At 47.7% G+C, this 274,111-nt stretch overlaps 6 protein-coding genes and 1 long non-coding RNA gene across 9 annotated transcripts; 5 read left to right on the top strand and 2 right to left on the bottom strand.

Moving 5' to 3' along the window:
- Positions 1-30,662: 30,662 nt before the first annotated feature.
- Positions 30,663-39,568, bottom strand: LOC137674551 (N-myc proto-oncogene protein-like). Its single transcript, XM_068420004.1, is given in 6 exon segments — positions 30,663-31,261; positions 32,823-32,937; positions 32,940-32,996; positions 33,042-33,135; positions 33,137-33,549; positions 39,548-39,568. Coding segments are annotated over 6 exon segments (1,299 nt in total).
- A 49,332-nt stretch (positions 39,569-88,900) lies between these two features.
- Positions 88,901-90,815, top strand: LOC137674514 (T-cell surface glycoprotein CD1b-3-like). The gene is made up of 6 exons (XM_068419928.1): positions 88,901-88,976; positions 89,298-89,555; positions 89,714-89,995; positions 90,102-90,386; positions 90,493-90,589; positions 90,755-90,815. The coding sequence occupies exons 1-6, from the start codon at positions 88,901-88,903 to the stop codon at positions 90,813-90,815; spliced, it is 1,059 nt and encodes a 352-aa protein (XP_068276029.1).
- Positions 90,816-92,797: 1,982 nt separating this feature from the next.
- LOC137674455 (T-cell surface glycoprotein CD1b-3-like) lies at positions 92,798-98,022 on the top strand. The gene is made up of 7 exons (XM_068419806.1): positions 92,798-92,900; positions 94,753-94,772; positions 95,971-96,259; positions 96,820-97,101; positions 97,208-97,492; positions 97,614-97,710; positions 97,843-98,022. Exons 1-7 carry the CDS (start codon positions 92,798-92,800, stop codon positions 97,886-97,888), a joined length of 1,122 nt encoding a protein of 373 aa, XP_068275907.1. The 3' UTR covers positions 97,889-98,022.
- Positions 98,023-99,078: 1,056 nt separating this feature from the next.
- Positions 99,079-104,906, top strand: LOC137674541 (antigen-presenting glycoprotein CD1d-like). Its single transcript, XM_068419991.1, has 6 exons — positions 99,079-99,218; positions 100,891-101,148; positions 103,704-103,985; positions 104,092-104,376; positions 104,498-104,594; positions 104,727-104,906. Exons 1-6 carry the CDS (start codon positions 99,152-99,154, stop codon positions 104,770-104,772), a joined length of 1,035 nt encoding a protein of 344 aa, XP_068276092.1. The 5' UTR covers positions 99,079-99,151; the 3' UTR covers positions 104,773-104,906.
- Positions 104,907-108,622: 3,716 nt separating this feature from the next.
- LOC137674531 (antigen-presenting glycoprotein CD1d-like) lies at positions 108,623-111,172 on the top strand. Its single transcript, XM_068419974.1, has 5 exons — positions 108,623-108,913; positions 110,068-110,349; positions 110,456-110,740; positions 110,893-110,989; positions 111,108-111,172. The coding sequence occupies exons 1-5, from the start codon at positions 108,625-108,627 to the stop codon at positions 111,112-111,114; spliced, it is 960 nt and encodes a 319-aa protein (XP_068276075.1). The 5' UTR covers positions 108,623-108,624; the 3' UTR covers positions 111,115-111,172.
- Positions 111,173-118,248: 7,076 nt separating this feature from the next.
- On the bottom strand, positions 118,249-151,117 carry LOC137674546 (uncharacterized). The gene is made up of 3 exons (XR_011049830.1): positions 150,909-151,117; positions 118,607-118,738; positions 118,249-118,522 (listed from the first exon to the last, which is right to left on the bottom strand). It is a non-coding gene; the product is annotated as an uncharacterized lncRNA (long non-coding RNA).
- Positions 151,118-151,361: 244 nt separating this feature from the next.
- BICD2 (BICD cargo adaptor 2) lies at positions 151,362-257,451 on the top strand. 3 transcript variants are annotated; one of them, XM_068419804.1, is made up of 8 exons: positions 151,363-151,814; positions 208,128-208,340; positions 232,467-232,619; positions 235,507-235,959; positions 236,951-237,970; positions 238,863-239,014; positions 251,924-252,089; positions 255,336-257,451. In XM_068419804.1, the coding sequence occupies exons 1-8, from the start codon at positions 151,575-151,577 to the stop codon at positions 255,339-255,341; spliced, it is 2,403 nt and encodes an 800-aa protein (XP_068275905.1). In that variant the 5' UTR covers positions 151,363-151,574; the 3' UTR covers positions 255,342-257,451. The 3 variants fall into 3 exon arrangements, with proteins under 3 accessions (XP_068275903.1, XP_068275905.1, XP_068275904.1); XM_068419803.1 differs by having other exon boundaries at positions 251,924-252,134; XM_068419802.1 differs by lacking the exon at positions 255,336-257,451 and having other exon boundaries at positions 151,362-151,814; positions 251,924-255,328.
- Positions 257,452-274,111: the final 16,660 nt, after the last annotated feature.

The following is a 274,111-nucleotide window of genomic DNA, read 5'->3' as shown; positions in this document are numbered from 1 at the left end:
TAATTCTACCACCTGAGGTGAACCCTTTTATTGTACTACCATAGATTCCCACTTGCTGTCAAAATACCAGACAAGGCCCACCTTGCCTGTTTTCCCAGATCCATCCGTAAAAATGGTAATTCCGTCCACAGGAGTGTCTGCGCACCACACTCCTGTGGCAACTGGAAGTTCCGCACTCAATTTTATAACAGGATGGGAGGGCAAGCGGTAAACAACCTGTCCCGAGAAATTCTCCATGGCTGTTTGCAAAGCAAAGCTATTGGCCATACACCACTCAAAGTACTGAGCTGCAATAGGAACGGTCAGTGATGCAGAATCTGTGGCCACAAGCTCCCAACATCGCATCCGTCCTTTGATGATAATCTGTGCCAATAGCTCTGCAATCATGGGGACAGGTAGGTAGAAACAACCATTCCAATATATGTAACGAATTTGATTATTCTGAATTCCATTGACCAGTTATTGCATACGGAATTTGCCTATCAAACAAAGTGATAAGTTGTATTTCCTGATTCAAATCAATACGATGTACAAATTTGGAATGTAGCCTGCTTTCTACTTCTGTAATCAGTTGCTGTACCTCTGCAGTAGTCTGTTGTGGTGCTGTTAAAGTTGTGTCCCCTGCTAACAATTGGAATAGAGGCTGCGAGTTGACTGCTTAGGCCTGGAACTGGTTGGGAAGATTCATTTGTGTCAGCACACAATTCCTCCCTGCGTTCTTTCTCCAGTTTCCCTGCACTCTGCAGCTGGTTGTTATCAGCTGACCTAGAGCATTATACTTAGACCTGCACAGCTTCACAAAATGCCCCAGCTTCCCATAGCAATGATATATCAAACAGAGTTATCTCTCCCACTCAGCTTCGACTTCTTAAGGCAGTTTTTCTTAAAGAGACCTTCTTGCTCGCATGTATAACAACGAAGAACTACCTTAACTGCCGCCGCAAAAGTTTTTGCTAAATGCTCCATCTGAAATGTGGTGGTTCCTACTTTCCCACAAGCATCCATCAGCTCAGTTAAGGTGGGGCCACGATTCGCCATCCCTGCAACAACTTTCCTGCAGTCCTCATCTGTGTTGTCCTTCGCTAACTGTAGTAACAATGCTTCTTTTATATTTTTCCAATCTAATGGTTGCCAAATATTTCTTCCCTCAGGACCCTCACCCACAATCACCAGATATGCTTGTCGAATTATAACCCCTTCTAATAACGCATCTTTAATGATCCCTTTCCATTTTACTCCTCCTCCCTCTTCCCCTGTATACGCGGGCAGACGCTGATCCTCTCCCTCACCTCCCACATTACCAGATGGACGCAGACCTCACCCCCCGCCCTGATGGAGTAGGGAGTTGTAAAGGAGGTTGAGGTGGCCCTAATACTTGTCCCGAACACAGAGGGGGGTTTGGGGGAGACATAGTCACGTGTCCCGAGGCGTTGGCTGAACGGTGCTGCTGCAATTCCATCTTTAATTCTTCCAGTCGTTCTACCAAGCTCTGTCATGTCAATTTCATGTCCATTTCGTGATGGTAACGGTCCTTTAAATCCCTGTGACTCTGGTACTGCTGACTCGGTAAATGGCGACTTTAATGGTGGTCGTTTAGGGCCGGAATGTAAACTTTGTTCAACAGACTCAGGAAACGGCGAACCTGGTAAAGGTGGATACGAAGCAGGTTTACCCTCCTTCTTGTTCTCCTGCTCAGCCTCATCCGTAGAGAGATCAATGAGAGGAGGAGGTTTTGGAGGGGGTTTCGGCCAAGTCTCCTGTTCAGCGTCTGAATAAATTAGTCCAAATCGAGCTCGTGTTTTAGGGCGCACTACCGGCTCTGATGGATCTGTATCTATTTTACTCGCTCCCCGCTCCTCAGCTTTTTTCGGAGCCGTCTGTACCCACAGCGGTAAAGAAGCTGCCACTGGTACAGCCACCAAGGCCGTGGGAGGTTTTGGTCCCGCAAACAGCGAGGGGGGTAGTAGGCGCCTGCGGTCCTAAAGTCATAAAAGCTGTATGTGTGACTTCTCTCTCCGCTTTTATTCCTTTTAACGCTTCGCTAACCAGCCTCCATGTAGTAGACAATTTATAGGCTTCCTTATCACCCCTTGACACCACATCCCAGAGAGAGTCACCAATCTTCTCCCATAAAGGCACTTCAAAGACCTTTTAAAGGTTGTAAGACCTTTTAAAGGCACTTCAACCTTTTAAAGGTTGTAAAATGTCCTTTATCTTTTGCCCAGGACAGTAACTGCTTTAACGCAGCTTCATAATATTTAATTCCTCTCACAGAGAGTATATGTTGGAGGAGTTTCACCACTGCCACTTCTGTCTTGGTCAGGGTAGACCCCATTCCTCCCCCAGCTACCTGGGAAGCCCTACCCAGGTTTTCCTTCGCTAGCAAAACTCAGGCTTACCGCATCCGTTCCCCGGTGCAAACCGCATCCGTGTTTCTTTTTCCTGGTGCGAAAATCCAGTGCTGGGGCAGCACTCTACAGCTGGCTTCCTCTCATCCCCCTTTCGGTCCGTTGTCCGCTGCTTCTCCGCAGTCTCCGGGCCGAAGAGTCCCTATTCAGGGCGCCACTTGTCGGTGTTCGCGAGAGTGCACGGAGTAAATGCACGCAGACCAATATGATCATTAAGCAGATCTCGTTTATTTACGTATCTGAGGGTACATTTATACTATTCTGTTTTTGTACACGCTCTGTGTACATGTCATTTCTATTATGATTGGTTAGTATGCTTTGTTCACACGCCTCTATATTAGTTCTGATTGGCTTATGCTAAAAAGTTATATCTTGCAGGTGCAGCATTCTTTCTTATTTTTCAACTTCCCCATATCTTATTTTCTCATAGCCACGGTCCTCAACTTCTGTATTATGGCTGGCTAGTTCATTACCACCCCATTACCACCCCCTGGACATGACTGGACATAGCTCGTTCAGTACATGACCACTATCCCGTGGGAACCCCACAGACACCAACAGCCAACTTTATTGTGTCGGTGGAGGGGGATGAGGGCCAGCACTTGGGGACGGCGCACGGCTGGTCCCACAGCGGCGTGCGGGCTGGCTGTAGGGAGTTTGGGCCTGACGCCGCAAGCGGGAGCGCTCTCGCATCCGCACGGGCCCAGGGGAGCTGGAGCAGCTGCTGCTCCCGAGCGCTGGGGAGTCACAGGAGGACCCCGACGGCAGCTGGCTGGCGGTGCTGGGGCTGCTGGTCTCGGGTGCTGAGGAGTCGTGGGATGGCCCCAGCACTGCCTGGCTGGGGGTGCTGCTCTCAGCATTTGGTGCTGGCGCACAGCTCCTGTCATGGCGTCTTCTGGGCCGGCTGTAGGGCGTTTTGGCCTTACATTGCACGCGGCAGCGATTCCGCATGTGTTTGGGCCCAGGTGGGCTGGAGCGGCTGCTGCCCTCAAGCACCGGGGAGCTGCAGGACGGCTCTGCTGCCGCATTGCCGGGGATGCTGCTCTCCGGTGCCAGGGAGCCATGGGACACCAGTAATGTCACACGGCTACCGATGCTGGAGCTGGTGGTCTCCGGTGCTGCGGAGCCACAGGAGGAGCCCAATGGCAGCTGGCTGGCGGTGCTGGGGCTGCTGGTCTCGGGTGCTGGGGAGTCGTGGGACGGCCCCAGTGCCGCCTGGCTGGGGGTGCTGCTCTCAGCACTTGGTTCTGGCGCACGGCTGCTCTCATGGCGTCTTCGGGGCAGGCCGTAGGGCGTTTGGGCCTGATGCTGCACGTGGGAGCAATTCCGCATGCGGTCGGGCCCAGGTGGGCTGGAGCGGCTGCTGCCCTGAAGTGGCGGGGAGCCGCAGGAGGACCCCGATCCTGCCTGGCTGGCGGTGCTGGGGCTGGCGAGCTCCGAGCTGGCAGTGGAGGCTGTAAAGGGAAGCAGGAAGGTCAAGGGCATGGACCCCAAGCCTGGGACAGGATAGGCCAGAGTGGTGCCCCCAGCCCTCCTGAAGTGGGGAGGCTCTGCCAAGCCCACCCTGGGCACCCACTGCCAGGCCTTGCCTGGCCCCCAGCTGCAGCCCAGGGCCACCCGGGTGCTTTGCCTCTTACCATTGCCCAGGCCAGCGCAGTTGTCGCACTCCCAGGTGGCTGTGCTGTTCCTCAAGGAAGAGCAGCGTCTGTGGGTGCCCTCGGCAGCGCAGGAGCAGCACAGGAGCAGTTGCCAGCGCCTGGGGAAACAAATGGGTTCATGGCTGTGAGGACAAAGTGGTGGCAGCACGGGATTGGCCGGCAAAGCTCTTGTTCTCAGTCCTTCCGCCTCGAGCCCTTGGCGAGACGGAGATCCCGTGCAGAGCCCCGGGATGCAGCTTTGGCAACTCACCCCTCTTCCTCTGCGTACTCCCTGCCTCCTGGACACAGGCACTCCCTGGCATCGCAGCGGCTGTGCCTCTCATTTAGTTCCACATATTCATGGCTGTTCTCCCATGATGGCAGCCTAATGGAGAAAGGAAAATTGATGAGCCCCTGCTGCCTCGGCACAAGGCAGGTGCAGGGCGTCCCTGGTCTTCCCCCCTGCCCTTTCCAACTCCTCCATGAAGCTAAAGCTCAGACTCACGGGAGAGCAGAGGGGGAGGACTGCTGGGGCAGGGCCCGGCACGGCACAGCACAGCACTTGCACCCTCCTGTCTTGTGAGCTGGGCAGAAGGACACCAACCTGATGGGGACTCGGATGCCCATGACGAGCATTTCCAAGAGAAATGCATCCCTGTCTCTACAGAGCGGGCACTGGAAGGAAAAAAAGGCAGCGCGTGCAGCCTGTGCCTGCAGGAGAAACACAAGGAGCATGAGGGAGGCCCCGGTGGCACTTAGTGCCTGCGGTGCCCCAGGGGCGAGGGAGCGGCTCCTACCTGGATGCAGCCCCTGTGGAACCAGGCGTGTTTGCACGCTGGGCACACCATGGTGCTGTAGGACTTTCTGTCCTCCACAGGGTCCAAGCAGATGGGGCACATGGTGTCCTTCTCTGGAGCCGCCTCCCCTGCCTGCTCGGGGCGGTGCTCCCAGCAGAAGGACCTGGGGGGAAGAGGGAAGGAATGGGCGAGGTGAGAAGTGCTCGGTGAGAAGTCCCCGGTGGCGGCGAGGAGGGGAGAGGAGGTACCTGTACTGAGGGAAGAACTGGGTGACGCATTCACCCCCCACGGCACAGGGCAGATGAAAGCTGCGGTCACAGCCCGTCTCCCAGCAGGTGATGGTGGCCCCGCTCTCGCCACAGACGAAGCATTGCTGGAAAGAGCACAGCAGCCCCCATCAGCAGCAGCCTCAGGGCCTCCGCAGCCAGCCCCACACCTCCGGGCAGGGCGCAGGATATGGCCGCCGCTGGGTCACAGCCCGCAGATCCGCCTGGTGCACGAGGCTCCTGTGCCGGAGCCTCTGGGGAGCTGCTGGGAGCAAGACTTGTTTCCCAGAGCTGGTTGGAAGGGCTGGGATTTCTTTCTTGGGGTCTGGGCTAAGTTCCCGCAAACCTCTCCTGGCACAAAGCTCCCTGTTCTTGTCAGGTCCTCACCTTCTGCGCTGCCCGATTGATTGTATGTTGAATATCCTCAGGGAGAAATCCCAGGAGTCCTACATCTTCGGATGATTGCTCAAAAAGCTCGTTGGCAAGAAGCTGCAGAAGAGAAAAGCCGAGGAGCTGGTGAGGAGAGTGTGGCAGGGACTGCCTGTCGGAAAGCTGGAGGGAGCCCCAGGGTAACTTACCAGGCAAAACACATGGGCACAGAGCCCTTGATTCTTCACTTCCCACCCGCAGATATCCGGGTCAGCCTCTGCTCGGCGGCACAGCATGCATGCTGGAGGGGAGAGAGCAAATGGCACCGGGATGAGCACCTCTGCGGGGCTGGGGGAAGCATCCCTGAGGGATTGCCCCCCGGGGCCTGCTCTGCCCCTGCCTCGCTGGCTGAGGGGCAGGGCTAGAGGCCTTGGAGAGGAAGGGGCCGTTGCAGGCACGGGTGTCCCAGCAGTGCCCACTGCCCAGCCTGGGCCCCGCTTGCTGAGGAAAGGAGGGGCCCTGCCCCGGGGCGGCCGGGGAGCTCCTGCCTCTCTCTGCCACCACTCTCAGCCCCATGCTGACTGCCCCGACAACCCCTCTGCCAGGCTGCAGGAGGGATACTTTGCTCTCACCCTGCTCCATCAAGCCAGAGGCGTCCTGCTGCCTTGAAGACATGGCACACGTCAACGGTGAGCGTTTGGAGAGTCCCTATCCCAGCAGCGCTGGCGTGTCTCCCCCAAATGCTCCTCTGCTGACCCTGAGGGAGAAGCGGGACGCGGGTGAGCTTGCAGCACAGGCCCAGAGCCCCGAGGTGTGGGGCCCCCCTCCTGCCTCGGCAGCCCCACACAAGCCCGGTCCCTCCCCTGCCCTCTCCTCACCTCACCAGGTCGCAGTGACCGGCCGGAGCCCAGCGCCCCTTTCATAGGCTTGGCCCCACACGTCACAATGGCCACTGTGACATCAGCACCGCTGGCCAAATATGGGCAGGGACGCCCTCGGCCACCTGCCGCCCACTGTGACACGGCCACCACATCACCGGGGTGGGTGTGAAGTGCCGGGGCAAGGGCCCGAGCCCTCGGCACCCACGTAGCCGGGGCGGCTGCTCCTGCAGCCAGTGCAGAGCCAAATGCCAGGGCCCCCAGGGCGGCCGTCGAGGGTGGCACTGTCAGCCGAAAGGTGCTTTGAGCCTGGCCTGGGCTCACACATCCCATCCCTCAGACGCGGTGGGTGGCTGGGGCACGGCACGGGACCTCATGACGGCACCCAAATGTCGCAGGTGGCCCAACATCTTTCTCTTGAACTCCTTAGCGCTTCGGTGATGTGCTGCCTCCCAAACAAAAGCAGCGGGACCATGAGCTGGGGAGTGATGGCGGAAACGGCCTTTTTCCATGGCAATAAACGGCCTTTCAGAGTCAGTGTGAGCCTTTCCTTGGTGGGGGAGAAAACTGCGAGTGGCTGTGGGACAGCTTTGGAGGTGGCGGGTGGCAGTGGTGATCTGTTTGAGGGTGGAAACGCTCTACAGAGGGATCTGGACAGGTTGGATCCGTGGGCCGGGGGTTGTGAAGCACTGGAACAGGCTACCCAGGGAAGCGGTGCACTCACCATCCCTGCGGGTATTTAACAGACGTGTAGACGTGGCGCTTAGGGAATGCTTCAGCGGTGGACTTGGTCGTGTTACGTTAGCGGTTGGACTCGTTGATCTCAAGGGTCTTTCCAACCTAAATGATTCTATGATTCTAATTACCACTGAACACAGGAAGCTCCATCTAAAGGAGGAAAAACTTCTTTACTTTGAGAGTGACAGAGCACGGGAAAAGGCTGCCCAGGGAGGTTGTGGAGTCTCCTCCGGAGTTATTCAAAACCTGCTTGGACGTGATCCTGTGCACCTGCTCTAGGTGAACCTGCTTTAGCAGGAGGTTGGACTGGATGATCTCCAGAGGTCCCTTCCAACGCCAACCATCCTGTGATTCTGTGATTCTGTGACATTGGGGTAAAAAGCAGATGGTGTCTCAGGCACAATCAGAGCAGGAAAAAAGGAATACGAAATCCAGGACTGGAGAATCCAGGTCTGAAATGCAATTCAGGACCTAGATAGAAACCTGAAAGCCGCAGCAGCTCTTCCACAATACTAGCTGGCTGACACTGCTGGGAGTGACTAGAGGCTCCTTCGGCTCCTGCTTCTAGAGTGTCCTCAGCCATCCTCTTCTGCCAGCCTTCTTCCAAGCCAAAGCGTGGTGCTCAGGGTTTCCTTCTCGACAGCCTCCCTGAGATTTCGCTCTGCCTTCTGACGCCAGGGCACTAAGCAGCTCCCTCAGCTGGATGCCCACAGAGGTGAACGGTGCCAGGTGCCCTGGGTTCCCAGCGAGGCTGTGCATGACCACAGCTCTTTGGCCAGCTCCATTCGAGCTCCGTTGCTTGGGAGTGCCTCGGAGCTCACGTCGCAATCCCCCAGAAGAGCACTGCCTGTTCTGGCCGTGTCTAGATCTCACGTCTTCCCAGTCACAGCAGTCAAGAACAGAAGGACAAAGTGCTACCGCCAAGCTCTCTTTTAGAGCCTCTAGACCTCCTGTCCTTCCTCACCGCCTCTTTGTTGGCAGAAAAGCCCGTCAGGTCTCCCAGGTCCCCCTGCCTTCCTCAGAGAGGACAGCTGCTCCCCACTTTCCTGACCCAACTTTCATGCTGCACGAAGGCCTATCAGGAAGGCACTTAATGCACACACCGTAAGAATACCTCTAGTTTGCCTGAAGAGCAGAGGGTTGTTCAGATCTGGACAGCCACCCCACGGGATCTCCTTTGCGCTTTGGTCACCGTTATTCTTTGATTCAGCCTCCTAGCTCTCCGCCAGCATCCACAGAGCTGTTCAGCAGTCGCTCTGCAACCAAATCTTTTCTCCTTCCTGCACTAGAAAGGTACTTGCTGGTCTCCAACAGGAGCGAAATCCTTTTGGATGGCTGACACTTCCCAGGCCCCTTGTTACCCTCCTGTAGAGCACAGGTGGATTTTTTGCTCTAAAGGGCATCTGACAGGACTCAAGCCCTCAGTAACAGGTACTGCCCTGACTCTCCTGAACTCTGGGGGGTAAATTCCTTAAGAGGTGTTTGCAATCTCTAGTAAAAAAGATTTCTTGGCTTGCACTGCAAGAAGGAAGCCTTCAGTTGGTACAGCAGCAATTGTGCTGGGGAACAGGAACTGGGGAACGGGCAATGCCCTTTGGCTACCGTACGGACACAATCTACGGAGGGCGAGCGGCGAGGGCCATGCCAGGTAGGTGAGCGCAGCCCAGATTGCTGGGAGACGGGCGGTGGTGCCAACTGGGCCGTGCCGGGCCAACCCTCCCGGGGGCCGGTGCAGAGACCCTCGATCCCCAGATGAGTGTGAACTTGCCCCGGGGAAACTGAGCAGGCTGTGGGGCCAGCGAGGCCCAAAGCACACGGCCATGGCACTGGGCAGCTGGCCAAGGCCAGCCGGCAAGGAGGGAGGTGAGGGGAAGCTGCTGCCAACTCCCGGGGCAAGGACAATCCTCTGGGCCCAGCCCCTAATGCTGCCCCTCAAGAAAGGGAGAGGAGGAGGAGGAGGAAGCCAACAAATGAGCGTGGAGTATCCCAGTGCAGACACCAACAGCCAATTTTATTGTGTCGGTGGAGGGGGATGAGGGCCAGCACTCGGGGACAGCGCACGGCTGGTCCCACAGCGGCGTGCGGGCCGGCTGTAGGGAGTTTGGGCCCGACGTCGCAAGCGGGAGCGGTCTCGCATCCGCACGGGCCCAGGGGAGCTGGAGCAGCTGCTGCTCCCGAGCGCTGGGGAGTCGCAGGAGGACCCCGACGGCAGCTGGCTGGCGGTGCTGGGGCTGCTGGTCTCGGGTGCTGAGGAGTCGTGGGATGGCCCCAGCATCGCCTGGCTGGGGGTGCTGCTCTCAGCACTTGGTGCTGGTGCACGGCTCCTGTCATGGCGTCTTCTGGGCAGGCCGTAGGGCGTTTTGGCCTTACGTTGCACGCGGCAGCAATTCCGCATGCGTTTGGGCCCAGGTGGGCTGGAGCGGCTGCTGCCCTGAAGTGGCGGGGAGCCGCAGGAGGACCCCGATGGCATCTGGCTGCCGGTGCTGGGGCTACTGGTCTCCAGTGCCAGAGATCCGACAGACTGCCCCGATCCTGCCTGGCTGGCGGTGCTGGGGCCGGCGAGCTCCGAGCTGGCAGTGGAGGCTGTAAGGGGAAGCAGGAAGGTCAAGGGCATGGACCCCAAGCCTGGGACAGGATAGGCCAGAGTGGTGCCCCCAGCCCTCCTGAAGTGGGGAGGCTCTGCCAAGCCCACCCTGGGCACCCACTGCCAGGCCTTGCCTGGCCCCCAGCTGCAGCCCAGGGCCACCCGGGTGCTTTGCCTCTTACCATTGCCCAGGCCAACGCAGCTGTCGCACTCCCAGGTGGCTCTGCTGTTCCTCAAGGAAGAGCAGCGTCTGTGGGTGCCCTCGGCAGCGCAGGAGCAGCACAGGAGCAGTTGCCAGCGCCTGGGGAAACAAATGGGTTCATGGCTGTGAGGACAAAGTGGTGGCAGCACGGGATTGGCTGGCAGAGAACTCTTGTTCTCAGTCCTTCCGCCTCGAGCCCTTGGCGAGACGGAGATCCCGGGTGCAGAGCCCCGGGATGCAGCTTTGGCAACTCACCCCTCTTCCTCTGTGTGCTCTCTGCCTCCTGGACACAGGCACTCCCTGGCATCGCAGCGGCTGTGCCTCTCATTTAGTTCTGCATATTCATGGCTGTTCTCCCATGATGGCAGACTGATGGAGAAAGGAAAATTGATGAGCCCCTGCTGCCTCGGCACAAGGCAGGTGCAGGGCGTCCCTGGTCTTCCCCCCTGCCCTTTCCAACTCTTCCGTGAAGCTAAAGCCCAGAGTCACGGGAGAGCAGAGGGGGAGGACTGCTGGGGCAGGGCCCGGCACGGCACGGCACAGCACTTGCACCCTCCTGTCTTGTGAGCTGGGCAGAAGGACACCAACCTGATGGGGACTCGGATGCCCATGACGAGCATTTCCAAGAGAAATGCATCCCTGTCTCTACAGAGCGGGCACTGGAAGGAAAAAATGCCAGCGCGTGCAGCCTGTGCCTGCAGGAGAAACACAAGGAGCATGAGGGAGGCCCCGGTGGTGCTTAGTGCCTGCGGTGCCCCAGGGGCGACGGAGCGGCTCCTACCTGGATGCAGCCCCTGTGGAACCAGGCGTATTCGCACACTGGGCACACCATGGTGCTGTAGGACTTTCTGCCCTCCACAGGGTCCAAGCAGATGGGGCACATGGTGTCCTTCTCTGGAGCCGCCTCCCCTGCCTGCTCGGGGCGGTGCTCCCAGCAGAAGGACCTGGGGGGAAGAGGGAAGGAATGGGCGAGGTGAGAAGTGCTCGGTGAGAAGTCCCTGGTGGCGGCGAGGAGGGGAGAGGAGGTACCTGTATGGAGGGAGGAACTGGGTGACGCATTCACCCCCCACGGCACAGGGCAGATGAAAGCTGCGGTCACAGCCCGTCTCCCAGCAGGTGATGGTGGCCCCGCTCTCGCCACAGACGAAGCATTGCTGGAAAGAGCACAGCAGCCCCCATCAGCAGCAGCCTCAGGGCCTCCGCAGCCAGCCCCACACCTCCGGGCAGGGCGCAGGATATGGCCGCCGCTGGGTCACAGCCCGCAGATCCGCCTGGTGCACGAGGCTCATGTGCCGGAGCCTCTGGGGAGCTGCTGGGAGCAAGACTTGTGTCCCAGAGCTGGTTGGAAGGGCTGGGATTTCTTTCTTGGGGTCTGGGCTAAGTTCCCGCAAACCTCTCCTGGCACAAAGCTCCCTGTTCTTGTCAGGTCCTCACCTTCTGCGCTGCCCGATTGATTGTATGTTGAATATCCTCAGGGAGAAATCCCAGGAGTCCTACATCTTCGGATGATTGCTCAAAAAGCTCGTTGGCAAGAAGCTGCAGAAGAGAAAGCCGAGGAGCTGGTGAGGAGAGTGTGGCAGGGACTGCCTGTCGGAAAGCTGGAGGGAGCCCCAGGGTAACTTACCAGGCAAAACACATGGGCACAGAGCCCTTGATTCTTCACTTCCCACCCGCAGATATCCGGGTCAGCCTCTGCCCGGCGGCACAGCATGCATGCTGGAGGGGAGAGAGCAAATGGCACCGGGATGAGCACCTCTGCGGGGCTGGGGGAAGCATCCCTGAGGGATTGCCCCCCGGGGCCTGCTCTGCCCCTGCCTCGCTGGCTGAGGGGCAGGGCTAGAGGCCTTGGAGAGGAAGAGGCCGTTGCAGGCATGGGTGTCCCAGCAGTGCCTACTGCCCAGCCTGGGCCCCGCTTGCTGAGGAAAGGAGGGGCCCTGCCCCGGGGCGGCCGGGGAGCTCCTGCCTCTCTCTGCCACCACTCTCAGCCCCATGCTGACTGCCCCGACAACCCCTCTGCCAGGCTGCAGGAGGGATACTTTGCTCTCACCCTGCTCCATCAAGCCAGAGGCGTCCTGCTGCCTTGAAGACATGGCGCACGTCAACGGTGAGCGTTTGGAGAGTCCCTATCCCAGCAGCGCTGGCGTGTCTCCCCCAAATGCTCCTCTGCTGACCCTGAGGGAGAAGCGGGACGTGGGTGAGCTTGCAGCACAGGCCCAGAGCCCCGAGGTGTGGGGCCCCCCTCCTGCCTCGGCAGCCCCACACAAGCCCGGTCCCTCCCCTGCCCTCTCCTCACCTCACCAGGTCGCAGTGACCGGCCGGAGCCCAGCGCCCCTTTCATAGGCTTGGCCCCACACGTCACAATGGCCACTGTGACATCAGCACCGCTGGCCAAATATGGGCAGGGACGCCCTCGGCCACCTGCCGCCCACTGTGACACGGCCACCACATCACCGGGGTGGGTGTGAAGTGCCGGGGCAAGGGCCCGAGCCCTCGGCACCCACGTAGCCGGGGCGGCTGCTCCTGCAGCCAGTGCAGAGCCAAATGCCAGGGCCCCCAGGGCGGCCGTCGAGGGTGGCACTGTCAGCCGAAAGGTGCTTTGAGCCTGGCCTGGGCTCACACATCCCATCCCTCAGACGCGGTGGGTGGCTGGGGCACGGCACGGGACCTCATGACGGCACCCAAATGTCGCAGGTGGCCCAACATCTTTCTCTTGAACTCCTTAGCGCTTCGGTGATGTGCTGCCTCCCAAACAAAAGCAGCGGGACCATGAGCTGGGGAGTGATGGCGGAAACGGTCTTTTTCCATGGCAATAAACGGCCTTTCAGAGTCAGTGTGAGCCTTTCCTTGGTGGGGGAGGAAACTGCGAGTGGCTGTGGGGCAGCTTTGGAGGCGGCGGGTGGGAGTGGTGATCTGTTTGAGGGTGGAAAGGCTCTACAGAGGGATCTGGACAGGCTGGATCCGTGGGCCGGGGGTTGTGAAGCACTGGAACGGGCTATCCAGGGAAGTGGTGCACTCACCATCCCTGCGGGTATTTAACAGACGTGTAGACGTGGCGCTTAGGGAATGCTTCAGCGGTGGACTTGGTCGTGTTACGTTAGCGGTTGGACTCGTTGATCTCAAGGGTCTTTTCCAACCTAAATGATTCTATGATTCTAATTACCACTGAACACAGGAAGCTCCATCTAAAGGAGGAAAAACTTCTTTACTTTGAGAGTGACAGAGCACGGGAAAAGGCTGCCCAGGGAGGTTGTGGAGTCTCCTCCGGAGTTATTCAAAACCTGCTTGGACGTGATCCTGTGCACCTGCTCTAGGTGAACCTGCTTTAGCAGGAGGTTGGACTGGATGATCTCCAGAGGTCCCTTCCAACGCCAACCATCCTGTGATTCTGTGATTCTGTGACATTGGGGTAAAAAGCAGATGGTGTCTCAGGCACAATCAGAGCAGGAAAAAAGGAATACGAAATCCAGGACTGGAGAATCCAGGTCTGAAATGCAATTCAGGACCTAGATAGAAACCTGAAAGTCGCAGCAGCTCTTCCACAATACTAGCTGGCTGACACTGCTGGGAGTGACTAGAGGCTCCTTCGGCTCCTGCTTCTAGAGTGTCCTCAGCCATCCTCTTCTGCCAGCCTTCTTCCAAGCCAAAGCATGGTGCTCAGGGTTTCCTTCTCGACAGCCTTCCTGAGATTTCGCTCTGCCTTCTGACGCCAGGGCACTAAGCAGCTCCCTCAGCTGGATGCCCACAGAGGCGAACGGTGCCAGGTGCCCTGGGTTCCCAGCGAGGCTGTGCATGACCACAGCTCTTTGGCCAGCTCCATTCGAGCTCCATTGCTTGGGAGTGCCTCGGAGCTCACGTCGCAATCCCCCAGAAGAGCACTGCCTGTTCTGGCCGTGTCTAGATCTCACATCTTCCCAGTCACAGCAGTCAAGAACAGAAGGACAAAGTGCTACCGCCGAGCTCTCTTTTAGAGCCTCTAGACCTCCTGTCCTTCCTCACCGCCTCTTTGTTGGCAGAAAAGCCCGTCAGGTCTCCCAGGTCCCCCTGCCTTCCTCAGAGAGGACAGCTGCTCCCCGCTTTCCTGACCCAACTTTCATGCTGCACGAAGGCCTATCAGGAAGGCACTTAATGCACACACTGTAAGACCACCTCTAGTTTGCCTGAAGAGCAGAGGGTTGTTCAGATCTGGACAGCCACCCCACGGGATCTCCTTTGCGCTTTGGTCACCGTTATTCTTTGATTCAGCCTCCTAGCTCTCCGCCAGCATCCACAGAGCTGTTCAGCAGTCGCTCTGCAACCAAATCTTTTCTCCTTCCTGCACTAGAAAGGTACTTGCTGGTCTCCAACAGGAGCGAAATCCTTTTGGATGGCTGACACTTCCCAGGCCCCTTGTTACCCTCCTGTAGAGCACAGGTGGATTTTTTGCTCTAAAGGGCATCTGACAGGACTCAAGCCCTCAGTAACAGGTACTGCCCTGACTCTCCTGAACTCTGGGGGGTAAATTCCTTAAGAGGTGTTTGCAATCTCTAGTAAAAAAGATTTCTTGGCTTGCACTGCAAGAAGGAAGCCTTCAGTTGGTACAGCAGCAATTGTGCTGGGGAACAGGAACTGGGGAACGGGCAATACCCTTTGGCTACTGTACGGACACAATCTACAGAAATCTTCACGGCACAAGTAGAGAAGAGACGCTGACCTGAACTTTTAAAGTAGCTTTGCCACTTTGCCACAATTCTCACTAAGGGAGGCAACGAGGACAGGACATTGAGTACAACCTTGTCCATAAGGAAACAGAGCTGAAGCATGTCAGAAGTGGCAGGGGCCGGGGCAAGTGATTTTTGGGGGCGAGCGGCGAGGGCCATGCCAGGTAGGTGAGCACAGCCCAGATTGCTGGGAGACGGGCGGTGGTGCCAACTGGGCCGTGCCGGGCCAACCCTCCCGGGGGCCAGTGCAGAGACCCTCGATCCCCAGGTGAGTTTGAACTTGCCCCGGGGAAACTGAGCAGGCTGTGGGGCCAGCGAGGCCCAAAGCACACGGCCATGGCACTGGGCAGCTGGCCAAGGCCAGCCGGCAAGGAGGGAGGTGCGGGGAAGCTGCTGCCAACTCCCGGGGCAAGGACAATCCTCTGGGCCCAGCCCCTAATGCTGCCCCTCAAGAAAGGGAGAGGAGGAGGAGGAGGAAGCCAACAAATGAGCATGGAGTCTCCCAGTGCAGACACCAACAGCCAACTTTATTGTGTCGGTGGAGGGGGATGAGGGCCAGCACTCGGGGACAGCGCACGGCTGGTCCCACAGCGGCGTGCGGGCCGGCTGTAGGGAGTTTGGGCCCGACGTCGCAAGCGGGAGCGGTCTCGCATCCGCACGGGCCCAGGGGAGCTGGAGCAGCTGCTGCTCCTGAGCGCTGGGGAGTCGCAGGAGGACCCCGACGGCAGCTGGCTGGCGGTGCTGGGGCTGCTGGTCTCGGGTGCTGAGGAGTCGTGGGATGGCCCCAGCATCGCCTGGCTGGGGGTGCTGCTCTCAGCACTTGGTGCTGGTGCACAGCTCCTGTCATGGCGTCTTCTGGGCCGGCTGTAGGGCGTTTTGGCCTTACGTTGCACGCGGCAGCGATTCCGCATGCGTTTGGGCCCAGGTGGGCTGGAGCGGCTGCTGCCCTCAAGCACCGGGGAGCTGCGGGACGGCTCTGCTGCCGCATTGCCGGGGATGCTGCTCTCCAGTGCCAGGGAGCCATGGGACACCTGTAATGTCACACGGCTACCGATGCTGGAGCTGGTGGTCTCCGGTGCTGCGGAGCCACAGGAGGAGCCCAATGGCAGCTGGCTGGCGGTGCTGGGGCTGCTGGTCTCGGGTGCTGGGGAGTCGTGGGACGGCCCCAGTGCCGCCTGGCTGGGGGTGCTGCTCTCAGCACTTGGTTCTGGCGCACGGCTGCTCTCATGGCGTCTTCTGGGCAGGCTGTAGGTCATTTGGGCCTTATGTCGCACGCGGAAGCGATTCCGCATGCGGTCGAGCCCAGGTGTGCTGGAGCGGCTGCTGCCCTGAAGTGGCGGGGAGCCACAGGAGGACCCCGATGGCACCTGGCTGCCGGTGCTGGGGCTGCTGGTCTCCAGTGCCAGAGATCCGACAGACTGCCCCGATCCTGCCTGGCTGGCGGTGCTGGGGCTGGCGAGCTCCGAGGTGGCAGTGGAGGCTGTAAGGGGAAGCAGGAAGGTCAAGGGCACGGACCCCAAGCCTGGGACAGGATAGGCCAGAGTGGTGCCCCCAGCCCTCCTGAAGTGGGGAGGCTCTGCCAAGCCTACCCTGGGCACCCACTGCCAGGCCTTGCCTGGCCCCCAGCTGCAGCCCAGGGCCAGCCAGGTGCTTTGCCTCTTACCATTGCCCAGGCCAACGCAGCTGTCGCACTCCCAGGTGGCTCTGCTGTTCCTCAAGGAAGAGCAGCGTCTGTGGGTGCCCTCGGCAGCACAGGAGCAGCACAGGAGCAGTTGCCAGCGCCTGGGGAAACAAATGGGTTCATGGCTGTGAGGACAAAGTGGTGGCAGCACGGGATTGCCTGGCAGAGAACTCTTGTTCTCAGTCCTTCCGCCTCGAGCCCTTGGCGAGACGGAGATCCCGTGCAGAGCCCCGGGATGCAGCTTTGGTGACTCACCCCTCTTCCTCTGTGTGCTCCCTGCCTCCTGGACACAGGCACTCCCTGGCATCGCAGCGGCTGTGCCTCTCATTTAATTCTGCATATTCATGGCTGTTCTCCCATGACGGCAGACTGATGGAGAAAGGAAAATTGATGAGCCCCTGCTGCCTCGGCACAAGGCAGGTGCAGGGCGTCCCTGGTCTTCCCCCCTGCCCTTTCCAACTCCTCCATGAAGCTAAAGCCCAGAGTCACGGGAGAGCAGAGGGGGAGGACTGCTGGGGCAGGGCCCGGCACGGCACAGCACTTGCACCCTCCTGTCTTGTGAGCTGGGCAGAAGGACACCAACCTGATGGGGACTCGGATGCCCATGACGAGCATTTCCAAGAGAAATGCATCCCTGTCTCTACAGAGCGGGCACTGGAAGGAAAAAATGCCAGCGCGTGCAGCCTGTGCCTGCAGGAGAAACACAAGGAGCATGAGGGAGGCCCCGGTGGCGCTTAGTGCCTGCAGTGCCCCAGGGGCGAGGGAGCGGCTCCTACCTGGATGCAGCCCCTGTGGAACCAGGCGTATTCGCACGCTGGGCACACCATGGTGCCGTAGGACTTTCTGTCCTCCACAGGGTCCAGGCAGACGGGGCACAGGGTGTCCTTCTCTGGAGCCGCCTCCCCTGCCTGCTCGGGGCGGTGCTCCCAGCAGAAGGACCTGGGGGGAAGAGGGAAGGAATGGGCGAGGTGAGAAGTGCTCGGTGAGAAGTCCCCGGTGGCGGCGAGGAGGGGAGAGGAGGTACCTGTATGGAGGGAGGAACTGGGTGACGCATTCACCCCCCACGGCACAGGGCAGATGAAAGCTGCGGTCACAGCCCGTCTCCCAGCAGGTGATGGTGGCCCCGCTCTCGCCACAGACGAAGCATTGCTGGAAAGAGCACAGCAGCCCCCATCAGCAGCAGCCTCAGGGCCTCCGCAGCCAGCCCCACACCTCCGGGCAGGGCGCAGGATGCGGCCGCCGCTGGGTCACAGCCCGCAGAGCTGCCCGGCACACGAGGCTCCTGTGCCGGAGCCTCTGGGGAGCTGCTGGGAGCAAGACTTGTTTCCCAGAGCTGGTTGGAAGGGCTGGGATTTCTTTCTTGGGGTCTGGGCTAAGTTCCCGCAAACCTCTCCTGGCACAAAGCTCCCTGTTCTTGTCAGGTCCTCACCTTCTGTGCTGCCCGATCGATTGTATGTTGAATATCCTCAGGGAGAAATCCCAGGAGTCCTACATCTTCGGATGATTGCTCAAAAAGCTCGTTGGCAAGAAGCTGCAGAAGAGAAAGCCGAGGAGCTGGTGAGGAGAGTGTGGCAGGGACTGCCTGTCGGAAAGCTGGAGGGAGCCCCAGGGTAACTTACCAGGCAAAACACATGGGCACAGAGCCCTTGATTCTTCACTTCCCACCCGCAGATATCCGGGTCAGCCTCTGCCCGGCGGCACAGCATGCATGCTGGAAGGGAGAGAGCAAATGGCACCGGGATGAGCACCTCTGCGGGGCCGGGGGAAGCGTCCCTGAGGGATTGCCCCCCGGGGCCTGCTCTGCCCCTGCCTCGCTGGCTGAGGGGCAGGGCTAGAGGCCTTGGAGAGGAAGGGGCCGTTGCAGGCACGGGTGTCCCAGCAGTGCCCACTGCCCAGCCTGGGCCCCGCTTGCTGAGGAAAGGAGGGGCCCTGCCCCGGGGCGGCCGGGGAGCTCCTGCTTCCCTCTGCCACCACTCTCAGCCCCATGCTGACTGCCCCGACAACCCCTCTGCCAGGCTGCAGGAGGGATACTTTGCTCTCACCCTGCTCCATCAAGCCAGAGGCGTCCTGCTGCCTTGAAGACATGGCGCACGTCAACGGTGAGCATTTGGAGAGTCCCTGTCCCAGCAGCGCTGGCGTGTCTCCCCCAAATGCTCCTCTGCTGACCCTGAGGGAGAAGCGGGACGTGGGTGAGCTTGCAGCACAGGCCCAGAGCCCCGAGGTGTGGGGCCCCCCTCCTGCCTCGGCAGCCCCATCCCTCCCCTGCCCTCTCCTCACCTCACCAGGTCGCAGTGACGCACCGCCAGAGCCCAGCGCCCCTTTTATAGGCTTGGCCCTGTACGTCACAATGGCCACTGTGACATCAGCACCGCTGGCCAAATATGGGCAGGGACGCCCTTGGCCACCTGCCGCCCACTGTGACAAGGCCACCACATCACCGGGGTGGGTGTGAAGTACCGGGGCGGGGGCCCGAGCCCTCGGCACCCACGTAGCCGGGGCGGCTGCTCCTGCAGCCAGTGCAGAGCCAAATGCCAGGGCCCCCAGGGCGGCCATCGAGAGTGGCACTGTCGGCCGAAAGGTGCTTTGAGCCTGGCCTGGGCTCACACATCCCATCCCTCAGACGCGGTGGGTGGCTGGGGCACGGCACGGGACCTCAGGACAGCACCCAAATGTCGCAGGTGGCCCAACATCTTTCTCTTGAACTCCTTAGCGCTTCGGTGATGTGCTGCCTCCCGAACAAAAGCAGTGGGACCATGAGCTGGGGAGTGACGGCTGAAACGGCCTTTTTCCATGGCAATAAACGGCCTTTCAGAGTCAGTGTGAGCCTTTCCTTGGTGGGGGAGGAAACTGCGAGTGGCTGTGGGACAGCTTTGGAGGCGGCGGGTGGGAGTGGTGATCTGTTTGAGGGTGGAAAGGCTCTACAGAGGGATCTGGACAGGCTGGATCCATGGGCCGGGGGTTGTGAAGCACTGGAACAGGCTACCCAGGGAAGTGGTGCACTCACCATCCCTGCGGGTATTTAACAGACGTGTAGACGTGGCGCTTAGGGAATGCTTCAGCGGTGGACTTGGTCGTGTTACGTTAGCGGTTGGACTCGTTGATCTCAAGGGTCTTTTCCAACCTAAATGATTCTATGATTCTAATTACCATTCAATTATTGCTTAATCACCATTTGATTACCATGTGGTTTTCATTGTATCGTTGATTAATTACCATTTGATCATTGTTTAATCATTAATACAACCCTTTTAGTTAACTCCACTGCTAAAGGTGTTTCTTCGGCCTAGGCTTCCCACAGCATAGTCTCAGACACCAGTTTCCAGGAAAATGAATAATTTAATTGAATGGTGCAGCCATAGGAGCAGCTCGAGCTGGGTGCCTCCGGGGAGGGACCCAGAACAAAGAAATCCCTGGGCCTTTACACACTTACAACCTATGCCCCCGCTCTCACACACTGTTCATGTGCCCTGCACATGCCTGTTGGTCCAATGATAGTTAATGGTTTGGGGTCTTTTTTTTTACTTATTGGATTCTTGGTCTCCAAGCAGGCCTTGACACTTGTTATCGGCAATAACTACAGCTTCTGCTGACAGCTGTAGCCTCCTTATCTTCCAGTTTGCACTGGTCCCAGGGCCTTCCTTCAGGTATGCAAGTAACAGTTCAAGACAGGCTGAAAAGTTCTCAACAGTTGCAGCCCAGATCTTCAGCAACTTTTAGCTACCACTGCTAAGCAAGACTATTCAGACAACAGAATACAGTTAAAAGAATTCAACTAACTGAACTTATTCTATAACAGTCCTCCCTTTTTGTTAAGCATTCCTGCTAACGTGTCAAAAAGAACTCATGAAGTCTTTCAAGGCGTTTAACCACTACCCATAGTCTCACATGCAACGCTATTACAAGTAACAAGCATAATATAATTAGAGCTAACAAGATCACTACTGGGTGGAGCACATGATTCCCGTAGCTGTTGGTGATCACCCAAAGAGTTTGCCACCATCGGTGTTCTCCATCCTTCTTCACTTGTGATGAATGGTGACTAAGGTTTTTTTGTCCATTGTTCTGGACATGTTCTAGCAGTTGATACAGGTCTTCGTGTTTTAGTAGTTTTCTTACCAATACAAGATTCATTCTGATGGGGATAAGTAATAAACCCTCAGCTAAGGTATAATTGGACTGTAACAATTTATAAGACATAACAGGAGCTGAATAATTAAAATCGCATTCTACAATGTTAGTAAAGTTACAGACACAAACATTTGAGTGATTATTTGTCTCTACAACTGTGTCATCTATCAATATAAGATTGCAAAGGGTTCTCACACAAACACATCCTTTTTGAATATATACAAGTACAGTTTCAGGGGTTTCTTTGAATGTATTTCAAAATGACAAACATTTTGTTCAGTGTCAAGACAAATGTCTTGAGCTTTGATGGTGTAACTTTTGCAAATCCCTGTTGTTCTTGTATGACACATGCATGAACATCGACAGTCTGCCATTTGTTACTGTTTTGTTGGGCCTATACTCTGTGTTCTAATGGGTAGAGTACAGTTCCATTGTGATTTAATCCTAATGCAATGATTTGGTATATGGTGTATACTGATGCATTACGTATTGTTAAGACAAAAGCTGTGGCCATATTATTAACGGGGTTATAAGTGAATTTGATGGGATACCATCACGACTGGAATTCTCTCTCAAATTCAGTTGCATTTTCCCAAATTGTTGTCTGAATGTTGGGGTGTATGATACCCCCTTCCCCTTCTCTTATGATTGCAGCTACTGTAGATTGCATCCACAGTTGTGCTTGGATGCAACTGAGGGCCAGCAAAATGTTATCTTGGGCTACTTCAAGCGCATTCATGATCAGTTGGTGGTCCCTTTCATTAATTCTTTATTACTGAGGCAATACGTTGGATAAGAGCCATTGACTAGTTCCTAACGCTGACAGAGAGGACCATACTGGGCGCTCTAATTTGTTTAGATCACTTGTTGTTGTGGTCAGTTTATTCACAAGCTCCTCAGCATCTATGCTATTTAAGACTCCTAACCCTATTCCTAGGATACTGGCCACGTCTCTCTGTGTTTGTCTTGGGGAGGCAAGGGTTTGTCCGTGTAACCATGCTAACCACCCTGCAAAGGACGTACCCAAGAAGGGGGGACAGGTTGGTTTGATTGTAGAGATATTGATTTGCATCAATAGTGCTACCCGTTTAAGAGATCATGATGGATTGAACAACACTCATTGTTGACCTGTATTTTTTATCACGCATGGTCCAATTTCAGAAATTTGTGGGATCAATTTCTCCCTCATTGGTGGAGGTGTGATAGCTAGGCTTGTTGGGGTGGTTGATATTGAGGCAATTTTTTTGTAGGTCACATTAACAAATATTCTCTTTACTTGAAACAAATGTCCAACCACACAGAGTCTAGAATTGAATGTTAGACAATAACATTGGGTCAATGAATTTTGGTTATGCTGTTTATCTGTGTCAAAGTTAAACCATAGGCTGTATCCATTTCACAACAAAAAATGAGAACTCTTTCATTGGGTTCTCCAGGGGTATGGTCACCTGCCCCGTACGTATCTATGTGAACCATCTCACCCTTAGTTGTCTTAACTTTGAACTACATTGGGTCATCCATCACTTGTATGCTTAGCCGTGGGGAGGACAGGCCACAGGCCCCAAAGTACACCTCATGGCGGGCCTAAACACAGCAGTCCAGGGCGCAGCCTTGCTCACAGAATCACAGACTGGTTGGGGTTGGAAGGGACCTCTGGAGATCATCCAGTCCAACCCCCTGCCAAAGCAGGGTCACCCAGAGCACGTTGCACAGGGTCGTGTCCAGGCGGGTTTGAATATCTCCAGAGAAGGAGACTCCCCATCCTCCCTGGGCAGCCTGTGCCAGGGCTCTGGCACCCTCACAGTAAAGAAGTTTTTCCTCATATTTCCACGGAACTTCCCATGTTTCAGTTCGTGCCCATTGCCCCTTGTCCTGTCGCTGGGCACCTGTCGCTCTGCCCAGGGCGACCCTCCGCAGCCGTTCCCTGGGCCGTGCCTCACCATAAGAAACCACCGCCCCCCACAGCGGCTTCCCGCTCTTTTGGTGCTGAGGCGGCACCGCCCGGCGCTCCGTGCACTGCCCCCGCCCGCCTCCTGCCCCGCCCCTCCGGCCGCGGCGCCCCGTGAGTGCCGCAGTCCCGCGGATCGCCCGGCGACCGCCTGCCCTGGTGAGAAGCGGCGGTGCTCATGGCGACGTGGTGCGGCGCCCTCGGCCTCGGCCTCCTCTGCATGCTGTCGGTGGCCGGTGAGCGTGGGGCGGCGGCTGAGGGGTGGGGAGGTGCCAGGAGCTGCGAGCCGGGGGGCACTGGCTCTCGAGGGGGGTGGGCAGGCTCCAGCATCTCTCTCTGAGGTGGCTCTGGGGGCTCCTGCCGGCCTCCTCCGCGGCCGGGGCTGCATCCCCCAGGGAGGCCCTGCTGAAGCCCCTCGGCATGGGGGAGCATCTGGCTTCTATTTGAGACCCCTCAGCCCAGCCGCCCAAGAGGTGGTGGACGCATCCTGCCTGCGCTGGGGTGAGGGCCGACGCTGGGGCTGGGGTGCCTAACCACGTGCCCCGGCCCCAGCGTCGGCCCTCACCCTGGTGGGGGCAGGAGATATCCAGACCTGAACAGTGGGTTTGGTGCAAGTTGGGCTCACTGAGAGAAAAGTTACACTGAAGGTGAGGTAGATTTGTGTTGATACCGGTGTGTGTTGTTAGACAGCAGCATTAGTGCCCCAGTAATGACTGTGTGGACCCACCTAATGAATGCTGTCTACTGGTAAACCTAAGGTAAGTGTATTGAGGGAGAAATGATGTATCACAAAGTGGCTGCCAGTTGCTCTTGATGCACCCCATTTATAATCTTCAGCTTTTCACCCCCAACACAGTAAATTTTAGCCTTTTAGGGCAAGATAATATAAATACTTAAGTGTTAAGTGATGATATTGCATCAATAGCACTGCTTATATAAAGGCATTTGATAACTGAGCTCATACTGGGCTGCCCAGAGAGGTTGTGGAGTCTCCTTCTCTGGAGACATTCAAAACCCTCCTGGACGCGTTCCTGTGTGATATGGTCTAGGCAATCCTGCCCCGGCAGGGGGATTGGACTAGATGATCTTTCGAGGTCCCTTCCAGTCCCTAACATTCTGTGATTCTGTGATTCTGTGATTCTGTGATACATTGTTGGGGGATATTGTTACAATATTGTTACAGCTAGCGGGAAAAATCAAGGGCAAAAGTAAATTGCAACATAACAAATAAGGGATTGAGAAATGCTGAATCTACAACGAGGATTACCAAGCAGGTGCTAGGCTAGCATGAGAAAGAGGAAGAAAGTTGCAGCTTGCTGATACCTTGCTTATGATCATAGTTGCAAAATAAACAGACAAAGTGTATCAATAGATAGAATGGAACAATAAACAAAGCTTTGCTTATTCGGTAGAAACATGTACGATATAAAAAGAGCTATGCTGCTTGCAATAAACAGATGCCATTGATTGAATCTCATCTATGCGTATTGTCGTTACTGCCACAACTGGTGACCCTGGTGTGATCGTCCGGCCGGCGAGGCACATTCGGAAGAAGGATTTTTTTTGCTAGTGGATCAGCAGCGGGGAGAGCTGCTTACCCGGGAACTTGGTAAGAAGACACCGTGGATTCGGTGAGCCACCAGGGGCACGATGGGGGGTACGATAACTAAGGAAGAGAGTAGCGTTTTGTCTATGTGGCAGTCAGTCTTAAAACAACGGGGGATAAGTCTCCTAGACCCATCGTTGCGGAAAATGTTGATATGGGTGAAGAAGAACAGGTGTGATGCATCCCCTATTACTGCTTTCAGTTTGGCAGTGTGGGAAGGCTTGGGATCTGCCCTCTTTGAGGCAGCGACATACAGAGATAAAGCTGCTGTAGAACTATTAGTAACTTGGCGTGTGATGAAAGAGACTGTACAAAAGGTAAAGCAGCAGCAAGATAAGGAGGAAAAAGGAGATAATCCGGAATCTCCTAATCCTCCTGTGCCATGTATCAGTGGCATTGGTGCCTCAGCAGGCAAGAGGCAAAAACAAACAGAAGCGGCGCCGGCAAAAGTGAAGACGCCTGTACCTACTGCTCCACATGCAGTAGCGGAATACTACAAGAATTTAGAGCAACCATCCCCTTCTAATCCGCCGCAACTGCTCAGCGAAGTAATATCAGAAGCTGTCGACGATGCTCGCCCTCCCCCCCATCCCTCTGCACCTCGGCTCCCCACAGAAGGCTCTTCTGTTAGAGAAGAAGAATTGTCACAGGCACTCAATTGGCTAAGTATCACAGAGGACCCCTCTTGTAGACCTAAGATTGATGCCCCTTCAGATAAATCCTTTAGCTTACCGGGAATTACTGTGTTCCCTCGGGACCCTGGGAAATTTTGGGAGGCTGTAAAATCATCGGCAGCTCAGGAGGGAGAGTGGGAGGTGGTAGAGAAATTGGGAGGCATGGGAGGTGATGCGGGTGAATTTGCGTCTGGTCCTTCTGTTTATCTTGTGATTTTTAATGATCCTACCACGGGTCAGCCTCACACGCATGCTCCTTTTTCGTGGAAAGTTGTACAAGATTTGCAAAAGAGTGTAGCTCAATATGGTATAAATTCTCCTCCAAGTATGCAAATGTTAAGGTTGTTGACAATGGAGACTTTGACTCCTTGGGATTTTAAGCAGCTGGGAAGGATAATTTTCCAGCCTGTGCAATTTGCGGTGTTTATGTCAAATTGGAAAAGTGCTTCTGAAGCTCAGGCGGTGGTAAATTTGCGATACAGTCAAGATGATCCTCGGTATGGTAATGGAGTAGATGTCTTAATGGGAGACGATCAGTTTGCTAATCCTAATCATCAGGCGCAATGGCATCCTCTTATTTTAGATCAGATTAAGATGTTGGGTATGCAGGTGATCGTAAAGACTGCACAACTGGCATCTCCAGTGCGCAGATATACGACTGTGAGACAGGGACCAAAAGAGCCGTTTTTTACCTTTTGTCGAGAGATTACAAGAGGCGGTTGAGAAACAAGTTTTTGACGCGGATTTGCGAGAGACATTGATAACGCAGCTAGCTAGGGATAATGCTAGTGCTGATTGTCAAAAGATCATTGAAGCTTTACCTGGAGAACCAGATTTGAATGCTATGATAAAGGCATGTGCAAAAGTGGGTACTGTGGAACATAAGGCTCAAGTTATGTCTGCGATTAGAACGGTATAACTTGAGAGTTTTCAGAAATTAATGAAAGATGAGCAAACATACTGCGCTTTCTTTTCTCACCATCCAGCAGCTCTACCTTTCTCCAGCAGGTGCTAGTGCAAGCCCAGGTTCAATTTTTGTTTGACTGATTTTCTTGTATGATTTTTTCTAAAGTTTTTATGTGGTATGAAGGTTTATTGCATTCAGAGCACTGCTTATCATCAAAGGACGGATGCGATGTCGGGAGCTTGTGGCCACAGATCCTGCATCACTGACCGTTCCTATTGCAGCTCAGTACTTTGAGTGGTGTATGGCCAATAGCTTTGCTTTGCAAAGCTACATGGAGAATTTCTCGGGACAGGTTGTTTACCACTTACCTTCCCATCCTGTTGTAAAATTGAGTGCGGAACTTCCAATTACCACGAGAGTGTTATGCGCAGACACTCCTGTGGACGGAATTACCATTTTTACGGATGGATCTGGGAACACAGGCAAGGCGGGCCTTGTCTGGTATTCTGACGGCAAGTGGGAATCTATGGTAGTACAACAAAAGGGTTCACCTCAGGTGGTAGAATTACGAGCTGTATTAGAATATTTCAGAATTTTCCCATTCCCTTTAATTTGGTTACTGATTCAGCATATGTAGCTGGCATTGTGAAACAATTAGACAGATCTGTTATAGAGCATACACGTAATCAGTGTGTTTTTGAATGGCTGCGAGCTCTGTGGCACGAAATTCAAGTCCGAATTGCATTGTTTTATGTTTTACATGTAAGAAGTCATACTAATTTGCGTGGGTTTATTGCAGGAGGCAATGCTCAAGTGGACTCTTTGGTTTCTGACCCCACAAATTCTACTGCAATGACTGTACAGGTGCTGGACATTAAACAGCAGGTGTGTATGTCACATGAGTTTTTTCCTCAAGGACATCGGGCACTGTGACGACAATTTCATTTGTCGCACAGCGATGCTCAGAATATCGTGGCTATGTGTCCTGATTGTCAGCAACTGCCGCAACCTACGCAGATACAAGGAACCAATCCTCGAGGACTGCAGGCCTTGGACATTTGGCAAACAGATGTAACTCACATTGCTGAATTCAGCAGGTTAAAATATGTTCATGTAGCAATTGACACTTTTTCTTCTTTGATTATTGCTACAGCGCAAACAGGTGAAAATGCTGGTCACGTTATTCGACACTGGCGAAAAGCTTTTGCAACTGCGGGCATCCCTAAACAGATAAAGACTGATAATGGGGCTGCCTATCGTTCTGCTAAGGTGCAAGCTTTCTTACAGGTTTGGGGTGTTACTCACGTTACTGGCATCCCTCATTCTCCCACGGGACAAGCAATCATCGAGCGAGCACATCAGACTCTGAAACGCATGCTTTTAAAACAAAAAGGGGGAATGAGTGGTGAGACACCTGAAGCTAGACTGGATAAAGCAGTATATGTACTGAACTTTTTTCAAATTCGAACTGATAAAACTGATCCTCCTGTTGTAATGCATTTTGGATCAATGAAAGGACAATCGCAGGTGGAACCTGGTGTAAAAGTTCTTATTCGAGTCCTACAAACTGGGCAGTGGACAGGACCACACGATCTATTAACGTGGGGACGGGGTTATGCTTGTGTTTCCACAGATGTAGGACCTCGTTGGATACCAGCTAGGTGCGTACGTCCAGCTCTGGGGGAGAAGCCCACATTGCATGGATCTCCTGGCATTGTCGGATCCAGGGAATCTGACTCCAGAGGCCCAGAGGAGACGTAAGCACCGTTTCGCGAACGTCGTCAGACCCTTGCTCCGGGATCTGAATCCTGCCAATACTAGTAGAGGATTAACCCATCCTCTAACCTTCTTTACCCGAGATTCATTCCAAGGTCATTGACCGACTACAGAGGAAAGCAATTGGAAACTACCTATCCAGAACACAGGTTAATCTGTAGGCCGTAGATAAAGGTAGTATGTAATAACTGTGGTTCTGTTGCTTGGCGAGTGATGCGGAAAACCGATGGAGCACTTCATTGGCTCTGTCCTGCTTGTGAGCAGAGAATTGACAGTGCTGATCTTAGTACATTTTACGAACATTTTTTGGGAAAACCTTTAGCTGAAGTAGAAGGAAGAAGTGATCTGCATTTTACTTGGCCACCCACTTTGCAAGAAAGACAATTTTGCACTGCTGTAAGCTTAATAGAAAATTTCGAAGTCAGGATAACGGCTGTAATAGCTTTTAATTTGGGAAAATGTAATGCTTTGCAACAAATCATAGATAGTGCGCTTATTGTTGGACATCAGTGTGGACAGGGGGTTCCTATCCCTAGGAGTTGATGGGTAAGAGACGACTGGTGGGAAGAAGAAAAACGAAGATGGGACTGTCGATCACAACCCTCACGGTCGCCATCCTACAGGTCCTCGGGCAGGTCATGTCTACCCAGGCATCAGAACCCCATGCAATAATCAAAATACCACGAAGGGCTAATGTGCGGGTAAGATGTGCGGCCAGATGGGATCCACCCAAGGGTACTGAGGGAGCTGGCAGAAGTGCTCACCAAGAGACTTTCCATCATTTATCAGCAGTCCTGGCTAACCAGGGAGGTCCCAGGCAACTGGAGGTTAGCAAATGTGACACCCATCTACAAGAAGAGCCGGAAGGAGGATCCAGGAAAGTATAGGCCCGTCAGTCTGACCTCAGTGCTAGGGAAGATTATGGAGCAGATCATCTTGAGGGCCATCATGCAGCACGTACAGGACAACCAGGCGATCAGACCCAGTCAGCATAGGTTTATGAAAGGCAGGTCCTGCTTGACTAACCTGATCTCCTTCTATGACAAGATGACCCGCTTACTGGATGAGGGAAGGGCTGTGGATGTTGTCTACCTGGACTTTAGTAAAGCCTTTGACACCATCTCCCACAGCATTCTCCTGGAGAAACCGTCTGCTCGTGGCTTGGACAGGCATATTCTTTGCTGGGTAAAAATCTGGCTGGATGGCCAAGCCCAAAGAGTTGTGGTGAATGGAGTTAAATCCAGTTGGCAGCCGGTCACAAGTGGTGTTCCCCAGGGCTCGGTGTTGGGGCTGGTTCTGTCCAATATCTTTATCAATGATCTGGACCAGGGGATTGAGTGCTCTCTCAGTAAGTTCGCAGACGACACCAAGCTAGGTGGGAGTGTTGATGTGATGGAGGGTAGGAAGGCTCTGCAGAGGGACCTGGACAGGTTGGATCAATGGGCCGAGACCAACTGTATGAGGTTCAACAAGGCCAAGTGTCAGATCCTGCGCAACCCCACGCACCGCTACAGGCTGGGGGAAGAGTGGCTGGAAAGCTGCCTGGTGGAGAAGGACCTGGGGGTGTTGGTCGATGGCCGGCTGAATATGAGCCAGCAGTGTGCCCAGGCGGCCAAGGCCAACGGCATCCTGGCTTGTATCAGCACTAGTGTGGCCAGCAGGACTAGGGCAGGGATCGTCCCCCTGTACTCGGCACTGGTGAGGCTGCACCTCGAATCCTGTGTTCGGTCCTGGGCCCCTCACGACAAGAAAGACCTTGAGGTGCTGGAGCGAGTCCAGAGAAGGGCAAAGAAGGTGGTGAAGGGTCTGGAGCACAAGTGTGATGGGGAGCGGCTGAGGGACCTGGGGGTGTTTAGTCTGGAGAAAAGGAGGCTGAGGGGAGACCTTCTCGCTCTCTACAACTACCTGAAAGGAAGGTGTAGCGAGGGGGGGGTCAGTCTCTTCTCCCAAGTCACAAGTGACAGGACGAGAGGAAATGGCCTCAAGTTGCACCAGGGCAGGTTTAGATTGGAGATCAGGGACAATTTCTTCACAGAAAGGGTTGTCAAGCCTTGGAACAGGCTGCCCAGGGCAGTGGTGGAGTCCCCATCCCTTGAGGGATTTAAAAGCCGTGTAGATGTGGTGCTGAGGGACATGGGTTAGTGGTGGGCTTGGCAATGTTGGGTTAACGGTTGGACTCAATGATCTTAAAGGTCCTTTCTAACCAAAACGATTCTATGATTCTTTGATCCTGACATCACAAGAGACATCTGAAGTATGAAAGAACAGGAAAATTGTTCTGCTACAATTACTTTTTAACTAGAAATGGAAATGTCCTGCCTAGCTGACTTTTCATAGAGCGTCACCTACAGTTTGAGAGTTTAAGTGCCCAGGATATGGGACCATGCTTTTGTATTTCATGAACACTGCCAAGTTAAAGATGTTATTTAAAAGAACTTCGTTTAAAAGAAAAATAGTAAATGGCACATCATGTAATTGCTATTTATTTTCATAAACATGAGGTATTTCAAAGTGCTATAAGACACAGCACTAAATGTACGTTGTTGGAAGAAATTAAACACAGAACTTTGCAGCTACCCAGTTCTGTGCACCAAACATTAACAAACACATTAACTGGAAGAAACAGGCTAGGAAAAGGCATATATAGTGAATTGCTTTACAAAAGTTTCTTAGTTCAAAAAAGTCATAAACTAACATCTACTCCAACCCTTCACAACTCATTTTCATATGAAAATGTAAGTATCAAATTTAGTTATGTATCAGCACCATACTAAAGCCTAAGGGCAATGTAAGAATTAGTACAGTACATAACAATAAGAGATTAACAATATATTTGTATACAAAACCATGCTCCTCAAACATTGAGGTATTAACATACTTAGGTATGAACTTCCAGTCTAGTACTGGTAGCAAAAGCCACCTCTCATAACCCAAGACATGTACAGAAGGCAAGTGTGTAGATTGTATTTACAGAAAATTCCCACAGGGGTACAAATGCCAGCCCCTAAAGTAACATCTGTTAGAACATAAGCACCATAAAACTGAGGAATGAATGTTTTAAAACTCAGCTAAATGTCATCAGCAGCTCCAAGTGCTCACAACAATTAAAAAAAAGAATCCCCACCATCTACAGTTCTTAAGAAGAAAAACAAAGGCAGTCCATTGTTGTTTGGTAGTCTTGCAATAAACTCCTTGCAAGAACATCCATTTGCTCCGTACCCAGATAATACAGTTTGTCGATTACTTCAGGGACTAGACTGAAAGTAAAACCAATATTCTTAATGTCAAAAACAACATTTTTTTTTAAAGAATCAAAAATGTGCCAAGTGGCAATGACTCTCCTAGTCAGCCAAAACAAAACAAAGTTTAGCAAGTCTGCTTGTATTCTATTTCCTTCAGCAGTTGTTGTTGTCTGGCTTGCAATTTTTCCTTTTCTAGCAATAACTTCTGCTCCTCTGCCTGAAGGGAATGAACATATTCAACGGCTTTTTTCAAGATCACAACTTGGGCAACTTTCCCATTTCTAACCAGTTCTGGAACATGGTCCCTTAATGTGAGGAAACCCAACCGTAGATCATTCCGCCGTTGACGCTCCAGGATTCTACACTTGCATCGACGTTCACTATCTTGTGAATCAGACTTTCGAGGACTTGAACTCTTAGACTTTGGTTGAATCATGGGTGTTACTGGATGGGGCACCTTGGTTTTTAACTTCTTCTGTGGTGGAGCATCTTCACTCTCCATGTATGGAGAAGGCATGGCATAATTATGCTGCTGGTGAACTGGTGCACAACGCTTTAAAATCAGTTCGTTCTGCTGTGTCCTGATTGATGGAAAAGTGATATTTTTGGGATGCGCTGTAATAGTAAGGGTGGTAACAGCCTTCTTGAAGGAGGAGCATATTTTCTCCACTGTCCCAACATCTGTTTCTTCTTCTTCATCCTCTCCCTCCTCACCTTCATCATCTTTTGGCAGCAGAAAATGGAAAATAAAATAGATGTTATTCTCACAGAAAATACTCCAAACAAGTGTCAACACAGATGTATTTATTGACAAAATATGTACAGTAAAAGGAGCAATGAAATAACTGATGGCAAAAACAGTGTGTGCCCCCATCTGTAGTCAGATACAGATCTGGAAAAGTATGTAATATACACGAAATGACTGAACATCAGTGATTTCTGAAAGTTTAATAAGTTGAATCAGTTTTTATTTAAAACTCTTCTAATTTTCAATCGATTTTCACCAGCCTGCTCCAGCCTTCCCAAATCACGCCTAAGGGCACACACATCATCCCCCACAAACCCCGTCCCCAGGGTGACAGTGGCAGCCCCCTCTGCCCACCAGCCCCCTGTGAGAGACTGAAATGTAAAGTGATTGATTGTCTCAAAGTTTGCTTGTGGCTCTGGTTTGACTGGTGAGACAGTGGGTGCTGTGGAGTTCACAAGCTTGTTGATGCTGCATACCCCTCTTCTGCTTATCAACCACCGACCATTTGTCAGGGCTGAACAAGCAGCCCACCAAGAACAGCCTCTTTACTCTAAGTGATAAGCAAGGCCTAAGGTATGTTAACAGAGCGTGAGAAGTATGGCATATGCAAAACTAGAGCCACACCGTTGTCAAGACACCATTGTCAAGATGACAAAACCCACTCCCTTGCCTGCAAGGTACAAAGGAAGACCACTCTGACACACAGTGCCAGACCACAACCAAAAGACTGAACACCAAAGACAAACAGAGGACCTGCGGGACATCGCTGGATGCTGGGTGGTGACTATCTTATCCTTGCTATACTGTCTGTAATCTCAGCTTATTTTTCCTTCTGTCTCTTGGTTTCTTTTCCGTATCTTTTCTCCTCTTTCCCAAAATATCATCATCCACTTACCATTCTCCAAGTAAACTCAGCCCATTGTGAATCAATACCGTGCCTCGTTTGTGCTCTATCTTCGTCTCAAGCATCAACTAAGAACCCTTTCGTAGCGGAGGGGAATCCTTTGCTGCTCCCGAGTGCACCGGGAGGGAAAGGGGGGGACAAATTATTTTTAAGGGGGCTCTAACCTACACGGGTGGGGCTGACCGTGGAGTTTTTAGAGGGCTCTGACCCGTGCCGGCTGGGCAGGGCTGACCGAGGAGGGCTGCGATCTGATCAATCGTAGCTGGAGAACCTCCCCCTCTGGTGGAACCTCATCGGTTCTTGACACCCCCCCCCCAGCACGGCCGCTGAGATGGGGCACGCCAGTCGCAGACGGTAGGGGAGCCCCGGGGGGACACCAACCCCACGCAGCCCCAGGCCTGCTGCCGCCGTGCCTGCTGCCCCCGGCCCGGCCCTGCGCGTCGGTGCCGCCGGCGGGGCCCGAACCGGGGCGCAGCCGCCCCCGCCCCCGCCCGGCCCCCGGGCAGCCCGCGGGGGCGCGGAGCCGTCGGCGCCCGGAGGCAGCGCCGCCACCCGCCACCCCCCGGGGGACGGGGCAGCCGCGAACCGCCAGCGCTCACCCGAGCCGCGGAGGGTGTCCGCGGAGCTGTCGCCGGTCCCGCTGTCCGCGGAGCTGTCGCCGGTCCCGCTGTCCGCGGAGCTGCCGCCGGCCCCGCTGTCCCCGGCGGGCTGTCGCCGCGCAGATCCCCGCCGCTCGCCGCCCCGGCGCGACCCGCCGCCGCCCGCCGCTTGTTGCCGGGGCAGGGGAGGGCCACGGCCGGGTCCACCTCTCGCTTCTTGCCGGGGCAAAGGAGGGCCACGGCCGCGCCCGCGCCCTCGGGCCCCGCACCGCCCAGCTCTGCACGGCCGCTGCCGGCGGCGGGGCTGCCCGCGGGGGCGGGGACGGCCCCCGGGGGCGGTGGCGGGCGCCTCGCCCCGCAGCTCCTCGCTGAGCGGCCGCTCCGGGTCCTCGCGGGCGGAGGAGCCGCCCCACGTGCAGTCCTGGCTTATGGCGGAGCTGGGGTTGTCGGTCGCGCCGAGGCCCGTCTCGAAGTCCCCTCCGTCCGGGCCCCCGCACAGGTCGGCCTCGGGGGGCGGCAGGAGCAGCGTGGACGCCCCTCCCCACGGCACCGGAGCCCCCCCCGGGGGGTGCTCCTGGAGCCCGGCCCGGCTAGAAGGCAGGAGAGGGGTGGGCAGCAGCTCAAACTTCTTCCAGATGTGCTCCCCGGGGATGGCGTAGTCCGGCCCGCACAAAGAAAGATCATCTTTGTCGGGGTAGAACCAGGGCTGTAAAGCATCGAACTCGAGGTCTGGGTTTTTACAGAGTGTTCCTGGCATTATGTATCTTCCTGCTTAGCCCTGGGTCGGGCAGTGGTTTCAGAGATAGGTTTTATGGTTATTTCCACCAAGGAGAAGAAGAGAGGTTCTCCCAAGACCTGAAACTAAATCAAAAATTAAAAAAAACACCACAATTAAAACATGAAGAAACAAACAGTCACGAATGTGACTCCCTTCCTCTTAACCGAAGGGAGAAAAAAAAATAATCCCATCATCAATAGCAAGAAATGGGGAGCCTTTTGCAAGTTGAGAAAAAAATGCATATCACACGCCTTTCCTCCTGTCTCAAGATATTATATATAAATATTATATATATATTATATATATAAAAGAATGAGGTGCAGAGCTAGGCCGGCTGGCTCTTCCCACTAGATTTAGAATCACAGAATCATAGAATGGTTTGGGTTGGAAGGGACCTTAAAGATCATCTAGTTCCAACCCCCCCTGCCACAAGCAGGGACACCTTCCACTAGACCAGGTTCCTCCAAGCCCCATCCAACCTGGCCTTGAACACTGCCAGGGAGGGGGCAGCCACAGCTTCTCCGGGCAACCTGGGCCAGTGCCTCACTACCTTCACAGGAAAGAATTTCTTCCTAATGTCTCATCTAAATCTCCCCTCTTTCAGTTTAAAACCATTCCCCCTCATCCTGTCACTACTTGCCCTTGTAAAAAGCCCCTCTCCTGCTTTCCTGTAGCCCCTTCAGGTACTGGAAGGTGCTAGAAGGTCTCCCCAGAGCCTTCTCTTCTCCAGGCTGAACAGCCCCAACTCTCTCAGCCTGTCTCCAGAGCAGAGGTGCTCCAGCCCTCTCGGCATCTTCGTGGCCTCCTCTGGACTCGCTCCAACAGCTCCATGTCCTTCTTATGCTGGGGGCTCCAGAGCTGAACACACTATTCCAGGTGGGGTCTCACAAGAGCTGGGTCATATGGAGAAAACCCCAAGAAAGTTTATCGAGCATTACAAAATGATAATAAGTCACAACTTCCCTTGGGCAGAAATCCCTTCTGGGACAAGAAAGTGTGCGTTACCCAGTGAAGGGATTCTTACAGAGGGTGGGGGGCTATAGTTTCCCCTCCTGCACAGGAGGCACCATTTCTGCTTCTGGCCCGGAGTTTGGGGTTCGAGTATGGCCAGCACTGAGCGGAGTGAGCCTGCATTGCAGCCTCCAAGCTGGATGGGTGCTGTGTGTGTACCCATAAAACCCATGGGGCAGAGCCAGCTTCTCTGGCCCTTGCGTAGTCATGTGAAATTGATATCAAAGGCTTAAATTGTAATTTAAAATTTTGAAAGATTTAGTTACAATGTTAATTATAAACTAAGCTAATCAACTTCTAGGAAGTATAGAATCATGTAACGTATTGTTTGTTGAAGGCCAAATGGAACTGATTCTAAGCAGCAGAAACAAACATCCGTTGTTTGGGCAGCGCTCAAGTAAGATATCTTGCTTTGTTGCACTCTTGGCAACAAACAAAAGAAAATGAGTGACCTCAAAGAAACTATTGTTAAAAAGAGGAAGGGTCAATATCCCCAAACGACCACCGTGAACCACCAAAGACCCTCCCACATGCACAATAAAGATTTGACCTACATTTAACTTGAACAATTGCATAACCCGATGAATAATTATTAGCTAGGCATGTATATGTATTAGGTAGACGGATATAATATAATATTGAAGAGACTGTAACCAAGTCAGTTGCTTGATTTGTGGGAACCCACCGAGCACCCAGGCTTGTGCAAAGCTGAAATGTCACACACCTGAGCGTGTGACAATTGGCCTATTGCACACCGGGCCACGAATCCGCTTTTTGGACAGCAGCTTTCTGGAGACCCAGGTGGGACAGCCGTGAAGCCTTGCCTGGATCGACTTGCTGGCTACCGGCGGGGGAGAAGCTGCTCTTCAGATTCCAGTGCGCACGGACCTGTTTGTTTGTGGACTCTGTGAGGCTCTCCCCACGCTGAGCAGATAAGTGACTCAAAGGTGCAACGCGTGAATTAGAGACATTGCAAGGGGGGTATAGTAGGTGGAAAATTGTATAAAAGATAAAAGGTATATTCGTGCACGCTTGACAGTGACGACCACAGTGCATGAAAGCGTGGGTGAGAATGTTCTCTTGGGTAACAATATGGGAGCGGGACAAGGGGCAGGACAGTCTGCTGAACCTCCCCTTTTCTCGCCATTAGGGTGCATCCTGAAACACTGGAATATGTTTGGTACAGATCCGTTGACAAAAAAAAATAAGGGAATACTGCAGCTAATGGTGGACAAAGTATAAATTGGAGGATGGGTAAAAATGGCCAGAGATGGGAACTTTGAATTATAATACTATTTTACAACTTATGTGATTCTGTAGAAGGCAAGATAAATGGGATGAGATCCCATACATGGATTTGTTCTTTTCCTTATGAAGTGATCATGAAACGAGAAAGCAGTGTAAATTGTTGGTATCTGAGTCCAATGTTTTAATGATGACGGAAGAGAAAGGGAAATTACCTCGTTGTTGTTGTTCCACTTGTAGTATTGGGAAACACTGTATAAAAGTGGCTGATGAGCAAGACGATATACAACTGTGGGTTTCTTCTGGCAATAAACAGGACAACGGTTCTCAAAATGACAGTGCTCGGGGAAGAGGAAATGATTTAGTCTGATAGCAGGCAGAACTCGCACTCAGCAAAATCTGGTCCTTCAGGCTCCCTCGTGGGAGGCAGTGGGACCAGATGGAATGCCAGTACAAGTGAAAGTACCATTTTCTACCTCAGACTTAATGAATTGGAAGCAATCTGCTGGGTCATATGGAGACAACCCTGAAAAAGTTTATCGAGCGTTACAAATGATACTTGAGAATCATAATCCTGAATTAGAAAGATACACAAATTTTACTAAACACCTTTCTCCTTCCCAAAGAAAAACGAATGATACTAGAAAAGGCCCAGGTGGAAAATACGAGATTAAACACAAGGGATGGGCCAGATCGTTTCATGCCCACCCAAGAACCCGATTGGAATCCAGATACAGGAGCAGGGCAATTGATGATTAAAAAATACCAACAGTTAATTCTATATGGAGTAAAACATGGGGTACCTAGACCTAAAAACCTTGCAAAATTCTATCAAGTGGTGCAGGGCAAAAAGTGAGGACCCCTCTACCTTCTATGAAAGATTGTGTGAGACTGCTCAAAAATGGACAGATTTAGACCCAGAGGATGAGGCTAATAAAGTAACATTGACAACACTATTTGTAGGGCAATCAGCACCAGATATAAGGAGAAAGTTACAGAAGGTGGATGGTATGTCTGGAATGACAATATCACAGCTAATTGAAATTGCTTATAAAGTTTACAATAATAGAGAAGAATTAGAAAAAAAAAGGGAAAACAGAAGGAAAAACTGAAAGATCAGAAACAAAAAGCTGCAATTTTAGCAGCAGCATTTACTCAAGCACAAATATCCTCTAAGGGAAGGGGCTTCTCAAGAGGATGGGGATGTGGGAGAGGACGAGGAGCAGAAGGAAATATCGGAGATAGAACCCATTCGGGGTTTGACCAATGTGCAATTTGTAAAGAAAAGGGACATTGGAAGAATGAGTCTCTAAAAAGAAAACCAGCTGAGTCACCTCCCTCTGCTCCTATTCCTGAGGCAGATTTACTGGTAATTGGCACAGAAGATTCTGATTGATGGGGGCTGAGGGCTGAAAAATTTAATTCCCCAGCCAAGCCCCTGGTTCCAGTTGAGCTGGGAAAATAAATTGTTAATTTCTTAGTAGACACAGGGGCAACTTATTCAATATTAAATAGTTGCAAAGGACCTGTGAGTAAATTTTCTATGTCATTGGTTGGTGCCATGGGAAAATGAGAGGTTAAGCCCTTTTTCCAGCCCATGATATGCAAAATTGGAAATAGAATATTGACCCATGAGTTTTTGTATATGCCCAAGTGGACACCAGTGACGAGTGGCGTTCCTCAGGGGTCTGTATTGGGACTGGTCCTGTTTAACATCTTTGTCGGTGACATGGACAGTGGGATTGAGTGCACCCTCAGCAAGTTTGCCAATGACACCAAGCTGTGTGGTGCGGTCGCCACGCTGGAGGGAAGGGGTGCCATCCAGAGGGACCTGGACAGGCTGGAGAGCTGGGCCCATAAGAACTGCATGAAGTTCAACGGGGCCAAGTGCAAGGTCCTGCACATGGGTTGGGGCAATCCCAAGCACAAATACAGGCTGGGCAGAGAATGGATTGAGATCAGCCCTGAGGAGAAGGACTTGGGGGTGGTGGGTGACGAGAAGCTCAACATGAGCCTGCAATGTGCGCCTGCAGCCCAGAAAGCCAACTGTATCCTGGGTTGCATCCCCAGCAGCGTGGCCAGCAGGTCAAGGGAGGGGATTCTGCCCCTCTGCTCTGCTCTTGTGACACCCCACCTGCAGTGCTGCATCCAGCTCTGGGGCCCCAACAGAAGAAGGACACGGAGCTGTTGGAGAGAGTCCAGAGGAGGCCACGGAGATGCTCAGAGGGCTGGAGCCCCTCTGCTATGGAGACAGGCTGAGAGAGTTGGGGCTGTTCAGCCTGGAGAAGAGGAGGCTCCAGGGAGACGTTCTAGCACCTTCCAGTCCCTCAAGGGGGCCTACAGGAAAGATGGGAAGGGACTTTTTACAAGGGCATGGAGTGACAGGATGAGGGGGAATGGTTTTAAACTGAAAGAGGGGAGATTTAGATTAGATATTAGGAAGAAATTCTTTCCTGTGAGGGTAGTGAGACCCTGGCCCAGGCTGCCCAGAGAAGCTGTGGCTGCCCCCTCCCTGGCACTGTTCAAGGCCAGGTTGGATGGGGCTTGGAGCAACCTGGTCTGGTGGAAGGTGTCTCTGCCCGTGGCAGGGGGGTTGGAACTAGATGGTCTTCAAGGTCCCTTCCAACCCAAACCATTCTGTGATTCTATGAATAACTCCTAGTACAATATTTAAGGGCTATTAATCAAATAGTGATTGATGTTCACCCTGTGGTGCCAAACCCGTATACTCTACTGACCATGACAGTAGATTCTAATGTTTTTTTCAAAGTTTTGGATTTAAAGGATGCTTTTTTCTGTATTCCCCTGGAGGAAGACAGTCAAAAGTTGTTTGCCTTCGAATGGGAAAGTCCTACAACGGGATGCAAAATGAAGCTATGCTGGATAGTACTTCCCCAAGGATTTAAGAACAGTCCTAACATTTTTGGTAATGTATTAGCAAAAGAACTGGAACTATGGCAAGGTACGAACTCATCAATTACCTTGCTACAATATGTGGATGACATTTTATTGGGGGCCGATACAATCGAGGAATGTAAGGAAACAACTATTAGTCTGCTGAACTTTTTGGGACCAGCTGGATATCGGGTGTCTCAGAAGAAAGCATAGATTGTGCAGAGGAATGTGACATATTTGGGGTTTGAAATTTCTCAAGGAGAAAGAAAGTTGGGAATTGAGAGAAGGGAGGCAATATGTCAAATTGCACCCTCCCCCCGCCCCAAAATCAAAAAAGAGAGTTAAAAGGATTTCTTGGAATGGCTGGATGGTGCCGCCTTTGGATACCTAATTTTGGACTGATGGCTAAACCCTTGTATGAGGCTACTAAAGGACCTGTAGAGGTATTGGAATGACTCCAGAATGTCAAAAGGGGTTTGATGATATAAAAATTGTTCTCATGAGTGCTCCTGCACTAGGCCTCCCTAATTTGACAAAAACTTTTGAGCTTTATGTACATGAATGAGGACATCAGGCATTGGGAGTGCTTGTGCAGACTCTAGGGGACTGGAAAAGACCAGTAGGTTATTTCTCAAAACAACTGGACAAGGTGGGCTCAGGCTGGCGGGATGTCTAAGAGTAGTGAAGGCAGCTGTGTTATTAATATAAGAGGCACGAAAACAATGGGACAAAAGATTACTTTTCTTGTTCCACATGCAGTCATTGCCGTCCTGGAACAAGAAGGACATCACTGGCTATCTCCGAGCAGGATGGTGCAGTATCAAGTAATATTGCTGGAACAAGACGACATAGTGACGAAAATATCCAGGACATTAAATCCAGCATCATTACTACCCCTGAGGGAAACAGAGGAATTGGTACATGACTGCTTACAGACTATTGAACAGATTTAAGAGACACCCCATTACAACATCCTGATTGGGAATTATTCACTGATGGGAGCAGCTTCTTGATTAAAGGAGAACGAAAGCTTGGATCTGCTGTTGTAACCTTGGAAAAAGAAATGGAAGCAAAGCCACTGCCTGTGAATGCATTAGCTCAGAAGGCTGAATTAATTGCCTTGACTTGGGCTTTAGAATTATCAGATGGAAAGCAAGCTAATGTATATACTGATTAAAAATACGCTTTTGGGGTAATACATGCTCATGGTGCAATCTGGAGAGAAATAAGACTGTTATCCTCACAAGGGAACCCCATAAAATATGGCAAAAAAATTATGAAGCTGCTGGAGGCAGTTAATAATCCTGAGGAGATAGCAGTTATACATTGTAAAGCACATCAGTCTGGGCACACCGATGTGGTTAGAGGAAATAGAAAAGCCAACGAGACTGCAAAAAGGGTGGCTTTATTAGCGAACATGGCAACACTGATCCCAGAGAAAGCTTTGAAAATGGAAGTTCCTATATACACTGATACACACTGAAAGAGAGAATAAGCTTGCAGAGTTGTTAAAGAAGACTATTGAAGGATGGTGGGTGACTCCACCTATAAGGAAGGAGTTAATGGAAAGGACACATAAAGGTACCCATATGGGAACTGAAGCTTAACCTGAAATGATAAAATAATATGCTATAGGAATTAATATGTTTTAATGGCTAAAAGCATTGTGCAGAAGTGTGAAATTTGTGAAAAAGAAGCGTCCTGAACTGTGGACATCTGTGCCAAAAGGCCCATTACAGATAACCTTAAAGTACATTTAATGAATTGTACTCGGAATGCTGCTGAATCCTTTGTACATCTAGTCTGTATTCAAGGATTGTCTATTATTTGTACTTTCATAATTCTAGTTGGGATAATAGTTATAATATACTGAATTCAACCTTTGCCAAGTTGTTGGAAATGAAATAGATGATTGTAGTGAGCTTTTCAATACTCTTGATAACTAGTGCTAGTTCTCAAATTTTGTTACCAAAATGCGACAGAAATGGAAATATATGGGAGAAGTATTAGCCCGAGAAGTAACCAACGTGTCCTCCTTTTGCATTGCAGCAGAAAGTTCAGTAGGAGGAATGTGTACATCCTGTCTTATAGGAATACCAGCTCCTTTGGAGTTGTTAGGGAACTACACCATGTTCCGAGCCTTTGAAAACAATTTAACTTACCATAATTTGTATGACATGGGAAAGACAACTACAGTTAGAGAAAGAGGAATGTTAAGAGTGAAAGTGCAAGGAGCTCTCCCAGCAAAACATTGTGTTATGTTTGCAAATTGTAAATCACAAACTATCTGAAGATTGTGAGTCCCAGGTCACTGTACACAGTGCAAGTGAAATGTCAGCAGCAGCTATAGTGGCACCTGGAGTGGGGGGAGCTATGAATTACCGTACCATAAAGAGAATTGCTTGTGCCCTAGTAAAAGATACAAACTGCACTTCACAAGCGCTTACAGCTCTTGGGACTGAAATGACTCAGACAAGAGAAGCTACTCTAAAAAACAGAGCAGCGGTAGATTACTTACTCCTTAGGCATAATTATGGTTGTGAAGAATTCAAAGGAGTGTGTTGCTTTAATCTTACTGACAATTCGCAATTAGTAGAAAAGAAAATTCAACAATTAAAAGAATTAGCCTCTAAGTTTTCAGAACGTGAAGGGCTGGACCTCTCTTGGTTAATCCTGATCTAAATTGGTTAAAACAAGTATTTTTATTTGCTTTGCTGTTTGTGACTTTGATTTTAGTAACTTGCTAAGGATTAATGTGAGACCTAAGATGCTTAACATCATGAGTCTCAAAGCAGGGAATTGCTATCAATTATCTAGTGCTTATTGCTGAGTTAAAAGTTAACCATGGCTTTTGCAGGCTGAGCTAATTTTGAAAGCAATAAACAATTGCTAAGTTAAAGCCAAAAGGTGAAGATTAGGAAGAGAATATATAAACTGACTTTGAACATTCCATGGAACATCAGGGTCCAGAACAAAGACATAAAGACTTAATTACAATTTCTTGTGCATATGGTGAACTTGGCAAAGCAAGCAGGGATTTAAGTGTCCTTAACTGAACTACCTTCATTATAATACTAAAATATCCTCCCACAGGTCAGGAAGACCCTCACCCATGTGAGGACCCTTCCTCTTCGCAGGCGCTGTACTGTGAGCAATGACTAAGCGGATGTTATAATTAAATGCTAATTGGTAACCAATCATTGTAACTGGGAGTGTATGATCCTGTAATGCAGGTGTATAAAAGATGATTTCTGGTGTGTGTGATTTGCGGAACCCACTGAGCACCCAGGCTTGCGCAAAGCTGAAATAAGTAAGCGATGCCTCTCCTGAGTGTGTGGCACTTGGCTTATTGCACACCGGGCTGTGAATCTGCTTTTTGGACAACACCCTCACCTCAGCTGGACCCCCCACTCACTAGCCACGACCAGGCAACCACAGCCCCGTTCCCCTTCTGAGACCTCAGTTGCATGAGACATTAAAAAAAAATAAAAAGTGACTTTAAGTCCAAATGAGACATTCAGCATCTCGGTCAGCTCAGTGAAGGTAACACGAAGGGAAATTGTTCTGCTGGGTTCACAACAGCTGACGCTGAAACAGAGACCAAAATGGAGGGGGGGTGTCCATTAAAAGCCTTATGATGGAATGCAGAGAAACGAGCCCCGCTGCGCTGCTCTCCCCCAGCCCTGCCCCCTGATCACTCCCAGTATTGTACATTTTCCTACTCGTGAAATAGATGAGACCGTTAAAAATGCGAAGCAGCAGAGACAGGTGACCTCAATGAGACAGCTCCAAAACAAAACCAAAATATCCTCCAGGATTTTCTTCTGCTCGTTGAAAATCCCGCTCGCGCGCTGCAACGCCCCTGCGCTCCCTTGCCCTTCCCAGCCTCCCTAGTTTCGCAACTCAGCTGCGGTGTGGAATCGGATTTGATCGGGTTTTTGTCCTCCTGCTTCTCACAGCCCAGACCCTGCAGCTTCCTTTCCTTACCTGCTTGGTGGCGGTGGTGGGTGTTGCAAGGGGAAGGAGTGGCAGGGAAGGGGAAAGGAAAAAAAAAAAAAAAAAAAGAAAGAAAAAGCAGCAGGTGATGGTGTGTGTGGCTCCGCCGGTGCTTGCTGGTGTGTGGCACGTCGGTGCGCGCCAGCCCGCCCGGCCCCGCGGCTGTCCGACCCCCCGCGCTCCGCCGGTGCCCGCAGACAGGTCACCGGCACTGGCGTTGGAGCTGCTGGATATTATTAAAACCTCGAAAAGGCGTTAAAAAAAGAAAAAGAAGGAAAAAAAAAAAAAGCTGACACACGGGCCAGGGGAGCGTAAAAAAAAAAAAAAAGAGTAAAGTGCGAGCGGCCCAACCCCCCTTCCCGCGCCCGCGGGGCCGCGCGCTTGGCGCCAAAATCCCCGTTCGCGCGTAATTCCCGGCAGCCGCGCGAGGCAAAGCGCGGGGGGCGGGACAGGGCCGGGGGCTGACCCCGCGCCGCGGAGCCCAGAGAGCCGTGACCCCCCACCCGGGGCCGCGATCCCCCGCGGAAACACCAGGGGCCGTTAAAGGCGAAATAAAGGGCTGAAGGACGCGGCGGGGCGAGGGGGTCGCTTCCACTCTGGGCTCCGTCGGTAACCGGTACCGATCGCCCCGCAGTGAGCGGGGTAGCGCGCCGGGCTGCCGGGGGGCGCGGGGCAGCGCGCCGGGAAGCGCAGGAGCGCCGGACCCGCTCCCGTCGGGTTCCAGCCAGCCCCTGGGCAGTGACTGGTGACACGTCTGAGGTCCGGCTCGCCTGAACTTCGGTGATCTGGGCTCCTTTCCTGTAACGCACTTCGGATTCGAGACAGGGGAATCCATCGATCAGCTCACGTGTGCTCGGCACTTCGAAGATACAAAGTCTTATGAAAGCGCTGAGCTTTATTAATTTGTGTTTGGGTGATTTGGCTGGACAAAAAGGTGTGGGTGCTCGGTTTTTTCCCCCCCTCACATTTCAGTAGCCTTGAACAGGTTGCAGCTTGTGAGGAGACATGAGCAGTTAGTATGTGTTTCATCAAATGTGTGAGCAACTTCTTTATACTCTAATTGAGGACCCTCCTCAATTTACACAGTTATATATGATTTGCTCCTTTAAAGTAATTCTTTCTGTCTTCCACATTTCCTTTAATGTTTTTATATATGCAAATATTGATGTGTCCATACTGTAGAGATGGACACGGGCTGCTATCTGATTTATTGTTAATTTGCTATAAGTTCTCACCTAGATTTTTCTCAGCTTTTTTAAATTTTTACTTTTTCTTTTTTTCATATGTGTGTGCGTGGAAATAAAGCTATCAACTCTTAGGAAAGTTCTGCTGTGGTGTGTGATACCTTTTGTAGTACCCTGGATGAGAACATTAATGAGGGGTAACACTCAAGACAAGTTGTAAGTTTCATTGTAAAAAAAAAAAACAAACCAGAAAACCCAAACAAACAAACCCCGAAAAGGAGATGGAAAGCAGGATGCTGAGAAATGTTGCCGTTTATGAGCACTAGCTCTGCGTAGGTAAAAAGACTCGTTAAAAGCCCAGATCTGTTGCTTTGTCTTCTACAGTTGAGAAACACATGGAAAAACATTGTGAAAAGCTCTGGAAGGACTGCACAAATCTTGGTGCTGTTTTGGCTGATGCTTACTTTGGGCTATTTTAGCAACATTTACTTTTTTTTCTCTAATCCCTTCTGTCCCTGAAATGGCATATATAAGAAGCCTCGAGGCAAATGGAAACCAGAAATTACTTGTAGATACTGTGAATTTATTATGTCGTTTCACTGAAAAATCTTGGGAATCAAGATGTGCTGATGCTAGAGTCCCAATATAGACCAGTCGTGTAGCAAATATTTTAAGGCATTGTAAGAATTCGCTATCTGGAAGAGTAGAAGAAGATGTATAAAGAAGTGTATGAAAGGCTGAAAGATACTTTTGCTTACACGATGGTAAGAATCTAATTAGATCCTGTGGTCTTTAATTTGGCCTAACAACAGGCCTGACAAAGCACTGTGCTGAGAGCTTGGACAAGTTACTGGTGCTCAGGGGTACTGAACATTTTCCCTTTTGTCACAGAATCACAGAATCACAGAATGGTTAAGGGTTGGAAGGCACCTCTGGAGATCATCCAGTCCAACCCCTGCCAAAGCAGAGTCACCCAAAGCACATTGCACAGGGTTGTGTCCAGGTGGGTTTTGAATATCTCCAGAGAAGGAGACTCCCCACCCTCCCTGGGCAGCCTGTGCCAGGGCTCTGGCACCCTCCAAGTAAAGTTTTTCTTCATATTCAGGTGGAACTTCCCATGTTTCAGTTCGTGCCCGTTGCCCCTTGTCCTGTCACTGGGCACCACTGAGAAGAGTCGGGCCCCATCCCCTTGACACCCACCCCTAAGGTATTTGTAAGCATTGATAAGATCCCCCCTCAGTCTGCTCTTCTTCAGGCTGAACAGCCCCAGCTCCCTCAGCCTCTCCTCAGAGATGCTCCAGCCCTCTGACCATCTCCATACCCCTCCACTGGACTCTCTCCAGTAGTTCCTTCTCTTTCTTGAACTGGGGGGCCCAGAACTGCACACAGTTACTCCAGGTGTGGCCTCACTAGGGCAGTGTAGAGGGGGAGAAGAACCTCCCTTGACCTGCTGGCCACGTTCTTCCTCATGCACCCCGGGACACCATTGTCCTCCTTGGCCCCAAGGGCACATTGGTGGCTCATGAGGAACTTGTTGCCCACCAGAGCTCCCAGGTCTTTTTCTGCAGAGCTGCTTTCCAGCAGGTCAGCCCCTAGCCTGTACCGGTGCATGGGGTTATTCCTCCTGAGGTGCAGGACCCTACACTTGCCTTTGTTGAACTTCATGAGGTTCCTCTCTGCCCAGCTCTCCAGCCTGTCCAGGTCTCGCTGAATGGCAGCACAGCCTGCGGGGGTATCGGCCACTCCTCCCAGTTTTGTGTCATCAGCAAACGTGCTCAGTGTACACTCTGTTCCTTCGTCCAGGTCATTGATGAATAAGTTAAACGGGACTGGACCCAGTACTGACCCCTGGGGAACACCACTAGCTACAGGCCTCCAACTAGACTCTGTGCTGCTGATCACAACCCTCTGAGCTCTACCATTCAGCCAGTTCTCGGTCCGCCTCACTGTGCACTCATCTAACCCACACTTCATGAGCTTTCCTATGAGGGTGCTGTGGGAGACAGTGTCAAAAGCCTTGCTGAAGTCAAGGTAGATAACATCCACTGCTCTCCCCTCATCCACCCAGCTGGTCATGTTCTCATAGAAGGCCATCAGATTGGTCAAGCATGATTTCCCCTTGGTGAATCCATGTTGACTACTCCTGATAACCTTCTTTTCTTCCACATGCTTAGAGATGGCATCCAGAAAGAGCTGTTCCATCACCTTTCCAGGGATGGAGGTGAGGCTGACCGGCCTGTAGTTGCCTGGGTCCTCCTTCTTACCCTTTTGGAACACTGGAATTACATTGGCCTTCCTTCAGTCCTCAGGCACCTCTCCTGTTCTCCATGACCTTTCAAAGATGATGGAGAGTGGCTTGGCAATAACATCTGCTAGCTCCCTCAGCACTCATGGGTGCATCCCATTGGGGCCCATAGATTTGTGGGTGTCCAGTTTGTCTAAAGGATCTCTAACTTGATCCTCCTCACCCAAGGGAAAGTCTTCCTTTCTCCAGACTTTCTCTTGTACCTCCAGGGTCTGGGATTCCTGATCTTATCAGTAAAGACTGAGGCAAAGAAGGCATTCAGTAACTCCGCCTTCTCTGTATCCTCCGTCACCAGGGCACCCTTCTCATTCAGCAGCGGGCCCACTACTACTTTGCTCCTACGGGCAAAGGTAAACCCATTCATGGGATTGCTTTTGCTCAAGGGCCTGGATGTACTTGGTGGGTGATGCTGCAGGATGGTGAAGTCCGATGTGTCCCTGAAGGTGATCTGATTCTGGGTGAGAATACTTAATTCTGAACTGTATGGTGTTAATTGTTACATAATACTAACAGTGTTCAATAAGTGTCTTTCAGGTTAAGGCAGTGGTGATGAGACCAGAGCTAGCTTCATCAAGTGGCGTCCAGTAACCTCCTCGAGACTGACATCTTTAACCTGCAACCCGGGGGCACGACATGACAAAACTCATACCATGTCTCCTGCCCTGAGATACTGCTAGCCAGATGGAAACCCTCAATCATGAACTAAATGAACTTAACAAACTTTTTGTATAGAGTTGAATTATAAACTAGTGATATCTGTATATATTTGAAAATGTAAATGTAGTGGTGATCTGAGTATGACGTGCACAGTATGGAATAAGGGGTGGAATGTCCTGGTTTGGCCTAAACCAGGCCAGTTTTCCTTTCAGTGATTTTTACTCTCAGCTGTCTCTTCTAAGTAACTGCACTTTCTGAAACTAACTGCATGTTTTGCAGACAGTGTCTGCTTCCAGGACTGATAACGCTCGAAGTTTGTAGTTATCGCTGAGGCACCGGTAGGGATGTTGTGCAGAAAGGCTCTTGCTGTACTTATTCCTAGAGAAACCAAGGTCACTGCTAAATTCCTCACTGCTTACGAGTGAAGAGCCGAAGGGGGGTCGCACCTGCAGGGAGGAGCAGACAGGGCAGGTGACCCAAAATTGACCAACGAGGGTATTCCATCCCACACACGTCATTCTCGGTATAAAGCAGGGGGATCACGAGGGTCTCGCCCCTTCTTCTATGGCCAGCGTCTGAAGAGGACTCTGTCCGTTTTCCTGCTGCCCCCGATCCCTATCCGTGCACCCCTGAATCCAGCTCTCGACCGTCGCTGGACCCAGCCTGGGCCTTCCCGGAGCCTGCCCTGCAGTGCCGGTGGTGACGTGGCCGACATCAGGGGAGCTCGATCTTGGTTTTTTATATATTTGTATATATTTGATTATTTCTATTGTTATTATTATACACTCTTTCATTATTATAGTTTATTAAAACTGTTTTAACTTTCCAACCCGTAAGCCTCACTCGCTTTTCTCTTTTCCTTCCCCTTCTGGGGCAGGGGAGGAGGGTTAATAGAGAGTGTCTGCCACTGGTTTAATAGCCAGCCCGGCTTTAAACCGTGTCAGCTGGTGACGGTCCTGGAGACTTCTTTGGACATGGGCTGCACACTACTAGCGGTTGGGTGGACTTCTGCTGGCAACCTGATGATGACCTGGCCATGCTGCGCTTGTCAAGGCCAGCAGTTTCCTGGGGAAACGAGAAAACGAGAGCAACGAAGCATGAGAGAGTGTTGGCGCAACACAGCTGCCCACGTAGCTTGAAGTGTAGGTGCCAGTGTGTCTGTGGGGTCTATTTCAGCTCACAAATGAGGCGCGCGTGAGGAAATGGACAGAAGCAGGAGGGCTTCTTCCCTGCCTGACAAAGGGGGCTCTCAGTATCAGGGAGCAGAGAATACCGGTTGTGAAACCATCCTAGTCAGGGCCTAGCAGAAACACGTCTCTGCCCAGTGGCTCTGCAGGGCACTCCCCACCTCCCACCCCCGAAAAGGCGCTGTTAGGGATGACTGTGGAAACAGGGTCACCAGGGAGCAAGCCTTTCACCCAGCTGTGGCAGAGCACTGTGGGCAAGATGCAGCAGTTGAGCTCAGTTCAGCTCCGTTCCCCTCCTGAGGGGAACCCCTGATTTCTAGCAAGCCCAGCCCTGTGTTAGATCTTTGGTTTCAGGAACCTGATCAACACTGTGGGCTTGAGCAGCACCACAAGCCTTTTCCATTCTTTGCTGCTGATGTGAGCCGAGAGGACTGAGGAACAGTATCTGTGGCCAGGGCCATGGCCCCGAGGTGGATTGGTGAGGGTCCCCACACCCTTGTCCCCCACCCTCCTCGCTCTCCAGGTCAGACAGGATAAGAGCTCAGGCCCTGCAAGCGATGGCTGGCCCCGTGAGCATGCCTGGGTCTCACCACTGCCTAGGAGCCCAGCCAGAGCAGCCAGAGGTGCTGGTGGGCCAAGGGAGGGCTGTCGGGAGTCCTCTGCTGCCTGAGGCGGCCTGGTTAAACTGGGGCCAGAGAAGCTCACCCAGCAAGCCCCTGGGGCAAAGGCTGGGTTTCTGGGTCAGACATCCGACCCCACCAACAACCCCAAGGAGGGCTTTCTCAGGGGTTCTGCCCAGCCAAGCCTCCTTCCCCAAAATGCAGGGTCATCACCTTCACACTGCTGAGCTCTGCCCTCAGACGAGCCACTGTCTTCTGTAGAAGCTGCATCTTTTGGATGCGCTCTGACAATAAATCTTGCAAGTTCCTGCAGGAACAGGAAAGCAGATCTTGTCAGATCATGGCCCATCCCCTCTGGGGAGCGCCTGAGCTCAGCACAGAGGAGAGACACATGTGAGTGCTTCCCCTCCGCACCAAGCTGAGCAAAGGGGAAGGCAGGAGGGAAGCACGGGAGCCCGGCTGTTAGGAAAATGAGTGCAGGTAGCACGGGTTTGGCTGCCGCTTCTGCACGGAACCAGTTCCAGCTCAGGAGACATCTCTTACCCCAGGGCCTTCAGCTCTGTACACTCATGTCTCAGTTTCTGATGGGAAAAACCGCTCCATTCCAGCATCTTCTGCCAGAGCTGCCGGGGCTTCCCAGGAGACTCTTCCCCACCAAGATACAGCACAAGCTGCTGCTGCTTTGGGTCACCCTGTGTGGAAGTAGAAGAGCCCATGATTTATCCAACCACTGTCAGCAACGCTCTGTTGCAGGAGCTGCCTGTGCCACAAGAGTCACTGACCTCGCTCAGTCCCTTTGCCCGCGCCATCCACGCTGTCAGTGAGGTCCCGCAGAAAAAACCAGCTGCAATTCACATCAACAGGAGACAGTTATTTTCCTGGGGTTGCTAGCGATCCCTGCATTGTCTCCTCCCTGTTGCCTTGGGGATGGGACAGCAGGCTGGCTGAGGAGGTGGGGAACGTGGGGTGCAGAGAGAGGAGGTGCCTCTGAGCAGGAGCCATCAACCCAGGCTTGAGGGGACTGTGCAGCCGTGATCTTCAGGTGTGCTCAGTGCCCCAGAGCTGTTCCCCATTTGCCCTCGCTGCTCCAGTGAGCACCGAGACCAGGCTCCATGGGCTAGGAGAGGTACTCCTCCATGGGTCCCCCTGCACGGCCCCTCTGGCAATCCCCAGTTCAGGCTTGGAAATGGCTACACCTTTCTCACGTGGACTCAGTGAGCCATTTAGTCCAGTGGCCAGAGCAGCAGCGTGCTCTACCAGCACTACCAGTCGTCCTGGCAGTCTCAGTCCCAGTCAAGGACATACTGAGGAAGCACTTAGGCACGGGAGTGTCCTCACATAGTGGCCCAAAGGGAAAGCTGGCCAGCTGAAAGCTGGCATTCAGCACAGATAAGCTGTCGCTCTCAGATGTTTGCTCATGAAAACTCACCAAGGGCCACTGGAAGCAACAAGAAGATGACTTTCATGCACGTCTTCTTCTGCAGGGCCATCTTTTGACTGAAAAAGAGAGAGTCCTGTTGCTGTCAGTGATCCAAGTCTTGGGCAAACCCCTTCACAGGTGGATTTCCCTTTTCAGGCCAAAAAGCCACCGGTTTGGAAGCCCGCTGCTAACAGAGAGCAGACAGAGCAGCGTCCAGGAGGAACATGATTTCGTTCCCTCAGCAGGAACCTCTCAGTGGCCGTTCAGGGAGGGGGCAAAGGCTGCTGTGCCTCACCACGGCCCCCCCACCTCTTTGCTGGACGCTGGCAGTCTCCCGACCCCTCTCCTCCCACAGCTGCCCCACTAAACCAGGCAGGACTGCGCCTCAACGTCCCGAGGGGGCCAGCCTCAGGTCCCAGGGGCTTGGCCTCCCCGTGCAGCAAAATCTCCCCATGCAGCAAAACCTCCCCATGCAGCAAAACCTCCCCATGCAGCAGGGCTGGGCTTCGACCCCTGCAGCACGAGGCTTCTGCCTCCCCAAAAGCCCCTGCTGCACTTGGGCTTCTGGCCAGGAGAGCGAGACAGGCTTCCAGCTGAGACCCATCCCCACAGACGGGGGGCTTTGCAAGCCACGGGGCTCTTCTTCAGAAAACCTCTGCCTGCTTCCCCATGCTGCTGTGCACCCCACTGGCCCTGTTAGGCCACATCTGTGCTACCACCCTAACGTGATGCCCCAGGCAGGAGCAGCCCACTTCATACCTGCATGTCTGGCAGGGGCTCGAACCCTCTGCTTCCCCTGGTGCCTGTTGGTCGTCAGCCTTTTTTTTATGCAGGGAGCCTTTGGAGACCCCTTGGCGTCTGTTCCGCGGGGCCTTTCTCCTGGCCATCTCTGGGCGAAGGCAGTCACCCGCTCAGCCCAGCAGTGCCTGCCCAGGCAAAACCAGCTCCAGCAGCTGCCCCCCAGCAGGATCACGCCTGCGCAGGGCAACAGCCACACAGCAAATGTGGGCTCCTTCCCCGCGTGCCCCGGGGCTGTGCGGGTGGCCAGCTCTGACCTCACAGTGGTGGTGGCTCTGACGTCACAGTGGTGGCGGCTCTGACATCACAGTGGGGCTTCCCAGGGCTGAGCAGGGCAGGGAGACCTGTCCTGTCCTGCCAGGCAGGGTTCCAGCTCTCCTGGGCACCCCCAGGAAATCAGAAAGGGTGCTGGAAAGGGGGCTTTGCCCTCGCCCCATCAGACAGCTGCTTCTGGCAGCATTTCTCCTCTCGCAACCATTTTGTATGCCAAGAAGAAAAACTCAGTAGCCCAGATGTTCTGTGAAAGGCCTGGCAGTACGTCTGGTTAACAAGGACTGGGGGTTTTTTGTTGCCCTTGCTGATTCTGCCTTGACTCTCCTGGTTTGCAATAGAGGCGTGCTCCTTCCTTGTCTTTCAGTGCCCTCTGAGGCCAAGGAGGGTCCCTGCACAGGGGGGCACAGGCTGCACTGAGGGCACTGGGCAGCACAGACTGTACCAGGGTCCCAGCATGGCAGCAAGTGGATACAGGGCGTATGGAGCACAGCCCCTCCATGTCTCTCAGAACCTCTGTGGTCCCCACAGCAGCCACACAGAGACATCTCTGCCATATTGCCCCCCTGCCACAGTCCCACCTGTCCCGAGATAGTAGCAGGTCTTGCCCTTGAAGAGCTCTTGCCCAGAAATGGCACAGATGATGATCATAAAGAGGACCAGCAGGGCGATGTGAAGCAGGGGCACCATGGCCTTGAGGATGGAATTCAAGGTGACCTGAAGGCCTGCACCAAGGAGAAGGGATAGGAGGTCAATCACTTCCTAAACAGCTTTGTGTTCACCTCGCATTCCTGTCTGCCCCTCTGACAAGCAGCCTCTGAAATGCCCCAGGCCAAGGGAAGAGGGGCACAGGTGGGTTGGGACTGAAGTCTCTGAAGCAAGAAATCCTTTCTCTATCCACCATGCAAGCATGCGGAAGACTGCAGCAGAGCCAGGCACCAGGCAGTGCTAGAGGCTGCTTCATGCCTCCCTGTTTGTTCTGTTGCTCTCATCCTGGCCGTATTCACATGAGTTATGGGAGGAGATCCCTGCACAGAGAAACTAGAGTGAGGTCCTGGCCCCTTTCACGCTGGCCACCCAAAGTTGCTGACACTGAGCCGTGGAGGGAGCTGTATGTGTGCTGACCTGCAGATCATCAGTGTTGACAACTGCAAGCTGTAGGGATGAGCAAGAACCTGCGGCTCCTCCACACCCATCTTGTGGCTGGGCATGACCCAGCAGCAACAAGAAACCTGCCCCATGGCTCCCCACCCTGTCCAGGCACGGGGTTTAATCCAGCCACCAGCCCTTCACGGTGGCAGGGCGCCCAGCACCCACTCGGCACTCCGGACACCAGGCGCAGGGGTCTCATCACACACTTGCAGGGCCTTCATGTCAAAGCCGCCTTTTCCCTCTGATGTTCCTCCCTGCTTTGCATTGACCTGCTCCAGAGTCATGGTGATAAGCCTGAAAGAGCTGGGGTACAGAGCAGGGAAGAAAGGGGGAGAAGCAGAAGGAAGGACAGGGAGAAAGAGAAGGGCATAAGGGTGGAGACCAAGAAACCTGTGCTAAGGATTCAGAGCTCTGCAGGCAGGGAAGTGAGGGACAGGACTCTACCAACCTCGCTCAGTCTGATCAAGGGAACAGCTCTTGGGCTAAGTCCGACTCCTGGGCGCACTCGTAGTTGGACATCCCTGTGCTGGATGTCACCTTCCCTGCTGAATAGCTGGGAGCCTTCCCACCCCTTGGTGCCCAGAGGACTGTCTCCCTGTGTGCCAAACCCTGGAGGACCTCATGCCACTCCCATTGTCCAGGGCAAGGAGACCTGAGAGGCATTAAGGAGTCAGAAAGGAAGAAACAGGACTTAGGGAGGATCCCAGGGGATGTCAGGGCATGAAAAAGGGGCCCATGGGAGAAGGCCATGAACTAAGTCTACATGTTGCCCCCAAACCCACTGCAGTCACTAGAAAAAGCAATGATGTCGCTGACGGGCTATGGACGAGGCCTGGCACAAGCTGAGCACCAGCAGCTTCCCCTCCTTGCATTACCCTAGGGACAGGATGGAGAAGTAAAGCACGTTCCAGCCGTTTCGGAGATATGCATCCGTATGGAAAAGAAACATGTAGGCAATTATCTTAAGCATTGCCTCAATGGCAAAGAAGATCAGGAAGGCGTATTCCATCTTCTCCTGGGGACTGGAAAGGCAAGCAGGAGAGGATGCTCCATTAGAGCAGACTGTCACCTTCCCTGGTGGCACCACCATGCACGGCTGTCCCCTGCGTGTCTCTGGATCCGCCCCTGCTGCCAACCCATCTGTGATCTCCCACGCACACCAGGCAGCACTCTGGCTACCCTGGGCAGGAAAGGGTGCTGAGCCACCATATGCCACTCTCTGGCCTGTAGCATGATCCCCTGCATCCCTTCAACGGCATGTTGCCAGGACCATGTCCCTGGGCTATGGGTACCTGTTCTTACCACTATGCCAGAAAAGCCATCACTTCCCGACCCAGCACCCACAGCTGCCTGGCCCAGGGCACCGCACATCTCTAGTTCTCTTCCCTGCTGCCCCACCTCCCATTCTCCTATAGCCTTCCTCCCGCAGGCAGCACTGATGCCTTCTCCTCATCCTCTCCAGCTGAGGGTTTGCTGGGTCTGTCCTGGAGACACCACACAGTCACCATGGGACAAGCCAGATGCACTGTGGCTTCCCTTGTGCCCTGGGCTCCCAGGGAAGTGAGGCATTGGGCTCAAGACCTCCTGCCTAATGCCAGACATCTGCCTGGCAGAGTGAGCTGCTAGAAACTGGCCTGGGGGCTCTGCTGGGCAGAGCCGTTGCGCCCACTCCCAGGCAGGACTTGGCACCCCACTGCAGGGGCTCGGCACAGCCCCGCAGCCGCAGGGCCCAGAGTAACTTGTCTTTCCCTGGAGCGTGGCCAAGAGCTGCGTGTACCTGCCTAGTTCTGCCTGTCACTGTGATCACTGCCCTTGCTGCTGATGGCCCTTTCCAGACGGGCATTAAAATCCCTCTGAAGTAGTCAGGATGGGGGTATTTATATTTCTGGTTTTCCATGGCCCCTCTCCTCCATCTGCACCACATGAAGGGCAAGGAGCATCCCTGCGTAGGCTCTGCAGGGAATTGCACCCAGAAAGGCAGAAACATCTCTCTCACACCAAACTGGGAGCAGGTCTCCACTGGGGAAAGCTGCAGTCCTGTGAGCACCCCTTCCTCCCAGGGTCCCTCTGGCTTGCCAAATGGAAAGTGCTGTCCATTTAAGAAACTAGGGCCAGTGCTCAGACAGAAGCATTGTGTGCTCAATTGCCATGTCCAAAAGCAGTGGCCATGCCAAGTGTCCCTGTATGACTGTCACACATACAAGTGCCAGTTCCTTGTTGGATCTGAGGGCAGCAATGGTAAGAGCAGAGACCTAAGCATTGTGATTTCTGGTGTTATCAGGGCCCTGTCTTCAAGGTTTTAGCTAAGGCAACTCAATGCTGCTCACCTCCCCCCTTATCAGTGACAGATGCTCCCTAGTCTGTCCCCAAAAGCCTGTCCTTGCAACCCCAGACATGTAAACACAACTATCGTGAGGACCATTTCAGGTACGGGAGCACTGCAGAGCCACACTAGCAGCCAGTGGTGTGGTGGGCTATCTCCCCTGCTGCAAGTGGAGGAGAAATGGGGGAGCCCACTGCAAGCTACAGTAGCCCTGCAGCTGCCAAGACTCAGGCTGGTGAGTGTCAGGATCCAGCCTGGAGCCCCAGCATTGCAAAAGCTAATTCCTTGCCTTGTTTCATTCAGCAGGACAGAATCAGGCTCCAGGGTCACCGACCAGCAGGGATCTCCCTTGAAAACCCCTTGCCCTGAATCAAAAGGTGACTTGCTCCTCCTTGGGGGTCCCTTTGAGAAGCCCAAACCAGATGAATGGTGCTTTGGCCAGCTCCAACAGTATTTGCCCACCATGTCACAGTCATTTGCCTACAGTCAGTGAGCAGCCAGTTTCAAACCTGGGCCAAGGGAGAGCCAGCAGGCAGTGCCCTGCAACCTCGCTACATTGCCTCCGTCCTGGTAGAGGCAGGAACTGCAAATTTCCTTATTCACAGACCAAGACACATACACGGAGCTGGATCATCCTGATCTGTCCTGATGGTGTAACCCCTCCAGTATAAGCAAAAGTCTTGGTACGGCTAGTATGAAGGTTCTATGCAGTGATCCATCAGTGCTGGCTGGAGGGATCCCCCATCACCTCTCCTACAGCTGTGGGTCCAACTCCCCCAGCTTATCTGGCTATAAAACCATGGGCAAGTGCTGATGTTAGCAGAACAAGAGGAGCCAGACCCCTGACTATGAAGACATCTGATGAGCATCTTTGTCAGTGGGCTGAGGTGGGGTAGCCTTTCAGTGGGGCAGGTCATGGCAAACTCTCTCTGGATTCTCTGGATTCACTCTCTCACTGCATGTCCTGCACCTGGTGCAGAGCCCACTTCATGTGCCCGGGCTGATTTGAGAAGAAATCAGTCATGCGCTTCCCCCAGCTCTGGTGCTGCCATGTTGCAGGTCAGCATGGAGACTGTGCACTCATGACCCAAGTGAAAATAAATGCTGTGAACTTTTGATCAAGTTGAGAAGTCAATCATTTCACCAGGGTCAAAGAAAATATTTTGATTTCATTAGAATTAGACAGAACTATACAAAACCATCATTACAAAAAATAAAAATCATCTGGATTAGAAGAAATCTAATCTAAAAAGAATAATAATGAAATATGTTGAAATTAAACAACTGCATTTCTTCCAGGATAAAGCAAAATGAATTCATGTAAGATTTACAGGTTGTTAAATATACATTTTTCATCCCTCCCAATGAGTTCTGGTTAACAAAGCTTTCACGAGACTAATTCTAAATCTAGTGTAAACTCTGTGTGCAAATCCTCCCCAGGTGGTCCTGGAAAGACCAAGTCACAAGCGTGCCTGCTCTCCAGGTTTTCCAACCTTGCGGGAAGAACGTAGAAGCAGAGGTGTCCCAGGAGACCCTCCCTTCCCAAGACTCTCCTTGCTGGAGACCCCCAGCTTTAGGACAGAGTGGCTTTCACTGCATTAAGTGCCTGGGATGCAGGATGCTTCTCTGAAGGAAGCTCGGCCTGGACAGGCTCCTGCACACCCATTAGCAGTGAGCTCTGATGAGAGTGAGCCTCGATCCTGCCTCCAGAAATAATGTGGGGCAATGTCCTCACTGCCGTGACTCAGTTGCCCCTCACACATTTTGCCTTCTCAACAATTTCAAGGTCTTTAGATAAACTCAGTCCTCTCTGGAGAGGACTGGGCAATGAACAGAGGCAATTAAAAAAGTGTCAGGGAGAGATTAAATGCATTGCAGCATCTCTCTGCTGCAGAAAGAAACACCTCCAACAAGCCTTTCTTTCATGACCCGCAGGCCCCTTGCAGAGCACAGCCTGATACCCGAGATGATGAGGGTCCGGCTCAGCTCTTAGCTGGGATTGCTCCTACAAAGCCACCAGAACATAATGACAAAGGGACACGCAGAGCAGGGATGACACAACAGAGGCCTGGGGCTGCCAGGCTCCTGATACAGAGGGCTGTTGGCATGGCAACAGGCTGAAAAACAGCATAAGTAATCTAATATACAATAAATATAAACAGATGAAATTTCGTTTCTAGATGACACTACTCAGTACACACCTGCCTGCCTCCCATTAATGGGAAAGGCTCTTGGTCCTCCTTGGGCAGCATCAGTCCCTGCCCAGGAGCACCACGAGGCGGGTCGCTGCCAGCTTGTCCCCCTCATCGTGCCACACTGCCACATGCTGCTGGGCTTTGTCCAGTTTAGCCGTCGCAGGCGTCCTGGTCTCAGCCTAATCCCAAACCCCCTCCCAGCGGGAAGCCCCCATCCCCGCTGCCCCAACCTCCTGCTTTCCATGCTCAACCTGCCCCAGTTTCGCTTTGTCTCTTTAATCTCTCAGCTGAGATAACTGCACCTTTCAAATCATTCTCTGCCCCCTCAGCCAAGGAAGAAACCAAAACCAGTGTCTTGAGCTCAGCTCTGCCCCAAGCTCGCAAGTATTAGAGAAGCTGGTCAGACAGCGCAGGGAGGCTGAATGAACACCCCAGGAATTGAGTCTCTGTGGGTATTTTTCATTGCTCCCTCTGTGCACCTGTCTTGATTTTATTTTTAAAGGATGTAATAACACATTGCCAATAGTGACCGCTTTTCTTCTTTTTCAAAAGAAATGAGAAATAAACACTATCTTTGGTGCCACAGAAAGCCTGTTGAGAGGGAAAGAGACAAAAGCAGTTCAAGGAACTAAAAATTGCACAAGTAAAAGCTTACTTTGTATTTTGTATCTCAGATTCTTTGACCGCTTTAGTATTTTTCCCTGCAGAGTCTCTAAGGAACAGGTAAAAACCAGAGAGGTGCTTTTTTAAGGCACAAGTTGCCGGCAATACCTGCACACAATACATTCCACCCCAACGCTGAGGAGTCCTGGAATTAGCAGAAGAGAACGCTTCATTAAAAAAGGGCGTATTTAGATGCTTTGATTCAGTCACCAAACTCAGACTCCCAATGGAAATCAATGTGGATTGAACCACAATGGGGATCTGAAGAGGGAAAATGGGTGTCAAACTAAAAACAGTGCAAACTCACATCAAAACATCTTATTCCAGGCAAAATGGAGTGACTGGGAAAAAACCCAATGGAATAACTGATTGGAAAGGAGCAACCTCTCTGCTTAACAGAGATGGGTTTTTTTCTCTCTCAAATAAAAAGTATGAAAATTAAAACACAGTTTTCAAATGAAAGGTCAGAAAATGCTATTCCAAAAATGATGAAACAAAATATTCAGCCTTTCTCGAACAAGATGTTTCCTTTTGGAAGTGTCATGATAAAAAATGGAGGGAATTTGTTTTTTTTTTTTTTTTGGTATCAGTTCTTCCTTCCTGTGTGCTTCACACACCAATCTGCTGCCTTTGATCTCAACCTAGAGGTGGTTTCAGCCCCTCTGAAAACACCAGGCTGGGGTGTGGGGGGCCGTTCTGGGTGAGGGTTCCCCCGTCTCCCCATATCCGCCCTGCGGGAGAGCAGCGGCGTTGGGCTCCAGCCAGGAGCCTGCCCAGGGTGAGAAATAACCTCACATAGAGTTTAACATAGAGGGTGTGGGGGGTGCTCGGGCAGGTGTTGCTGCCCAGCGCAGTGCAACAGGGCTGGTGGAGGGGCCGTGCACACCCTCGGTCCTCCTTGTCTGGCAGCAGAGTGTTGGGGGCAAAGCAGTCTGTGGGCAGAGTGCGGGAGAGCAGCCGTCATTTCCAAGTGGAAATGCATGCATGTTTCGGTGATGCATTCAGCACTAGGTGCACATAAACACAGAGGAATTTCTGGACTATGCCAAATGAAATAACATTGAAATGATGCATGTCACAGTCTTGTGGCAATAAAACATTGCTGAAAGAATCATGCATGTCGTGTCTTTGCTTAAACAGCAACTCTTGCTTTATATGATGTTTTTAAGTGTGTTTGGGTGTTGGGAATTTTTTTGTCTCTAGTTCAGACACAGAATGGGCAGAGTGTCAAACAGTTGGGGCCACAAGAGCTAAGGGAGAAGTCATCTGGATGATGTAAGCGAGAGATGCTGGCGATTGTGCTGTTCAGAGATCCACTTACCTGTGTCATTGCCATATACTTTTGAATTCAGCAGCTGCAGGTAACATAATGTTAAAGCAGTTAAGTCAAGTAGGAAAACTACACGCAGGAGGGAAGGATGGTTTATTTCACAACAAAAGCTGCTTCACTCACAGTTGCTTACTCAGAAACATGAAGATGCATGTGTCCAAGTGGTCTGTCCACGACATCTGCATCAAGGCCTGAGAAATTTAAGGAGCTTCAGATAATGATTAGCCTGGGCTGACAGGGATCAGCTTGTGCGAGCTGCTGTGGCACAAGGAACTGTAGTCTGACACAGCCAAGCAGCCAGCACAGCTCGTTCCAAACGCTGATCTTCAACAGCATAGAGATTCTCTTTCAAATGCTGCTTCCCAAGTATGTCCAAGGAAAACAGACAGGACTAAGGTTTATGCATGCCAACGATTCAAAGATGAAAATCCAACAGGCTACTTGGATAGATTAAACGTTTATAAGTAATGCAGGAATAGAAAAACCTATTGAGCAAGCAAGACCTGCACTTGTTTCAATTTTTGTTCAAGGCTTAGGGTCTAAAGTTTCTGAAAATACCTGAAATATTTTAATTGGCTGGGAGGGAAAAAAGTAGAGGAAATATTATCATAGAATCGTAGACTATCTTAAGTTGGAAGGGACCCCATAAGGATCATCATGTCCAACTCCCTGCTCCTCACAAGACCACCTAACACTAAACAATATGACTAAGAGCATTGTCCAGATGCTCCTTGAACTCTAACAGGTTTGGTGCCATGACCACTTCCCTGGGGATCCTGTTCCAGGGACAGACCACCCTCTCAGTGAAGAACCTTTTCCTCATGTCCAATCGGAACTTGCCCTGATGCAGCTTCATTCCATTTCCTCATGTCCTGTCGCTGGTCACCAGACAGAGGAGATCAGCACCTCCCCCACCACTGCCCCCCTTGAGGGAGGTGTAGACTGCAGTGAGGTCCCCCCTCAGCCTTCTCTTCTCCAAGCTGAACAAGACAAGTGACCTCAGCTGCTCCTCCGAAGTCTTGCCCTCGAGGCCTTTCACCATCTTGGTCGCCCTCCTCTGGACACACTCTAATAGTTAGATGTCCTTCTATTGAGGCGCTCAAAACTGCACACTGTACTCGATGTGGGGTCTCACCAGTGCAGTGTAGAATGGGACAATCACCTCCCATGACCGGGTAGCAATGCTGTGCTTGATGCACCCCAGGACACGGTTGGCCCTTTGGGCTGCCAGGGCACACTGTTGACTCCTATTCAACTTGCCATCAACCCAAAGCCCCAGATCTCTTTCCGTAGGGCTGGTCTCCAGACATTCATCTCCCAATTTGTACTTATAACCAGGATTGCGCTGTCCCAGGTGCAGAATCCGTCACTTGCTCTTGTTAAATTTGATATGGTCGGTGATTGCCCAGCTCTCTAGTCTATCCAGATCTCTCTGTAAGGCCTCTCTACCCTCGAGGGAGTCCACAGCTCCTCCTAATTTAGTACCATCAGCAAACTTACTTAATGTACATTCGATTCCTGTATCCAGATCTTTTATAAAAACATTAAAGAGCATTAAAGAGGTAGAAAACCTCTTCCTTGCTAGGCACCACACACATCTTTCAGACACGGTTGACAGTCATTTGCACATTTTGTGGTCATTCAATAATTCAGAAAAAGAAAACATAGCTTGCAACTTAATTTCATATAGCTCACAGCCATATGTCTGGCCCTCGAGCTCCTCATATCGACTGAGCTTTCTACCCTCCCAATTACTGACATTTGAAAACGTAATGCACTAATAGAAATGGCAGATCTTTCCCCCCGCTTCAACCCATTTCTTTCTAATCTCACAATTTTAGATCATAATTTGTATATTCTGAACACTTACGTTGTTAACATTACTTTACTGGGCACACCCTACTGTCTTTAAGTTTCTACATTACAAACATGAGAACTCACCAGAAATATGCAGCTACACTGCAGAAACCAACATCCATTAATTTTTCAGGCAGAACACCCACGAACTAGAACATAGCTCTGGATAGGATTACTAATGCTTTGGTGCAGAGGGAGTAAAAATCTCCTTGGCATTCAATTAAATGATCATATAGCCCACAATAGCAAAGCTGCATCATTTGATAGCAGTGCTCTTAACACTGATATTAAAATCATCCAACTGATGTAACTGAAAATGTGCAGTAAGTAACTCCTTCAAGAAGGAAGAGTAGCAGTGGTCAACTGTTTCTACTGCTTTTGAAAAAGATATGTTTATATGTGTATTACCTAGTAATGCCATTTCAGTTTAGCACACTATTCATATGCATGTGCAGCTGTAGCCAAATGGGTAAATCACTGAACTATATGCATGGTTTATTAGATCTAGCATGCTCAGCAATTTGCAGGACCAAGTATTAAGCATGTAGGCTATCTTTCTAACTAGACTATCTTTCTAAAGGCAATAAAATAGACTCCAACTGGATACAAGAAAAGCAGAAAAAAACTACAGAAAATTCAATGGAAAAATATAAGTGCTCTTATTTGAATGGCACGCTGGAAAAAAATTCAGATCACATGGTGGCAACTGTGGCTTAGTCCATTTACTCACACATTTAATAAGGCACCTTAGAAAACTGTCCAACCCACATGGAGCCCCCAAGGAGCTTAGATTAGTGCTAAGGAAAAACATCCTTGTTACCAGTTTGATTACAATTACTATTTCAAGGTTTTATTTCTTCCCTGTGGCCCTCCTCCATTCCCAGAGGACGCTGGCTGAAAAGACATGGTAATAAGTTCCATACCCTTTTAGCCACACAGCTACAGCATTGTCTTCTTTTATTCTTCATGATGTGAGAGAAGCTTGGAAACTGGTCCAGGTATATATAGAGGCTGTGATGGATACGCTCAGCTCCTTAATCAAGTTGGCTGTACTGTTCAGGCTGATAAAGGAACAACAGGCCTCATGATCGAACATGAACCTGTGGGCATAATAGCCCCTGGACCACGGACAAGGGCATGAAACTGGTTTAAACCAATTATCAGAGATCCCCAAGTACAAAAAAGAATGCATATACTTGTGGTTTGACCAGCAGCCAACTACTTCACCCTATACATATCAGTAGCCTTAATGAGACCTTGAGCTCTCCCTCCACAGCAGCTGGCTGCAGAGCAGTGATCTCCCCTTGACCATTTCCTGGGACAAATGGACTATTGGTATGTTCGGGACAACTGGGCATTCACCTGTAAAAAAGAAATAGGGTGAAAAAGGTCAACAACTCATCAGATCATGAGTACTCTGCTTTCTAAATTTCTTGTGGGTTCTGCTGCTCCACCCTGTGCACCCCCTCCTTTCACTTCTCCTTCTCCTGTAGAAATGTGTCCCCTAATCGGTTAGGTAATGCCTAACCCTGCTGCCATCCCAGCTTCTCCGGGAGGTGCTGCTGCCTGCTGCGGGCACAGGCACTGCTGCTCCTGTGCCAGACTTGCATGTGTACACTCAGCAACCCTGGAATCCAGGAGATTTAGCACCTTGGGGAAGTAAAATGCCATGTCTTCCAGAGGACACTGAGATGTACTCAACCCTTTTCCAGTATCTGTACGGGACACAACCCCTCATATTCTGATGTTCAAATACTGTTGAAAGAGTTATTTCAGGAAGACTGGCAGAAAGGTAGGGGGAGAGGAGCTGACGATAGATTAAGTGGTGATTGGAATGATTGTTGTAACGACCGTGGGGAGCAAGGACACTAGAAAAGAGAACGTGCTGTGAGGCCAAGGGGGCCCCACAGACCCAGATTTGGGAAAGATCAGATGAATATTGCCAAACAGCAATGACTGGAGGAAGGGGACTCAGAAGAATCTTGGGGTGTATACAGGTTTTGATCTGCTAAACTGAATCATAAGGGTCAAATTGTGGGAAAAATGGAAGACAAGGTAATACCATTTCTAGTGGACACAGGAGCCAATATGTCACTTTTGAATTTCAAACCTAAGGTCAAATTCCACATTGGGCAAAATACTTTACTGTAATTGATTTAACAGCTGCATTCTTTAGTATTCCTGTAGCAGAAGACAGCCAGCATCTGTGGTGTTTACATGGAAAAGCCAACAACCAATGTGGACCTGCTTGCCCTATGGGTTCACTGAGTCTCCTACGATATTCTCCTGTTTGCTTAAAGATGACTTGAAAGATACTATACTACCTGGAGGTTCTATACTTGTACAATATGTAGATGATTTGTTACTTGCCAGCAAAACATATGAAGATTGCTTGAAAGACACTGTTTACAGCAAAAAAGATCACTGTGCACCTCTTTCTAAGCTTCAGCTGTGTCAGCAGGAAGTAAAATATTCAGGATTTATATTAAAAGAAGCTGTTAACACAAGCTGCCAAGGCAGAGGAAGTGGAGCCTATACAGCGGGGTCCAGAGTGAGAAAAGGCTTTCCAAGCTATAAAAGGAGCTTTAGCTTCTGCTTTGGCACTGGGATTGCCAGATTACTCCAAGTCAGTTGAACTATTTGTGCATGAAAACAAAGGAGTAGCCAGCAGTGTCCTTACTCAACAGCTAGGTCCACAGCATCACCCTATGGCTTATTACTCAACTCAGCCTGATCCTGTAGCAGCAGGGAAGAGTTCCTGTGTTAAAGCAATAGCAGCAACAGCGACTATCATAGAAAGAACCAGACCATTAGTTCTGGGTCACCCAACAACCGTGTATGTACCACATGAAGTAGAACTGATTCCTAAAAAACATGCTATGCAAGCATTATCCCCACAAAGAGCACACCACTATGAATTAACAAGTTTAAATGCAAATAATACTACTTTAAAAGGATGTAATGTTTTGAATTCAGCAACTTTACTGCCTGATCCCTCCGATGGTGAGCCGCATCATGACCGTGCTAAGGTAGTGTTCACTTCAGCCACGTACAGGAAGATCTGCAGGATCAGCCTCTAGAGAATTCAGATCTAACCCTTTTCACCTATGGATCTTCATGCTACATGAATGGAAAATGAAACATGTGCTATGCAGCGGTGAGAAACTTAGAAGTAGTTGAAACAGAAACTCTACAGCCCTCAGTGAGTGCCCAAGGGGATGAATTAACTGCATTAGCAAGAGTAGCCTGATGAGTACGTAATCAGCAGGTAATTATTTATAAGTGTACCCCCCAATGAGCAAGACTGGCAGACTGGTAACAACAGACAAGGTACTCAACAACTTTTTTGTCTCAGTCTTCACTGGCAACCTCCCTTCCCACACTTCTCGAGTGCATAGACCACAACGCAGGGACTGTGGGAGCAAAGTCCCTCCCACTGTCAGAGAAGATAAGCTTCGTGACCACGTGAGGAACCTGAACATACATAAGTCTATGGGACTTGATGAGATGCATCCCAGAGTCCTGAGGGAATTGTCTGGTACAGTTGCCAAGCCACTCTTCATGATATTTGAAAAGTCATGGCAGTCAGGTGAAGTCCCTGGTGACTAGAAAAAGGGAAACATTGCACACATTTTTAAAAAGGGTAGAAAGGAGGACCCTGGGAACTACCGACCTGTCAGCCTCACTTTCATGCCTAGGAAGATCATAGAACAGATCCTCTTGGAAGCTATGCAAAGAAACATGGAAGACAGGAAGGTGATTCAAGACAGCCAGCACGGCTCCACCAAGGGCAAGTCCTTCCTGACCAACCTAGTGGCCTTCTATGATGGAGTGACTACAACAGTGGACAAGGGAAGAGCTACAAATGTCATCTATCTGGACTTCTGTAAGACCTTTGACATGGTCACCCACAACATACTTCTCTCTAAATTGGAGATATAATGGATTTGGTGGATGCACTGTTCGGTGGATGAGGAATTGGTTGGATGGTCACATCCACAGGGTAGTGGTCAACAGCTCAAAGTCCAGATGGAGATTATTGACTAGTGGTGTCCCTCAGGGGTCAGTATTAAGACCAGTACAGTTTAATATCTTCATCAATGACATAGACGGTGGGATCGAGCACACCCTCAACAAGTTTGCAGATGACACCAAGCTGAGTGGTGCGGTTGACATACCTGAGGGAAGGGATGCCATCCAGAGGGACCTGGACAAGCTTGAGAAGTGGGCCCATGTGAACCTCATGAGGTTCAACAAGGCCAAGCGCAAGATCCTGCACCTGGGTCGGGACAACACTTGATATCAATACAGGCTGGGGAACGAAGGGATTGAGAGGAGCCCTGCGGGGAAGGACTTGGGGGTACTGGTGGATGAAAAGTTGGACATGAGCCGGCAATGTGTGCTTGCAGCCCAGAAAGCCAACTGCATCCTGGGCTGCATCAAAAGAAGCATGTCCAGCATGTCGAGGGAGGTAATTCTGCCCCTCTACTCTGCTCTGGTGAGACCCCGTCTGGAGCACGGCATCCAGCTTTGGGTCCTCAGCATAAGAGAGATATGGACCTGTTGGAGCAGGTCCAGACGAGGCCACAAACATGATCACAGGGCTGGAGCACCTCTCCTATGGAAAAAGGCTGAGCAAGTTGGGGTTGTTCAGCCTGGAGAAGAGGAGGGTCCAGGAAGACCTTATTGTAGCCTTTCAGTACTTAAAGGTGGATTATAAGAAAGATGGGAAAAAACTTTTTAGCAGGGCCTATTGCAATAGGACAAGGGGTAATGGTTTTAAACTAAAAGAGGGCAGATTTAGACAGATATAAGGAAGAAATTTTTTACAATGAGGGTGGTGAAACACTGACACAGGTTGCCCAGAGAAGCTGTGGATGCCCCCTCCCTGGAAACATTCAAGGCCGGGGTGGACAGGGCTCTGAGCAACCTGATCTAGTTGAAGATGTCCCTGCTCACTGCAGGGGTTTAGACTAGACGACCTTTAGAGGTCCCTTCCAACCCAAACTATTATATGATTCTATGATTCTACAATATACTGACTCTAAATATGCCTTTGGAGTGTGTCATGGAACAGGTATGCTATGGAAAGAATGAGGATTCCTTACCTTGGAGGGGAAAAATATTTCTAATGGGACTGAAATCCGAATGCTGTTGCAAGCTATTAATCTTCCAAGGGAAATCGCTGTAGCACACCCTCCAGCTCGTACCAAAGGATCCAGTGAAATTGAAAGGAATAATGAACTGGCAAGTAGAGCAGCTACAAGCTGCTGCCGCCAATCTATATATGAGTGTATTGCTATAACATCTCCCTCTACCAATGACTGGCCTGATATCAGTAATCCAGCCCAAACATACGCAGAGTTCACTCAGGAAGAACGGGCTTGAGGGGAAAATTTAGAGGCTGTGAAACATGAAACTGGAATTTGGACTATTGGAGGAAAACCCGTTTTACCATGAAAATATTTAATGACTTTGGCTAGGTGGTTTCATGATAAAACACGTGGAGGGATGGCAACAATTGTCAATCAGATTGAGAGAATGTGGGCAGACCCCGGAATACATATGGCAGTAAAAAAGATGGTGAGTTCTTGTCCCACATGTTGGAAGTTTTCCGATGCAAAGCCCAAACAGGAGGCTGGAGGATGACCATGGACATACTCCCCATTCCAAAGATTGCAAATTGATTATGCTGACATGCCTCCCGTGAGCGGACTTAAGCACCTGCTGGTAATCATGGATCAACTGTCAGGATGGGTGGAAGCTTTTCCCACCAAGAAGGCTGATACTGTGAGACTAGTCAAAGCACTCTTGAGGAAAATACCTCCCAGGTATGGAATACCTGAAATCATAGAATCCAATAGAGTTCTCCTTTTTCAGAGGCAGTACTAAACAACATTTATAAAAGTTTAGGAATACAGCAACAGCTACGTGTTTCATATCATCCCCAGTCCTCAGGACAGGTGGAAAGAATGAACAGGACTCTTAAAAATAACTTGACTTGTAGTCAAGTAGGTTTGAAATGACATGAAGTTTTAGGAATACTGCTATGGGATATTAGAAATACTCCTCGCCAACCTCTAGGGCTGTCACCAGCAGAAATAGTGTTTGGCAGGCATTTAGCTATACCTGTGACCTTTGCTCCTGGTAAGACTGCCTCTTAGATGGAGATGAATGAGTTACCAGATTTGTATAGGGGATACAAAAGCATCTACAGTAACATAGGGCACAAACCCAATGGTTTCAACCAGTACCAGCAGGAATGCAAATACATGATACCCAGTGTGGGGATGCAGTGATTATAAAAATCCACTCTTGCAAAACAAAGTTGGACCCTAAATGGGAAGATCTATATACTGTGTTATTAACTTATTTTGCTGTAAAAGTTACAGGGAAAGAGAACTGGATTCATCACTCACACGTTAAATGAATTCCTAAGGAACATCAGTTAAATGAGTAACTGCCAGCCACACAGAACCCCACCAGTCCTTCAGGGAGATTAAAGCTGGGACCATTCAAATTCCCTAAGGAGGAAGGAATTCTGGAACCATGTTGCTTTTGTTTCCTTTCTAGAGCTACCTGGACCAGAGAGGCTCCTGCTGATACCAGATGGTTTAGTAAGAGTAGGCCTCAGAGTAGGCTCTAAAGGCCTGCTCTGTGGTGCCTTTAGACAGAATCAACTTTCCTGTCAGTAATTTTCCTTTCAGCTAAAATAACAGTATGTTCTGAAGCTAACGGCGTGTTTTGTAGATAGGGTCTGCTTATGGGACTGATAACAGAGTTAAAGTCGTCAGTGATTCTTGTTTGCGCTTAGTCTTAGAAAATCCAAGGTCTCTGTTAAATTCCTTACTAATTAGAAAGGAGGGCCAGAGATAAACAAGACTGTGAACAACAACTTTGTAATGTCTAAATTAACTTGATTCACAACTCTGGCACCAGAGGAGAGATAAATCCAGTGAGAACCAGAACAACATCTTCTCCTTGAAGCCACCTGCATGTGTCAACAAGAAGGCCTCAACCACACTTGCGCAGACAGCATCACTATGGTGGGATTACGACCCCCAGAGACCACCCAAGACCCCTTCCCCAATTTAGTACACATGCTCAAAGACAATTACGTAATGTATTAACATATGCAGAAGTTTCTTGGAATAGGTGGGCTTTTCTTGGAATTGTATGAATATTCATTTTTCTATAATGTGTATAATGAGTGTGCTTTTGTTCCTGGGTGGACATGTTAGGTGGAGCGATCCCCCATGTCCCTCGGCTGAATAAAGTAGTGCCTGCTCGTTAATGCTACAACCCGGCGTTAAGGAGTTTTATTCCCGATTTCGGTGACATTTTTGGCGACCCAGATGGGATGATGCTTCTGATGCTCGATGGATTCATGGGATTGTGAGGACTCCAGCGCCACCAATATTTTTCAGGGAGATCCTTCCGTCCCCTGATCTGGTGAGTTCAGAACAAGGCCCCTGGGCTTTGTTAAGGCATTACTAAAGGATATACCCCATGCAATAATTCAGGAGAGGCTCTCCTGCAAGACTGGGTATTAAAGGATATAAGGGTGGTCTGGACTGGGGGCTTGATTGCACGCTACTACGGGGATGCTCGGAGTGCCAGCCGGGGTAAAGATGTTTGCCCCTGGAGTGCCAGCTGACAGGCTATTAGTTACTGTGGAGTTCGAGATTGTAATTTGTATGTTTTGTTTTGTTTGTAGTGTTGGTGTTCGTGTATGTTCTTGTGTGAGTGTGAGTAACTTGTTTCTTTTGCTTGTGTCACTTGTTTACTTTGTTTTAATATGGGGTCCAGTCAATCATCTACATCTAAGGGGTCTGAGGGAGATATTTTAAAGAGGTCACCTCTGCAATGTATATTATAACACTGGAAAGATGTAGAAAGTAATTCCCTTACGAGAAAATAATTAATTGAATAATGTAATCATTGGTGGCCGAAGTACATTTTGGCAGATCAAGAAAAGTGACCAAAGAATGCAACTTTAAAGTATAATACTGTGTTACAATTAATGTTGTTTTGTCACCGAGAAAGGAAATGGGAGGAAGTGCCTTGTGTCGATTTGTTCTTTTTGTTGCGAAATATCCAGAATGGCAGAAGGATTGCAGGATAACGCCGAGTGATCCTTTGGTCTTAGCTTTAGAGAAGGAGCATGGAAAGATGCTAAAAAGGTGTTGTTCGGCATGTAGTATTGGAAAGCGGTGTATTAAATATGGGACATCAGAGGAAGAGGACATGGATTTATTGGTGGCCCCAGGGTCAGGGAGAGAGCAGAGACAGGAACCGACAAGGCAGGAAAGGCCAGGGAGAGAAGGAGATAATGATGTGAGAGAAGGAGATAGTGATGTGAGAGAAGGAGATAATGATGATGATGTGAGTTCTGTGAGTTCTGATGCAGAGTTTAGTCCTATAGCGGGGAGAACCAGGAGGAGGACAGAGCTTCGTAATGCCGAAAGTGGGGGCCGGCACTGCAAGCCTCTCTCCAGCAAGCAGTAGGGAACAATGGGCCGGTAAGAGTTAAAGTTCTGTTTTCAGTAACTGACTTGAGGTCATGGAAGGAATTATCAGGAACATACAGAGAGGATTAGGAAAAAGTAACAAAAATATTTGAAACCATAATCAGAACTCAAGATCCAGATTGGAAAGATATAGAGGTGGTGTTAGACACTTTGATAACGTTTGATGAAAAAACTATGGTAGTAGCTAAAGCAAGAGAAGAAGCTGAGAGAGTGTTTGCCCAAAATGCCCAACAGGGAAATGTAAATGATCATTTTCCACCAGTGGACCCCCGCTGGGATCCCAACAACCCTGCTCAGAGAGAATTACTAACCAGATATCAAAGATTAATAGTGTTCGGAATGAAGCATGCTATTCCAAAGGTTATTAATCTGTCCAAACTGTATCAGGTAATTCAAGGAAATGACGAGTCTCCCTCTGATTTTCATAAGCGATTAATGTATGCAGTCCGGAAGTATACAAATCTGGAACCTGAGAGGGAAGGGGATGCTCTGCAGTTAGTCACTTTGTTTGTAGGGCAGTCAGACCCTGACATCCGAAGGAAACTTCAAAAATTGGAGGGGGAGGACTCGAGGAACCTTAACAAATTGCTGGGAGTGTCTTGGAAAGTATATAACAACAGGGAAGTAATCGAAAAGAGTCGGGAAAAAAGATTAATTGCTGTACTCACAGGGCAAGGGACACGGAGAGGGGTTTACAACGGCCGGGGTCAGGACAGGATTGAAAGAGGTGGGTTCCAGCGCCGCCCGCTGGGTAGGGGTCAGTGTACTCTCTGCAGGCAGAAAGGGCACTGGAAAAAGGAGTGCCCGCAATTAGGTCGTCGAGGCCTTGGAGAAATGCCAAGGAAGGCTGCTAACATGATGATGTTAGATTGAGAATGAGGAGGACTGGGGGAAGCACCGAAACCCTCCCCAACAGAACCCCTGGTTATAGTAAGGTTGGGGAATGAGAAAATAAATTTTTTCGTAGATACAGGAGCTACCCATTCAGTGTTAAATACATGCAAGGGTAATTTGAGTGATTGAAGTATGTCAGTTATTGGTGCCACGGGGCGGGAAGAAAATCGACCGTTTTTCCAGCCTTTAAAAGTTGGAATTGGGAAAAGAGTGTTAACCCATCAATTTCTCTACATGCCAGATTGCCCCATGCCTCTGTTAGGACAAGATATATTAAGTAAATTGAATGCACAAATTACCTTTACAAAAGGAAAAATCCAAGTCCATATTCCTGAAAATAAAGCTCTGGATGCCCAAGTTTTTATGTTACAGAAGGAAGCCGAGCTACAGGAGATAGATACCAGAAGAAGTTGAAAATGCTGTGACACCTCTCGTATGGGCCTCGGGAACACCGGGACGATCCCGAGTGGCAGAACTGGTAATAAGCCAGTTGAAACCATACATCAGACCACTATGACGAAAACAGTACCCAATTAAGCTAGAAGCAAGAAAAGAACTAGAACCACTAATAGAACAATTTGTAAATTTTGGGTTATTAAGAGAATGCCAATCAGAATACAACACTCCGATACTGCCAGTTAAGAAACCTCTTTCAGAAGAATACAGATTGGTTCAGGACTTAAGGGCTATAAATCAAATCGTGCAGGATGTCTACCCGGTAGTGGCAAACAGGTGCACTCTCTTAACCACCCTGAAGGAAACAGATAAATGGTTTACCGTATTAGACCTAAAAGATGTGTTCTTTTGCCTTCCACTGGCAGCTGAGAGTCAGGAACTGTTTGCTTTCGAATGGGAAAGCCCCAAGACTGGTAGAAAAACACAGCTGTGTTGGACAGTGTTACCACAAGGATTTAAAAATAGCCCTACAATCTTTGGAAATCAATTGGCCAAAGAATTAGAGAACTGGAAAAAGACGCATGAAAACATCACCTTACTGCAGTATGTGGATGTCATACTGCTAGCAGCAAGTAACAAAAAGGATTCCATACAAATAAAAATAGATCTTCTAAACTTTCTGGGACTGGCGGGGTACGAGGTATCCCGGAAAAAGACACATTACCTGGCAGGAAGTAACGTATTTGGGGTTTACAATTTCCCAGGGTCAGCGTAGTCTGGGAACCGAAAGGAAAAAGGCTATTTGCCAAATCTCGGAACCCAAATCAAAACAGGAGCTTAGAGCATTTCTCAGGATGGACGGATGGTGTCGCCTGTGGATAATGGATTTTGGACTCATTGCCAAACCCTTATACAAAGCTGTACAAGGGGAGGGCAGCCTCCTTGTTTGGACTCAGGAGTGCAGAGATGCACTTGCAAAACTAAAACAGACTTTAATGAGTGCTCCAGCTCTGGGCCTCCCGAACTTAGAAAAGCCATTTGAACTATTTGTACATGAAAGACTGCATATTGCTCTAGGAGTGTTGGCCCGGAGACTGGGATCGTGGAAAAGACCCGTGGGGTACTTTTCAAAACAACTAGACAATGTCAGTAAGGAATGGCCAGCATGCCTCTGAGCAGTGGCAGCTACAGTACTACTGATCCAAGAGGCCTGAAAACTGATGCTCAGGCAAAAGCTAAGTGTGTTTGTGCCCCATGCAGTTACAACTGTTCTAGAGCAAAAAGGAGGACACTGGCTGTCACCAAGCTGGATGCTGAAATATCAAGCCGTCCTTCTGGAACAAGATGATGTGGAGCTGAAAGTAACCAGCATGCTGAATCCAGCAACCTTTCTAACTACAGATCCTGTTAGGAAAGAATTAACACATAATTGCTTGCAGACGATGGAACAGACATCACAGAATCACAGAATCACAGAATCACAGAATGTTAGGGATTGGAAGGGACCTCGAAAGATCATCTAGTCCAATCCCCCTGCCGGGGCAGGATTGCCTAGACCATATCACACAGGAATGCGTCCAGGCGGGTTTTGAATGTCTCCAGAGAAGGAGACTCCACAACCTCTCTGGGCAGCCTGTGCCAGTGTTCAGTCACCCTCACCGTAAAGAAGTTTTTCCTCAAACTTAAGTGGAACCTCCTGTGCTCCAGCTTGCACCCATTGCCCCTTGTCCTGTCAAGGGATGTCACTGAGAAGAGCCTGGCTCCATCCTCTTGACACTTGCCCTTTACATATTTATAAACATTAATGAGCTCACCCCTCAGTCTCCTCTTCTCTAAGCTAAAGAGACCCAACTCCCTCAGCCTCTCCTCATAAGGGAGATGTTCCACTCCCTTAATCTTCTTCGTGGCTCTGCGCTGGACTCTCTCTAGCAGTTCCCTGTCCTTCTTGAACTGAGGGGCCCAGAACTGGACACAATACTCCAGATGCGGCCTCACCAGGGCAGAGTAGAGGGGGAGGAGAACCTCTCTCGACCTGCTGACCACACCCCGTCTAATACACCCCAGGATGCCATTGGCCTTCTTGGCCACAAAGGCACACTGCTGGCTCATGGTCATCCTGTTGTCCACTAGGACCCCCAGGTCCCTTTCCCCTACGCTGGTCTCCAACAGCTCTGCCCCCAACTTGTACTGGTACATGGGGTTGTTCTTGCCCAGATGCAGGACTCTACACTTGCCCTTGTTATATTTCATTAAATTTCTCCCCGCTCAACTCTCCAGCCTGTCCAGGTCTCTCTGAATGGCTGCACAGCCTTCCGGCACATCAGCCACTCCTCCCAGTTTTGTGTCATCAGCGAACTTGCTGACAGCGCACTCTAATCCCTCATCCAAGTCATTAATGAATATATTGAATAGAACTGGTCCCAGAACCGACCCTTGCGGAACTCCACTAGACACAGACCTCCAACTGGACTCTGTCCCGCTGACCACTACTCTCTGGCTTCTTTCCTTCAGCCAGTTCACAATCCACCTCACTACCCGATCATCCAGACCACACTTCCCCAGTTTAGCTGCGAGGATGCTGTGGGAGACCGTGTCAAACGCTTTACTGACATACTCCAGACATACTCCAGCAGAGCAGATTTGAAAGACTTACCAATGGACAATGCGGACTGGGACCTGTTTGTGGGTGGTAGTAGCTTTATGCAGGATGGAATGTGGAAAGCAGGATACACTGTGTTAACCATTAAGGTAGTAATTGAGGCTAAAGCTCTACCATCTAACACATCAGCCCAGAAGGCAGAGCTCGTAGCCCTTCTGAGACCATTAGAGTTGTCAAAAGACAAAAGTGTTAATATATGGACAGATTCAAAGTTTGCCTTCGGAATAGTCCATGCTCATGGAGCTATTTGGAAGGAGAGGGGACTCTTAACTTCTCAAGGATCCCCAGTCAAATATGGGCCAACAATCCAGCAATTATTACAAGCAAGTAATCTACCCAGACTAGTGGCAATCATACATTGTAAGGCACATCAATTTAGAAACAGTCCAGTGCATGTAGGAAACCGGATGGCAGATAAAGCTGCAAAAGAAGCAGCCGGAAGTCAAATATTGCTAGTCTTACCAGAAAAAGTCCGAAAGTTGGGGCCTAAGAATCTGCAGTGCACACCAGAAGATGACCAATTGGCTAATCTACTGAAGGCAAATAAAGCAAAGAAGGGTGGTGGGTGATCCTTCACAACAAGTAAGAGTTACACAGGAAATTATGCATGAATTGGCTGATAGACAACATCAAGAAACTCACTGGGGAACTGAGGCAATGGTAGAGGCACTGAAGACACAAGTGTTAAGAGTGCAAATGAGTGGGATAATTAAAAGCATAGTGAAGAAATGTGAATTATACTTGAAGTACAATCCTCACCTACCCCAAAAACCTGTACTAGGGGTAACAAAAAGAGGAAACAATCCAGGAGACTATTGGCAAGCAGATTTTTCTGAACTACCGCAGCAAAATGGTTATCAGTATCTTTTAGTAATGATAGATACTTTTCCAGGCTGGCCAGAAGCTTTCCCTTGTCGCACTAACAAGGCAAGAGAAGTAGCAAAAATATTGCTTAAGGAAATAATACTGAGATTTGGGGTACCTAGAGGGCTATCTTCAGATAGGGGCCCATACTTTGTATCAGAAACTGTTCAAAATTTGGCTAAAGCATTAGGGGTGAAATGGGATCTCCATACCCCATAGAGGCCTCAATCAAGTGGGAAAGTAGAAAGAATGAATCAAAGCCTAAAGAGGCAGATGAGTAAAATTTGCCAAGAGTCTCAGATTAAATGGCCAGATGCTTTACCTTTAGCTTTGCTATGAATACACATCCAGCCTAGGACTACGGAAAGGGTTAGTCCTTTTGAAATCATTTATGGTAGACCCTATCAAGTGACAGAAACAGGAGTTGATCCTGAGATCATGGGGAAACATTATCTGAAATAATAAGTTATCTCTCTAGGGAAAGTTTTATCCTCTCTCCACAGGTACATCACTGTGAGCGCACCATTATCCCTGGACATGCCTGTGCATCAATACCAACCTGGAGACTGGGTGTACCTGAGGACGTGGTCAGATGAACCGCTAAAAGAGAAGTGGAAAGAACCTTTCCAGATTTTGCTCACCACCTACACAGCTGTCAAGCTCGAAGGAGTAACTCTGTGGATACATCACAGCAGGATCAAACCAGCCTCATCACCAGAATGGACTGTAAAGCAAGAGGGACTTTTACGTTTAAGACTGACTCGGGGATCACAAAGTTCTGGGTTATCTCTCTTGCAGTGATGTCAGGAAATGCCAACACAGACATAGATGAGAACTTAATTCTAACTTTGCTACACGGGTTTGGTAGAATGCGCAATCTTACTTGTGTGACAGCATGCATCCCAATTCCTCATTCAGCCAGTCAGCCTATCCCCTGGGGTATCATACCAATGAATTCATCCTTGTTGGAAGCTTACCATAACATCACGGAAGACTTTAAACGGGCTAGCGCTTCCTATTAGACAAAGAGAATAGGTGTAGACAAAAAGGCAGCGATGTTTTGCAAGATGCTACTCATTGGAGATCAGGAGATAACAGGACAGTATTCGGAAGGGGTTCAGAGGAACACTGTCCTGGAGGATCACATCCCTTAAACGCTCAGTTTTTACGAACTGCATTAGCGGCCTCCAGTGGACAAGCTGTAGGATTACTGAGACTTTGTGTTACTGATAATGTGATACCTAATGTGACCACCACTCCAGAATGTATTCACCTTAGAAAGAAACTCAAAACCTGGACCACACCTTTGGGAGGGTATTGGAAATACATGGGGAAAGTAGATTGGTGCTTCAGTTGGGGTATGAAGCCTATTCGTAACATTAGCAGAGCTGATTGGAGGTGCCCCAACGTCTTGAATCATAGTAAAATATTGATCCTAAATTCTACCTTGATGATGATAGAACATTGCAAAAGACAAAATTTTTCAAATGGAAATTGTAGACAGGAAATTCCATCCCCAGGTTACACAACATGACTCATGTCAAATGGACATTGGACTACTCGACTACAATTAAGCACAGTAACTAGGCAAGTGACTTTAGGATTATTGACCCTATGTCCTACCTGGAAAGAGAGTCCAATCAAAGCCCCATACTGGGGACGAATTAAAAGAGATGCTAAAACAGAAACAGACCCTGAAAATTGGACTAGGCCTTCCGCAGCAACACAACTTGAATGGGGATTTCAAAGTTTCGTTTTACCAGGACTGATGGCTTTAGAAAATCGGATGTTAATAGAAAATCTAACGTGGCAAATAGAATCTTTGTCAAGAGCCACTCAAAAGGGATTCCAAATTGTTAATAAACAGATCCAAGCCAATACTAAAATGACTCTGCAAAATAGACTGGCTTTAGACTTGCTATTAGTCAAAAAACAAGGAGTGTGTGGAAACCTTAAGTTAGACAAAGAGCACTGCTGCATCCACATCCCAAATGTCACTGATAATCTGCAAGAGCAATTGGACAAAATGAGGAGAGTGGCAGAAGATAGCAGGGCAATCAGGGATGCAGCACAAAATAGGTGGCTCAACAAAATCCTGCAAGAACTAGGTGGATTGTCTCTAAAAGGATGGTTAGCCACATTATTAGAGGGAATAGTTTATGTAGTTGTGATTATAGTTATCATAGGGATCTGCGTGGGTTGTGTTAAGAGAATCATTGAGAAAGGTATATGGAAGTAGTGAGATAATAAATCTAACTACTTCCAAAGGGGGGAATTGATACCAGACGGTTTAGTAAGAGTAGGCCTCAGAGTAGGCTCTAAAGGCCTACTCCGTGGTGCCTTTAGACAGAATCAACTTTCCTGTCAGTAATTTTCCTTTCAGCTAAAATAACAGTGTGTTCTGAAGCTAATGGCATGTTTTGTAGATAGGATCTGCTTATGGGACTGATAACAGAGTTAAAAAGTCATCAATGATTCTTGTTTGCGCTTAGTCTTAGAAAATCCAAGGTCTCTCTTAAATTCCTTGCTAATTATAAAGAAGGGCCAGAGATAAACAAGACTGTGAACAACTTTATAATGTCTAAATTAACTTGATTCACAAACTCTGGCACCAGAAGAGAGATAAGTCCAGTGAGAACCAGAACAACATCTTCTCCTTGAAGCCACTTGCATGTGTCAACAAGAAGGCCTCAACCACGCTTGCGCAGAAGCGGGGTTATACAACGGACAGCATCACTATGGTGGGATTACGACCCCCAGAGACCACCCAAGACCCCTTCCCCAATTTAGTACACATGCGCAAAGACAATTACATAATGTATTAGCATATGTATAAGTTTCTTGGAATAGGTAGGCTTTTCTTGGAAATGTATGAAAATTCATTTTTCTATAATGTATATAATCATAAAATCATAGAATTGTTGAGGTTGGAAAAGACCTAAAAGATCATCGAGTCCAACCATCAACCCAATGCCACCATGCCCGCTAAACCATGTCCTGAAGCGTCACATCTAGACGAGTGTGCTTTTGTTCCTGGGTGGACATGTTAGGTGGAGCGATCCCCCATGTCCCTCAGCAGAATAAAGTAGTGCCTGCTCGTTAATGCTACAACCCAGCATTAAAGAGTTTTATTCCTGATTTCGGTGGCACTGCTGCATGGCCAAGTAGGGCATTGGACACTGTTAAAAGAGGATAGTGTCCTGTTTGTTGTATTCATCACCCATATAGAGCTGCTATACATCCAAGCAATCCCTAAAGAGGAGAAAAACTCAGGTTTTATCAGCACAGTTGGCTTCGTTTATCCTGTAACAATTGTGGTCCATGTGGTCCTAGAATTGTACTAATAATTGTTTTAAAGGTCATTGGGATCATTGTCAACAGGGTTGGAGTTGGGGAAGTATAACTACGGAAAGTGACTCTGGACACAGAAACCGGTGCTGTGCAGACTACACCAGCCACTAACAGAAGTGCTTTGCAACAATACAGGGTATTGACAATTTAGGATTAACATCCTGATGAATTACACATATCCGTAGTTGCTTAGCCTGTTTATCTCTAATCCTATAGCCTTTATATTGATTACAGGCTTTTACAATTCTGGGAACTTGTGATATTGATACTCTTGAATCTCCTTGAATCATTTCTGTAATATTTTGTATATATCTACATTCATCAAGAACTAAAACAATCATGCCAAAATGAGCGACAACCCTAGTAGGTCAACCCCAAGAACCATATATTCCCTGGGCTTCTATTGTTTAAAACTTTTTAGTGATAGTGTTAAAGAAATTTCTTTTCCCTAGGTTTCCTGCAGCAGAGTCTCAGACACCAATTTTCAGGAAAATAAATAATTTAATTGAAAATAATTTAATTGAATAGTGCGCCCATAAGGACAGCTCAAGCTGGGCACCTGCAGGGAGGGACCCAGAAGAAAGAAATCACTGGGTGTTTATACCCTTTCAACCTATGCACCAGCTCTTCACATGCTGTTCACACACCCTGCACGCCTCTCCTGGTCCAATGGTAATTAGCAGTCTGGGGTCCTTTTGTTTCTTATTGGATTCTTGGTCTTCCAAGCGAGCCATGAAACCTGCAAGAGTTACAGCTTCTGTTGAGTTACAGCTTCTTCTGACAGCTGTAGCCTCCTTATCTTCCAGTTCGCACTGGCCTCAAGGCCTTCCTTCACGTGCCCAAGCAACAGTTCAAGATAGGTTCAAAAGTTTGCAACAGTTAGGGCCCAGGGCTTCGGCAACTTTAACTACCAATGCTAAACAAGACTATTCAGACAACAGAATACAGTTAAAAGAATTCAATTAACTAAAATCATTCTACAACAGTCCTCCCTTTGTTTTATAGGCATACCTGTCTTATAAAGGGTCATCAAGAAGGGTGCCTCTATATCCTTGTATATTCCTAAGCATTATGTTTCTTAAACAAATCTGAACACATTGAGAAAAGCAACAGAACAATAAGAGCGTAACAACTATAGGGAGTAAAATCCTGGTAAGAGTAGCATGATTATTTAGTTCTTGATGAATGTAAATATATACACAAAGTATTACAAAAAGGGATTCAAGGAGTTCCCACACATAATTAATATAAAGGCTATATGATGAGAGCTAAATAGGTTGAGCACTACAGATGTGTGTAATTCATCTGGATGTTATTCCCAATACAAATTTGGTAGCCCGTTCATCTCCATCTAAGAGGCTGGTCCTAGCGGGAATGAAGGTCCTGGGTATAGTTAAGTGTCTGCCAAACACTATTCCTGATAATGTCAACCCTAGAGGCTGGCAAGGGGTATTTTCAATATCTTAATATCCCGTAGTACTATTCTTAAAACTTCAAGTCATTTTAAACCTATCTGACTACAAGGTCAAGTATTTTTATTACTTCTTTCAGTTTTGTTGGAGCCTTTGGTATGAGCTGGACAGTGTATTACAGCAATTTCCATTGGAAGCTTAAGAGCTTCCAACAGCATTTGGATTTCACTTCCATTAGAAATATTCTTTTCCACTGAGGTAAGGAATTTTCATTCTTTCTATAGCATAGCTGTTGCATGAAACACTCGAAGAGCATATTTAGAATCAGTATAAATAGTTACCCGGTGATTATGTCCCCATCAGACTGTTCTTGTTAATACAGTTAATTCATCCCCTTGGGCACTCACTGAGGGTTGTACAGGTTCTGCTTCAAGTACGTCTAAGTTTCTCACCACTGCATAGTCCGTGTGTCATTTTCCATTCACGTATTATGAAGATCCATCCGTGAAAAGGGTTCAATCAGCATTTTCTAGAGGTTGATGTCACAGATCTTCCTGTAGGTGGCTGAAGTGAAACACTACCTGAGAATGATCATGATGTGGCTCACCATCGGAGGGATCAGGCAGTAAAGTTGCTGGATTCAAAACATTACATCTTTAAAAAATATTATCATTTGCATTTAAAATCATTAATTCATAAGGATGTGCTCTTTGTGGGGATATCTTGGGGATACAAGAATCAGTTCTACTTCATGCGGGACATACACAGCTGTTGGGTGACGTAGAATTAACAGTCTGCTTCCTTCTATGATAGTCACTGTTGCTGCTATTGCTTTAACACAGGAACCATTCCTTGCTGCTACAGGATCCAGATGAGTTGAACAAGAAGCTACAGGGTGGTGATTTGGATCTAATTTTTGAGTAAGGATTCCACTGGTTACTCCTTTGTTTTCATGCACAAATAGTTCAAAGGGCTTGGAATTATTCAGCAATCACAGTGTTGGAGCAGAAGTTAAAGCTCCTTTTATAGTTTGGAAAACCTTTTCTCTCTCTGGACTTCAACATATAGGCTCTATTTCCTCTGCCTTGGCAGCTTGTGTCCATGGCTTATTTAACTCCCCTAGCCCTGATATCCAGGGTTTGCAGTATCCTACCATGCCTAAAAGTCTTTGCAGTTTTTGTGTGAGGGGTTTTTTTTTAACCAGTTGAGGTATTTCTACAATAGCCTGGACCTGTTCTGGGTCTTCTAATCTTTGTTCCTCTTTTAATATGATTCTTAAGTATTTTACTTCCTGCTGACACAGCTGAAGCTTAGAAAGAGCTGCACAGTGACCCTTTTTTTTTGTCTGCTAAAACAGTACATAGATGTACAGTGTCTTCTATATGGGCATCCTCATCTTTATTTGTTATTAGTAAATCACCTACATATTGTACAAGAGCTGACTCACCCAGTAGTTCTATGTGTCTCAAATTGTTTCCCAGTATTCATTAAAAAAAATTGTTGGAGACCCTGCAAACCCTTGTGGGAGACACATCCAGGTTAATCGTTGTCCTTTCCACGTAAAGACAAACAAAAGTTCGCTGCTCTTGTCTAACAGGATACTAAAAAAGGTGGCAGTTAGATAAATCACAGTGAAATACTTTGCCCAACGTAGTATTTGTAAAAGTATGGTAGAGGGATTGGGCACTGCAGGATGAGGAGCCACTATGTGCTGATTAACTACCCGCAGATTTTGTACAAAATGGTATTCCAGGTCCCCATCGTCATCTATTTTTTTTTTTACAGGTAGTATAGCAGTATTATACAGTGACATACACACTTCTAAAATTTCTTGAGCTAAATACCAGTCTTTTTGCTTTTGAATGCTCATCTCATCTTCTTGGGGAATAGGATATTGTTTTACAGCTGGAGAGGCATTTCCTCCATTTGCTTTTATGTTTACAGGTTGAGCTGAGACTAGTAATCTTACATCCATGCTAGTTTTACTTCACAGCTTTGTTGGTACAGATTTTAATATTTCTGGTATTTTTAGCTCATTATTTGGGCTTTCAACAACCACAGTCATTCCCATGATTACTAAGTCTGTTTCTTCAGGTGACAAGCGTAATTCTACATTCAGAGCCTGTAAGAGATCTCTTCCTAACGGGCACTGGGGAGTCCTCCGCTCATACAAATTGCTCCCATATACTCTTGTTACTAATATGGGTTTACTCAAATTCTGTTCTCTTTGTCCTGATTTCATGTATTAAAATTCTGTCTGTGGTCCTAGACCCTCTCAGGGTAAAATTCAAAAGGGATAATGAGGCTCTGTATCTATCAAGTATTTAACTTCATAGCCTTCAATTTTACCTATAATATGTCCCTGCTGGTCCAGTTGGGTTACTCACATATTAAAAATCTCTAATCTTTTTTGGCCGCCCCCCACAAGATCCGCAGGGTCTTTTTTCTGCAGTCATTGTGATTGTGAGTCTTCCCAGGGCAATTCTCCTTGGTGATAATTTCCTTCTTTTGTCCTTTCTCGCAACCGCAGTGGGTATTTCCACTGTACGTGTCCTAAGTTCCCACAGTAATAACAATTCCTTCCAGCATTCTTTCCCGTTCCCCTTTCCCTTTTTCCTGGTCTTTGTTCAGGTCTCGTATCCACTCTTCTTCCTTCCCCGTCCCTGTCTCTCACTTGTAAATTCCTTGCTAAAGCCACAGCCAGTAAATTTGCCTCCTGCTCTCTCGCCTTCCCCCGCAACTTCAATCTGCTCAGCCTTTTACCTTCTCTCGCGCCCATCATATATATAAACACAGCAACATTCAAAATCTTTTTCAAATTCTCTCCCTGCCATCCGGGCATGTGCTGCTTAAAATATTTCTGTATATCAGGGGCCGCCTGATCCACAAAAAACACTAATTGTGGACACGTCCTTAAGATCCCGTTGCATCATTCCTCCATATTCCAGCAGAGCCTGTCGGACCCGTTCCCAAAAATCACCAGGATGCTCGTCAGGTCTCTACCTACATTTTTGTACTTTATTTCAATTTACTTTTATCTCTTTGTAAACTTTAATCACATTTATCAGATTTCTAACCACTGTTCAGCAACTATCTCTACCTGTTTGTTTATTATAATCCCAGTAAGGATCAACCTGAGGCCAGGCAGTCCGATTTCCCCTGCCTATAGGGTTAATTTCACATTCTTTTCAATTATCTTATCTTCCTGTCTGGACTGAACAATTCTTTCAATAACAACACTGGAGGTGGGGGAGGAACGTTTCTCACTGCTTCCCCCCCTGCCACCACTGGCTTCATTGCAAGAAGATTAGGAATAACATGAGAAACCACAGGGTAAAGCCCAGCAGAAGCAACAAGTGATACAGAGGGAGGAGTATAGGGTGGTACAGACACCAGCTCTGTAGGCACCTCGGTTAAATTACAGTTCTTGTGGCTAAAGTTCGAGGTTTTCTTACTCATTTTTGACTATCCTCTTTATGGTGGTCATATGCCCAATTATCTCATATATATACCAGTAATTAATTTTTCCCGGGAATCTATTCTTTAGATGATGATGCAAAAAGGTAAGTTTTTGCTGGTCGAAAGTTCCTTGCAGAGGCCACCGTTCTGCCACATTTCCATCTTTAGTTATGAATGGCTAGCCTTCTCCATATAAAGTAACTGCATGACTTTTTGTTAATTTATCTGTACCATAAATATCTTCCCAATTGCAATACCATGGCTAAGGGCATCCCCTTTTCTACGTCAAGTTTATTTCCGTTTGTCAGAAAAAAAGGAAACTGACAGGGACTAACAGGGACTCGAGACCCTTTCTCTTTTTCTCGAACCCCCTTCTACATGCACCTTACGCTGATTAGGCTGCACACTATGCAATGTGTTTCCCATCTCACGGTTCTCTCATTGTGTTGATTTTCATGTATTTGAGTCCAACAGCAAGGACTTCCTTGAATATGAACAAAATTGTACCAGTGGTTACAGTGTGGCCACTCCCATGTTGAATCCAATGATCTGCAGCCTAAGAAATCAAGATATGAAGAAGGCTGTGAGGACAATGCTCATGAAAAAAAAAGTTGTGAAGGAGGGGTTTTGTGTAGCCAATTAGAGAAGAAAAGAAGAAACCCTTCCTTAAATAAAGTGTAGATACCTTCTGTTTCTTAATCATTTGATAGCAGGATTTTCTGGAATAATGCTTTAATCTCCAGACACCTAGAGAGAATAGCATGAAAGTGCCCAAGAACCACACTATTCTCCATGCTTGGAGGACAAGATGTTATCACTCCCTGTGTTAGACTGAACTGAAGTCTTGGTTATTTTCAGTTGCATTCCCTTCCTTTTTTTTTTTTTTAACATTGCTCTCCTTTAGCTACTTGAAGAGCCTCAGTCATCCTGCAACACAGAATGGATTGGTCCTGAGATTTCTTCCCTTAGATTTATAGCATGTTTAAACTCTATGATTAAGATTCATCCCCTCTCATTTTAGGCACTCATGGAAAAGACACACAGGTATTATTTTGCTTGTTTGAACAGATCCATCTAGTGTGCTCAGAAATGTCCCTGGCTATCTGACATGTCTGCCTGAGGCTGAATGATAGAGGACCTATAGGAAACTTGAGCTGGTTTGGAGCAGGGAAAAGGTGCTGGATCATCTAAAATGGCATCAGACACCTCTAGTCTAGGGTCACAGTTCCATCGCTAGCAGATGAGACATATGAGATCAACCATTCAGTAATTTCTTCACAAGCTTTTAGATGAGGTTTGACTCCTTTGCCCATGCATTGGTGCCTTCAACCACTTGAGGTGTCCTTTGGTGTCCAAGGTAAGTGTGTGGGACTGGCAGAAAGGACGTGTGAAACCTGGCGTTTTGCAGTAATAAATCAAAGCCGTGCTCATTATCCTTGGATATGTCCAATGTCACCAGATATCTGCAATTAGGAAATGGTTTGTAACTTTACTATTAATATTTAGAAATAGTGACTTGAGGGGATGAATCCATTCCCCAAGCTTTGAAACCTATTCTAGTATGAGGTGACTTGTGTACTGAAGTTAATGCTTCTTCCACTAAAGTAGCTCAGATATAATCACCTACAATAACGACAATGTTGGCTGGATAGACAATTCACACCTATCAAGGTTTCTTTGACTAATATCAGGATTGATAAGTGCACTCATCTACAGCTGTTATAGGGGGGCAGCTGGTTGCTACAGTTGATACCAAGACTTAAGTTCAGCTATCTGAAAAGCTAAGAGAAACCTTAAATTGTTTTTACACCTATAGTATAATGTAATGTGGGAGATAATGGATGTATTTGAGAAAATGAGAGTAGAAGGGAGGCAAAAAGTCTACACTGCTCCTTGATGCTCGTTTCTCCCTTGAGGTGTCTTTAATAATGGTGAAATATCCAACTTGGAATAATTAAATTTCTGTGTTTGTTCAGCAAACTTTAACCAAGAAATATGAGGGAAGCAATTAAGTGTTGTGTACTACCAAACCCATTCAAAGTTTAGTATGTGCTAATAAGAGAAACAGGGCAAGTTGTTTCAGTATGTGAAATCACCCACATTAAGTTGTCCCCCACCCTGAGGCACCTCATTTTGGTGTCTAGATGGTTTTAGGCCTCTATATGAACAGAAGAAGGACACCATTAAAAAGCAAAACCAGGGAGGGGTGGAAATGAAGAGGTTCACCTTCTGTACCAGTAGGCATATTCACATTTTGCATGGGTCTGATCACTTTGGTTCCACCACCACTTAGTGGAGAGAGGGAGGCAGTTCTCAGGTACGATTCACCCCATTCTTGGAAAAAACAATTTTGAAAGTGTAAGGCTTCTCAGCCTAAAATGTATCAGTGGATCAAAGCCAGTTTGACTAGTTGGTTAGTTTACTTGACGGGATATAAAACCAGCTTATAGTCTGGATCACTTAAACAGCTGGGAAAAATGTCTCATTTCACAAAAAGGACAAAATAACTTAGCATCACTGAGGACAAAGAATTGGGTCTCCAGCTGATGTGAAACTGGCATAGCTCCAGTAAAGATCAAGTGGCCAAGATTTATGAATAAATCATTCTCCATGTACAAAAGCTCCCTGGGCAGTCCTAGGGTAAACTCGCTGTATTCCATTGACAGCTATGGTGTCAAGGACAGGCTGCTCTACAAGGGAAGGTGAACTAGGAACTGAGGGTCACAGCAAGGGAGGAAGGTACATCACCAACAAGGAGATAGGAAGTCAGATCAGCAAACTCAGGGTAAGAATCAGATCTGGAGATCATAACCAGCATCAGCCAGGTGTCCAGTGATCAGCCAGCAAATCTGAGGTGACAATTCAGATCCAGTCAAGCCAATGGGACAGTACTGGTGTCAGAAATGAGGAGGTGCAAGACTTACCACAGACAGAGCTGCAACATAGCTCCTGTGTAGCACAGATGGGAGCCAAGGACAAGATTCTTGGTTAAAAGCAGTTCCCAAGTGGAGGTGGGGTTATGACCAGGTTTCTTAATGACAGCTGTTATCAGCAAGCCATCCTTAAGCTAAATTAGAAAGGCAGAAGTGTGCTGCAGTCCCTCATAAATGTAACTTTTATCCTACTATGGTGAATATAGAATCATGGAATCATTTTTCTTGGAAAGGACCTTTAAGATCATCACGTCCAACCGTTAACCCAGCACTGTCAAGTCCACCACTAAACCATGTCCCTCAGCACCACATCTACAGGGCTTTTAAACACCTCCAGGGATGGTGACTCCACCACTTCACTGTGCAGCCTATTCCAATGCTTGACAATCTTTTCAGTGAAGAAATTTTCCCTGATCTCCAATCTAAACCTCCCCTGGCACAACTTGAGGCTGTTTCCTTTCGTCCTATTGCTTGTTACTTGGGAGAAGAGACCGACTCTGACCTGCCTGCAACCTCCTTTCAGGTAGTTGTAGAGAGCAATAAGGTCTCCCTTCAGCCTCCTTTTCTCCAGGTTAAACCCCCCCAGGTCCCTCAGCCACTCCTCATCACACTTGTGCTCCAGACCCTTCACCACCTTCGTTGCCCTTCTCTGGACTCGCTCCAGCACCTCAATGACTTTCTTGTAGTGAGGGGCCCAGAACCGAACACAGGATTCAAGATGCGGCCTCACCAGTGCCGAGTACAGGGGGACGATCCCTGCCCTCGTCCTGCTGGCCACACTATTTCTGATACAAGCCAGGATGCTGTTGGCCTTCTTGGCCACCTCGGCACACTGCTGGCTCATATTTGCACCAACCCCAATAAAATCTCAGCCAAATAGTCATCCAGTTCAAGCCATTGTAGCTGTACTGCAGTAACGAATTGTATGGGGCATAATTGGCAAGGTTTTGGTTGGGGGGCAGGAGGAGGGCTACCAGAGTTGACTTCTGACGAAGGAGACCATGAAGTGCCCTGTGCTGACAGTGGCTGGTTCCAGTCAGTTCACCTCCTTTGAACAAGAGGATTTTGTGGCACTTCTGGGACAATGTATTTAGGAAAGAGAAGTAAAGACACAGAAAAATGAACAGAAAGCTCTGAGCAGTAGGAGGTGCTCCATGGAAGAGCAGGTACGCCCCAAAGGGACTGTGGCCTATGAATAAGACCATGCCAGAAAAGGTACTTTCCCAAAGGGACTGTGGAGCATGGAGGACCCATTCTGAAGCAAAGCAAACAAGCAAGAAGGAAGAAGCAGCACAAGAAAAGTTTACGGAATAAGGAGAGGATGAAGAAACGCCTGTGCACTGAGCACAACCTCCCATGCCGCTGCCACCACATCAAAGGAAATAACTGTAACCTGTGATGATAACAAGGGGAGCAAAGAATAGAAAGTGGGAGGAGAGGTGTCAGTGACATCGCATGTGCACAAGCCAGCTGCCTGCTCCTGCCCTGTCAGCTGCTCAGCCACCAGTGCCCTCACATGCATCTGCACAAGCCAGAGGCCTGCTAATGGCCTATCAGCTGCTAAGCAAGAAGTAACCAACAGTCACCTTAGGGGGGACCGTGAGGACATATGGTCACCTCATAGGACTGTGTGGACAAACATCCCCCTACCCCTTCCCTCACTGGCCACCCCATGGCTGCGCTTTGCCATCCTGCCAGCAAAACACTGTCCTCTGATCCCAGCACTGGTGGCCCTGCTGGGAGGGATGTGGATATTGCGGTGGCATGGCCGGACATCCCCTGGGTGATGCCAAGGTGAGCTGCTGGGGAAGTGGGACGATTGGTGCCATGTCTGGGCCCGCCAGGCTACCGCAGCATCCCTACTTCTCCATGGGACAACTCCACGGAAGGGAAGGGGTTTGGTGTTCTTGTCTCCCCATGTGTGACTCAGTGTCATGGGGTGCTGCAGCTCAGCCTGCAGCAGCCCCATATGGGCCTTCCCCATGTGCCCACCACAGCCAGGAACACCTGAGATGAAGACATGGAGGAGGGACACCTGGTGCCAGTTGTGCTTGGAGGGGTCACATGGCACCCTGCCACATCTCAGAGGGGACACCTCGGCCTCGGTTTTGTTTGGAGGTTACCAGGGCACCCCCCTCAAACTTCCTCTTGGCTGTGGTTTCGGTTCTGCCTTCGCCCCCAATGTGGGCACTCCCAGGAAAGGGGAAGAGAAACTGTAGGGTGAGGGGAGGCACCAGGGGACAGCCAGGGAGGAGCAGCGGGTAAGGGACATTGTGGGGGTGAGGCTGGCTCTGGTCACCCCATTGTCCCTCCAGCACTGGACACTGGTGACAATGGGGACAGAGTAGGGGTATGGCCCCCACCATTCCTGTTCCCATGCCCAGGGGGCACTTGAGAAGGAGGACAGGGTTCCCCACCAAAGATGGTGGGAAGGAAAGGGGAGTGCCAGGCTGCAACCCAGCCCCAGGCCCTCTCCTGGGGGCCTTTACAGGAGAGTTGGAGCTCCTCAGCACTACGGGGTGCAGGGAAGCAGAGAGGCAGCTCCCAGGCCCCACAGCGTGGATGGAGCTCCATGGAAATGGGGAGGCTCTTCATCCACCACAGCCCCCTGGAATGGGCCTCAGGGTGGGGGGACCACAGTCCCATCCCCATCCCAGCTTGGGGATCCTGCCTGGCCAAGTGCCACCGTTCCAAGGGTCTAATGACTGTCAGTGGGAAACAATCTCTTCCAGGCCCCACAGCCCATCTTTCCCCTTGGGGACCATCACACTACAGCTGCTCCAGCCATTCCACTTCCCACAGCCCGAGAGGAGCTCCTGGAGATTGCTGCTTCCTTCAGCCCCGCCTGCACCCATCCCCAACCCTGCAACCATGGGCTGGGTGGAAACTGCTCATCACCTCCTCCCTGGTGAGCCCTTTCCCCAAGATCAGGCCAGCGGTGCTGAGGGGTCAGGGGGTATCACCAGCTCTCCTTACTCTCACCCCCCAGAGCTGTCCATGGCCACAGTCTTTGTCCACGTGCCTGGCCCAGCTCTGCTCCTGCTCGTTTGCCACATCACCAGCTTCTACCTGAGGCTCATCAGCGTGGCCTGTCTGCAGAAGGGCCAGGAGGTGACAAAGAGTCATGGGGCCAGTGCCCATTCTGGGGGCATGGGGAGCCCAGACATGCAGCCTGGCTGCAGGAACGGGGTTGGCCTCCCTTGCGAGAAAGACAGCCATGTCGGGGCAAACCCGCTTGGGTAAGCAGGCAGCACAGGGAGGATGGAGATGTCTGTGCTACGCAGGGCGAGACATGCCAGGCATAAATGGCAGCAAGGGACATTCCTGTCAGGGATAGTGGATGCAGCCCATGGCCAAGTGGCACCTCTACCTGTAACAGGGGTAGAAAAGAGGGGTTGGGTCACCCACACTGCTCTGATTGTTAAGGTGCTGCTGCAGCCATGAGGGACCCTTCCTGCAGCCAGTGGGATGGCCTCACTCCTACCCAAATTCCCCGAGCGCTCACAGCCATACTCAGGGTGCCCCAGACCAGTCCACTCAAGCAGGAACATCAGGGCCCTCCCCAAAACCTCAGTGCCAGCCCCATTGGCTACCAAGACCACTAGCACCAGCAGAGCTGCCCGGGCAGAGCCACCCTGAGGAGGAGTGTGTGGCCACATCTCTCACAGCCCCTTCCTCCTGCCGCGGCACCCACTACTGCACACTCTGGGCCTCGCTGCTGGCAACATGCAGGCCCCTCACCGCTGCCTCCTCCTCCTCCTCCAACTCCTTCTCCTCTCTGGGACATGGGCAGACATGGAGGGTAAGTGGGAGACTTGGCTCATCCCCATCTGCTCCCATGCCCCCATGGGGCCCCATGGGCAAGGGGCTTCCTGCTCCCCATCTGCCTTGGGCACTTGCCTCTTCACTCTTCCTTGTTCTCTAGCTCCACACATCCTCCCTGGCAGGGATGCAGCCACTCAGATGGGTGCAGGGGGTGGGAGCTGGGGCTGCCAAGGATGCAGGGGGCTTATGGGGGCCCATAGGTCCCTGAAACCCTGAGAGCCCATCTCTCAGCCCCTCCACTTTCCCCAGTCCTCTCCTCCCACTCCTATCTCCCCCTGTCGACCCCTGTCTCATGTAGGGTCCTTCACTATCCGGCTGCTCCAGACCTCCACCTTCCAAAACACCTCCTTTGTGGACACTGAGGGGCTGGGCCTGCTGGAAGACATCGAGCTCGGTTCTCTTGATAAGCACACCTGGAACATCCACTTCCACCAGCCCTGGGTGCGTCCAGCCCTGCCCCGCAGTGACTGGGACACCATTGAGAACATGATCAAGATCTATTTGCAGAAGTTCAACCACCTGATCAATGAAGGTGCCATGCAGAAGGATGTGCCCTGTGAGTACTCGGTCTTATCTGCGTCCTCTCTCTGAACAGTATCTGGGAAGGGCAGAAGGACCCGGCAGTGCTGGCACTGCACAGGAGATGCTGATCCTGTCCACATGAAGACAGTCCCAGCCCTTCACTCAACCTCACTCTCCTCTCTGCCCCACCAGACCCCTTCGTGGCTCAATGTGTGGCAGGCTGCGAGATCTACGCCAACAGGACCTCCCGGGCCTTCGCGTATGTGGGCTACAACGGCCAGGACTTCCTCAGCTTCAATATTTACAATGCCACTTGGCTCCTCTCCCAAGACACCAACCTGTCACGGTACGTCCAGGCTGTTCTCCAGAACTACACCGCCTTCAGCGAGCTGGTGGATGTCCTCTTCAACGACACCTGCATTGATGACATGGAGATGTTACTGCACTACGGGAAGGCAGCTCTGGAGAGACAAGGTGAGACCACCCCAACCCTGGCATGGCCACCCCAAAGCCCCACACACACTGGGGCCAAGAGGTGCCCCACCAGGGCTCCCCCCACCCCTTGGCTCTCACCCCCCAGAGCTGCCCATGGCCACGGTCTTCGCCCGCACACCCAGCCCAGAGCAGCTCCTCCTGGTTTGCCGCGTCACCGGCTTCTACCCGCGGCCCATCAGCGTGGCCTGGCTGCGGGATGGCCAGGAGGTGCCGCCGGGCCCGGCGCTCAACACCAGCGCCGTCCTGCCCAACGCCGACCTCACCTACCAGCTCCGCAGCATCCTGGCCGTGGCCCCCCGTGACGGGCACAGCTACGCCTGCCGCGTGCAGCACCGCAGCCTGGGCACCCGCAGCCTCCTCATCCCATGGGGTAGGTGCCACCCATGGGAACAGGGATGGGGCTCCTGAGCTGCCCTGCCCTGTGGGATGGAGCAAAGCCAGGAAGGCTCATGGCAGCCTCTGCTCGTGTTTGTCAGGGAACTCAGAGGTGGTGCTGATCGCAGGGCTTGGCGCCGGGCTGCTGGCAGCCGTGGCCGTGGCTGCCATCACAGCGCTTTGGGTGTGGAGACGCAGGTGAGGCCCTTTCTGCTGCGTGGAGCAGCATTGGGAGAGGGGGGGTGGAAATGCCCCAGGGGATTGCTGCACTTAGCAGCGAAGGTCCTGCTCTGGCCCTGCTGGCTGCACCTCCATGAAGTCTCTTACATGGTGTACCCATGGGCCATTCCCCTCTCATTTCAGAAAGCACCAGCAGATGGATGAATCAGAGTCTAGAAACTCCATCCTGAGCAAAGGAGCTTAGCCCAGAAGGGAGCCAACAGCCCCCATTTCCTTCCACCACCCTCACAGGGACATAAACTCTATTTCTTTCTGCTTCAACAAAATTCTGGGCACTGCCGAGTGCGAGATCAGCATCAGGAGATGCAAGGGGGAAACCAGGGAGGGCTCCTGACCCGCTTCAATTTGCTAAGCAGACAAGGATGCAAGTCTGAGACGTCCCCGCTCATTACACACTATCACCTCTTACCTCGTGGCACTGTCCCATGCACCCACTGAGGCTCTTTAGGGCACCCCAATGGCCAGTGGCAATTTCTCCCAGTTCTTGTACAATAACACATTTATCAGTAGACAGTGAGCTGTGCCCTTCTACTGTCACTTTCTATTATTTTTTTCCTAAAAGCTGCCTTTATTAACCATATTCCAGAAATATTTGTGCTGAGACTGAACTGTTCCACACAGACTAACAGCACCTGTCCACAAACCGTTTTACAAAGTGCTGAGTAACACTGAAACTCTGATGTAATCTGTGGGAGCTGTAGATGTGTATAAAATGAAATTAAAACATTCGTGTTATCGCTAAGAACACGTGCCTTTCCTTGGGGTTTGGATGGGCTTGGGGAGGTCGTGACCAGCTGCAAATGGAAGCTGGAGCACCACTGAATTATTGGTGCTAATTGCAGGAGACACCAAAGCAAAAAAAAAAAAAAAAAAGTGTGTTTGTGCATATACAAACACGTTCTTACATATTTCGTGTAAATAAACAACTGTGCACATGGAAGTAAAATGCCCCCGAGCCTCACAATTAAGGAGAAAATGGAAGCCGATCTCTCATTGGGGACACCAGAGTTCAGAGAGACATAGGGAGGAATTTAGCTCATGCTCCCCATCAACCACACACTTGATGTGCGGCTTCAAAAGGGTTGGTTTCACAGAACAACTTCCTGGCAGAGGTTCACAGGATAAGTCTCTGGCAGCCATGTGCGAGCCAAGTAACAGCTGAGTCAGAAGAAAACCCGGCTGGCCTGTGGCCACATCCGCCACAACTCCACCGGGGCTGGTTCTCCCCTGTCCAAACTCTGTGAACCACAGGGCTGTGGGCAGGACTGAGTTCCCCTGACAGCCAGAGTCACCTGCCGGCACTGCTGGGCTCAAGGATCTCGCTGCAGGAGGAGGGATGCTGAGTCTCTCCCAGCCCTTGCTGAGCTAGGACAGACAGCTGTGGGCAGGGCTCACCTTGGGGCTGGGAGCCCACAGCCTCAGCACCAACAGGGCACATGGGGCAATTTATCTCCCAAATGGAGTGAAACAGCACTCACAGGATGTGGCAGGATGAAGTTCACCCACCAAACCTGGAGAGCAGATGCAGCCAGTGAGCAAACCTGGTAAGAAAAGGTGATCGAGAGCCTACAATAACACAGACCCAGACACCCAGTACCAGGGAGGTGTTTGCAAGTGTTTCTTCACAGCCCCCAAGAAATCCTACAATAACAAAGACACAAACATCCAGGCATTTTAAGAGGTTTTTTTCAGGTGTTTCGGTCTGGCCTGGTGGGTGCTGGTGCCCACACACCCAGTGCAGCACCCAGAAGCACTGCAGCCCTCCCCATCCCACCCCAACTCACCTAGGCTCAGCTCTGGGCTCGGGGGGTTACAGCCCTCACCTGAGGGCTACCGCAAGGACCAATGGTCACCTGAGGGGACTGCAAGGACCAATGGTCACCTAAGGGGACTGCAAGGACCAATGGTCACTTGAGAGACATGCAAGGACCAATGTTAACTGCAGAGTGCGTGAGGATCAACGGTCACGTGAGGTGGAACTGCAAAGTCCTACAGTCATCTGGGGGGGGACAGTGAGGACCAGTGGTCATCTGGGAGGACTGTAAGAACCAATGTCACCTGAGGGAACTGTGGGGACCAATGGTAACCTGGGGGGTGTCTGAGGACCAACAGTGACCTTAGGGGACTGTGAGGACCAACGGTCACCTGAGGGGACTGTGACCACCAATGGTCTGTGTGGATGAACAGCCCCCTGCCCCTTTTGGTCATTTGCTGACCAAAGGAAGTGACAATATCAAGGACGAAGAGGTTGAGACCTCTGCTACAGCAAGTAAGAAAGTGCAAAAATACCCAATGAAAACATGAGGACAAGTATGTTCAATAGAGATGAGGAAGAGCTGAACCAGGACTTCCGCTCCACTGGAACAGTGGGAGACATCTGGACAAAATTCAGAGGGGGCTGAACACATTATGAGCATCTGGGAAGTCAGGTGCCTGCTCCTGCCCCGTCAGCTGCTCAGCCACCAGTGCCCTCACATGCATCTGCACAAGCCAGAGGCCTGCTAATGGCCTATCAGCTGCTAAGCAAGAAGTAACTAACAGTCACCTTAGGGGGGGACTGTGAGGACAAATGGTCACCTCATAGGACTGTGTGGACAAACATCCCCCTACCCCTTCCCTCACTGGCCACCCCATGGCTGCGCTTTGCCATCCTGCCAGCAAAACACTGTCCTCTGATCCCAGCACTGGTGGCCCTGCTGGGAGGGATGTGGATATTGCGGTGGCATGGCCGGACATCCCCTGGGTGATGCCAAGATGAGCTGCTGGGGAAGTGGGACCATTGGTGCCATGTCTGGGCCCACCAGGCTACCGCAGCATCCCTACTTCTCCATTGGACAGCTCCACGGAAGGGAAGGGGTTTGGTGTTCTTGTCTCCCCATGTGTGACTCAGTGTCATGGGGTGCTGCAGCTCAGCCCGCAGCAGCCCCATATGGGCCTTCCCTGTGTGCCCACCACAGCCAGGGACACCCGAGATGAAGACATGGAGCAGGGACACCTGGTGCCAGTTGTGCTTGGAGGGGTCACATGGCACCCTGCCACATCTCAGAGGGGACACCTCGGCCTCGGTTTTGTTTGGAGGTTACCAGGGCAGCCAACCCTCAAACTTCCTCTTGGCTGTGGTTTCGGTTCTGCCTTCGCCCCCAATGTGGGCACCCCCAGGAAAGGGGAAGAGAAACTGTAGGGTGAGGGGAGGCACCAGGGGACAGCCAGGGAGGAGCAGTGGGTAGAGGACATTGTGGGGGTGAGGCTGGCTCTGGTCACCCCATTGTCCCTCCAGCACTGGACACTGGTGACAATGGGGACAGAGTAGGGGTATGGCCCCCACCATTCCTTTTTCCATGCCCAGGGGACACTTGAGAAGGAGGACAGGGTTCCCCACCAAAGGTGGTGGGAAAGAAAGGGGAGTGCCAGGCTGCAACCCAGCCCCAGGCCCTCTCCTGGGGGCTTTTACAGGAGAGTTGGAGCTCCTCAGCACTGTTCCCACAGCCATGGGCTGGGTGGGAACTGCTTGTCACCTCCTCCCTGGGGAACCCTGTCCCCAGGGTTTGGCAGGCCATGCAGGAGGAGCCTGAGCTGCAGGTGCAGGGGCCAAAGCAGCCCCTGTTCCTGTACGGGGCTGAGAGGACAGCAGCCATCTTTCTCCAGTCAGGGCTGAAACCCAAAAGCCATTGTCACCTCCATCGGAGCTGATGCATCCCACAAGAACAGCGATGGGTGTGAGGTACCATGAGGGGGGAGATGGAGTCAGGGGGACCTAGCTTGGGTCCTCAAGCACCTGTTTTCTCCTAGTGCCATCTCCTGGGCCTGCCTTTCCCTGCCTTCTCCTGGCTGGGCTCTCCCCAGCCCCAGCCTGTTGTGGCACTTCATGCTCAAGACCTCATTTCAGCTTTCCTCCCTCCCACACATCCGCAGCCCCCAGCTCAGGAGCTCTGGGGCCCTCCCCGACACATCCGCACTGGTCCCATTGGCGGAAAGCCACTGCCGTGACTGCTGGGCCGGGTTGAAGCGTGGGACCCCATGGGTGCTTCCTCCTCCCACAGCCGCTGCTGCTGCTCCGGCCTTGCTGCGTGCGCCATGCAGCCCCCTCACCTCTTCCTCTTTCTCCCCCTCCTCCTCCCCAGGATATGGGCAGACCCAGAGGGTAAGTGGGAGCCCCGGCTCACCCCAATCGCTCTCAGCCCCCTGTCAGAGGACCCCACAGGTTCCTCAGGGGAAGCACGGCCAGGCCGTTGTCCCCGGCATGGGGGGGATGATCCCCAGCACCAAAGGGCCACCGCCCTCCGCGCAGCACCCGAAAGTGCCCTGCCCCTGCCCACCCTCTCTGTTCCTGCCTCCAGCTCAGGGCTTCATGCCCCACCAGCTCCAGCACAGGGCCTCGGGCACCCAGGCAGAAGGGGGGCCATGGGTCCCCGGCCAGGCCTGGGGTGTTGGGGTTTCCCCAAAGGTACCTTCCTCCTGCAGGGAGCCCGTGGGCGCTGGGGGCTCTCAGCTCCACACGGTGCTGTGGGCCCCTTCCAGCAGCCCCTTGTTTGTTGGGGAGCTGCACCTGTGAGGGTATTTTGGGCTGTGGTATAATGCTCTGTGTGACAGCAGTGTTGGGCTGGGCTACTCTCCTGCCCCTGTCAGGGTTTGGTCTCCTTGAGGTCCCAATACCCAGGAGCCCCCAAACCTGGATGAAACGCACTTTCCCCTCCTCCATCCTCCACATTCTCTGTGCCGTGTGCGGGTCTCTGGCAGATCCAGGTCCTGGCACGGGTGCTCCTTCTAGGGGGAGCATCACCCCAAACAAGTGCTGAGGTGCCCCCCCCCATCTGCTCTGCACAGCCAGACAGCAGGTGCTGCGCAGGAGGGAGGTGGGGAGGGGAGGGGAGGAGGTGCCTGAAATGCTGCACGGGAGAAATACCTCACTGAAAGTAAAATACAGAAGGAAAAAGAGCAGCAGGAGCAGAGGAAGTTCAGACAGGAAAGCAACCCTGAGCAGGCAAGGAGGGGGGAGTCCAGTGAAGACTTGGCTGGGGGGTTGCCCAGGCAAGGCTGGGTGCACGCTGCTAGAGATCCCCTTGGTGTGGGGTGAAGAGCATACAATCATAGAATAGTTTGGGTTGGAAGGAACCTTTAAAGGCCATCTAGTCCAACCCGCCCTGCCATGAGCAGGGACATCTTCAACTCCATCAGGTTGCTCAGAGCCTCGTCCACCCTGACCTTGAATGTTTCCAGGGATGGGACATCTACCACCTCTCTGGGCAACTTGTGCCAGTGTTTCATCACCCTCATTGTAAAAAATTTCTTCCAAAGCCCCTGTTTCCCCTCCAGCCCCGCTACTCACCTCTTTCCTGCAGCCCTTCCCATCCCTATCCTCTTTCCCAGCAGAGCTGCAGGTTTTCCAGCTGCTCCTGACCAGCCTTTTCACCAACATCAGCTCTGGCGAGGTGTCCGGGGTGGCTCTCCTGGGGGACGTGCCCATCATTGCGCTGGATCCTGCCAGCTGGAGCATCCACTTCCACTGGCCCTGGGCCTCTCAGGCCACAGCCGAGGGTGATGCGGAGAATATCTATTCCCACTCCAAACTCGTTCTGCGCAATATGGTCCAATATGTGCATGAAATGTCCCAGCAGGCACAACTGGACTGTGAGTACGGGGACAAGGCCAGCCAGGGCCCCAGCCCCTTTCCCCAGGTTCCAGCTGTGCCCTCGTCCCCACTGGTGTGGCATTTGTGGGGTCTCATAGGGTGCAACAGCTCCTGAAAGCGTAATGGGAAATACTGCAGATGACAGGGCACATGGCTAGTGGGGGCAAGGAGGGCAGCACACTGAAAACACCCCTCAGGGCTCTGGCCATGTGGCACGGAGGAGCCCCTCTGCACACCAGGGAGCTGCCACCAAATTACTGGGGCTGCAGGACCCGCACAGCAGAGATCACCAAAAGAGAAAGCTGGGGGCAAATATTTTGGGGGACAACATTCTGTTTGAGCAACCAGTGCTAAACAGCCACATATCTACTTTGGCCTTCCAAGGGGGCTGAGGGCTTGCAGGGTGTCCTGGGGCTTCCTGAAGCATGGCCCCTTGCCCTGCAGCCCTTTGCACCCCACTGCCCATTGCACCCCTGCGCATGCCTCCAGCCACATCTCGCCTTGTGCCACCACATCCCACGCACTCACGGTATGTCTCCACCGGCTCTGCCCTTGGCAGACCCATTGGTGGTCCAGATCCGTGCGGGCTGTGTGCTGCACCCCAATAGGACAAGTCGGGGCTTCATGGATGTCGGGCAGGGTGGCAGAGACCTCACAGCTTTCGAGGTGGAGAGGCAGCACTGGGAGCCACAGCAGCCATCCCTGCTAGCAGAGCTGGTCAGCGAGTCTCTCACCAGAAAGAAGGCCATCACGGAACTCCTGAAGCACCTCCTCTCCACCTCCTGCCAGAGCTACGTCCTCACCTTGTGGAGGTATGGGAGAGCTGACCTGGAGAGACAAGGTGAGACCACCCCAACCCTGGCATGGTCACCCCAAAGCCCCCCACGCACTGGGGCCAAGCGGTGCCCCACCAGGGCTCCCCCCACCCCTTGGCTCTCACCCCCCAGAGCTGCCCGTGGCCACGGTCTTCGCCCGCACACCCAGCCCAGACCAGCTCCTCCTGGTTTGCCGCGTCACCGGCTTCTACCCGCGGCCCATCAGCGTGGCCTGGCTGCGGGATGGCCAGGAGGTGCTGCCGGGCCCGGCGCTCAACACCAGCGCCGTCCTGCCCAACGCCGACCTCACCTACCAGCTCCGCAGCATCCTGGCCGTGGCCCCCCGTGACGGGCACAGCTACGCCTGCTGCGTGCGCCACCGCAGCCTGGGCACCCGCAGCCTCCTCATCCCATGGGGTAGGTGCCACCCATGGGGATGGGGCACAGGGTGCAGGTAGCAGCCACTGGCCCTTTGAGGGGCAGCTCCTGCCTGGCGCTGCCACACTCACACGGCCGCCCTCTTCTCTCCCTGTCCCAGAACACCGCAGCGCTGCTCCAACCGTCGGCATCGCCATCGCAGTCCTGCTCCTTGTGGCCGCAGCCTCTGCCGGGGGGGTTTGGTGGTGGAAGCGCAGGTGAGGTCTCCCTCCCACCATCTGCTCTGAGGTTTGTGGGCAGATGGGCCGGGCAGGGGTTGCAGCAGCAGCAGCTCTGCAGGGATCAACTCCCCAGCCCCAAGCACGGCTCATGGTAGCCCTCCCTTGCAGGAAAGGTGACGAGGCCACACGGGAGACCCGGGAATTCAGCATTTGAGGCCTGGCTGCCCGCCCAGCAATGACCTCCCTTGCTGCCAGCTCTCCCTGCTCATCTCATCTCCCATCCCTGAGCCACCAGCACTGACAGGGGTTTGCTCTGGAAAAACACCGCATTAAACAGCTACAAACTTCCCCAGCCGCACGTGGCTCCTGTGGCTCTCACCCTCCTTCCCCATCATGAGGTCCCCCCAGGAAGGCCCCCAGCGCACTGCAGAAACCCCACATTGTGGCCAGGAAGACTCTCCCTTTTCCTGGACACGGGCCAATCTCCCCCAGCATGTCAGGAGAAGCAATTCCTCTGCCAACCTCTCCCACATCTCAGTATCTCCATGGCCAGTGTCTGTCCCTGGCAGAAGGGCGGTGACAACGTGGGGCCAGACCAGCATGGGGCTGCTGAATGGGATGAGGGATGGAGCAGGCCACAAACCAGGGAGAGATGGAGGGTTTTGAGCTGTTTTGCTGGGGAGAGAAGGAAGGACCCAAGTGACATCTCCAATCCCCTGATGCAGGGAGGTGTTTCGAGCAGTGTGAAGCCGCTCCAGCTCCAGTGCTGATCTCACCCTCTGTCCAGGATGGTTTTGGGTCAGGATCTCCTCCAAATCCTACCCCCATGCCTGACTCCTGCCCCTGCAAAAGCTGGAGCGATGGGGGACAGCCACCAGCCCAATATGCCTTACAGCAACGAAAGAGCCACGCTGAGGTTCTGATTGGCTCAGCCTCGGCCAGAAGCGAGTCTGTCTGGGAGCTGGCTGGAAATGGTTCTGTTGAACATGGGGGCAGCTTCTGGCATCTTCTCACAGTAGCCACCCCTGCAGGCCTCCCACTACCAAAACCTTGCTACTTAAACCAAATACTCTCTGCCAGGGGCCTACAGAGCAAATCCCTGGGGGTTACCACAGGAGGAGGCGAAGGCCACCATGGGCCGGGCTCAGCCAACATCTCCTTGGGTGTCAGGATGCTGCTGCAGCCAGGAGGGATGACTGCACACCCACTCAAATGCCCCTGGCACTAACAGCTGCTGGCCAGAGCGCCCCAGCCCAGCCCTCCACCAGCCACACCACCTCCCCCTGGGGAGCACACCCGGCCAGGCCCTCCCCAAAACCTCAGCACCACCCTCATTGGCTACCAGGGCCACCCGATGACACCAGCACCACCAGAGCTGCACAGGCAGAGAAGCCCTGGGGAGAAGTGTGCAGTCACAGCTCCCGTGGCCCCTTCCTCCTCCGGCTACACTTGCTTCTGCACACTTGCCACCGGCACCATGCAGCACCCTCACCTCTTCCTCTTCCTTCTCCTCCTCCTCCCTGGGACGTGGGCAGATCCAGAGGGTAAGTGGGAGCCCCGGCTCACCCCCACCTGCTCCCAACCCTGCACTGCGGGACCCCACAAAGGTGGCCAGGGGTGGGCACAGACAGGCCACTCTCCCCATCACCAAGGGGCCACCCCCCACCCCACAGCACCCAAAGGTGCCCCATCCCTACCCACCTGCTCGGGGTTCCCTGCCCCACACCACGCTGCCCAGCCCAGCACCACTGGCACTAGGGTTCAGGCACCTGAGCAGCCAAGGGGCAAGGGGTCCCTCAGCCAGGCCTGGGGTGCCCCCAAAGACAGGGAGCCTGTGGGCAGCAGGGGGTCTCAGCCCCTCACGCACAACAGCCCTGCACTGGGCTCCAACCCCTTGAGCAGGTCCTGGGCACCGCCCTCAGCCTGTGGGATCGTTTCTCTTGCAGTCGAAGGGTCCCTCGATCCTCTGCATTCTCCCCCTATGAAACAACGCTCGTAGGTTCCTCCCGCAGCCACAACAAGCCTTTACCTGCATCCTCAGCCTGTGTTTCCCACTCTGGGGGGCAGGCGCTCACTGCGCCCTGGCCAGGGGGGCAACCACGCTCCAAAACAGGCTTCACTCCGCCCTGCTTGCTACCAGAGCCTCATCCAGCGCTGCAGCATCAAAGCCAGTCTCCTGCCTCCTCTTAGGGCTCGGTTTTGAGCACTGCCTGGAAGCCCCTAAACTGGGGTGAAATGCCCCTCCCTCCCCACCCCCCTGCTGTCCCTAAAGCAGGGTTCTTTCATCCGGTGTGCAGAACATCAATCAACACACTGAGCCGAGATATTTATTTCAATTCTGCAGAATCAGGTGCCGGGCACTGAACATCAGCCAGCACACCTTTTGGAAACATACGCCACCTTTTACACAAAAGGATAACGATTAAGAAATAGCTGATTGGTCACTTACACAAAAGTTTATCCGCGTGTGTCCTAATTGTAATTTAACTCATTGAACTAGGGTTGTCCTACATTATCCTAGGGCTGTCCTACATTTGCATCTTAAATCTCCTCCTAGGGGTGTATTCGTTAGTATTAAGATCACCTAAGGTAAATTAATTTCATACTTTCATCCTAGCAGCTGCCACTAAGCTACTGTTTAACTTTGCAGCCTGCTGCAGTTCCTGCTAAAACAATGGCTGGTCCCAAAGCAGGTACTTATAGGTCTTTGTTTTAGGGAATTTCTATTCCCATTGCCATGGTTTCAAAGCAGGCCATCACGGTTGTCTTATTCCCTCTGATACCACCCCCAGCCCCTGCGCTGTGTGCAGGTCTCCAATGGGTCCAGGTCCTGGCACAGGTACTCCTTGCCAGGGGAAGCATCGCCCCAAACCAGCACCGAGGTCCCCCCTGCCATCCCTTCTACACAGCTAAATGACAGCTCCCAGAAGGTCACACTGGGGCAGTGGATGGCTGAAAAATGGAAATTAGAGGAGAAGCAGGGAGAGACTCAGAGAGGCTCAGAGATGCCGTGGAAGGCAACTGCAAATGGAGTGAAACCAGGGGACTTCCCCCGCCCTGCCCATCTGCCCCATCTTACCCTGCCTGTCCCCAGGGGCACTGCAAGCCACCCTTCCTCCCGGGGCCGCCCACCAGCACTGGAGCCAGCAGTCCCCTGACCTCCTCCTTCTTCCTCATGCACCTCAATGCTGCTTCCTCTCTCCCCTCTCCCCACAGGCTCTTATAAACTCCACATTTTCAAAAGCTTAGCCTTCTACAACACCAGCTATGTTGATGCTGCTGGCTGGGCCACCCTGGAAGACATCGTCTTTGCTGCCCTGCAGAAAGACCCCTGGAACATCCTCTACCTCCAGCCATGGGTCTACCCAGCCCTGCCTGCAGCAGAGTGGGAAAACCTGAAAAACCTCTTCGGGCTCTACGTGCAGAACTTGATCCTCTTCCTGTCCGGTGATGCCAAGCTTTACCAGACACCTTGTGAGTACCAGGTGCTCAGCATCTCCTTGCCCAAGGCAGGGAGCTGTGAGAAGGAGCTCAGAGCCACCACCACCAGCTTTTCCAAACCAGAGCTGGCAGGAGGGCAGGGAATGGGCTTCATTCTGAACCAGCAAGACCCCCAAACCACCTTGTGCTGTGCGGAGGTCACACGGGGCCATCCTGGCCCCCAGCACAAATCTTGGCCATGTTAGCTCCATTTACGCCCTCACAGCAGCCCCCCTACTGCTCTCCAGACATCCCAAATCCCACCAGAGAAGTCATTGGAGAAAGTGGAGTACAAGGTCAAAGGGGCCTCTCTGCTCATGTCTGTGGGATGGGACACACAGAGCAAGCGCCTGGCCCCACATGCCGGTGCAGGGCTGGTTAACCAAGGACAGGGCGCCGGGCAGAGTGCCACCGTCCTCCTACTCACCCGCACCTCATGTCCTGTCACTCCCCCAGAGCTGTGGTTCATGCTTTGCCATGGCTCCTGACCCTGCTGTGGGCAGGATGAGCTACAGGGCTCAGGACAGGTTTTCATCTGGCATAAAACATAGCAGTGACATGGTGGAATAGAATATAAAATATAAAATATAGAATACAGAAGTTTAGTTCAGTTGGAAGGGACCTACAACGATTATCTAGCCCAACTGCCTGACCACTTCAGGGTTGACCAAAACTTAAAGCCAATTGTTAAGGGCATTGTCCAAATGCCTCTTAAACATGGACAGGCTTAGGACATTGACCACCTCTGTAAAGAAAAGGTTCCTAATGTCAAGTCTGAACCTGCCCTGAGGCAGCTTTGAACCATTCCCAGGTGTCCTGTCCCTGGATTCCAGGGAGAAGAGCTCAGCAACTCCCTCTCCACTTGCCCTCCTCAGGAAGCTGCAGAGAGCCATGAGGTCAGCCCACAGCCTCCTTTTCTCCAAACCAGACAAGTCCAGAGTGCTTAGCTACTCCTCACAGGACATGCCTTCCAGCCCTGTCACCAGCTTTGTTGCCCTCCTCTGGACACACTCTAGTGCTTTAACATCCTTCTTAAATGGCGGGGCCCCAAACCACACACAGTACTCAAGGTGAGGCCGCACCCACACTAAATACAGCAGGATAATCCCCTGTCCTGACTGGCTGCTTACGCTGTGTTTGATGCCCCCAGGATGTGGTTTGCCCTCTTGGCTGACAGGCACGCTGCTGGCTCCTCTTGAGCCTGCTGTCAACCAGCAACCCCAGATGCCTTTCTGCAGGGCTCCTTTCCAGCCACTCCTCTCCCAGTTTATAGTTGTGCCCAGCATTACTCCATCCTAGGTGCAGAATCTGGCATTTGTTCTTGTTGAATTTCATGCCGTTGATGTTTGCCCAATGCTCCCATCTATCTAGATCCCTCTACAAGGCCTCTTGTCCCTCAAGAGAGTCAACAGCACCTCCTAGTTTTGTATTGTCAGCAAACTTGCGAATGGTGCATTCAACTCCTGCATCCACATCACTGATAAAAATATTGGACAGCACTGGCCCTAGGATTGAGACCTGAGGAACACCACTGGTGACCGGTCACCAGCCAGATGCAGCCCCATTCACTACAATGCTTTGAGCTCTGCCCTTCAGCCAGTTCTTCACCCAGCGCACCATGAACCCGCTCACCCCACAGTTGGACGACTTGTCCAGAAGGATGCTGTGAGGGACAGTATCAAAAGCCTTACTAAAACCCAGAAAAACTACATCCACCGCCTTCCCTTCACCCAGTAGGTGGGTGACCTTACCGTAGAAGGATATCAAATTAGTTACAGGACTTTCCCTTTGTGAACACATTGACTGTGCCTGATGATTGCATTGTCCTTTAAATGCCTTTCCAATAGCACCCAGTATGATCTTCTCTGTAATTTTTCCAAGTACTGAGGTTAGACTGACAGGTCTGCAGTTTCACAGGTCTTCCCTCACACTCTTGTAAATTGGACTCACGTTAGCTAGCTTGCAGTCAGCAGGGACCTCCACGGACTCCCAAGACCTTTGCTAGATTATCAAGAGGTGTCCTGCCATTGACATCTGCCAGCTTCTTCAGTACTCTGGGGTGAATCCAATCAGGCCCCATGGACTTGTGAACGTTCAGCTGATACAGCTGCTCCCTGACAATTTCAGTGTCCACAAAAGGAAAGTCACTGTTCCCGCAATTGTGGTCCTCTGTATCAGAGGACTGGGCAGCCCAAGGTCTATTAGTATCATTAAAGACTGAGGGAAAAAAAGCATTGAATACCTCTGGTTTTTCTTCATCCCTATTAGTCAGGTGACCATCTTCAACAAGTATTGCTCCAGTGTTTTCTTCAGACCTCCTCTTGCTATGAACATACCTAAAAAAGCCTTTCTTGTTGTCTGACACAACACTGGACAGTTTGAACTCTAATTGAGCTTTGGTGTTTCGTGTCTTCTCCCTGGGAGAATGACTCGGGGTGCTGAAGCAAGGGGGAAAGGGCTGTGCCCAAAGAAGCAGGTGCCAGGCTGCAATTTTGGGCTGCAGCTCCAGCTCAGACTGCACTCCTGATGCCCATCATCCCCTGCCCCAGACCCCTTTGTGTTCCAGGTCACAGCTGGCTGCGACTTGTATCCCAATGGCTCCTATACCAAATTCTATCGTCTCGCCTACAATGCTCACAACTTCGTCAGCTTCAACGTGGAAAACAGCCGTTGGGAGAGGCAGCAGGAAAGTGAGCTGGCGGCGCAAGTTGAGAAACAGTTTAACACCTTCATCGGCTTCTCTGAGACCGCACAGCACCTCCTCAATGTCACCTGCGTTGACCACATGAAGAAATTCATTGAGTATGGGAGGACAGCCCTGGAGAGACAAGGTGAGACCACCCCAACCCTGGCATGGCCACCCCAAAGCCCCACACGCACTGGGGCCAAGCGGTGCCCCACCAGGGCTCCCCCCCAACCTTGGCTCTCACCCCCCAGAGCTGCCCGTGGCCACGGTCTTCGCCCGCACACCCAGCCCAGACCAGCTCCTCCTGGTTTGCCGCGTCACCGGCTTCTACCCGCGGTCCATCAGCGTGGCCTGGCTGCAGGATGGCCAGGAGGTGCCGCCGGGCCCGGCGCTCAACACCAGCACCGTCCTGCCCAACGCCGACCTCACCTACCAGCTCCGCAGCATCCTGGCCGTGGCCCCCCGTGATGGGCACAGCTACGCCTGCCGCGTGCGCCACCGCAGCCTGGGCACCCGCAGCCTCCTCATCCCGTGGGGTAGGTGCCACCCATGGGGACGGGGCACAGGGTGCAGGCAGCAGCCACTGGCCCTTTGAGGGGCAGCTCCTGCCTGGCGCTGCCACACCCACACGGCCGCCCTCTTCTCTCCCTCACCCAGAACACCGCAGCGCAGCTCCAACCGTCGGCATCGCCATCGCAGTGCTGCTCCTTGTGGCCGCAGCCTCTGCCGGGGGGGTTTGGTGGTGGAAGCGCAGGTGAGGTCTCCCTCCCACCATCTGCTCTGAGGTTTGTGGGCAGATGGGCCGGGCAGGGGTTGCAGCAGCAGCAGCTCTGCAGGGATCAACTCCCCAGCCCCAAGCACGGCTCATGGTAGCCCTCCCTTGCAGGAAAGGTGACGAGGCCACACGGGAGACCCGGGAATTCAGCATTTGAGGCCTGGCTGCCCGCCCAGCAATGACCTCCCTTGCTGCCAGCTCTCCCTGCTCATCTCATCTCCCATCCCTGACCCACCAGCACTGACAGGGGTTTGTTCTGGAAAAACACCGCATTAAACAGCTACAAACTTCCCCAGCCGCACGTGGCTCCTGTGGCTCTCACCCTCCTTCCCCATCATGAGGTCCCCCCAGGAAGGCCCCCAGCGCACTGCAGAAACCCCACATTGTGGCCAGGAAGACTCTCCCTTTTCCTGGACACGGGCCAATCTCCCCCAGCATGTCAGGAGAAGCAATTCCTCGGCCAACCTCTCCCACTTCTCAGTATCTCCATGGCCAGTGTCTGTCCCTGGCAGAAGGGCGGTGACAACGTGGGGCCAGACCAGCACGGGGCTGCTGAATGGGATGGGGGATGGAGCAGGCCACAAACCAGGGAGAGATGGAGGGTTTTGAGCTGTTTTGCTGGGGAGAGAAGGAAGGACCCAAGTGACATCTCCAATCCCCTGATGCAGGGAGGTGTTTCGAGCAGTGTGAAGCCGCTCCAGCTCCAGTGCTGATCTCACCCTCTGTCCAGGATGGTTTTGGGTCAGGATCTCCTCCAAATCCTACCCCCATGCCTGACTCCTGCCCCTGCAAAAGCTGGAGCGATGGGGGACAGCCACCAGCCCAATATGCCTTACAGCAACGAAAGAGCCACGCTGAGGTTCTGGGGAACTCTGTCTTTCAGCAACGTGCCCCCAGGGAAGGTGGTGTGGTGGGTTGACCTTGGCTGGCTGCCAGGTGACCCCCAAGCCATCACTCCCCATCACTCCCCATCACTCCCCCTCCTCAACTGTACAAGGGGGAGAAAATATGACAAAATGCTCGTGTGTCGAGATAAGGACAGGGAGATCACTCAGCAATTACCATCACAGGCAAAACACACTCAGCTTGGGGAAATTAATTTAACTTATTGCCAGTCAAAATCAGAGACATAAGAACAAATCTAAAAACACCTTCCCCCCACCCCTCCCTTCTCCCCAGGCTCAACTTGACCCTTGACTTCTCTACCTCCTCCTCCCAAGTGGCACAGCAGGATGGGGAATGGGGATTGTTGTCAGTTTATTATGCACTGTCTCCGTTGCTCCTTCCTTCCTCTTCACCCTGCTGCAGCATATGGTCCCACCCATAGGAGACAGTCCTTCACGAACTTCTGCAGCATGGATACTTTCCACAGGGTGCAATCCTTCAGGAACGGACTGCTCCACCACGGGTCTCCCATGGGGTCACAAGTCCTGCCAGGAGCCTGCTCCAGCATGGGCTCTCCATGGGGTCACAGCCTCCTTCAGGCACATCCACCTGCTCTGACGTGGGGTCCTCCATGGGCTGCAGGTAGATATCTGCTCCACCGTGGTCCTTCACCACAGGCTGCATGGGCACCATCTCTGCTCCAGTGCCTGGAGCATCTCCTCCTACTCCTTCTTCAGTGACTTTGGTGTCTCCGTAGCTGTTTCTCTCACATATTCTCACTTCTCTCTCCCAGCTGCTGTTGTGCAGCAGTTTTTACCCCTTCTTAAATATGTTATCACAGAGGCACTACCAATGTCGCTGATTGGCTCAGCCTTGGCCAGAAGCGAGTCTGTCTGGGAGCTGGCTGGAAATGGTTCTGTTGAACATGGGGGCAGCTTCTGGCATCTTCTCACAGTAGCCACCCCTGCAGGCCGCGTACTACCAAAACCTTGCTACTTAAACCAAATACTCTCTGCCAGGGGCCTACAGAGCAAATCCCTGGGGGTTACCACAGGAGGAGGCGAAGGCCACCATGGGCCGGGCTCAGCCAACATCTCCTTGGGTGTCAGGATGCTGCTGCAGCCAGGAGGGATGACTTCACACCCACTCAAATGCCCCTGGCACTCACAGCTGCTGGCCAGAGCGCCCCAGCCCAGCCCTCCACCAGCCACACCACCTCCCCCTGGGGAGCACACCCGGCCAGGCCCTCCCCAAAACCTCAGCACCAGCCTCATTGGCTACCAGGGCCGTCCCGTGACACCAGCACCACCAGAGCTGCACAGGCAGAGAAGCCCTGGGGAGAAGTGTGCAGTCACAGCTCCCGTGGCCCCTTCCTCCTCCGGCTACACTTGCTTCTGCACACTTGCCACCAGCACCATGCAGCACCCTCGCCTCTTCCTCTTCCTTCTCCTCCTCCTCCCTGGGACGTGGGCAGATCGAGAGGGTAAGTGGGAGCCCTGGCTCACCCCCACCTGCTCCCAACCCTGCACTGCGGGACCCCACAGAGGTGGCCAGGGGTGGGCACAGACAGGCCACTCTCCCCATCACCAAGGGGCCACCCCCCACCCCACAGCACCCAAAGGTGCCCCATCCCTACCCACCTGCTCGGGGTTCCCTGCCCCACACCACGCTGCCCAGCCCAGCACCACTGGCACTAGGGTTCAGGCACCTGAGCAGCCAAGGGGCAAGAGGTCCCTCAGCCAGGCCTGGGGTGCCCCCAAAGACAGGGAGCCTGTGGGCAGCAGGGGGTCTCAGCCCCTCACGCACAACAGCCCTGCACTGGGCTCCAACCCCTTGAGCAGGTCCTGGGCACCGCCCTCAGCCTGTGGGATCGTTTCTCTTGCAGTCGAAGGGTCCCTCGATCCTCTGCATTCTCCCCCTATGAAACAACGCTCGTAGGTTCCTCCCGCAGCTACAACAAGCCTTTACCTGCATCCTCAGCCTGTGTTTCCCACTCTGGGGGGCAGGCACTCACTGTGCCCTGGCCAGGGGGGCAACCACGCTCCAAAACAGGCTTCACTCCGCCCTGCTTGCTACCACAGCCTCATCCAGCGCTGCAGCATCAAAGCCAGTCTCCTGCCTCCTCTTAGGGCTCGGTTTTGAGCACTGCCTGGAAGCCTCTAAACTGGGGTGAAATGCCCCTCCCTCCCCGCCCCCCTGCTGTCCCTGAAGCAGGGTTCTTTCATCCGGTGTGCAGAACATCAATCAACACACTGAGCCGAGATATTTATTTCAATTCTGCAGAATCAGGTGCCGGGCACTGAACATCAGCCAGCACACCTTTTGGAAACATACGCCACCTTTTACACAAAAGGATAACAATTAAGAAATAGCTGATTGGTCACTTACACAAAAGTTTATCCGCGCGTGGCCTAATTTCAATTTAACTCATTGAACTAGGGTTGTCCTACATTATCCTAGGGCTGTCCTACGTTTGCATCTTAAATCTCCTCCTAGGGGTGTATTCGTTAGTATTAAGATCACCTAAGGTAACTTAAGTTCATACTTTCATCCTAGCAGCTGCCACTAAGCTACTGTTTAACTTTGCAGCCTGCTGCAGTTCCTGCTAAAACAATGGCTGGTCCCAAAGCAGGTACTTATAGGTCTTTGTTTTAGGGACTTTCTATTCTCATTGTCATGGTTTCAAAGCAGGCCATCACGGTTGTCTTATTCCCTCTGATACCACCCCCAGCCCCTGCGCTGTGTGCAGGTCTCCAATGGATCCAGGTCCTGGCAGAGGTACCGCTTGCCAGGGGAAGCATCGCCCCAAACCAGCACCGAGGTCCCTCCTGCCATCCCTTCTACACAGCTAAATGACAGCTCCCAGAAGGTCACACTGGGGCAGTGGATGGCTGAAAACTGGAAATTAGAGGAGAAGCAGGGAGAGACTCAGAGAGGCTCAGAGATGCCGTGGAAGACAACTGCAAATGGAGTGAAACCAGGGGACTTTCCCCGCCCTGCCCATCTGCCCCATCTTACCCTGCCTGTCCCCAGGGGCACTGCAAGCCACCCTTCCTCCCGGGGCCGCCCACCAGCACTGGAGCCGGCAGTCCCCTGACCTCCTCCTTCTTCCTCATGCACCTCAATGCTCCTTCCTCTCCCCTCTCTCCCCACAGGCTCTTATAAACTCCACATTTTCACAAGCTTAGCCTTCTACAACACCAGCTTTGTGGACGCTGCTGGCTGGGCCACCCTGGAGGACATCGTCTTTGCTGCCCTGCAGAAAGACACCTGGAACATCCTCTACCTCCAATCATGGGTCTACCCAGCCCTGCCTGCAGCAGAGTGGGAAAACCTGAAGAACCTCTTCGGGGTCTACGTGCAGAACTTGATCCTCGCCCTGTCCAGTGATGCCAAGCTTTACCAGACACCTTGTGAGTACCAGGTGCTCAGCATCTCCTTGCCCAAGGCAGGGAGCTGTGAGAAGGAGCTCAGAGCCACCACCACCAGCTTTCCCAAACCAGAGCTGGCAGGAGGGCAGGGAATGGGCTTCATTCTGAACCAGCAAGACCCCCAAACCACCTTGTGCTGTGCGGAGGTCACACGGGGCCATCCTGGCCCCCAGCACAAATCTTGGCCATGTTAGCTCCATTTACGCCCTCACCGCAGCCCCCCTACTGCTCTCCAGACATCCCAAATCCCACCAGAGAAGTCATCGGAGAAAGTGGAGTACAAGGTCAAAGGGGCCTCTCTGCTCATGTCTGTGGGACGGGACACACAGAGCAAGCGCCTGGCCCCACATGCTGGTGCAGGGCTGGTTAACCAAGGACAGGGCGCCGGGCAGAGTGCCACCGTCCTCCTACTCACCCGCACCCCAAGTCCTGTCACTCCCCCAGAGCTGTGCTTCATGCTTTGCAATGGCTCCTGACCCTGCTGTGGGCAGGATGAGCTACAGGGCTCAGGACAGGTTTTCATCTGGCATAAAACATAGCAGTGACATGGTGGAATAGAATATAAAATATAAAATATAGAATACAGAAGTTTAGTTCAGTTGGAAGGGACCTACAACGATTATCTAGCCCAACTGCCTGACCACTTCAGGGTTGACCAAAACTTAAAGCCAATTGTTAAGGGCATTGTCCAAATGCCTCTTAAACATGGACAGGCTTAGGACATTGACCACCTCTGTAAAGAAAAGGTTCCTAATGTCAAGTCTGAACCTGCCCTGAGGCAGCTTTGAACCATTCCCAGGTGTCCTGTCCCTGGATTCCAGGGAGAAGAGCTCAGCAACTCCCTCTCCACTTCACCTCCTCAGGAAGCTTCAACAAGTATTGCTCCAGTGTTTTCTTCAGACCTCCTCTTGCTATGAACATACCTAAAAAAGCCTTTCTTGTTGTCTGACACAACACTGGACAGTTTGAACTCTAATTGAGCTTGGGCATTTCGTGTCTTCTCCCTGGAAGAATGACTTGGGGTGCAGAAGCAAGGGGGAAAGGGCTGTGCCCAAAGAAGCAGGTGCCAGGCTGCAATTTTGGGCTGCAGCTCCAGCTCAGACTGCACTCCTGATGCCCATCATCCCCCGCCCCAGACCCCTTTGTGTTCCAGGTCAGAACCGGCTGCGACTTGTATCCCAATGGCTCCTATACCAAATTCTATCTTCTCGCCTACAATGCTCACAACTTCGTCAGCTTCGACGTGGACAACGGCCGCTGGGAGAGGCAGCAGGAAAGTGAGCTGGCGGCGCAAGTTGAGAGGCAGTTTAACACCTTCATCGGCTTCTCTGAGACCGCACAGCACCTCCTCAATGTCACCTGTGTTGACCACATGAAGAAATTCATTGAGTATGGGAGGACAGCCCTGGAGAGACAAGGTGAGACCACCCCAACCCTGGCATGGTCACCCCAAAGCCCCCCACGCACTGGGGCCAAGCGGTGCCCCACCAGGGCTCCCCCCCAACCTTGGCTCTCACCCCCCAGAGCTGCCCGTGGCCACGGTCTTCGCCCGCACACCCAGCCCAGACCAGCTCCTCCTGGTTTGCCGCGTCACCGGCTTCTACCCGCGGCCCATCAGCGTGGCCTGGCTGCGGGATGGCCAGGAGGTGCCGCCGGGCCCGGCGCTCAACACCAGCACCGTCCTGCCCAACGCCGACCTCACCTACCAGCTCCGCAGCATCCTGGCCGTGGCCCCCCGTGACGGGCACAGCTACGCCTGCCGCGTGCGCCACCGCAGCCTGGGCACCCGCAGCCTCCTCATCCCGTGGGGTAGGTGCCACCCATGGGGATGGGATTCAGGGTGTTGGCAGAGGCCCCTGGCCCCATGCAGGTGCCTGGAGGATGGTGGGTCAGGCTCCAAGGGCAGCTCCTGCCACAGCCTCCTGTGCACCCACAACCGTTCTCTCTCCTCTCTCCTCCAGGCAGCTCCAAGGCAGGTCTCAGTGGTGGCATCACCATTGCAGTGTTGCTGGCCGTGGCTGCAGCCCTCGCTGGGGCCATCTGGTGCTACAGACGCAGGTGAGGTCTCCATCTCCCCCTCACCCAGCTGCACCAGCCCCGTCGGCTCCAGGCCATGGCAGGTGGGGGCTGCCTGGCAGCCCTTGTCCAGCCTCACTTACCTCCTCCTCTCCTGCAGGAGCTGAGAGCCCAGGACACACCACACCAGGGATGCCCCAGGGCCACACAAGCCCCACACACCTCCCTGATAATAAACTGCTAATTAACACCCCCACGCATGTGGGAACTCCTGGTGTGCTATGCCCAATGCGAGCACAGGGCATCACATGCCTCCTGCCCACCCCAGGACAGATGGGAAGAGCTCTGCTGCAGCCCAGGGGCATGCCAACACTCCTCATCCCGGAGTGAAACACTGGGACAGCCCCCCAACACCAACAGGGTGTCCCTGGCACCAGTCCCTTGTCCTGGGGAGCACCAGGCTCCCCACAAAACAGAAGGACTCAGCCACTGCCAACACAAGATGGGGCAGCAATGCGGCGAGGGAGGACCATCTCCCTCCCACATACCCCTCGGAGGGGCACATCAGCACCTCTGCACCAGCCCCCAGTCCCTGGGACCAGGAGATGGTGACAAACAGGCACAGGACCAGCACACAGCTTGGGGGAACGGGGAGCCCAGGCACTTGGCCAGCTGGGGGAATGGGGCTCGCCTCCCCCATGGGAAACACAACCGGGCAAACCCGCCCGGCTCAGTGCTGGGGCAGCAGCACAGAGGGGACAGAGGCTGCTGTGCCATGCAGGGCCGGGCGCTCTGGGCGCGAGTGGTGGCAAAGGACATTCCGTCAGGGACAGCGGATGCAGCCCGTGGGCAGGCGGTACCCCCACCTGCACCAGGGGCAGAAGAGAGGGGTCAGTTCACCCCCACCGCCCCGGGTGTCAGGGTGCCGCCATGGCCGCGGGGGACCCCCCCTGCAGCCAAGGGGACGGCCTTGCCCCCACCCAAATTCCCCCAGCACTTGGGGTGCCCCAGCCCACCCCTCACATCCCATGTGAGCCCTGGGCGAGGGGCTCCCCCTGTCCTGCCCACCCCGGCACTGGCCCTCGCACCCCTCCTCATCCCCCTTCCCGCTGTATCCCCAGCAGGCCCCTTCCCCCGCACCTCTCCCGCTCCCCACACACCCCCAGCCCTGGCGCTGGCCCCTTCCTCAACCCAAGCTCCCGTTCCCTGTCCCCTTCCCCAGCCCCGCCTGTCCCTGTGAGCCCCTTCCTCCCCCCCACACGTCCCCAGGGCCCTGCCCATGGCGGGGAAGGGCAGATGAGGGGCGAGGGAGGTTGGGGATGGGCGGACGAGCGCCGGCCTGCGGGGACCCCCAGACCCGACCCAGACCCCCCAGATCCCTCCCAGTGGCCCCTGGCCCCATCCAAACCCCGGCCCCCCCCACGCCAAGCACCCCCAGAGCCTCCCCCAACCCCTAGCTCCCCCCCCCCCAGCACCGGGGCGGCCGTGGATGATCCAAGGGGTGTTCCCATCCCAGTCCTCGCCCGGACCATCCTCCCAGGTGGAGCCCATCAGCCACCAGCTCCAAAGGCCCCTTTCTGCCCTGCCCCACGTCACCCCGCTGCCATGGCATCGTGCCGTGGTGCCCAGGGCTCAGGGGGTGGCCCTTGCTCTCAGTGCTGGGGGTCCCCGAGCTGGGGCTGTGACACCCCATCCCCTGCGCCCCGCTCCCCCCGTGCTCCCTCCATCCCATACCCCAGGGTCCTCTGCCAGGGGTGAAGGCAGCAGACACGCTGCACTGCAGTTGGGTCTGCGGGGAGGCCCTTCCTTCCCAAGGAGCCCCCACTCCCACATGGGGACTCTCCTTCCCCGAGCAAGACGAGGAGCCCAGCCCATCGTGCCTGACCAAGGGGTTCTCCAGCCATGGAGGACAAGCGCTGTAGGCACTGTGTGGGAGATCCCAGGGGACACGGAGGAACCACAACAGCAGTCCCTGAAATAGGTAAGCACAGCAACAGCAAGAGAAGGTCCATGCAATTCCTCACTCTTGGAAGTGAGACCAGCTCCCTAGTGCGCACACATGTGCTCAGCAAGCTTGACTGCATCATCGGCTTCTTCAAGCAAACCTTTGGAAAAATTGCGCATGCCTTCATCATCAATATGTGATAATTTAAACTTAAGCTTCTTGAACATGCCCAGCACAATGTCCTCCAGGGCTTTCAAAAGAATGTCCCAGGAATTCACCTCTCGTACTGTCACACGATGAAAAAAATACCCTGGAAAAAGGCAAGACTTTAAAAATAAATTGTCTCCCAAGACCGCAGTGCTTCTTTGAGCCTTTTCCTGCAGCTTTTACCCCAGTCTAAGGGCTGGCGTATGGAGCCAGGCTGTGATGGAGCTGCAGCAGCACCCCCCCATGCCGCGCACACAAACCAGAGAAAGGCGCCACGAGGCACCCAAGGAACATCTGGGCCCTCCTGCGTGGACCGTCACTGTGGCAGGGCTGGGGCTGTACCCCCCCACATTTCTGGAGGCTGTGCGTAGCCCAGGAGTAGCAGTGAGTCTCTAGGACCCTTACATACAGCATCTATCCCAGCCCAGGAGCAGCAGCAGTGCTCAGGGAGCCTTGCACACAGCAGTGTGCCAATCAGCTGGGAGAGCGGTGGGGACCAGGAACATGTGCCCATGTGATGCTCCAGTCAAGCAGCAGCATTCCCACTAATGGTATACCAGCAAGGCCCTGGGATGCAGGCACACAGCTGTGGGCTCAACCAGTGAGCTGGTGGAGCTCCTTGGAGCAGTGGTTCCATCCCCAGGAGACTCAAACCCTCGCACAAAGCAGCATTTCTATCTCTGGGGTGGCGCTGGGGACGCTGGCTCACAGCAGTGTGCCCAGACGCAGTGCACTGGAGGGGCTTGCGGCTGCATTCACAGTGTTCGTTTCCATCATGGGTGCACCAGCGGGATTTGGGGCCCTTGTACACAGAAGCTCTCCTATCCCTGCCAGACAAGATGGCTCAGGGACCTTGCGTAGCATTTTTCTCAAGAGCACTGTAGCAGCAGCTCTCAGGAAGCCTCATACATAGGAGTGATCCCATCAGCATGAGACCAGTGGTGACTGAGGACCTGGGGACTGGTTGGTGCAGGTGATTGTGATGTTACTTGTGGCTGAGTAGCTCATAGGGCAGGAGCAGAACCTGGGTCGTGTTGGTGCTTATGCTGTCACTGGTGGGTGAATAGCTGATAGGGCAGGAGAAGGCACCTGGCTTTTGTAGGTGCTTGTGAGTTCACTGGTGGCTGAGTAGATGACAGGGAAGAGCAGGCCCATGGCCTGTGCTGTTTCTTGTAAGCCCACTGGTGGCTGAGAAGCTTTGCAGGTTGGGAGAATTGTTGCACATCTGGTTCCAGTCTGGTTGCTTCTGCAGGTGCAGCAAGGGTGCAGGAATCCCATTATTTCTGCTATGGGTTTGGGGAAATTTTTATTGTAGCTCTTGTGGTAAATTAAATACACTTTTGTGTTTAAGTTTAGAAAGAATGCCAACAATGCGTTGGACAGAGTCCTACCACTGTAAGCTGTTCTACAAGGAACAACTCTGCCTTGTAGGTGCTTGTGTGCATGTCTCAGCACACATTGTGAGAGACAGGCTTAACAAATGCAAAAAAATATACTGCCTTTTTCAAGCTGGTTCAGTGCAAGATTGCTTTGGGCAGTATCCCTGTTGATCCCAGTTTGACACTTCAAACCCATCTTGGGTGAAAGCTTATCCCACAAGTATGTAGAATAAGCAATCAAATTCTGTTTTACTGTCCAATATCCTAAATATGTAACTGTGCATTAAAGTCACATTGTTGCAAACTTGCCTATCAGAACATTCCTTACAAATCTGGAAAAATGTTTTTTGCATTATAATTTATCACATTTTTAAGCTTGAATTTATGCTTATAGTTCTTGAACTGGAAGTAATTTGGGGGCTTGACTGTGGTATTTAAGCACAACCCATTACAAGAGATAATGCCAAGCAGCTGTGATTCTGTCTGGCCATGGAGAGAAACACTGTGCATGTGAAATGGGGGCCTAGAGATGGGCTGTGTCCTCGGAGGCAAGTCTCCGTCTCCCGGATGCTCTGCTGTCTGCTGAGTGTGCGGGGAAGGACCTGATGTCTTTCCTGGTGCAGCATTTAGCTCTGATTGCTCTCTATGTTGGGCGGAAGGCACAGATGGGGTTCGAACACCTGATCTTCAGTTTACAAACTGTCCTCTGCTTGGGGAAAGAAGGAGCAAGGGGTGGGCGTTCGGAATGATGGCGTTTGTCTTCCCAAGTAACTGTTAGGCGTGATGCAGCCCTGCTTTCCTGGAGATGGCTGAACACCTGCCTGCCCATGGGAAGTGGTGAATGAATTCGTTATTTCACTTGGTTGCACATGCAGCTTTTGCTTTACCTGTTAAACTGTCTTTACCTCAACCCATGAGTTTTCTCACTTTTACCCTTCTGATCCTCCTCCCCATCCCACTGGGCAGGAGTGAGCGAGTGGCTGTGTGGGGCTGAGCTGCTGGCCAGGCTTAAAGCACAACAGTGCCTCTGGCCTGTGTTTAGACTAGGAGTGCTTTAGAAAGGATCTTTCTACTGGGATCAACTAGATGGGTAACCTTGTCATAGAAGGAAATTAAGTTAGTGAAACAGGACTTTCCTTTTGTGAACCTGTGCTGGCTATGACCAATGACTCTGTTGTCTCTCAAGTGTTTTTCAATAACTCCCAGAACAACCTTCTCCGTAATTTTACCAGGCACTGAAGTGAGACTGCCAGGCCTGTAATAACCAGGGTCTTCCTTCTTTCCCTTCTTGAAAACTGGAACAACATTTGCCAGCTTCCAATCAACTGGGACTTCTACAGACTCCCAAGACCATTGAAAAACAATGGAGAGAGGTTGCACAATAGCGTTGGCCATCTCTTTCAGTACCCTGGGATGAAGCCCAGTGGGCCCCATAGACTTATGCACATCCAGCCAGAGCAGCAAGTCTCGAACATGTTCAGAGTTGGCTGGGAGTTTATCATCCCCCCCCAGTCACAATCTTCCAACACAGGACTTGAGGAGTCCCAGGGCCAAATGGTGTCAAAGACAGAGGTGAAGAAGGCATTAAATGTCTCTGCTTTGTCTACATCCATATTTGTGAGGTGACCGACCTCATCAAGTAACAGACCAATGTTATCTCTTATCCTCCTTTTGCTGTTAACATATTTTTACAAGTCCTTTTTGCTGTCCTTCACAGTGCTGGCCAGCTAGAACTCTAATCGAGCTTTGGCTGCATAAGTTTTCTCCCGACAGCGAAGTGACCAGCATTCGTGGATCCCAATACCTTCAAAAGCAGCTTCCCGGGGGACCTTGCTAACTAGCTCCCTCAGCAGCCCCAAGTGTGCTCTCCCCATATTCAGCGCCAAAGTTTTGCTGGCAGTTTTTCTCCTACGGCCAATGATTTGAGACTCAACTACTCTGTGGTCACTGTGACCAAGGCAGCCACCAATCACCACTTTGCCCATGGGAGCCTCTCAGTTTACAAACAACAAATCTAGGAGGACACCTTTCCCAGTCGTTTCCCTTAATACCTGCACCAAGAAGTTATCTTCAACATTCTTCAGGAACTTCCTGGACCTGTTTGTGTCAGCTGTATGATATTCCCAGTTCTGGGAAGTTAAAGTCACTCATAAGGACAAAGGCAGCTGATCTAGAGATATCCCTTAATTCCTTGTAGAATAATTCATCAATGTCATTGTCCTGGCTGGGTGGTTGATGATAGACTCCCATAACCTCCTCTTTATTTGCTTTCCCCTTAATCGGAGGCTCTCAACCGTGTCATTGCCAACGCAAGCACCATACAATCCAACCCTTCCCTTACATCAGTGCCACCCCTGGCCTCGCCTGCCCTGCCTAACCCTCCTGAACAGCCTATAACCGTTCATCACAGCAACTCAGCCACAGGACTCATTCCCACTCGGTTTCACTTATGCCAATGATGCCGTAGCTCTGGGACTGGGCCAAAGCTTCTAGCTCCTCTTGTTTATTCCTCATGTTGTGCACATTAGTATAGAGACATTTCAAATGTGCTCCAGTGTACTCAACACATCGTGGAGCAGGCTGAAGGACCTCATTAGCACACTGTCCCTCAAACACTAGCGTGCCACCCCCAGGCTTATCTCTAGTGAGCCTGCTTTTATCCCTTCCCCCCTTCAAATCTAGTTTAAAGCTCTTTCAATGAGCCCTGCTAACTCCTGCACAAAGGTCCTTTTCTACCATTGACCTCCTGGTGTCATGTAGACTGACCCATGATCAAAACAAGAAAAATTCTGCCAGTGACACCAGTCACAGAGCCAGGCATTGATCATCTGGGTCTTCTTGGTTCTTCCCTCGTCATTCCCTGCAAATGGAAGGATAGAGGAAAACACTACTTGTGCTCCTGATCCCTTAACCAGTCATTCCAAGGCCCTAAAGTCTCTTTTGATCACCCTTGGACTTATTATTGCAACTTCATGATTGCCTATATGAAAGAGCAATAATGGACAATACTCCAAGGGCTGTACCAGGGTAGGAAGTTTTCTCGTCACATCTTTAACCCAGGCCCCAGGGAGGCAGCAGACTTTCCTAAGAAGTGGGTCAGGTCAGCATATGTATTATGTTTATACAATGTATGTATCATATGTGTTATGAAAGCAATTTTAATAATATGTAGCCAAGAACTCGAAACTTTACTCCTATCACGAAGAAGAAGAAAATGATGAGGTGGGAGCAACAAGTGCAAAGATACGAGACAAGCTTCCTCCTGTGAATGCCTTTGTGTAACTTCACATGCAAGGGAGGTACAGTTAATCCTGTCTTTAGCTGTCTGGAGAGCAACTGCTGCTGATCCTGAACACCAAGGCTGGCCCCAGCTCCACACAGCAGAAATGAGAAGAGACATTTCCCAGTTCCCCCTGGTGCATCTCTCCTGGGCACTGAAGAGGCAAGCTGCCCAGCCTGTGTGCGACAGTGGCGTTCTGAGTAGCGAACGGTTAAGGGGCAGCTGAGGGGTGAGAGCAATCCTGTGTTCCGCAGGTTCAGACCCCTCTGTCCTGTGTTATCCTGAGCAGCATTAGCAGCATAACTCTGACCTACGAGGAATGGCTGAGGGAGCTGGGGGTGTTTAGCCTGGAGAAGAGGAGGCTCAGAGGTGACCTTAGTGCAGTCTACAACTACCTGAAGGGAGGTTGTAGTGAAGTGGGAGTCGGCCTCTTCTCCCTGGCAGCTAGCGATAGGACAAGAGGACATAGCCTCAAGCTTTGCCAGGGGAGGTTCAGGTTGGACATTAGGAAGAATTTATTTTCAGCAAGGGTCATTAGACATCGGAACGGGCTGCCCAGGGAGGTGGTGGAGTCACCATCTCTGGATGTGTTTAAGAAAAGACTGGACATGGCACTTAGTGCCACAGTCTAGTTGACAGAGTGGTGTCAGGTGAACGGTTGGACTCGATGATCCCAGAGGGCTCTTCCAACCTGGTTGATTCTGTGATTCTGTGATTCTTCCTCTGCCGAGCCCTGCCATGGCTGCACCTGGGAGCATGGAGGCCTGGAGAAAAGGGAAATGTCTTCGTAGCTGATTTTACTGTTGGAGTCCTAAATGTGCTGCATACCACATTGATCCTCGTTTTACCTGTTGTCCGTGGGCTTGAGTACTTGGGTCCAGGGTGAACTTGCTTTGCTTGAGTGAACTGGGGCCCTATGGGCAATGAGATCTCCAGGTCCTCTCCCAGGTCTTGTCCATGCTGGAAGGTGCTTACAAAGCCTACGGCAAGGGAACAAGAGTTACTAATGGGCCTCCCTGAAAAAGTCTGGATTTTATTTCTTTTATTTTTTTTCTCTTACCATTAAAATTTCTCTGCTTTGTCCCTGTACCATCTGAGTCCTGTATCACCAAAAAAAAAAAAAAAAATCTATGCTCTTTCAAATCTCCGGGGGCTTGAAGGCTGCTTCTCAGCCGTGGAGGCAGCTCTTCCACTCATCCTAACTTCAGTATCACTTTTCTGCTCAGCTGAATTTCTCTCCACATAGTGTCTTAATATTCAACGATTCCCCCCTTGATATTTCCCAGGAACCTTGTATTGTCCTAGGAATCATCCTTTCTCCTGTGGTACTCCAGGTAACTGCCTTTCAGGAGGTCATCAGTAACGTACCCTTTAATACCACTGCTACCATCTTACTGCGGAGTTCCTGCTGCACCTCCTTGTCTTTTCTACTCAGCATGGCAGGCTGACAAAATGATTTGAGATAATATTGCAGATGCCATTGCAGGTGCAGAGGCCACTAAAGAGGCAGATGCCATTGCAGGTCACACTACAGATGTAATTGCAGAAGCCAATGCCAAAGCAGATGACATTGCAGATGCAGATACCATTGCAGATGACATTGCAGATGTAGATACCTTTTCAGGTGCAGATTTCATTCCAGATACCATTGCAGATGCCATTGTAGGTGCCATTGCCAAAGCAGATGCCGATGCAGATGCAATCACAGATGCCATTGCAGATGCCATTGCAGAAGCTGATATCATTGCAGATACAATAGCAGACGCACACAGTGTTGCAGATGACTGTGCAGATGCAGATACTGTTGCAGATGCAGGTACGAGAACAAAGGCAGATACAGTTGCAGATAATGATGCAGATACTGGTGCAGACTTAGATACTGTTGCAGACAGATGCCGATACCATGGCAGATGTAGTTACCATTGTAGATACCACTGCAGATGCCACTGAAGATGCCATCACAGATGCAGATACCAGTGCAGATGCCATCACAGATGCAGATACAATTTCAGATGCAAAAGCAGATGGAGATACCATTGGAGATGCAGATACCAGTGCAGATACCAAAGGAGATACAATTGCAGATGCAAATACCATTGCAGATCATAGAATCATAGAATGGTTTGGGTTGGAAGGGACCTTAAAGATCATCTAGTTCCAACCCCCCTGCCACAAGCAGGGACACCTTCCACTAGACCAGGTTGCTCCAAGCCCCATCCAACCTGGCCTTGAACACTGCCAGGGAGGGGGCAGCCACAGCTTCTCCGGGCAACCTGGGCCAGGGTCTCACCACCCTCACAGCAAAGAATTTCTTCCTAAGATCTCATGTAAATCTCTCCTCTTTCAGTTTAAAACCGTTCCCCCTCGTCCTATAAATACACACCCTTGTAAAAAGTCCCTCTCCAGCTTTCCTGTAGCCCCTTCAGGTACTGGAAGGTGCTAGAAGGTCTCCCGAGAAGCTTCTCTTCTCCAGGCTGAACAGCCCCAAGTCTCTCAGACTGTCTCCATAGCAGAGGGGCTCCAGCCCTCTGAGCATCTTCATGGCCTCCTCTGGACCCGCTCCAACAGCTCCATGTCCTTCTTGGGGGCCTCAGATCTGGACGCAGCACTGCAGGGGGGGTCTCACAAGAGCAGAGTAGAGGGGCAGAATCCCCTCCCTCGCCCTGCTGGCCACGCTGCTGGGGATGCAGCCCAGGACACGGTTGGCTTTCTGGGCAGCCAGCGCACATTGCCGGCTCATGGTGAGCTTCTCGTCGGCCATCACCCCGAAGTCCTTCTCCTCAGGGCTGCTCTCAATCCATTCTCTGCCCAGCCTGTATTTGTGCTTGGGATTGCCCCGACCCACATGAAGGACCTTGCACTTGGCCTTGTTGGACTTCATGCGGTTCACACGGGCCCAGCTCTCCAGCCTGTCCAGGTCCCTCTGGATGCCATCCCTTCCCTCCAGCGTGGCGACCACAACGCACAGCTTGGTGTCATTGGCAAGCCTGCTGAGGGCTCACTCAATCCCACTGTCTGTGTCACTGACAAAGATGTTAAACAGGACCAGTCCCAATACTGACCCCTGAGGAATACCCCTCGTCACTGGTGTCCACTTGGACATCAAGCCATTGACCGCAACTCTTTGAGTGCGACCATCCAGCTAATTCCTTGTCCACCGAGTGGTCCATCCATCAAGTCCATGTCTCTTCAATTTAGAGACAAGGATGTCATGCAGGACAGTATCAAATGCTTTGCACAAGTCCAGGTAGATAACATCAATTGCTCTTCCCTTATTCACCAGTGCTGCAATCCCATCATAGAAGGCCACCAAATTTGTCAAGCACTATTTGCCCTTAGTGAAGCCACGTTGGCTGTCACCAATCACCTCCTTGATTTCTGTGTCCCCCAATATATTTTCCAGGAGGATCTGCTCCATGACCTTGCCGGGCACAGAGGTGAGGCTGCCTGGCCTGTAGTTCCCCGGATCTTCCTTTTTTCCCTTTTTAAAAATAGGAGTTATATTTTCACTTTTCCAGTCAGTGGGGACTTCACCAGACTGCCACGACTTCTCAAAAATTATGAATATTGGCTTAACAATTTCATCCGCCAGTTCCCTCAGGACCTGTGGATGCACCTCATCAGGTCCCATGGACTTGTGCATCTTCAGGTTCCTTAGATGGTCTCGAACCTGATCTCCTACAGCGGGCGCTTCTTCATCCTTCCAGTCACTGCCTCTGCCTTTTGCGACTTGGGTGGTGAGGCTAGAGCACTTGCAGGTGAAGACTGAGGCAAAAAAGTCGTTGAGTACCTCAGCCTTCTCCATATCCTGGATGACCAAGTCTCCCATTTCCTTCCAGAGAGGGCCCACATTTTCCCTACTCTTCCTTTTATCACTGACATACCTATAGAAGCATTTCTTGTTGCCCTTGACATCCCTGGCCAGATTTAATTCTATCAGGGCTTTAGCTTTCCTAACCTGGTCCCTGGCTGCTTGGACAATTTCCCTGTATTCCTCCCAGGCCACCTGTCCTTGCTTCCACCCTCTGTAGGCCTCCTTCTTGTGCCTGAGTTTATCCAGGAGCTCCTTGTTCATCCATGCGGGCCTCCTGGTGTTTTTGCCTGCCTTCCTCTTTGTCGGGATGCATCGCTCCTGAGCCTGGAGGAGGTGGTCCTTGAATATTAACCATCTTTCTTGGGCCCCTCTTCCCTCCAGGGCTTTATCCCATGGTACTCTACCAAGCAGTTCCCTGAGGAGGCCAAAGTCTGCTTTCCTGAAGTCCAGGGTAGTGAGATTGCTGTGTTCCTTCCTCGCTGCCCTATGGATCTTGAACTCTACCATTTCATGGTCACTGCAGCCAAGGCTGCCCTTGAGCTTTACATTGCCCACCAGCCCCTCCTTGTTGGTGAGAACAAGGTCCAGCATGGTACCTCTCCTCATTGGCTCCTCTATCACTTGAAGAAGGAAGTTACCATCAACACATTCGAGGAACTTCCTGGATTGACCTAACACTACCAAATCCACCACTAACCCATGGCCCTCAGCACCACATCTACACGGCTTTTGAATCCCTCCAGGGATGGTGACTCCACCACTGCCCTGGGCAGCCTGTTCCAATGCTTGATAACCCTTTCGGGGAAGAAATTTTCCCTGATCTCCAACCTAAACCTCCCCTGGCACAACTTGAGGCCGTTTCCTCTCATTCTGTCGTTTGCTACCTGGGAGAAGAGACCAGCCCCCACCTCGCTACACCCTCCTTTCAGGTAGTTGTAGAGAGTGATCAGGTCTCCCCTCGGCCTCCTTTTCTCCAGACCAAACAACCTCAGTTCCCTCAGCCACTTGTAACTCCTAATAGTGCCTGGGGTGCACTATTATGCTGGGGTGTATCACCAGTATCGAGATGGTGAATGTTCATGTAAAGGTTTGCTCGGGGTTTTTTCAAGTGCGTCGACAGTCCTGCAGAGAGGAGAAATGCACAACATGGTGGAGAGAAACCCAGTGATTTTTTGCCCCTGCCCCCTTGCCCTCATGTTTACATTGATTCTACAACAAGGCAGGAGGCTTTTTAGGAAAAGTGCAGTGAAAACAGAGCTGGCAGTGCTAATTTCACCCAAGAATGGGACATTCTTTAAGTGGTAAGATACCTGCTGTTTTGCTTTATTCATGGGAGGATTTTAGGAGTCCATTTTTGCTCTTGGCTGCCTGTACCTTGTTCCCTGATGTGGATTTAGTGGGATGTTGTGGAGTTGGAGCCTCTTCTCTAGCACACCAAGCCCTAGGGTGGGAGACAAGTAGCACAACCTCCAGTTAAACACACAGTACAGTACACTGAAGGAGTTGCAGTGCAGTGCTCTAGGACTTAGGTTATTTTCAGAGAAATTAACAAGTCAAATCAAAAGAAAAAAAAAAAGAAAGGGCGTAGATGCTCTCAGGGTATTTGAGATGTGGTTCATCAGACCCATTTTGTCAAAAGTGAACCAGAGTTAGACCAAGTGTGAATTGGCATGATTCAATATAATTTATTTCTGGTTTTGAAAATTCCAGGAAGTCATCTGAGCAGTTTGTTTCTCTTTCCATATTTCTAAATAGATGCAAGGTAAGAATGAGTCACTGACTAAAAATAAAAACAAGCGTCTTATCTTTTTGTGTCCTTAAGTAGAAAGTGGGATGTGCTGCTGCATTAATCAAGCTGTGATTCGAAGTCCTCTGTAGGTGGGAGCCCTGATGAAGCTCTCCTTTCTCAGGCAATTTTCCCTCTCTCAGGAATTCTTCAGCAAGAAACAGAAACCTTTGTTAAGAAACTGTCACAGGGAATATCTTTGATGGGCTCTTGCTTTCTATGTACACACGAATCAAATTGTGATTTGCCAAGGCTTCCCTGAGACAGTTCCTAATTTTGTGGGTACCTAGTGCACCATAGTAGAACAAAGTATTATGGCCCCTAAATATTTTCTGCTGTTGTCTGTATTTCACCATGCCTGTGCTCAGATCCTGTATCTAAGTTTTGTCCCATTAGAGTTAGACTTTTATTTTTCAGCCCTATTGGTCATGGCCTGCTGTCAAGAGCTGTTACAGGTAATAGAAACTGCAAAGGAGCAGAGGGGTTGCCAGACTGAATGTCACCTGCCTCACAGCCGGCAAAGCACTGCACTTGGATACCATCCGACAAGTCAGCTCAGGGGTCCTGTTGCCTGGAATAGTAGCATCACCTGAAGGGAGGTTGTAGTGAAGTGGGAGTCGGCCTCTTCTCACAGGCAACCAGCGATAGGACAAGAGGACACAGCCTCAAGCTTTGCCAGGGGAGGTTCAGGTTGGACATTAGGAAGCATTTCTTCTCAGCAAGGGTCATTAGCCATTGGAAGGGGCTGCCCAGGGAGGTGGTGGAGTCACCATCTCTGCAGGGGTTTAAGAAAAGACTGGACATGGCACTTAGTGCCATGGTCTAGTTGCCATGGTGGTGTCAGGGCAATGGTTGGACTCGATGATCCCAGAGTGCTCTTCCAACCTGATTGATTCTGTGATTCTGTGATTCTGTGATTTGCCTATACCATGGTAAATCACAGCAAGCCGCCTAATGATTTGAGGAAACAAAGTATGAGCCCTGATTATGTGTTGTCTTTTCTCCCCCCCTTCCCTCAATGCTGTGCCACTATCAACCACATATACAAAACATCAAGATTAAACCAGCTTTGGGGAGAATCCTTCTTCAGTCCCCATGACTCCTCTTGGATGGGGTCATACAGAAGGGATGTTTGCGCGCTGGGAACCGTTTCGCTGCATGCAGTGGTTTGTCTGCCATCTAGTGTCCAACAAAACGTGCTGGTGAGATTAGACTGTTACAGCCGCAAAGTGACATTCAGGGGCTTGGCTTTTTAAAAATGCTTCCTGCATTTGGCTTTACCAGCTTGTACAACGGGACCAGTACGACTTGCTTGTTTAACATGGACCCTATGACTGAGTAAGATGCTCTAATATCAACTGACTTTGTAATTTTGAAAGTATCACAGCATTACCTGGCCTTGTTTGGAGATGTTGTAACCTATTATGCTCCCTGTGGTCTAATCAGTAATAGATCCTTAAGGTACAGAGCCTCTGCAGTTGGAGTTGTAATTAATCAATCATCATATTTTTTAGATGTGGAGGTCACTAATTCATTTTTAAAAAGGGTAGAAAAGAGGACCCTGGGAACTACCAACCTATCAGCCTCAACTCTGTGCCTGGGAAGATCATGGAACAGATCCTCCTAGAAGCTGAGGCACATGAAGGACAGGGAGGTGATTCGAGACAGCCAGCACAGCTTCACCAAGGGAAAGTCCTGCCTGACCAACCTAGTGGCCTTCTATGATGGAGTGACTACATCAGTGGACAAGAAAAAGCTACGGATGTCATCTATCCAGACTTCTGTAAGGTGGTCGCCCACAACATCCTTCTCTCTGTATTGGAGAGATACAGATTTGGTGGATGCACTGTTCGGTGGATGAGGAATTGGTTGGATGGTCACATCCACAGGGTAGTGGTCAACGGCTCAATGTCCGGATGGAGATCAGTGATGAGTGGTGTCCCTCAGGGGTCAGTATTAGGACCAGTACAGTTTAATATCTTCATCAATGGCATAGACAGTGGGATCGAGCTCACCCTCTGCAAGTTTGCAGATGACACCAAGCTGAGCAGTGCAGTTGACACACCTGAGGGAAGGGATGCCATCCAGAGGGACCTGGACAGGCTCGAGAGCTGGGCCCATGAGAACCGCATGAAGTTCAACAAGGCCAAGTGCAAGGTCCTGCACCTAGCTTGAGGCAACCCTCGGCATCAATACAGGCTGGGGGATGAAGGGATTGAGAGGAGCCCTGCGGGGAAGGACTTGGGGGTACTGGTGGATGAAAAGCTGGACATGAGCCGGCAATGTGCGCTTGCAGCCCAGAAACCCAACCGTACCCTGGGCTGCAACATTAGAAGCGTGACCAGCATGTTGAGGGAGGTGCTTCTGCCCCTCTACTCTGCTCTGGTGAGACCCCACCTGGAGTACTGAATCCAGCTCTGGAGTCCTCAGCACACGAGAGACATGGACCTGTTGGAGCAGGTCCAGAGGAGGCCACAAACATGATCAGAGGATGGAGCACCTCTCCTATGAAAAAAGGCTGAGAGTTGGGGTTGTGCAGCCTGGAGAAGAGAAGGCTCTGGGAAGACCTTATTGCAGCCTTTCAATACTTAAAGGGGGATTAGAAGAAAGATGGGGACAGAGTTTTTAGCAGGGCCTGTAGTGATAGGACAAGGGGTAATAGTTTTAAACTAAAAGAGGGGAGATTCAGACTAGATATAAGGAATACATTTTTTACAACGAAGGTGGTGAGACACTGGCACAGGTTGCCCAGAGAGGTGGTAGATGCCCCATCCCTGGAAACATTGAAGGTCAGGGTGGACGGGGCTCTAAGCAACCTGATCTAGTTGAAGATGGCCCTGCTCATTGCAGTGGGGTGGGACTAGATGGCCTTTAAAGGTCCCCTCTAACCCAAACTATTCTATGACCGTATGATTCTGTGTTTCTGTCTGTCTCTTCACGCAGGATGACAGCAAGGCTGTAACCTAGCCTCGGGCAAACCACTGATGTCAGTGGTGCTAGTGGAGACCTGAGGAGAGAGCCCAGGGCTGTTGGTGTTTCAAAGCACTGCCAACAGCTGTGAATCCTTATTCAAATATCTGAGATAATTTATTAAAAATGGGATGATAATAGGCACTGTAGAAAGCTATTTTTGCTTCAACACAGACTTCCATTTTTTCAACTACCATAATACAAATCAGTATGACTGAAATAGGAGCCCAAATAATCTGTCCCTTGTTCTGTTTTTCCATGTCTCTGATTTCTAGTTATGTTTTTTGTGCACCACTGCATCTTAGGGCTGGAAAAGGTCAAAGTGATCAAATTTTAGCTGAGCTGGGAGAAACGCGAGCTATGAGGGTGTCAGTGAAACACTCATGGGGCTAGAGTTGGGTTTTGATCTCCTCCCTCCTCCCTCTGCAATAACTTCATACCAAAGACAGAAACCTAAATCAGCATATGCAAGACTTCACCTCTTCCATTATTTAAAAGCGTACAGGTTCGCAAATGCAGCACAGATCCTGCAGTGGAGATCTGCAGCAGAGATGTAGCTTGTTCTTCACCCCCTTATGCTTCAGGAGCAAGGTCCGAGACACACAAGGGGGAAGAGTAGTGCATGGGCATTACATGAGAACTGAATGAAGGGCCATAGTTAAAGTGTGCTACTGGGAAGGCACCAGCCAATTTTTGCCAAAACTGTGTTTTTGTCAGACAGATGATACTAGGTGTATCTGCTAGATCTTTCAGTTCCTTGCTTACCTGTCCTGCTCTCTCTTAAAATATCAAATCCTTAATATAAACTCAGCAAATTTAATGGATAGGCATTTTTGTGATCCATAAAAAGGGTGACTATTTTGCTATCCTTGTTTATGCCTTTGAACAAAACCTAAGGCCAGCTGGACAAAGGTGCGTGTACCTTCTGCAGCATGTAGTTAAATCATTGATGCTTCCCTTTGACCAGTTCCCGGATTACTAACCTCAACAAAATTTAGTTAGAACAGCTCAACAGCCACAGAATAAACTTGTCAAAGGGCATGTGGGCATTATAAAGCGCTGTTAGTTCCCCTTTGTGAGTCACAGTCCCTATAAAACTTGCAAATAACCTTGCAAAGGAACGGTGGTTCTTAAAGATCAGCTACGCATATCCTACAAAAAGGAGTGTTTCATATTATTTATATTCAAGCTCTTGTGGCTAATCATGTTAATTCAAGCAATGGTTAAGGGCAAGCAAGTTAATAATGATGGGTCATCTGCAATTACCATCTTGAATATTCCTGCTTAGAAAGACCTCAGTTATGTCTGCTCAACTTCAGAGTAACTAACTGAACAAAGCTAAAATCAGGGCTTGAACTGCTTCATTCTGTGCCCTTACAGAGCAGCACATCTGCTCTGTAACTAGTGCTGCTCTATTTACAATCAGTCCAGTTCTTCCCCCATTTACTCCAGCCAACCGTAGGAGCAAATGCAAGTTGCTGTATGTTTCGATGGCTGTGCCTACAGGTAGCTGCTTTGACCATAAATAGAGAGGAAGGATTGAATGGGAAGAAAAAAAGAGGTTGTTCACTGTTCTTATTTATGTAACAATAACACAACGACTTTTACTGTTATTTGAATGTGCTCAGTGTAAAGAAATAAAATAAATAAGCTCCAGACCATTAAGTTTTTTTCACTTGGAGCAATTGCATTTGTCACAAATTAATTTGATTGCTCTAAACAGACTGTCAGTGCAATTTAGGATGTTACAGGCAAACAGGGCTCTCCGGCAAGCACGTAGGCTGGCAGGGATGAACGAGTCCTTGACATAATAGATAAGATACAAAGAGTCAAGGTATAAAATCTTTTTTTCTGCCAGGATCTGTGTTAGCTATGTTAGCTTATGTTCTTAAAACAAATCTATTTCTTGATTTTTAAAAAGAGACACAGAATGAAATTTAATATCAGGCATTCAAAAAGAATCAGAAGTTGCAGTAATTTTCTATACTTAGTTGAATAGTTAAAATTTAATTCAGCCCATAAAGACTAAGGCTGGAAAAGTGTCTGCTTGGAACAATGGGAATTTTTGATGTGTGTTGCACTGGAGCCAGGCTGCCTCCCTGGGGAGGAGGGATGGGGAGATGTTTTGGTTGTTTGTATTGCTGTTTGCCCTTTCTCCTCTTTTCTGTTTTTACTTCTGAAGACCTTGAACAAACAATCAAAATAAAAATGAGAAAAGCTTTAAATAGTATAATACTGAAAATAATAGTTTGTTTTGTTTAACAGAGTTGTAATTGATAACATGGCCATGATATTTGTGCTTAGCAGCCTCATGGAGAAAGGGAGCATAAGCATGAAGGGTTTTGGTTAAGCCTTTAAGGGTTTTAGGACATACACTATACGTTAAAGGAGACAATACTTAAATGGCCCTATGGACATATGCCAAACACTCAGATTATCTGATAGCAAAAACATGTTACCAGTGAAAAACACTGGTCCCCACCCCCTGAGCATGGCCTGTCCACGCGTGGGCTTATCAGACACTGGGAATTACTGTGCAGAAGACAGTTGTGTTCAACTGTATTATCAGTAGCCAGGATATACTGGAAGGTCCTGGGTTTTAAGAACTTGAAGTCATCTATTTTTGCTAAGTAATCATAAAAGAATTTTTCAATATCTGGGCAAACGCTGGTGAGCAAGGGAAGATCCGGAGCGAGTAACGATGATGCTAGCTGAATGCATCGCTTGGGCTTAAGGCCAGACTTGTCTGTACCTAGAGGCTGAAGCCAAATAATGGACAAATACACACTTTGCTAAAGTCTAGAGCTATTTAAAACTCAGTTTCTGCTGGGGAAAAAAAAAAAGTTTAGGGGGTTTGCTTTTGATGTGATCCATTATTATCTCTCAAACCTCTAGTGCTTCTGATCAAGCAGAAATGGGATCTAAATATGTCACACCACCCAGCTGCTTATAACTGCAGCAAAAGTAAGTTAAAAATTTTGGGGAGCCTTATTATTCACTTAGCTCAGCCACGCTTTCTTCACTAGTTTGTCCAATCTACAGATGTAATTTTTGGCAGGCGCTAGCAGACAGGAGTTAATGGGGTTTAACTGCTGACAATCCTGTTGGCAACTGTCAAGTTTCTTACCCCCCAGTTCAGGACTTCTTACTGGTTCAGGACTCTGCTGTGTGGTGTGGATGGCAGTGTCCGACAGTGGCCCTGCCTGTGGGAGGGCAAGGTGAGACACTTCTGAAATGAAACTCTGAATGACAGAAGATAAAGGGCTGTGCTGATTGTGGCTGGGATAGTTAATTTTCTTCACAGTATGGGGCTGTGTTTTGGATTTGTGCTGAAAACAGTGTTGATAATGCAGGGGATGCACAAGAAGTTGGGAAGGGACACAGCTGGGATAGCTGAGCCCAGCTGACCCAAGGCACACTCTTCCCAAGTCACCGTGATGCGTGATGCAGCCCTGCTTTCCTGGAGACGGCTGAACATCTGCCTGCCCATGAGTAGTAGTAAATTAATTCCTTGTTTCGCTTTGCTTGTGCACGTGGCTTTTGCTTTACCTATTAAACCATCTTTATCTCAACCCATGAGTTTTCTTGCTTTTACTTTTCCAATTCTCTCCCCCATCCCACCGGGGGGGAGTGAGAGAGCAGCTGTGTGGGGCTTAGTTGCTGACTGGGGTTAAACCATGACAAGGGCAAAGAAATTAAAAACAAAATGTATTCTGATTTAAAAAAAAAAAAAAAACAAAACCTTGGAAAATTGCCTGAATGGAAGCAATTGAGGGACATAAAGTAATCAAGTAAAAGGCAACTTCAGGTAATCTCAGGAGAGTTCTGCTGGGATGAACTAATTCAGTGACTCAGTTAATGCAGCAGAAGATGAACAGAGGCAGCTGAAAAGCCAGAGCATATTCATTTCAGCTAATTCTATTACAGAAAGGGGAGCAAGAGGCCTAATCTTCAGCAGGGCAGGAAGGGCAGCTGAGGGGACTCATCTGCCCCCATAAGTGCCTCCAGAACTTTTTTGGGGTACCCTAATGAAGCAGAGGAGCTCAGGACCAGAGGGAAAGTGTCAGAAGCTTCGTACCATGGGTCTGTATGCCCGAGCAGAGGTCCTCTCACGCAAGTCAGTCAAGAGCTTAGGATGGAGACACAAAATTATGTAAAACTGAGATTAGTTAAGAACAGAAGAGATACAGAGCTATGTTAACCGGACACTTGGTGGCAGATGACTTCCATCTGGTCAATAGTTCTTAGTGTAGGTTGGAAGGACAATACTAACATGCACACATTAGGAGTTTCTATGCCAGCAGGCACGTGGGAAAAGACCTGGCCCTCCGCCTACATAGCTCCATGAAACCTTTTGCTTCCTACTGTCCAACGTATAGAAGACCTCCAGAGATGGAGAGGCAAAATGATTTATGGGTAAATTTAGAAATACATGCGTGAGAGAAAGAAATAATACTAACTTCAGAAAGGAAGTGATAGAATTTTGTTTTCCTTGATTCAGATTTCAAGATAAGGCAAGGAAACACGAAGATGTTTGTAATTGCCAAGCCTATTTGAAAGCACAGAGCCATGCTGCATCACCTGTCTCGGGAAGCTGTCGAGACATGATAATGTAATCCAACCGTTTTGTAAGGTACAGGATGATCAGACCTCTGTGGACCTCATCCTCATCACATCATTTCTCTCTTCCTCTCTCTTCCTGCATGCATATACATATGTGTATACATATAAAGGGTGTGTATAAAAATATTGAAAATATAAACCTTCCAATTTCATATCAAAGCAAGAAAATCTCCCTATTTGGGTGGGTTATCCTGCAATTCCCACTTTTTTTTTGTGAAACATCTCTTGCTGGCAGGTATGGCAGGCAGAACTCTGAGACACCATGGTACTGGCACGTTTGGGGACTGACACCAGCAAAACAGCTGCCTATGAGCTGGAGGGAAAAACCTGTATTGTAAAGCAAATTAACTAATGGATATCATAAACTGAAAAGATTAAAATATACCTGATCTGTGAACCTATGCTCCTCATTCAAACACTGGTCTCTGAATGCTTTTGAAACCTTCTCACCACTATCAGTTTATCAGCAGCTGGCTGCAAACCACAAGCCACAGAGCCAGGCACAAGCTCCTCGGGGGTCGGAGGGGGCCTTTGAACAGGCATTTGGACTCTGATCCAGCCATACCCTGCAGCCGTACCAATGACCTTGAGAAAGGACAAGCCCTAAACACTAATGACCAGGGTTTCCTAGGCCATCGGTTTCTCCCAGATGGTCATTAATCCCCAGAAAATGCGTGCTGTGCCTCAGTTGTTAATGCCTAATTAACCCCATAATGGCAACACCTCTGCCGTAGCTACAGTTTTTCTGTTCCTCCTTAAACGTATAGAAGACCCTGATACTTCTCAATCAAGGCATATGCTTTCCAAGAGGCACAGCAGACTGCAGCCTATCAATTACACTCCAATTACTGGGAAAAAAAGATCCCTGTGGAGTATAGATATGTCAGATGACACTTTGTACAGCTGCAGGAAATACATTAGCCATTAAAAACCTGCTGATCCCAGGACTGTATGTGCATTCCAGATCCCTGTATACAATGTTCCCTTGGAAGTTATAACGCAGAGGAGGGCTGTCAGCTTTAGTAAATTTTCTTGCAATATACGCTTTCCCAGGACTTCCTTCAGCTGTTGCACATCGTGTGACTTCCCAGGATTCCTGAGAACGGTGGCTCTCACTGAACCAATCAGAGCAGCAATGAGCAACCATGACTAAGTAGTTAATAATTTATTTTCTCTTCACTAGCAGTGGGTGACTCAAGTCTTACCTCCTGCATCCACGATCACTGTTGAGAATTACCAAATCCTTCTGGCTATCATGCACAGTAAAGGCACTGGTGCTTCACAACATCTTATTTTTCAGCCCTGTGGAGGGAGGGGATATTTTGACCCCTGTTTTAGAGCAAAGGAGCTAAAGCAAAGAGGGAGATTTTAATCCTCCCTCATTTTGGATGCCTAGGTCAAATCATCTCTGACCAGATTTTTCAGAACACATGGTAGGATGTAAGTGACCTTCCCACTCCTCCCCGTACGGGTCGGACACCCCGTTCACCTCTGCCAGCACGGTGTTAAACTTTTCACCTGATACCAGCTCCTCCAGACCCTCTTGTTAAACTTTTCTGTCTTAGGCCATTTCTCCAGCATCTCTTCAGCGACGCCTTATTCCTGGTCTGCAAAAACGAGCCATCAGCCTCCCTCCCATGCTCACTGCAGTCGTTCATCGGAGTGGGAAGTGCTGTTTGGCTCCACAGTTTATGACTGAGAAGCATAAATTGTGTCTCTCCACACTACTTACTCTTTGGAGAAAACATATTTAGAGAAGGAGGGAGAGCTATCTTCATGCCATTTGATTCCTACAAATCATCTGACCTTGGTTAATTCTGGCCTGGATTTTGGAAGCTCATCGATGCTGGCCAAATTACACATCTCTTTATTGCCTTCTCTATTTCATTATTTTCTGGTCCTCTTGAAATCTCTCTGAGAGAGCTGCTGAGCTGATGCTCCTTGCTTGCATGGGCTGTCTGCAGCATGGTCCAGGAGCTGAAGTGCTGGGAAAGGATGCGGGAGTTGTTTCAATCACATTTTAAAATGACTTGTTCCAGATTTTTGCTTTTGCAAACAGCCTTCGAATTTTAATAATCAACTCAAAATTTGACGAGAGATAATTTCTCTCTTAAAGACAGAGATATGCTAAATATACACTGCCTGCTATTTTAAAGGTTTCCTTCCCCAGACCTAAAGGCAGCATTGTGTGGACCACATGGGACGGCACCGTACAGACAGAGCTATGGAGGGCGGCAGCTCTGCTGTGGGAGCCTGGGGCTGACGTCTCTTTTCACTGGGGGTGGCAGCTTGCCCCACCTGGAAGTTGCTTTTCCTTTGTTATAGCACTTTCTGGCTTTCACATACTTCTGGAAATAGGAATGGTTGTCTGCAAAGGAAAAAGGAGCATTTTAAATGGTAGTGGTCAAAATGAAAGGCGGTAGCAGCTCTAGCAACTGTAATTTTGAGGGCTACACAGATGGATTTGAATAACAGAGTAAAGCCAAAATCTGAAGATCTCTCTTTCTTCCCTCCCTCCCTTTCCCCTCTCCCCCTCAAGCCAGAGTAATCTGAGCATTTGTGCTAATCCATCAGCTGATTCAGCACTTTGCTTGGGAATTTTCCTTCCAGATGATAGAGTTCACCTTAAGTCAACTGTCAGATTCACTCTGATAAAAGGCTGCTTGGAAACCAGAGGATGGAGACATTAGCTCCCTTCAGGGACTGGGATTTGGGTGTTTGGTTTCCTTCATGGACGGGGACTTGGGTATTTGGTTTTTGTTTGGTTGGGTTTTTTTTAATTTCTTCTGACAATCTGTGTGTAGAGGCTTGAAACAGAAGAGGACTTCAGAAATACACACTGTACCTAGCAATAGCATGTTAAATTTTAATTCTCACAGCTGTGATAAACAGGGAAAGAGAATCCAACTGGTTCTTGTAATCTGCATTAAGTGTGCTGATGCTGACAGAGTGTTTCTCTGGGATTTACTGTGGTTGTGTAGAAGAGATGGGAGAAACGTCTTCTAAAACCCCCCTTGGGTATTTCCAAGGTGATCAGGCCGTTCATTTTTTCTCCAGAAGGAGTTTTAACACTTTGAAAAAGAGTGGGTTTTTCTCTGACATAGGCTACATATACTGAATAGCACAGAAGATTTAAAGTTCATTTTTACTTAACCTGTAGGTCATGAATTTTCCCTGATCTACTTGGTCATCCAAACTTTGAATTAGCTTCGATGGAACTGGAATTAGGTTTGGAAACAATCCGGCTTAAGTTTAAAACCTATTCAAGCCTATCTGAGTTCCAAGGCATCACATCCACGGCGACCTACGCGATCAAATCGAACTTTTTGAATTCGGATACCCAGGTAGAAACCTCAGAGCTTTTCTCCCAGATGAGCTGATCCCCACCGTACTGATGCAGAGGAATTGGATACCACCATAAAATGGTGAGAAGCCAAAGACAGCCTGTGGCGCGGACCTTGGCACAAAAGAGCGCAGACCTGCCAGGCTGCCCATTAGATGGAAGTGTAACCCCGTCCCTGCGCGGGGGATGCACAGGATCTCCCTGGCATGGACAGAACCATCACACGGACAGGAGAGGCCATGGAAACCCACCCCGAAGTCCACTCCTGTCCACCTTCCCCTGCTGCCAGCGCACTCAGCTCCAGTTTGTGCAGAGCACAGCGAGGGGGACCCGCACCCCACTTAAGGTGCTCCTTTGCCTACAGGTGCTGCACTGTGGGACTTTTTGTCCTGGTATGATGTTACAAGACTTGCACGGAGACTCAGGCAGTGCTGCTTGATCGGTGGGAGCAGGGAATGACTGCAGTCAGTGAAAACCAAACAGAAGACAATATTTTTTCAGCTTTCCCTGCTACAGTCATCACCTGTAATCCAATTTTTTCCCTGTTGTCTGTTTCTGCCATCCTCTCCCTAATTATTTCTTTATTCTTGCCCTCTTTTTTTCTTGTCTTTCAAAGATCAAGTACTGTATAAACATTGTCTTTGTTATTACAGCCACTTCTGGGAACTGCACAGTTGCTCCTTCTCTCATAACTGCCCTGCACTCTCCTGGCATGTTCTGCGTTCCCATACTTAAATTATCTTTCCTTTTTGATAATCCTTCCAGAAAAGCTCAGGTCTTTGAGCAATTGCTCTTACCTTTGTCTCCTTGCTAATAATCTCCACACCCTCTTTTTCCTGTGCTCTTGTCTCAGGTCCAGTCATGCTTACCTTCAACTGGAAATGCCCTGAGGCTAGGGAGCATGTGTAATTATGAAAGGGATGATTAAGTCTCATTACTCTGAAGAAATTACAGTTAATAACGTTCTTAAGATGCCAGGCGAATGTGCATTGAATCAATGATGTTACAGGGAGAGGGAAGAATTATTATATGACATTTTTGTCTTTACAAAAGCAGTCTCAAATAAAGCTTATTTTTTTCTAAAACCTGAATAAGTCCCTTATAATCTTATGCTGTCTTTATTCTAAAAAAAAATAGATCTCTTCTTGTGGCAAGCTGCCACATCGGATTCTTTACTGCAGAACACCATGTGCTTCTAAAACTGTGCTTGAAACAATAAAATAGAAGTATCATGATTGGAAAAAAATTATAGGATCAAGAGCTGTACCCACATATGATTGACACCATCATTGATCTAAGGCAGCCTTCTTGTTATAGCTACTATTTTCTTAGTTATTGGCAGGAGAGATGCAACTGTCTGAGAGGGGAGCATGAAGCAATAGGTCAAAAATGTTAGCAAAACACTTTGAAGGCTCACAATGTACTGGTAAAAAAGGCTTGTCCTCATCACTGTTGGTGAGGATGAACTTCAGCAACTTTGCCCTGAAGTACCTCGCACCCACAAACTTTTTTTCCTCAGATTTTTTTTTTTAATAACTAAATATTTGGAGGAATCATTTGGCACTTGAACATATGATTAAACTCATTTATAGTGATGCATGACATACTGGCTTTCAACAAAGTGGGTGTGGAGGCACCTCTGTTCCCATGCAGCTGTTGCTCACTGGTCAGGTCCTCCCCTTTTCTCGCTGCTCTGCTCAGCCCTGTCTTTTCACCTGCATTCCCTCTGCGATGACAGGTCTTCCTAGGCAGCTGTGGCTTCCCTGTCTAAGCGTGCAACACCAGAGTTTGTCCTCTCTTTCCCACTTTCCAGTACTTTGGATTACCCAGCTGCTTCAGGGAGACCTGTCCTGGCAGCTGGGGCTGGCTGGTCGTGGGGAGACAGGAGCCGTAGTCGCTCTACGCGTGTCTCCAAATAGATAGCGTAACAAATACAAGATTGTGGATGAGTGGGGTTTAGCTGGAATAACAGTGAAACAAAGCAGCTCTGGCACTGGCAACAAGAATGCTAACAACAGCAAAAGGGTTTTAGGAGCATGTGCAAGGTTCCCAGTTACGAAGGGAAATAGGTGAGATCCCACCACCAGCTGCTGCACTTTGTAGATTTCCTAGTTACTGTCCAAATTCTCGGGCCACCCAATTTGCACAAAAATTGTTGTCTTGTCTCTCTTTTTTCTCTTTTTTCCTACTGTAACATCAGCACAATGAAAAGAGGGGACAGAGAGACGAGTGGGAAATAGCTGCCATGTCACATGGAGAGACAATCCAGCTCCCAGCAGCACGGAAGCTTTGAAAACATGACTTTGTCCACATGCACAGGTCCAAAAGGTCTGACTGCATATAGCACAAGGCAGTGATTCCCCCTGTGCTGCCCAAGCAAAGAGCTGAGGATGTATTTCAAAATCTCACGGTGCTGCATGGCTGCAGTGGTCCTGCAGGAAAGCATGCTGGGGCCGGTGAACCCTGCTTGCCCAGCCACTCCTGCTGATCCAGTGACAGCGAGACAGAAAACCTGCAAAAAATAAGCGTGCCCTGAGATCTTTATGTAGTCTAGGTACAGTCACAAAGCAGGGGTCATGCAATGAAGCGTTTGAAGTGGGAATATGAGGAATGTAAACATGCAGGAGAAAGAATTATTGCAGGAGTTGAACCGAGGGCTTTGATGACAAAGCTCTAGTAAAGGAGGTTGTGGTCAGCTGCAAGTGTTTAATCTAAAGGTGGGGTTGGGCCTTTTAAAGGTTTACTGGACAGGCAAGCAGCAGGAGGGAATGGCAGGAAAAAAAAAAAGGCTGAATAGAAGAGAAATTCAACCCCGCAAGTATAGTTGCACGGGATCAGTCTCATTGGAAACATCATCTATCTGCCAGGAGTGGAAAAGGAGGAAAGGGCAACCTCAGCATCTGTTTCATAAAACACTCTGGTTCCACTTAGTTTACGTAGACTGTAAATAGTTCAGTAGACTACAGACTCTTGAAGTAGGGGAACGAGGAGGCCACAGTGTAAAGTCTCACTGAGATGTCTCCAAGGATATCTCACAAATCTCAGTTTTCTAATTGGATTTCTTAGTTCCCACTCTCACCTCATTTCCTCTCATTGGGAAATTACGCTGTAAGCAGAGCCTGCTGCAGAACTAGGCAGAAAAGCCGGGGGGAAATCATCCCTTACTTTTGCTGTTTATTTTATCAGTATTTGGGGAAATGTGGAAGTTTCAATTCTCTCCAAGCTGAATCACTGGCATAGAAAAATCTGTAACAGTGATGTGCAGACACAGCTGTCTATAGCCAGCACGTGTACTCTCGGGCGCTTGGAGCTGACAATGTATTTGCTTGTTTACAGAAACAGTAAAAACAGACTCTTCATTTCAGCCCACAAATGTTTTTTGTGTGGAGAATTTTGGCACATGCTAAGTGTTTCGACCATGTGATAAATACAGCTTATGTTTCCATGTTTATGTTTTATTCTAACCTTGCATATAAAAGCCATGGGGTTTATATTTTTTCAGTCACTTTATCTCCTTCTACCTAATCCTTCAGCATTTCATTCAGAGCGACATTAGTTCCCAGGCTGAAGATGTTCATGATTCAATCTCAGCTCTTTTCTAAAGGCAATAAATGCAAGCATCTCTATGCAGATTGCAACCTTCTGTTTGATATCTTCTAAGTCAGCAGAAGAACTCAAGCTAACTAATTACAGTTCCTGTATACGCTAGTTTGTTAAAAATGTGTATGAATCTTCTAAAAGTAGGAATCCTCCTGGCTTTGCCTCGCCTTCCAAGACTTGGGCGGGAAATCCATTCTCCTTCCTCCTTCCTACACTGCCACTTCAGTATTTCCTTTCTGTTTGCTTGTGCTGCAGCATCAGGATAACAGCCACAGCCATGTGAGTAACTCAGTTAGGGGATATCCGGGCTTTATTCTGCTGGAAAGAAGCTGTGGAGAACAAGATATAGAAATTATACGTGCCAGGCTCAGGAAAATGCTCTTTTTCCTCTGTTTGCTCGTTCCCGTTAGGTCAACAGGCAGCAGACTTGGCTGGCGAGAGCTGTTGAAGCAAGGTCCGTTGTGAGCCCCCAGCCTGGCGTGCCTCTTCGCTAGCAGCCAGAGCTCAGCTGTTGTGCACGGGGCCAGATTTGCTCACCTTAGGGGCCAGTTTGGGGTGGTGGGGCAACACGTTTCTACACAGTGCAAGTAAAAGAAATGAAATGTGCTGCCTGAGGGTGCCTTTAACAGGGATGCAGACGGTCTGTAATCACAGTTGGGCAACAGGTAGAGAGGCCGTTGCACGCTAGCAATTTTGCCTAAATAGGGGGGAAGCAGCAAAGTGGGAGATGTTACCCAGAGAGGTTGGGAGTAGCTGAACCAAGCTGTGGGAGACCTGATCTTCCAGTGGGATGTTGGACTGTGTTACCCCAGGTGCATCCTTCCAACCTGCCCTTCTGTGACCTGGGGCTGGGCACAGGTCTTGTGCCCATAGGAGAGGGTGGAGGGGCAGCCTGTGCCCCAGACACCCTCTGTCTATCAAAGTCCTCTCTCCTTGTACCAGTAAGGCTCCTCCAGCCTCTTCAGATATATTTGTGCACAGCTGTTCAGCGTGAGTCTTTCAGCCAATGTTACTCAGGAAGGAATAATCCTTCTCCCAGGGCAAAGCCTCTGCACTGGTGACATGCAAAGCTCTTTGAGAAGCTGTGAAACTGGTGTGTTGTCTGGGGAACTGGAGCAGCAATTAGCGTCCATGGGTAGTGCCTGTGCTGGCCCTTTTCTTCTTTCTTTTGTACATATAGAAGAGAAGGAAATATATTTAGTTCCTGCTCCTGCTGCTGCAATCCATTAACTACCTTCCATTTCACAGCCGGGTGCTATTTTCCTCAGGGGAAAGCGATGCAATAAATATGCTTCGAATAATGAAAGCTCTCTACCCCACTAACAGCTTTTTGAGTTATGCCTTTGGGGAGGGATTTTCAAAGGTACTGCGAGAGGTCCAATTTCTCCCTCTACTTTTGAAATCTTTCTCTCTTACTGTACAGGCTCCAGTGGTGTCTGGGTCACCCAACACAAATAACAGCAGGGTCTTGGCTTTGGCCAGATAACCGGGCTGCAATGCCTGAGTGGGTGAGTTGTTGGTGAGCACCACCTTGAATTACTGCTTGACCATTTACACCAGACCAAAAACATGGTAGGTAAAAAATCTTTTTGAGTGGGAAATGTGTTGTGCTGTAGAGAAGGGCAAGGAGGTACTTTTCCTTCTCCAGAAAGCAGTCAGTCATCCAACTGCTAGAGAGGATAGGGGATATATTATTTGAAGGGTTCAATGAAATTAAATTGTAGTCTTGTCTCTGAAACAAGTCACACTTTTTTTTTTATAATACATTTGTTGCTGAGAAGATTACTCTATAGATTAGAATAGGAAATTGTTATTTTCTTGGACCTCCTCCTAGTAGAGTGCGTTGCAACCATCTGCCAAAAAAAGCAGTTTCAAAGTGTGTTCTCCATACCTGGCTTATGGGTGCGTGTCCCTAGATTCACTGGATTTACTGTATATCTGCAACTCCCACTGGCTTTAACACTGCTGAACATCCAGAGCTGGAGTGGAAATTCAAAACACAAAGTACCCAGAATCCAGAGCCATTCCCAGAAATGAATATATACTTCTCTGTGAAAGCTGTTGTACTTCATAGTTGTTACACGGCTATCCATATAGATATCAAGCTATATAAATAGTAGTTATCTATATCAAACATTCAAATAATCATTATGTAGTTTTGTGAACCTTATCTGAAGACTGTCACACAAATGCAAAGCATACATTTCAGGAGGTCCTTTGCTTTCAGGGCTTTTTTACCGGCAGTTTGTATTTCATGGGTCTGACTCACCTTTTCCACAAAAGACAAAATGTACTTAGTGGACACTCTCAAAACCAAATTTCCTATGTGGTAAGAGTAACTCTTTCATGCTCTTAAAGCAGAACAACCCCTTCCCTATACAGGTACATTATATGAAAACAGTACAGGACGTGCTGTGAAGAGCACAAGAGTTAGTGTCCAAACAATAAAAAGTCAGTCCTGCAGTGACATTTCATTTGGGTGTGCAATGTAATAAAAGAAGGTACACTGAGTTATACAATTTCCTTTAGGCTGGTTGAGTTTTAAGTTAAATGCCATGACATACGTCAAGTTAATATGCTTTTATCTGGTTATGTTGAAGTGGGTTGTGAAGTGAAGTATGGTTGATGGTACCCCCTTCCTCACTGGACTAGCAATAGTTAAGGAGCAAAATAAAACACTTCTCCAGCCATGCTGGTTCCCGCATGATCATGCAAACACTTAGGTAAGGAATTTTACTCATGTCAGTAAGATCTTTGAAGTTACTCAAATACAGAACTGTTTGCAGGAATCGGCCAGTGGTTTGCCTAATCAGTGTTGCAACTTGAGACAGATACTTCTGGTCAAAACTCTGCTTTCTTTGGTCCTAGCTTGGGTCTAATTTCTGACATCTCCTTATTCCTAAATAGAATCATAGAATCATAGAATGGTTTGGGTTGGAAGGGACATTAAAGATCATCTAGGGGGGATTGGAACAAGTTCAAAGACCAATTTGATGATTCCAGTTGGTTTATTTAATTTTTCTTAATGTTTATTTCTTTGCACTGAATTATACTGTCAAGCACTGGAAGAGGCTGCCCGGGGAAGTGGTGAGTCACCATCCCTGGAGGGATTTAAAAGACATGTAGATGTGGTGCTTAGGGATATTGTTTAGTGGTTGACTTGGTAGTGTTAGGTTAATGGTTGGACTTGATGATCTTGAGGGTCTTTTCATACCTAAATGAGTCTATGATTCTATACTTAGAATAAATTGCCATTTCGAAGACCTTACATAGCAGTACATAATCAGCTGTCAAAGTAAAACATTTGGTTTACTCTTCCCTCCATAAGAATGTCTTCAGGAAGCAATGTGACATTAATTGCCTATCTGCAAAAGGTCTACAGCAGTAGGAGTTTAATAGTCAGTGCTAAGAGGTGAAGATGAGGCTTTATACAGGCAAGAAATGTTGAGTGGCACTGCACTGTGACAGGGACCATGGGCCTTTGGCACAAACAGGAGCTTTCCAAGTGACTGAAATGTGGTCCCTTGTGCTGAGCTGAGCAGAGGAAAATGGGAAGCAAGAAGAGCTTGGGAAGATGGGAAAGAAACAGAGGTTGCAAGAGGAAAACATATGGGTGAAATACTGATAAATGCTATACTCTGAAAAACTAATAGCCACAATGACGTAAAAAATACAGCTAGTTTCAGTGAAGTGGCAAATATGTGGAGCATCTTTTTCAAGTGACAGATCTGGGATATATATGGGATATCTGTGTGGAAGGTATGCTTAGATGGAAACGGGAGAATGCTGGTTATGTTCTTGGCATCATATGCAACATGGGTTTTCATTTATGGCAGCACTTTGTCAGTGGACCTTCTCATTGTAATGATTGACTATAGTTGCCATATAATTTGCATTCATTACTGCCTATAAGAATTGCAGGTATTCCAGTCAAGAATAGGACTATTAACACTTTATTTATTTGTGCTACATGTTGAATGATGTTAGCTGTATAATAGTGTGAATTTCTTCATGATAGGATGATAGAGGGCTGTGGTTCTTTGGATGTGGTTTCACATCAGGCTGTCTCTGGCTTCCAGCTCTCCCCCTCCAACTACAAGTCTGTTTCCAGATACGGTGATGAAAGATGTACCTTTTGCTTTGCCCAGCCTATAGTATTTCCTGACAGAAGAAGAAAGCAAAAGTCTAATTCTATTTTGTTCGTATTGTACTCAGCACTGGTGAGGCCGCACCTTGAATACTGTGTCCAATTCTGGGCCCCGCACTTCAAGAAAGATGTTGAGGTGTTGGAGCGAGTCCAGAGGAGGGCGACCAAGCTGGGGAAGGGTCTGGAGGGTCTGACCTATGAGGAATGGCTGAGGGAGCTGGGGGTGTTTAGCCTGGAGAAGAGGAGGCTCAGAAGTGACCTTAGTGCAGTCTACAGCTACCTGAAGGGAGGTTGTAGCGGAGTGGGAGTCGGCCTCTTCTCCCAGGCAACTAGCGATAGGACAAGAGGACATAGCCTCAAGCTTCACCAGGGGAGGTTCAGGTTGGACATTAGGAAGCATTTCTTCTCAGCAAGGGTCATTAGCCATTGGAAGGGGCTGCCCAGGGAGGTGGTAGAGTCACCATCTCTGGATGTGTTTAAGAAAAGACTGGACATGGCACTTAGTGCCCTGGTCTAGTTGCCATGGTGGTGTCAGGGCAATGGTTGGACTTGATGATCCCAGAGGTCTCTTCCAACCTGATTGATTCTGTGATTCTGTGATTTTTTATGTGTTATTGACAGCCCACCATCATATGGGGAGCTCTAGTCAGCTACCAAAAGACATGGAGCACGTGCTAAGAAGAAAGCGCACCTCTTCCCTTGCACGGTCCTACTGGCCAGTCTGGTGGGCTGACACTATGGATGGAGGCATCTAGTCCCACAGACGTGGCTTAGGAAAAGCTGTGACATGTCTGCTTTTATCATTCTATGGAATTAATTATGTTTATAGCAGCAAAGAATTTGACTGCTGGGTAAAAGCATGTGCTTCTGAAGTACTGTACCTCTGTTTTTTATCAGTGTAAATATAGGCTCGTTCTTGCTTTTTAAGCAAGTCTCTCTCTAGAAGGGACCTGACTCTTGCTGTGCACCAGTAGTATCTCCAGTGAAGACAGTACAGCTCTGTTTGTCTATAACTAGTGTGAATAGAAGCCTGCTACGCAGCCTGCGAGTGTACACCCTGCACCAATACACTCCTGCTTTGCAGATACATAAAAGCCACTTTGGAAAATAATTCAGACATATAAAACTGCAGTAACTACAGAAAGTATCCCATTAAGCTCTAGTTGTTTAAATGGTTACATTTAACAAGGTGCAATTAACTTGGCGCTCTGTTTCCTTGTTTTCCTGAACCCTCCCATGGGTGCTCTGAACTGAGCAGTGAGGCATTTTATTATATATTAATTGTGGATTTTATAACATCCAGTGAAAACGCTTCCCATTATCAACACATTAGAGTTATCCCTTTTTATACGTCTGATGTTTTTTAGTCGCCTGGGGTTGCCTTCTTTCGGATTTTGGTTGGGATTTTTTTTTTAATAGCAGGTTTTTTTAAATCGGTTCTGGAACGGCAGCATTATCTAAAGGCCAGAGCAGATGGATAGACATCAAAGGACAATAAGAACCTACTGATACAATCTTAAATCCACACAGTAATATTTCGGAGTGCTAAAGTTGAGCCTTGCCTCAGTTACCAGCTGCTGACATTGACCACAAGCGCAGAGCCACGAAGATGATTAAGGGGGTGGAACATCTCCCTTATGAGGAGAGGCTGAGGGAGCTGGGTCTCTTTCGCCTGGAGAAGAGGAGACTGAGGGGTGACCTCATTAATGTTTATAAAGATGTAAAGGGCAAGTGTCATGAGGATGGAGCCAGGCTCTTCTCAGTGACATCCCTTGACAGGACAAGGGGCAATGGGTGCAAGCTGGAACACAGGAGGTTCCACATAAATATGAGGAAAAACTTCTTTACAGTGAGGGTAACTGAACACTGGCACAGGCTGCCCAGAGAGGTTGTGGAGTCTCCTTCTCTGGAGACATTCAAAACCCGCCTGAACGCGTTCGTGTGTGATATGATCTAGGTAACCCTGCTCCGCAGGGGGATTGGACTAGATGATCTTTCGAGGTCCCTTCCAATCCCTAACATTCTGTGATTCTATGATTTTAATTAGGAATAAATTATTAGTAATTAATACAGGAATTATAGCAGATGTCAGTGAAATCTGTGAATTCCCACAACGCATAAGTGGAAATAACATTCTCCAAAACCCAGCACCTTTCTGTTCCGTAACTCATTAGTTCAGTGCTAAAAGCACGGACTGATTCCGCTGGGTTCTGGATCACGCCCTGTTTCCTTCACCATACCACTACCAGGGAGCTGGCTGGCTGGCCGCTTTGTCCCTGCACGCTGTGACCTCTCTGTGCGCTTCTGCCTCTTTCCAAAATGCAGTAACTTTCCTTTGCCTCCAGCCCACGCAGCTTTGCCAGCCTTCTGATTTCTCTTTATTTAAACCTGATGCTCTTGTCATTGAGAGCTCTTATATTTATATAACAGAGGAAAATAACAATGAGCTCAGACCTACTGCGAATTATTTACTTGATTAGCTTTTAAGTGAACGAATTATTCAGTTGATTAGCTTTTAAATGAATGAAATTAACACCACAGTTAGGTTTTGGTGGATTTTTTAAAGTTTTTCCTTAATCTAATCTAGAAATTTGGCACTGAGGAAGAGTATGTTTAAAACAGGGCAAAATGAGTAGAGAAGGACTAACAGCCATTTCTCGCCTTGTTGAGCTACTTAGCAGCACAATGGGCATGTGAATGCATCAGCAAGAGACATAATTCACAGTTTGGCTTCCCTGATGTGGGGAAAATGCTCTATTTTAACCTTATGTGTCATCTCTTGAGTGACATTGTCATTCAAAACAGATCAAATTCTGGCCCAGGCTTGAGGTGCCACAGAAGTGTGCTTGCTTGGAAGTAGAGAGAAACTTTTGAAAGTGACTTTTTCGTGAGCCTTCTCTTGAATTGAAAGCAGATCTGATGCACTTCCCAGAGGCTTGCTTTGTGTTAGGAAAAGTGGCATTGCCAGGAAGATGTTCTAGCAGCGAGGAAATAACCCGACTGCAGAAATGCTGCCTCACTCTTTCTCCCAGATTAGCTCTTCAGGAAAAATGATGGAGGAGGAGGTGCCAGCAGCACCCTGGGACTCTGGCACGTTGCAAGGGGTTGCAGAGATGCTCTTCAAAGGCACCAAACCTGCTGTGTCCCATTGGTGTTAGAAAAGCATACCCTCAGGGGACAAAACTCTGACCCACTGATTTTACCCATATCACATCAATTTGGAGTAATTCAACTGACTTCAGTGAAATTCCAGCTGCGTGTAACACTGCAGCCAAAAGCGGGCGCTGGCTACGCCTGTCTCACTTCAGAGCTTACGAGAAGAGGGAAGAAATACAAACTTCTTTGCTCACACTGGTGGAAGTAAGCAGAAATATTTCTTACTTGTACAGAGAAAAGCAAAATCTGTCCCTGCCAAAGTACGTGCTGCATTTCTGTGTGTCTGTATTACTCCCCTGTAGGGCACCTGGGACCCTTTTGAGTTATAGTAGGAAAATGAAGATGGGGGGTGGGGGAGAGAGAAATAGCATTGCAATGATCCGCTCGGTACACCCCGCTGTGCAGGGTCTTGTTTTGCTTCAGTTTAAACATGTGCCTAAATGATTTATCTAAAATGAAACAGGCCTGGTTTAAATCTAAATAAGGGTGCGTAATGGCAGCTCATTTACTGCTTGTCGATCAGATTTGCAAAGATGATTTAAAAGGGAACATTTTCAGCAGCATGAAGCATAAACATGGTCCTTTACTGCAGTCCAGCTGAGAAGAGGTCAGGCATTTGGGATGACCTGGCCTTTTCCGCGCACGTACAGGAGAGGCTTCCTCAGGTGAACGAGACCAAGGAGGAAAAATGCTGAAAAGCAAGAGGGCAGAGCATGGTCTAGAAAGCTGTAGGTGGCTCCGAGGGAGGTGCCGGGCTTGCAGCACAGGGGGAGGAGGAGAAAACACGGAGATGTTTGAGGGGAAAAAAATCCTCCCATCTTCTCTGGCTTGTTCTCTGCTGGCAGAGTAAGGAAGTCTCCCGAGCATCTGCTCCGTGCTGGCCTGGCAGATGGTGTGCCATACGTGCCATTATTTGGACCCTCCAGCCACTCTTCCTTCGCAGCTCCTGGCAGTGGGCCAAACGCTCACCAGGCCGGATATCCAACCGCTCTGGTCAAGGAGCAATCCCTGCGGTGGTTGTTGGACACTCCCAAATCCAGCCCAGGCATTCCATCAAATGTCCAAAGTTCAGTCACCTCTTTCTCCTGATGCTTAGACATCTTAACAATTTGGTTTCTCTTAAGAATTCAGTTTCGTGACAAACATCTCTTAATTCCTCTGCTCATTTCTTGCATGCCGATGTTGCCTCCAGCAGCTTTCTGCCAGGAACTCACCAAACTCTTGAAAATAAATATTTTCAAGCCATCTGAGCCTTTCAGGTTCTTACTTTGAAGCATGTTTTGTTTAAGAACAGTCATTACCGTACCCTACCCAAACATCTAGCCAGTCACAAAGTGTTCTTACCCCTAAAGTAATTTTTTTTTTCTTAAATAGACAACGGGAGAAGGAATTGGAGGCTGCTTGCCAGGATTTCTTATGGCTGTTTCAGGGCCAGTTTAAAGATTTTTTTTTCTGATGTTTGCTATAGCTGAGATATACACAAATGCAGTGGATAAAAGGAGAATGAAACAATGATGTGCTGTACCACCTTATTTTGGTACACTTGAACTAATCCAAAGTAAGATATAAAATAAAAGGCATTTTTAAGGAGTCTCATGTCTGCAGTCATCCCAATTTTAGGCACAGGTTAGCTGGCTTTCCACATTCCTTCAGCAGGGATTATCAGAAAATTCAGCTTGTTCGAAGCTGATCATGCCTGCAGATACTGGAACATTTTGCAGCGTTGGATTAGAATGCCTACGTGCTTTGGGGTTTGGACTCAGGATAAATAAAACTAGCGTTGCAGGGCTTTGCCTTTGCTGTGATTTTTCCACTGGGGAAAAATTTTTCTGTGGCTTAACTCCCACAAGAAGAAACACTGTCCAGCTTCGTTTTAGTATTCAAGATGGTTCCTGTGTAATTCTACCACCTCGCGCCCAGTGGTTAGCTTTAAAATCTCAGCAGGAAAAAAAGACCAACAGTCTGCCTTCCCCACCTCTTGGGCAAGGCTTGAATCAGCAGGGCAGCAGCTAAGCCTCTGCATTGCTGGAGTTTGGGGACAGTGAACAGTGCCCGAAATGGGCAGTGGTCTCTGGCTGTGCCCAGGAGGAGGCAATGGGCACGGGCCAGGCCGCGCTCAGGCACTCATTACAAGCTTTTATTATGCTGCATCGTTACCTGGAACGATGATGGGAACCTCAGCTTTGACAAGCCACTCCAGTTTTCTAAAACTGTGCAGAAATGCTTCTGAAATAGCTATTGCGATATTTATAATTGCTGCTGGATATTTGCCTTTGCATCTTGGGCAGTTTATCAAAATACAAAGTGTGAAACCTAGCAACAGATCTTAGTTTTAAGAATGACCTAGAAAACAAATAATTACCCAATGAAGTCACTTGTGCTGTGTTGAGTTATTAAGCTCTATTAATCCCCAAAAGTGGTCAGGCCTCACAACTCACTTGTAAGCCCAGCAATATTCAGGATGTGAACTGAAGCTCCGTGTCCTGAGAGCAAGTCATTACACGCAGATTTCAGTTTCAGAAAGGAAGGAGCACCGGAGGGCAACTAATTTGTTCGAGTCCGGAGTTGCAGAGAAAAACCTAAAAGTGCAATGAAGGCTCAGAAAGCATGAAGAAAAGAAAGTATTTATTATTAAAAATATCTTATTGGTGAATCAGTTGTGAACGGGTGGGATTAGCAGTGCTACCTAGCAGGGGCAGACAAAAGAAACCCACAAAAGGCAACAGATTTGAGAAGAAATCCTAATATTTAAAAACTGTGAGGAGAAGAATCTGAGAGACGATGTTTTTGTTTTCCATACTTGATTTTAAAAAAGAATCAGGATGTTTAAGCCTCCTAAAAATGTTCTAGGTCGCACGGTGACGGTTGTGGTGGTACAGCAGCGTAAATCCAGGGCAAGAGAATGAAGACACCTTTACACGAGAATTCAGCTTTATGGAAATAGCATTAAACTTTTGTTTTCACATTAATTTAATCTGGAAATGGTGAGTTGCAGCTACTGCCATTTTAATGTGGGCTTTTCTCCATAAATCCATGGGGGAGGCACTGTTTTGAAGGCCACCAGAGCCTGAGCAGACCAGGAGCAGGAGACAGCTCTGCCACCTCAGCTGAGCATGCCTGGGGCAGGATTTTAGGGGGAGAGGTCCCACGAAGGTCCCCTGCCAGGCCCGAGGCTGCCTCTGCATCACTCACCCCCATGGTGGGTTTCAAGGTATTCTGAGCCGGTGCAAGATTCCCACCACAGAGCTGTAGTATGGTTTGAGTTGGAAGAAGAGGATTTTGTTAATTTACACCTCATTTATGATATGTTCTTCTGCCTTCCTAGCACGTTGGCTACAGCACGTTAACTCCCAGGGACACTTGAGTTGAGGGATTAAAAGTAACTCTGAGGAAATACTACTGACTTTAAGTGACCCTCAGTGACACTCTGCCTACCTCTTCGCTCTGTTCTTCATCAGATGCACCTTCTCCCACTGAGGACATCTGTCAGAGGCACCTCTCAGCATCCAAATCCAAATCTGCACAATTCATGATGAAGTAACTACCTGGATTTTAATGATCCCTTTGGGGTGTAATACTAGAATTTGCCAACGCAGCACATTCCTTGAAAAAAAAAACAGCTGAAGACTCAGGTTTTGGGTAGAAGTTAAAAAAAAGTCTCAGGTTTCGGGTAGAAGTTAAAAAAAAGAAGGGAAAGCTGATGTGGCACTTGTGCCTGCCAGCTGTCCCTCTTCTCCATCAGTCCATGGCTGGGCCAGTGCGAGGCATGCCCTGAGCTGCTGCCAGCCTACCAGTTCTCTTAGGGGGTGACGGAAGAGAAGCATATCTCAATAGTTTCACACGAAATGGCGTTGCCTGGAGGTTTTACAGGCCTGTGGCCGTATGGTCTGAATCTACTGAGGGCAATGGTGTGTTTTGCACCGGCTGAGTATGTAAGATCACAGGCAGCCCCAGATAGTGCCTAAAAGTAACAGATGAGGATTTTAAATGAGCTTTGGCACATGCAGCCGATAAGGCTTCAAAGGCACATAAAAACCTGACACCATACTGATGCCGATGTATTGATTACAGAGGGGGTATGTGAGTATTTTCTGGGTTACGCCAACCAGATATTTATTTGCTATTAACAAAAAAAACTTCCCTGAGGAATTCTGAAAATAAAAAGCTAAAGGAACTGCACATACACACCCTAGACTGAGGACATCGACTTGCTGCTTCTTAGATCCAGGTGACTGACTGAGTGTCGCACCGGTGCTCACGGGGCAAATACATCCCTGCACGTGAGGCACACGGAGCTCCAGGCAGTGTCAGGGCCCTGAAGAAAAATTGGCCGAGGCAGTTTCATGACTAAGAGGCAGTATTCAGCCATTATACAGTTTATTAAAGGGATAAGGGTTTATATGCAGGACAGAGCATGATGAACACAGGCAGAAGTTGAAAGTAGCTTGAAAAAACCCTGCAAGTGCGAGCAAATATGTTGCTTTATGTTCTAGACCTTGTGGAGTGCTCAAACACGTAATTGTTTTTATTATGGTTGGCACTTGCTTACCAGTTCATTATCAATTATTTTTGACACTGGAAGAAACTCTGAGCTGCATTCGCTGCACTAAAGGAGGGTGAAGCAAATAGGGGTGAAGCAGCCACCCAGGTGTAAAACAGGGGCACATTCACACCGCCTTTATGGAGCTGCTTAGGAATTACAATGGTCCCACTAAGAGAGGTGTTTGGCTCTGTTCAGCCTTCGTTATGTTTTAGAAATTAATTCTACCCATGGTGGAGAAAAGAGCATCCCAGTTTCTGTGCCTTTGCCACCATGCTTGCCCAATGGTGTAACCTGTAGTAACAGCTGATCACATTCTTTTACCAGATTGGCAACTCCTTTTTCAAGCAGTTTGGGCCCCCTCACTACAAGAAAGACACTGAGGTGCTGGAGCGAGTCCAGAGAAGGGCAATGGAGCTGGTGAAGGGTCTGGAGCACAAGTCTGATGAGGAGCGGCTGAGGGAACTGGGGGTGTTTAGTCTGGAGAAAAGGAGGCTGAGGGGAGACCTTCTCGCTCTCTACAACTACCTGAAAGGAGGGTGTAGCGAGGTGGGGGTCGGTCTCTTCTCCCAGGTAACGAGCAATAGGACGAGAGGAAAAGGCCTCAAGTTGCATCAGGGGAGGTTTAGATTGGAGATCAGGGAAAATTTCTTCACAGAAAGGGTTGTCAAGAGTTGGAACAGGCTGCCCAGGGCAGTGGTGGAGTCCCCATCCCTGGAGGGATTTAAAAGCCGTGTAGATGTGGTGCTGAGGGACATGGGTTAGTGGTGGCCTTGGCAGTGCTGGGTTAACAGTTGGACTCAATGATCTTAAAGGTCCTTTCCAACCAAAACGGTTCTATGATTCTGTGACATTTCCCTCCGTCTATCAGGCAGTCAGGGGGTACGTGAGCGTCTTGTCCCGTGGATGTGCTTATCAGGATGACGCTGGGCAACACGGTTTTTGTTCCCCATCAGTGGATGGAGAACTAATTGAAGCAGGAACTGCCCTGGAGACGTGAAACACCAGAAACAAGTGAGACACTGGCAGCCCTGACATGTGGACTCGGGGGCTGACACCTTTTGTGCCAGCGTGGCCTACGATACCCTCCGTTCTGGCACACGGGAACCGTCCCACCATGATTTTGTCCCCACGCCTGGCTGCTGTCACACCTCCCTTGCACGGTACTCACCTTTCCACACTCAGCTGCGTCCGACACCTCCCGGCTTCCAGCGGCCCGGGCAGTCCCCGTCAGCCCGGGGCGGCCGCCGGGCATGTGTGCGGGGGGGGTGCGCTTTCTGCTGCACTCCCGCGTGGGCACTCGGGTTAATTTTTGACACCGTGGCTGGCAGACCGGGCTGTTAAAGGCGACATTCGGCCCGTCCCGAGGGACGCGCTCCCGCCCCCGCGCCCCCGCCGCGCTGCCCCCGCGCCGCTCCGCGGGCACGTCACTCCCACCGCCGCCCGCCAGGGGCCGCTCTCCCCCCCGGCCGCCGCTGCCACCGCCCCTCGCGGTGCACGCTGGGAGCTGTAGTCCGGCGGGCGGCGCGCCCCGCGGGGCGGCGGCGGGACGCGAACTCGCGGCCCCAGCGTGCCGCGCGGCGCCGGGCCGGCCGTTCCTTTTGAATGATTTCACTGCGGTCGGCGCTCGGGGCGAGCTTCGCGGCGGCGGCGTGAGGGGACCGCGGCGCAGCGCAGCGGGTGGCTCGCCCGTCGATGGCAGCCCGGGCGGGCTCTGCCATGGCCGCCCGCGGGCCGCGGCGCTGTTAGGAGCGGAGAAGGGCTGCGCCTTCGCCCCTTTCGCCCGCCCGCCCGCCTCGGCGGCTGGGAGCCGGCGGCCGCCCCCGCCGCCGCCGACATGTCGCTTGCCATGGAGGAGGAGGAGTACGCCAGGCTGGTGATGGAGTCGGAGCCCGAGTGGCTGCGGAGCGAGATCAAGCGGCTCTTCCAGGAGCTGGGCGAGACCACCCGGGAGAAGATCCAGGCGGCGGAGTACGGGCTGGCCGTGCTGGAGGAGAAGCAGCAGCTGAAGCAGCAGTACGAGGAGCTGGAGCTGGAGTACGAGACCATCCGCGCCGAGATGGAGCAGCTGAAGGAGGTGAGGCGGCGGCGGGGACCCGGCGGCAGGTGCCCGCCCTGCGGGGCGGCGCGGGCCCGAGCCCGGCCGCTGCGGGTGAGGGGCGCTTGGGCGGTGTGGGGCAGGGGGCAGCGGGACAGGTGGCTGTCTGTGGAGCCGGGGGGCGGCGGGCTGAGGGGCCCCGGCGCTGCTGTGGGGCGGCCGAGGGTCAGCCGCCCCGCCCCGGCACAATTCGGAGGAGGGCGGCCGGGCCTGGGGCTCGCTCCCGGCTGCGCGGTTAAACCCTTCCTTCTCCAAAATGACAGCGCTCGGGGACGGCCGCCTTCAGAGCGGCAAAGGGGGGGGCTTTTCTGCCGCTGCCCCCGTCCTGTGCCGGGGGATGGGGGGGCGAAGCGGTGAATGCTGCTGTTTCTCTGCCCGTCCCGGTTTGCCGCAGGCTGTGGTGCGGGTGGGCCTCAGGGCCGCAGCCCGCCCAGGAGCCGCCCGCTGACCGCGGGCCGCGGCTGCGGGCGGCTGTCACCGCGGGGACCCGGGCGGGCGGTGCGCGGCGAGGGCCGGGGCTGGGACCAGGGCTTTGGGGGCAGCCGGGGTGCCTCTTCGGCGGCTGTCACATGCCTGCTTTTGTCTGGAGGGAGAAATCGTGCGGTGCTGTTAATGACCCCTTAATGCGGACCGCCACAGAAATAATACAACGGCCTCCAGGTCACACAGCTTCGGTTTGGTGCAGTTCCTTGTCCTTGGCCTTTTTTCGGCTTTTTTTTTTTCTTTTTTTTTCTTTTTTTTTAAGGGAAACTTTAGATCTAATCTGTGCAGTGGAGTAAGGTTTGTCAGAAGAAACGCTTTCTTAGGTCATAATGGTGCATAAGTTTTTCCCGTGCAAGATCTTCTCCAGGCCTAGAACATGGGAAAAGTGCTGCCTGCGGAAGAGCCCGTGCACGGAGCGGCACTGACTTGCCAGAATATGTGTGGTTATTGCCAGAATAACGTGGTTAGCTCTCCTTAGGAGAGCATAGCTGATCCCCTGCCAGTCTACTACACAGTGGATTCCATGGGAACATGTTTGCCTGCCTGTACCCTTGGTTATTTTGGTGACTGTTTCTGTGCAGGCAAACCCTGCGCTGCTTTTCAACTGATTAGGCCTTGCCTTGATTGCAAAAGATCTGATACAGCCTAAGAGTTGAATGTATGTGAATTTATTTGACCAGTGCAAACTGTATCCGATGGCTGTTTGGTTTAGATCATTCAGTTGGAAATGGATTTGAACTAACATCAAAATGTGTTATTTCAAAGGGAAGGTAAATACTTGTAAATGGACTGGTACAAATTCAGCTGAATCTGTGAACGCCCTCACTTCCTGCATCCTGTGTGTCTTTTGGTCTTGTAAATTAAGCTTTATTCTGCTTTTATTATGTTAAACAAGCATAAGCAAAACGGTTAATTACTTTGAATTACGTGGCTATAAGCTTGTTAACTGAATATGCGAACTGATGTACCGCTATAACTAAAGCCACTTGAGCCCAACAGGGTTACAGCAGCCTACAGTAGCAGAGGTGCTGCATGAAAGTCGAAGGTAGAGGCAGGCTTGAAAGGAAGGTGAGAGCCATGGAGTTGTGCTAGAGGGAAAGAAAAGTCAGTAAACCCGTTTGGTAGGTGGGATGGGAAGCATGGCATGGAGAGGGGAAGGGACTGGCCTGCCTCACTCAACAAGCCAGCACCTGACCCACAAGTGGAAGCCAGGCTGCCTCAGTCCCAGGTAGTGCTTTATTCACTGAGCTGTGCTGTGTACGCTTGGGTGTTTTGGCTTTCAGATGGAAAAAGGCTTGAAGACAAGTTCTTTTCATTCTTTTAGGGCTGCAACACTTCAGAAGCTTGTAACAGAGATTTAAAAAAAAAATGAAAATGGCAGGATCAGCAATGATTCACTCCTTTTTTCTTTTGACATTCTGAAGGATTTGCTTTGTGTGTGCATGTCCCGTTGTAATTAAGTCAAAACCTGGGAGGCAAACAATTCTGGGAACAGCTTGAGGACTCTGCTAGTTAGCCTACGCAGGGAAAAAGCGTTGCTCCTCTAGCTTTTTTGTGATGCTGTGGAGGAGTCTGATCTGCATTAGATCTTGTAAACCTTTAGCAGATGCACGAAGCCTGCTCTCAGAGGAGGAGTTCATCTTCTTTTCTGTTTATGCAGCTTCTTGCTTTTCCCAGGCACAGCTAGAGGAGCCTTGAAGACAACACTTGCCACATGTCAAACTCCAACCTAAAGGGACTCCACCTTGGGTTACCTGAGGTTGTTCTTGGGGAAGGCAGGGGATTGATGATGGCATGTCTGACTAGAACAGGAGTGCTTTCCCCCTCTTGCTTCTTAACTGTGAATTCATGCAGCCTTTTAAATATTCTAGTCCCTATAAATCTTGTTTTGTTCTTCTCTACTACACCTGTAGACCTCAGCAGCACAGCCCATGTTACGCTGAGTGCTGTGCAGGCACACAGCAAAATTTCCTGTCCTGCTGGGTGTTATAGATTTGGATATAGTTTAATTTGTTTGATGTTATAGAGCACCCTGTATTGTGGCCCTGTTCATACTGTAGGTAAATGAGCTCTGAGCGTGGGAACTTTGTAATATAGTTTGTTGAAAGTACAGGCTTTTCTGCTACAGTCATCAGATCTTCTGTAGCTTTCTGCCCAGGTTCTCCTACCTGCCCCCCATCCCCGATTGTGGCACAGTTGTTTCTGTAGACTGTGTTCAGCTAGTAAGTCATCCTGCAAGCCTTCGTCTGCGATGGCACTAATTGTATAAATTATAGGGCTGCCGACCTGCCGGAGCCAGGATTTCTGTACTTACGGGGAAGATACGCAGGATCAGCCCTTTGTGCGCTCCAGCTCACAAAAGCGATTGTCTGGGGATTCAGGTATTGGCGTTCCTGATGATTTGTAGGGGAATGTGGCGTGGAAGGTTAGCTTGGAAAAGGGATTATTTGCTTCACTCAGTACTTCTGGGCTGCTTTTGAGATGTCAGTTAGATTTATAACTAACTATTAGCTCGGTTATGAAACTGGCTGCTGTCCAAAGCTCCTTTCTGATTGGGGGGTTATGTTGTATTGGTGGTGGTAGACTTGCATTTAAATCCCTTGGAAAACATGGGCATTACATTATGAATTATTTATTTCTGTAATAATGTAAAAGTATGCTAGTAGACTGTGGCTGTCCTTAAAGTCTAGAAGCATGTCTCAGTACATCACAGTTAATGTGATGTATATGGTTCTATAGGGCTTTTAAGGAAGAGGGGGGAAAAGGGGGGGAAAAAGCTTACAAGAAAGAGTGGCAATGATCTGTACATGACTCTTCATTTCTTTGTAGGGTGGCAGTGGCTCTTTTTTCTGTTTTTTGCCTTTGAGGATCGTGTATTGCCTTTATGCCATGCCATGAATTCACTGTAGAGGATTCCTGGATAGACTTGGAAGCTGTCTTTGAAAGAAACATTCAGATAACACCTTGCTGCTTCACTTCCCATTAAGCTAAAGTGGGGTGTGCTGTGCAGCTGAGGTGATACGTCCCAGGCTATAATATTTGTGCTGTTTATTTGAATGTACTGCTCAGGTGGAGTGTACAGCATCTGTGATCACTGACAGAAGTTTTGCTTTGCTTCATTCACTTACATACGTAACAGTTAATTGGATATGCGATACTTCATCCAGACTGGTTTAGTGTTTTAACTGTGCACCTTCAAAAGCGAAGGAGAAATCATTCCCTTTCTTGTATACTTTATATAATGCTGTATAGAGATATATATACTATACAGAGAGACATATAAGCTCGTTACTGAAGTAGCAGCGATTTTCCTCACTGGATTTATCTACTTTCAAAGCATTTTAGCAGTTGTGCTGCTGTACTGCTGTGCTCATTTTGTGTGTAGGAACATAAGGGCAAAGAGGGAAGAAATGGCTGGGCTGAAGTCACCTAACAAGCCAGTGGGAAACTGAGATTAAATCCTCTGTGCTCGTAGTTCAGTGCTGGATTGACATTTTCATCATGGTAAATAATGATGTAATACCTCTAAGGCCTCAGGTACACCTCTGCAGCCTCCTCCTAACAAATATTCAGGTGTAATATTGATTCCTGCTGAAAGGGAAGGACCTTAATGACATTTGAGTGACCGCCAGCCTTCCAGCGCTGTTCAAACCAAAGGGTTTAGTGCGTAAAATAAAGGAAGTGTTTTTTTAAATGGACCAGCTGAGGTGAAATTTAGCTCTGGTTGTACATATGTAGCATGAGAAAAGTATGGCTACAAGTTGGTATTGGGGAACTGATACCAGTTTTGTACATACTAATGGAAAATAGTTGTACTTCTGTGAACCTGTCTTGTGGATTTAATGGTGATTGTTACTTGGACTCCAACACCTGCCACACTTGAAAGGTAAGAAGAGAACAGGATTGCTGTCTCCAGTGTAAAATCAGACTGAAAACTGTGATTGGGGTAAGTAAAATATTCCCGAGTAAACTAAGCTTCTTATATTTTGATAAATCATAGTTGATTTACGTTGAGACTAGAGCCACCTGTAATTTTAATCTGGTGTCTGCAGGGATATAGACAGTACTGTGTTTTGGAAAAGCTACTGTTCTTACATATTCTTATTTTGGAAAAAAAACAAAACCTGAAAAGTTAAACATTCCAGTTTTTCCTGCTGTGCTAGAAATAGTAACCTGTAAGGCTTCATTGTGCTAACTTCATTTTCTTTGCCAGTGTTGCTTGAACTGCCCTTCTTAAAAATCAGTAATAACATTCTTCAAGTGATGATTTCGATTTATTTTCTTGTGACATTGTCAAACATTATTCTTGGGCTTTTTCCGATAAAATTCACTATACTTTATGTAATAGAACATCCATAAATATTTGGATGAACAGTAGGAACTTTCGGATGGAATTAAATTATTAAAAACCCCCATGTTTCTGGAGCGGTGGTTTTCCCTAAGCTGCTCTAGTCTCAGCTAAGAGCTGGGTCTTGGTGAAACATGATGTTTTATTTTTGTTTTGTGATGCTTGGCTGTGCCTTGGCCCAGAATTAGGGCTGTCCCTGACCCTCCAGCAAACATTAGATAATTTGTTTCTAATTTTCTACATTAGAAGAGGGTTTCATGAAACAAAAGTTTGGCAGCAGTGGTGCCATTTACTATGTATTTTTCTTGAAGTGTGGCAGTGCTGGGTGTTTGCTGTCCTGGTGGAGAGGATACAGGGAACTGCCCTGTGGAACTGAGCCAAATTTTCCTCTTTATTCTTTTTCTTTCTGCTGGGTCTTTCCAGGGCTGCCTGGGTGTCAGGAGCACGGCGACGGGGTTAGCAGCAGGGGGGACAGGGTCTCGGTAGGAGAAACACCAGCTCAACCACTGCACGCTGGCGGCCTCTCCGCAGGAGCTGGAGGGGAAGAGTTCTGCAAAGCATCGGTACAGGGGCGACGTCCATGTGTTCCTACGTCCCTGCCGCCGAAGTTTGTGCAGCCCCTGACGTGGCAGGCGTCCTGCCTGGGAACTGAAAGTCTCAAGCCTACAGTCATCAATGGTTTGTCACATGGGGGTTTTGTGCAGCCCTGCTGCGGTGATACCCGCGGTTTACTCATTTCAAATCACAATTCTTGCCATTTCAACATCTGCTGGAACAAACTCGCGAGTTTCAGGGATGTTAATACCCAATTTATCCCTTTGAATTTAAGACCATTTTTCTTCTAATCTGAAAGACAATTCTAACGATTTGGAAAATTGCCTGGTTTCCCTAGGAGGGGGGCGAGTGGGTGGGAAGAGCAGTTCTCAGGTCTGTGCGCTGCCCCGGCGTTAATGGATTCACCATTTCCTCTTTCACTCTACTGTATGTGAGGTTGTGACTAATCTGTAGCAGCGTGGGGCCATAAGATGACTTCCAGAGGGTGATGCATCCTCCAGGCATTCATTTGCTTTCTTTCTCTGCTTTTGGCAGACTTTGGAGAGTTGTTTGTTCAGATCTGGTAACCCAGCAACAGAGGAATATAACGTGGGTTTGAAATATGATCCACAAAACCTTTGCAGATAGAAGTGACATAAATAAACTTTGCCATCCAAATGAATGCAGGAGCCTCCATTTCAGAGAATAGCTGAAGTTTTAAGTGTAATAGCTGCAGATCTCTGTCTTTTTTCTTACTTTCCCCTTCCTCCAGCTCTTGTCTTCCTTCTTTTCACCTCCCGCTTTCCTTCCTCCCCTCTCTCCCCAGCTGTTTCCCCTGCTCTGGCTGAAATACACACCAGGCAGCGGAGTCTGCCTCCACATCCCAACGTGTGTCGAGACTTAGGAACTCTCTCACATGTCCTGTCAGTGCTGAACAGAGCTGGTCCTGTAGGTCAGCTCTGGCTCCAAGGCAGAGAAGTGTACTGACCTCATGGATGAATAAGCTTATTTCTCCAGTATTGCTACAAACTAAAAAGGCATTTGAACTGCTGTCTAACCTGCCAAAACCAAACAAGTCTCATGGCTTCCTGTGCCCAGAGTTTGTTACATCTGATTTTAGTCTCTTTCCGAGGTCAGAATCTTTTGGTTTTCAAATGATCGAGGGATGATGTTTGTTTCGAGCTTGTTCTGTTGCACGAACAGATGACTGAAGCAGAAGGGATCTTCCTGCACTCCCTGCTCACAAGGCTGTGTGTGTTTTGAGGCAGAGATTTGGTTGTGATGCCCAGCGTGGCTGAATATCATGATGTGTCCGTAGTCCAGCCCAGCTGGAGTCTTGCTCGAGCTCGGCAGTGGGTGCCCTGCCCGTAGCTGTGAATGAAGCTGAATTTTGGTCTCTGATGTAGCTGAAATCATTCAGCAGTGGTCCTGATTTCAACTTTTCTCTGGCACAGTTTAATCCAGTAGCTTTCTGGGACTTGTATCTATGTGAATAAAGGCTCCAGTCTGACTCGTACCTTAGTTCACTGTGTTCAACAGCTGTGCAAGCAATTCCACTTGGCTCTCTTTTGGCGATGCTTTCATAAAGTGTTTGGTTTTAACCAACAAGTGGTTAAAATCAAATATTCTTGGCTGTTAAAACCAGGTAATCATTTTTCACATAAATAATTTCTCTCGAAGGGAGGAACAGGGATTGATCTATTAATTTCCAGCTCAAATTTTCTTCTGTCCCCTTCAAATTTTATATAAATGTACAGAATTAACAGCTGTAATGTCAATAACAGTGAGGCTTGACTTATAACAAGAGGTGTCATTTATCCCTTCATCAAATACCTGTTCTTCCATGTGGTTCTTTTTTTTCTCCTCAAACTTTTGTGGCTTCAATCTCTGACACTTCTCATCGCAAAAGTCCATTTTACACATTTGGTAATGGTTTTCATTCTGTCACTCAGCAGTACTGGGATATTCTCTCACATCTTACAGCTGTGGTGGTAGGCAGAGTGTTTTAAAGAATTTGCATTTTGAATATAGCAACGTACTTAGTGTGACGAAACGTGTAAGAAAATGCAAACCTTTGTGCACCCTCTGAAGCATTAGTACTGTTAAGGTGGCTTTGTCCGGGCCCTGTCCTCTAGAAAAATACGCCGATTTTCTTTTCTCCCCATTATAATGGAATGATAAGCTTTGTGATCTTAAGTAAATCCAACTGCTCTAGCTTTTGTCGGCCAGCTTTGTGGTCTTTCATAACAATACGGATGGTTGTTTTGAGGTTTGAATGGCTGGTTGGTTTTCGAGATGAATGAGATCCTGTCATGTAAAAATCTGTCTTATGTGTACATAACAAGTCAGCCTAATGCGAAAGGGGGATCTTTAGCATACTGTATAGCTACACAAAATCTGCATTTAAATAGTGTAAATGAGTTAACTTCAAGTGCATGAAAACCAGAACATTTTGTTAAGTTGGAAAATCTCCTTGCTGTGGCAAGTTTATTAGGCATTGCTTGTGTGTTTGTGGAGGCCTTTCTTTCCTGATGGGAAGAAGGTAGGTACAGTAGAATGCAAGTTCAAATAGTACTCTGGGCTTGTTTTTAGTCTTGCCTCGTAATTTCTTTCCTCGTGTAAAGTAAAAGAATTTTACTTTAAATCCAAACTTCTCTGATTTTTGTGTCAGTGGTCTTGGCAAACATTTCTGAATTTTTCAGTCTGCTTCTGTTAGGATATAATGGTCTTTTCCTCCTGGCATTTTTGTGATCAAAACCATTTCAGGTGGGCAGGAATGCACTCGTTTGTCCCCTCATGTCAACTGCAAAGGTTACACAGAGCCAACGAGGAAAGAATTGTAATTTACTTTTCCTAATTAGGTAAGATCCCTCTAACATCTGATTATTCAGTTGTGACGAGATCCTCTGGGACTTCAGTGGGAGCAGAGACCAGTCCAATATGACTTTGTTTCATAGGTGAGTTATGACAGTCTTGCCACAAAAACTAATTGAAGCGAGAGCGACTTAGGAAAACACTGAGGCCTCTTTTCTGCCACGTGCTGGGCTGGCATGGGACATGCCGAGATCTGTGCCCTTACTTGTGCAGCAAACCTGTTCAGGGGAGACAGACGGGAGAGAGCTGCCCCGCTAGCCTCAAATGCAGTTTTTCACAGACTAAATTGTGGCTTTGCGCACCGCCTATTTATTGCCAGTGTTGCCAGTCTTAAATGTCGAGATATCAGGAATTGTGCCTTTAAAAAAAAAAATCGTGCCTACTTTTTTTTGAAGTGAGGCTAGAGGAAGGAGGAATTGAGAGGTTGGCTTGTTCCTCTTGTGCACCCACAGAGGCTACAAAGTACCTGAACTGCCCCTGCATTTTCCCCTTCTCCTCTCCTGAAGAGGATGAATTCCGTGACTCCAGTAGCTGCGTTTTAAATGCCAAATAATTTAAGACCTCTGATACTCATGAGACCATTTTGTGTTTGCACATTTGAAGTGTTAACTGAGCATCCAACCTTGGACAGATGTTTGCACTCCTAAGCCCCTAACTGAACAAATGCACTCACAAAATCATGTCCTTCACTCTGGAGCTGCTTTGAGTTAAGGCTTGTGCGTTTAAAGAGCCTTTGTTGCAACTTTTCTAAAACCAGCAGAAAAGTGTAGTCTATGTTGTGCTCTGATTACAAAATGGGAGATTTAATGGGAATGCAGACGGACCCTGAAACCTAATGACCAGGCCTGCGATGACCTTTCTTTCCCCACAACAGGAAAATTACGTGCTAGCCTTTCCTTGGAGCTGTGCCGCAGCGCCGTGGTGGGAGAGCAGGCGCGCTGCAGCGCGGGGCTTCAGGGAGACACCCTCGTAAATACTTGGATTTTGTTCTGCAGTTGCAGCACCAGATTTTTGTCTTGTTTTTCTCCCCCCCTTTATTTTAAATGGGTTGGGAATGTTTTATGGGCAGGAAATGGGAATGGCTGTTTTGTGAGCCCAGCTGTTTTAAATAAACTTAAACCAGTGGAAGGGTGTTGAACTCTTTTTATTTCGGAAACGGCCAAAAACCTCTTGGAAATGGAATAGCTCATTTGCTTTTTCAAACAACAAACTTAGTTTTTAAACTGTCCTCTTGCATCCTTAGTTTACAGCATCACAAGTTTCCTTACTGTGTCAATGAGGCTATTAAGGATGTTTCCCTCATTAAATTTGTGAGAAAGTAAATTGAAGGAAAGGGATTTTAGATTTTATACTTTAATACTGGAGTTTAAGCTTCAGTTAACATTCATTCCTTCTTTAATGCTGTTTAGGATTTGAACTTCTAATTCTTCTTACCCTTGTTAAGGAAGGAAATACATCCTGGAATTCCAAAAATCTGTTTTCAAGCAAAACTTAACTTACTTAAACAATTCTTGATAAAACTCCCTTAAATACAGTCTATGAAATTAGCGCTTTCTCTCACATTTGTGCTACAGTACAGGCAACTAAATACTGAATGGATGGACTTGGCTGGTTTAATGTGACCTTTGTGAACTGCATTGAGAAATCTCTTTGAACACATCAAACCTAATTGTAAACACAAATTTCCCCATGACACACAACTGAGACAGTGTAGATTTCTGTATTACATTGGAAGTTAATAAAGCATGGCTGTGTATTGGTTATCTTGCAACAGGAGGCAGCTGCTTTGCGTTTTTATTCCTTACTTTCTGTGTGTACATACGTACCTCAGGTGAATTCTAGCATTATGAGAAGACTGAAAAAGCTCAAGGCTTTCTTTTTTGCATACAATAGCTAAACACAAGAAGACCTTCAATCTGCTGCTCTTTCTAAGAGTGTATTTTGAAAGATGTTTATGATCATTCACTTTCTTATATGTATATGTATAATGAAAGGACGTGTAAATCATTCTGTGACGTAGATCTTGGCAGCTGCCAGTTGAGTGGAGGGAAGGGGTAAGGAGAGCAAAAGTGAGATGTGAGGTAGCGACTGAGCTTGTAACTTCAAATCCTTGTTTATGCTGAGCATTATCAAAATGCTTCCCATGACTGCCCGAGCACTGTGTTCAACAGAAACCTCCTTCCTGGAGCGGTGCTGGTGGAGGATGTTGCAGCCTTGTCTGATACCTTTCACTTTCTCTTTTTTTTCTCTTTTTTTTTTTTTTCCCCCTTCCCTTGCTCTTCTACAGTTTTGAAATGGTGGTTGTGTCTGATTTCCACATAAACTTTAGTGGAAACACATAAACTTCATTGGATCTGTGAAAGGATTCTTGAAGGTATCTTTCCCAAAAGTGAGTAGGGTAGTTGTAGAGCGGCCCCTCTCCATTTCTGGCTCCTAGTCATTCCATCTTGCCATTGCATGAAGGTTTGGCCCTCTTGTTTGGATCCCTTCTGATTACGGTTGCTGAATTCAATCTCCTAATTTGATATGCATCTTTTTGGTAATTCAGTTTGGTCCTAAGATTTCTTTGTGTTCAGAAGATAAAAGGGAATACATGGAAAAGACAACAAATCTTTTTTTGTATTTTTTTTTTTCAAAGGATGCTGTTTTGCTCACCCTCCTGCCTGTCCCTGTATGTATTGTACACTCAAAAGCCACAGTCTTCATGGACTTGAAAGGGAATCTTTGAGGCTGGGGGTAATCTAAGCTGGACAGGCTGGACAACTGGGTGGGTGGCAGGTAGGTCTGTCTGAGCTCCTCACTCCCCCCAGGAACAGGGAGAAGCTGCAGTTGCTTGATTCGGCAGACATCAGCCAACTCCAGGCTCCTTCTGTCTTCGGTTGTATGTTCCTGTGTAAACCCAGAGGGCTTTGGTTTTGTTTTGTTACTGTTGCTGATTGTGAAATCGCTGCAGTGGGAGTGCAGAGTACTTCACATAACCTTTATAAAGTTTCTCCTTTTTCTGTTCATGAAGGATTTTTACCAAAAGGTCTTCAGAAGTGAAGGCTTAGAGTAAAATAAAAAAATATTAGGAGTTTTATTTGAAATTTAACATTACTAACTTGTTACAAGCCTGTCATATTTTTCTTAAAATGTTAGCAATTACCATGTGTAACTGTCGCTTTCAGTTGCGCGTGCATGCCGTGTTGTATGGGTTTATATAATAAACATTACATGGTAATTTCTGTATTCACTACATTAACATTATAGCAATGCCAGGTGTACAAGTATACGCACAATTGGCTTAAAAAGAAAATGATAAGCCTTGGCCCAGGCTACTTTGTCTAAAGCATAGATAGCAGGAAGGAATGTTGTTCTGCCCTGGGACAAGTAATGTCCAGACATAGAGCTGTCTCGCTCTCTTGTGACTATCGCTAAATAGTAGCCAACTTCAAATGAAACCTTATCTTTGCAAGACAGATAAGTTTGTCAGTGGTGGAGAGCTGATGGTGATCTTGCAGCAGATTTGCGTGTTAATAGCTTGGTGCTTGTGTGTCTTTTCGTGATCAAGTGGTGGTTTATCTGGGGTGGGCATGCTGGGTGCTATGATGGTGAGCAGGCAAGAGGGGATATTCCACTGGGAAGCTGCCACACAACAGCACAGAGCTGACTTATAAACTGCCATGAGGGACTGTACTTTCCGTATGAGAATAAGTGAGATTCCCCTTGCGATGGTTTCAGGCAGGGAGAGATGGAGAGGGCTCAGGACATGCTCATTAGGAGCATCCGCTGGTAGGAACGTGTGTGTAGGAGACTTCTGGCTCTTGGCTGCAGTTTAAGGGTTTGAATATACCATCTGCTAGCTCCCACCTGCAGCTTTGACCGTGACTTCATTTCAGCCACATCTGACTCAGACACAATAGGCAAAATATAAGGCAGCTATTTCTGTATGTTTCTTGTTTTAGGAGTAATTAGTACTTTTTTTTTGCATGAGTGCAGCCTATGTTCTCTACTGTGAGTCCAATTCAGGAAGCTATTTAAAGGTGGGCTGAAGCCAAAATATCCAAACTAATCCCTGGGAAATGAGACCGCTTGCACTTAACTGGCTAAATTAGGGCAGTGTTAGGGGAGTAGTGGTGTTTTAAAACATTTCCCCCCTCCCCCCCGGTTACAATGAAGTCTTGTTCTGAGATCCTTCAGTAATCATAGAAATATTTTAAGCGCACATTTGAGTCACTTGGAACAAATCCAGCTGTGGAGTTGTTTAGCTCCAGCCTTCGAGTGGATTTGTGCTGCTACAGAACAGTCCATAAAACTAAAGTCTGAACCATAGCGCACGCATAAGTAAGCACAAACACAATGTGCCATGCTTAAGTTATTTTCTCATTTTCTATTCTTTGCTCATAGGTTATGGAGCCTCTATCTTTGGAGGCATTCAGAACCCAGCTGGACAATGTCCTGAGCAACCTGCTGTAGGTGGCCCTGCTTTAAGCAGGGAGATTGGACTAGGTGATCTCCAGGGGTCCCTGCAGTTCTGTTATCCTCCTGCTTATATATGTATGTTTTTTACATACTGTGCTTTATAATATGCCCTGTAGTTTGGGATATGCTTCTAAAGTTTGAACTCATTTTTATGATGTCCCCACCCTCCAGCAGTGGAGGCAGTGAATACTTGCTGAAGGATTGAGTAGCTGAACCTAGATTTTAGCAAGTGGAGAATGTGAGACATGTTAGTTGTTTGCCTGGATTTCGGGAGGGCTGCAGGAATGCTGACTGCTGTGACACTTGCAGCATTACCTCTTAGGAAAGGAATGCAGAAATGGGTCGTCTTCTGTCAGTGTCAGGCCTTTCACAGGCTTTGTAGTTTTATTCCCTTGTTTAGGTCTGTGCAGTGATCCTACTAACCACTCTCATGTTCAGGAGTTTTGAAGCCCTCCTGTCACCCCTGCATGTATTCTGTATCATTCTACTCTCTATGCTTGGAAGCTGCTATTTAACTCCTAGAATGGTGTGCATAAATTATGGTCTCCTTTAACCTCTGTGGGGATCTGGGATGGGAAAAATCCTGTGTTCCAGGATTAATTTTGATTCAAGTGAGCCAGAGTTGTTTGTACTTTCCTGTCCTCCTGGGTCCCCAGTGCAGGTGAGCACAGTGGTGCTTTGGAGGGAAACTGTGCCTAGGACTGTCCGTGGCCAGTAGAATCAGGCTTGAAGGATGTGTCTTAGCTTGTGCCTCCTCCTTTCTGAATCTTGGGAGGTTTTCAGGAAGGTGAGAGAGCCTCTGAGGGCTGGGAGGTAGACTTTGCGTCAGGGCTGCTGGGACAGTGGACTTGAACATCGGGCTGGCCTGGAAGTTTGGAGGAGAACTTTCCCATCAAAATGTTCTGTATTTCAGTCTTTCATGGTTACATGCTAGGGTAGGGAGAGCATAACTGTCACGGCAGTTTCATGTTTGAGACACCCCCCACCCAAGGACTTACTAATAAATCAGCTTGATCTTATCCTCTCTGTGGAAGGAGACAAGGAAGAGAAATGTCTCTAAAGATTCCTTGTTGCCTACTCGTTTGGCTTGGGAAACAGGCAGAAACCAACCAACAGGAGTAAGAAATGTGGTGGCAGAGAGCTGCTGCTGTCTGCAGGTACATCTGCACAGAACGAAAGCTGTGTGGATTTACGTTAGCTCCTATACTGGTTTGTGGCTGGCTGTGCTAATCTAGCCTGTGTGGCCGAGCGCCCTAAAATAGAAATGAGTTATTGGGACTGAAGCAAATGGACCCTTTTAACGTGACACAAAGCCTGTTAACATCAAAATTGGTCTGATGTTCCCTCTGACCTCCCCATTGTTAGGGTTTGCGGGGAGCATAGTAAGGCATTCATTCCTTTCATGCTCCTCAGCGTGTGGGACTGCAGCTGGGGAACGTCTCTTGGAATTTGGCTCATCCGGGGAGGCTTTCGGGGCTGGCGAAGGCCCTGCGAGGCGTCTGTTCACTTTAAGGTTCTCGGCTCTGGGAATTGTGAGAACCGGCCTCAAAGAGCGTGTATTGACCCCGTGGTCTGCCGTGCCTCCTCTTGACCAGCGTGGTTGTGTATGCCCTTATTTTCCCGACAGGCCTCTCCTGTACTTATTCACAATAGGCCTGAAATAGCATTAAGGTTGACACTGTATGTCTATGTGTGCTTCACAAGGAATGTATTTTCTCATCTTATTATCATTGTTCTCTGTGGCAAGGTCATCTCCATAGAAAGTGATTAATTTGATGAAAGTATTTCTCTTGCCCTAGGCTCCTCTATTTGCTGCCTAGTACCATGCTGTGTTAGTCATGTGTTAGCTTTGTCTAACTGCACATAATATTAGGCTTTGTATGAAGAATGTGGCCTTAATCTTCAGTGGGCACTGCTGTACAAGGGAATAGAGCCTCCACGAGATAAGGAGTTTATGCAGAGCTGAATTTTGTTCCATTGCCCCTTGGTTCAGTGAGGCTCTAAAGCTAGGTTTTACGTGTGAAAGATTGCCAGAGCTACCAAGAGCAGCCCAGTACTTGGTGTTTGTGGGCACGTGAATGCTCTCCAGGGCACAGGCTTGGATTGTTTAACTCTTTCCTCTTGTGTTTTAAGATCAGCCTTAATGCTGCCTTTGGAACTGGCGTTGCAGCAGAGCGTAGTTAGTGTTTTCCTGTTGGATTTACTGATCTAATGTCTTGAAATTTTAGGACTGTAGATAATGTGTATATTTCTATTTCTCTTTCTTCTTGGAGTGCCGAAAAGCACTGTAATAATGGAAAAGTTACATTTGAGGAATTTGAGTAACATCTATGGGGATAGCTAGAAAGCTAGAATTCCTCTTACTCCTTTTCTTTAGTTTTTCTTTAACTTTGAGGCCTTCGTGTGCCTCAAAACAGTGTCTATTTATAATGCACCAGATCAACTTGCTCAAATTCCACCTCTAATTGTGAAATGAGCTCTTGGAGAGCCGGAGAATTCTTCCTTGTAGTCTTAAAAAATGGAACTGATCTGCCTCAGCATGTCACTGAGCGCAAGGTGAGGCTCTCCGCTTCTCAGTTCTGTGTTGGGATCGCAGTTTGCTTCTGAATTAATTGTGCTTTAGACATTAAGTCCTGTATAGATGTACCCAATGTTTCATTTGAGAGTGAACGGCCAGGGCAGCAGTGACAGTGAATGCAAAGAAGTGTAATAATATCCAAGGAACTGGTGGGGAGGGTAGTGTGCTGTTAAATGTGCCCTTAAGAAGAGCCGTGTGTTTGATTCTGTACGGCTGGAGAACGTAGCTTTAAAACTTACTTCAGTCCTGACTTTGCTCTTTACTACACTCCTGCTTACTCTTCTAAATCTGGGGAAATGTACTTTTGATCAGTTATGTCTTTGTGACCAGAGCAGGGCAAACACGAATGGAGATGTGCTACAGCAGCTCATGAAGCTGAACACAGAAGTGTAGCTTAATGCACCCCATGGCACTGTAAACATCTCACTGTATCTGCTGTGTCGATACTATGTGGCTGCATTAAATACTAATCGCATATTTGGGGTCTGGTTTCCTTCCAGGCCCGCTCTCTGTCTACATGTAATGCGTGACTGTTAGCACATTACATCTTAAATGTAGTTAGATGCTTTCAGTAGCTTCAGCATCCATGCAATTGCACCAGAGCATGTGGAATTGCTTCACATTCGGTCCTGGGGAGAGGGGCAGAGCAAGGAACTTCTTTTATCAGCATGCCAAGAGCGTGGTACTCTGCAGTGGTTTATTCAGTCAGATAATATTACACAAGCACTCTGAATAGATAACTGCAGAAATTAAAAACCAAACCCGAGCAAGTCAAAATCCCACTACTGTTCGCTTCTCTAAAGTGTCTTCCAAGGCATTTTTGAGTGCAGTGCCAGGCTACTTGGTGTTGAAGGGACCTTAAATATTTAGGGAAGAATGCCCTGGGTGAATGACACAATTATTCACGTCAGGTATTGTTCTCAAATAACACACAGTATTTCAAACTAGTATGTGCTTTACTTGCTGAAACTGAAGTTTGGTCATCCACTTTCTCTTGTGTAGCTGAACAGTGGACTTGGCAGTGCTGGGTTAACGGTTGGACTTGATGATCTTAAAGGTCCTTTCCAACCAAAACATTCTATGGAAGAAGGTCAGAAACGGTCTGCTGGCACGTGTGAAAAGTAGACAAAAAGTGTAGTTCTAACATACTGGTAAGTTTAAACCAGCACTGTTCCTTGTCCTGGCTAGGATGATTTCCCTGTCCTATGTTAAGACTTAAACTGAAATAATGTCTTGAATAGACTCATGTCCCTGACAGTTACTGGTTAGCCAGGCTTGGTTAATGTGTGATGTTTTTAAGGACTCTTACACAGCGCTGTTGGAGGCCATGCTTTTTGATCTTTACCTTGGAGACCAGCATGGGAGACAAACTTCAGCCTTACACGAAGAAGTTGGAAGCAGTGACTGCACAAAGGGGATGAGGGCAGTTGGCCGCCCATTCGTATCTGAAGGGCAATGTGGCCGAGCACCTACAGGCTCCTGTCTCCTCTTCCTACTCCTGTTTCCTTCTGCCCTCGGTTTTGTTCCTTTTCCTTGGTTTCCTCCTGAACTCCATTGCAGGCTCTGCCGTGCAGGGTCCCTTGATCTCCCTGCTCCTGCTGTTACCCCATGCCACTGTCTTTAACTGTCATCTGTTCTCTTTTCCTGTGGACACGTGCTCTTTCCCTCCTTGTAAGATTTGCTTTCTCCCTTGACACTAGTAGTTCTCATGGCTCCTCATCTAATCAGTCCTTTCCTGACAATTTTCTTCTCCTGAAGAGCCTCTTTCTCCCCTCCCTGGTTCCCAGTCTGTTCACATGTCTCGGCCAGCTGGGCAGGAGCATCGTCTTTCAGCCCTGAGGCAGTCAGAAATGCCCAGCACTGCCAAGCCTGGGTAAGAAGTGCGGGGGGAGGAGGTTTAAACTTGGATTAAGGCCTTGTCTATGCATAGAAATTACTACTTTTCATTGAACTTTTAAAAATAAAGCTGAGTTGAGTTAAACTGTGCAGTAGGCTCCGGGATGTCCTATGCCAGCCTAAACTGGGATTATTCCGGTTTATTGTTCGCGCACAGATGTAACACAGGCATTACTGCTGCAGCAAAATCTGTTGGAACAAGAATTAAATTTTCCTGGACCCCGTTCTGGAAGATCATTAGGATTGCTCCAAATTAGATGACATTTGTAACGGGCTCCTGAGTGGCTGGGAGCTGCTGGATCTTGGCAGGGATCTGGCAACCCTACACCTGAGGCATGTCGTGCACCTGCTCTGGCAGAGCTCTCGCTGCCGAAAACACAGCCCGGTGGCTGGCCGGCCTGTCACCAGGGAACGGCAGAGCGGCATGGCGAGCCGAGGTGCCTCTGCTGACCTGGCCGTGCTGACCCCGAAATGGGAGAGAGAAATGGGCAACTCCCCCACTACGTGATCTCTGCCTGAACCCCGCAGGGCCCTGAGCTGAGCCACTGCCCGTCTGGGGCCTGTGTTCTGGTGACATCGGAGCCCTTCGAAAGGCTGCAGCTCCTCCCTGTGTGTTGTGGCGGCTTCTCTGCCCCTCCGCGCCGCAGGGCCCTCCCGATCTGCTTGCCAGTGAACGAGGGTTTGGGGTCTTCGCAGCTGCAGCAACGCTGGGTGCCCCCGTCCTGCCCTCCCGTGGCCCAGAGTGGCCGTCCTGCCTGGCCCAGCGGCCAGCTGGGAACAGCCTGGGGTGGCCATCCTGCCCAGCTGGGTGGCCGGCTGGGGACAGCCCAGGGTGGCCGTCCTGCCCAGCCAGGTAACTGGCTGGGGACAGCCTGGGGTAGCCATCCTGCCCAGCCAGGTGACCGGCTGGGGACAGCCTGGGGTAGCCATCCTGCCTGGGCCAGCTGGGGACAGCCCAGGATGGCCGTCCTGCCTGGCCCAGCGGCCAGCTGGGGACAGCCCGGAGTGGCCATCCTGCCTGGGCCAGCTGGGGACAGCCCAGGATGGCCGTCCTGCCTGGCCCAGCGGCCAGCTGGGGACAGCCCGGAGTGGCCATCCTGCCTGGGCCAGCTGGGGACAGCCCAGGATGGCCGTCCTGCCTGGCCCAGCAGCCAGCTGGGGACAGCCCGGGGTGGCTCCCCGCTTCTGGCCACGGAGCTGTTGCTGGCCGGTTGGAAGCTTTGCAGGATAAAGGCTTTTCACTGCTGCCTGTGTCTGCCAACTCCTATTGCAATTAAAGGGTAATCTTTTCTAAATGGTGCTAAATTAAGGCTAAATCCCTCCCTCATGCCACATAAGAGGATGAATCCCCGCTTTTCTAAAAACAGCTTATTGTTTGGGCCACTGTCCAACCAACCCGTACAACAATGGGCTGGATCATTTGTCTGTTGAGAGGACTCAAACTTTGTGGTCTGTCTGTTTAGATCCTACTCAAAAATCCCCTATGGGGGGATATGGAGGAGTAGAGTTATTTACCACTTCCTTGTCTTGCATTTGGTTTGAAACTTGGGGAAAGGTTTTTGCTCGCTGCAGTCCCCATCCTGGCTGCCGTGGCGGTGGGGAGATGACTTTCCCTGTGACCAGTGTGTACTGGGTCCGTGCTGGCAGCCGTCAGCTCATCAGCCACCGGCCGGGCACGGCGTAAGCAGACGGCCAAGAAAACAGTCCTGGCAGCGTGGGTTGCTTTGTTCTAATCAAGGCAATTGTGTGTGTAAAACTGGGGCTTAAATTATTGTTGTTTGACACAAGGCTACTGCCACAACATGGATCGGTGAGGAGGGGGGTGACTTTTGACCTCTCTTTTGGGATTGCTGATCTGGATTAACAAACATGATATGCAACAAATTTCACCCTCGGGGAAAGGAGGGGACTGTCTTTTGATCCCTTGTTAACACCAGGCCTTTATGCCTCATTTTAGGTGAACTACTGTGTCCCTAGAGCAAGCTGCAATCAAAAGGGTTTTTGCTTATAAATATGTGGATTTGTTTTTTGAAAAGGTTCTTAAATAAGGAAATTCAGTTGAGTAGTAGGGAGGGAGGGGGCAAGAATGGGGGCACAAATTGGTGCCCAGCTCATCAGTGAATGTGCCGCTGTAAAACGTATCCGGAAGCTTTTAATCCATGTTTTAACACAAGTTCCCTGGGGGGAAAAAAATCATTTGGCAAATTTCAGTGGGATAATTCCAGCAATAGGATCTGAAATCCTGTGGTATTATAAAGTATTATTATATAAAATCCTCTATTGTTATATAAGGTTGGTTTTTTTCTTCCTTTTCACTTATGACCAGAAATTTAAATGTCTGTAACAGTCTTCCGACCTGGTTGTGGCTTTCTTAGTGTGTCTACAGGCTCTGGGAGGAGATGACTCCTGAAATAGTCTGGTCTCACCAAAGTCTAAGAGTCGGTGGTTCTTGCCAGGTTGCTGGCAGATGGGTTCAAATGCATAACCTCCTCAGGCAGGTGACCGTAGGCAGCTGAACCTTTATAGAGATGTTTGGATTATCATTAACGGCAACGAAACCTGCATTATGTTCCTACTAAATGCGAGTTCTGAACTTGAGTCAAGATGTGTTGACTTGGTTAAAGATGGGTTTTCAATTAGCAGCTACCATCTGTAGCAAGGATTCAGAAAGCGAGCTGCACCCGCGTGAAGGGCCTCTGGCTGGAGGTACGGTAAAAATCCTAACAGCCATCCTCTGTCCTGGGAAACAAAACCATCAGCAAAACTGGAGAGCTGGCCCAACAGCTGTGCTGATGGAAAGTGGCCTTTGAATTAGTCCTTGAAGCAGTTAAAAAGTGAAGTTCTCTCACGTGTCTGAAATCCCACGTGAAGTTTCCTGTATGCATTTTTTCAAGTTGATAATGACATTTGTTTCTTTCTAGTTGGGTATAGAAGTCAGTGAGAGCACTGCTGAGGAATGTAAACACTCCTCCCTGCTGCTCTGCTCTGCTGCAGTCTCCTGCCCTGCCTCCATCAAGGGTATGATGAGCTTGTGAGCACAAGAAAATGAAATTAGATCCATTCAGAGGAAGAAGAATACTTCCTTTTTATTTTTAAACAATACTTTGCCATCACTTCATTAGTACTGCTCAAAAAGAGATAGTCTGAACTTAGCCCTTACCTCTTCTTGTTGTGTTTCGGTGTATGCAGTTCTGTCTTGTGTTTAGCAAGCAATTTGGGATCTGCTATTTGTGGTCAGGAACAGTGGATGTACAATCGTGCTGGAGCTCCGTAAGTAGCACTTCGTACCTAAGGATACTGTTGGAAACAATTACACATGGAGGAAGGTGGCAAAAATGAGATTCTTATCTCCTGAAATGATGAAGCACGTGTAAATATTTTTAAATTTGTCTGGAGGGGGGAGAAAATCAGTTCGTATGTAGAAAGTCTCAGTTGTCTTAGTTGGAAATTAATTCTTTAATGAACTACAAGATACATTTGTTTTGACTTAGCTGGTGGAATACATCTGTTTATTGCTATTTTAGGAGCTCTGACTGTGATCTGCTTTCAAAGACTCCAAAATTCATGAACTTAATTTATTGCCTTTTATTTCTCAATGTCTGGAGCTTTGGAATAAAGTAACAACGTAGATTATTCAGGTTTCTTGTCTTTTGATAATCTTGAACAGCTTGCTAGAACTTGATCCACTCCTTTCCTTTGTGATGTTTTTTGCAGTTCCTCACTACGTGTAAATCCATCACGCTGTTTGAACATTTTTATTGCTCTTCATTGGATCCTCTGTAGCACTAGTGTCATTTCAGCTTTCAGACCTTGGCTTTGGACTCCCAAGACAGAGGTTTTCAAGACAGTCTTCTGGAACTTGTTGTAATGATCTATATTTTTGTTGATTTTTACCTGTAGTTAAACTGCTCTTTGTGTGTATTAAATGTCTGCTGAGCAACTCTCTGAAGAGTTTGGTAATTTCATCTTTTCTGTGTTGAATCCTGCAAGTTTTGATGCATCTTTTAACTTTGAAGATTTTTTTTTTTTTTAATGTTTTCCTTTTCTGTTGACGTGCTTTACAGTTCAGCCAATAATTTAAAAATCTACAGGAGTTTTCTTCAGTCTTTTCATTAACAAAAATACCCCTTTGGCATTACCAAAAATAACCAGGCTCTTGTCCTTTTATCATTCAGTCATTTATTTTAAATAATTCTGGTCTCTTTTCAGTAGCCTGTGGTTGTGTACAACTAATTTGCAGTCTGAAGACAGCTTTTTCTTGACTCTTTCCTGTTGCTTGCTTGCTGCTGCATTCCTGGCAAGGACAGGCTACTGACTGGTGGGGTTTTGTGGTGTTTTGTTTGTTTGTTTTTTTCCTGAAGACCCATTTTGTTTTGTTTTTTCCCCTTAATGACAATTCCTCTGAAATGTATTTGAAGTTGGGAATAGACCGTGTTCACAGGCCATCTTTGGGTTTCTCAGATCACATACAATTTGGAGAATTCAGAGATTATCGTGATTACACATGCTGGGCCTTGGTGTGATAAGGTAGGTAGACAAGGAGTCTCCTCTTGCACTTAGCAGCTTTGTCTTGCAAATGATGAGACTCATTCACTTCCTCCCTCCCCTGGGCAAAACTTAAATCTGTCCTAGTGGAACTGAGAAGCTTCTGTATGAAAAAAAGAGTCTGTTTTCAACGTCTCTTTTTGAAAATCATGAAATACATAACAGGCTTTCAATTTGCTTAGAGCTGTAGTTTCTCTCAGGTAGAAGCTTAGCCCATGCCTCACTTGTTATAAAATTAGTTTACCATTCAGTCCTCTTCCGGTTCTTCCACAGTCTGCTTGAACCTGACTGTAATTCTGTGGATCCACAAATGTGGGTGTGAACACGTAAATCCTTGTCTGTGTGTGTCACAGAATCACAGAATCAGTCAGGTTGGAAGAGCCCTCTGGGATCATCGAGTCCAACCGTTGCCCTGACACCACCATGTCAACTAGACCAGGGCACTAAGTGCCATGTCCAGTCTTTTCTTAAACACCTCCAGAGATGGTGACTCCACCACCTCCCTGGGCAGCCCCTTCCAATGTCTAATGACCCTTTCTGAGAAGAAATGCTTCCTAATGTCCAACCTGAACCTCCCCTGAATGTGTCCTTAAATCATATTCTCCTAGTTAGCTACTTAGCAATGGCGATGGAAGTGCCACTGTTTTCCCAGGAGTGGAAACTGCGATGTCCTCATTGCCAGTCCCAATGTCATGTTGTTTGCCGTAGGAGTGCGTCTGATGGAAGGTGTGCACTCTCTTTACAAAAAAATGTGTTATGCTATACAAAAAAAGATGTGGCCAGGCTGGAGAGGGTCCAGAGAAGGGCCACAAAGATGATCAAAGGACTGGGAAGCCTGCCATATGAGGAAAGGCTGGGAGAACTGGGTTTGTTCAGCTTTGAGAAAAGAAGGCTCAGGGTAGACCTTATCACCATGTTCCCGTATTTAAAGGGTGGCTACAAAGAAGATGGAGACTTCCTTTTTACAAGGAGTTGCATGGAAAAGATGAGGGTTAATGGGTACAAGTTACTCCTGGGGAGATTCCAGTTGGACACAAAAGGAAAATTTTTCACAGTAAGAGCAATGAGCCATTGCTGAGCCATTGGAATAATCTCCCCCAACATTGGACACTTCAGATTCGGCTGAACAAGGTGCTGGGCCATCTTGTCTAGACCGTGCTTTTGCCAAGAAAGGTTGGACCAGATGATCTTTGAGGTCCCTTCCAAGCTGGGATTCCATGATTCTGTGATTACATGTATTATCTGGCATTTACTTGTGTGAGGGCAAATCTGCAATGTGCCTGGTGTGATCAGTGGAGTCGCATCCATATAAACAAACTGTCCTGAGTAAACTCTGGGGCTCGAACTTTCAATGCGTGGGCCATGCTGACTGCTCTGTCTTTTATTTTTGAAAATAAATAAATAAAAGGAATTTGGAAAGCCATTGAGAAGATGGATTTTTTTTTTCCACTGACCTCTTTTCGTGGAACGGGAAAGTATCTAAATGAAGTAAAGTATCTGAATGAACTAATTCTGTAGACTGATGTGTTTACAGACACATTCTAACTCGTATTTGGCTGAGAAATTGGCCAGTTTTGAGGAATGGGATCTGTTTTTTTTCTCATCAGTTTTAATTATGATATTTAGTGCAATTTGAGCAAAGAGCATTATTTCCAGCTGAAGTGGCAGAAGTCACTTCTGTTATTTACTGTTTGTATTTATGGGACTGAACTTCAGGGAGACGTGCCCTCCGTTGTAAATATGGGGGAGAGCAGCTCTGAAAAGCAGCTGCCAGGAGTAATCATAGCTCTAGTCATCTTTGTGCTGGCATGCACTGTTTAATTCCTCCTGAAATCAAGACTCTGTGGCCTCTCTCATGGAATTTCTATGAGTCTGTTGATTTTAATTTACCTTCTCCTTGTTTCCATGCCAACTTGTCTGTCACCTTTTTTCTGCTCGTTTAACAGGGGCTTAAGACTGCAGGACTGACGTTGAAGTGCTTTGTGCTTTTGATAATTGCCGGCTGATTGCCGTTACACAAGATGATTCCTGGTGTAGCTATGTGTCATAAATAGAAATCCTGTACCCACTAATAAACTCTTTTCTATTTTGTGCACCCTGCACCCATTGGCATGTTTTTTGTGTGTTTTGCATTCTAGCTTGTAGCTTCCTTAGCTGTTCACCTCTATTCTTCTTACTCTAACCCATTTGTGTTTCCAACAACCTTATTCCCTTGCAGTTCAGGCAGGATACATAACGTACATAACGTCCAGAGGAGGGCGACCAAGCTGGTGAAGGGTCTGGAGGGTCTGACCTACGAGGAGCGGCTCAGGGAGCTGGGGGTGTTTAGCCTGGAGAAGAGGAGGCTCAGAGGTGACCTTATTGCAGTCTACAACTACCTGAAGGGAGGTTGTAGTGAAGTGGGAGTCGGCCTCTTCTCCCAGGCAACCAGCGATAGGACAAGAGGACACAGCCTCAAGCTTCGCCAGGGGAGGTTCAGGTTGGACATTAGGAAGAATTTCCTTTCAGCAAGGGTCATTAGCCATTGGAAGGGGCTGCCCAGGGAGGTGGTGGAGTCACCATCTCTGGATGTGTTTAAGAAAAGACTGGACATGGCACTTAGTGCCATGGTCTAGTTGCCATGGTGGTGTCAGGGCAATGGTTGTACTCGATGATCCCAGAGGGCTCTTCCAACCTGGTTGATTCTGTGTGATTCTGTGTAAGCTTTAATGCCTCAACGCAATCCACTTGGATCAATGCCGTTCTGCTGTGTTGTCAGGGAGGAGGACCTCCAGCAGCAGGGAGACTGCCTGTGGGCTATATTCGGCTGCTGATCTCACTGTTCAGCGCGGACCTGCTGTCACAGGCGTCCTGCGTGCAGAGCACAAGCTGGACATTGTAGTGGGTGACTTCACATTGCTTCTGCTTTGCTTTTGCGGCAGCTCTGTGCTGGTGAAGATGCCCTTGTGTTAACAGGGGCGGTTTTTCTTCTGTGTGCGTGTTAGACTAAAGCCTTGTGAGGAGAGCTCGGCGCTGTAGGGTAATACATAAATTGAAAATTCCCGAGACTCTGTGTTAAATTTAGAACTAATTGAAGAAAAATGACTTGGCCAAAGGGGCTGCAAGATTCTGTAAAGCGACGCGGTTTCTGTCATTTGCAGAGTCCTAATTTAAGGAATGCTCAACGTTTTAAACGCAAGGGCCTTGCATAGCTGGAGGAGTGGCAAGCACTAAAGGATCAATGCTTTTAACGGGGATCTGTAATTCATAGCAGCAGGACCTCTGTATTCGCAGCCTGGGAGTGGTAATTTTTGGGAATTCTAAACAACACATGATGCTTATTAAAATCATTAAGAGCTGAAGAATGAAGGCTTTGTTTTGATAATTTTTTTTTAGCCCTGACCATGGAAAAAATTAGCATCTGTATTGAATGAGACTTCCTGGGTGTGTTTAATTTGTCTTATTAAAACCAGCAATGGTACAAAAAAAGTGGCAAGACATCACTACCAGAACAGCGTATTTGCAAATCTGGGAAAGATTTCAAATGTACTGAGTGCTTGTTTCTTTCTGTGACACAAACAATCTGACTGTGTAGCATGGATGAAGACTTGGGTATCTCTTCTGATATGGTCTATTTTCTATACTTGTTTTTATCAGTCTAAATCTTTATTATCTTCCACTTGCATTCCTGTAAGTGAAAGCAGAACTTAAGCCCTTGGTGTAAAATTTAGGGCAGGTAGTGGGAACAGGAAAGACTTTGTTCTAAGGTTGCAGTTTTTGAGCCAGCAATTATGGCTCGAAATGGCAAGAACGGTATTTGTCAATAGTTAACTACAGAGGTCCTGAAATTGCTCCCGTGACACTTCGGAGTTACTCAGTAGGTAGAGGAAAAATGCCTTTCTCTCATAGCATGGCACAAGGAGTTAATGTGTGGCTCTGACATCCATTAGGAGTTCACAAAGAGCCAAGGCAGACTGTCCAGGCTTTAAAGAAGGGCCTGAGGTTTTGTTTGGGCATGTCAAGGTGGTTAATGTTACACCTTTTGTTCTGGCTTCACGTGGAATTTTGTGGCTCCTTTTGATGCTGTTACGTGTCAAGGTGCTGAAGCCTTGATGTCAAGGAAATAAAAGAATGGGCTTGTGTTAATGTTGATTTCGTCAATGTATTGAAGTGTCTCGGTGTTCCTGAGCAATTCTTTAAAATTCTACAGAATTGCAGTTGTTTGTCGTAATTGCAGAACTCGATGTTAATGAGCAAAGCCCAGTGCTGGAGGGTTGCATCGCTTGTGGTTGCCTGTATGCTAAGAGGAATTAAGCCACCTCTTGTTATTTGGTGCCAAATGTGGACATCTTTGTTATTCAAGTTGAATCTGTGGTAAAGTCTGAGGTCGGTACACGGGGTAGGTGGGTACCTGACTATCATTCCTCAGGTAGTTGGAAATGAGTGTCTTGAAATACAGTGATTATGTATCTACAAAATGGAGGAAAAAGAATATGAAACTGATATAATGATTTTTTTTTATTTTATAGTATAGAATAAGTATTTACTTTCTAGCTATTCCAAGGAATGGCCCAGGGGCATAAAAAGCAAGCAGGAATCTTTCTGATTATAGTAATTGACAGCATTCTCTAATTATTAAAATAATATGGCACTTGAAAGAATCTACATAAGAGATGCCAAAGCAGCCAGTGGTACTGTCAAGTCGGGGCTTTGGAGGCTGTGGGTTTGCTCATAAGGTGGAAAACAAAAATGAACTTAAATCCTGAGAAGTATGAGAAATATTTAAACGTTTGGAGAGAGAGAGGCACTTGCTTTGCTGCCGATATGGTGTCGTGAGAATGGGGTGATTTAGGACCCCTCAGATGCTACAGAGCAGTAACACATGCCAGGGTAACTGGCCTGGGTGCAGTCTCCTTGGGTACCACGGGTGCTGCTTAGAGTGGGCTTGAACGACGGGGCAGGATCCATAACTGCTGTAGCACGTGTGCGATTGTGTGCAGGGCTGGCTTTTGTGCCAGCCATTTTAGCAAAATCTCCTGCTCTTTCCTTCTGCCGGCAAGAACATGTATGTTGGACTCGATGATCTTAAAGGTCCTTTCCAACCGACATGATTCTGTGATTCTGTTATTTCTTTATTCCAACAGGCACTCTGCTCTGAAATCGGCAGCCACCGCTGTAACCCTGACGGGCTATGTAAAAATAGCCCCCGGCATGTTTGGGCTGTCATGTGCTGGGGCTGCTTCCTCCTCCTGCGTGGCTCGCTGGTGGGACCCGTGGGGAGGGACGTGTCTGTCAAGGAAGCCTTCGCTTCCTCTCTGCCTGTGTTTGAGTAATGCACCAGTGCTTCATTTCCTCCTGTATCTTGTGGTTCTGTCTTCCCTCATCCTTCCCTTTCCCCCAGAAAGCGTCTCGTGGAGTCGTGTAGATCGAAATGCGTTTGTCCGCTTTTTTTTTTTAATGATGGAAAAAGCCTGTCCTGGAATCGTTTCCGACGGTGGTATCACAAGCAGTGAGACATCTGAACACGGTGGCGAGTACCCCGGCAGCGCTCCCTCTAGCTGTTCCTGGTCCAGCTGTGTGTTTCAGATTAACTGGTGCACACCAGTGACTTGGCCATGTGTGTTATCGCAGTTGGCAGTTGCTCTCTGCCGTCTGGTTGGAGAAATTGTGTTATGAGGAGAAGCCTGTTTTTTTTTCACCCTCCTTGCTTTTTAACTCAAACCTTAAAATAAAGGCCCAAGTGTGTGTCTAATGTTTATTTTTTTAAACAATATACAACCATAGTGGGCAGTGGATATGCTGTAGCTCTGCGTGAAGTCTGGATGTAGGCAGCAAGCAAAAAATGTCAAATGGAATCAAGAGACTCATCTGGAGGTTGAAAATACTGTACTGGCTGAACACAAGAGATTATGCACTTGTAGTTGGATTAAATTCTCTGGACCTTTGCTTAGGTTCTAAGTGGAAAATAAATTTTCTATTCAGATGTAAGGAGTTTTTAATGAAAAGGCTATTAAGATAACAAGAAAAAGTCTGCTTTTGCAGTGCAGAAATCGCTACTGATGATATGTTTGAAGATACGCCTTGTGCAGTCTTGTGTGTGTGTGTCAGAATGATTGAAGACCACTAAGACCAAAAAGCCTGACGAGTAGGTCTGGTTTTTATAAAGCGCTCTGTGTACAAGGTAAATGAGCAGCGGAGCCCACATGAGCACAGGTAACTAATACATGCAGTAAGTGATTCCACGGTTATCACTCAGTCTCCTGTACTACTTCAGTGGTTAAAAGAGTGCTTAGGTATTTTAAATAATTAGTCTTGAGATTTTTTTGTTGTTTTATTTTCCCCCAGAGCGCCTCATGTCTTGGTTCATTCTGGTACTAACAACTCACAGGTATTTCATGTGCTGGACTGTGTTTATGCAACCGTATTTCTGACTCCTCGTGGACCGGGGTTTGATCACAAAAGCCTGTTATTGCGTCACCAGAGGAAGCTGCCATCCTGCTCAACAAGCAGCAGGGTAACGAGCTTTACATTAAATATGGTTTGCAGGATGCGACTGAACTTCCTCTTGTTGTTTCTTCCGTGGGTGTGCCCACTCAGCAGGCAAGCGTTGTTCTTCGGCAGGAGGATTCCTCATGCGATGAGATGCTAATGCCCATTAACTAGCGTAAAAAAAAAAAGTTACATGAGTATTACTGCAGAATTTCACGCTGACTATTAGCCATATAGATAAAGGATCATTTGTTGGGGAGTAAAACCTTCCATAGTGCACTAAATCTCAGTACTGAAGAGAACGGAACGAGGCTTCTAACGCTTTACTCTGTGCGTGTGGGTGGTCCTTTGGTTACCAGTAATTAAAGAGTGAGTGGAAGTTGCGTCTTTCCATCCCTAAATGCTCAGACTTGCTCCCAGTTAAAACAATAGTCTTCTCAGTTGTGTAATTGCAAGTGCTGGGTTGAGGCAGAGGAGGTGAGAGAGAGGTTAAGTCTAGTTTCTTGGGACTGTGTGCTGAGCCAGGGAGCAGTTCCCTCAGCACTGACTTAAACTCTTGGTCGACCTTGTAGAAGTCTGCAGTTAAACGTTGGTTGCATAAGAGAGTTGTGTTCATATTTAATAATTAGTCTTTCTTGTGAGAATGAGATTATATATTGTATTTTATTTTTCTGCTAACTTTATAGAAAAGTAGTTCATAATATTGCGGCAACAGCTCTCAATTGTTGTTAACCCCTCATGTTGAAGGACGTTCAGCAGGAGCAGACAAGGAGCCTGATACCCCGAATTTCTGCAGTGTCACTCTGTTTCCTCACAGCTACAGTCTGTTACTTAACAGGCACCTAACGAGAAGCAAGCTCTGCCGCAGGGTTTTGCTGCAGTGATGCTCCAGAAAGACTAATCCTGCTCCAACTCAAACCACAACATTTTACAGAAGGGCCATCTGGAATGATTTTGTGTATTAATTGGGCTTTCACCAAAGAAAGCGTAAACCATTATTTTAACAAAATCGAAGCCAGGTCAAGGGCTGGACTCTTTCCTGGAGCGTGCACAAATCTTCACCGTCGCATCACGTCTTGGAAGATGAGTTTGGTGGCTCTGTGTGGGGTGGGCTGGCATGACAGCCGCACCTTGAATCCTGTGTCCAGTTCTGGGCCCCGCACTTCAAGAAAGATGTTGAGGTGTTGGAGCGAGTCCAGAGGAGGGCGACCAAGCTGGTGAAGGGTCTGGAGGGTCTGACCTATGAGGAGCGGCTGAGGGAGCTGGGGGTGTTTCGCCTGGAGAAGAGGAGGCTCAGAGGTGACCTTAGTGCAGTCTACAACTACCTGAAGGGAGGTTGTAGTGAAGTGGGAGTCGGCCTCTTCTCCCAGGCAACTAGCGATAGGACAAGAGGACACAGCCTCAAGCTTCGCCAGGGGAGGTTCAGGTTGGACATTAGGAAGCATTTCTTCTCAGCAAGGGTCATTATACATTGGAAGGGGCTGCCCAGGGAGGTGGTGGAGTCACAATGTCTGGAGGGGTTTAAGAAAAGACTGGACATGGCACTTAGTGCCATGGTCTAGTTGCCATGGTGGTGTCAGGGCAATGGTTGGACTCGATGATCCCAGAGGGCTCTTCCAACCTGATTGATTCTGTGATTCTGTGACAGGAATGGATGTATTGTTTCAAAAAGCCATGTGACTTCCTGGTAGGTATGGGATAACAGCGAGCTGGTGTTGGTGAATCTACTCCTGCTGCTTAGCAAAGGTTTGCATTTGGCCCCGGGGATATTTGAGCGTGGGAGAAAGAGCCTGCTCCCAAACTTGTGGAAATGTGAGAGCTTTCGCAACGGCGAGGAACAAATGAGGAGCTGAGGTCCGTGTGGTTGTAGTGACGCCCACACTGGCTGGCCACAGACTGAGCATGGGCTGGGGCTCTGGAGGAACCTGGTGGTGGTGCCGGGCTGGAGATCAGAGGCTGCCATGGGGGAACTGGGCCACACCTGCTTCTAGCAAGGCCACCCACGTTCTCACTGCGTATGCCCCAGACTGCAGTCAAACTGTTTGCAGATGTTCAAATAGAAACAAAAGAGACTTTTCTCAGAGGGGTGTATGTGGGGCAATTATCCTATTTCCATTTTGGTCTAATGCGAAGGATGTAATGCATCTACTTGCCTTGTCAGCTAAGTATAACTCCTCCTAACTTTAAATACAATCACACGTGTTTAGAGGACCAAGATGTCTATTTGATTTTTCTTTCATCCTCTTACAGAAGTTTTAGTGGTAACAAAAGTTCACCTGACTGTGGGAATAGCATCGTTGTATGGTACATAAGGCTAAACGTAAAAGGAAAATGGCACGTGCGTTGGGAGCAGAAATGCTGGTGCTAATGGTATTGAATATTAGTTAATGCTTAGCTCGCTGTCAAGGTATGTTCGTAGGTTGAAGGTCGAGATGAGGAGGAATGCAGTACTGTCAGGAGAGGGACCGCCATGGTGCGTTTGCTCGGTTTGCAGTGATTTATTGATCAGGCGCTTGCTGAACAGCGAGTTTCTTTGTGTTTAGTAGCACTTGATGCAAGTTTTCTCATCTATGAATTTTTATAACAAAGGCTGTGTGAGGCATGTGCTTAAGATAACCCTACACTGCCCTTTATGAAGTGTGTAATTTCAGTACGATCTTGTTGAGTTTTAAGCAAAGAGCTAATATTTTAAGAAGGAATGGGCTTTTTTCTAATGCTTCTAGTGTCCGTTACACCCTTTGAAGGTTCATCACGTATCTTCTCAGTCTGGACTACTGGTGGGCTTTAGTTACTTACGCTTTGGTCAGCTGCCAGAGATCCAGTATAATACTTACAGATCACTGATCTTGGTTTTCTATTTTTAAAAATTGTTTCATTGTAGGTAATATCTACATCAAATTTCTGCACTGCCTTTTTTTTATGCTAGTCCTGACAGTTGCTCAGCTTGAGTGCTTGCAGAAGAGCGGAAGTCTAACAGGACATGACTGTTCATAATCTACTTGCGGTCACTTCTCGATTCGTACGCAGGAGAAGGTGAAGACCTGATGGCCTGCTTAACAGGATCAAACTGACGTTGTGACTGGCCTGTACAAGTAAAGCATTCCATCAAATTCAGCAGAAGGGTTTAAAAGTCAGCAACTGATGATCAAAATTTCTGCAATGTGATTTTGGAACGAGCTGGTGCCCTTGTGGCCACGAAGGCCACTGGTATCTTGGGGTGTGTTAGGAAGAGTGTGGCCAACGGGTCAAGGAAGGTTCTCCTGCCTCTCTACACGGCCCTAGCGAGGCCATGTCTGGAGTACTGTGACCAGTTCTGGGCCCCCCAGTTCAAGAAAGACAAGGAATTACTGGAGAGAGTCCAGCGGAGGGTACGGAGATGGTCAGGGGGCTGGAGCATCTCTCTTATGAGGAGAGGCTGAGGGAGCTGGGGCTGTTTAGTCTGGAGAAGAGCAGACTGAGGGGGGATCTTATCAACACTTACAAATACCTTAGGAGTGGGTGTCAAGGGGAGGGGACCAGGCTTTCCTCAGTGGTGCCCAGTGACAGGACAAGGGGCAACAGGCACAAACTGAAACATGGGAAGTTCCATCTGAATACGAGGAGGAACTTCTTTACTGTGAGGGTGCCAGAGCCCTGGCACAGGCTGCCCAGGGAGGGTGGGGAGTCTCTTTCTCTGGAGATATTCAAAACCCGCCTGGACACGACCCTGTGCAACGTGCTTTGGGTGACCCTGCTTTGGCAGGGGTTGGACTAGATGATCTCCAGAGGTCCCTTCCAACCCTTAACCATTCTGTGATTCTGTGTGTGATTCTGTGGGTTTTAGCTGTGCTTTGGTACCCCAGTGGGCAGTGAAGGGCACCCTCTGCACTCGTGAGTAGCAGTCTATAGCCTCTTCTGCTCTCAAACTACTACATAGTGCTGACATTCAGCAGCACTAACTCCTTATCCCGCACATCTCCATCTATGGCAGCATCTTTCCTTTCCTTCATGCCTGGTCTTGAGCTGTGCAGATGTCTGCTTGCAGGAGATGAGACCATTAGTTCATTGATCTGTTATGATGCAGAGGAGAGAAAGATGCCTCAGAATAGCTTTTTGAAATTTTTTTCCTTCACCTATAGGACTTGAAATTATCCTGAAAGAAGAACTTTTTTGTGTTAACTTCTGTATTGCTCCCCTTCACCTTCCTACCTCCACGTTCTCCTTTATTTATGAGAAAGCAGAAATGTACACACACCAAAACCCCCGTTCCTCTCTAATTTAAGCTCAACAAAATGCATTTGGGGCCTTCTAATTTTCCTTCCGTGCTATGGTTACAGTAATTTTTCTTAAAAATAAAAGCCAGCCCTTGGATGAATGCCCATTCCAATCGCTGAGAGCAACTCGAGCAGCTGCTGGGGAGGCACTTACTCGCAGGCAGGCTTTGAAGCAGGGTGGCTTTCCCAGGAACATGACTAATGGTGGAGGCAGCAGCAGGTTCTGATGTGGTCGTGGGGGCACCATCCTGCTAATTGTCCCCAGGGCAGGACACTGGGGGCTGAGGAAATGCTCCACGCTGTCAGGAAATGTATTTTTGATGTCAGTAAGTCGCATGTGCTTGTGAGTGACAGAGAACACATTTTGGGCAGATATGAATGCTGATTTATAGCATCTTCAGGGGCAGGGTGTTGCGGTGAGGGTGATGCCCGCCCTCCCTCACTGCAGGAGGGAACAGTAATGAATGAAATACCTTGTGACTAATGTCCTTTGGCTTTTAACTCCAAGCTTTCCAGTCCCTCCCCTTGGAAGTCGGAGCAGCCAGTAATGAGTACTGGCAGTGCTGGCTCTGCTCACTGGCACCAGGAGAGCGCCTGTACGCTGAGCACATTTCGGTGCCTGTAGCTGAAGGAGGGAGGGTAGGATGTGGGGTGTTCTCTGCTGATCGACACAAAGCCTTCTGAAGGGAAAAAAGCCTTAAATCTCTCTGAGTTGCTGTAAAGAACAACTGAAGGAAGATGCCTTGTTTGATTTTTAGTCTCGTGACTTTTATCCTTATTCAAAAAAAAAGGACATCTGGATTAAGTTGCACCTTTTTTTTTTCTTGGGGGTTTGGATTCTGTTTAATTTTTGATGGATAACCCCCTTTTTCGCTGGAAGAGCAGCTAATGATAGCCTCCTAAAAGGGGCCGTTTCTGCAAACCCTGCCTGATTTTCAGCAGAGAAGCAGCTGAAATGCATCTACTAGAGTGCTCCCAAGCTGTGAACAACCACCCCTGTTGTGTGTTTACTCTAGTGATGATAGTACATGATAGTGCTCTCCTGATGCACGCACACACACGGACATCGCTGTGCTTTTCAAACTTTATTGAGAAAGGCAGGGGATTATTTTCAGACAAGCTCTCTTATATCACCTTTCTCCCATATCTATGCCTGCTTTTCTATTCAATAAGTTTGAAACTAATTCCTCCTCTTCTTAACACGCCTCTTGGAGGAACACATTGTGCACGTTCCAATCTGCTTGTGGTGGTGCACCGTACATGGTGATGTGACTGTGGTAACAAGCTTCAGCCCTTAAACACCTCTGGGTGAGTGAAAGCAAGGGTTAATGCCTCACGTTGGTTCATCTGTTGAGTACAATTAGCTCCATATAGCAGTGTTTCACTGCATGGAAAAAGGCAGCGTGGCATTTATTAAAGACTGCCCCTCGCTGCTTGACATTTCAGCGTCACGTGCGGCAGGACGCACAGGCTGGAAAACGGGCAGAAATGCACTTCTTCACAGAATCACAGAATCACAGAATCACAGAATGTTAGGGATTGGAAGGGACCTCGAAAGATCATCTAGTCCAATCCCCCTGCCGGGGCAGGATTGCCTAGACCATATCACACAGGAACGCGTCCAGGCGGGTTTTGAATGTCTCCAGAGAAGGAGACTCCACAACCTCTCTGGGCAGCCTGTTCCAGTGTTCAGTCACCCTTACAGTAAAGAAGTTTTTCCTCAAATTTAAGTGGAACCTCCTGTGCTCCAGCTTGCACCCATTGCCCCTTGTCCTGTCAAGGGATGTCACTGAGAAGAGCCTGGCTCCATCCTCATGACACTTGCCCTTTACATATTTATAAACATTAATGAGGTCACCCCTCAGTCTCCTCTTCTCTAAGCTAAAGAGACCCAGCTCCCTCAGCCTCTCCTCATAAGGGAGATGTTCCACCCCCTTAATCATCTTCGTGGCTCTGCGCTGGACTCTCTCTAGCAGTTCCCTGTCCTTCTTGAACTGAGGGGCCCAGAACTGGACACAATATTCCAGATGCGGCCTCACCAGGGCAGAGTAGAGGGGGAGGAGAACCTCTCTCGACCTGCTGACCACACCCCTTCTAATACACCCCAGGATGCCATTGGCCTTCTTGGCCACAAGGGCACACTGCTGGCTCATGGTCATCCTGTTGTCCACTAGGACCCCCAGGTCCCTTTCCCCTACGCTGCTCTCCAACAGCTCTGTCCCCAACTTGTACTGGTACATGGGGTTGTTCTTGCCCATATGCAGGACTCTACACTTGCCCTTGTTATATTTCATTAAATTTCTCCCCGCCCAACTCTCCAGCCTGTCCAGGTCTCTCTGAATGGCTGCGCAGCCTTCCGGCATCTCAGCCACTCCTCCCAGTTTTGTGTCATCAGCGAACTTGCTGACAGCGCACTCTAATCCCTCATCCAAGTCATTAATGAATATATTGAATAGTACTGGTCCCAGAACCGACCCTTGCGGAACTCCGCTAGACACAGACCTCCAACTGGACTCTGTCCCGCTGACCACTACTCTCTGGCTTCTTTCCTTCAGCCAGTTCACAATCCACCTCACTACCCGATCATCCAGACCACACTTCCTCAGTTTAGCTGCGAGGATGCTGTGGGAGACAGCATTCTTGAGTGGCTTAACACCGCCGCAGAGATGAGGCAGGTTTCACTTGAGCAGAAATGAGCACAAGGGATGCTGGTGTCCTATTTTCCCCCACGATTCCTGTATGAAAAGGTTAAAGGAGAAGAATCTGCACACTTGGGTGTGTAGGCCATAGGCAGTCAGTGATGCCCCATCTCACTTCCAGCTGACAGTGCTTAATTAGAGCCTGCTGTGACGAGGCCTTCCAGCTCCAGGGCATTTGCGGTTGGGCAGGAGTTGCGTAGTTTGCTGCCAGCGTACTTTATGGTGCTGCGTTGTTCCTGTTTTCATTATGTTTTTCAAACCCCTCTTATACTTTTGAAGATTACCTTTTAATCTCAGAAAATTGGTTATTGAAGTAATTGTCTGAGGAATAAGGGAGGCTGGTGAATAGTAGAAGTGCATTGGTTTTCATGAGCATCATGGTGCCGTTTGCAGGACAGAAGATCAAACTGGAATGAAAAAAATACTCGCTTGTGTAATCGCTTTCCATTCTGTCGTCTGATTCTGGAGGTGAAGGTTCTCCCTCTGTAGATGATGCTTCTGAAGAGATGGCCCTTGGCCAGTGGTGTGACCATATGGAAATATGTGGGAAATACTAGCCATGACTCAGGGTGCAAGTCAGGAGTGAGCACAAGCTTCTCACATTCATTATGAAGTCCACAAGTAAGTGCTTGTCCTGGCAAATTGAGTTGGTAACAAAGTGAAATGAAGAAAACTTACTAATGCTGCAAAGCATAAAAGTGCCAAGATGTTATCTCGGGTGAAGTTTGTCCTTCCTACTGTACTTGCTGTATAAATCTCTTCCTGAGATAAGTACATTGTTGGACTAGTGCTTAGGTAGGTTTCACCCACTTCTTCATGTAATGGAAGACTTCAATAGATGAAGTATAAAATGGAAACTTGTTTATTGTGTTCCTGCCCTCCTTTTTTGTAGATTTCATAGAACCATAGAACCGTTTTGGTTGGAAAGGACCTTTAAGATCATCGAGTCCAACCATTAACCCAGCACTACCAAGCCCACCGCTAACCTGTGTCCCTCAGCACCACATCTACATGGCTTTTAAATCCCTCCAGGGATGGGGACTCCACCACTGCCCTGGGCAGCCTGTTCCAGTGCTTGACAACCCTTTCAGGGAAGAAATGTTTCCTGATCTCCAATCTCAACCTCCCCTAGTGCAACTTGAGGCTGTTTCCTCTTGTCCTATCACTTGTTACTTGGGAGAAGAGACCAACCCCCCCACCTCGCTACACCCTCCTGTCAGGCAGTTGTAGAGAGCGAGAAGGTCTCCCCTCAGCCTCCTTTTCTCCAGAATAAACCCCCCCAGGTCCCTCAGCCACTCCTCATCACACTTGTGCTCCAGACCCTTCACCAGCTTCGTTGCCCTTCTCTGGACTCGCTCCAGCACCTCAGTGTCTTTCTTGTAGTGAGGGGCCCAAAACTGCACACAGTATTCAAGGTGACATTTACTACTATTCGAGGTGAGATTTACTACTATGCCATACTTCACAGGGCATTGGGACTGTTACTTCCCTCGTGTAGGTCAGGAAACTGAAGCAGAAAGTGATGAAACGGCTGTCCAAACAGTCATGGGAGAAATTTACTGAAGAGCTGGGAATAAAACGAGTCTCCTGGGGATTTCTAGCTGTTAGTACTTAACTTTCTTGCTTAACAAAGACTGTCTGAAGGGAAGCAATTGCAAAAATTAGATTCCACATTTAATATTAGCAAGCAGCTTTATGAGCAAGGGTGGCTTTTTTTTTTTTCTTGTTTGTTTTTTCCCCTCCCCCTCAGCACATTCCTTTAATCTTCGGGAGGGATGACACTGGGATGAGGACAGGAAAATTCTGATCTTTTTAGGCAGGACAGATGAAGCTTGCGGGTTTCCTCTGTGCCTGCAACTGGTTGGGAAAAGGCAGTACCTAAACACAGCGTGACCCACGTAGGAGGATTTTTCTTTCCATTCCTTTGGCCCACTCTTTCCTTTTGTAGTGTAGATCTTTGTACCTGTGCTCATTTTGGGTTAGATTTGTGTTGGGGATCTTATTTTATGCAAGTTGGTGTTGTCACATTATTGACCAGCCTTTTGACCTCTGAAGTGAAATCATCCTCCTGGCATCATTCTCTAATTCATTCTCTGTTTTCTTCAGCATAAGATTTGATGAACAAGGAAGACAAAAAAAGACCCCAAAAGCAAATAATAAGGTAGGACTGAACTAGGTCACGCAGAGGGAGTGTGTGTAGGAAGAAATTTTGTTTAATTTTTTTCCTGGATCTCTTCATCAAGCTATTTTGGAAAGGGCTTTTTTTGGTTTGGATCCAATTTTGGATTGCCACGTGCATTGTATGTTACTAGTTTTATTGTCAGATCACGTGACTCCTTCCTCCCTGTTTTTCTTCTGAGATTTTTTTTGTTTTTAAGTGTATTGATTTAATTTTGAAGGAACTTGTTCGGTACTTCCTCACAGATACCTCGATATATCACCTTTTCTGCATGTTACACACTGATCAGTGCTGTGGTGGCCAGGCATGGGCAGGATAGCTAGGTACCACCATGTGGTAAAGTGTGCCAGCAGCAGCAAATTCTTCATGTAGGTATTTGCTTGTGGAGAGGCAGGGTAATGAAGTGGAAGGTTGCCTGGTCAGGAGACTCTGCAGGCTTTGGGTTTATTCCTTCTCTCATGTTGATTGATGTTTAACCTTGGGTAAGGCCTTTAACTTCTTTGTGTCTCAGTTTCCCTCATGAAAAATGGGCTGTAATGCTTCTTCCTTTCTGAGAGTTGAATTTCTAGGATGAGAAAGAGCGTAAAAATATTACAGGTAACATTCAAAGCCTCAGTAAATTGCTTGTCACTTCTTGTTCCAGCATCTTCTGAGAGCAGCAGCAATCCCAGCTGTACGTGTAAATCCTTACCTAGTGTTATGTGTGTATTACAGTAAATGGAAACCATCGTAGCTTAATGCAAGCGCTGATCATGCATTTCTCTTGGAAAACAGACCTGAAGTACTAAAGTCTGCAGCATGACTTTGATAACTTGGGCTGTCGTTTTGTTCTTCCCTGTGCCATCTCACAGAATCACAGAATCAACCAGGTTGGAAGAGACCTCTGGGATCATCGAGTCCAACCGTTGCCCTGACACCACCATGTCAACTAGACCATGGCACTAAGTGCCATGTCCAGGCTTTTCTTAAACCCCTCCAGAGATGGTGACTCCACCACCTCCCTGGGCAGCCCCTTCCAATGGCTAATGACTCTTTCTGAGAAGAAATGCTTCCTAATGTCCAACCTGAACCTCCCCTGGCGAAGCTTGAGGCTGTGTCCTCTTGTCCTATTGCTAGTTGCCTGGGAGAAGAGGCCGACTCCCACTTCACTACAACCTCCCTTCAGGTAGTTGTAGACTGCACCAAGGTCACCTCTGAGCCTCCTCTTCTCCAGTCTAAAAAACAATCTCAGAGATGCTTAACGCTTCTGAAGTCTCTTGCCTTGCACAAAACCCAAAAGCCTTTTCTTAAAATGTGTTCCGTTACCTACCGCTCTGTTTAGTGTTGCATTATACCTGATACAGTCCCTTGTAGCCCGTGTGTGCGTAGATGTGTCGCGGGTGGAGCGGTGCAGTGTGACGAATCAGTGACCAATTTTTTTATCTTACTCTTCCTATTAGCACAGAGCTCCCGGTTATCAGTGGCAGGGTTAACCGTAACAAACCATGGGGAAGCTCCTGTGAATTCTGCACGATAGCCCGACCCATTTGCAGGCCAATCCATGTGCGATGTGGGGCAGGTCACGTGCGGGATTGCCTTTGCCGTCACGGCTGATGGCTGCTCCCAGGGGTGGCCCTGCATGGTTTGCCTTACCAGCCTGCCTTTTGTGTCACCTACCAGGGAATGGGGCGGGGGGGGAAAAGATCTTGACACGTTTTCAGGTTGCGTAGTCTCTCCTCTCTACTCTCTAGTCTTCCCCTATGAAGACAGGCTGAGAGAGCTGGGCTTGTTCAGCTTGGAGGAGGCTCTGGGAAGACCTTCTAGCACCTTCTGGTACCTGAAGGGGCTACAGGAAAGCTGGAGAGGGACTTGGCATGGAGTGACAGGACGAGGGGGAAAGGTCTTAAACTGAAAGAGGGGAGATTGAGATGAGATATTAGGAAGAAATTCTTTGCTGTGAGGGTGGTGAGACCCTGGCCCAGGTTGCCCAGAGAAGCTGTGGCTGCCCCCTCCCTGGCAGTGTTCAAGGCCAGGCTGGATGGGGCTTGGAGCAACCTGGTCTAGTGGAAGGTGTCCCTGCCCGTGGCAGGCGGGTTGGAACTGGATGATCTTTAAAGTCCTTTCCAACCCAAACTATTCTATGGTTCTACTGGGGTGAAGGTACAGTTTCAGCAGGACGTGATGAATCTAGCGGTAGTTTAAAACAGCTGATGGTTATTTTCGTCTTTGCGCTTGAGCAAAAGTGTTGCTCTCCCTATGACGCTAGTGGGGCCGTTGTGTGGGGTGACATGTTAAGTAGATGTTTTACAGGACAGAGAGCAACCTTTTCCCCTCCTTAGCATGTTTTCTCTGTATACTGTGAAGAGGATATGAGCTGCCTCAAATTTTAACTTAACAATGGGGTAATGGGAAGGCACAGCCCAAGAAATGTCACCTTGGGTCAAGAGCATCCAGAAATAATTGCTACTTCATACCTGGTGTGTGGCCTTTATGAAAGAGAGGGATGGTTTTGGCACGGGCAGGTGTCCTTATCATGAAAACTTCAAAATTTTCATCAGTTTGAATGTCTGAGAGTGGTGGGGTATCAGTGCCAAAGGAGCACAGCTACAAGTGTCCAAATACATTTCTAGTTTCTTTAGGAAAAAAAATCTCAATATCGCACTTTTCTAGTCCTGAAGTATCTAGCTGTTACCCTTTTTGCATAAAGACCACAGAAAAAGCATGACTGGGTTGTTTTGCAGTGCAATCTTCACACAATTTTTTTGCTATAATTTTTGAAGTGTGGGTTTTTTTAATATATTTTTTTTTTCCCCCTCCATGCAGTTGTCAGCTTGAACTTCTACAGTCTACAACTACCTGAAGGGAGGTTGTAGCGCAGTGGGAGTCGGCCTCTTCTGGGCAACTAGCGATAGGACAAGAGGACACAGCCTCAAGCTTCGCCAGGGGAGGTTCAGGTTGGACATTAGGGAGCATTTCTTCTCAGCAAGGGTCATTAGCCATTGGAAGGGGCTGCCCAGGGAGGTGGTGGAGTCACCATCTCTGGAGGTGTTTAAGAAAAGCCTGGACATGGCACTTAGTGCCCTGGTCTAGTTGACAGGGTGGTGTCAAGGCAACGGTTGGACTCGATGATCCCTGAGGTCTCTTCCAACCTGGTTGATTCTGTGATTCTGTACCTGGGAATGAAAGTTTTATGAAAAGACTGTGCCGTCACTGCTGCTGCCTGCACTTGCTTAGCTCACGCTGATTTCTTTATGCTTATTAAGGTGGTCCTGATTCTAACACTTTGCTTCCTAATGAGTCCAAGCTTTATTGCTGAATGAGGGAGCAGAAGGGCAAGAATTGAAGTGGTTAAGAATAATTTCCAGCTTGACTCGCTGGTGAGGCTGCAGCCTTGCTGAGGAGAGAGCGGGCAGAGGAGCAGCTCTCCACACACCCGAGCGGTGATCTGCAAGGGCAGGGAAGGGAGGGCGTGGAGGAACTAATGCTGTCCGTGCTTCTCATGCTGGGTCTTGTGTGCGTTGCTAAATCTCCTGACTCAGAGCTGTCATGTTAACACCTTTTCACGTGAATTCACTTTGGAAGCAAACTAATTCTTAGCTGCTTCAGCAATTTCCACACCTGAAGCCAAACTCTCAGCTTCAGTAATCCCTTTGGAGCCTCCAGACCCCTTGGTTCACACCTGTAAGAGGATCCTACATACCAAATCACAAAAGCTACTGAAACTGGAGCGCTCAAGCCTGTGAACAAAAGAAGTCAAGTGCTAGTCATTTCACAGAATCACAGAATCAATGAGGTTGGAAGAGCCCTCTGGGATCATCGAGTCCAACCATTGCCCTGACACCACCATGGCAACTAGACCATGGCACTAAGTGCCATGTCCAGTCTTTTCTTAAACCCCTCCAGAGATGGGGACTCCACCACCTCCCTGGGCAGCCCCTTCCAATGGCTAATGACCCTTGCTGAAAAAGAAATTCTTCCTAAAGAAGGGTCTTGTCTCCTGTGTTGCTCCGAGCTGTTTCCACTACCTTCATTTAGCATTTGTATTATCCCTCACATTTTTTTTGGTTTTTTTTGGGGGGTCATATCAAAGGAGTATTTATTGAGGGAGGAGAGGAGGCTCTAGCCCCTTCCCGGCTGTGTCCGATATGGCCACTAGCTCTTGTAACAATATGTAGAGTTGCTGCTTAGCTATTGGTGTGGGCACAATTGCATTTAGCCCTCTGGACTGTGCAGGTGAATGCTGTTTAAGTGTCTAGCTAACTAAGCTGACAGGCTAAATTAGACCTTTATCATCAAATCTGTTCATCCCAGTGGCAGTGCACTGAAGCAATATATTCTAAATACAGGCTCCTGTGTGTTTTTGCCATTAAAAAAAAAAATCCCTTTAAATCATCTGCAGAATGTCCCTCTAATCTGTGAGGGAGAACATTGTGATCTTAGAAGGCATTTGCTTTTCTTCCTGCTGAACCTGAAACCTTGTTAAATCTCATGTGAGTCTGATCACTCTGGCTGAGCTCGAACGGAGGCAAAGGAGTGCTGGAGCTTGACCACTGCTGCCAACCTGTCCCTCCTCGCTTGTTCTTCTCTGGCATTGCCAGAGCATCCCTTCTGGTCTGCTATGGCTGGTGGTTTGGGGCAGGGAAACTGTGCAGATGACTTCTCCTCTGCCATGCTGCCCTTGTGGCTCTGAGGAGAACACAGGAGCCTGCATGGGAATAGTTCATGCAACACAAGACCCAGAAGTCATCTGAACCTTGCATTGTGGTATCAAAACCTCATGGTTGGTTTTGAAAGGCTTTATTTTCTTTTTTCCTCTCGAATTTCAGTCTCTTAAAAGCATCAGCTCCTGTAGGGCACTTTCTTCTAGTGATACAAAGGCACAAAATGCCTGTTCTGTTCGGGCTGCAGCTTCCCCGGTGTTCCCGAGGGTTTAACAGCGGTGAGGTCTGTGAGATGAAGCCAGGCTCCAGTCAAAGGTACTGGAGTGATTCAGAAGAAATGTGGAGGAGCTCAGTAGCTTTCCTGACATTAAGGACTTCGGTCTCAGCAGGGCAGCTGAGCTGGCTGTTGCTGGAAGGAGGGATGACTATCTTCTGGCCCTGGTTTGTGCACATCCATCCATCCATCCATCCATCCATCCATCCATCCCCTCTGTCATGCCCTGGTCACCCAGCTGGAGGAGCTGGGAGCCGAGCGGGATCAATCAGTGGGAGCGCAGGATTAGGTCATGCTCAAAGGATGATGCTGTTCATGGGAGCACATGAAAACGCTCATGTCACTGCAGCTTTAGGCTTGTGATACAAGTCTAGAGCGTTCATTTAAGGGCTTTGCTGCGAAGCTGTTAGCCCAAGTGCTGGTCTGTTAACTGGAGAATGCACAAATGGCCGCTTCACAAGAAAATTTAGCATGAAAATATACGAATGCAATGCTCAAGGGGAATATAATACCTCCTTTTATTAAATTCCTTGCTCCCTGTAAAGAGGTGTCAGACTCTTCAGAACAGCATTTTTGCACTTTGCTATTGTTACTTTAGATCATAATGGTCATCATGAATTTGTTATTATGAAAAACATGCAATGCTTGGTGAAGCCACGGAAAACATCTTTTATTTTGAATCTGATAAGAAGAAAGAATTAGGAGCTGAACTGGTGCTAAAATTTTGTAATTAAATTCAGACTGACAGTGCAGAAACACAAACAAAAATTCGAGTGGCTTTTAGTGCTAATTAATCTTATGCATATTAAAATATCCTGATTAGTTGAATGTTGATGAGACATATTGATAATTAAAATGAAGTTGCTAGGAGCGAAATATGAAAACGTGGGGTTTTCACCTAGGAGGAGGAGAACACCAGTATTGTGTGGTACCATTTTGACAACTGCTTGCAAAGGTAGTTGTAGCTTGTGTGTTCCCTGGCCAGCCCTCCTGATGAGGAATGCCTTTCAGAAGAAGATCGAGAGGCATATTTAAACTCAAATTGCAAGTTGGGTTTGCACAGGGCTCTTCAGACAAGCTGCAGGCTGCACTTCTGGAGGTAAAACTGCCCTATACAGATTAAACTCCCCCAAAACACAAAATAGTGGGGAAGGGGCAGGGGGGCTAGAGGCTGGGGAGAGGTGGGGACTGAGTAGGGCACTCTTCATGCAGCCCATGCCCTTTGGTGGCAATTGTCACCATGGGCCTGTTTGCAGGATGGGTGGCTTAATTGAAGCATTTCTTCTTTTGTGCTTTATTGTTCATATTTTGGGATTTTTTTTTTTCATGGCTCTTGCATATGAGATTTTAAGAGCAACTGGTCGCTGACAAAAAAAAGCCATGGTTGCTGTTGAGTGTGGGAGGGGGTAAGGGAGTACGAATAAATTGCCATATTGAATCAGATGTGTCATCTCTGCAGTCCAGCATGGTTCCACCAGTGACCAGCATCTGAGAAAAGGCATTAGGAAGCTGCAGAATTATGCTACGAGCACAAGGCAGCAATCCCTAATGACCAGAGACCACCTTAAGCCCCAGTGCCTGAACTTTAACAACTTTTCCAAAATGTCTTGACCTTTGCTTCTCCACGTGCGTGTTGTTACCGTGTTTATGTGCAAAAATGGCCAATGTCTTGCTGGTAATTTCATCTCCGTGAGCTGATTCTATGTCCGGTAGCAATGTACAGAATCACAGAATCAGCCAGCTTGGAAGAGACCCCTGGGATCATCAAGTCCAACTATTGCCCTGACACCACCATGTCAACTAGACCATGGCACTAAGTGCCATGTCCAGTCTTTTCTTAAACCCCTCCAGAGATGGTGACTCCACCACCTCCCTGGGCAGCCCCTTCCAACGGCTAATGACCCTTTCTGAGAAGAAATTCTTCCTAATGTCCAACCTGAACCTCCCCTGGCGAAGCTTGGGGCTGTGTCCTCTTGTCCTATCATTAGTTGCCTGGGAGAAGAGGCTGACTCCCACTTCACTACAACCTCCCTTCAGGTAGTTGTAGACTGCACTATGTAGTAGTGCACTATATAGTACAGTTGTAGACTGTGCTATGGTGTATTCTTTATATTTTTTTTGAAATACTTGTCTCTTCTTTTTTTTTTATCTGTTAGGCATTTGATAAAATCAAATTTGTAGTGACTCCAGAAATCCACATAACTTTCATTCCAAGCTGGATATAAAACGTTAATTGCTTTACTGCAAATACATTACTAACACCTTGACTCTCCTTCAGGTGAAGGAATTGTGGTTAAACATTCACGTGAAGCTGCTATTTTGGTTTCTTTTCCATTGCAGTGCCAGTTCTGTTTTCCCTGATTCGTTTTCAGTGACAGATAACTGGTAGGATTGAAGAAATGATCTTTGACTTTTTGTTTTTAAGTCTCTCTTTGCTTTTTTGTTATCATGCCAGGTTTGTGGAATAAGCAGAGAAACATCCTCAAAATTCAATATCAATAGCGAGGAATGTCTGCAAGAGACTTAAGATTTTTATATGCTGTTGATTTTATCCGGAGCTTGTATGCCATGTATTAATGCTGGCTGGGAATCTGTGATAAGCAGAGAGCATATAACTATATCTGCTTTCCTAGCTCCGTATTTATGTGAATAAAGCAATCTGACCCCTCAAGACAGGAAAATAACCTACAGTACAAAGAAGGAGGCTCAGAGCTGATTGGGGAACAAAGGCAGGTTGGGCACCTCTGGCTTTAGGCTCTCTGTAGTGGGGAAAATTAAGTCTTGGCCTCTGAAGTATATAATCTTGAAAATTGCAATACTAGAGTTTTGTCATGTCTAAAGCAAGCCCGAGCTTGTAGGTGCTGGATGGCTTGTAATCTGGGTGGTGCTTGTAATGCATGTCCGTGAAGGTTTTTTGAAAAAACAGGACCACTGGCAGTAGCACCCTGCCCGTCAGCGAGAGATGCCAGGGCCAGGCGTCATCACTGTCATGCGTTATAAAAAAAGGGAAATATGAACTTTTATTAGTACTGATACCAGATGGTTCGGTTTAGTGACGGTTTAGCAAGAGTAGGCCTCAGAGCAGGCCTTTTAGAGCCTACTCTGAGGCCTACTCTTGCTAAACCGTCGCTAAACCGAACCGTCTGGTATCAATTCCAAAGGCATCCAGTTACCCAACATTTTGAAAAATGGTATGAATCCTAAAAGAACAGTGGTGGTTGTTATGTCCCCAACAGTTTCAGGTGACTTAATTTGTGTGGCTCCTCTGAGTCCCTGATCCTAATCAGTACGTGAAGGCTGTGGGTTAGATGTTTGGGTTTTTTTCCTATCTGAGATAACTTGGGGACAATGCTAGCGGTCTTTGGCACAGTCTTGTTTTCCTATTGACGGCTCCTCTGTCGTTCCTGGCCAGCTTGGAGCATTGCAGCTGTAAAGCTGGTGTCTGTCCTCTGCTCCCAGCATTATGCTCAGAATCTTATTTTCTTATTTCTCCCATATGTCTACAGATACATAAGCAGCTGCAACCAGTGACACCTTTTCATCCTGTATTTATAGTCAGTATTCGGGAACCCTTTGGCCCAGGCATCTGTAGCTCTGGACTGGCAATGCCACGGGCTTATTGCTTTGGGCAGCAAATTGTTAAGTGGCACATAGGTGCCTCTTTCCTTTATCCCATGTGGAAGGTGGGGTGTACACCCTCAGTTCTAACCAGGTCTGTGATTGATTGATGCACAGGTCAAAGACTAGCTGGATGGCCATCATTTACCTTCTGGTACTGCTTCTTACTTGCTCTCTCCATTGTGATGCTGTGGCATGCAATATCACCTTTCCTTGGGAGCCTTTTTATAGCTAAATCCCACTGAAACATGTATTTGTAAACCAGTGAAGGTTGTGCATGGATGTCTGATTTTTAGTGACATTACTGCATGATCCACCTGTATCACTGGGATGCAGGGTCACTTGCTTGCATATAGTCCTCTATCTTGGGAATTTGTGTTTGGAGCCTGTACAAGCATAGAATCGTCTTGGTTGGAAAGGACCTTCAAGATCAAGTCCAACCATTAACCCAGCACTTCCAAGTCCACCACTAAACCATGTCGCTAAATACCACGTCTACACGTACATCTACTGTAGGTGACTCTGCCTCCAGAGCCCAGGACTCAGACCTCTCAGCTGACTTGAATTCTGTCTCTACTCACCTGCTAATGACATTAAGCTCAAATATTGCTACTTTGCTCTTTCTGATCACAGAATCACAGAATAAACCAGGTTGGAAGAGACCTCAGGGATCATCGAGTCCAACCGTTCACCTGACACCACCCTGTCAACTAGACCAGGGCACTAAGTGCCATGTCCAGTCTTTTCTTAAACACATCCAGAGATGGTGACTCCACCACCTCCCTGGGCAGCCCCTTCCAATGGCTAATAACCCTTTCTGAAAAGAAATGCTTCCTAATGTCCAACCTGAACCTCCCCTGGCGAAGCTTGAGGCTGTGTCCTCTTGTCCTATCACTAGCTGCCCGGGAGAAGAGGCCGACTCCCACTTCACTACAACCTCCCTTCAGGTAGTTGTAGACTGCACTAAGGTCACCTCTGAGCCTCCTCTTCTCCAGGCTAAACAACCCCAGCTCCCTCAGCCATTCCTCGTAGGTCAGACCCTCCAGACCCTTCACCAGCTTGGTCGCCCTCCTCTGGACTCGCTCCAACACCTCAACGTCTTTCTTGATGTTCTTCTTGATTCAAAAGTCAGTTGATATTTTATGTGTTGGTATTTTTCAAGCTTTCTTTATCCTTGATGAGAAACAGCAGCGTAATTTTTAGGTCTGTGAAGCATCAGGAACAAAACCACATTGTATTTTAGTCTTTTTTCCCCTTGCTCTCCCTTGGTTGCCAGGTGCGTCCTGCTTCTCAGCAGTGAACACATGCTCTACATGGTACTGCACGTATGTGATTGTGGAGCACCTAAGGATTTTGTAAATACAGTTATTCAAAAAAACCCAACCCCATCACTTAGACTCTGTGCAATGTCTGTCTTCACCAACTCAGAAATCTATGTGCTCCAAGGACTGCAAGCAAGCAGGAGCTGTGCACAGGGAAAAATATGATGATTTACTTGAATTTTACCTTATCCCCCTTTTTCTTTGCCCTTGAACTGTTTTCATTTAAGGAAACTGAACTGGTGCACACTGTGAAAATTTGACAGCGTGTCATTCACTTGAAGGTACGCTGCTGTCCCTGTTCACCAATGCATCTCTCCTCCTCTCTGCTTGCAGATGGAGAGGGAAATTTTAGAAACACTCAAACCTTGTGTTTATCGAAGAAAGGTTTGACATGCTGAGGAAGAGAGCTGTGATAACCTCCCTGAACGTTGCACAAAAGGAGGGTGTGTTAAAATAGAGACCTTTGTCTCGCAGGCTCCAGCCTTACCCTGCCCGGCAGATGATGGGGTGATGCGTGGGGTGTCCCCAGCTACCTCCTAGGAGCTGGCTTTCGGTCAGGTAATGCAGCTTGAACGCAGCGTTACAGCCACTTAGAAGTTGAAAATACCCTTGGCTAGCGTTCATTTAAAACCGCTAAAAGCAATTTACCGTTATAGTGGGGTTTCTTATGCGCTGTTGTTAGGACTTTTGTAGGCTGAGAAAGGTGTGTTCAAATTTGCAATGCTTTCACTTCATGAGTGTATGAAAATGCAAATTTTAAGCAATTACAGAGTAGTTAAAATCACTAATAGTTTTAATGCCTTTTTTTTCCCCTGCTGCTGCTAGATGGCTATTTAGTAACTCCTGGCTGACTGGAGTGAGCAATCAGTATGTGAGTTTATTTTTGTCAAGAATAAGCTGTGTCCTTCCTTCAGCATTGTGGTGGAGGTGCAGACAGCTTGTTTCAACATGAGCCAGCAGTGTGCCCAGGTGGCCAAGAAGGCCAATGGCATCCTGGCCTCTACTAGAAATAGTGTAGCCAGCCGGTCTGGAAGTGATCGTCCCTCTGTACTCGGCACTGGTGAGGCCGCACCTTGAATCCTGTGTCCAGTTCTGGGCCCCGCACTTCAAGAAAGATGTTGAGGTGTTGGAGCGAGTCCAGAGGAGGGCAACCAAGCTGGTGAAGGGTCTGGAGGGTCTGACCTCCGAGGAACAGCTGAGGGAGCTGGGGTTGTTTAGCCTGGAGAAGAGGAGGCTCAGAGGTGACCTTAGTGCAGTCTACAACTACCTGAAGGGAGGTTGTAGTGAAGTGGGAGTCGGCCTCTTCTCCCAGGCAACTAGTGATAGGACAAGAGGACACAGCCTCAAGCTTCGCCAGGGGAGGTTCAGGTTGGACATTAGGAAGCATTTCTTCTCAGCAAGGGTCATTAGCCATTGGAAGGGGCTGCCCAGGGAGGTGGTGGAGTCACCATCTCTGGAGGGGTTTAAGAAAAGACTGGACATGGCACTTAGTGCCATGGTCTAGTTGACATGGTGGTGTCAGGGCAACAGTTGGACTCGATGATCCCAGAGGGCTCTTCCAACCTGGTTGATTCTGTGATCCTTTATTGGCCTGTGTATGAAGAGGCATTAGCAAGCTCGGTGGCGTAGTCTCCCAATGATAAGCAATGCCCAGTACTTGGCTCTAGGCGATGTATAAACTGGTTAAGCAAGTACCTGCATCTCTTTCAAAATCTGACCTTGGTTTCTGATGCATGTTTTAGAATATGTTGGGTTTTTCTTTTGATAATTCTCAACTGTTTCTAGCATAGCAACCAAGGAATGTGAGATAAGCTGACCAAAGGGAAAAAAAAAAAAAGATTTTTCTTTAAACAGATAATTTTGTCTTGTGTTCGGGCTGAAGAATTGCACCAGCAAAACATTTTTGTGGAAAAAAAAAAATAAAATCGAAGTTTTCCATGTTTGTTACGAGCCAAAGTACTTTTTTTTTTTTTTTTTTAATGTGAAGGAATCAAATTTTTCATGTTACTAGGATGACACATGCTGTCCAGAAGTTGATTTGTATTATGGAGCCCTGAGCCTCTTCAAGATTTTCCTCCCTCTTTCTTAATCCTGCAGATCATGTACCAGCAGTTGTCTTTCCCTGCCCCCCCGGCTCTTTAAATGGAGAACATTTTAGTTCAGTTTTAGCTGACAAATGGATTTGTAACCAACTTATCTTGCGAAAACTCCTTCACTGGAATATTTTGGTTGTTTTCTGTTTTCTTGGGTGTGTTCTTTCATGGCCCAGGAACCTCCCCATCATATTGACTGAGTAAGAGGGAGATCTTATTTCTGCTGTTCATTCCTCTGTAACATCTCTGGGGGTGGGTTGTGACTCTTTCCTTGTCAGTGCATCTGCTTTAAGCAGCTCTGAGGCTTTTTCTTTGCCTTTCCACTCTTGCTCTGGTTCAGTATGTGCCTTGACTTGCAACCTAGGTAAGAAGACGGGTACAGAGGGAAGCGTAGTGCCCAGGGAGGCAACGCAGGGCAGCCTCCAACAGTCCTTGTATAGCTCGGGGACTACTGTCCCATCTCAGCAGAGCCTTAGGGACACCAGCTCTTGCCAGAAGTCAGTAGAGGATTTGAGATCGTACTGGTTTTGCTCTAGCTCAGGAAGAGCTCTCCCTACCATCCCCTTTTATTTGTTTTGGTTTTTTTTTTTCTATAGTGGCATCCTAGTATTTTGTGCTATGCTAAACCTACCAGGCTCTATGTAGTCCATGAACCTCTTGATTTCAGCAGTCTAGTTCAGGAAGTCCCAGAAAATATGACAGCATAACCAGCATAATTTCATGAGTTTTAGGACCTGCTTCTGGCTTAGTAGAGGTCTGGAGTGACAGATCAAAGAAAGAGGCAAAGCAAGCAGCGCTGTTCTGAGTTTCCACAAGGCCTAGAGTCTTGCTGTTGAGCATGACTGAGATGAATTTTTGCATCACTACTATCACAGCAGCTATCCTGAGAGAAGCACAGCATGTGAAGCTCTCCAAGAAGTGCCTTTCAGAGGTTCTCCACATGATCAGTGGAGATCATTCTCCACATGATCAGCAAGCATCTGTGCACGAAGGAACTTTTTTGAAAAAGGTTAGGTTTAAAATCTTAACAATCTTGTGAAAAAGTACTTGCTACCTTAACAAGTATGCTAATCTTCAAGGAATCAGGAATACTTTCTTCTCACAGCTTGGAGTTTTGTATGGAAGTATCTTTCAGTGTGATAGGTTTCATGCAAAAACTATCTGCTCATTTAGAAGATGATTGAGATCAGGTTCCTCCTGCAAAATACACAGATGAATCTGTGTAATCATCAGACCTAGAGGAAACTTCACCTTTTGCTGAGTCTGTCTTTGGGGAATTGGTACTTTAAACCTGGTTTAAATGCAGTTTGATCCAGGGCTTCATTTAAAGTGAGCTGGTTTTGACCATTTTATATAACATCTCAGTTGTTGGATGAGTCTGCCTCATCCCTTTGCTGTCCAAATTCCTTTTCCCATTCGTAATTACTGTGGAGAGTTTTGAATTATTGAGATTTAAGACATCATCAGCTGAAAATTAAATTTGTAGAAATCTCCTTGATTTTTAGCAATTAGATTTTCTGGGCTATTTAAGAATATGATAGCATGTGTATTGTAATTGCTTTGGGTCTGCTGATGTAAGTAACCCTGCAAACAGGAAAGTTGATTTAATTACATTTTGGTTGGTGATCCTTATTTTGCTAAACCTTCATCAGCTCATTATGGCAAACTTCCCATCGGCTTCAGGAGTGCCATTAGCCATTCCCTAGTGTATTTGGGGGAGGAGGGCTGAAGGACCACATGTACTGGTATAGCTGGTGGGGGATGGCAGCTTCACAAGCGAAAACTTCTCAGGGTTTCAGTTATCAGCAGCTTTGGCAGCAGGTCATTAGCAATAACCGATAATTAGCATCTGAATTATTTGGGGCATTTCTCAGGGGTCGGCATGTGCTCCTTGATGCCTTTGCACCGCACAGCTCTGAGCGCCCTGCCTGGGAAGTGTTTTGTGTTCACTTGGTCCAGAGGTAAATGGCTATACAGGGTTTGAGGTTGTGTGTGTTTGCGGTGGAGGTTGGTTTTGGGTTTGGTTGGTCTCAGGTAGTGTTAAATCCAAAGGAGGGCTATCGATCTGTCTCTCATGCAGCTTTCTGAAGAGATAGAGGAAAGCTAATCATACCTTTGTCCAGCAGTGTAAAGTGTTCTCCAATGTACCGATGAGCATATCTAGGTGAGCAAATAGCAAGATAGCATTTTGGTTCATGAACTCTTTGATTTTACTTTTGACCTAACCTTGGCAAATCTGGAACAAGGGAACTGTGACAGTCCCTTAGTATTAGTGTCTGCTTGTAATTCCTTGAGGCAGCTGTTCAGCAGAACATGACGCTTTGCAGCCCTCGCGTCCAGCAAGGTGTGTGCAAATGAGTTGTCAGAAACTCGTTTATTTTGTGAAGAGATTCTGCTCCAAAGAGTATCATTCTGATATAACTGAACAGTTTTCTTCCCTATTTGAGTACCTTAGTAGATAGAAATAGAGGTTTTGGAAGAGGAGGAAGAGCAGAGTAACTTTGACTTCTATTTCTGTGTTTTATATAATGTTAAAGCAAAAGTGGATGGGTAGATGCTGGACTTCTGGGTACGTGAAGGTTTATGGGTTTCATGCATATCACTAAGAAGTCAGTTTTCCTTTTAATAGCTTGATTTAAAACAGGCCTGGGCTGTAGTCATGGAAGGTAATTGCATTGCCCTGTAATTTTGCACAATTTTGTTAAAGTTAAATTTCCTGTTCCACGCAGGCTGTTGCAATTATGGAAATGGCTTGTAACGTGAATGTATGAGGTTGTTTGTAAGTACGTACAAGAGAGATAATGAAGCTTGGTTAGAATGGAGGTGCTTTTTATGGAATTGATCCAGGCTTCCTCTCCTGATGACCACGTCTGTTAAGAAGGTTTCTTGTGTTCTGTGTAGTGTCAGAGTCGATTTACTCAACGGTTCTGTACCCATCTTCCTGACCCCAGACCATAATACTGTCAAGCTAATGGCAGGGTTTCTCTTGAAACTTCACAAGCTTGCTGGTTGAGAGCAAATAACGGCCTTGCTCTGCAGAAAATACTGATGCCCACAAAGAACAGCAGCATCCTTTGGTAGGGCTGATCCATGAGCTCATCTCTGCAGTTGGTCTGTGTGACCCGACATCTGCAGTTCCCCTTTGGTTGGGTTAGTCTTGCTGTTTGTGACAAGCCATAATAAAAGGCAGTTTCTAAAAAGGGAGTCCGACTGTCTTAGGGCATGGAAAAAACCTCTCAACCATAAAAGTGATGAGAACTTACTGACCTTCACCTTGCCTTCACCAGGGAATAGAGGGGTGTGATGGAAGTCTCTAAAAACAATGAATGATTGACAGGGGATCATGGAAAAACAGCACACCTTCAAGTCTCTGAACAAAGATGTGTTCTCTTTTATGAAAATGTGCGAAACTTGTAAACTGACAAAAAACTGTCGTGTGAGACTATGGTGAGACACTGGAACAGGTCACCCAGAGAAGCTGTGGCTGCCCCCTCCCTGGCAGTGTTCAAGGCCAGGTTGGATGGGGCTTGGAGCAACCTGGTCTGGTGGAAGGTGTCCCTGTCTGTGGCAGGGGGGTTGGAACTGGATGGGCTTTAAGGTCCCTTCCATCCCAAACCATTCGATGATTCTATGATTTAAAATACAGAATTTATTGCTGTAGGATTTTATAGAGGCCAAAAATGCATAAAACCATGAAAAATAAGGGGATATTTTACATGGGTAACTAAATGTTAATAGCTCTTCCATATTCACATTAAGCATTCTGCTTCAAGGCTTGAGGTAATCCCCAGCTCTGGGAGATTATGGGGTTTCTTGCACCTTTCTCTGAAGCATTTGGCATTAGTCTCTGTAGAAGACGGGATATTGATTTTTTTTTTTTTTTTTTTTAAAAAAAAAAAAGCCCAGTCTCACACACCATGCCAGTTTCTGTGTTCAGATCCTCCCTGTCAATACAGGCGTATCATAGAATGGTTCTATGATAAGGGGGACACCTTCCACCAGACCAGGTTGCTCACAGCCTCATCCAATCTGGCCTTGAACACTGCCAGGGAGGGGGCAGCCACAGCTTCTCTGGGCAGCCTGGGCCAGGGTCTCACCACCCTCACAGCAAAGAATTTCTTCATGATACCTGATCTACATCTCCCCTCTTTCAGTTTAAAACCATTACCCCTTGTCCTATCACTCCATGCCCTTGTAAAAAGCCCCTCTCCAGCTTTCTTGTAGCCCCTTCAGGTACTGGAAGGTGCTAGAAGGTCTCCCCAGAGCCTTCTCTTCTCCAGGCTGAACAGCCCCAACTCTCTCAGCCTGTCTCCAGAGCAGAGGGGCTCCAGCCCTCTGAGCATCTCCGTGGCCTCCTCTGGACTCGCTCCAACAGCTCCATGTCCTTCTTATGTTGCGGGCCGAGAGCTGGACGCAGCACTGCAGGGGGGGTCTCATGAGAGCGGAGCAGAGGGGCAGAATCCCCTCCCTCGACCTGCTGGCCACGCTGCTGGGGATGCAGCCCAGGGCACGGTTGGCTTTCTGGGCTGCAAGCGCACATTGCCAGCTCATGGTGAGCTTCTCGTCAACCATCACCCCCAAGTCCTTCTCCTCAGGGCTGCTCTCAATCCATTCTCCGCCCAGCCTGTGTTTGTGCTTGGGATTGCCCCGATCCATGTGCAGGACTTTGCACTTGGCCTTGTTGAACTTCATGGGGTTCTCACAGGCCCAGCTCTCCAGCCTGTCCAGGTCCCTCTGGATGGCATCCCTTCCCTCCAGCCTGGTGACCGCACCACACAGCTCGGTGTTGTGGGCAAACCTGCTGAGGGCGCACTCAGTCCCACTGTCCATGTCACCGACAAAGATGTTAAACAGCATTGGTCCCAATACTGACTCCTGAGGAACGCCACTCGTCGCTGGTGTCCACTTGAACATCGAGTAGTTGACTGCGACTCTTCAGTGCGACCATCCAGCCAATTCCTTATCCACCAAGTGGTCCATCCATCATTTTGCTTCTGCAAAATGACATTCTCTTTTCAGTTGTTAAAGAAACCCAAGACCTAGCATCTGCATTAAAAGTTTGAAGAGCAAATTAGTCATTATTCTCAGGAATTTCTCCCTTAGCAGTATTAATGAGTTCCTCGATTGAATCGTGCTTGGACTCTGCTGTCTGACTGATCAGATGTGGCTTTGGGCATCCTGCTCTTCAGCATGCTCTGCGGTGGCATCCCGCTGCCAAGAAAATGGTGCCACTTCACTGGGCAAATGGATGCCCAGAGTCCCCTTCTCTGTGTTAGAGATTTGTAATAAATGCAGGTCTATAAAAGGTGGATCTTAATTCTTTAGGGAAAAAAGGTGGTGTGTTTGAGACGCTCGCATGGTTTTTGCTATCCCTTTAGCACTGATGGAGATCTTGGGTATTAGGCTTTTAAGCTGCTTTGTTGAAACTCATTTGACAAGGACGTGCACAGATGGTGATTTACTTTCTGCCTGAAATGTGATGCTTTTTCATATCCCTTGAGTCATCGCGGTGAATCTGGCTAGAATTTCTTCAATGGATATTTGTTGTCTCCCGTATCTCTGACTTGCTTATCTGAAATAAAATTTAATCTGATGTGTCTTTAACTGTAGGCAGAGCTAGCACGTTCAATCATCTGTTTCAGCCCTGGTATATTAAATAATTACTGTATTATTAATGTGTCTGGTCTAATATACAGAGGTAACAAAATACTGAAATCTGCTTCTTTTCAAAGCAGATTTTTTTCCTGTGCTGACAGTATATTTCTGAAGAGCTAGAAAAGATGATTAATTGAAAATGCAATGCATGAGTAGACAAGGAGTTTTATGAGATGCTGATCTGTCCTTGACCTGGCTTAATGCCTGGTTTTAATGTTGGCTATGAAAACCTGCCGCATGGGCACTGGCATCCCAAAGATGCTGTGGCACCTGAAAGCTCCAAATAACATCTTGGGTTGGGTTGTGCACACACATGCAGCAATTAAAAGGCAGCATTCATGAATCTCATTGACTTTGGTCCATCTGCTAGGCCATGTGTTAAATACATACCTGCTTAAAACCTTAAACTCTGCTTTATAACGTCTGTTAGTGAAAACCACTGACAGGTTTCTTAAACGCTGCAGTCCAGTGGCTGGGGTGTCTGTCCGGGCTGCTTGTGCGTGTGCTGGAGAGCACTGCTGCTAGGAGCATCGCTTGGTAGAGCTTCAAGCAGAAGGAAAACCCCCAAATAGAAGCAGGAGCAGGTGAAAAAATGAGAATTCAGGTGTAAACAGAGGCATGCTGGGCTGAAGAGGGTAGATCTCTGGGACCTGCCTCTAAGTCCCTTCGCTGGCACACTGCTAGAGATGACGTCTCTGAGAGCAGGAGCAGAGCTGGCTGGTGAGCCTGCACTGACCTACTTCAGGCAGAATGACCCATGTTAGCTTAACCTGGTCACGGAGGAGCCCTGCTGCCCTCGCTCGCTTGTGGCTGCAGTGGGTTGGCAGGTTTGAGGGGACAGTAATCTCCAGCGATGAGCAGCTGAGGGTGGTGGTGTGTTTCTTTGGTGTAGCTGGATCAGGAATAGTAAGAGTGCTCCCAGCCTAAGAAATGGAACTGGCTGCTAATACTAAACCTATTTTCAGGGGTGCAGTTTTTGCAGAAGTGAGTCTGACCCAACTACAGAGAATATACGCACGCAAAAGCGTCTGGTCATCTTGCAGTCATCTTGTTGAAAACCAAAGTCTTGCTTTAGCAGCAGACTCAAATCAATACATTGTTGTTCCCTCCCACAGGGGTTTATATGAGGTTCTACGTAGGTATCCTGTGCGTCACAAAACATGGTTTGGGTGCTGGGTGTTACTTTCAAGAGCCCTGTGTGGCCACTTGATAGCATTTGGAGGTCTGATCCCAGAAGTAGAGGGTGCAGAAAAAAGTTATTGTTCTGCATCAAAGAAATATGAGGGTAAATAGTTTCAACCATTTAAAATGGAAGTTTCTTATGCAAAATTCTGGCTTTACTAATAAAAGATTTGTTTTCTGACTGTCCTAGGCTTTTGGGCAGGCCCATACCAACCACAAGAAGGTAGCAGCAGATGGAGAGAGCAGAGAGGAGACCCTGATTCAGGAATCGGCTACCAAGGAAGAGTACTACATGAAGAAGGTTATGGAGTTGCAGACAGAACTGAAGCAGCTCAGAAATGTCCTTGCCAACACGCAGTCTGAAAACGAACGCCTTAATTCTGTCGCACAGGAACTGAAAGAGGTGAGTGAAGGTGCACAGTGCGCACCACAGCTTGTGTTGTGGTTGTGTTTTCTTGTGCTGTATAACCAAAATAAGGAAGATTCTTGAGTTGAGCGATATCTGCTTAATACTGGCAGCTGCTAAGGTGGGGGTTCCTCCAAGACTTCAGCAAGGTGTTACATCCAGCCGAAGCTGTAATTCAATTCAACAGCACAGGAAATCCAGCTTTGTGGTTCCATCCATTGAACCAGCCTGTTGTGGCCACAGTAGTTCTGACCCAGTACAAAGTCACTGTGCTGTGTTCAAATACCTGCTAGTTCTGCAGCAGCCACTGTATTGAGTCCAGCTCATGTGACAGACACGTGATGCATGTCTGGGCCACGCTGGTGCTGTGGGTACCGCACATCAGTACTCTGCTGCCTTAAAAAGCTGTGGAATCTGTTCAGTCCAAGCACAGAGGTGCTTTGGATGTACTTTCTGCCTCAACCCCAATACAGATTTTCTTGCTGCAAAATATTTGGGGCATAATTTCACCTTTTATCACTTTTTCCACCCTAACTTCTAAGGATGTGGGAGCATAACAAAACACTGAATAGCACAAAGGGAGTAATGGTAAAGTTGAGAGTCTTTTTGTTTCCTCTCATGAAAGTGATGGCTTTTACTTTTTCATAGGTTGCTTCACTTACTACCTCAAAGTACCTTTGGCCTTTTATTGTTTTAGTATTGAAACTGACTGTTTTTGAGGGGAAATAATTGCTGAGAATTTGACTTTAGAAGTTTAATTAGTTACAAAATCTGTAGCTCAGCAGGAGTCTCTGTGGCACTGATGCAGAAAAGATTCTTTTGAGAGCTCAAACCATTGCTTAAATTTAGACTGACTAGAAGTTACGGAGACTGTAAACCACAGATGAATGTGGTAAACAACCAGCAGTCATGAGCTTGCTTGCACCTTCCTTTGAAGCATTGGGTGGTAGTCTCATCTAGCCCTGAGATAACTGACTGGCCTCCCCTGCCAGGAGGGGAGGTTATCTAAGAGCCCATGTCTTAATCTCAATGTACTGGGCATGACCACAGCTGAAAATCACAAGTGTCTCATTTAATTTCTTTAGGACATAGTAACAAATATGTGGATAATATTTGGTGGTAAAATTCACGAGGAAATGTGGGTTACTTCTGTGGAGATATGGGGGTTTAATAGTACCTCTCTTTGGGGTATGACAGAGAAGGAGATTTGTGAGGCAAACTGTCACAGGTGATCAAACAGGTCAGTCAAGCTCTCCTTTAATTTCATGGGTCCTGGCTGTGGGATAACAGACCTGGAATCAGTCCACGTGCTCTGCTTGGGCAAGGAACCAGTCCCTGCAAGCACACACGCAACTCTTGCCTTTATTTCCTAACCTTTAAGAACAGCTTAAAAGAAAAGTTCCCCACCCCAGAGGCAGCATCATGTCTGTAACGGATTCCAAATGCCGCTCAAAAGGGTGCTGATCAACAGATTTCAATCCAGCTCCCTGTGTCACTGCTGCTGAAGGTGATTTTTCCTTCTAGATCCTACTACGTTTCAGCTACCTTTGCTTGGAGCTCCATGTTGCTTTGTGCAACCCTTGGAAGAGCTGCCAGTTTGCAAGGTTTTAGGGTGGGTTTTTTCTTGTGCGTTGTCCTTCCACCTCACCCACGCACCCTTTTGCACAAACATGCTTGTGTGAGATGGACCCCAGCGAGAACTGACGAGTGCAGGAAGAGGGAAAGTGGGTGATGGCAGCTTTCTTGTGAAGATTTTCATTTTTTAAAAGATATTTTTTTAAGCTATTTTCTGCTGAACGGGGGAAGATGCATTTAGTTACTTGACTAGAAATAAAGGTTGACATAGTTAACTGGATGTGACTGATTTTAGACTTTAAATGGAAACTGAGCTCAGTTAAAGACAAACAAAAATCAAAACCTAATGTGATAAATAGCTGGAACCTCGCAGTTAGGGGTTCCTCTGCCTGTTGCTTTGTGTCATCTCAGTGCACGTGTTCTGCTTTCCTTGCCTTTTTTTAGCCTAGCTGTTCCTTCTGCTGTTGGTAAATTGTAGTGAGGTGAAGAGGTGAGGAGGAGAAAAAGAAATGGCATGAAAGCTTTAGCGTGAAAATGAAAACATCTGGGCCAACTGACCGTGTGTGGTTTGGGATTCTTTTCCTCTGAAAATGCCTATTTGTTTATTGCGTTTTGGTTTTAATTGCCCTGTAATTACTGGTAGGGAACAGTGAGGCAGGGTGTGAGCAGAGATATCTGTCTTCTGGCCCACAAAAATGCCCAGTCAAGATGGCCATCTTGAGGGACTTGGCTTTTCCCTCGTACGATGCATCAGAAAGTGGCAGAAGTTCAAATAGTTGTTATTTCACCATCGTTGTCCAGGAAACAGGAGGAGATGCACAGGCCTCCTGTGATGACTTGTAGATCTGGTAGCAAATTCAATTTGAAAGCATTGTGTGGGAGACATCAAGGAGAACGTGTTGCGGCCCTTGTAAGCGAGCGAGCAAGAGGAGCCGTGTGGTTTTCCCCAGTCCCCGTTGCCGTGCTTTGCTTTAGCCTGCCTCATGGTAAAAGTTTTATGTTGATACTAAGATATCTCTCCAAGGAGACTCTGTGCTGTGAAGAATGCTGCTGTAGTCTGAAGGCGTTGGGGATGAAGGTGGAATATGATCTACTGTTTTATACCGCAGAGACATAGTGGAAATTCCTTCCTTCATTTTTTCTGACTGCTGATGAAAGAAAAACTACTGTGGCTCTTCTCCATCTTGTTGTAGAAAATGTTTGGAGGCAGATCTAGTCTTTATAGTGTGTGTTTTGGAAGTCCTGGATTATTGCTTGTCGAGAGAACTGACGTGCAAGATGTCTGGGGGAACGGGGAACTTTACTTCCATTGCAACTGTTCTGGATTTGATCCAGATAAGAGGAAGGATGTGGAAAATGCTTGATGGTGTGTCCTCTGGCCAGGCAGAGGCCTCCTCCGTCAAAACTGAAAGGAAGTTTAAAAACAAAACAAAGTCAGGAAATGAACTGAGGCTGAATCTCTGCTTTATTTTTAAGGGAGATTTGCTCGTCAGGGCTGGCTGCAGAAGTTTCAATCTGCTGTTGCGTAGCTAGCTGATAGGGTACAGAGTTTTACTGTTGCTTGGGCTTTTTTGAAAAAATCTGTTCAGTCCTTAATAGTGGCACAAGGAAGATGGTCAAGTGCATCTGGCAGCAGCTCCTTTTGAGGTGCCGCCGGCAGGAGCAGTGCTGGAGGGTTGAAACCAGATGTTGACCTGCATCAGTTGGAAGCACCTTCAAGACTGCGCGTTTAAGATGCCATCATTCCTTTCGTGTCTTCTTGGGAGACTTGCACAGAAGCGATGAGTTGTTTTTGGAAGGAGAAGAGTGACATTTGGTGCACCTGGAGCTGCTGTAGCAGACACAAGTGGTTTTGACGCTTTCTGCTGAATTATCTAACTTTGGCCTGTTGAGACAGGCCAACAGGGTGGTTACAGATTGAGTTTTACTGCTGTCATTAGCTAGCTCAGCAGCTCCTGTGTCCTGGGAGAGTCACTGGAAGGAGTAATTGCTCCTGAGTAATTGCTAATTGCCATTCCTTTTTAATCTTCTTTCATCTCTCCTGTGTTTTAGTGGCACCAAAACAGATTTCATAGGGCGATTTGGCTGTGAAGCCAGGAGGCAGCCGTGCCTGCTGTAGAGAAGCTGAAAAATAAATGAGCGATTCTTTCCCAGGAGAGTAAAAGGTGTTCTGATTATGTAAACTAGAGAAGGAAATATATTTTAATATGTGTGTGCTTTTATACTTTAGTTAAGAAAAATAGCTGACATGGCATGGTGCAATATACTATGTAGTAAATAACTTGTGGGTTTTTTAAAACATATTATCAGCAACATATGAGTAATTTCTTTCCTCCAAGGCTGTAGAATGGAAGCTGGTTTTTTGAGGTTTGTTCTGAAGACTCTTTCTTATTCTGCATTATTGACTGATAGGCTTTATCAAGAAAGTATGTGTCAGTCTGAAGGATAATGAACACCATGCAGTTACCTGGCCCTGCTATGCACAGAGTACTCTCTCCTCTTTTTTTCCTCTTGATAATGCTGTGATTTTCAGGTGTGTGTCAAACACAGACACACAATTGTTTATCCTGGGGTTTTTTGTTGTTTCTTTTTAACCCTAGAGAAAAGAAATACCCAGCACATAGACCTCTATAAAGATCCATCAGTTTTATCCCTCCATCCTATTCGCTTGCCTCCCATTGAGGAATTGTTTTTCCAGAGTCTCAAGTGGCTCTAACAACCCTCATGCTCTGGTCACAATCCTGTAGATAATTCCCTTAACTAAGTTTATGACTTATGAGGTTCACCCATCCTCTCTGAGTGAGCCTGAAAAACTAACCCACCAGCCCTGACATCTTTGTTCTTCAGTGAAGGCCTAGACCGTGGTCTCTCGTTGTGGGTACCTGAATGTTTCCCTGAAGGACACACAGAAACTGCCAGCATTGTGATTAGAACAGCTTCAAGTGGAAGCTGATCTTCAGTCTCTGGAAATGGAAGACACACTGCATTAGATCAGGCCACTTTGGCCACGGCTGCCTCATGTTACACAGTAATGGAGTTGCTTGCAGTCATCTCTCTATATCCTTGGATGCAGCAATATTACAGACGCTTATATCAGCTTTCTGGGCCTTGCCGTTAAAATATGTGAACACAGGTGGAAGAGACAGAATCACAGAATCAGTCAGGTTGGAAGAGACCTCAGGGACCATCGAGTCCAACCGTTGCCTTGACACCACCCTGTCAACTAGACCATGGCACTAAGTGCCATGTCCAGTCTTTTCTTAAATCCCTCCAGAGATGGTGACTCCACCACCTCCCTGGGCAGCCCCTTCCGATGGCTAATAACCCTTTCTGAAAAGAAATGCTTCCTAATGTCCAACCTGAACCTCCCCTGACAAAGCTTGAGGCTGTGTCCTCTTGTCCTATTGCTAGTTGCCCGGGAGAAGAGGCCGACTCCCACTTCACTACAACCTCCCTTCAGGTAGTTGTAGAGTGCAATAAGGCCATAAGATGTTGCTGGGAAGCCCAGGACACGGTCTATTCACAGTATTTGACTCTTTTAATTTCTAGCAAGTGTTTATTTTTCAGAGCCAGTGTTTTCACCATGGTAGGCCATTAAGTTGTTTGTTAGACGTGACCGTGTCTGCTCAGGGTGATGATGGCTGACAATTCTTCTATAAATACACAGTAATCTGATTGCTGAACTTCTCCGGGTTTCCTTGACATCGTCAGTGAAGGAACAGTGTTCCTAAAGTTATGATTACACTTCTCTTTCCTGCTTTATTTTTATTTATAGCTAAGATGCTGCATAGTCCTTTGTGTTCCTTCTGTGTCTCCCTCTTGAATGCACTGGTAACCTATACAGGAAAATGCACAACAGATCTCCCGTGCAGCCAAGGAAGGAGAGCCTCCGTGTTCTGCGTTCCCTAAAAGCTGTATGAGGAGCCGTGCTTACAGAAGGCACGGGCTTTGTTATGGCAGAGAATAAGTGGAAACATTTATTGTGCGCTAAATTACAGACTGGGCACTACTGCTAAGTGGCCAAAAGTGTGTTCCAGTAGTTTATTACAAGTATTCTAGATTTTAAGGGAAATACATTCGTAATGCAACGAATTCATATGAAATTCTCGATGTTATTGCCTTAATATTTCTGGATATATTGCAAAGGTCAAAGAAACTTGAAGTGATGTTAATCATATAGCAAAAATATGCTTGTAGAACACTTCTGGACATATTTGCATGGTGTAGAGTAAACCACCTTCCCCATTCTGAATAGTGTCTAATCTGTAATGCTGCGTATGTAGGTGAACAGCTTAGAGAAGGGAAAGTGCTGAGAGAGTTATTGTCTTTCATGATAAGAATCTTGGAAAAGAAAGGAAGAAAAAATTATGTGATCTCCAGAGGAGTCCTTTCCAAGCAGAAAGGACAGTAGCAGAGGAGGATTTGCAGCTTTTGGAAGCAGAAGTATGAAGAACAGACAGAGAGATCAGAGATGTGAATGGCATTATAATGGTGTCAAATGTAGAAAGCAGGGAAAAGGCACATTTTTCATGGAGAATATGGTTTGGAGGAATGGGAAGGAAGATGACTTTAGTGGTAATATTTGGATTAATTGGAGTGAAGGAGGCTGAAAAGCTCTGAAAGTTGATGGTAGAATTGGTTGCTGTGGAGCAATAGAGCTTGGAGTTTTGGCAGTGCAAGAGTTTTGCTTGCACTGAAGGAAGGTGTAAATAAAGGCTTTTCTAGAAACCTTGTCTCTAGGAGGTACAGAGAGTTGGAGACCTTGTGGAGGCAGAATGAGTTGAGAGAGAAATTCGTCATGGCCACCAAAGAAACAGAAGCAAGGCTGTTGGTCTAGAGAAAGAAGCGAGAAGAAAACAGAGGTTTGGGGTGGGATATGACAAAGCAAGGAGCGAGCTCCTTTTGTTCAAGGAGCTAAAACCAAAAAAGTCATCTCTTCATCGCAGAATATGGTGAGCTTTGCTAGAAAGCCTCTGCAGCAGGACTTTGTGGGTGGCTTTATGCTTCAGCCTTGCGTACCAAATGAAGCTGCGTGAGTGCCGGTATAACTGCCAGTGCAATCCAGAGGTAGCCGGAGTGGGAGAGGTGGATGCAGAGGCAGGTGGACCAACTACACAGTCCAGATGCTGAAAAAAAAATACAAGAAAGCAGAATTGTGTAAGAGAGCTGAGCGCTTTGCATAAACATTTATAAAAGCAGTGTACCCAGGTGGCTAAGAAGACCACCAGCATCCTGGCTCGTATCAGCACTGCTGTGGCCAGCAGGAGTAGGGCAGGGATTGTCCCCCTGTACTCGGCCTTGGCTACTCCTAGAATCCTGTGTGCAGTTTTGGGCCCCTCACCACAAGAAAGACCTTGAGGTGCTGGAGCGAGTCTGGAGAAGGGCAATGAAGCTGGTGAAGGGTCTGGAGCACAAGTGTGATGAGGAGCGGCTGAGGGAGCTGGGGGTGTTTAGCCTGGAGAAAAGGAGGCTGAAGGGAGACCTTCTCGCTCTCTACAACTGCCTGAAAGGAGGGTGTAGCGAGGGGGGGGTCGGTCTCTTCTCCCAGGTAACAAGTGACAGGACGAGAGGAAACGGCCTCAAGTTGTGCCAGGGGCGGTTTAGACTGGAGATCAGGAACAATTTCTTCACGGAAAGGGCTGTCAAGCACTGGAACAGGCTGCCCAGGGCAATGGTGGAGTCCCCATCCCTGGAGGGATTTAAAAGCCGTGTAGATGTGGTGCTGAGGGCCATGGGTTAGTGGTGGGCTTGGCAGTGCTGGGTTGATGGTTGGATTTGATGATCTTAAAGGTCCTTTCCCACCAGAACGATTCTGTGATTCTATGAAAACCGGATTGCAGGCTGGTGAGTTGTGGGGAAAATGATTTTTTATTTTTTTGTTTTAAAAAAAAAAAAGAAAAAGTAGAAAGCACAGAGTTTCCCCTGCTCTGCCTGGTGAGTTGCAAAGTGTGACCTTCTGAGGGTTGCTTTGCTGGGTGGTGGTGTGATTGTCTCATCACTTACTGACGTTCCCGTACAGGAAAGGCTGCAGGAGGTAGGTGCATTTGCACATTGGCTTTTTCACCCTGAAAGCTCATAGAAATCGATGTGTTTGTCAGCACTGGATTTGGGAGTAAGGCAGCAGTGACACGGCTCTCAGTGTAATGCTCTGGGGGTAAAGATGGTTCTTCTCATTTCTCCTTGTTCAAGGATGCTGTGGACCATCTTAACTTCTAGTGGAAGAGCCTCTGAGCACCAAGGCTTTTGCAGAGCTGATTGCCTGTGGATTTTTAGGTCCCTTCTGGGCCCTGATGTAATGCTCAAGTAATACCCCACAGCAGTGTATAGAAGATACTTCTTGATTCATTGCTGGTTTTTGGAACTGTGCACACAGAAGCACATTTAAATAATGCTGATATACACTGAAGGAGTTACACTGTGAGCAGTGTGCCTGGAAATCAGCTGCTAAATGTGCTCCCCATGTAAAAGTGGCCGTTTGCAGACTGGCAAAGCTCGTTTCTAAAAGCAAAGCAGTGATGAGCCTGTGTCCTGAAGGGACTGAGCCCATCAAATTCAGTGTGCAGGACTGGATTTCTTGTCCTCTGATGTGTTGAAAGAGTTAGAAGGGTCACGGTGTCAATAGTATTGTTTTATTTTTTAAAAAAAACCTGTCTTGTGTGCAGTGCAGGGAGCTCAGAGTCTGTGATAACAGTACGGTAGCGGTGCTGCTGCGTGCTGGCTCAGCACATTGCACATGGCAGCTGTTGTCTTCCCACCTTTTTATTTCATTGAAGTAGATTTTTATACTGACAGCTTCCTTTTTTTTTTTTTTTTTTTAAAGAATGATGAGAGCTGAGTATTTTTACAGAAAGGAGATGCTGCATAGTGTTTGTATCCATTTGAAACATAATAAAAATCTCTTCAAAGAAGGTGAATTGTCATGGAAATTCAGATGATGTGCTTTGCGCATATTCAAGGAGGCATCTGCTCACGATTTCCCTGTTGTTGTTGTGCACTGATATATTCAGAGGAAAGATGTTAACAACAGTGTTTCTCTTGCTGTAAGGGCTGCTGCCTAGAGACTCAGTGTCTAAAAATGAATTAATACTGAAAATCCCGGCCTTGAAAGCCACCATTTGTACTCTGTATATTTTCGGATTGTAAAGAAATATTAAAATAAATTCTTGTTCTTCTGATGTTATAAAATTATAAATACGATTCTCAAAGTTTCAAGTAGCAGTTAAGATTCTACGATATGCTATTGTTTGGGAATTAACTTGATAGCACGCTTGCCAGGGGGATCTTTTAATTGTTCCGTTACAATTAAATTGCTGGGGTGAGTCTTTTCCTTTAGTCATGACCTTCATTCCGACCTTTCTGCTGCCCAGGGTTTCTGACCAGCATGAGCAGTGGAGGCAGAAAGTCTCTTGTATGCAGCTGTAATCATTTACCAGATGTAAAATCAATATGCGCAATTGGAAGAGTAGCTGGAAACGCTCTAATCAGTGGAACAGTGGCTTGAAGTTACTTTGCAAACTGTGTAATTAAAGAGGTTTGTTCTTTTTTTTTTTTTTTTTTTTCCCCCCCTATGCTGAGTGAAAACTTTTCCTGTCGGGTGATTTTAAGATGTAGAAGCAGGAGATTGCTTTGTTTCGCCTCTGTTTGGCACTGCTTCCCTTAAAGCAGGTGGCCCATGGCACTCTATCCAAGCAAGATTTGTTTGGGTCAGATTTCTTTTTTTTTTTTTTTTTTGAAGCATGTACTGCAGCGTTCCTCAAAGCAGCACTGTAATATGCTTGGGAAAAAAAAAAATCCCTTTGTTTCACCTCGTAGCTCTGCGCTGATAAACTGACTCCGAGCTGCGCCCTGAGATTTATTTTCCAGTCACATACGGTGTGTTTTAAGAATGTGGCTTGTGACAAAACATGGCTTGGGTGGAAGCACAAAGAGCCAGCGAGGGGATGTGCCTGTAGTATCAGAAATAACATTGCTGTGCTATTGCTGCTCTTGCAACTGTGTTAAAATCCATTCTTTTTTTTTTTTACCCTATGTTTTGGTTTCCAAGTCTAGTTTCGGTGTACTTTACTGATATTCCTCTTTATCCTTTTTTTAGGTGAAATAAGTTTGCTGTGGTAATGTATCAAGTCTCCCTCCCCAGCTCCCCATAAATGCCCACTGGATCATCTGCAGATGAAGGAGGGGTTCAGATTTTTTTAAGTGCCATTGATTAGTATTCTCTCTCTTTGTTTCATTAGTGAGTGTAGCTAATTCATTAACCCCTGCTACTGTTCAGCATTTGATGGCCCAAAGGAAGGTGTCTGCTGCTCTAAAAGTTGAGCAGATGAAAGAAACCCAGGGTACTTGGCATTTCCCTGAACCTAAGCTGCTTGTCCTCTCTGTGTCAGACTGGTCTGAGCTGTTCCCAGCGTAGCCAGGGCTGAAGGGGAAATACTGAACAGAATCAGTATGATTCTGATCATGATGTGCTGATCGACAGCTGGCTAAACATGAACCAGCAGTGTGCCCAGGTGGCCAAGAAGGCCAATGGCATCCTGGCCTCTATTAGGACTAGTGTAGCCAGCCGGTCTAGGGAAGCGATTGTCCCTCTGTACTCGGTACTGGTGAGGCCGCACCTTGAATCCTGTGTCCAGTTCTGGGCCCCGCACTTCAAGAAAGATGTTGAGGTGTTGGAGCGAGTCCAGAGGAGGGCGACCAAGCTGGTGAAGGGTCTGGAGGGTCTGACCTACGAGGAGCGGCTGAGGGAGCTGGGGTTGTTTAGCCTGGAGAAGAGGCTCAGAGGTGACCTTAGTGCAGTCTACAACTACCTGAAGGGAGGTTGTAGCAGAGTGGGAGTTGGCCTCTTCTCCCGGGCAACTAGCGATAGGACAAGAGGACACAGCCTCAAGCTTCACCAGGGGAGGTTCAGGTTGGACATAAGGAAGCATTTCTTTTCAGCAAGGGTCATTAGCCATTGGAAGGGGCTGCCCAGGGAGGTGGTGGAGTCACCATCTCTGGAGGGGTTTAAGAAAAGCCTGGACATGGCACTTAGTGCCCTGGTCTAGTTGACAGGGTGGTGTCAGGGCAATGGTTGGACTCGATGATCCCTGAGGTCTCTTCCAGCCTGGTTGATTCTGTGATTCTGTGAATAACCAGGTATTGAGAAATCGCGTGCAATGAAATCCAAGTCGCTTCTGCATGGGTAGTTTAGGTCTGGGAGCTGGCGCGGTATCCTTGTTTTTTCTTATCTGGGTTATCCTGACCCTCCACTGCTGCAGAGATTAAGAAGACGACTGCTTTCAACCTGATAAATAACTGGTTTGGGTCTGGTTTTTGAGAATAGCTAAGGAAGTTCATGGTGTTACAGTTGTGTGGCCAATGTGAAAACAGGCAGCAGCTCTCGCAGCGATATTTGTTGGGACGGCTTATGGCCAACTAGCAATACAGATGGTCGTGCCAGCACAGGCACTGACAAGTGCTTCCAAGAATGGGATGCCACCACTTCCACTGTCATGGTATTTTGCCCTAAAATGCAGAATCTAGAATGGAAACTTGCCCTTTTTGTGTCTTAATGATGGTGGTGTATGTTCTGGTGGTTATTCTGACAGAGCTGTTTGATCTTCATGATGTCTCAGCCATTCGAGTTCAGAGGAACTTAAACAAAAGCTCTTGTGGGAGGAAAAACGAGTGTGGGGTCAATGAACATGGCTTTTTTCATGACAGAGGGACTCTCTTGTTTTGCTGCTGCCAGTTTTGCCTACATGTAGATTTTTATACAGTATGATTTTAGTGTGATTTATCAAAACAGTTCTTAGGAAAATAATCCTTTTTATATAGAAAGAGGGCAGTGTGTTACTCATATATGGCCAATGATTGATTTTTTTTTTTTCTTTGCTTGATGGAAATGTAGGTCAGTGGCCTTATAACAGGCACAGAGCGTGCACTTTGAGTGTGAGTGGTTGTGAACAACAGTGTCTGGCTAATTAGTGGTGTACAACGTCTGTACCATATTCTGCGTGCAGAACTTTGCTGCTCCATCCAAAGCATGTCCTGCAAGGAAGCGGCTGCTGTGGCATAAATACATTCAGAACGACTGACCCAGTGGTGTTTTTGGCTTTTCAAAGCCTCTTGCAGCTGTAAGGTAACAGTTGAGAGACAAAGGAAACCTCTGGAAACAGCATTTAGTCATTGCTTGACAGAGGTCCAGTTGCTGTGTCCCCACATCTGTTTGTTTCTGTAGAATACGAGGCAGATGTAACACACTGTCTGAAGTACAACCGTGAAAAGGGAAGGAGATTTCATCATTTAGTCATAATATACATGAAGTAATTGTATTAAGTCATCAGAAAGTTATTGAAGTCTGTGCTGCTAAGTGGTAAACAAGGCTTCTGAAAGAAAATCCAGGCTGCTTGGGTCCTGCTTCTGTTGTAACCTACAGTCTGTTGGAAAACAGAAATGCAGGCGGTGGTACGGCAGCAGCTGGGGTTAGGCCCATACTCATCTCCCTCTACTCCGTTCTTGCTTTCCACCCCTGTTCACTTGATCCTTTTCTCTCACCAGAGGTTCTGCCTCTAGTTTAGTGCAAGTTATACATGGCACCTTCATTAAAAAAATGTGCACTGGAGACATTTGCAATTCGTGTAGTCTGTGTGCAGGTTGGTGTGTTGTGTGTGAAGCGTTACTAGAAAATGTTACTGGTAGATTAGCAAACAACAGCTTTGAATTGGGAATGCTGAGTGATCTTGGCTTGGCAGCGTGAATGGTGCCAGAGCCTGCCTACGCTGGTGTTAGGAGCGGTTCCTGCAGCCAAGCAGACGAAGACCTTGGCTGAAGTTGGCTGTTTGTGTGAGTGAAGACTGGTAGGACCATGCCATTAGCAGATCCTGCTCAGGAAGAAAAGGAGTTTAGATGGTTTTTATCCAGAATCACAGTATAGAGCTCACTGCATCCATCGGTTGCGTGGTTTCCTACAGTTGATGAGTACTCAAGTGTTTCTGCCCACCCCAGGCAGCAGAGGGAAGGCTTCTGCTTCCCACCGCATGGGTGGACCTGGTGGACGTTGCTGTGAGTTGGACCGGGGATGGGCGTCACTCCAGGACTTGTACCGTGTACCTCTGGTCCTTTGGAGCTACCAGGCATCTGCTTCACCTCTGCTGTACTCCAGAAGGACTACTGGAAAGGGAGAGGCTCCCGTATGATATTGTTTAATATTACAGCATTTTCCTTTATTCCATGGCATTTTCTGTAAAGAAGTTCCCTTTTCCATAATCTAAATGTAAGCAAAATCTTTCATCTCAGTCAAAATCTCCGCTACTTATAAAGTGGTTTCATAGGTATCATTATTTTAGATAGATAACTCCTTTGGGATTTAGTTAATTAAAATTATTTGAAGTAGTGATGGAGCTCTAAGCCAGTGGTTGTGAGATGATTGTATCTCAGTAGGATTGGGTAGTGTAAACTAAGCACTTTGCACATCCAGGAGGTGTGGCACCTCGTGAAAATAGGCCACTAATGCTGGGAGTATAAATTTAGCCAAAGCTTTCATCTCATGCTTTGCATATAAATTAGTTATGGCCAAATTAAGTCAGCAGGAGACCTCTAATCTTTGATAGCTGTACTAACTTTGACATTTTGTCAATATTATTTTAATTGTATATTCTTTTAAGTCTGACAGATTGGTGATACCTAGTGCTGAAGTCCCATAAGCTTGCTCCTGGCCAGCTGCTGCGGTGTGCTGGTGTTAAATCTGCCTGGGAAGGACTGTTACCACTGGGTTAATGGAAACTTTAAAATAGCCCTTTAATAGTAGAGTAAGAACTATGAGTAAGAAAATAAATGAGCCTCCAACAGACCTTGTACAGAGGAGGGCAGGCTTTAATTAACAAGAGAAACTTGTGCTTAAGATTATTGAAAATATGTGGTTTGTGGGCATTTCTGATGAGGCAAACTTTGCACAGGGACGTAACAGCAGAGTAAAACTGCAGCTTCGGACTGCAGGCATGAAGCACAGAGCGTAGCATAGAGTAGTTCTTCTCTAATATCACTGAAGTGGGGGTTTTTGGTCAATAGTTATCACTGATTAACAGAAGGATGTTAAAATAAAAAATAAAAAAACAAAAACAAAAGTAATAACAACAAAAATTTGACCAAGGAGAAAAGCATTTCTGGACAGGGAAATCGGTCTGGTTTGAGTTTGCTACCAAATGATCGCAGTGGCTTGCGTGTGTTCCCCTCTCCTAAGACCCCTGGTGCATTAGAGGAGTCCAGATGATACGCTTCAGTTGGGAAATGAAACCCCGAGAGCTTTCAAGGATCTGAAATCACTTTCAGCAAATTACAGTTTCAAAGTTTGCCTTGTTCCCTAACTCCTCAGAGCCACGGTGGCTTCTCCGGGCAGAGCAGTATCTCACTTGTAGGTTTTGTTGCTGTTTGCTGTTAAGGAGTGCAGAAATAGGGGATGACTGATTTTTGTTTATTAGCTTTTAACAAGCAGTCTTAATCTGAAATATAAAAAACCTATGTTTGATGTCACAATATACTTTTTTTTTATTATTTTTAAATTAAATGTGACTTCGAGCTACTAATTGAAATACATCCTCGGTACTACTTTATTCCCCTGAGTGGGGGCTGTAGACAAAGCCACAGAAGAGGCAGCAAAGGCTCTTTGTGCTGCTTTTGTAAGTGCAGCTGGTTTAGTGTTCATGTCGTTTTCCTGGAAGCGTGCTGCATCTTTGCAGTCCCTTGCTGGTCTGCATCCGTGGGGAGACCTGCTGCAGTTGGAGCCTGAGTTCAGATGTTCCTGAGGTCTCTCCGAGCTCAGCTGTCCCCGTGCCCTCGCAACCCTGCGGGAACGACGGGCAAGCCCTTGAATGCGGAGGGCTGTTGTCTTAGTTACTGAGCTCTTTTCTTCCTTCTCCTTTCAGCTTGAGGGAAGTTTGTTGAACCAACTTCAAGCTTGTTTCATTAGCATCTGAAAATACAAACACAGCCCACAGCAAACCCTTCCAAACCCACTGGCGGAGGCAGCAGGCGTGCAGCGCTCGCTGCTGGTGAGCATCGCCCATGTCTGCGGGCGGCTGCTCGGGGACACTTTGGGTGGCGGGGACCCTTCTTAGAGCTGGGCTTGGCTCCACCAGCCCTTCTGGAGGTGAAAGATGGCAGCTACCTAAAAGTTTATGGGCAGGCCTTGGAAGGGTTAAATGTTTTCGTTGTGGCAGTGAAGGACATGGAAGGCTGCCAAGCATTTAGATTTGAGATTTGAAAAGCAGCTGGAGTGTAACTGCTCTCAGCGAGCAGTTCGGTGCAGGACTGGGAGGCTGTAATAATGACGTTACACAGCGCCATTCATAACGCTGTCACTAAGTCTGGGTCAGCGTTTTCCATCCTGACTCCCACGCTCGGCTGGAGCCGAGGTGCAGAGCCCAGGCTCACCCGCTGTCCCCGCGCTGCGGGAGGACAAGCACAGGGCTCCGAAGAAGAAGCGTGGCTGGGAACACACGGTCCCCACTTCTGCTCCTGGAGCTCAGAAATGGCTCCGTTTTATAGGTGATGAGATCACTGTTTGGAAACAAGACCATTAACAGTAACTGAATTGTGTTCAGTGTTGGGCCCCTCGCTACAAGAAAGACCTTGAGGTGCTGGAGCGAGTCCAGAGAAGGGCAATGAAGGTGGTGAAGGGTCTGGAGCACAAGTGTGATGAGGAGCGGCTGAGGGACCTGGGGGTGTTTAGTCTGGAGAAAAGGAGGCTGAGGGGAGACCTTCTCGCCCTCTACAACTGCCTGAAAGGAGGGTGTAGCGAGGTGGGCATCAGTCTCTTCTCCCAGGTAGCAAGTGACAGGAAGTGACTTGAGGAAACGGCCTCAAGTTGTGCCAGGGGCGGTTTAGATTGGAGATCAGGAAAAATTTCTTCACAGAAAGGGCTGTCAAGCACTGGAACAGGCTGCTGAGGGCAGTGGTGGAGTCCCCATCCCTGGAGGGATTTAAAAGCCATGTAGATGTGGTGCTGAGGGACATGGGCTAGTGGTGGCCTTGGCAGTGCTGGGTTAATGGTTGGACTTGATGATCTTAAAGGTCCTTTCCAACCAAAACAATTCTATGATTCTGTGACTTATTCCAGTTTTAAAATGGGTTATTTCTGATAGATTTAAGAAGTTGTCTTCTGATCTCAGAGACTTACCAGTGCCCCCAGCTTTTGATCACAAGGCTCATTCCAGTCCTCCCAGCCTCTTCTACACCACTGATCTGTTTCTCTGAAGACATCACACCACTGCCGCTGTGGGCTTGTACCAGTGCCAGGCGCCTTGTGTCTAGTGCCCAGTGGACTACCGGGCAAAGACCACCAATATGGGTGGGCAGCTAAAGCCTGTGGATCGGCAGGAGGTATATTTATCCTCGCCTAGGTTGTAAACTTGCAGTTGGAGAGCATTGCTAGAGCAGGGCTGGATTCTTATACAAGGAACTTAAACAAGAGTACTGTGTCCAGCTCTGGGGCCCCCAACAGAAGAAGGACATGGAGCTGTTGGAGTGAGTCCAGAGGAGGCCACGAAGATGCTCAGAGGGCTGGAGCCCCTCTGCTATGGAGATAGGCTGAGAGAGTTGGGGCTGTTCAGCCTGGAGAAGAGAAGGCTCTGGGGAGACCTTCTAGCACCTTCCAGTGCCTGAAGGGGCTACAGGAAAGTGGGAGAGGGGCTTTTTACGAGGGCATGGAGTGATAGGATGAGGGGGAATGGTTTTAAACTGAAAGAGGGGAGATTGAGATGAGATATGAGGAAGAAATTCTTTGCTGTGAGGGTGGTGAGACACTGGCCCAGGTTGCCCAGAGAAGCTGTGGCTGCCCCCTCCCTGGCAGTGTTCCAGGCCAGGTTGGATGGGGCTTGGAGCAACCTGGTCTGGTGGAAGGTGTCCTGCCCGTGGCAGGGGGTTGGAACTAGATGGTCTTTAAGGTCCCTTCCAACCCAAACCAGTCTGGGATTCTATGAAGAGCAAGTGGGGTATTGCTCATTCTGGCGGTATGTGCGCAGGTGTTAACCCTCCCCGTGACAAAGAAGGGGTTTGGAGGATGGGCTTTGGATTTGGCTCTGGATTGGATCAAATGTTTGAACAGCTACTTAGCAAACACCACATTAAGTAATAGGACGTACCTATTGTAGCAAGACTTAATGCTGATTAAGTAGGTACAAGAGATTTAAACGGCTCCAGGGTACGCTGTGGTAACTGAGTCTCAGCTCAGGTCTCTTTGATATTGTGCGGAAAAGAAATCCATGACAGTGCATTTCTTTGTTCTCCAGTGTTGCAATAAACCCGTCCTTAATGTCACAGCTTCACAGAGCTTTTTATTTAATGGTCTGCAAAAAGAAAATCAATAAATCTTGAGCTGAGTACATTAGTAGGGTGGTGCCCCAGCACTAATCACAGGCATGTGTATCCCTCGTAAGATGCTTTGTCATGGGGTGGGTGTTTGGATAATGAGAACAGGTGAAAATATTAAAACCCAACCAAAAACCAGACAATTGTGGACATTTGCTACCAAAGTTTTAGTGTAGCTGCATGTCTTCCATTAACACTTCAAAGCTGGTGGGAGCATTGTATATAAGTTACGATAAATACTAGTATGCTGTTTTCCCCACTTTTTGGGGTTTTTTTTGGTGGTGGGGGAGGGTGTTGTTGTTTGGGTCGTCCCCCCCCACTGTTCCCAGAGTAAAATAATATTTCAGTGAGGCACATGGGAAAGGGAGACTGACTGGGATGTGAGTCATCTCTCTCTTGGGGTTTTTTGGGCTCAGTAATTTTTTTCTGTATGAAATGCAATTAAAGCTTGACTTTGCTTTTGAAAACACGCAAACAAAACACTATTTCTTCTGCTTCTAAGTGACCACAGCGCTCCGCCTTCCTCTTTCCTTCTCTGTTTGTAGCTACCTCTATCTGCATCACACCAAGGCTCAGAAAGTCAAGCAGCTTTTCAGCAGATAGACCGTGTCACGGCATGACTTGCACCAAAAGAGTGGAGAAGAGTCCAAACTACAATTTAGCATAATATCTGCGTTATTTTTCTCCAGTGGGCTTGTGCGAACAAGACAACAAAAACACTTGCTATAAATTCTGGAAAAATACAGCCTGACTGATGCAGACAGTCTTTTGCAATATTTCTTTTCAATGTGTTTCTGTTGTAAAACACCGCTGAGAGCAGGCAAATTTTTCTGTCACTTAGAAGAACTATTTTCTTAGTAATTTCGCATGCAGTGTTTGGAGAAGAGGACACAGGGGCTGGATTGCAATTAGAAAAAAATAAGATTTGTATCCAAAAGATGGTCCATTTCTGTTCTGTAGGGCCAGAGAAGGATGTCTGTGGCTGATAAACTGAATCAAAGTATAAAAGCTGTGATAGTGGCATTTGAGTAACTTGGTGACTGTCTTTTTTATATATATATATAAATATATATATATTTAAAACAGCTATAGGTATAGCTGTGCCTGGTTGCCCGTCTCCACCAGACTTTATTTCCATTTCCCAGCATTCGATATGTGGGATCTGCGTCCATATAGTGATATAGGCTGAATGTTACACAGGGGTTGTATGGGAAATAAAACTGCTGCTTTTCCCAACGTGAAGTTGCCTGAGCCGTGGTACCTACAGGTGTTTTATTTATAAACCTTTCCTCGTACAAAGGAGCATCTTGTGCTGCACCGATACCTGTGGTAGTGTAGGTGCAGGTGTGGCTGGAGGCAGTTTCTCCTGGGAATGAGGAAGCAGAGCCAGGCCACCGCGGCGTTTCTCCTTTGCATAAATAAAAAATGGTTCTGTACTATTCTGTAGTTCTTCTACTGTAAGAACAGAGTGGGTAAAACTTCAAAAATGAGAAGCTTACATAGCTTCAGCATCTGGGGAGGATGAGAGAGAGAAGGGCATCGTCAGGAGGTGCTGCTGGCCACGTGTGGCTGCTGGCCTGCTCCTCCACCCCCAGAGCGTTTGCCCATTGCCAGGGACTACAAGCAGCCTTGTGACACAGGGGATCGTTATTGCAGCAGTGAAAGTACAGGTTTCCAAACCTTTTGTTCATATATAGTGAGCAGTTGGATCTAATGGAACTTCTTCCCTTTTTTTTCTGCCAAATATTAGTGTTTTGGTCTATATCTATAATACAAAAATAATTATTTAAGAGCCCGTAACTTGAGAAGTAGGAGAAGATTATTTTTGGTTTCTTATGCAATCTTAATTTGACTGTGTTCTAGGAGTATTTTATATCCCAGCCCTTAATTACCCGATTATGTGATACTTTGCCACAGCACTCCAGTCCTCACATGTGCAAAGGAAACATCAGCAATTAACATCAGCTGGGCAGCTGTGACTTTCACACACAACTTGCAACTGCTGGTCTTTGTAGCCTAAATAATGTCACTTGTCAGTTGTCTTAATGTCTAGTAGTTGACTGGAATTTCTCTCTTTGCGCATAGAAAAGCTTTATGGTCCATATTTTGAGTTCTTCATTTCACCAGAGGACTGCCAGCTGTGAGTATGAAGAGGAGGCTCAGAGGTGACCTTATTGCAGTCTACAACTACCTGAAGGGAGGTTGTAGTGAAGTGGGAGTCGGCCTCTTCTCCCGGGCAACTAGTGATAGGACGAAAGGACACAGCCTCAAGCTTCGCCAGGGGAGGTTCAGGTTGGACATTAGGAAGCATTTCTTCTCAGCAAGGGTCATTAGCCATTGGAAGGGGCTGCCCAGGGAGGTGGTGGAGTCACCATCTCTGGAGGTGTTGAAGAAAAGCCTGGACATGGCACTTAGTGCCATGATCTAGTTGCCATGGTGGTGTCAGGGCAATGGTTGGACTTGATGATCCCAGAGGTCTCTTCCAACCTGATTGATTCTGTGATTCTGTATGAAGGCAGTGTTTGGAAAAACATTGGCTGAAGAAGCGCCTCCTTCAAAAAAGCGCTGAAGGTGGCACTAAGTTACATGTCTGAGGATTAACCTTCCCGATTTTCTTGCTGATATTTAATAAAATGTCTAAGAGATGATGGTTTATGGATTATTTGCTGGGCTTGGTGGTGTTCGGTTAATGGTTGGACTTGGTGATCTTAAGGGTATTTTCCAACCTAAATGATTCTATGATTTTCTTCTCCTCACAGAAACAGACTCTGTATGAGTTGCTGCCCTTTCCAAGTGCCTGTGTTTCTTCCAAAGAGTCTGCATCCTTTTTTGTGAATCTTTCCCCTGAAGAACACAAGAGGGAATGATCATGCCTAGAAATATGTATTGCATGAAGCATTAAATGTAATCCTAGAATTAGTAATAAATTTGAGCAAACTAAGTTTTGACTCATGATGATAATGACATGTAAAATTAGGAGTGAGCATGTTCACTGCAGTGGGGAACTCAAACTGACCTGTGACCTCATGAGCTGGTAGAGTTCGAGGTGACAGAAGCCGTGCTGGTAACACAGCTTCCCTTGAAGATGAGCCTCTGGCTGGTGACCTGGAGGCTGAACTCTGGTCAGGCTCTGCAATGCCCAGAACAAAGGAGGAAATTGGCTACCTGAATTTTTTTTCTCAATTATTTTAGTTCTTGGGGCCAAATTAATATGTAACTTTATATGCTGGGGTGTACTAGAAAAGTAGGTGCTAAGGAGCAGGCTTTTGGCAGTGGTGATGGATAGTAGCTGTGTTTGGATACGCAGGCAAGGGTGGATTCAGACTGGTCCTGAGGAAATCCTGGCTATTTCTAGCCCCGGTGCTGCTTGGAGGGGCCCCTCGCAAAGCTGAGAGGATGAAAATGCTGAAGACGAGCTCTCTAGCAGCAGGAGCAGAGTGGTTTATGGCTTTTAGATGAGGTGAAATCACTTTCAGATCCCAGTTTTTTCCTGGGCAGGATGGATGAGAGGCTTCTGTGTAGCGGCAGTATTCTCTAGGTTGAGGAGCTGAGGGGTTTTGTCAGGTAGATGAACACTGAACGGGATTTTATGGCCAGCAATTCTCCACCCAGTGGTAATGGTGGTTTATAAGTGCTATATGGTTTGCTTTGGGTGGAGGTGTGACTTCTCATGTAGCTGTGAGCCTGGCCAGGCATGCCTTTGTGGTCCAGCTCCCCCTTCTCCCCTGTGCTCAGGGCAGAGGAGGAGGGAAGAAGCCACTAAAGCCACTGAAGCAACAAGAGTCACAGAAAGGTTCAAACTCATCCGTAGGTCGGCTCACGTTTTCTGTGCACTTGAACTGTAAAACACCACCTGTGAGAACACGTGCAATGTATGTGTGTCTGTCTTCAAATACATGAATGCCACTTTCTTTATGGGTCGTAGGAAAATCTAATCAAGGAAGGATGCAGTAGCTTCTCTTCCCTGCAGAAAAAAATCCCACCACTTGGTCAATGATATGAGATAACGTGGCACCCAGTTTAACCTGGCAGCTTGCAAGCATGGACGTTCATTTGACAAGAAAATGCTAAGAGCAAACTGAATATACAGCTTGCTAAACAGCCAATAAATCCAGGTAATGTCTTCCTTCCCCGCTCAGGAAACAAGGGAGCTATTTTTAAATCTGGCCTTCCTGTACACATTGAAATGGAACGATTTTTCTTGTGCTAGACAGAGCATGACAATACTTTCACATTAAATAATGAGCTCTTACTGTTGGTGTGAATTAAACGGCCAGGACTGGACAGAAACCATTCTTTCTCCAAAAAAGACAGTCTCCAGTGATTTCTCCAGGCATTGACCTCTGCAAAGATTAGATCATCCAGGGAGGAAGAGGAGCAAAGCAAACTGACTGGTGGGGAGAGAAGCTGGCCAGTAGCCTTCTGGGAGGTCTTCCATTGCATTTCACTTATTCAGGAATGGGGAGAATCACAGACAAGATCTCTTCATTTTTATGAAACTCGTTTGATGCAAGAGCCTTTTGCAATCCTAACTGTTAAAGAGTTTTGATTGTCTGACTGGAGGCTCTTTCTGCCAAAGTTCTGGGGCCGGTGCTGTTCAATATCTTTATAGATGATCTAGACGTAGGGATTGAGTGCACCCTCAGCAAATTTGCAGATGACACCAAGCTGGGTGGGAGTGTCGATCTGCTGGAGGGTAGGAAGGCCCTACAGAGGGATCTGGACAGGTTGGATAGATGGGCCGAGACCAACAGCATGAGGTTCAACAAGAACAAGTGCCGGGTCTGACACTTCGGCCACAACAACCCCCTGCAGTGCTACAGGCTGGGGGAAGAGTGGTTAGAAAGCAGCCCGGCGGAAAGAGACCTGGGGGTGCTGATCGACAGCCGGCTAAACATGAGCCAGCAGTGTGCCCAGGTGGCCAAGAAGGCCAATGGCATCCTGGCCTCTATTAGGAATAGTGTAGCCAGCCGGTCTGGGGAAGTGATCGTCCCTCTGTACTCGGCACTGGTGAGGCCGCACCTTGAATCCTGTGTCCAGTTGTGGGCCCCGCACTTCAAGAAAGATGTTGAGGTGTTGGAGCGAGTCCAGAGGAGGGCGACCAAGCTGGTGAAGGGTCTGGAGGGTCTGTCCTACGAGGAACGGCTGAGGGAGCTGGGGTTGTTTAGCCTGGAGAAGAGGAGGCTCAGAGGTGACCTTAGTGCAGTCTACAACTACCTGAAGGGAGGTTGTAGTGAAGTGGGAGTCGGCCTCTTCTCCCGGGTAACTAGTGATAGGACAAGAGGACACAGCCTCAAGCTTCTCCAGGGGAGATTCAGGTTGGACATTAGGAATAATTTCTTTTCAGAAAGGGTTATTGGGCATTGGAAGGGGCTGCCCAGGGAGGTGGTGGAGTCACCATCTCTGGATGTGTTGAAGAAAAGCCTGGACATGGCCCTTAGTGCCATGGTCTAGTTGACATGGTGGTGTCAGGGCAATGGTTGGACTCGATGATCCCAGAGGTCTCTTCCAACTTGATTGATTCTGTGATTCTGTGTCTTGATTGCAGTTGTTAAGGAGAAGTTAAGATGTGAATTCCCATCAGCCTGTAGCCTTCAGCTACCTGCCGTGCATCTTTCCCTGTGGCCCTGGGTTTGTGCAGATAGAGCCAGCGCTTGCTCAGGCGTGGAACATGGGCTGTAGCAACTTTTCTTTTGCATTGTTGTACTTGTAGTGTCTGGTTTCAGCAATTCATGTTCATTTTAGCTTCTCTGTGTGCTGGGATGTAGCGCTCTGCTTTTCATTGCTAAAAATAAACAGACAAGTTTATATAGTCTAATCTCTACCTGACATGTGAGGGAGCTATAATTTAAATTTATTGGGCTTAATGGTTGCAGGTGGTTCTGTGTTTGTGTTCAGAACGTGCCAGATTCAAGTCTTGGCGTATGCTCCTGCCGCAAACGTTTCCTTTATCCCTGAGCTTTCTGGAGGTGCCTGTTGATACCTGTTGTGTTCCCGCTGTGTGTTCCTGCTGCACACTCACAAGAGGACTGTGACAATGTCCCTATTTTAGTCACTGCGGACATTCTTGTTCCTAACCAGAAGTGGAGAACACTAAGGGAATCTGAGTTTGTATACCAGAGGGTGAAGCTTTCTTGGCTGGGCTGCTGGATAGATGAAAACAGAGATAACATACCTTAACCTACCCAGCTGAATGGATAGGCTGTCTCTGCCGTGAGCTCGCTTTTGTCTTGAGCCTATTTAGAACCGTTTGGAAAACCATCCTGTCACTTCACAGCTACGGCTGCTGAAATACCTGGATACTATTTTTATAGGCAACTATACTGCCTGTTTGCCTATGTCTGAAGATGGTTCTGCTAATGTTTTAGAACATATTTTTCACTTTGTTTTAATTAAGTATTTAAAGATGTGGCTTGAAGGAAAACAACATTGGAAAAAATGGAGCTAAGTAGAGTGAGCCATTCATCTAGCTGGATATGTGCTAGCTCAATTTATTTCAGTGTCTGTGTATTTTTATGGAAGATCTCAAGATCATCCTACTCAAATATATTGATTTTTACTCCTTATGTATCCTGAAACAATAATGGTGATTTTTTTTTTTTTGAAGTCTTTCATTAAGGTCTTGCATAAGTCTTGGGACTGAGGGGAGGGAACTTTTGTAAGTTAATCACAGTTGCTGTTTCTTTCTACCCGGGATCTTGGATTTCATGTGAGCTTTAACTCAGTGTCCCTCTCCAGAGGGATTCATTAGAACATATTTCCGAATTATTGCACTGGGCATAAAGAAAAGCTCTGTTGAAAAGCAGTGGCAAATACGTGTCCAAATAAGAACATCTGGAGTCATCTGAATCTGTCTTCCTCTTGTGCAAATGCCCTTCGTGTTTAAGTGTGAACAGATTCAGGCATTGACTGGAGTTCTGGAGAACTTTTGACTGTCACTTATAGCCAGTGAGACAACAGAGGTGTGAATGCTGCTTTCCCTGCTCGCTCATTAACTTTTCTTTGAGTCAAGGGTGAGAATTTGTAAGAAAATAAAATCTAATTATGGTGTCAATGACTTGGTTTTCTGTAATTTCATTTGGGAGGGGGTGGTGTTCTGTTTGAATAGAATCTAATTGATTAGTGCACATAAGGAAAGATAAAATCTAGACATTTAATTGTAGCTGACCAAATCACCATCGTTTCGGGGTTGGTTTGTTTTTCCAGGTCAATCAGAATGTGGAGATCCAAAGGGCCCGTCTGAGAGATGATATTAAGGAATATAAATTCCGAGAAGCACGTTTGCTGCAGGACTACACTGAGCTTGAAGAGGAAAACATCTGTCTCCAGAAACAAGTGTCTGTCCTGAAGCAAAATCAGGCAAGTTTTTGAAAATAGTGAGCATTGCTTTGGTAGCACAAGTTAATTCCTGTGTTGTGGCGTGGTTCTGTCTCGTTTGAACATCCAACCGCTTCTTTTCTACATTTGTACTGCTTTTGAGACTGGAAGCTGACTCTGTTTATACCCAGTCATAAGACTTTATTGTTTCTACTCTGACCTCCAAGTCCTTCTATTGCCTTCTCTCTCTTTGATGGAAGTGAAGTCTCTACCAGTCTGCTTTCTTACTTGGTGTAGTCTTTTTGCTACACTAGTTTTTCAGTGTCTCTTTGCAACGCTCTCCATCCATCCATCCTCTTCTACAGTATCTGGGTGTATTTCTGAACATGTGTTTTTATTGCTACTTACTGCTTGCATTCTCTCTCCGGTTCTGTGCTCCTCCTCTCTTCTAGCTACTTTCATTAAACATGGACTGCTGTTGTAGTAGCTCTATACTGTCAGACCTGTGTGACTCCCCATCTGAAAAGTCGTATTTAATTGCACAGTTCCAGCTATTTTCAGAAAACTGCAATTTTTGTAACAACTCAGGAATTTCCCTGAGTGATCATTTGGGGAGGTGATTAGATTGGGTGTGGTCTTTGGCACGGTTCACTTATCTTCGTCTATCAACTGGGCACTTGCTATTTTTATTCTTCAGGTATCTGTCAGTCTCATTGTATAAATAAAACTCAAGGTTTGATTGAGAATATGGTATAATATTCCTGAAATAAAAGCCCCTGAAGAAAACAGTAATGTTAATACCGTCTCTGTAGTGAGCACATAGCAAAAGCTTATTAGGATTTGCTTCTGATCTCCTTCAGTGTGCTGAATGAAAGCTGCCCTACCAAGCAAGGCATTTGGGATATTGAAGTATTTCGTTTATCTCCAGGTGTAACTCCATGTCAATGTTTATCACTTTGGCCTCCTTGATGTGCCCAAAAGGGGGTTCCAGGTTGGACCTGTTCTCACCTGAATATATTTGGTCTAATTACGCTGGTTTGGGTGCCCTGACATCATGTGGTAGGGATGAAGGGGCTGGTGTGCTCTAGATGCAGACTGGAAGAGATAGTGGTCAGGTAAAATCCAAACTATGTGGTTGGTTACTTTTGGTTTTTTACAGTTTTTTGTCTCATTCATTGTATTCAGAGGAGCAAGTGAAACTTCCCAGCTCCATGTTTGCATTCTAAAATAATGATATTCAAGAATGCTCTCATTCTGGGCTGAGCCAAGTTTAACTTCTTGTCAGTTGCTACTAATTATTGACTACTGTGTTTGTGTTCTGGAACCTTTGAAAATAGACTGCAATCTTAAATATTTGAGCTGAGTGGACATAAAGAGAACCAAGAGCTAATTGTTTTCCTGGCAACGGACTATTTCGTTTTCTACCTTGTCCTAATCCTACTTGATGAATTTTATTAAGCTTTAATTATCCCACTGACATAACTAGAAGAAGCCATCAAGTTTTCCCAGGCTTAACTTGCAAAACTGAATTAACATGATTGGCACCTGGTTTTTAAATCGGGTGTGGTTCCGCACGACCAGGTTGGTGTATGTTGGCATCTAAAATTCCTTTAGCAGTTGGCAAAAATAAATAGGGTCATACATCGTCCCTATGTATGAGGTGTTGGAGCGAGATGTTGAGGTGTTGGAGCGAGTCCAGAGGAGGGCGACCAAGCTGGTGAAGGGTGTGGAGGGTCTGACCTATGAGTAACGGCTGAGGGAGCTGGGGGTGTTTAGCCTGGAGAAGAGGAGGCTCAGAGGTGACCTTAGTGCAGTCTACAACTACCTGAAGGGAGGTTGTAGTGGAGTGGGAGTCGGCCTCTTCTCCCAGGCAACTAGTGATAGGACAAGAGGACACAGCCTCAAGCTTCGCCAGGGGAGGTTCAGGTTGGACATTAGGAAGCATTTCTTCTCAGCAAGGGTCATTAGCCATTGGAAGGGGCTGCCCAGGGAGGTGGTGGAGTCACCATCTCTGGAGGGGTTTAAGAAAAGACTGGACATGGCACTTAGTGCCCTGGTCTAGTTGACATGGTGGTGTCAGGGCAACGGTTGGACTCGATGATCCCAGAGGTCACTTCCAACCTGGTTGATTCTGTGATTCTGTGATTCTGTGGTATGTTTTCCTTTCTTTCAAGGTAAGGAAAAGGTATTCTTTAGGCTTTTTTCTTTTCCCCCAAGGGATTCAAAATTTTACACTAGTGGTCGGTGTTCATAATCTCAGTGCAAGAACGGTTTAAAGAAACCCACAATTTTACAGATAAAAACTTACAGCATGCCATCGAATTTCATGTAGCGGCACTATGAGTCTGCAGTGTAGAGTCTGAATTGTAGCTCTCCCAAGATGTGCTGAAACGATGGTAACAGAAATGATAACCCATTTTATTTTCAGTGAGTTTGATTGCTAGGTGCATCCCAACAGCTTTAAGCCCAGTGGCAGACTCTAACAGCAGTGCAGCAGAGTGTCAGAAGTGTAGCTTTGCGATGCTGAGTTTTGGAAATGTTGAGCTTGAACTTGTGGGAAGGTTGGCCAGGGAATTTGTTAATCAAAGAGTGGAGGAATTTGTTAATCAATCACATCATAATGTGCTAGGAAAGCCTGTTTTGTGATGCCTCTGTTTCACACACTGTATCTCTCCCTTGTCTTAATTAAGCTGGAACAGATCAGCTCATTTGACGGTTTGCTTAGAAATTTTATTCCATGGTCTCTCTGAAGGTAAATGATGTAAATAATGTTTACAGTCATAGTGCCAAAACTAGACTCCAGAACTGAAAAAATTATTCTGTTCTCACCATATTTAGTGAAATCAAACATTCAAAAGTAAAACCACTTGGTGCCTTGCAGGCAGACATTTTCATGAGGGTTTTTCCCCCCCGATTTGTATATCTCCAGGTGGAGTTTGAAGGCCTGAAACATGAAATCAAAAGGCTCGAAGAGGAAACAGAATTTCTCAACAGCCAGCTAGAAGATGCCATACGGCTGAAGGAGATCTCCGAACGGCAGCTTGAGGAGGCCCTAGAGACGCTGAAGACAGAGCGGGAGCAGAAGAACAATCTTCGTAAGGAGCTCTCTCACTACATGAACATCAACGACTCCATGTACAACAGCCACCTGAACATCTCTTTGGATGGCTTGAAGTTCAGCGATGAAGCCACAGAGCCCAATAACGATGAAATCATGAACGGATTTGAACAAAACTGCCTCAGCAAACTCAGCAATGGCAAGAACAGTACATCAACGCCCAAGAAAAACGAAAGTTTCCCTCCGGCCCCGAGTCTGGTTTCCGACCTTCTGAGTGAATTAAACATTTCTGAAATCCAGAAGCTGAAACAACAGCTTGTACAGGTGAGTGGGTTTCCTAAACAACTGTGTACTTCCAAATAGCTGCTAGAGTTTATTTGGGTTGCAATTCCAGTCTTTTCAGTATCTCACATGGCCACCATACAGTATGAACTATGTTAGTAAAGGCTCTGATTGACGTAGAAGTTGAGGATGTTAAATGTTTGTTAGTGGAAAACCATAGTTTTTTTCTTTCTTTTTTTTTTTTTTTTGATGCAAAGAAGCTCGCAGTCGTGTCCTGTGTTTGGAGGAAAGTTGTAATGCATCTTCTGTGCAGTACATGCTGTGTCTGCTTCATTATGTCACTAGCGAGAAAGACTATTTTGTCCAAAAATAGATAGTTACTCCAGTCATCTCAGGACTTTTGTACACCATAACTATTTTTTGTACTTAATTTGAAGAACGTGATGTTTTAATCAGTACTAAGCATTTCTGTGTTATATTTGTGCTGTTGGGAGGTCGGAGAGTTTGAAACAAGATGCATGTTGTGTTGCCTAGAAATGTTTTAAAGTTATTTTGTCAAGCATTTTTTAAAGTGTTCTATAAGCAAAAGCCCTTGTGGAAAAAATTGCTGTATTTTTTCAAAATGAGAACTTTCAGAGGAGAAACTTTAGAAGTTTCAGTATTTCTGAGTCTTTCATGAAGCTCCAAGCTTCCACCGTAGACTTAGCTGCATGTTTTCTAATATTCACTTGATAATCTGCAAGATAACAGTAAACTTCATCTTGTCTTCAGCTGAAAGAACGTTTTTACAATGAGACCATCAGCTATGGAAGAAGTGTGTAAAAATGTGCATTTTGGGGTGGAAATGAGAAACAATTGGCAAGGAACGCTGTACTTGAGATAGTTTTAGAATAAATTAAATAGCCTTTTCCATAACATGCAAATAGTTGGATTTGTAACGGTATAGACCTTGGCTAAGTTGCTGTCTCTTATAATAAAACCATTTAAGTGATACAGTTTCCTTTATGTAGACGTCTGTGTTCATGCATTTCAGATGGAAAGAGAAAAGGTGAACTTATTAACTACGCTACAGGAATCTCAGAAGCAGCTGGAAAATACACGGGGGGCCCTCTCAGAGCAGCATGAGAAAGTTGGCAGACTCACAGAAAACCTGAACGCAATGAAGAAGCTCCAGGTCAGCAAGGAACGTCAGTCTGCCCTTGACAATGAGAAGGACCGAGACAGCCATGAAGATGGAGACTATTATGAGGTTGACATCAATGGGCCAGAGATCCTGGAGTGCAAGTACAAAGTGGCTGTGGCAGAGATTACTGACCTAAAAGAAGAGCTTAAAAATCTTAAGGCCAAATACAAAGAATGTGAGTCTAAGTATGAGGAAGAGAAGAGCAGATATGAGACTGAGAGCCAAGCTCTCACTGAAAAGATCACCTCACTAGAAAAATCCAGTAGGCATGATAGAGAGCAGGTGGCCAGACTGGAGAAGGAGCTGAAGAAAGTCAGTGATGTTGCTGGAGAAACACAGGGCAGCCTCAGTGTGGCCCAAGATGAACTAGTCACCTTCAGTGAAGAACTGGCCAATTTATACCACCATGTCTGCATGTGCAACAATGAAACTCCAAACAGGGTGATGCTAGATTACTACAAGGAAGGTAAAGGTGGACGCAGTAGTCCAGAGACCAAGGGAAGAAGGTCTCCCATTCTTCTTTCTAAAGGGCTGTTAACTATAGAGCTAGGAAAGGCAGAGAATGGAAGTGGTGAGAGCAGCCCATCTCCAGTGTCATCTCTGCCATCTCCTGTGTCAGATCCTCGGAAGGAACCAATGAACATTTACAACCTGATCGCTATAATCCGGGATCAGATCAAACACCTGCAAGCTGCTGTGGACAGAACAACCGAGTTGTCCAGGCAGCGTGTTGCCACTCAAGAACTTGGGCCAGTGGTGGACAAAGACAAGGAAGCTCTCATGGAGGAAATCCTGAAGTTGAAGTCCCTGCTGAGCACCAAGAGAGAACAGATAGCAACTCTGAGAACTGTGCTGAAGGCCAACAAACAGGTAACCAGGTCTTACAGCTGCGAAGGTTGTAGTGTCAGGGTATTAGGTCATGAACACAAGAGAATGTATCTTTGAGGCCATCCTGCCATACCCTCAACTCAGTGGGGCTTTTGTTGCTGATCCTTGTTTGGTACAAGGCTGAAGCAGGTGGTTTCATTGGAGGCACACAGCTGTCCTAATGTAAAGCTGAGTGCTGGGGCTTTGACTGACTTTTGCTCGTCACATACTCATGAGACTTTTTATTAAGCTTAAGGTAGCTTCAATCTATTGCCTGAATTATATCAGATGATATTTAATGTAAGACACATCAAATGAAGAGATAAATCTTACTTTCTGCTTGAAAGAATTCTAGTAGATACCCTGAAAAGAGTTCTTAAACTTATGTACTCTTCTCTCTCAAATTGCAAAATAAAAGCAAGCCTTCCAAGATGAGGATGAGATACAAGAACATGGTCAAAATAACAGGGGTGAAAGGTAAAATTAGTCTTTGGGGATTGGGCTGTGCCATTTGATTAGCAGTGCGGTAGATGAAAGTAACTGCCATTAATATACCATGTGACATGCTTCATTGTCTCCTCTAGAGTTGAAGTAACGTGAATTGAAGTTTAATTTCTTTTAGCAGTTGGAGATAGGTGTCACTAAATGTATATTCTGTAACTTCCTAGATGCTGCTGTGTGGTTAATGGGAGTAGGAGTCCCATATGTCCGATTTGTTTCCTGTGTTCAAAAATCAAATTCTCTTTAATTTTTACACATTAAATAGAAAAGTTGACCAGAAGTTTAACATTCCAGTACAAAGTAAATGTTTCATTATGTGAATAGTGCTTAGAAATCTCTCAGCCAGCCGCTTCGGGGAGAGTTTCATTAACTGGTACGTTCCTGTTCTTGGTAGACTGCCGAGGTAGCCCTTGCCAACTTAAAAAGCAAGTATGAAAATGAGAAAGCTATGGTGACGGAGACGATGATGAAGCTGCGAAATGAGCTGAAGGCTTTGAAAGAAGATGCTGCTACCTTCTCTTCCCTGAGAGCAATGTTTGCTACAAGGTAAAGAACACAGGAACTCTGCAAAATGTCATTCCTTGCCTGTGCGGGGTGGGAGCTGACCGCCCTGCCCACGGACCATGCAGAGGGTGGCGGGGTGGGGTGCCTTTGTCAGAGGTGGTTGCTTACAGTGTTTGTCTGCGATATGTTCCAATTGATGAGGAAAATGCCAGGGATATACTATGTTGCTACAAAACAACAAGTTGTTGTGGTGGTATTTATTAATTTGGGTACAAGATTATCCCTGGTTCTTTGAAGCCATTAACTCTGAGGAGCAGTGACATTTAACACTGCAAAATGAGCATTTATTACACAGGCAGATGTGACTCAGCTTGACCTGTAATGATCCAGAAAAAAGTAAAGATGTTGCAAACATCTTATTATCCTTAATTGTCCATCCTGCAGTTGGCATCTCTGTCATTTCAGGTACCCGTGTTAGCTGATTTGGGTTGCATATGTCTTTGGAACTTGCTTCTGCTTCTTAGTGTGGTGTTAACAGACAAAAAATACCTGCTGGCACGTCATGTGCTGTGAAGTGATAAATGCTGGTTTGATCTGCATGTTGCTTCCTGCTACTGTCATTGGTTTCTGCTTTGAGTCTGCGCGTTGCTTTTGGGGAACGTTGAGGCAACAAAATCCAGATCTGCTTCCAGGAACGTTCAGTTGGCTCCTGTGTGGAGATGATCCTGGAAAACAGGGCAGGAAAAAGCATTATCTAAAAGTTGTCAGTCCCAGCTTGGTGGGAGTCACAGGGACACCCCGGCAGTGTTCATTTGCCTGCCTATTCCATGCATTGCTTAAAGAAGATGGAGAAGAGAGACTATAAAGGATGCTGTGTCATGTAGCCTAGACACTTGCTTTTAAGCTAACCCAAGGGGATGGGAGAGTCTGTATGTGCTATATGCTGCCTAAAAAGTACCATAGTGAGGAATCACGAGGGTGCTGATGAGGATTCCTGAGGCTTTTCTGTATGGTCTTTTGTGGGGGTGGTTCTGCAGCAGCTGTCATGTTCCTTCAGTAATCTCAGGCTTCCTGGTGATTCAGCCTTGCTCAGCAATATCTCTGCGTGTGGGTAAGTGTGGAGAGGAGAAATGGATACCAAGGAATGCTGAAGGGTGAATTGTGGCAGCTCAGTACGCTAGAGAAAGGAATGCCCTGTAGAGTCGGGATTTGTCCTAATTTCTTTCTTCTCTCTCTCATTTTCTGGAGTGTAATTAATATGCAGAAATTGCAACCTCTCTGTTAGTTGTAGATCAGCTTGGAGCTGAGAGGAAAGAGAAGCAGCATACTGTTAACTGCCAGTTATTTTTCCTAGATGCAGACAGCTGTCTAAATTACATGTAACTGCAGTGTGTTTTCCCTAAGTGTTGATTTTCCTGCCTCAGTGTGAAAGTGAGAGAGTGACTGTGAACCGCTTTGGAGAGGAAGAATTGTCAGAGAAATGCCAGGGGGTAATTCTCTCCCTGCTTCTCTCTTGGTGTATTATCTAGAGGTCAGTCCTGTCCTTTTACTGGGAAGACAATCATGAGGATTCCTTGGCCGTGGGGAAATTGGAGGCAGAATAAAATTTTTTTCTGAAACCAACAGACTTAAGAGCTTTGTCCTGGAGCTGTCGGGGAGAGCTGTGGGTGATCAGAGGCAGGAGCAAGCTCTGTTTGGGGATGCACAACAGACTCCCCTGCCTAAATGAACAGTGATAATTTCTGAACTTAGGCTTTACTTAGTAACTAGTGGAAAAAATAAGGGGCTGAGAGCAAAGGAGGACTCAAAAAGCTGAGGATGGAGCGAGCGGAGCCGTGGTCCGCTGAGGCTTTGTCATGGGAGCGCTTCCATTCCCCATCGTTGCATGGCAGAGAAGCAGCTGGGCCCTGTATTTTGCATCCAGCCTGAGACCGTGGCAGTTGCACAGACCATCAAGAATTGCTTCTTTCTCCCGGTGTGCCCAGTGTTCCAGGTGCCACAATAGCTATCGAGACCTGTTACTGTGGGTAGGGTACTGTCACCCCTTCCCTCCCTGACCTCTGGTTAGAGAGGATTAGTAGGTGGTGGTTGGCATTCCTCTGTCAGGGGTTGTTTCGTCTAAGTCTCCGTTGCAGGTAAGGTAGGTTTGGAAGGGTGTTCCTAGGTGCTTTGGTGAAGATAACGTCAAAAACTGTTTTGGAGTCTGATTTTTAGGTGTGTTTCAAATATCAGATGTAACAGCCCAATTTGTCTTCACCATCACGACCAACCTGCTAATGGAGCGCCTCTTCTACAGTAAGTCGTGTTTCTTCTCTGGCCAAGAGGTTTGTATCAGCAGAGACTAATAACAGGTGATGGGACCTTCGCCCCACCACGTGTGTTTCAGTGGTGTGTTCCAGGGTGAGATGAAGCAGACTGCTGCACGCAGATCTGTATTTTCCACAGGAAACCACCCATTTGGTAGGATGCAAGAGAGCTGTAACAATACATGAGAGTTGAAGGCTGGGCATAAATATAGTAACTGACCTAATTTCCTTTTTAAAGTAGGTTAATCCCACTAATTTGACAATACTACCAGCTATTTTTAATAAGTAATGAAAATGCAGTAAGACCTCAGCCTGGAGACAAAGGAGGGCTTGCAAAACACAGATTAGCAGCTGCCAGCGCAGAGGGGCTGCTGCAGCACTCCAGACAGCGCTGTGGGCCTAAAATTAAGCTGTCGTGCAAAGGAATAAATCAAGATATGTATAATGTACTATAGATGTACATGCAATAGGCGTCCTGTTAAAGTCCAGATGCCTGTTGTATGTCAAACAGACTGAAAGCACTGGAAGCCAGATTAAAATCTGCCTTGTAGAGCTGAAAATGGAATTTATCTGCTTAACTAGACTGTAATAAGTATTTATGTATCACTGTGTTACAATCAAGCATTTTGATGTTTCATTAGTAAACTCTCTCTTCACCAGAAAAAAAAGATGCAGCCACTTCTCCATTTAAAATCCGAAGAGAAGCTGAACATCTTTTTTGTTTTGCCTTGCCAGGTAGGTTTGCAGTTGCTAACAGGCAGCTCGGGTGCTGCAAAATGTCCCTGAACAAGGCCTGATGATTATGCAGCAAATGTTCATTAGGGTGCAGCCTTCAGCTTTGTGACAAGATGTGAAGTGGTACTTCTCTTTATGGGTGTGCCATCTGGCTCCTGTTGGAAAGAATATTTCCTGAAATAATCTTTCTCAAAATTCATCATACAAAATGCACTACTGTGGTTACCATTTTGAGGGGGTTATGAGTGTATTCACTTAGGGATTTAAAACAGAAGAGCTTGTATTCAATGATTAGATTGAACATTGTAAAGACAGCAGTCGCTTTTACAGCACACTTGCAACATTGCACTGCAGTAATATCTGGGGTGGGTACGTTCTGTATTTTAAAGATTAAATCCTTGCAAATTGGCACAAGAAAATACGGCTTCACACAAACCAGTCCAGTTAGAACTTTCACCTTAGACAATATAAGCTAATAACTAGTTTGTTTTTTTAAAAAAAAATCTTCACTGGAAATTTCCAAAAGGCAGAATAAATCTTTAAAATGCAGCGTTTACTCTCAAGAGTTTGAACTGTCTCTGAGTTTTAACTGCATCTCTATAACAAAAAAGTATAAAGAGCACTTATTTGCAGTTAACTCCTTTCATTCAGGTCTTTGTTCAAGTATATATGGATCAAGGGGCTACTTTCAAAGCGTTTCTTGGGTATTTATTGAGTTTAATGTGACCAACACCCAGTATTAACAGCACCAAGTAAGGAAAAAGCAGTGAGTGAGGAGTTCCCAGACTAGGTGTAGATACCACTGTGGTATTCAGGTCACTTCAAAGTGGTGCATAGGGAGCACAGAGCCAGAAGCTGCTGCTGTTTTTTCCTGGCAAAAATATTTAACCTCCAAAAGTATTTTATGATAGGCTTATATTTTTTTTAAACTCTCATTTAGTAGATTAAGAAAATTGAAAGATTTTTTTTTTTTAAATACAGAACAATATGAATCCCTACTGAAGTATGTGTGTGGGGGGGGTTAGTAGCAAATTTGAGATAAATGAATTCATCTTCCTCTAAAATATTGTCAGAAGGAGGACTGATTCCTTTCTGTGCTAGACTGAGACCTTCTCACAAGTGCTTTGAGGCAACCTGAAGTTAATATGTCCTGTTCCCTAATGGTTTGAGGTGGGAGTGAAGCACGGTTTCCTTGGCTTGTAGGTCAAGATGTGTTTCTAGATTGCCTGTAAGCAATTTCGCATTCAAACTTGCAAGCGCCTGAGAGCTCAGGTTTCTTAAAATTGGTTACAGGGGTAAAAATACCGTATCAAAACAGATGAGAAAAAGCCAGCTTGGAATTTAAGCTTGAGGCTTGTTTAGCTGAACTGTTCAGTAAGGCAGGAGGGAGTAAGAAGACTGTAGGTTTCTGCTGGTTGTTTGGAGAACACCTCTGAATCTGCAATTTCCAGAGTACACTGCAAGTGGTAATGAAGCACGGGTACGCAGATCCATCAACCAGCAATTCAGGTTAAAGTCCTTAAAGGATGGTTAGGTGAAGAGCAGGGGGCCAGTGTGGCCATTACTTCCCTGCCAAGAAAAGCTTGTCAGGAAGAGAGTTTAAACACAATTTTGCATTTTAAAAAGCAAAGGTTGTCTTATTTTGTTATGCCAGTCTTTTCCTTGAGTTTGATTTGCTAGAATCTGAGTAAGAATAAACTTCTTTGCTGTGAGGGTGCCAGAGCCCTGGCACAGGCTGCCCAGGGAGGGGGGGAGTCTTCTTCTCTGGAGATATTCAAACCCGCCTGGACACGACCCTGTGCAACGTGCTCTGGGTGACCCTGCTTTGGCAGGGGTTGGACTGGATGATCTCCAGAGGTGCCTTCCCACCCCAACTGGTCTGTCATTCTGTAAGCATCCTTCCAAAAATTCTACTAAATATAGAAAACGACAGAAACCATCGACAGTGAAAGTACAACATGGCTTTTCACCTTTGTCTTCCCTGTGTTGTTTTTCTGCTCTTTTTCTGTCTTTTGATACAGCCTGCAAGTTTCTTGTCTCTTTAAATTGCATGGTAAGTACTATGTGCACTCAGGGGAGGACACCATAATCTCTTCTCTTTAGAAATACCTCCTGTGTGACAGGTTGCAGCCAGACTCTTGCGGTGGATGGAGTAAAGCAGGCTAAAAACAGCCAAGCTGGTTCCTCACTGGCTTATTTGCTCAGGGTCAGGCAACAAAACCAAACAATTACGTGAAGTTGCATTTGTCCTAATAAACCCTGACAGATGTAACTGGCTCTGAGAAGTGACTTATGATATATCTTCACTCCACAGGTTTCTCAGCTTCGCTGCTCATGTCTTTTCAGTTTCTTTTCCAGAGCCTGCAAACAAGCAAGGACAGCAAGAGAACAGACATTTCTCATCCCTCTAAAATAACGATGGAACAGTAATTAAGAAATCTAGCAGAAGCAGAATGCTTGGAAAAGCAGAGAACAGATATGCCTAGATGTAAATAATGGCTGTCCCCATGTTCCAGTGTTTCATAAACTGTACATAAAGGGAGAGACAAACTGCAACAAGTCAGCAAGGGGACAAATGGCAAGTGTTAGAACATGCTGGAAAGACTGTCAGCGTGTAACATGAGATTAAATTACAAGGTAGTGCTTGTGATAAAGAAAATCGTGATTACACACAGGAAACTAGCAGCTAGCAGTTGTTTATTAATGGAGAAAAGGTGTTTCAAATGAATACATGTGTCAGTTCAGAATTGTACAAATTCTGTCAATTTTCCAAGTATCCAAAGCATTTGGGAAAATATTCTTGTGTTCATGGACATCAAAGGCCTGCAGAATATAAAGGAGTTTGAATTCCTGCAGAGAACAGTGCAGTCCTTACAGGATTGAGAGCTGTAGCTGACGAGTCGTCATTCTGGACTCCACACAGCAGAAGTATTCAACTTCTCTAAAAATATCCCGTAGGATAAACGCTCAGAGGAGCCAGACACAGAAAATGTGACTTTGAAGATTTCCAGAATGGGATTCCCAGACAGGAGTAATAGCGTTTGCCTCCTATTCCTGGTGCTAGATCTAGAGGTGATGAATGATGTCTGGAGAGAAAAACATCTGGGCCGCCAGCACCCACGTGAAAGTAGGGAGACGTCCAGGCAGGACAAAGGCGTTTGTCTTACAGACGTGCTACAGAAAGACACGAGCGATGTCTTGCACATAGTCATGTTTATACCGCTGATGTGCCTGCTCTGGGCTCTAAATGTGCCTGGCATTGATTTATTGAGACTGATGGATCAAGACTCAGCTTTGGTGAAGATGCTCCTTGTAGACAGGCCCTGGGCCTGGGTTGCGACGATGAGTTTGCACTCTTCTCCCAGGTATTTTTTGAAGTAGCTGTGTCCACACCACCAGCTCCTGTGTGCCTTGGTGCTTTGGTTGAGTGCCAGCTGGTAAGGAGAGTAAAACCCAGGAGGTGTTTCTGGGATGTAATAGTGGTGCCGTAGAAATATTCAGAGTAAAAACAATACCAGCTCTTGTTATGGAGCTTGTCTGCCCTTTTGTTTTTGATTGAAGTGGAAAGTGAATTACTTTAAAATATCTTATATGGGAGACTACTGCAGTTATTTGTGCCTGTAGTCCTTCACATAGGCAAGTCTTTGGTTTCATCTGGAGATTAATAGGAAGTGTCAGTGGTCATAGTCTGTGGAAAACAAAGCATGTGCACAGCTTCAGTGGTACAGGGTAGGTCAGGATTAGATCCTCCACCCCTTGCTTCCCCCGTCAGTGAAGAACTGGGAAAAATGTCCTGCCTGTGCAATAGCTTTGAAATTGCTTCTAATCTAGTGGCAGAGGATTGTTAATTTCAACCTTTAAATATAAAAAAAGGCGTTTTCTTTTGAATTCTAGGAGGAGGGAATTTGCCATAAAAGTTTATGATCTCTCCTTGAGAGTTTTTATCGGTGGAAATTTAGAAGAACTGTCGTGTCCAGCACTGTGGGGCTGATTGTTCCCTCTCAGTGCAGGAGATAATTCTTCCCATATGTTTCAAACTACAGGAGAGATCTGTGTTCTGATTACTTTCTTTAATAGCTCTTACTAATGAACATTGATTACACATGGCTGATTATGAACATTCTGGAAAACTATAGCTGGTTATAAACCATTCTCCATTCTTAGTAAAGATCACAATGATTTATGCAAATAAAGGCCACAGCATTTATTTATTTCAAATATACAACTCAGGTGAGTTTTCAGTGCAAGGTATTGAGGAAGTAATTACAAATTAGCAATTGGCTGAGGTTTCTCTAGGTACTCCCTTGAACTTGCTTATCTATAATCCTAAACTGCCTAAATCGGGGGTGTCCTTTCTTCTGCCTTCTCCAGGATTTGTGCTTTAATTTGTTGTTCAGGGATTCTTGAAGAACATATTGCTGGAGTTTGGATCTGCAAAGCAATCCGGATCGTGTATAGCCTGGCTCTAAATCGTACCCCTGGTGCTGAGGAGCACAGCTCCGCCGTACACACGGGGCTCGTCTGCGTTTGCCCCGCAAAGCGGAGTGGAAGGGTACCTGTGAAAGGAGATGCAGTAGCTTCATTACTGCCATCGTCCCCTATGTTCCTCCTTTGGTAACACAAAATTGTCACGTTCTCTGCAGCCTGAGCTGGTTTTCACCAGGGATTGGGGTAAGGGGGAGGTGGGGGAAAGGTGGTAAAATTCAGTCTTTAATATTCATTTCTAATATATTCAGTTTGAAATAGCAGGTGGCTGATATCCCTTGTAGCTGGACGCAAATGCTCACTCACATGTCATTTTAACTGCTTCTCTGCTAATATGTTTCCCAGTTTTTAATAAAGCTGAAAAATGGTTAGTTTTAATCCTCCATGTTTTAATTTCTCACTTAGGTTGCCAATTTAATCTCTCAAGGTAGGAGTTAAAGCAGTTGATGCATCTCAAGAGGCTTCCTTCAGTCACATCTGTCTTGCTTTCTTGGAAGTTGTCGTATGGTCCTCATTGATTGCAGAGGAGGGGGAAAAAGTATAATTATACTCAGGTGCATTTTGTTACATCACTTTTTTTCCTGGAACCGATCTTGATTCAGAAGTGATTGTAACAGTGTATCTGTTCAATATCTTTAGAGATGATCTAGACGTAGGGATTGAGTGCACCCTCAGCAAATTTGCAGATGACACCAAGCTGGGTGGGAGTGTCGATCTGCTGGAGGGTAGGAAGGCCCTACAGAGGGATCTGGACAGGTTGGATAGATGCGCCGAGACCAACGGCATGAGGTTCAACAAGAACAAGTGCCGGGTCTTACACTTCGGCCACAACAACCCCCTGCAGCGCTACAGGCTGGGGAAAGAGTGGTTAGAAAGCGGCCCGGGGGAAAGAGACCTGGGGGTCCTGATCGACAGCCGGCTAAACATGAGCCAGCAGTGTGCCCAGGTGGCCAAGAAGGCCAATGTCATCCTGGCCTCTATTAGGAATAGTGTAGCCAGCCGGTCTGGGGAAGTGATCGTCCCTCTGTACTCGGCACTGGTGAGGCCGCACCTTGAATCCTGTGTCCAGTTCTGGGCCCTGCACTTCAAGAAAGATGTTGAGGTGTTGGAGCGAGTCCAGAGGAGGGCGACCAAGCTGGGGAAGGGTCTGGAGGGTCTGACCTACGAGGAGCTGCTGAGGGAGCTGGGGGTGTTTAGCCTGGAGAAGAGGAGGCTCAGAGGTGACCTTATTGCAGTCTACAACTACCTGAAGGGAGGTTGTAGCACAGTGGGAGTCGGCCTCTTCTCCCGGGCAACTAGTGATAGGACAAGAGGACACAGCCTCAAGCTTCACCAGGGGAGGTTCAGGTTGGACATTAGGAAGCATTTCTTCTCAGCAAGGGTCATTAGCCATTGGAATGGGCTGCCCAGGGAGGTGGTGGAGTCACCATCTCTGGATGTGTTTAAGAAAAGACTGGACATGGCACTTAGTGCCCTGGTCTAGTTGACAGGGTGGTGTCAGGGCAACGGTTGGACTCGATGATCCCTGAGGTCTCTTCCAACCTGGGTGATTCTGTGATTCTGTAACTATAAACGTTATTAAGTATAGTACACGCTAAAGCTTAAATACAGTGGTGTGCAGAAATAAGGCACAGCTGGCATTTGTGGGAAGAAGTGGTCGCAGCTTTTGAAAATGAGACGACCCGTTGTTATGTATTTCAATAACCTGGCTTCAGAGAGTGTTTTAGAGGATTTAGTTTTTATTTCTCATCATCATATTTAATATTCAGGATAATTATTTCCTCTGTGTAGGTTTGTTTTAGCTGATGTTCTTTTTAAAAATTTCGTTGATGTCTCCTCAAGCTCCTTTTTTTTTTTTGTTGTTAATTACCAGTAATAAGAAAATTGGCAACATCAAAGCTGTCTGTTCACTATTCACTTAAAACTGTGAATGTGTAAATGTACAACAGGCTTATGCTAATTTCGTATTCGTCTTTAAAGCACGAAAGCTCGATTATTTTCTTTCAAAGGTGTTTTTAAACAAAGACATTTTTTTTTCTGACCTAAGGATTTTCGCATTGAATATATGGCCGGGAAGTAGCTCAGCACGTGCCAAATGAAATTGTCCAAGGGAAGGAGCTTTTATAGCTGCAAAGCAGTGCAAATACAGATACACATACCACAAAAATATGCTGCCAGAGCTACTACTACTAGTTTTGCAGTGTAGTACTAGCTAAAGTAGTGCTAGAGGCTGTGTCTTCTTATGTGCTATGGGAGGCTAACTTTTTTGTTTTGGTTTGTTTTTAAGCAAATCAAACTGGGAGGTGGTGAAGAGCAGGAAGGAAGGAAGGAAGTAGGGCAGCTCCCAGCCCACCTGCACACGCAGCGTCTACATCCACTTCGAGCACACTTTTCAGCCCTCACCTCTGCTGTTCCGGTGACCCATGGCTGTATTCTGTGTAGTGTAGTGTTCCTCTGACCCGGGAGAAGGTTTGGTTTTGAGGCTGTAACATTTCATTTGACTTAAAGATCAGGAAAACAGGTTCAGGATGCATGACTGGGTAGTCGCAGTAGTTAGCACTCCTGCCTCTCCCCAGTCCTCTCGTACGTATAGGAGAGAACAGTTAGGCAGGTGTAGTAAAAACCAGCTGCGTGTATGCTACTGGTAACACTTCCTTTTTGTTGGGAAGGGAGGAAGAACTCCCTGCACAGAGTTTTATGGGGGGAAAAAAAGCTAATTTGGCTCTTTGAAATAGTGAATGCCTTGTCATTTCTAAGGACAGTCATTTGGTGTTTTAAACCTTTGTGCTAACAGAAAGCTGGATGAGATGATGACTTGCTACAATGACCTTTTGGAGTCAAAATCATGGCTTTAATTATAGCTTGGCTCACGCAAAAACGGCTTTACTGCCTTCTAGACTCTGACAAGTCTGTCTGTGTTACCAGTCAGCTCTCAGGTTTGGCGCAACTGCCTGTGTTTGATCAAGAGGCATTTGAGTAATACCAAAAATGTTTAGAGAAGAGGATTAAGGGACATTAGCAAGACCGTGTGGGAAGTCCCTACTCTGCTTTACTGCACTGGTTTTGTTTTCTTTTCATCTCTTTTGTTTCTAAATGGGGCAGTGCAGGGAGAAATCTGGCTTTGATTAGCACTTCTCTGGTGGAAGTCAAAGGAGTAGACAGGCTGCAGCAACCTTGACACAGCTTCACTGAGCTGAAAATATTGGGGCTAAATTAACTTTCTGTACAAAAAAAAAGGTGGATGCCTTTTGTTTCCCAAGAAAGGAGCTGGGAAAGGGGAAAAAAACCTCCCCATAATGTCACCTTGCCCAAATCTCTTGGCAGGGTAATGCTGAGAATGAAACAAGGGTAGTGGGGACAGGTCACTGCAGGGCCAGATCGTGTTTTGCTGAAGCAATCACGTTACATTCCTCGAAGAACTGGTAACACCTTCTGGACATTGCCCTGGTTTGCAGCAGTGGAGCTTTGAAGGAGTCAGGTTTGAGGCATGGGTAGAAAAGAAAGCAGAAAGGTAACTTGTGATATAACCAGACTTGCGCTTTTCACCTCAGATGTCGTGAGCGTGTTTGAAAACTGGAAGGGAAGCCCACAGCCCTCAGGCCTCCCAGTCATCTTTAGCCCGTGTCTTGCTCCCACCGCCACGTGGAGAGAAGACATCTCTGACAATCCCGAGCAGAGGGCGCAGGGCCAGCAGTGATGCTGTGAGCTGTTCATCTCTGTAGCCTGCCCTTGTTCTGGAGCTGGTGCCACCTTCCAGGAGAGGGGAGGACTTTGAACAGCCGCAAGATTTATTTTCATCTTTTCAGGCTTCCTGGGGCGATCTCAGTCTGTGTTCCTCTCTAGCGCTAGTGGTCAGTTGGATAAGATTTGGGCTGCTTCCCCTCGCTGAGGTGTGTGGGTTGGTTTTGCTGTGTAAGGTCCATCTAGGTATGGAGAGAAGAGGGCAGGCGCCAGGCGTCGAGCAAGGTCAAGGTTCCGGGTGGGTTTATTCTTTGAAAAGAGAAACCCCTCGCACACTGGGTTCCCACTGTGCTCCATAGTGTGGGAGAGACCGTGATGAACCAAGAGCAGGATGCGGAGAGGTTTGGGCAGATGGATTCCTGCTCACGTAGTGACCCTAAACTCCAAACCTCCTGGTGTGCTGAGCTACGCTGCAGTTGTAATTCGTGACGGTTTTATATGAATATTTTTAGGTTATTGTTCAATCTCGATATGTATTCAAAAATGAAATACTATTTTTTCCTTTCCCTTTTCTCTTCCCAAGCAAATATAATTAGGAATATAGGCCTAATCCTGCTGTTTGAAGTCAGGGAGAACAGAATTTGGGACTTGATAGTATAAGCACAACCGATAGATTGGCATGTGAATGCAGTTTCGTTCTGTGGTGGGTTTTTTTTCCAGTCTGCTTTATATTACTTAATGATGATAAATGTCCCTTAAAGTCAGGGGCTTTTCCATTTTGATGTTAAAAGGAACTTCTCTGCTGATATTTCTGCTTTTATGAAGCTGTATTTTACAGATGTGGCCGTTACAGCTGGTACATATGAATATTTATTTTTCTTCCCATATGCATAATTGGTCTTCTGTATGCAGTAAATGTGCATCTACACGTAACGACGTTGTTCGAGATGCACTGTGCGAGTTAAGTAGCTTCCAAGCTCAGTGAAAATGACTGCAGGAGAAACAGCTTGCAGGCGTTCATACAACTTCCCCCACAGGGTTCCCTGTAACACTCAGTTCCTTTGTTTAATTGTTTTAAAACTAATTTTGATGGTGAAAACAATTATATAAAGGCCACTTACTATAGAGAAAACACTAATAAAACACTGTTTATAGTATTTTTACATCAGGAGTCGGGGTAGGTTAAAGTAGAATTATGAAAGATTTTTAACAATGCCGTTCAGTCACCGCTGGAAATTTGTTATTTGGGCTCCACGTGTAAAGTAACAAACTGCAAAGTTCAGGTGCTCGTCAGATTATTTTAATAGCCATTTTAGTACTGGTCCTTTTACAGCACTCCTGCTGTTCCCCTCGGACTCCCTTTGCAGCCCAAAGCTTAGAACCGCTGTGGTCTCTGTGTAAGCACAGAGGAAACTGATTTGACTGCGTTGTGTCGACTCACTACAGAAGACATCTCACTAATCTTTAGACATGAGTACTTTGATATCAGACTTTCATTATCTAAGGATGCTGTTAATTATGCTACATCTTGAAAGGCGTGAACGTAAGTGCTGAGTGTGGGATTGTAAGAACACCAGTGAAAAGTAATTGTGATTTTCTACAGGTTTCGTTGAAGTTCCTACTTAAAGGAGTGTGTGTGCAAGCAACTGCAAAGCTATCACTGTGCTAGTACCGGCCGGACACAAGGGATTCGTGTTCTATAGGTGGAAACAGGATTGCTAAAGATTCGTGTATCTCATTGCAGATGTGACGAATACGTCACACAGCTGGATGAAATGCAGCGGCAGCTTGCAGCGGCCGAGGATGAGAAGAAGACTCTGAACTCCTTGCTTCGGATGGCTATCCAGCAGAAACTGGCACTGACCCAGCGCCTGGAACATTTGGAGCTAGACCACGAGCAGTCCAAAAGGGTGCGCACAAAATCTGCTTCCAAAGCCAAGAGCAGTAACCCTAGTGTAAGTCACATTCGGTCCTGCGGAGACAGGTCGGAAGGATCTGTCCTTAACAACCAGGTTTTTTGTAGCGAGAAATATAAAATCTATTGTGACTAGGACAGGTGTGTAGAAAAATCATATTATGCATCTTATTTTATGCTGTAACTGTCAGCGTAAATCCCCACTATCTAATGTCGCAGTGAGTTGACTTGTAATAGTATGTTGTTGAACCAGGTAATACAAATTGTATTATGGTGGGCTTAACTGTAACTAATTCGTAAGTACGGGGATGCTATTAACAAGTTAATAGTGGAAAGGAATTAGCTTTTTCCACAATTAACACGTATGGGTTTTGCTGTTTATGGTAAGTGTTAAAAGTGTACACCTGATATAGTATATCTGGTGCTACTGCTTGTAGTTTGTATAGCACAAATGTGATCCTTTCTCCAGGGTTGCAGCATACTTCAATAAATGCTTTCACAGGCAGAAACGAACAGAAAACCTTCCTTGTTATTGTGGCTTAAGAAGTGGTGAAAAGCACCACTTTTTAAAGTGAAGTTAAAGAAGAGTTAAAATTGGAGGTATGGCTGGAAAATGCAGAGCATTTTGAAACTGGAACCAAAATTAATTTGCCTATTGTGGCAGATATTAAGAACTTGCTGTCCTATCACCACTGACCAAAGTCCTAAAGCTTTTATAGGCTATAAAAGCTAGAAAAAACTCGGTAGGGTACATTCTTTACACTCTGCTTCCCTCTCTTCAGAGGGTTAACCAGAAGAAACTTGCACATTTATATTAAAAATATGCAATATTTACCCCATCTGATATAAAACTTAAGATTTGAAGAATTGGGATCCTACCTGGTAGACAGTTCCACTCTAAGAAGTTATGCTGTGGAAAAGTGTCATGTCCTGAAAGGATCTTTGTGGTCTCATGTTGCTCCTCGCACGCGTACCACTTTGGAAAGAATCTGTTTTATATATTACTGTAGCCACACGACATATATGTGTAGAATTCATGTGACTATGGTCTAGTATTTTTAGTCACAAACCAGTTTTTCTCAGCTTTCAGTATTAACCTAAATAGGATAGCATTGCAGAGCTCTGATCATTTTTTTTAAATACACAAGAGATATTGCATCCCTTATGCAAGCACATGTTTCACAGGGCTCTACATTATAGGCACAGGAAATTGAACCAGATCATCCTACTAATAATTATTTATGAGGTAGCTTAGTATACATATTAATCTTTAAAAACAAATAAACCTTTGTCTGCTGTTGAGCTTTTAAGGGGCCTTTTTAGCCACTTAATTACAATATGTTTGATAATATAAAAGTGTACTTCATAATTGGTGCCTGTCTAAGATTGAAAATGTCTCTAAAATTGCGGAAAATTTGTGGAGCACAACAAGGCACACTTTTTTTTCTTTAAACCAGAGTCTCAAAGTGCCTAGCCTCAACCTTTATTTTAATGTAAAGCCCTGGTCATTTTGTACTCTTTCAAATAATTTTGTATGCCTATAGTATTACTAAAAGCAATGCGAGACTGCCCAGTTGTCTGCTCGATGGTGATGTTTTATAAAGCCATTCTAACGTTCCTGGTGTGGTACCGCCTCATCTCAGACCGTTCCTTAAGCCGCTCAGCAGCTTGCTCCCTGCGCAGCGCCGCTCTGCCCATAGGTAGTCAGGAGATATCCCAGTGCTAACAAAAGGTAATAAGGAGCACAGCTTGTTTTCCCAGTGAGGGGAAAACCACACGTGATTTTGGCTTCCCAGATAGTTGGGGATGGCTGGGGGGAGACTTCTAAATTCATACCCTGAGACTATAAACAAATGGGGTTGTAGAAACCTTGCTCAAAGCTGGGGAACATCCCAGTGCGATGCCAGAATTGCATTTACTGATAGTGAGGAGGGGAAAAAAACCCACCCAAGTGATTTAAGTCTAATATGTTGCTCAAACATCACTGCTTGAGAAGTGTAAACAAACAGCAATTCTGGCTGGAGAAACTAGGCCCCGTGCGTCTGTTATTACTTTTTCTTAGAAAACACTGAATTCTCCTGAATTTGAGCTTTAATATTGCTAAATGGCAGGTTTGATATTTTAGAAGCGAAACATCTTTTAACAATTTTCAATCCTGCTTTCTCTTCTTTGCTGCACAATCTTCCAAAAGGCCTTTATTCTTCTCATTCCTGCATTAAGTGTAATTTCAAAATACTTCATAAAAGCAGGCATGTGAGTGCTAACTTTCGTTGCTCCAATAGAAACAGTTACACTTTTGCTTCCACTATGGCAGGGAGCTTTAATACAGTTCTCACTGCTTCCATGTCTCTAATGGCAGTATTTTTGCAAAATACTAACGGCAAAAAGGTAAATTGGAGAAACTAATTGAATGCATTGTTAGGTTTTTTCAAATTAACTTGAACTTTCTAGAAAGATCTCAACGTTACCAGACGGTGACTATTACTATCAGTCTTGGCTCACACTTTCAGTTCCAAGTAATTTTGCTATGAGCCCAGTCGTCTTAGTAGTCATTTCCATCTGCATTCGTTTCTGTGGATCTTTAAAAAAACCCCAAAAAAGCCAAGAAACCTGCTGAGCTTGTCAAGGTTCTGGTTTAACTTCGTTTAGCACCTGTTATAAAAAGAAATGAGGAGTGGTGGTAAGGTGACTTGGTCCTGCTGTTTGTATTTTTAGATACTATTTCAGATTGAGTCTTGTAATTCTTGCTTAATTTCTTGAAACGTGCATTTGCTGTAAGTCTCTCACGTCACTTCCAATGGGTTGGGATAAAGCATGGAAAATCCCTTAAGCCGTCACCTACCTCTGCAAGCAGGCTCCTCTTCTGAGCGATACCCTCCGCGTTGGCCTGCATGATGTACTGACCTGCATGTTCCGGAGAACCTAAAGCTTCACTGAAAACGTTTCTTGCACATTCGTTGCTGTTAACTTGTGCTTGAACAGCAAAGCTTTATTCAGTACTTGTAAGAAACCTTTCTGCAAAGCTGTCGCTTCCAGGCTGAACCCCTGCAGCGTTGGTGCGTCGGCTTGGAAAGCATCTGTGAGCTCAAACGGCTGCTTCTACCCCGGTAACCTAACAGACCCCTCGACCAACTAACCTGCTTTTGCAGCACATTGTTTTAAGTTTTCAGCTCTTTACTTGAGAAATAAACACTGATTTTCATTTTTTTTTCTAATGCTATTTTATTTTTCCATTTTTCAGCTGTAGAGTAGTTCCTGGAGAAGGCCTTTCCAACAGTGCAACAGCATTTCTTAGCCTCTTTCTTTATGGTTAAAAGTGGTGGCCCATTGCCCAAAGAATGGAAACCACTGACCTGATCCTAACTTTTGAAAACACCTTTTCCCATGTACTACCTGAACCTTCCCTTTTATGTCTGAAGCTGTAAAACAAACAAGCTTTACCTATAAGTGCTGCTGCAGTAAGAAAACTTACAAGTGCTGAAGAAACCTACTTCAAATGTAACGATCACCACATTAGTTTATGATCTACTAGAAATGTTCGGGTGGGGGAATTCCTAATTTCGTTGCAGATGCTCATTTTTTATCTGATTGTTAAACCTGTGCACTTTTGATATTTTGATATTTTTCTTTAGCTTCTTTAATTCCTTATGTAGAAGAGTTTATATAAATGCAGTGGTTTGTGCTCATAGTCTCCAATTTGGGCTTGTGATTTTTGAATTCTACATCAGCATGTGGCAGAGGTTTTTTGGGGGCTCTAGATTGTGATTAGAAAAAAGTTTCAACAAAAAGCAGGAGCTCTGCTTAACTGTGGGCTGTGCTTCAGCAGCTTTTTTTATTATTATGAAACGTTAAGCTTTATATGTTTAAATTACTGATTTTTTTTTTTAACTGCCATGTTCATTAAGAAATCCAGGGTATTCCAGTTCTGGGGTTTTTTTCATATTGTATTATTATTCTTAGGAATAGTTCAATGTAACAAGAAGAAAACTTGACTTTGCTCTGGTTAAAACAGCAATGGGCACTTGAAAAATATTAAATAAGTAGTATTACCTATAAATGCCAGAATTCCTGGGTTCTAGGAAGTTGAAGTATTATTGATTAACAGAATTTTCTACAACTATACCAGTTAAATTCCAAATTGGAATTGTTTTGTTACTTTTTCATTTTATTGTGCCAAATTATGGTACATTTAGAAAGAAAAATTCTAAAGTTGTCAATGATAGGGTGTGATATATCAGCGCCTTTCTGTCATTAATTGTTGCCAGTAGTGCCTTTAATCATTTTAAGGGAGACTCTTAGAATAGCTTAGTCTGAGTCCTTAGGAGGAATGGAATGGCTGGTTTGGAATTTAGTAAAGACGTGGAGCAATAAGTGCAAAGTGAACTCCCCTTTCGCACATTTTTAATGGGTAGTCTTACTAGAGAGCTTATATATTCGAGGAATTGTAAAAAATTCTGTTAGTCAATGATATTTCATCATGCAAATCCTTGCAAATTCAGGGGTATAGAGAAAAAAAAAACCCAACAAACACAAACCTAAACAAGCCGAATACACGTTGGGAACCAAACGGACTCACGCTGAACATACGAGCAAGATGTATGAACGCGTTTGTGGTGACAGTCCAGAGGACGTGTCAGGAATATCGCTGTTAGCTTTGCGCGGTGGTGGACGCAGTTAACCATAGCATTGTTTGCAAATGTGACCAACGGCACATGGATATCTTCTCTTGCATGTTGTATCTAATCCTTGTGATTTCAGGAAACAGAAACGGAGAAGCGCATCAACAAGCTGTAACCGATCGCTCTACGGTTTGTTGAGGCTCACGCGAACGATTCAATTGGGACTTGTTGGGGGGGAGCCTTCCCACTCCTCAAAAAAGAGTATAAATTGAAATAATATTGACAGTGGGGAAAAGATTTCTGTTTGCTGGAAAAAAGCATTGTTATTCCTAGATGTGGGGACTTGTATTTCCATCTTCTGTTACAGTATTGATTCATAAGAAATATTGTTGCATTTAAAATTACTACATTTGTATGTGGGTATTTATTTGAAATGATGTCGAAGTACTGTATTATGTTTTATGTGCATTACCTTTTAGTGGTGGATTGGTCTCCATTTAACGTCCTATGCATGTGTTCTTGCCAAGTAACCTTTACACAGATCTGGGTGGGGGGGGAAATGTTAAAATGTGGAAACTTCTTAAAAATATAACTGTGTGTTAATTGGATAACCTTAGGAGGCATAGAGGGCAAAACATTACTTCCAAATTAATAAAAACGTGTTTAACGTAGGAAAGCAATCTGCCTGCGTAAAGGTAGTCACATTGGCAGTATCAATAAAAGAGAAAAGGAATCACGTTTTCTGCGTGTTGTTTTTGTATTTTGAGAAATATTAAGTAGTCTTAATTTTGAGAAATCAGTCTTATTTTGAGAAATTTGAATTAGTCTTCCTAAGCTATTTTAAGTGTGAGGCTAAATAAATATTAATTTTTATCTGAGACAAACTGAAAACTTCGAGTTTGCTGCAGAACTAGAAAATTAATTATTTGTGCTCATATTTGGGGAGCACCATGCTCTGTGCTGTTCCCTGAGATTTTCCTGGATGAGTTTTAGCCTTGTTCAGACCGGTTTAATCTGTCCCACTGAACAGCCATGCAAACGCTTGTACCAGTACAGGAAAGGGGAGGGTGGGACTAATGCTTTTGGTGGCAGTGGTGACAAGTCTGCCTGAAATTACATCTGAATTTCTCCTATGCTCTCCAGAACGCGTTAAGATGATGTTTATCTGGTAGAATTACCAAACTCATAAAAAAAACCCTGAAGGAGTACGGTTGAGGTCTGAGGGCGAGGCTAAGGATTGCCCCATCAATACAAGGATATTCCTGGAAATATTAAATATGGTTTTATACTATAGTTTAACAACTCTTATGTCCCCAGGTAGGATTCCTAGAACTATTCTGCTTGTGGTTTATAGAGCTGGTAGCAGTCAGTTGCATTACACCAGCTAATCAATTTATATTGTAACTGGAGAGCAATATGACAATTAGGCATTGAAAATACTTGTTTAATTGTTTGCAATAAACTAGCAGAGCGTATTTGCCAGGACACTTGCCCTGATTGTATAGTTTTGCGTTTGCTGTGATGGGAGCTTTATCTGCAGGATGATCTAAGGGAGAAACATTTTATAAGTATATATATGCATGCAAAGGGCAGAAGAACAAGAACAGACCTGTTGAAATAGTAAAACGGGGTGATTCAAAAAAGCTTCAGTAAGAAAACAAGGGAAGGAGAATATTTAGCTCAAAAGCCTGTCTAGTGAATGGCTATTAACTAAAACATCAATTTCTTTGACTCTGCTGTGCTGAAAAAATACAGTGCTTGGAGGGAATGTGGCGTGTGCTGGGCTGGGAGGGTGGGTCACCGGCCACGATCCAGCCTGCAGATGTTGCTGCATTTAGTCTCCAGGAAAGGAATCTGCCAGCTAATGTAACACCCCTGCTTGCCACGGATTCAGTAACTCAGCAGTGATCGTTTGTTTCTTGCAAGTAAGGCTTGAAAACAAGCTACTGACTTCCCAGAGGAGGAACAGGGTGGATTTTTAGATGTACATAGATGCCTGAAGATAGAGAAACGGACCTGAAACTCCCCATGTACCTAGTTTTGTGGGATGAAGGCGAAGAAAATTAAGACATAGGTGGTTTTTGGAGATCCCACTGGGTAAGATGGTAAAATTCAGCTACACAAATATTTACAGAAGTTACAATTTCAAAAATATACTCAAATTCTTGTGGTTTTTAAAGGCTGATGGTATGGATTGACCTACAGGACCAGGAAAAGGTATTTTTCCACCCAGAGACTTAGCAAAAACAATGAAAAACTATAAAGGTCATGTCTGTGAGCTCAAAAACAAGCAAAGCAGCCAGTTAATATGGTTATTTTGTGTATATAATTTTGAGTATTATATTGAATGTTTATATATAAAAGCTTCAAGCAAACATTCCTTAGTGGTTGCTGGGAAAAACACTCACTCGTGTAGAAATTACTCAGAAGATGACTTCATCCTATGCCTTTCTTTTCTTCCAAGAGCTGCTGTCCTTTCCCAGTAAAGGAGGGGGGTTGCTGCTTCTCAGTGCAAAGGCAGATTTCCACAAGAAGGAGCTGTCATAGCTGCAGAGGGAACTTTTTTCCCCTTGTATACGGGGCATGGTATGTCCCAAAGTAACGTGAGACCTGATCTCATCCATTGAATCTCCATCAGCCCTCCTTACGTTATCCAGCCGTGTGACTTGGGACATACTGCTCTGAACTAAGTCAGCAGATCTGATAATTATCAAGTGAAGTGGTTGAAAATGTCTTAGATCCAGTAACTATGTTTAAAAAAAAAAAATAAAGCCAACAAACAAAAAAGCTGGATCTGGTTGTAGATGTTAAAGTAGACTGTTTCTGAAGCAAAGGTGATACACCGAGTGGGAGCAGTGTAATGAAAGCTGATTTTTGTGATTGTGCTGGAGAAAACCGGAGAGAAAGTTTAAAATTTATTTAAAACCTAATTTATACTGATATTTAACTAGGCTGATATATGTAACATACTCCTTGCTGATTAAGGGTACATAGGTAAGCAAAGCTTGAGTTAGCTACGTATAGATGAAGTGCCTTTAAGCCAGGCTGCAGTGAGTATGTACACCCAGATTTCCACCAGCTTCGCAAGTAAGAGTCAGAGCTGGTTAATTAAGCTGAAAATAACTTTATGGGCAGAGCCCACAAATACTACAGCTTTTTACTGAATCAGGTGTTGGGTTAGAAGGACACCGCGCAAAGGCCAAAAACGTACCTGCCCAATTCTCTTTATGTTGCAAGAATTTTAAACAACTTTATGTTTTTAACATAGCTCTGCGATTTGACTTTGAAAAACGTCAGCAGGTGGACATTTGAGTTGTGACTGTCCTGTGCTAAAATGCTGTAACGTGCTTAACAGGCAGGAGAAGCTTTAAAACTGGTAGTTAAGTACGTAGTTTTAGAGGCTTTACATATTACAAGAGCAAAGTTTTTAAAAATAAATTCTTGCTTGCGCTTGCATGATCCATTATTCTCAATAACAGGGTTTTTTTATCTTTTTTTTTTGAAACTGATTGATTATTTCTGCTTTTCAAACAGGAATGTATTTGAGGAATTACAGACCTCCATCTTTAAGGAGAGAAGGAAAAGCAACTGTTCATTTTAGTATATGCTGCTTCGTATTGCTTGACATTAAAAAAAGATATTTTCTCCTTGAAACCTTGCTCCCTGTTTTTTACACAGAAATTTTAGGTTTAAACAGTATCCCAGTATTCAGGTGCATGCTAACTCAAAGCTAAGGAAAATACTCAATTTGGCAATTTCATAATCACAAATATTTTTCCCTTAATTTCTGGTATTGAGACTATTCCTGACTAGGACAGTTTATATCCTTATTCCAAATTATATTGAGTAAACATCCAGGCAGCTTCTACTAATCTCAGATGTTATTTAGCTTATTTTCCTGAGTGGCTTCTACCCTGGAATTCAAATTAATGCAGCTCAAGGCTTTAAGAGTAAAGTGTTTGATCCAGCGGTAGAACATCAGCTTCCTGTTATTGCCAAATGAACAATGAGCCTTTATTAAGCCAATTATCAAAGTCTTAAAGACTGAGCATTAATATCTCCATTTAGAAGAATGAGCCTGTACTATTGACGGCTTGGGGAGGAGGTTTGTAAAGTGTCATCTTACCTGGATCGAAAGAATAGCTTCAACTAGGGCCTTATTGGGGTGGGGAAAGCGTTAATTCGTTTTAGCTGGTAGTCACATGGTTAATGAGTAACAAACAGCTCTCAAAAATAAGATGAGGTTTTGTAAAACCAGGTTCCTCGTGGTTTTGCCTTTCTCCATAGGGACGGGATTCCCAGCTATCAGCCATCGCCAGTGTTCACATGCTTTTCATGCTTAGCATGGCAAGTGTTTTTTGGTGACTGTAAATACTTGAGTGTAAGAGCAGAAAGCTCAGGCATGGCTGGAACAGCCAACACCCAGGATCCTGCGGGCAGTGACACCTGCATGGTTTTAGCTGCAGCTACTGCTGGTTAGTTTAGGACTGTTGGTTACTCACCACTACAGCCTGACGTGCCAGAGGTTTCCTGTGCTTCAGATCTCTTGGCACAAAGATGGTGTTTACTCTTTCCTGACTCCAGATGCTGAATAACATAATAACCTGAGTAACAAACCAGGTGACGGGCAGATTCAGAACAGCGTGCAATTCTGTCGGCGTATCTGAAGATGCCGCCATGTTGCCGGATGAAGCGGCTCACCCAAGTGAGCTGGACATGAAGTAGCGCATCTGACCGTGCTCCAAGAGCTGGGTCAAAAGAAAACTGTCCCACCGCTGTTAAGTATCAGACAAAGCTCCCTGTCTTCCATCTGTTCTCCCTGACAAGGTGTCCTGGTTTCACTGGGGTTTGGTTTCAGTGTGTGGCCAGCCATGGTGATTGAGGCCCTTACCAGTTAAACCCAGGGCAGCTGCCCCAGGCTGGCCCACAGGTGTGTTCTATAGCACTGACATCGAGCTCACTATAAAAGGGAGGGTTTGCCAGGGAGAGGGGGGGCTGGTTTTGCTCTTCTCTATTCTAGTCTCCCTTTTTCTTACTGCCAACGATGGGTGTTCCTGGAACCTGCCACAACTCTGTAGCTAAGTATACTTTTGTGTAGCTTTTTTGTTATTGCTAATACTGATTTCTTTATTTTGTTAAATATGTTCAATTTTAACCCATGAGTCTCCCTCCTTTTCCCAATTTCCTTTCTTGGTTGGGGAAGGGACAGTGGGTGAGAGAAAAACTGTTATTGTTTAGCCCCGGGTGTGGGCTGAACGGAGACACGAGGTAGTCTTTGGCCTTCAGATCCGGCGCTTTCAGATCTCACTGCGAACGTAGCACTGCTTTTCTCTTGCAGGTTCTTGTCCTGCTGTTGGTCTTGTGCAAGCTGCTGAGCAGCCATGACATTAGGACCCAGCTGAAACAAGAATGAATCCAGTTTGCAGGCACCGTGTAATTTATTTTTTAGTTGCAGAAAGAAAGGCATCTTACCCTGTAAGTCCTGCTGGCTGTTTTACAGGGCAGTTCACCATGGCTGGTACCTTCTGTTGTGCTGCTGGCAGTTCAGCAGAGATGGTGGCACCTTCTAGATGTCTCTGAATTGCACCTTCCTACAGGCTGCCAGTGAAACTACATGCCTGACTTTGCATCACTGATCGTGGTTTTTAGGGCTTGTGGTTTTCTTAAGTTACCACTTTTAGGTACAACACTAGAATGGTAGGGGAAGAGAAAACGTTTGCGTCTTTGATTTTCACCTTTCTTCCTTTGTGCTGTAGGGATGAAAGCTTGGGCATATTTTTTTTTCTTTAAATAACATAGGAATATAGATTTTTTTTTTTTTTTCTGATTGTTTACTTTCTGAAAAAAAAGTGTTTGCTAAAAGCTTGCTCAGCCTTTGACTGGAACAAGGAAGGTGTGGCATAGCTGAGTACACTTCTGAGAGCTCAGTTATGCAGAGACTAACGTATAGTTCATGGGCTCAGTGAAACAGGCAGTTGGGCTCTTGGTGATGTTCACAACCCCCCTAAGTTATCAACAGTCCCCAGCAGAGCTGAAATCACAGCCCAGAGAAGGGCTGAGAGCTACGGATGGTGTTTGTCTTCTGCCTTTCTAATCTAGTTGCAGAAGCTGGTTGGGCAGTGGGCAGTACGGTAAGAACACACGCCTTGTTCTCCTCCCCTTTGTTTCTTACTACCCTTAGAGCCATTACTACCAGGAGCTTTCCCGATTCCTTTTCTGACCTGGGTTGGACTCTGCATTCTCATCTGGAAGGCTCTTCCCAGAGGTGTAAAGTGAGACTGTCACCTTTGCTGCTTCGTCATATCTACAGAGCTCAGGGCTCTTTGAGAAACCTGACAACATCTGCTTGCAAAGGGGAAGCAAATACATCTTCTTCTGAGTCATTTGTAGGAGGCAAAATTGTCATTGCTGCTTCGCCTAGTCCTCTGAAGGCCAGTTTTCACCAGTGCTATTCAGTTCACCAGTCCTGTTTCAGAAGGGATGTTACTTTCATGGAGGCAGGAAAAAAAGCAGCCACTGCTCTGCTGCCAAATACCTCTTCATAGCAGAACTGATGTGTTTCTGTGGGGGTGAGGAGAGATGAGAAAGTGGGGAGAAAGGGTATAAGCATGAGGCAGATTTAAAAAACAACAGTGGAAAAAAAGAGAAGTAGGTATGCAAGAGTATAAAAAGCAGCAAGGAAAAAATGGCAGCGATGGGCTAGGATGGGCTGCTGAGCAACTTGGAGCAGCTGGATCTGCTGTGGGCAGGGATTGCTTAGCATAAAGCCTAGGAACAACTCCATTCCAAAAAAGCAGCTGGCAATTTGGTGTAGTCTGGTAGTACAGGCTGCATGGTGTGCATTTCTCCATCTTAAAGGGATCAGCTAGCGCATTTATGAGCCATCAGGGGCTAAGAAGAGGCACATGAGACTACAGAAAGAACAGTGCAAGAAAAGGAGGAGAATGTGTGGGAGAGGAATATGTTCCCTGGCATATTTGAATATTTGCTTTGTGTGTGCTTTCAGAATGTCTCATGCAAGTCTCCTGGGCTGCAGCAATCCTCTTTCTTTAAGCTTCAGTTCACAGAACGATTTCCTATCAAAGTATATCAAGATAGTTCTTCTAATTAATATCTGAGTCAATCTAAATACAGCTCTACTTATCTGAATGTCAGCACCAAGTGTGAGCAGATACATTTGACTAGCCTCAGGTTAGGTTTCTTTTAAACATGGTTTTAACTAAATTGATTTCTATGTTGTTTTATTAAGAGAACTGTTTGCTGCCCAAGCTGCCTATGGAAAGTTACCAGCCATGTCAGTGCCGGTGTCAGCACCAGCTTCCAAAGCTAACGTAGCCGAAACACCGTGATACCTTATCCTAGTGAAGGGGACACTCCTGGGGGGCTGGGGGCTCTGGGACCTCCAGTACCCTCTGGAAATTGTGCAGAAAGTCATAGATGGAGAGAAACAGGAGGGCAGTTAGGCAGAGAGGCAAGAAAGGTGGGCAGTGAAGGACAGGCCCACAGAGAGGGAGCCAGGAGATCGGTGTGGGTAATGCGGCAGACTGGCCCTGAGTGGGTTAGAACTCAGTATTCACAGCCGTGGTATCACTGGGATAACCACAGAGTGCCCAGCTCTACCTTTCTCATTTAGAGCCTGCACCTCTGCAACACCCTCACTGGAAGTCCCTCCTTTAGCCTGCGTTCAGTGAAATGTGTATGTGCAGATGCTGTTGTAAGGCTGCTGTGGTGGTGTGTTTGCAAAACCAGGTCACGGGGTTTGTGCAATGACAGATTATTCAGGCTCCTGACACAAAATACAGCTGTTCTCATGGGTAGTTGTTTATACTGGGCAGTCTAAAACTGGTTTAAGTAGTGTGAAGATTTTTCCAAGTGAGCTTCAAGAGACTAGAGGGGAGGCAAGAGCACAAGGCCTTGCTAGGCAGGACGCCTGCCTGTTGAAGACTTGATAGGAATGCTTGTTCTTTGGCCTTTGCCAGCTGTGGGTTTTTTTTTTATTAGTGTCCAGCAAATCAAGGCATGAATTTGAACAGATGAGTTAAAACTTGTACTAGCAGATCAGTTTATGCAGCATGGCTGGAGGATCTGGCCAATATGAAGGTGCCTGTTAAATACAAGCCTGGCCACTGCTGAAGATCTGAACTTTTTTTGCTTCTATATGGCATTTGTGCTGGAAGTGCCAAATTTCCAGTTCAGCCCCCTCATGCTCTGTTAATTACAGAACTGCTAAATGTCTGGAACAGAATCACAGAATCACAGAATTAACCAGGTTGGAAGAGACCTCGGGGATCATCGAGTCCAACCGTTGCCCTGACACCACCATGGCAACTAGACCAGGGCACTAAGTGCCATGTCCAGTCTTTTCTTAAACACATCCAGAGATGGTGACTCCACCACCTCCCTGGGCAGCCCCTTCCAATGGCTAATGACCCTTGCTGAGAAGAAATGCTTCCTGATGTCCAACCTGAACCTCCCCTGGCGAAGTTTGAGGCTGTGTCCTCTTGTCCTATCGCTAGTTGCCTGGGAGAAGAGGCCGACTCCCACTTCACTACAACCTCCCTTCAGGTAGTTGTAGACTGCGATAAGGTCACCTCTGAGCCTCCTCTTCTCCAGGCTAAACACCCCCAGCTCCCTTAGCCGTTCCTCGTAGGTCAGACCCTCCAGACCCTTCACCAGCTTGGTCGCCCTCCTCTGGACTTGCTCCAACACCTCAACATCTTTCTTGAAGTGCGGGACCCAGAGAACAGCTCTCTGTGTAATCTCAGCTCTGTGAAATAAGATTGACTGTGGTCTAAGAGAAGGGAGGAGAATCCAGAATGGGAGATAAATCTTGTTCCCATCTTTCCAAGAAATCTTTTCCAGATATCAGCATACAGAAAAAAAAACAACAACAACAAAAAACTATAGAAGCCCAAATGCCAGTGCTTAAATTTAGTGCCAGTGGCTGATTTTGAGGTCTTGCATATAGAACATTAAAATATTATAAATGGCAAACCATGAGTAAGTTCACTGAAGCTGGCTGGGAAAAGCCTGGATGCCCTGATAATTCTTTCCTTCTCTCTGGCTTTCCACAGTCTTGTTTCATCCTTGTTACCTCTTGAATGCCAGGTTAAGGGTATGTGCCTGCAATGAGCACTTGGAAGCTTTGCATCCAGTTCGCAGCTCTGTGTGACACACTGACATTCATAACTAAATGGTAAAAAAAAAAAAAAAGTAAAAGGGATACGCTCGTTATGGTTTAATATGCAGCATCATTGCTTGCAACTCATTGCCTGGGTTATTTTGGAGCAGTTCTGCCAGGCCAACAGGAGATGGCAGCGCGGTACAGAGCAGCTCCCAGGCAGGATCCTTGTCTGGCTGCAGAGAAAATGGGAGCTGAGAGCACAGCAACAATCGTCCCGTTTCTTCCACGCTAGAAGATCTGACTTTTGTCTCAAGGATTCTTCTTGCCCCCGCTCTGCTTCTTCCCCTGTTTAGCTTGGCCAGTGTTGCCCATGGCTTTTCACAGCTCATCTTGAATGTATTTCTTGCCCTTCTGAGGAGCTGCTGGCTTGGCAGGTTTGGAACAAAAAGCTTTATGAATGGTTACCATCGCTGCAACTGATTACCCTAAGAGTCACATGACAGACAGTAAATGGAACCAGAAGTGTGAAGAAGTTTTTCTACTTTTGTTCTTTATCGCTCTGGTAACTCAGCCTGGTTCTGGAGTGTTTGCCATTTGTCAGTATGCCACATTATCAACTATTTTAGGCTTGTGCCGGACCTGCCGTGACCACGAACCTGCCCTGCCTGCTCGTTTTAATGCCTAGTAGGAAGGGGTTGTGGGCCAGCAAAAGCTGTGTTCCCTGCTGTGCATTAGGTCAACAGGCTTGGTAGGTGGTTGTCAGCCAGCAAGAGCTCAGCCTGCATCTTCCACTTTGCCCATCCTTAATCCAGAGGTTGAGAGCACTGTTTCAAAACAGCATGGCCAAGATTTCGTCATGGGTGAGTATGTGGCCAGTTCTGGAGGAGGTGGTTGCAAATAAGTGAGCGCTTCTACACGTTCTCAGCTCGCCGCTGACCGGCATTGCCGGTTTACGCAGGGTCTTTGTGGAAGGTAAGAAGCTAGGCAAGCACCGCACAGGGTCTTGCAGCAGAGTCCCGTGGTACAGAGAGGAACAAAGCTAAAAAACTATTGAAATAAATCATAAATCTCATTCCCTAATGGATAGCATGGCCACACATGCGTGGCAGATAGAAGAAAATTAAATACGGAGTTTTATAGACGCCGTCGTGCTTTGGCTCTCTTCCCTGTCATGCCATCACTGTTTGGGATCTCATGCTATTTTTAGGAGTCAAGAGAACCAGGAATCTGCTCTTGCTTCGCAACTGATCAGGATAAGATTTTGAGCTGATGGGAGAAGTACGTTGGGCTCCCTGCCACCCCCGAGCTACTTTCCATTAAGGAGCAATGGTGAATTCCTGCATCTCTGGTCTCCTCGTTGGTCATATCTTGCTGTTTCTGTTCTAGCTTGCTTCAATGTATATTTTGGGAAGGGTGTACCTGCCAGCTCAGGGCTCTGCTGTGCACTGAATCATTCAGAGATAGGTTAGCTTTGCCTACAAAATGTTATGTGCTTTGGTTTTGGCTGTGTCCCCTACTCATTATGCCATCAATGGCAATTTCCTTACTTACAGATCTTTTTTTCCCCGTCTTTCAATGACTGCAGGAAAATCCACTGTCTGGTCACAACATGATCCAGTAGTCTGAAAATTTGTGAAGAAAGATGTGTCCAGCTGATTGCTGTCTTCTGCGCTGGACCTGAATTCACAGGGTACCTTTTTGGTTACTCTCTCTCCACATAAGAGAAATAATGTGATAGATGTTTTTACCATCTGGTAGAAAACAACCCTCAGTGCCAAACAGCCCATTTCTGTGACAAGACTGAATGAAAACCTAGACTTCAGTGGGGAGCATTAACGTATGAAGGCAAGAAAAAGAGGATGGAACTTTGCTACTGAATCATGGTAAGATGTGGATGTCCATAGAGGTGTGGGCAAAATTGGTGCAAGAATGTTTCAAGAGAATTTGATAAATACACAAGAAGGACCTACATTTAATGGCTTGCAGTAATGCTGCCACCTTTTCCTTTTTTAATGGTTCAGTCTCCACAAAGGTGGAGTCTTCCTCTCATTTGCAGAAAGGATTTACGCCCAGATATGTTTTGTTACTTTCTGGACACTGGTGGAGAAAAGTCTGAGACAGGTTATTCAGTTATTAATAATAATGGCAAGAAAAACGATGTTGAGCAAATTGAGGTCTAGATGACTGAATTCTAAGTACCGAAATGAAAAGCCTAGTTTCAATGGTTTATGAAGTTTCGCTGCCTAGTGCTCTGTAGAAACTACAGTAATTCATTCCAGTGGCACACCTGCTAAAATTGGTGTAGTTTCTTAACAGGAGATGGACCCACTACATCAAAAGTAGTAAATAATTCTATTATTTAATCAACAATTAAAGGCTCATAGCGCTCCAGGGAAGACTTGATTTCTCTCAGATTTCAAGAAACTCCACTCTTGGGTCTGTAGTTCATCTTCAATTGTACTTTTTCCCTTGTGAGTAAAGTCATGTGGTAGAATAGTTGGTGTATTTAAGCCTCACAAATGGATCCCTAGTAAAGATCATGCTACTTAAAGCCTGCCTTATCTCATTACAGTGACATCTAAGAAAATACAGGTATAAAGAAAAACAGATAGTCTAACATCTCTTATCTATTAAGTATATCCAAAACATATGCACAAGGTAAAAATTACACCTACTACATAATTCAGTAGATAAAGATCTAGGAATAAAAGTCCTTTGGCTAAAAAGCCACTCGCAGATTCTGACTTTCACAGAAGTTCTGGCGTTATACAAGTATATCAATTAGATTAGATTTTAAAAACTGTTTTTGAAGAGGTCACGTGAGATGTTCACGGTGATTCAGCCTACCCAATAAATTCTATGAGAGGGTTGGCCATCTCGCTCCTTGAAGACAGGAGATGCAAACTGACCGTGCTTTAATAAATCAGGTTTACTTACCTGCTTTCCTGGGGACAGATGCTGCCCAAGATCTTCCATGTGACAGAAAACAGGCACGTCATGGCAGGGCAGGAGCTGTACATAGACATTTCTCTCCCCCTCTGCTTTAAGAGTTCGCTGAGCCAAATCAGGAGCTGGGCACAACTGTAATTATCACCGTATTAAGACGTGGTTGTACGGGTAGCTTTGAGGGCTGCAGGAGTAAGTTGTGGGTAATTCTTGATATTATTGCATTCATCAAGATCCTCATAACACACACGAGGTCTGTGAGAAGAGCAGTTGGCGATGGCTGGTTTGAAACCTTTATAAATGATCATTCAGGAATGTTATTGTATGCGAACCTTTTTAGTAGTTTCATGAAGGGTCAAAGAGAATCTATTTTTAAAGGATGTATGTTTGGATTCTGGATGGTTTAGTAATAGATTACATAAATATTGTACTAACCATTTTGGTGATATTTTTTCAGAGTAAAGAAGTTCTACTAAATATTTTGGCTTCAATTGATTTGCAGGGTGACCCATAAGTCATGGAATAATCACGTAATTGATGTGATGTATTTAGAATAACATCAAAGATGAGAATGCCTTTATCAAAATTCAAAAGAACTCAGTGTGTGTTTCTGAACCCAGATTAACAGTGACCAGGATGACAAAAATCAAGTGCCGTAGCTTGCTCTTCCTGTTTAAAAGCTAAACCTTATTGTCTCTCAGACCATTGTGGCATGTCTTAAAAGTCAACATTTCTAGCCTCTGTCAGGCCAAAGCTGAGTAAATTTCTACTCTAATGGTGCCCAGAAAAACCGTATTTCCCTCCCTTGTTTGACAGAGATTCCGGTTTTAGTACCTCTCTAATCAAAGCAACAAACTGACAGAAACTCAGTTTGGCTGATTTTAGGTTACTGAAAACTTTGGGGTAAAATCTACAGTGCCCTTTAGATTATTTAAATATGTAACTAATAATTTCTGAAAAGGTTTAACCAAAATCCTGCTCAACACTAAGAGCATTTAGGAACCTCTGTCCTTTTCCTTTTGAATAACGGAGTTTATGTTCCTGAAAGACATTGCTTTTGAAAACTATCACCCTCGATTCATCTGTGCCATGTCAGATGATTCAATTCATAAAGCAGATCTTGTTTTTGAGGGTAGTATGAAAGTCAGTGGTGTTTGGAAATGTTTAATCGGATGGTGACAAGCTGTAACTCCTCATTTACTTTATAATATGATACAAAGTAGATAACAAACATGGGAGTTGAAAGGACCTTCTGGGTCACTGAGTTCATCCCCAATTCTGCAGATGAATATACTCAACTGACAAGTCTACAGCTTTCACTAATCTAAAAATATAAATGCAAACCCACAGTAAACAGAACCTAATATATGCACAGAGGTTTCTGTAGCACCTCTGTGTTCTGTCCCAAGTCTAGCCCTGGTATTCTGGTTGTGGCTAGCAGAGACGCACTCACTAAGAGATCAAGAGTCTGCTGGCTGCCACACATGTTGACTTTTAGCTAAAGAGGTCAGTAACACCTCCTCGTTCTCATCCTCCTCCCCTGTGAGTGTGGATAGTCACAGATTAAGTGTAGCTTTTCTGGTCAAGATATTAGGGGTCCCCTAATGATCTAGGGTCCTACCCTCCTTTTACACCAGAGACACAGAAGAAAGCAAGTGGCTCTACCACCCTCGTAGCTCATTGTTATTTGTCAAGTAAGGGCAACAGGTTTATTGTTTTCCCCAGCCCAGCATTTAGAGGATGAAGAATGGCTCTGTTGCCCTCCTTGGGGACTCCAAGAAGAACATTTTTTTTTGTTGTGAAGATCAGGCTCTGGAAAGAGGTGACACACTCTCATCATTCATTATCTGTCATAGGAACCTACTTCTGCTTTCAGAGAGTCCAGATAACAACTTTGATATATATTACCTTAAGATCTGAATCAATTTATATGAAAAAACTGTTAAGCCAGTGTATAAAGCATGCCAGTGAGATGAGGAAGTCCAGGATTTTAAATGCCTCAAGTGTTAAGGAGAATTAACATTGATTCAGAATACAAGCCCTAGTAAATATTGAAGTTCATCTCCTTTATGAAGTGGCGATGAAATACAGACTATTCCACTCTGCTATAAAAACCTTATGCCAGAGCACAAAAGCTGCTACAGGACTTGTCCCCTGAATGGAGGGCTGCTTTACTTTTATCTGCAGTTCCCTATTTTTGTCTCTCTGTTGTTCTGTGGGTTTTTTTCCTCTGGATTCCTGGCTGCTCTGGTAGCTGGTCTTGGTGAATATGAAATAAACTTGCTTTTGCCTAAGGTATCATTAAAAAAAACCCAAACCCTACCTCAGTAGGGCTTCAGCTTAAAAATATTTCCCCTTGAAAGCTACCTTTGAATCATTTTTTCCCACTTTTTTTTCAAATTTAAAGTGAAAGCAACAGAATCAGTTTCAGTGCTGCCATAAATTTTAAATTTTTTATTGTGGTTGCTGGCTTAATCTCACTGTGAATGAGAAATACAGCAGTACTACTTTCTCTGCGACTGAAAAGGCTCAGTTTCAAATTCACAAAAATGAGATTGCACAAATACTCAAAAGACATGTTCCACTCATCATCAGATCTTCATCTTCAAATGAAAAGTGGTCTCTTCAGACAGGAAAGAAAAAGCTCTGATCAAAATTCTGAGAGTTATAAATAAGGACTCTGTACACAAAGGAACTCTGTATACTCAGTAGAGCATCATATGATGGCAAAAGCACATGAGGGTCACCCTGAGGATTACATCATCCAGAAGGGAACACAACATGCATCTCTGACATGAAAAGCGTGTCAGACAAACCCCATGTATTTCCAAAGCCTCGGCTTCTTGGTCTCCAATGCCTCATTAAATCTCTGAGAGGTTATTTTTACCCTCTTTAGATTTATCTTTCCTGGACATGCAATGGTAATCCTTATTTAACTGCAAAGCCTACCATGAGGGAGAATTAATTTGTGTTGAGAGAGCTCTTCTTGTAAAAGAATTTTAATGCAATATGACAGGCAACCTTTTTCTTTTTGGGGGGAGAAAGAATGAGTATTTGTGTGAACTTTACTAACTGCTTACACTGCATTTATTGACCCTTTTCTCCTACCCTTGCATACATGTGCATTAGACATCAAGGGTTTGAAAACAATAAAAAATATCCCACGATAAAGACCCCATTGAATGGACATTGCCCAATGCTTCAGAGCTTAAAGAAATGTATATTATACTGGGTACAGAGCGCAATTTGCATTTGCAAATAAGATTTAATAAAACTAAGACCTTAAGGTGCTCAGCGAGATCCAGTTCAACGCAGAAGATTGCCAGTCAGTTTCTATTCTATTTAACAGAAGCTTTGACTTCTTTAAGATTAAGCCTGAGCATGGCAGAAGTGACAGACGTGTTGACGAGACGGACTTGTTCCTATTACGACTTCCTTCATGAGAGACGGAAGGGAACCAGTTGGGTGCCTGAGATAGTCAGGTTAGGAGGAAAGGGCTTAACAGAGCTGGGGGTGGATCTGCAGCCTGCAACTCAATAAAAGGTTGAGTCCTGTGTTTTTACTGGAGTCCTAAACCATGCTGCAAAGTGCAACCCCAGGTTTTGTTCCTCACGCTTTTAAAGGATCGGATGCCTCGCAATTCAGGGGGGAAAAGTCACACTATTTAGAGGAAGTGTCCCAGCAAACACCTTCCTGTTCTAAAACCAATTCTGTACCATTTTGCTTTCCTGCTGGTAGTGTCAGCCTACCTTCTTGGTAGCTTTTATTCCTTTAACTCCGTAGCAGAATTGCAAAAAAGAGCCTTTCTTTGTTGCTTATCTACTGAAACTGTTCTCCGACTCCAAATTACCTACCTTCGTTGAAGAAACGGCTTATTCTTAGATGTGAAGAAACTTACACTGGCCTTTTGTCACAATCTTAGCTGGCCAAAAGTAATGGCTGCAATTTAATGTTTGCCTAAATTGTAAACTCCCTCCAGAATTACTCAACTGATTCTGGTCACAGATGTAATGGAATACTGCAAATGTCCAGATTGTAAGAGTTGAGAGCACCTCAAACGAAAATGTTGAGAGCACAACGAAAAATGCTCTAATGCCCTCAAAAAAACCCAAATCAAACCCAAATGCTGGCTAGGGTGGGGAAAGAATTGGATGGGAAATAAAACAATCCTTTTAAAGAACGTGGGTTATTTGGTCTTCTGGTGCTCTATCAAATATGCTTAAAATAAACAGTTGTTTGTCCCAGCTTTATACTTTATAGCATGGACCTTGCTTTCTTGAGAGCCAAGAACCTGGGTGATTTTCAAGAATTTTTAAGTTTATTTCTGCTCCTGAACACCTATTAGATCTGGTAACCACGTAGCAATCGTTGGTAAGCTCAGATCTGCTCTGGGGAAAGTCCTTTAGAGATGATGCGCCTCGTTGTGGGAACAGACAGGACTAATAACCATTTTGTATGGCAATAAATGCGGGGTGTCTGATCTCTGAAATCCTTAGTTGTATGTTAAATTTGTATGTGTGTAGTAATGCTTTGATGTAGGATTTTGAAAGTAATGGGTAGGATTTCAAAAGTAACATCAAGAAATCCAGGCTGGTTCATTACTGCTAAATCTGCTTTCTTACTGTGGTTTAACTAGACCCTATTCATAGAGGTAATCTAGAACAGCTAATCCTTTTATTCTGGAATAATTAGCCCAAAGAAATCCATTTTATGAATTTCATTACAAAAATATTCCTCCATTCCACCACACTATTGAAGTTACCCAAAAGTGTATTTCCATAATGGGGCCTACATCAAAGCCGAACGTTTCAGGGGAAAGATAAGGAGCAATGACCAATTACTGGGTGATTAAAAATAGACGAAAGCCCAGCGTAGTTAACTTCTGAATTTAACTGTTTTGCTTTTTTTTCCTGAAGGTAAATGCCTTTGTGAAGACAGTTTTACACGGTTTCGTTCTCTCAGAGCTAGATTGCTTGATAGACGCTTTTAAGTGTAACACATTTGTTTTGCTCAGTATTATTCGCTCCTTGCGATGAGGAGCTGAAGACCTTCACTCTCAGAAAGCTCTGCCTTAAACACGTACCTCACCTGGGCAGGCAGGGTGTTACCTCGGCTGCAGCACACCCTTTGCAGAAGGAGCACTTCACCCACGCCGCGTTGACGACCTGCTGCCCACGGAGGAGAGCATCATCCTTTGGCTCAGCTGTCATCGCTCCCGGCGCGTCCTGCTCCCTGACCGAGGCACGGAGCAGTGAGCCGGGGGGGCAGCTCCTGGTCTGACTTTTCAAGAAGCCCTGAAAGACCTTATGGTTTGGGGAGAGGGGATTT

The sequence above is a fragment of the Nyctibius grandis genome, chromosome 29 (genome assembly GCF_013368605.1).
Source record: "Nyctibius grandis isolate bNycGra1 chromosome 29, bNycGra1.pri, whole genome shotgun sequence".
Lineage (NCBI taxonomy): Eukaryota > Metazoa > Chordata > Aves > Nyctibiiformes > Nyctibiidae > Nyctibius > Nyctibius grandis.
Note: the sequence above shows the minus strand (reverse complement) of the source record. Positions and strands in the feature narration are given on the sequence as shown.

Coding starts and splice junctions, on each gene's coding strand:
- LOC137674514 (XM_068419928.1), top strand. CDS start 88,901: ATGCAGGCCCCTCACCGCTGCCTCCTCCTCCTCCTCCAACTCCTTCTC. Junction 89,996..90,101: donor GGCAGCTCTGGAGAGACAAG/GTGAGACCACCC, acceptor CTCACCCCCCAG/AGCTGCCCATGGCCACGGTC. Junction 90,387..90,492: donor CAGCCTCCTCATCCCATGGG/GTAGGTGCCACC, acceptor CGTGTTTGTCAG/GGAACTCAGAGGTGGTGCTG.
- LOC137674455 (XM_068419806.1), top strand. CDS start 92,798: ATGGTCTGTGTGGATGAACAGCCCCCTGCCCCTTTTGGTCATTTGCTG. Junction 94,773..95,970: donor GATATGGGCAGACCCAGAGG/GTAAGTGGGAGC, acceptor TCTTTCCTGCAG/CCCTTCCCATCCCTATCCTC. Junction 97,102..97,207: donor AGCTGACCTGGAGAGACAAG/GTGAGACCACCC, acceptor CTCACCCCCCAG/AGCTGCCCGTGGCCACGGTC.
- LOC137674541 (XM_068419991.1), top strand. CDS start 99,152: ATGCAGCACCCTCACCTCTTCCTCTTCCTTCTCCTCCTCCTCCCTGGG. Junction 101,149..103,703: donor CAAGCTTTACCAGACACCTT/GTGAGTACCAGG, acceptor CCCCTGCCCCAG/ACCCCTTTGTGTTCCAGGTC. Junction 103,986..104,091: donor GACAGCCCTGGAGAGACAAG/GTGAGACCACCC, acceptor CTCACCCCCCAG/AGCTGCCCGTGGCCACGGTC.
- LOC137674531 (XM_068419974.1), top strand. CDS start 108,625: ATGCTCCTTCCTCTCCCCTCTCTCCCCACAGGCTCTTATAAACTCCAC. Junction 108,914..110,067: donor CAAGCTTTACCAGACACCTT/GTGAGTACCAGG, acceptor CCCCCGCCCCAG/ACCCCTTTGTGTTCCAGGTC. Junction 110,350..110,455: donor GACAGCCCTGGAGAGACAAG/GTGAGACCACCC, acceptor CTCACCCCCCAG/AGCTGCCCGTGGCCACGGTC.
- BICD2 (XM_068419802.1), top strand. CDS start 151,575: ATGTCGCTTGCCATGGAGGAGGAGGAGTACGCCAGGCTGGTGATGGAG. Junction 235,960..236,950: donor TGAAACAACAGCTTGTACAG/GTGAGTGGGTTT, acceptor CATGCATTTCAG/ATGGAAAGAGAAAAGGTGAA. Junction 237,971..238,862: donor TGCTGAAGGCCAACAAACAG/GTAACCAGGTCT, acceptor TGTTCTTGGTAG/ACTGCCGAGGTAGCCCTTGC.